We start from the raw sequence: 288,358 nt of genomic DNA, 5'->3' as shown, positions 1-288,358 counted from the left end.
GTCAGTGTGATTGGGTGTCTAACCCTTAGTCTCTGTGTATCTTGTTACAATCCATCCCCACCTTGAAGGTTTTTGCCCTCAAAAACAAGGAGAAGTAGAGGGGAGTGATAGGTGGTGGGCTAAGGGAGGGTTGCAAAATACTACTCTAAGCCCTTTTACAATGAGAAATGGGTGGGTAAAGACTAGGGACAACATATTGTCCAGGATTGGCTTGCTGAAGTAAACGAGTCATAACTTTTGATGGGCTACTCCAAATGGGGCGTACCACATGTCGAAACGGAGCTTATGACGAGTACTTTCAGCCCATGTAGGATGCACATGCCTGAGATTCGCATAAGCACAAAATTTTTCTAAAACAGAGTGCAGTCTGTAGGTAGAGGGTGGTCAAATGGGGCATGACCGGCTGCAGGCCGTGGGGCCTCTTGGAGGTAGGGGAATTCATTGACAATGGTTGTCAAGTGCCAAGAGGCTTCTTCTAGGGGTAGACCTTGCCATTTGGTGTGGTAATCTTTATTGGATCGAGAGCCCAATGATTGCCTCAGGGATATACTAAGTGATTCTTGCTTCATCTATGGGGGAAAGTTCTTCCACATAGTCCATTGAGGAGCCCATGAAGGGTTTCAACTAGCTGAAATGAAACACATTGTGGATTTTGGTGGTAGGGGGAAGTTCTAAGTGGTAGGCCAAGTAACCAACTCTCTTCAGAATCCAATATGGACCATAGAAGCAATGGGTTAGTGCTGCCCTCTTTGAGAGTCAAGTAGCAGGACTTAGGCACTTTCAAAAGGACCAAATTCCCTTCTTGGAATTCCAAGTGCCTTCTTCTCTCATCAATATAGAGTTTCATGTGTGTTTGGGCCTTTTGAAGGTTCACTTTACATTGTTGAAGTAAGGCTTGCATGCGATCCACCTTAACCTGACTCTAAGGGTTGATCTTATCATTAAATAAGACTGTGGGGAGGGGAACCTTATATCCATATAAGGCCTCAAAAAGGGAAACTCCAATGCTAGAGTGTGTGGAGTTATTATATGCAAACTCAGTCAAGTGGAGCCACGTATCCCAACTATGTTGTACATTATGGCAAAAGTGCCTCAAATATGTCTCAAGCCATTTGCTCGCTCCTTTAGTCTAGCCATCAGTCTGAGGATGGCATGCAATGGATGGAGTAAGCTTGGTCCCCATGGAGGTGAAAACTGTATGCTTGAAGTTACTCATAAACTTTGCATCTCGATCATGTACTATGACTTGTGGTAAGCCATGCAGCTTGAAGACATTTTCCATAAACTGAGTGGCCACCTAAGAGGCAATGTACTAGATCTTAGTGGGGATAACGTGGGCAGCTTTAATGAGGCGATCAACTACCACATAGATACGGCTCCACCCTTTCTTGGTTGCTGTGAGAAGGCCAGTGATAAAGTCCATTATGATGTGAGTCCATTTCCCTTCAGGGATAGGGAGAGGCTACAAGAGACCAACGTCGGTGTGCCTGAGTGTACTGTCCTTGTTCTGTTGGCATGGAACACATTTGGTCACAAAGTCCTTAACATCACTCCATAAGCCTTTCCAATGAAAACTCTTGGCAATCTTGTCATATGTTTTGAAAACACCCAAGTGACCAACTATGGGTCAAGAATGCATCTCCATGATCTTCCGTGGAGGGGGAAGTGTGTGGGATGACAATCTTCCACTTTGCACCCGGACAATAGGAAGGGATGCTCAATAGGATCAACAATAAAGGGATCGCTCTCTTTTGTAACACTAGAATCATTGATGAGCAAAGAGTGGCCTTCAATGCACAAGTCGTCAGTGTGAACTTGATCTCCTGTGCGAAGCTGCACAAGTTCTCCTATGACCAGGTCAAAAATTGTGGCAGAGGATGTTCTTCCACGTCGAATGGTCCGCACGTATATGTTCTCTTTCTCATAGAGCTTTTTGAATTGTTTGCCTTATCTATGGTTACTAACTGCAGTGACAACGATGACGAGAATAACCTCGAAGGCAATGCTAGCACCATTGTACCAGCCCTCACTAGGCCCATCACTCTTGATGCCAAAACCAAGGGAGAGGATAGCACACAACATAAGGATACCAAGGGTGACATCTTGGGACCAAATAAGGCCATGCTTGAGCTGATATTGGGAGTTTTCAACCATAAACCCATGCTATAATTTTTGGAGTATGTGGTTGAAGTGATCATCTAACAAGTAAGCCTCTTGAAACTCTTCAACCCTATCACTATGCGATTCTGAGATAGAGGATACTCTACCTGCCCACATTTGAGAGAGTGAATCAGCCACAATATTATCCTTGCCCCAGGTGTGCAAAATGTCAAAGTCATAGTACCCTGTGGGCCATGCAATGGCTCCTAATATGGAGGACGTCTAGATTCATGCCTAGAGTCATTAACCTTCTCTTGGGATGAAGCGGTAGCTAATTGAGCAACAAGAGAAGTGACTTTCTCCAAGGTTTGTTGAGTTTGGGAGTTTGAGAAAGCCATGTGTTTGATCGTTTCATCAAACTTTGACATCATTTGGCGATGGTTGGTGACCATATCATTATGTTGTTCCATATGACGAAGCTCATGCTGACAGAGGGTGTGATTGAGTAGGGTGTGCTCCAAACTTGGCCTAGAACCCTTAAAATTTTCATGAAAAGAAGTGATGACTTGCTATTTTAACCATTTTACCTCTAGATATGTCTAAGTCTCCAACCATAGCTCCTGCTTGCTCCAAAAAGCTAAGGTTAATTGTAGTCCTTCTTGCTCTACTTGTACCTATAAGCTGATGTTTAGGCTAGACCTTGGGTGGATTTAATTCTGAATATTTAAAGTGTCTTTTGTAAGTAGTCAGTTGGTTTTCGGATCTTGGAAGTTGGATGGTCATAGGTATGCCTATATATATGATGTCGTTTGAGTTTTGTGTACGCCTATCAATTTCTTGGCGGATTTTCTGATGTAGCTATGGCGGAATACAGTTATGACAGTCTTCTTGGTAGTTTCTAGTCTCTTTACTTGTCTATTTCCCATTCCGTTTTCAGTGCGAATTCTGTCATCACAGAGAGAGTAATAGTCATGCGGAATCGTGTGTATGTTTGAGGTGAAGTAAGAGTGTTGTCAGAGTGATGAGAGTTGTGCACTGAATGTATTAGGGTGGATTGAGTATAGGAATGCAGTTTTTTTAGGCTCTGCCAAAGCAACAATAAACACTGGCATTCACGATGCTTGTGGAAGGTATTCATGGTCAAGTCCACTTTTCTTCTGTAGAAAGTTGAGTGCTGAGAGGATGCAGAGCAGAATAGGAAGTCATATATGTGGTCAAACCTATGTTTCTTGGAGAGTCAAATGCTAGGAGGTAGTCGAGCTGGAAGAGTCAAATCAAGTTCTTCATTCATATTTTACCAGGTGGACAGAAAGGCAGCGGAGGTTGCAACAGCAGGAGGATGACCTTAATGTGGAAGAAACCCTTGGAATGAAAAGCGACAGCACAGGGTATGAGTCTGAGAGGAGTGTAGAAGATTTGGAGGATGTTGAGAATTATGGGGGAATTTTTCAAGAAGAGGAACAGCAACAGCAATGGACACCAGTTGAGATAGGAGGAGTAGTTTTGCAGCAAGTATTTTTTGCAAGAAGGAGGTTACAATTTGATCCGTTGGGATTAAGAGGGGGCTTACCAGCACCACCTCCATCACCAACGACATCAGCATCTTTTGTAGGTAATCTATCCCCAAATACGCGGCGAAGGATGGCAGCAGCTAGGGCGGATTTTCGTGTCAAGTTCGAGAGCTTTTCAGGGAAGTCAAAAGAAGACCCCGATTGCCACATAGCTCAGTTTGAGACAAGATGGCAGGCCAGAGGATTTGACAGAGTATATGACACTCAGCATAAAATGCGACAATTCAAAGCAACTTTGGAGGGAAGAGCCATGCAATGGCTAAGCAATTACAACCCATCTCATTTTGCAGATTACTTGGATTTAAAGGCAGCATTTTTTAATAGATTTCAGAAGGAGAAAACTCTTAATGATGTTCTTGCTAAGCTAAAAGCAATTAAGAAGAAGAAGATGTTTGTGGAGGACTATAGTCAAAAATTCAATCAGTATTTGAGACGACTTACAGCAGAGCAGAAAGGCCGACTGATGAGATGTTAGCCGGATATTACATGAATGGCTTGAGAAAGGAGCTGCGGAATGCAGTTGCAGGAGTGGACGTTGAAGCAAGATTGAATGATTTAATACAAACAGCAACTAGAGCAGAGAAGAGGTTTGGAGTGATTGATTCAAAATCCACAAAGTGGAGTTCAAGAAAGAAGAAAGGGAGAAAAAAGAGATCTTCGGATGAAAGCAGTGATAATGATTCTGAGTCAGATAAGATTCAAGTTCTAGGTCAAGAACAAGTAGTGGATCTAATTCTAATACAGATTCCGATTCGGATTCAGAAAAGGAGGATAAGAAGAGGAACATAAGAAGTGGGATAAGGACGAGCCAAAAGACGATTTGGTGGAAAAAATGGTGGAGAAGAAGCTGAAAGAAATGGGGGTCAAGCAGGAGGCTAAGTCAAGTAAGAAACCTCATTGTGATATATGTGACATGGATGGTCATAAAACACAAAATTGTTGGTATAATCCGAATTACAAAGGCCCAATACCAGAAATGCTTCAACAAAGAATGCAGCAAGGTATAACACAAGCAGCTGGGGTTTTTCCTAATGCTGTAGGACAACAGAGGACATTTAACAATCCCGGATGGAGAGGATCTCAAAATCAACATTCGAGGCCACCTTATAATCAAAATCGGCCATATAGAGGTAATTTCAATTCTGGCTTTAGACTAAGATATGGTGGTTATCAAAATTATAGGCCATGGGGAGGAAATTGGCAATAGCAGCAGCAGGGATGGCAACAACATCAAAATTGGAATCAGCAAAACTGGAATCACCAAGGATGGGATCAACAGGTACAGAATACAAAAATACCATAGTTACATGCACCACCTGCATAGCAAGGAGAGGCAGCTAAGGTATCTCAAAGTAATCTTATTGAAGTAGAAGTGATAGAAGTTGAGAAGGAAAGCCCTCTAGTGGAGGATCAGGTGACAAATCAAGTGACAACCGAGTGTTCTCTAGAATGTGATTGCTTTCAGTGTAAGACAACAGAGCCTGAAGCATTGGCAGTTACGCGTTCAAAAGCTAAGCTTAAACCACCACTTGATTGGGAGGAACAGAAGGAGGTACGTGATGAGGTTGTTGAGGAAGTGGAGAAATTTGGAAAAGAAATGGTGACATCTGGGCAAAAGCAAAAACAGCTTAAAATTGGAGGAAATTCCGAATTAGCATCAAAAGCCTTATTTGAGGAACTATTAAATACTCCTATGCAATTTACATTGGATCAACTGCTTTCTTTGGTTCCCATTTTCAGGGACAAGTTGTATTCAGTCACAAAGAAGTCACCTGTTGCGGATCTTAGGAAAGCAATACAAGAAAATGTTGGGGCTTATCAGATCAGTCCTAATGATGTGGATTTCACTATTCCTATGGTAAAGCTGGAGTTTGATTGTCGAGTGTTTTCGAATGTTCTCCTTGATGGTGGATCTGATGTAAATATTTTATCAGAGGCAGAATTTTTGAAGATGACAAATGCTAAACCAGAGCCTGCACCATTTCAAGTGCGAATGGCGGATCAACGAAGAGTCCAACCAATCAGAATGCTAAGAGGTCAAATACTTAAGGTGCATGGGTTATCTTTTCAAGTGAATTTTGTGGTTTTAAAAATGCAGGATGCAGTGAATGCTTATTCTATGCTTCTGGGAAGGCCATGGTTTAAAGCTGCAAAGCTTAAACAAGATTGGGATCTGAATGAAGTCATTGTGAAGAAGGGCAAACATTCTGTCAGAATTCCTATGACTGCAAAGAAAAAGTTGCCAACATCTGTCAAACCTATGATGGCTCATACCATAAATTTGGCTGAGGAAGTTGAGGATGATGAGGAGGCATGGTTTATGGAAGCAAATCCAATAGTTGTTCCTGTTTTTGAGGTGGATGTAGAGCAAATTCTGGAAAAGTATGTTTTTCAAGAGAATTTGGGTAATTCTGATGAGAAGTCATCTTCTAAGTCAGGGACTATACCAGAAAACTAGGAGACTGATAAGGAAGCGGAAAGCAGTTCTGACTCCAAAATGGTGAAAGACTCGGATTATTTTGATGATGCAGTTCCACCAAAAGAAGCTGTTATAAGGACAGAATTTCTATATGACAAGTTAATGGAGAAAGTTTCAAGGGTCAAGGAGGATGATTTGCAAGAGTTAAATTTGGGATCTACCACAAGTCCTAAGATGGTGAAAGTTAGTATTAATTTGGATGAGTCTTTTAAGAAAGATCTTAGACAGCTATTACAAGAATTCATTGATGTCATTGCTTGGGACTATTCGGATGTGAAAGGTATGGATCCAGAGGTTTACAAATATCATATCAACTTGAAGGAAGATGCAGTGCCAGTAATTCAGCAATGATATCGGATGAATCCCAATTATGCAAAGCAAGTGAAGCAGGAATTGGATAACTACTGCAAGTGGGTTTCATTATACCTATTGATCAGGCAGAATGGCTACCACCAATAGTTGTTGTCCCTAAGAAGTCGGAGAAGATCCATGTATGTGTTGATTACAGAAAATTGAATGATGCAGCTGTGATCCATTTCCCTTACCCTTTGTGGATTCAATCCTTGATGATGTGACCGGACACGAGATGTACAGCTTTCTTGACAGTTTTTCAGGTTATAATCAGATACGGATGGCTGAGGAGGATGTCGCCAAAACTGCATTTATAACTGAATGGGGTGCATTTGCCTCCACAGTAATGAGCTTTGGTCTAAAGAATGGACCACCATCATTTTCTAAAGCAGCTTTTAAAACATTTGAGCCATATTTGACAGAGTTTATGAGAATTTTTATGGATGATTTCTCAGTGTTTGGCGCTAAGACAAAGCATTTGGATTGAGGTGTCGGATGTTTAGGATGTCTTTAAATCCATACAAATGTGCAATTGTTGTGCAAAGAGGGAAGTTATTAGGCCAGATCATTTATGAGGAAGGTATGTCAATTGATTCTGATAAGATCAGTGCAATTCAAAATGCAGCAGCTCCTAATAATTTAAAGGTAGTGATGAGGTTCATGGGTTAGGTAAAATGGCATAGTCGGTATTTACGGTATCTTGCAAATGTCAGTACACCTTTGACTTATTTGACAAAGAAGGATGTTGAATTTGTTTGGGGAGATGTTCAGGAAAAGGCTTTTCAAATCCTAAAGAAGATGCTTGTGGTTTCCCCTATTATTCAACCACCAGATTGGCAACTACCATTTCATGTATTTGTGGATGCATCTGATCTAGCAATTGGAGCTGTTTTGATGCAGGAGAAGACCCGGGGGTGGTTTCGTCCTGTGTATTATGCAAGTCAGATGTTGAGACCAGCTGAGAAGAATTACACAATTACTAAAAGAGAAGCTTTGGGGATGATTTTTGCTTTGGAAAAGTTTTGCAATTATTTGCTTGGCAACAAGGTCATTTTTCATGTGGATCATCAGGCACTAATCTTTTTGGTAAAGAAGCCAAAGTTGGAAGGCAGGTTGGCAAGATGGATGCTTTTATTGCAAGAGTTTGATTACACAATGTCGCATACACCAGGAAATAAGCATGCAATTGCAGATTATCTAAGCAAGTTGGAGAATATGCAGGAAATACCTGGAGTTTCAGATCAACTTCCTGATGCGGAATTGTTTCATGTGAAAGGGCAAGAGTTTGAAAATTGGTATGATCAGATGGTGCAATTTCTGATAGATGGTGTTTTACCTTCAAATATGTCAATAGATCAGAATAAGAAGTTCGCCTTGAAAATTAGACCATTCTTGATTATTGCTGGATCCTTATACAGAAAAGGACCGGATCAGATTATCCGAAGATGTGTGCCAGATGAGGAACAAAAGGCAGTTTTACAGGAGGCTCATTTTGGAGCACCAAGAGGTCATTTTTCTGGTGAAATAATTGGAAGGAAGATAATGCAAGCTGGGTTATGGTGGCCATTAATGCTAAAAGATGCATATCAGTATGCTAGGGAATGTTTGCAGCGTCAGAAGATAGGGCAACCAACTTCTATGGACAGGATGCAGGATCACCCAGTTTTGCCACTGGAACCATTTCAGAAGTGGGGGTTGGATTTTTTTGGCCCCATTAAGCCAAAAGCTAGCAGAAAAGGAGCTAGGTACATCTTGGTTGCAACGGGTTATGCTACGAAGTGGGTGGAGGCATTGCCCCTCAGGGATAACAAAGCAGCAAGTGTAGCTAGATTTTTGTATAAGAATATTATGACAAGGTTTGGTTGTCCCATAGAATTGGTGTCAGACCAAGGGGTGCCTTTTATGAATTCAGTCATAGAGGAGTTGACAACCAAGCATATGATCTTGCACAAGAAGTCTACTCCGTATCACCCTCAAGCAAACAGATTGGAAGAAAGTACAAACAAAGTGTTGGTGAGAATTTTGAAGAAAATTATGGAGGAAAACATAACTGACTGGGATGACAAATTAGATTCTGCACTATGGTCCTTTAGGACAGCATTCAAAGTGGTTATTGGAATGACACCATTCAAACTTGTGCATGGTATGGAAGCAGTAGTCCCTATGGAGTATGTGGTTCCCAGTTTGAGACTGGCAGTACAACACAGATTGAGTCCTGAGGATTCAGTATTACACTGACAAAGGCAATTGTTGAGATTGGAGGAGGATCGGTTTAGAAGTGCATATGCTGTGGAAATTGCTCAAAATAGAAGACAAGCATGGGTGGCAAGGTAGGTCAAATTCAAGATTTTACAGAAAGGTGATTGGGTGATGTTGTATAATTCAAAATTAGGCCCGCATCCAGGTAAGTTGAAGTTAAGGTACTATGGGCCCTACCAGATTGTGGAAGAGTTAGGGCAACGGACTTTCCAATTGAAGGATGTGTTTGGGACTCCAGTTCTGAAACCAGTGAATGGGTTCCAACTAAAGAAATTCTATGGCAAGGTTCCAGATATTCCTAAATGGATGGTCAACAAAGCTAAAGAAATAGCTATCAGACGGGTTGACATTGTGCCAATATGTTCGAAATCAGATATGGGGGATTTTGGTAAGTCCGAGAGCAGTTTTGAGATGGAACAGATGGAGGATTGTAGAGGATTTTCAAGTATGGGCGAAAATCGGAATTCAGAAGTCAATAATGGTTTGTGGCCGGATGGCATGCAGTTGTTTTGTCGAAAGGGGAGTCACATTAATACAGCCAAGGTGGTGTCGGATCAGCTGGAGGCCCCTAGTGGCTAAAATCGGATCAAGGGACTGTGGGTCCGAGGTTAGCCGATAGGCTCAAGCCACCGAGCTATGCCAAGTATTTAGGCTAGACCTTGGGCGGATTTAATTTTGAATATCTAAAGTGTCTTTTGTAAGTTTGAAAGTTAGTTGGTTTTCGGATCTTGGAAGTTGGATGGTCATAGGTATGCCTATATATATGATGCCGTTTGAGTTTTGTGTACACCTATCAATTTCTTGGTGGATTTTCTGATGTAGCTATGGCGGAATATAGTTATGATAGCCTTCTTGGCAGTTTCTAGTCTCTTTACTTGTCTATTTCCCATTCCGTTTTTCAGTGCGGATTCTGTCATCACACAGAGAGAGTAATAGTCATGCGGAATCGTATGTATGTTTGAGGTGAAGTAAGAGTGTTGTCAGAGTGATGAGAGTTGTGCACTGAATGTATTAGGGTGGATTGAGTATAGGAATGCAGTTTTTTTAGGTTATGCCAAAGCAACAATAAACAGCTGAGTAACTAGGGTTTCTGGGATTTGAAAAGGAAGAAAGGGGAAAGAAGAAAATGACCAAAACTTGAAGCTCTGATACCACTTGTAATGAATGAAGCTGAGAGGAGAGAGGAGAAGAGCTGAAGAGAGAGAAAGAGAGCAAGAAGAAGAGGAAATAAGACTAGAAGGGGAGGTAGAAAGATAAAAAACAGGAGAGAAGGAGGGAGGAAGGCATGGAACTGGAGATGAAGGTGAAGAGTATGTTCTTGATAATAACCGGGTTGCCCTAATTTGGGACTCTTACACCTTATATACCCCGGTCAGTGTGACTGGGTGTCTAACCCCTAGTCGGTGTGTATCTCGCTTGTTACACCTCTACTAATCAAATTTTGTGCAATTATAAAATGGCATATCTCCTTCATCTTGGAGGTTTAACTAAGTGTCTTGACCTTTGGGATAGTGATCATCACTACTAAAATGGCCTTCAAGCAATAGTTGAGGTATTCAATCTCATTAAACTTCAAGATAGTTGGATAGTAATTGTCTTAATTGACTTAAGGAAGAGTTGGCCCACCTTAGTGGTTGCTAACTGTAAATCTCCCCTTCACTCACTTGAAGGCCCTATTGGGAAATTACTTCTAAAATGTAGGAGAATAAGTGACCTCATTGATACATCTCTACCTTTTATACCTAAATCTTTGTTCACATGACTTAAGACTAAGACTAAGGTAAATGCAACATGACAAGCCATCTTGGCTTGAAATAGTTTTGTCCTCGAAACTAAGACATAGAGAGAATATAGTTGAAGCTCCAAGAACTAACTTCATAAGATGTAGATTCGATTGAAGAAAGATCCAAGTGAACATGGTGAAGATACTAGTTAAAAGAGCACAAATATAAGATCAGCTATTGAATTTCTTACAAATTGTGAGAATAGGGTTGGTGGTAGAAAAATAGCTATAATTTCACATAGATAGCTCTAAATCATATAAATGAATATCATGATGGCAAACTAGACAATAATAGGTATCTTGTCAAAACATAAAAATCTAGATTTGGGCAAGTTATGGTATTTTATTTTTCTATGGAAATTTTAAACATCAACCTGTTCTACTCACTATATTCAATCTTCATCTTGCGAAAGCCATGGGAAAGAATCAAAGTAGGATGATGGTTGTCAAGTGGACTCCTCCATAGTGAAATCACACTATTTAATAAAATACTCAAGAAACTCCTTAAAACCTTCTCTTGCTTTCCAATACCTTTTCTAATTCATATATGATAAGATCGTCTTCATCCATTGGAGGTAGCTCCTTAAGAACCTGATTTGTGGACCTACATACTTTTTAAATTGATATACATGGGAAACATCATGAATGTGGGTAGTAGAAGATCATTCAAGTTATAGGCAAGGTCCAACTTTCTTAATGATTTGAAAAGAATTGTAAAATATGTGAGCCAACTTATTGTGCCCACCCTTAAATGAAGCATACTGAGATTTAGGACCTTTAAAAAAACCTATCTCCTTCTTCAAAATCTCAATGCTTAGGATAAAGAAATTGAGCTTCTGGACATAAAACCCCAAATTAGGGTACCATTGAAGCCTCAAGCATTCAAGAATGATTCCAAGCTTGAATCATTATGTAATGCTTGAATACAATTGTTATAGTAGATTCCTTTTATGAAGATTGAAAGATTTACTTCAAAAATATTCAAATTTTAAGAAAATCTTTAAATGATCATGCTTTCCATTGATCCTTAAAGATAATATGGCTCCAAATGAGAGGGGAAATGCTAAATCCTTGAATAATAGCATACTTTGAGTGTTGTAGAGTTGAGATTGAACCAACATTTGGAGAAATCACTAAAGACCGTAGAGCTTAGGGTCCATGTTCATGGTTGCCCTATTTATTCTCTGAGCCTAGCGTTTATAATGGATTTGTTATAGATTAGGATATCATCAAAGAAAACAAGGACTCTTTTGAACAAGAAGGGCTACAATATTTTATTCATGAAGGCTTGAAAAGTAGCAGGTTCATTGGAAAGTCCAAATGGCATAACCAAGAAGTGGTATAACCCTCTTTCAGTCCTAAAGGCTATTTTGAACTCATGTCCTTCCTTCCTTCGAACGGGCCAAATATCTATTTTGGTGAAGACCTTTGCATCTTTAAGTTCATCCAAAAGATCATCAATTCAAGGAATAGGATACCTATTCTTGACCGTTGACTTGTTCAAATCCCAATAATCAATACACATGCGAAATGATCCATCCTTCTTCTTGACTAAGAGCACGGGAGAGGCAAACTATGATTGACTTTGCTGAATTAAACCCATTTGCAGCAATTATTTGACTTGTCGCTCCACTTCTTCCCTTTCAAACTTGGACAAGCGATAGGGAGGTTTGTTGATGGGCTTTGTATTAGGCAACAAATCAATAGGATGTTCAACTTCTCGCTTTGGAGGTAAAGATGATGGTGGTTGAAATAAATCCTTGTATTCCTCCAATAGCTCTTCCAATCTTGGATCCCTTTTCTTTGAAGAAGAAGATGGCCAATTTGTTGATTGCCCTTCATCTACTTTTGCAAGCAAATGATTGAAGATACATGACTTGGCATTGATTTCTTTTCACAATTTCTTTATGGAGATGAGTTCTATTTGTTTGTGGTCTATGCCTTTCAACTCTATGTGATGTCCTTGCCAATTATATCCCATTTGCATTTGCCCCAAGTCTAAGGTGAATTTGCCAAGTGTTTTTATCCAATTACATCCAATAACAATGTCAATAGGCGCCATATCCAAAGTGATCAAGTCTACTTTTCTTGTGCAAGAGGATGATAGCCCAATTGAAGTACGAGGATACACTTCTTTACTAGACTCAAATACACCATTGGCAACTTGTATCCATAAGCAAGAATCTATATCAATGGGTAGCAACTTCAGCCCATTCAAAGATTTGATGTTGACGAAGCTATGAGTGCTATTCGTATCCACTAAAATATGTGCAACCTTGCCATTAATGAAACCTTTTTAGTCTAAGTGCAGTTTTCCCTTTGCAACCGGTCCATGCAGCATCATGTGAGATGGTACACAAAGAAGCATGAGAATCGTGAGTGCCACCTGGATCAAATGGAAATCCATCCATGGGATCATAGAATCCTTCCTCAGTGGCATGCTCTTCTTCATGAATCTCTTCAACCATTGGGTATGCATCAACATGAAGTAAATTTCCCTCTTGATCTTCTTCTTCTTCAACTTCCACATCTTGAGTGATCACCATGTTGATTTTTGAGTTCTTAGCTTTACACTTCAGCTTATGATCTTGTGACCACTCTCCCCACATTTGAAGCATAATCCTTTTGCATGCATTTCTCTAAGCTTATCGTGAGGAAGGAAGTTGATGTTAGAACTATTCCATCTTCTCTTGCCAAACCCCTGTGATTACCTTCAACCCTACACACTGCGACATTGGTGAACCCGACGTGAAGGTCGGTGTAAGAGAACTCCAAGATGGGGGATTCTTCAGGAAATACTCTACAACAATTGGTAGGGATACTGCAGCAAACTCAACAACAACAAATCCAAATATTAAAACAATAACAACAAAGGCAAGACAAAGAGAAGATTGATTCCACAGCTATCAAGGCCCTAGAGGAAATTGGGCATGAATTAAAACAATTTGATGGTCAAAATGTCTCTGTTTTTATTCGCTTATATGTTGAAAAAATGCTCTTCTTTCGTGTACTACAACATGCATGGAGCTGTTATTTTGCCAGACTAGCCAAGCATGGTCTTCAAGAAAGAATCCATGGTCTTTTTAAGCAAGATGCGGATTGGGCTACATTCAAAAAAGCCCTATGCAAAGAATTCTTCTTAGAAGACTCTGGCCTAATGACGAAAGAAAGTTTCACTAATTGGGTTGAGAAACCCAACAAAGGTTTAGCTGCAACCACTTTATACCATGAGTTTGAAAGTAAATTTGGACAACTTGATGCTGAAGACCAACAAAGTATGGAAGGTCAGAAGATTGAATTATTCCTGCAGACCCCATTCTGCAAGAAAAGCTTACTGATCAACTAGAAGATGCTACCTCCCAATCAAGAGTCAAGACTATATAGACAGATGTTACTGATGCAATTAACATGATTGCTCGAAGAGAGCGGATGCGACTAAGATTGGGCTCTACTTTAGCTTCAACAACTCCATTGATGGAGCTTGTTCCACCTTCAAAATCCCCTATTCCTTTGACTACTCAACCAACTCTTTCTTTTTCTATTCCTTCTAAAAATGATGTAATGGATGAACTCATTAAAAGCATGCGTGACCTTCATCTGAATCTTACAAAAATTAGTTCCAAGGTGGAGAAGCTGGATGTCAAAGTTGAAGAACGAGGACGATCATCAACTCAAAGACCCATGAGAGAAGGCTTTAAGAGGCGATGTATTTGGTGCAACAGCCAACAACAAGAGGGAGTGTTCTGCCTTCCGTGAGGCTGAAGCACAAAAGCTCGTCTTTTGGAAAGACAAAAAAATTCATGCATCTGAAACTGGTCTTCCACTAAAGCCAAATTTTGGCAATGGTGGAATGAAGAAAATATTAGAAGATTTAGTTGTAATGAATGCCTACGCAGCAATTGATGCAACTACCTATGTGTTGCAAATTGAGCCAACTAAATCAAGTTTGAAAGCATGTAAAGCTAATGTGCAATCTAAAGTATGGATGCAAGCACTAGATAAAATGGAACGTGGTAAAGAAGCCAAAGAAGATTTGACTAACGCCAGTCAGTGCATTCGAGGAATAACTGGTTGGAAAGAACCGGTAGATTCTTTTTTCGCCTTTGCACATTTGGCTGACATCAATCATAAAGAAGTCTTGATTGAAGAAAAGAGAAGAAGAGAAGATGAACCAGGGCCTTCCTCTTCTAGCCCTCTAAAATGAGTAACTAGAAGAACGCCTGAACAACCAAAGCTTGCTGAAAATATAACCCCAGATCAAGAGATGGAAGATGCGCCACAAACAAAGAAGACCGAAGGAAAGAAAAAAGGCAAGCAGCCAGGCTACAAATTGCAGTCTTACATAGAATCTGCAACCAATCTCAAACGAGTCCTAGAAGAACGAATTCTAGGAAGCAAATTTGAATTTACCTTAGGTGAAATTCTTGGAATTGCCAAACGTGAATTCTATGATGTAATTATTAATGTAATCAAAAGGAAAATACAATATGTTGGTGATGAAGCTGAAGAAACAGTGCATGCTCTTTTGCAAGTTCTTCGAGTTTTTGTGTAGGATGAAGAGAAGCTAACTTCACAAGGAATTCATCTTGAAGCAATTAAAGAATTAATTGCTGCAATCGAAGCTGAGATAAAGAAAGCATGAATGCAAAAATTAAATAAGTGAAAGCTGAAAATATAATGGTCGGCTGGTCCAAACCAGTTGGGCAGCCCACCACTCAAAAAGAAGGCCATCTACAACACATGCATGAGGAGGAAGAGGCTCGGTTCATTCCAAGTAGTCACTACTCCCGTATGCATTAGGCAAGAGCAACAACAGAGACAATCATCAAAATTGGAGAAAAAGAAATACCATGTATTGCTCTCTTAGACCATGGCTCGGAGATAAACGTCATGGCAAGGAGTCTCTATGAAAGTGGTGGATGGCCCATAGATGTTGATCTAGGATGACAAATGAGAGCTGCAAACAACTCTTCTAGAGAGTTATATACTGCATGTTCTAATGTGTAGGTAACTATTGGAGACAAAAGACAATTTTCACTTTTTTGTTCAAGACTCTTGTAGTTACCCTATCATTCTTGGGCAACCTTACGTTTCTGAAGCCCGCTTGGAAACAAAAGCTCTCGATGATGGTTCTTCCTATGCTCGAATCCGAAGCAAGGATAATGAACGAGCTATCCAATTTCTTACTGTGTGTGTTCACCATCATCGAAATAGAGATCAACTGCGTAATTATCCTGTGCCTTCTAATGCCTGAGAATTCAAGGGTTTTCGGGTTGCATTACTATAAAAGGAGGCTATGGTAGTGCGTCATGTAAAAAGATTGAACCTCCTTATGCTATAGAAAATGTGTCTCTAGCAAATATGTATGTATTTACAGCCAATAGTATGGGTTGTTATAAGTCTCTTCCAACCATGAATAAAGCCGAAAGAAAATACTTATGTCACGTAAAAAGGGAGCTAAAAACTTATGACATGATGGCTGAAAATGAAGATATTTCGGGCATTTTTTTTGGACTGATTACTACTGACGCATTGGTTGAAATATATGAAGCTATTCATACAAAAAATCACGTTGAAAATCAGTCCATAGAAGTATGTACATTGGATTTTTATCAAACAATTCAAGAATTTGTTGAGCAGGAAGACATTGCTTTACTCAACAAGGTTGAAGTGCAAGTGGAGACAAAATACAAGACGATGAATAAGAAAGGCAAGTCTGTGGCAGTCCCACTGCCTCTTGAAAGTGAAGGGTTGGCTGATAGGGCAACAAATCACCAAGTCTTCCCAACATTGGTCACAAGTTCACATTTGAAAGTATAAAAGAGCTCAAAATAGGTGAAATTTCTTTTCTTTTGCTGGTTGAAAAACACTCTTTTATGTAAATGCTAATGAAACATGGAAAAGCTTTTGCACTTCAACCAAGTGAAATAGGCTATGTGGATCCAAATATTGTGGCTCCTATGGTCATTTTTACAGTTCCACATGTACCTTGGAACCTCAGACCTATTCCTGTTGCAAGGGCACTTTAACCCAAATTACTAGAACTTCTAAATAAAAAGATCAAAATGAAGATTTTGGAAGCTTCTTCAACACCTTACTCAAACCGATGGTTTACTGTGCCTAAGAAAAATGGATATTTACGATTCATTTAAGATCTACAGCCTGTCAATCATGTCACAATCTAAAATGTTGGTTCGGGTCCAATTGTTGATGAGTTTGCTGAAACTTTGCGGGTAGAGCAATTTATTCTATGAGCGATCTATATTCAGGATATGACCAATTTCAACTTTCATTAGAAAGCCGAGACATTACCACTGTGAAGACACCTCTTGGATTGGTCCGCATGTCCCCTCTACCACAAGGTGCAACAAACTCTATAGCCCATATGATGAATGCCATGCACAAAGTCTTAAGGGACTTTATTCCACAACTTACTCTTCCATTTCTTGATGATGTACCTATCAAGGGATGTGAAATCAATGAAAAGAATGAGGAGCTTGACGAAGATGGTTGCAGGACATTTGTATTTAACCATATTCATGATTGTGATAGGATTTTGACAAGGCTAGGAGAGGTACATCTTACCCTTTCTGGAGCTAAGTCAATTTTTGGAGTAGAAGAAGTCCTAGTGGTCTGTCATCTATGTGGCTTCTATGGACACAAACCTTTGCCAATCAAGATAGATACCATCAGCAAAATGCAAGAAAAATGCACAAACTCTTCACAAGTAAAAAAATTACTTGCGTCTGCATATTCTATCTCATATGGATACCACATTTTGCTCATGTAGCCAAAAATCTTTATCAATTATTAAGAAAAGGCCAAAGATTCTCTTGGGGTGATGAGCATGCTCTCACTATGCGTAAATTAAAGAAGCTGTTAATTTTAGCCTCCACTCTCAAAAGGGCTGATTATTTAATGGTCAATCCATCATCCTTACTGTGGATACAAGTCCCATTGGGATAGGATGGGCTGTTGGCCAAGAGGATCTTGAAGGTAACAAGTATGCAATTCATTTTGGAGCAAATGTTCTCAATGAATGTCAAAGAAGGTATGCACTAGTAAAAAGAGAATTGTGGGGAGTTGTAACAGCATTAAAGTGCGATCGTGAATACTTTGTAGGTGCTTCTGTAGTGGTAGAAATTGGTTGTCTTCCACTCTTGGGCATGATTGCCAACTACTCTACACCTGACATTGCTATGCTAAGATGGATTGCATATATTAAATCTCTCAACCTCGAATTAAAGCATATTGCAGGAAAGGCGAATCCAGTTGCTGACATGCTATCACGTGCAAGATATGATAATGAAGAAGAGCTGATGGAAGAAAATGAAGCTGAAGAATCTATACTTGGTTAATTTCATTCCATGGCTACTGAACATACCTTTTCAATTACAGCATATACTGGTCCAAAGCTGAAAACAATAGGGTGGTCAACTAGAAGCCAGTATGCTCATTGCATTGCTCAAGTTCTAGTTCATTTCCTAGAAGAAGATTGTGAAGAAGATTTGCTGAAGATGGCTGAAGATCGGCCAATATTTGAGCACAATGAAGAAGAATGAGACTTGGACTCAAGCATATCAAGACGAAATCTTATGATTTTTTTCTTAAAGAAGGACATCTATGGAAGCATGCAAAGAAGAAGAAAGGAGCACATATCCAAGTTGTAGGTAACAAAAGGTTGCAACAACTGATAATGAAGGAATTTCATGAAAGCTTGTGGGTAGGACATAGAGGCATATGGGGAACCTTTATTAAAGTCAAAGAAAAATATTGGTGGCAAAACATGTATCGAGACATAGCACATTTTGTTGAAACATGTTATGTGTGCTAGATGTATTCTATGGTCAAGCATCGAGACAGGTTACAACTGACTTATTCCTTGTCTATACATTATAGATGGGTTATTGATCTTGTAACCATGCCTACAAAAATATGGAATATGCGATATTTAGTGCTTGCAAGAGAGGATCTAACCAATCAAGTTGAGAGCAAAGCCTTAACAACCAAATCTACTCAAGCTGTTTGTCATTTTTTGCTTAAAGAAGTGTTTTGTAGATGTGGTTGTGTGGGTAAAGTAACTGCAAATAGAGGAGAGTTGGATGCTGATGAGCCATGCAACTTCTTTGTTCAATTGGGTATTAAGTTGGCTTTAACATCAGCCTACAACCCTGAAGGCAATGGGAAAAGTGAGAGAGGGCACTAGCCTTCTCAAAGCTCTAGCAAAGTCTTGTATAGGAAAGATCAAAGAATGGCCTAAAATGCTACCTTTTGCATTATGGGCTGACTGGACTACTCACAGTACAGTGACTGGCTATATGCCAGCTGAACTTATGCATGGACAACAACAATTATGCCAATTGAAGAATCTATTCTCACATGGAGTCTTCTACCTTGGGAGGAAGGCATCAATAGAGAAGAGTTGCTGACTTTGCACGTATGGCAGCTAGAAAGAAGGCCTGAAGATGTTCAAGCAGCTATTGAGAAGCTAAAGACATCAAGACTAAAAAAACAAAAGAAGATTTGAGAAGCGACATCGACTTTGGCCAAGAGCAATTCAAGAAAATGACTCGGTGCTTGTCTATGACAGCAGCCTAGACAATCAATACACTGCTTCTAGGAAGATGGTAATGCGTTGGTTTGGCCCATATGTGGTAAAGGTCTTTCATTACAATGCCACATATTCATTGGCTGAATTGGATGGAACAAGCATGAAGACACCCATAGCTGGAAAAAGAATCAAGCTCTTCAAACGAAGAGAAAGTTGAACATATGAGCTAGAAGACTTGAATATAATTCAAGAGCATGAAGACATAGAGGAAGAAGAAGAGGCAGAGTATGAAGACATTGACATGGCAGAAGATACTTCTTCTACAAATCCATAAGACTTTGGCACATGCTAAAGGATGTGCAGGTTAGGAGGGGGTGGATGTCATGTCGCTACGTACACACCATGTAAAAAAATCTAGAGTGTGGCTTCCTTTTAGATTTAGAACCAATGCCACTTTAGGCATTAGTGTTAGTGTCCACGATTCAAAATATTAGCTTTTTTTGGACAAGTTTTTAGTCAATTTTGATATTCTAGATATTATCTCTTGTAAAAATCCATAAAACTATAGACAACTTCTAGATTATGATGACATGTAAAAGAAAGCATGTAGCTTTTTGACATGTAAAAGAAAGCATGTAGCTTTTAGCCATGTAAAAAGAAAGATTGACAAAATCGCGCAACGCGCAATCACTGTTTTCAGGCAGTAAACATCACTCCAAAGTGGGAGATGGAGTGATTTGGCTGAATTTTGGTCAGGTGTCCTGGTATTTAACCCTCCTTTTGGAGCTAATGGAGGCATCAGATTGGCGATCTGAGCAACATAGAGTAAGGTATTATTTTGTACACATTTTTGTCTATTAGAGTTATATTTTCTCATAATGCTGAAAGAAACTGACAGGCTTCATCTCTGTCTGTATTCTTTTATGTTTTCTAATTCTTTTTGGGAGTATTCTTCTACATCTTCAATCTCTTTAAACCCCTTCTCTTCCATCTACTCCTCTCCCTAAATCTATCTTCACCTTACTATCTCTTATCTTCAAGAACTTGGCTTGAAACCTTCAACCCTTCTCTTATTTCTACCATCTCTTGAGGAAAAGCTCTTGAACCCCCATACATTCTTCTCTTGCCAAACCCCTGTGGTGACCTTCAACCCTACGCGTTGTGACACCGCGGAGAGACCTCTCGTGGTAGGTTCATTTCCACGTTCCCATCACGGCTATTTAGAACCCCCTTGGCTAGGGTTGGCGGCCAACTGGGGGTGGTTTGGTGCGCCTCCAAAAGTTCAACCTAATTCATTATTCCCATTTCTTTTATGAGTTTGGGGTCACACAATCTTTTTACAAGCGGTGTTTCTAAATTTACAAGCATAAACAATGGTACAGGTGAGTGCTCGGGGCATCTGCTAAGGTGGGGTCCCTATCTTTGACGCTTAGCGTTTGTCCTTCTTGCCTTGACGGTAATTTCCAATATCCTCCGAGGGTTAGGGAATACCTTCTTTTTGACCCTGCTCTTGTGTGATAGGAGTGAGAAATTATGCAATTGGATCTATATTTGCAATAATTCTCAGATGGTAGCTATCTTAGCTTGCTAGCCTTTAATCCAAGGTTCTTGTCTTGGAAAAAACGACACTCGAACTCTCTTGTATTAATGTCAGGTTGTGTCTCAGTTGATATCTTCAAGGTTGATTCAACTTTATCAAGGCTAGATGTAGATTAGAGACCAATGAGTATTTTACTTGCCTCAAGGTCCCCCTATGAAGTAACAATAGATTGGTTCAGTTACCTTTAATCGGAGCCCAATACTCAGCTTATTATTGCAATGACCTAAACATACTTACCTCGTTATTGTAGCACTCGTGATTCTCATGGACTTGATTCAAGATTTTACTCCTACCTTTCCAGTTTAACCAATTTCGTGATGCAAAAAGTAAGATTTCCACTTATTGATGGATATGCTTTATCATCTCGATAACCCATTTTTCAGTTTCTTTTACCTCTTAAACATGCCAATTCTAGTGCATAAATCTAATGCACTACAAGTTCAACAATAGAGTCCTTGATTTCAATGTGCATAAATGCGAAATCTTTTGTGCAAGTTGTTCGCTATAAGTCATGCCAGAGTGCAATAAAACACCATTTTTCATGCCTAATTTGGTGGTTAGTTAACATAGATTTTTACCAAAACACTTCCCCCTTCCCAATGAAGTCGATCCATGTTTTTTTAAGAGTTCCCACCAAAGTAGGATTTATGGGGCCCACCTCGTTACCAAGTTATGCGGTTCCTTGACCCGCAACTTCATCGGCGCTCGATTGGACCTTGCTTGGGAGGCATCGTATAATTCGACTTTAGCTTCGTAGCTATGCACCCAGGCTACAAGAGAGATGATTCCTCGTGGGAGGAGATTGTTCATGAGAACCCTCTCTAAGAGGGGGGGAAAGACGACAAGCTTGGAAGCCTTCAAAGAGGGAAAATCCTCTCTCTCTCTCTCTCTCTCTCTCTCTCTCTCTCTCTCTCTCTCTCTCTCTCTCTCTCTCTCTCTCTCTCTCTCTCTCTCTCTCTCTCTCTCTCTCTCTCTCTCTCTCTCTCTCTCTCTCTCTCTCTCTCTCTCTCTCTCTCTCTCTTCTCCTACTCTCTCTCTAGTCAGATAGCATGTGGGAATCATGATCCCCAATCCTCCTCCTTGTTAATCCTAAGGTCCTTTATATAGTGTATTGGAGGGAGGGAGGGGGACGGGGGGGGGGGGGGGAAAGGAATTGGTAAGGTATGGAGCCCCCCCACCCACATCATCATCCACGGCTGTGCCTTCTAGTTGGTTCAAAATCCCCAAGCAAACCTTTAAATAGTATATAAAATAGATGAGTTGATTTGTCATTTTAAGGTGTGGTTAAACTATAGTAATAAAAGCATCACACTTCTTCAAGTAGCATCCTTACAAAGTGATGTACTCCCAATAACCATTCATTGTATCGCATCAACTTTTTTGTCTCATGTACATCCAAGCTTAAACAATAATTGCCATGATGATGAAATATTTTAAAGTATCCTACTACTTTCTTCTATGGTTTGAGTTTTTCTTATGGTAGAAATAAATGATTTGACTATCCATCGGCCATAGTTTTTTTTATAGAAGAAACAAATGATGTAACTATTCAAGTTGATTCTATTAATTAACAAATGCAAAGTTTAAAGTCCATTTACCTTGCATTATAATTTTGGACTATGTACTCACAAGGTTTAATAACTCATGACCTTTAGTGTAGCTTTTTCAAATAAGCACGGGTGCAATAGCATAAAAAAGAGGCATGGATGATAAAAACATTTAGATTTACTAGGAAAAGTTATTATAGGAAAATATCTTATAATGTGATTTTATTGGATGAGAGAATTCAATTACATCTTTTTTTGTGCTCAACAATGTTATTCAAATACTATAATTTATGATGATTGAAAAAACTTGGTCATCAAATATAGCATGCTTGTTGCCTAAAAATAATGGGATCACTTTTTACATTAAAATTATTTCTCATGTTCCTTAACTAGAAACACATGAAGACATTTAAGAACTAAGTTGATATTCATACGACAACTCTTTAAGTCTCTTCAAAATGGGAAGTAGTTCTTTAGCACTCAAATAAGAGTTTATGTATACTAGGGACTTAGGGAGTTTTTGAAATAAGACTCCATTCCTATATTTCCATAAAATGAGGAGAATTATTACTCTGGTAACACTCCACAATGCCAATGAGTTGGGATCTGAACTAGAGGGGTCACTACTTGCTTTGATTCTCTTTGAGAGAGTAGAGGCAACAATGGGGTTAGATGCTTTTGAACTTGGATAGGAAATCCTTTGTTGGGAATTTTCTTCTTGTGACTCCCCATAATGGGGAGTAGGGTGCATTCTTCTTAGTAGGGCTAAAGCCTAAGTGGATCTTTTTCCCTGTTGCAACTATATGATGTAGTAAACATCATACATATTAATATATGATATAGTTCACATTGACAAAAAACTAGCATTAAAACAAAAAGTTCTACATTTCCTTACATGGAAATATGTATAAACTGACTACAATAAGCATTCCACCAAAGCTAATAATGAATCCAATGCTTAATTGGATTCAAGTTTGAACAATTGAGAGATAAACTTTGTCTAAGATGCAAAATGGATGTTAAATGATAAAGAGCAAAAAATCCAATCCAAGGATAACGTGTTCTAATTTTTATACGAGCTTCATAAAGTAATATGTATATAAAAGTCATAAAGATTGTTCTTTGAAAAGAATTGAGCAACACATCTGTAAAATTGATGAAGATTATGTATTAATGTGTTGGACTTAATTGTATCTAAGTTTCTTACTAATATCATGGATTTAATGAAACCTAATTAAAATGATATTATATAAAAAGAAACTTCAAATTTGATGTGGCACAAAGAAACTTTTCAATTGCATCAAATGACTCATATTCAAAGACAAGGCACATGATATTGATTTCTAAGATGTATACTAGATAGTCCTTCTCGAGTTATGTAAAAGACACATATTAGTTTCCTCAATTTGTTATGAACTTATACAATCCTAAAAGGTTCTCATTAGCAATAAGGTAGTCCAAAGTGCCAAAACAACCCAATTGATATGACCTCCAATTTCAATATACAATCCTAAAATATTTTAAATTGACAATAATATATTCAAAAGAGTTAAAACAACCTAATTTATTGAACATTTGAGATCTATCAAAAAGAGGGCTGAGAGGTGAGAGAAAGGAGAGCAGTAGAGAGAGAAAAGAGGGGAGAGAATGAGTGACTAGGAGAGAGAAAGACTAAGAGATAGAAAAGAAGAGAGAGAAGCCATGGAAGCTATGAACAAGAAGGTGAGATGAGAGATAGTAATTGTATTATTGTAAAAGGATATCGAGAATTACATGTCTCACATCTTTTATACCTATGTCAATGTGACAAGATATTATCAAGAATCTCTCACTAAAACATATGTCTTCCTAGCTTCTTATAATCCATCCCTTCCCAAATATTTTTCCCCACAAAAACAAACTTACAATGGCAGAGAAGGATGGAAAAAACAAAGTACTACTCTAATCTTAGCTATACAAATGATGGAAAATGAATGAAAAAAGTGAGATTCATTGATTGAAACAAATACATTGAGAAAAGTCTCTACCATAGACATAATTTGAATATCTTCAAAAGAAATTTGAGCCATTAGATCTTAAAGAAATAAACTCTATAAAATTAATAGATAGCTTAATAAGCCCTACTAAAGTAAATCTACCATAACTTCTAATAGAAGTATTCAAATAAAGCATGCCACATGTCAAAATGTAGCTATTGAAGAGTACTTTGACTCTATGTATGTGGTATTCAAATAAAGCATGCCACATGTCAAAATGTAGCTATTGAAGAGTACTTTGACTCTATGTATGTGGTTTTTTTTTTTAATATAGAATAAAAAATGTTCTAAAATAGAATGCTATCTAGGCCCTATCTACATCATAGCTAGCTCCACTACTAACTATACCTCAGCCCATTAATGTATCTCATAGGTAGGGAATTTTGTGTGTGTGTGTGTGTGTGTGTGTGTGTGTGTGTGAAGAGAAGAAGAAGAACAAAGAAAAGGGAGGATAAAATAAAGGAGAGACAAGAGAGAGGGGAAAAAGAGAGGAGTGTTAACCCCAACACGAAGAAAGCAAAAGAAAGCAGAAAAGACGCAAGGCAAAGGCAGAAAAAAAAGGTAGCCCGACTGAAGAAAGAAGAGGAAAAAAGACCAAAAGCGCAAGGGCAACCTTAAAAGTCCAAGGCAAATGCAGAAGGAAAAAGGCACATTTTAAAATAAAAAGGCGCACCCTGAAATCTTGTAAAAGAGCACCAGGCTCTCACCCATGCAATTTGTAAATGTAGACAGGCGGTGGAAAGGAAGCTAGGAGGATAGATAGACAATGAGAAAAGGGGCCTAGGCTAATGGCCGGCCATGTAAAAAAAGGGGGATGACCGCCCATGGAAATTAGGGCATGTATATAAAGTTAAAAAGTGAATGAGAAGCTCATTCTCGTGTGTGGCAGAAAGCTTCTTCTTCTTCTCCTCTTGTTTCTTGCCTTCTTGCTTGTGCTTGAGAGAGAGATTGAGAGAGTGTGAGGGAGTGAGGGAGTGATTGTGTGAGAGTGAGGGATCTTGGAGAAGAAGCTCTCCATCTTCTCTCTTCATCTTCTCCTCCTCTCTTCTCTTCTCTTGTCTCGTGCGTGGCTATGGAGGATGAAGCTCATGGGAGAGGGATTGAGGTTGCTTGAGCTTGCCTCAAGGATCGTGGAGCTGCTGGTGTGCAAGAGAGAGGAGGGTACTCAATCAAGTATCAAGGTAAGCTCACTACACCTGTAAGGTAGGCATTGCGCGTCGGCTATGTGAGAGGTAGGCATGGCTGCTTGGTTCGAAACACTTGAGCAATAAGTGGTCCGTAGGTCTCGGGGTAGAGCTTGAAGAGCTCCCACAAGGAGAGTATGCATACTTATTAGGCCACACAAACGGACACATGTATAAAACACATACTCACTCACACATGTCTAAACATGTACATGAGAGAGAAAAAAAATAAAGAGAGAATAGATATACATTTATAAAATACACACCTACAAACGTGCATGCATCCACACACAAATATATACATGTACATATACATGCAATGCATACACACATGCGCATACATATATACGCATATGCATACACAACATGCACACATATGAGATGAAAGATGAGAGACATGTAGAATAAAACTAAAGGGGAGAAAATAAAAACAATGAGAGTGAGAGAGGAGGGACACACATTTATGAAACCATAGAAATAGACACACACATATATCTATGTACACATACACAAAACAAGAAGAGAAAAAAAGAAAACTTTGTGATATATATATTATATTATTATAAAATTTATATATAATACTATGATAGTATACATAATTATATATGTGTCATGTAGCATTTACCTTAGTCATAGTCTTAAGTCTTGTGAACTAAGGCTTAGATATAAAAGGTGGAGATGTAACATTTTGTGGATCTTTTGCCATTATCAAATTCAAGAACTCTTCTCGAGGCTCTTTTTGGACCTCCCACCATAGCATGTGGTGAGTTAGAGGTGTGTTTTTTGCTACTCCATCACATTCACCATTGTATTATTTGGATATGGCTTCATTGAATCATATGCATAATGTGACTTGGCTATGGCTATTTCATTTTCTTGATTTTGTACAAGTGTTACATAATTTTTTGGTTAGAAGTTAGCATAATTACAGCTACAATGGTATCAATGCATGTCTTTTATCCAACCGATATGTCATTTTCAAGTTTTTGTTTGGTTCCAAACATAGAAGATTGGTTGTATTAGTTAAAGATCTAGTCCCACTATCTTGTTATTTTCCATAACCATGACAGGATAGGCTTTACTATAGTAAACCATGGCTATTTTGAAGCTTATGGAGAAGATCTAGAGAAAATAGGAGAAGATCTTATAACTTTATTAGGTCATGGCTACCTTACAAGAAAATTTTGAAAAAAGAAGGACAAATTAGGGTTCATTGGACTTGGCAAAGGCTATTTTCTCTTCTAATTTTTTAAGCAAGGCTTCTCTTTCCCTTTTCAAGCTTTCTTGCAAGGATTCATGTTGAATTTTCACTCCAATTTATTCACTAATTCTTCCATGGCTATGATGCCTTTATTACCTTGATTTTCTTACCAAATGGAGCCTATGTATAACCATTGTCAAGGGTGGAGGAATCCACGATGATAGCAACATGATGGTGCATCTTGCACTGTCATTAAGGGCATTATTTCTGCAACTCGACTCCATCAAATGTCCTTGGCTCAACTTTTGAGAGCTTCCTTGGCATGGAATGAAGGCTTCTTTGAATTAGTGTGCCATTCCTCGACTTTTGCAAACCCTAGGCTTAGAGAACAAATAGGGCAACCATGAACCTAGATTCTAAGCTCTTTGATCTTCAATGATTTCTCTAAATGTTGGTTCAAACTCAACTTTGCAACACTCAAAGCATGCTATTGTTCAAGGATTTAGCATTTTCCCTCTCATTTGGAGCCCTGTCCTTCTTTAAGGATCGATGGGCATCATGATCGATTGAAGATTTTCTTGAATTTCAAATATTTTTGAGCTAAATCTTCCAATCTTCTCAAAGATTTTCTTAAAATTTCCAAGGTTTTTGAACTAAAGCTTCCAATCTTTTGAGTCTACTACAATATTCTTATTCAAGCATTACACAAGGATTCAAGATTGGAAGCATTCTTGGATGCTTGAGGCTTCAATGGTACCCTTTGCACACTCCCTGGTTGTCTTGAGCCCATTTGGGGAGCCTTGACCTACTGCTATATCCTTCACCACATATACATGAGTGGAGATTGAAGACCTTTTGAAGATATAGACTAGTTTCAAGCACTCATCAAAGTGCTACAGGATTCTAAATAGGGTATTATAAGTCCACATGTGTTGACGGGTGCTTACAAGTGCCGCATAATTTTTTATAGGGAATTTTTAGATTCTTTTGATCCCCATAGCTTCCTATTAGTTTAAGTAGGTGCCCCTATAGTCCCTACTAATACCTACATTAATTCTTAGGCCTTTTTAGGTGTTAAACAAGGATTACAAGTTATTACAGGTACCAAACAGGATCAAAGTAGGGTAATGTCTTGTTCTAGATAGTTGGAAAAGTGGTTGCAAAAAATTGTAGAGTGATTCTAACAAGAAAGTAAAGTAACCTACTTGAAGGGGACACTATACCTACCTTTAGAATCAAATGTTCATCATTTCTACACCTAGAGAAAAAGATATTTTTGAAATATTGACAATGGGTCATGTAGAGAACACTTTAATACCTATAACAAAGAAAATGAGATAAGCTCAAGTGATGGATGCTATCAATGATGATGTATAACTATCAAAATGAGAGAAATCCTTCCAATGATGCCATCAACCATGAACAAGAAGATGTGGGAGTCAGTAGGTCTAATGTGCAAAATGCTCATCATTTGGATGAGGCCAACAATGTATCTAATGATTCCAATGACTATCCACAACTATCAAATGAAATAAAGCACATGAACGAAGGGATTAACCAACTCAATAACAATATGGACTCGAGGCTTGACAAGCTAATTTCTATGTTCACTTTGCTAACTAATAAATTTATTATTATAGCAATCCTCCTACTCATTCTAATTCAGCCCCAATTGAGACACTTTCCCTAGACAACCAAATCAATAATATGGACCAAATTTTGAGATAGGTAAGCCATCAAGGTTGAGAGATTCTTATGAGCAACCTCAAATGCAATCCAAGTACAAGGCAAGAGCTCAATTAACTCCAAGGAAAAATAGCCAACATGAAAAAGTTCATTTCAACTCTAGATAAGGTGATAATTACCATGGATGTGATCCATTTTACAAATCTTTCTATAACCCTCAAGTATACCTAGAAGAGTTGAAGGCAATAATTAGCCCATTCATGAAGACAAGCATGATGAGATAAAATCATCTCATGACCAAGCTAATGTGGAGCACCACTCTTATGGTTAGCCATCAGTCCATGGGAATGCTCATAATCATTTTGGATAGAAACTGTTGCAAACAAAGCTCAAGAAATCAAGAACCACCTAGACAACCCTCTTATGGACAACAAACTAGCGATGGGTAGCCATACCATTATGATTGGGAATACATTGAAAACATTAATATCTCAAACTTTAAGGAAGAAAACCCATCACCAAGTGAATTGCAGGAATGGTTGAACAAATTAAAGATGCATTTCAATCTATATCCCCACAATGATGATGCAAGAATGAATTATGTTGCACTTCACCTTGAAGTATGCACACACACACACACACACACACACACACACACTCTCTCTCTCTCTCTCTCTCTCTCTCTCTCTCTCTCTCTCTCTCTCTCTCTCTCTCTCTCTCTCTCTCTCTCTCTCTCTCTCTCTCTCTCTCTCTCTCTCTCTCTCTCTCTCTCTCTCTCTCTCTCTCTCTCTCTCTCTCTCTCTCTCTCTCTCTCTCTCTCTCTCTCTCTCTCTCTCTCTCTCAAGTTTGGAAATATTTTCAATATGGGAAGCGTTCAAAAGTGTGATTATTGAAACTTTTTTGTCTCTCTTGGCAAAGGCAAAGCTAGAGCAGAAGTGCTATGCATTGCAACAAAGGGGGATTGTCAGTGAGGAGCTATTCAAATATGTTCTTGAATCTCTCAATATACGTGAAAGGTCTTTTAGATTCAACCAAGTAGAATAAATGTATTTTTGGTTTAGATCCAGCCATATCTTTGGAGGTTGGATCTATGCAACACCCGCAACGTCCATGAGGCCATTTAGCTCATTGAAAGATGTAGTCAAAAGTACAAGAGGGATTTGTATGGTGGTGGAACTTCACAATCCAAATCAATCCATTAGAGTAGGTTAAGAGATGGAATTAGGCAAGAAAATAGGGGTTCAAATACCTATAACAAAGTGCCTATTTTTCCTATTGCATACTCTTCAAAACAAGGGAATGATTACAAATCTAATACTGAGCTAAAATCAAAGTTTAAAAGGTCTGAAATGGGTGCCAAACCTTCATCAAACAATGCCAATATCAAGCTACTTTTAAGTGATAAGCTTTATGACATGCATGTAAAAGATTCATGCTATAAATGTGGGGAAAAATGGACTCTCGAGCAAAAGTGCAAAGCTAAAAATGCCAATGTTAGCATGATCCTTATTAAAGATTCTGATGATGAAGAGATCCATGAGGACAATTTGTTACAAATTGATACGAATAATACCTACGAAGAGCTACATGAAACTGATAAAGATGCCCATGATGCATTATTTAATCCCATGGATGGATTTCCATTTGAGCTAGCTGAGTGTTGGAAGAAAGGGAGAGAGACAGAGTGGAGCAGAAGATGAGCCTCAGCTCATTGTTGTTCTCCTTCCATTATTCTTCCATCATACTCATTGAAAGAGACTTACACACATAGGTATGACTAACCAAGACTAACCGTGGTTAAGTCACTGACTACACCGACTTATTGAATGTCACACACATGTACAACTATATCCAACTAATGTTTGTCACATACATAAAGATAGACTAACTAAAGAGTAATGGGAGCTTGATATTCTAACACTCCCCCTCAAGCTCAAACCATCTGATAAACTTCAAGTAGCTGTCTGAAGTATATGAACTTTTCTTTACCAAGAGACTTAGTAAATATGTATGTTATCCAGTCTTCAGTCTCTTCACATGAATCAAGTCAATCTGCCCTGTAAGAACCATTTCTCTTATGAAATGGTAGTGAACCTCAATATGTTTAGAACTAGCATGTTAGACATGATTGCTAGCCAACATAACATTGCTGATGTTATCACAATGCAATCTCACATTGCTTTCCAGCTGTATTCTCAAGTCTTTTAGTTGTTTCATCAACCAAACTGCTTTGCAAGCTACTAAGGCAGCTCCTCTGTACTCAAATTTTGTACTAGACAATGCAGCAGTAGGCTGTTTCTTACTCTGCCAACTAATCATACTATTGCCCAATCCAAATGCATAACCACTGGTTGACCTATTGTCATAGGCACAACCATCCCAATCAACATTAGTAACCCTGTCAAGTCAAGAGATTTTCCATATGCATAAAACATCCCATAATCTGTAATACCCTTTACATATCTTATGATCCTCCTAACTGCATCTAAATGTGGTTTGCGAGGCTTCTACATGAACTGACTAATCAACCCCATTGCATAACATAAGTTAGGACGAATAATAGTCAAATATATCAAGCTACCCACCATCTATTGATACATGGTCATTTTATCTATGCCATTCCCAACATCAATCTGTAGCTTGACATTTTAATCAAGAGGTGTCTCCATAGGCTTGCATTCAGCCATACCATACTTCTATATAACATGTCATGAGCATACTTCTTCTGTAGTAGCCATATACCTTGAGGCAGAGAGACTACCTCAATCCCAAGAAAATACTTTAGTTCACCAAGGTCATTGACTCTGAATTCAACCTATAAACATGATTTAATTTCAACAATGCCCTCTTCATCATCTCCAATGATGATAAGATCATCTACATAAACCACTAGAAACACATATCCACGATCTGTCTTCTTCGTGAACAAATTGTGATTTGCATCACCCAATCTAAATTTATGTTGCTATAAATAACTGCTGGTCTGAGCATTCCATTCTCTAGGTGCTTGTTTCAATCCATATAAAGTCTTTTTCAGCTTACATACATGTGTAGGAAAGTTCGGGTGAACATACCCTTCAAGCTTCAGGCATTCAAGCTCTGATACCATATTGGAAGAGAGGGAGAGAGATAGAGTGGAGCAGAAGATGAGCCTCATCTCATTGTTGTTCTTCTTTCATTATTCTTCCATCATACTCACTAAAAGAGACTTACACACATAGGTATGACTAACCAAGACTAACTGTGGTTAAGTCACTGACTACACTAACTTATTGAATGTCACACACATGTACAACTGTATCCAGCTAATGTCGATCACATACATAAAGATAGACTGACTGAAGAGTAATGGGAGCTTGATATTCTAACATTGAGACTATCACTATTTTTTCAAGATTCTTGGATGGGTTCTAGAGGAGAAAACACTTTGGTTCAAAGGAAATATTAATGGAAAGGTAGCTCATATCCTTATTGATATGGACAATACACATAGCTTTATCAATGCCAAATCTTTATATGGGTTGAAATTGTTATCAAAACACATGGATGTGCCATTGAGGATACAAGTGGCAAATGGAACCTATGAAATAAACAATGAGACCTATCCACAAAATTCTATCTAATTGTCATCGTCTTGTACTATCAAAGTTGATCTTACGACTTTGAATATGGGGCCAATTGATGTGATCATTGGTTTCTATTGATTAAGGACACTCGAAAAAAATTTCATGGATTTGGAGCACATGCAAATGGAGTTTTCTTGGAATATGAAGCAAGCAGTACTTTCAGGCATCAAGTAAAATAAAGTGGATTGATTACTATGAAGAAGTTAAAAAGAGAAATCAATATCATGTCTTATATTTTTACTCTCCTACTTTTTAAAGCGGATAAAGATCAACTAACTTCTTCTTCAATGGAGAAGGATCCATGTTTGAGTAAATTGTTGCAAGAATGCAATGATATTTTTTAGCCGTCTTCGTCTTTACCTTCTAAAAGATAAGCAAATCACCTGATTAACTTGGCACCAAACACTAAATCTATAAATAAACCACCCCATTGGTTCTCAAAGTACGAGCACGAAAAGGTGAAAAGACAAGTCAAAGAGTTGTTGCAAATTAGGTTAATTCACCCTAGTCAATCACGGTTTCCCTATCCAATATTGCTTATTAAAGAAGAAGAATGATAGGACATTTCAAATGTGCATTGATTACCAGGACATTAACAAGTATACAATCAAGAATAGATATTTGATTACTCAAATTGATGATTTTTTAAATTTTTGTATGAGTTATTGTGTCTTAGTCATGTTCATACATTCTATGTTTTCTCCATGAAAACCTTAGCATATCTTCATACCAATTAGCAAAAAATGCTCACCAATTAGCATATAGGCTCACCAATGAATTGCCTAGCACAATATTATAGTGCACATTATTCCCAACCTATGAAACTCATTATATATCTCAATGGACTTCTTATGCAAGCACAAGCTTTTAGAATGCCTATAAAGGTGATAGCATCAATAAAAGGCCTTTGTCTTGCATGCAACCTAAGCATTTCAAAGCTTCATCACCATGTCTCTACTCAACATACCTATAGTTAGGCCTTCCAAGAGATTGCCTTCTAGACAACTAGTGTGTTTGCTACATGAGGTTCTAGTTACGTTCTTTTAATGATTGTTTTGCTCAGGCAATTATGACACGTCTTAAATAGCTTATAAAATATATCTTATTTCTTTTATCAATGAGTCACACTTGCCAAACATGGCTATCAATGTGTTGCTAAAGGGAATGTCATTTTCCATACCTAATTTAGTAAAGATTGTGTGCATTTCCAATCCTTTTTCTATCTCTCCTATGTAAGCACGAGCTTTCAGGTGCACACAAGTATGATAACCTCCCAAGACACTCTCTCTAGTTACATCTTCTCAAAACCCATCAATCCCTATCAAGCAAGCATTTAGCATATCCTAGAATCAGCATGTTCCACAACAAACTATTGCCTACTAAGAATTTATCAAGCACAACAAAGGCACCCCAATTTTCTAACATATCAATTAGTGCAATGACATCGTCAATCCTTTTTTCACTAGTTTAGGGTGTAGGAGTTACATCCAACTTGCAAGTTTCCAAACATATTTTCTTGCATTCCTTGCATCTAGGCTGAAACCAATAGGGTGATTACAAATCATACCTTGACTATTAAGAACTTGACCAACCACCCAGAGCACCTCAGATATACAAATGGTTGCAAAATAGTTTGTTGTCCCTTATTTACATGCTAAAAATTATTCCCATGTGAAGGGAGCTACAAGCTGAACCCCCAAGACCTACGAACCGCTTATTAGTCAAGGGTTTCAAGCCGAGCGGCCATGGCTACCTCTCACATAGCTGATGTACCCTCCCTACCTATGGGGTGTAGTGAGCTTATCTTGATGCCCGATCGAGTACCCTCCTCTACCGTGCACGCTGGTAGCTCCACGATCCTTGAGGCAAGCTCAAGCAACCTCAATCCCTCTCCAACAAGCTCCATCCTCCATACCTGTGCAAGACAAGAGAAGAGTAAAGAAGAGAAGAAGATGAAGAGAGGAGATGGGGAGCTTCTTCTCCTTGATCCCTCACTCTCACACACTCACTCCCTCACACTCACTCACTCCCTCTCTCAAGCACAAGCAAGAAGGCAAGAAGAAGAGAAGAAGAAAAAGAAGCTTTTTGCCACACACAAGAATGAGCTTCTCATTCACTTTTCAACTTTATATACAAAACTCTAAATCCCTTTTGGGTGGTCATCCCCTTATCCCCTTTTTTACATGGTCGTAGGCCCTTTGTCCCATTGTTCTTCTATCTTCCTAGCTTCCTTCCTACCGCCCATTTACCTTCACAAATTGCACAGGTGAGAGCCCGACACTCTTAAAATAAATCATGTTGTGCCCTGCACTTTGTTGGCCTGCTTGGTTGATGATAGGGGTGTTGAAGTTGGGGATAGGACCAGTTTTTGTTGGGCGAGTTGATGTTCAAGGAATGCTGGGGCGGTTGACGATTCGTTGGTGGGCTTGCAGGATGATGAAGGATACGAATTCAGAGTGGAATCTTGATGAAGAGCTGACGGTACTTCCATTGGAGTCTGCAATACCTGCAATGGAAGAGCTTTATATGTGGTCTCTCCCTGGGGTTAGTGCTAGTCTTCTTATCGTGCACAAGACATAGTGCTGATTAGTTTGAGAGATAGGTTAAACTCTCAGCAAATTGAGGGTATTGTCCTGCACTTGAGGACCCAAACTGTATATATTGTGGTGGTGTAGATATTATGTAAGTACACATGCATACTTAGATATTACATAGTGAGGAGACAATGGGTCTGGTTCCTCATAGCAACGTGTGGAGGAAGAAAGGGTTTAGTGAGGTAGAAAAAGTTGTCAATGGTGAGGGGAAGTACACAGGAAGGTGCATGAGACATCATTTGCAATGTGACAACACAATGTAGCATGGTTGAGCTTAGCAACACCTTACTTTCGATAGCGGGTAGCTACTTATATTGCTTGATGAGTACGGTGTACTTTCCATGGATGTTCATGTGTTGCTTACCACGATCGATTGCAATGGTATTAAGGCGGAGTGCAAAAAGGAATCGTGCAAATGGGTCCGGGTGATAGGTCTAACCATAGGCGAGACAAGCTCCCTAGGTATGTCCTGCCCTTGATGTGCCCCGAACAATTGTGAGAGATGTGTAGAGGGCTAGGGGACTGGGGACAGAGCCAGCCAACCAAGGTCACTGGGCGTACCTAATTTGAGGACCCTTAGGTGTCGTGCTATGATTGTGAGTGCTTCTTATTCTTTCTCTTTTTTTTTTCTTTTTCTTTTTTTTTTTCCTTTTCTTTCCCCCTTAAAAAAAAAAAAAGAATAACATGAGTACAACTATTGCAATACGTTGAGTCTATTATCCTTTCAATTGGATTGGGAAATGTCGAGATTCAAAGGCTGTGAAACTGGATATTACAATGATGATTATGTCCTAGCCTCGTTGCTAGAAGAACAGTTGTTGAGATGGAGAGATACTCTGGAGATTTTGCAAAATCTCTTTGTCACGTGCGATGTTGGTACAATTGAGGTAACAATTGCCGTGAGTGCCACGTGAAGAGTTTGACCTAGAAAGAGAGAGTGGCCCACTGATCATGCTTTGAGCCATGCGATGTGGGCGATCGGCAAGGGTGATTTTTGCTTTTGGCAGTGAGGCTTCGTCATGGCTCCTTGTGAGATTGCTAGTCTTGCGGTGACTTGGGCATTGAACACTTTCGTACAAAGACCTATTTGTTGTAGAGGGACAGTCCCGTGATGATATTTGTCATGTTTCGACTATGGAGCATATTCTAGCCATTAGAAAATCTTGGCTTATGCTAAGTTGCATGGACTGGTTGTGATGGAGTGGGGCAGGGCTCGTCCCAGGAAGGATAGACCGAAAAGGGAAAAGGTGTATAGAAGGGGACAATGCCCCGTCTACGCCATCAAAGATGTTGGTCAGGGCTTCCTATGGCGGTAATGAGGGTTGTAGGCCCTCCACCTGGAGGTGGAAATGGTCACACGACTTCTAGACGTGTAGTTAGAGGAGGACCCGAGGAGATCAGCCTGTCAAACCCAACTCTTCTCCCTGCACTTGACTATCATTGCTTGTGTATGTTGATATTATCTATACAGGGTCACAAAATTCATTGTTCATTTATGTACATATTTACGAATCCATGTCACTTCATGAGGATGAAAACCAATTGTAGAACTCCGGATTGTACTGGAGTGTGGCATATGCATCCAGTGCTCATGGCAGCTTACTCAATAACAATAGATATTTTGCAACATCGAGTAGCATGGTACCTTATTCGAGCCTACACATAACATATAGCTCATCCTCAATGAGAACCTTGTCAATTAGAGAGTTTTCTTGGCTAGTTTCAGCTAAGTCCATACCCCAAATGGCAATCAGCACTCGAAAGGAAGTCGATGCCACATAGATTGGATCTCTTTGGGACCGCCATTTGCCAATCGCTCCTCTAACACTGTCATAATCTGGGCTCCCAATTCGACCATTGTAACACGGTTTTCAAACCAACGTTTTTCAAATTGTTAGTTTGTCAGCTTCCTCATCAGAAATGAGTCGCATGCGTTCATGCAAGAGCCTGCCATCATGCTCATCAAGGTGTTCTTGCTCTTCCCGGGATAGGAGAAATGGCAAGTATTCTTCAATCTGCTCCCTAGGAAATGTGCCCATGTTTGCAAGGACGTAGACACGTGCGAACATTTTAAGCTTAGCATCCAACTCAGTTAAGCATTCTGCAACACTTCTATGTTCGATGAGGTCTTGCTCAATTGCTATCTTATGCAAGGTTCTAGGAGTTTCCCTACGCTTTAGCATAGCTGGGGGCTCAGGCCTAGATGAGCAAGATTGGTCAATGCTAGAATTGCTTGTGCTCTCTGGGTTTCCATGTTTCTCTTAAGGCCTTGCTGCTATTGTGTCATGGTTCTCCTTGGATGTGACCAGTATAGTCATGTCACCCTGTTGTGACAGTGTTGTATCCACTCTTGATTGGTCAATGCAAGTTCTATTGTCAATGGATTGAGTGTTGAAAGCAACTGTTGATGGTAATGGTTGCTTTGATTTTTTAGAGCACGCGGATGTGTCTGAGGCTTCACCATTGTGAGGAGAGATGGCAATGAGCTCATTGGTAGATGGACTCGATGCTTTATTCCTCAGCTCATCAACGCTCTTGGTCTCAAATTTCTTGGTGTCTACATCCACCAACAATTGCCGTTGTTCCTTGGGTAATTGCAGTGCATCCTTTAAGGACTAAGGACCCTGAATCAGGTCAACCGTTGATGTGTTTGGTTGGGCCGCAACATTCTCTTTCTCTAGTGTGTCCTTATGGGACATGGCTACAGCCTACTGAATAGCCTTGCTAGGTTGATTGGTCAGATGCACCCTCTTCTTGGCCCCATCCTCGAGAGGTTTCTCCTCAAGTCTAGGCTTTAGGTGCTTCAACAGTACTGGAGATATCAAGGATATTGGTTGCAACACCTCTTTCACCAGTGAATGGCTAAGAACACATTGCGCAAGGGGCATCATCACAGCCAACGGCTGTGACTGATGTGATTCTTGATTGGAAGTAGTAACGGTTAGTCCAGTGGACTGGCTACTGTTAGTAGATTGCGGTGTCAGGTCCTCAGGCAAATCAAAAGTGGTTGTGTCTTTTGTTGCCCTTTGAGCATTCACTTGTGCAGATTGAGTCTCGGTTGTTCTAGTCACATTAGATTGCGCAGGCATATCCTTGGGCCGAGAGCTATAGGTGGTGTCATGTCCCACCTCTTGGACATTTGGAAGCTTAGATAGAGATTGGGATTGAGCAACTGCACTTGACGACTATTGTTGTGCTTCCTGTGTCCATTTAGGGAAAGAGGGTGTAGGAGACTTGGGACTCCTAAGTGGCTTTGACACTGGTTGGACGATTTGATCGTGGCTGTTAGATAGTTCTGCCATTTGCTTCCTTGAGCAATTGGCCTTATCATGAGCAGCGTTGTGCCTGTGATGCTCATTATCCTCTTGGAAAGTCAAAGGCTCCTTGGGCACTTGTAGGAGCTCTTGCTCAACCACCAAGACCCATGGACCGCTTATTGCTTCAAGCATTCCAAGCTGAGCACTAATGGCTACCTCTCACATAGCTGACACGCCATCCATCTCTACGGGTGTAGTGAGCTTACCTCCATGCTTGATCGAGCTACCTCCTCTCCCGAGCACTCCAGTAGCTCCACGATCCAAGTGCAAGCTTCAAGCAAGCTCCATCCTCAAACTCCCCACTCCAATCTCCATTGTCGCAAGCAAGACAAGAGAAGAGAAGAGAAGAGAAGAAGAGAGGAGAAGATGGAGAGCTTCTCCTCCCCGGTCCCTCACCCTCACACACTCACTCCCTCCCACTCTCACACTCCCTCTCTCAAGCATAAGCTCAAGTAAGCAAGAACAAGAAGAAGAAGAAGAAAAAGAGGAGAGCCACTTTTGACCACACACAAGAATGAGCTTCTCATTCACTTTTCAACTTTATATACAAAACCCTAAATCCTAGGGTGGTCATCCTCTTATCCCCTTTTTTACATGGCTGGTCGTGGCCGAGGCCCTTTTTCCCATTGTCCTCCTATCTTCCTAGCTTCATTCCTACTGCCCATCTACCTTCACAAATTGCACGGGTGAGAGCCCGGCACTCTTTAAGATAAATCCTCGTGTGCCTTGCGCTCTTTTACACGAGTATTAACTTGCGTTCCTCTTGTGCGCCTTTCTCTTTGATTTAGGACTTTTCTGCACTTCTTGTGTTTCCAGATTCTTCTTGGTATGCCTTTGTCTTCTGTTTCACTTTTACATTGGCCTTGTCTTCTGCTTTAGATTTTTTGGCTTTTTCACCTTGTTTGTTTGAGGATTAATAGCACTAATGGTCTTTGTGCACACTCAACAGTTACATCCGATGTCTGCTTGTTAAGCATGCTAGACTGAGGATCTCCCTTTCAAATAGTCCTGTTTGGTTTCTTGATTTCAATCATGAGGGGCTCGGCCACTCCAATGTTTTTGACTAGAGACTTGTTTTTTCATCTAGACTTCCTCCTGCGCTTCTTCGCTCTTGATATGTCCTGGCCTTCAGCTATCAGAGGTGGTTTAGTAGGGAGTTTTGGCACCCAAATCCATCGGTTACCTATGTAATACCTTTGAGCACGTAGCAACGCTTTGGATATCCATCTTGGCATTGTGCTGGCTCTCCATCGATGCTTTCGTCTATAGCATGGGCTTTTCTTGTCGTCTTCTATGATATTTGTAAGTCCAAAGCATGTCCTTGGCATTGCCTCCTCACCTTCTTGTTTTAAGCCTAGCCTTGCTTACTGGTTCTCTCTATTCAACCTGTGCTTCTATCAACTCTTTCAACAAGTCTTTGCTCTCATCATAGACTTGCCTGGTATGTCAGAATGTTACTTGTCCTTCCCTCGAGGTTTGATGAGGTCACCTTTGCTAAAGGTTGTGATTACCCTCACCCCTAGTAGCGTTACGTGTATCTTCTGTGCTACATAATCAGCCTCACACTTCGTCGCCTTTTTGAAGGGTCATCCTAGGAGGGTTTCTTTTCCACAATTAGCACTATTTGGAGGATCATGGAATAGGATAGGCAAGCTTTTTGTTTCAATGGTTACAAGGATTTTGCACTTCCCCATAAGTGCTTGGGAGTATCCCCCGTAAGGACTAAGAGTTGCATTAGTCAATGTGAGCTTTGGTTGGCCTAGTAGGGTCCATGCTTCATAGGTCAAGATATTAAAATCAGCTTCTTCATCAACGAGAGTGTCCACACATTGCTCCCTTTTTGCGGTGAGTTTGACCCTAAGATAAGCAGGTGTACTATCTCTTCGTCTTCTAGGTCTTGGCTTGTAAATTCAAGTCTTCTGATACATGCCTTTGAGTCCCCAACTGCACAACTGGATGTGGATTCTCCACTGATGTCTTGGGTCGTCTGTGCAGTGCCACTCAAGGTGCATCTATCATTAGGACTGTCATTTCTAGTCATCCTCCCGGTTGTAGCTTGATGATGTTCCATTCCGCTTTGACTAGATGTAATTCGAATGCAACCTCTACATCGTTTTGTGGTGTGGCCTTTTTGCCCTTGTTGGCTAGATTGGCCCATTGAGGTTCTAGGGTCTGTGTTTGTCCTTGTTCAGGTATGGGCTTTTAGTTGTTGTTTTGCAAGTGAGAGTTTATGCTTGTGTAGGGCCATTACTACACCAAGGTCTAATTTGGAGGACCTATTGTGGCGTGTGTTCTCTCTCCAACCTACTTGGGGGAAGTGAGGAGGGGGCAGTTCCCCCTGGCTCGCAGGGCTGTTACACTAAATACCATGCGCGATTTGAAGGACCGTTCGTAGCCAAGTTTTAAACTACTTGCTCTAGATTGCAGCCAAGTGATGGATCTATGATGTGCTTCTAGTCTCTGGGTGGGTTTCAGGGGTTAGATGTGTTAAATTTGTATTCTGTTCACCTGTCCGATTCTCAAAGGTTCGTTTCTCAGGATCGGACTGTCCGATTCTGGGTGGTCCGATTGTCCAAGTTGGACTATCCGATCGAATCGGGTGGTCTGATCCTAGTCGGTCCGGTCCGACGGTCCGATTGGACGTGTGGGTCCGAGTCTAAAAATGGGTCCTACTACGCGTAGTTGGTCCGATCGGACCGGGTGGTCCGAGTCTAAGGTGGTGCATCCAAGTTGGACTGTCCGACTAGTAGAGTGGTTTGACTGGTAGACAGTCCGACTCCGAGAGTCGAACAGTCTGAGTGTTCGATTTTCTGGGACTCGGACACCTGTAGCCTAGTCCAACTGCATTTGCCATAGCGCAGTCATGAGGACGTGAGTGACGAATGCTACGTGTGGGGATCATGGTACAAGCTCCAACTTTCCAGATCAAACAAGCACAACTCAGAGAAGGTCAAGGAATACTTGGAATGACTGGGTGACAGCAAAACGACCAGATCGAACCCCTTCTGTACATGCATTGAGACTCTCTCTCTCTCTCTTAAGCTCTCCTTAATCTCTCAAATGCAAAGTGAGGTCTTCCTTGCCATTCCTGGCCTCTTATTGCCCTGGCCAGGTCTATATTCACCTTAACCTTGCTCCTCTTACCAGCATTTAGTCCCAGATTTCAGGTTTTACCCTTCTTTTTCCTATTTCAGCTTGTTATACAACAGTCAAAACCCTAATGTGTGCTCACATTGTTTTGCTCCTATCCTACCTAAATGCAAACAAAAATCACAAAGAAAACACCTACATTGCTCCAACCTACTTTTCCAAATCCAAAAAACCAAAAACCTACTTGCTAAGGAGATCAAATACCTCTTCAAACTCCCTCGCTTCCTACCTATCTACCTCAAGCACCAGTTCGGGGAAAACCCTACTTCAATGCTCAATTCGAAGCGCGCGGCGCTTAAGGCTTGAATCCGTTGGTCCCAAAAATGGAACCAAAATGAAGGGAGCTACAAGCTCAACCCCCGAGACCTACAGACTGCTTATTGGTCAAGTGTTTCAAGTCGAGCGGCCACAACTACCTCTCACATAGCTGATACACCCTCCCTACTTATGGGGTGTAGTGAGCTTACCTTGATGCCCGATCGAGTACCCTCCTCTCCCATGCACACCCGTAGCTCCACGATCCTTGAGGCAAGCTCAAGCAACCTCAATCCCTCTCCAACAAGCTCCATCCACCTAGCCATGGACAACGTCTACATAGTTACAGCTTTCAACAAGGGCTGCATGACTCCTTTCAAGCTGACAAAGCCACCGATAGAGAAACTTGCCATCGAGTCTAAGGAGAGGGTAGTGCTTCATCACAACCCACCAAGCCTCAAGACCAGCAAATCACTGAAGTCAAAACTAAGGTCCATGAGCCAAAGCTTCAATGGATGCCTAAACTGCAAGGACCGCCACCTAGGAGCAGACACGCACAACCCCGCAAGGCTAAGAACCCCATCTCGCGCCCTAGGAGACCAAAACACAACTATAGACATCGATGTACGGTTGGGTACCCAAGACCCTATTGCAAGTGCAAGGCTATTACGAGGGTAATGCCTGGATATGGATTCCTAAGGCTAAAATGGCCAAAGGCACTAATCGAATGCCACCCTCAAGCTTCACCACACAAGGTCACATGACACATCCAAGGCCAAGGCTATAAAAGCCTTTGGATTCAAAGCCTTCAAAGTCACAAACACACAAACCAGTGAAGACTAAGCGAGCCTATCAACCCAAACCACAGTTTGCTACTCACACGCATGCCATGACTAATTCTACAGCTCATGGAACGTCACCCAAATGTCACAGTGCACCATCACCAGCCCAGCCTATTGTACAAAAGGCCCAACCTCAAGCTCATGAACAACCAAATCGGCCCCCATTCGTAGAGTCGTTGCTGACCTCTCTAGTTTTATTAAACCCCAACCCCCCACCGGCCTTAGACCCTCTTATGAGCAATGATCGATTTTGACTACGCCCAAGACTTAGCGAAGAATACTGGGGATGACTTGGTTGCATGTCTTAGATGCCTAGATGCCACCTTCATGTCGCTCACTAAAATCTATGACTGCTTAGACCTCGGACTCTTGGACGAGCCTATAGCAAATGGAACTATGGACACTCCCTTGTTCTTGGGAAGTATCAAAATTTGTGTTTGTCAAGGCTTCCGAGGCAGCCAAGGAGCTGATTGCCATCGATGTCTCCTACGAACAAGCGCAGAAACAACTCCTCATCATCTCATATGGCAAGTGCACAGCTTATGCCAACAATCAAGAGATAGAAGACTTGAAATAGCTTGCTAATAGTGACTCCCCTTTCTTGAGGAAATGGTATGCCCTTTGCCTTCAATGGGAGCTCAAAGGATGTTAGATCATGACAAATATAGAGCAACGACGCGCAATAAAAACATTGGAGTATGACCCAACTTATGTCGCTCCAACCTCTTATAGGGTATTGACAACCATTTGTGATCGACCCATGGAAGAACACATTCAAGGACACACCTACTTAGATTGCATCCTCACCGAGGAGGAACTACACATTGCTAGTCACGTAGACTTCGATGACTTCTTGCTCAATGTCCTTACTTAAATCACCCAGGTAGGCATCCAACCTTTTGACATGGACTAATACACTCATATGGAATATAATCCAAATTTCTATGCTTGGCTCGTGCCAAAATACAACACTATGCCCATGTGCTAAACACACTTTACTCTCTAACCTTCAATCCTAGGAAGGATTCTTCTCAATTCCAAGGAGGAGGGGGTAAGGGAGTAAGGTGAATCAAAATCAAATCAAACACACAAGGGAACAAAAAAGGAAAAACATACCTTAAAAGCCTCAATCCACACCTAAGAACAGAAAAGGAAGGAAAACATTAACTCATGATTGAGGAAAATGTCACAAAATTTTGAAATAAAGCTTGAAGAAAAAGTCTATTTCTGTACTAAAAATGTGTCAATTCAGCAAGCATGGAGTCTTTTCTTTCAGCAAGTAACTGTTTTGGAAAGCACCAATGGTGAACCATGGTTCATGAAAGGAGCTGAAGATGTCACAACAAGACCGAGCCCATCGCATTCCTTTCATGGAAGAGGAAAGAGCGAAGTATGGCCTTTCCCTTGAAAACCGTTTAAATTCAGGAGCATTCACAACATCAAAGAGGTGATGGCCAATGAGGAGGCTACCAAGAGGGTTGTAGAATAGTGCAACCTCACCAAGTACATCGAAAAGTTCGGGGACAAGAGCCCCCAACCACACTAAGTGTGTGGAATTCTTAAGGAGATACGACCCTGACAGGGAGTGTGGGACAGTAACTATGGGGAGTAGAGAAGGAGCCAAGCAAGTGCAGATTCCACTCAGTAAGGCCTTGGTAGAGAAGACACTGGGATTGGAACCAAAGGTGGAAAAGATGTAGAAGAGAGCTGTTTATGCCATGCTGAAGATGAAAAAGAAGAACGTCTTGACAAACGATGGCATAAGTATTCAAGACATCCCCGACTCAAAAGTTAGATTGTAGGCTAAGGTGACCCACTCCCTCTTCTCTAGCCAAAGGTACAACTCGCTTATGCACAAGATCAGCATGCCCATGCTGGAGAGCATGGCGAATCACTTGCTAGATGAGGTGGATTGGAATGGCTACGTGTGGAAAACCATTGATCAATCCGCTAAAGCACTAGCCCTTGGAAGTAGACCCTGGCAGGGGTGGAGAGTCCCTAACATCAAAAGGAGCCAAGAGAAAGAAGCCTTCAACCAAAGCCTCGTTCATTGGGTATGGAGGAATCTTGACTGCTCTTATCTAGGAAGCAATAAAGGAGGCACAATATGGAGAGGAAGGAATGGATGAAACACTTGACAGGTCACCTCCCCATCAAGACAAAGAACGATTGAGTGAGATGACAGTTTAGTGAAGAGGAGGGAGAGCAAAAATCTCAATCCAACAAAAGGAAATCAAAGAAGTCTAAGAAGAAGACGACACCAGAAAATCAAGAGGAAGAAAGGAAGAAAAAGAAGAAAGCGGATTTGCAAAAAGCCAAGAAAGGTCAAAGAAAGAGGTGAAGGAAAGGAAGAAGAAAGAGAGAAGAGTTTGAGAGGCTAGAGGCTAGAGACAGAGTCAAAAAGAGCCAAAGAAGAGAGGAAGAGAAAGGCCGTTGAAAAGGAGGAGGAGTTGAGGAAGAAGGAAGAGGAAGACATCGAGCTGGCCAAACGTAGGTCAATGGAGCAATAAGGTGAACAAGACGAGATGGACACTTTGAGTCCGAGGGGAGATGAGGGCCCGAGTTCTCAATCACACAGGAGCCTAAAGGCACGCCAATCGCAGTGCAGGAGGGCAAGGGCAAAGCCCCCATCCACCCCATTCCACCCCTCATGGTACCTATGCCCACAACAACAATGCCTACCCAGGGCACCCCGGCCATGGTAGATGCCAATAATCTTATGGCCTAGGTGTAGTACTTTGTTAACAAGGAACTGGCTCAAGCAAAGAGCGTGGAAACCCCAACCATAGGGCAAAAGAGACCGCTAGCCTAGATGCTGACTAGTCAAGGCAAGACCCTAAGCTACAAAAGGTAGGAACTTCCATAACTCCCATCCCCACAATTGTGACGCCACCCACTAACTACAATGAGTCTCAGAGCTACTCTCTTAGATGGAGAAAGCCAAGGAGAAAAAGAGAATAGTTGTAGCTAAGTTGGAAGTTAAGAAAGAGTCAGTGACGGCCTTCCAACTGGAAAAAACCTGGTAGGTGGCCATGTACCAAAGGGAGATTAGCTAGCTAAAAGCAAAGCTCAATACCAAGTAAGAAAAGGAGGAAACCTAGAGAAAACAACTCAAAGATGAGAACTAGGAGCTGGTTGGACTACAACGTGAATATAAACTCTTAATAATGCAGCATGAGGACCTAGAAGCTCAATTGAAGAGAGTCCAATTGGGCATGGATGAGCTCGCTACAAGAGAAGCAGAAAGAGAGCAAGAAGAGGAAGAGAATCACTGAGAGATCAAATACCTGGTAGTAAGGGTGATGCTAGAGATAGATGAGCAGGAGAGGTTGGAGAGAGAGATCAAGCACTTGGAAAAGAAGAAGGAGGTGATAACTTAGAAGTCAAAAGAACAAGAATCGACAATAACTGCCTTAACATGGAGGTAGGGAGAGAGCTTTGGGGAGATGACGAAGAGAGTAGAAGAGTGGGCAACCCGCAATGAAAGAAGGGTGAAAACCTTGGCACGTCGTTTGGCTCAAGTGGAGAAAGACAAAGTACTCACTGAAAGCAAAGTAGAGGCCGCCCAAGTAGGCTTTCAAACCCACCAACGCGCCTTCCCAAATACCTTACTAGATGTCACACAAGCAGAGGAAGAAGAATCCATAGAAACTATAAAGAAGAAGCTAGGGATAGCACGCAGGGCCCTGAGAGTAGGCCTACAAATGCCACCACAACCCATGGGAGTTGGCCTTAGCCTTGAAGAGCAGTGCCACTATCTCCTTCGGCAGGCCTAACCCCACAAGAAGTTGATGCACTTGGATTCATAGAAGGGGCACAGCAAGAGCCAAGGCAAGAGGAGGCAACTGAAATGAACTTCGAAATGGGACTGCAAGAGGAAGAGCTTGTCCCACCGCCTCCTTCCCCACAACCAGATAAGCAACAACAAGCATATACCTCCGCAGAAATAAAGGTGTCACTAAGAGAAAGGAAAAAACAAGAAGAAGATGGAATGCCAGAGGAGTAATAGCACCACCTGTACCTATCCCATCATACAAGGATGAATCCCCAGTAAGCTTCCACTTCGACCTTGTGATCTAGGAACGACAAGAAACAGGAACCCCTTCAATTTTAATTTCCAATTCCCCACCACCTTGCGTAGCCCATAAGGTGGTGGAGGAGGTGATTAATATCGAAGGCAGGCTCGGGGAGAAATGGCTAAAGGAGAAAGAACAGAACCCCACTCTATGGGGCACTGAAGATGCTGAATTTTTTGAAGTGCTGAGGTCTGTGCCTAGTTATGAATGCCAACCTACATGGAGAAGGCAGATCTGCGATGTCAACATGGACACTTGGATGGCCTTTTGCAACACTCAACCCTTCGAGTGGAACAACCCAACATTCATACCATACCCTCGAAGGGTAGGAGTGGATTTTGACCCCAATGTCCACGGCCACTATGACTTCTCGATATGAAGATGCCCTTATTTTCACATCAGAAAATTTGTATGATACCGTGGTTCACTTCATCAAAATTCTCTTCGTGCCTTGGCCCCGCCTTTATTACCACCTATAATTACCTTAGATTGCTTAGGATACTCCTTAGGAGAGACCCCACTCCGCAAGAGTGCGGCCTCCCAGCCCTCCATTTTGATCCTAACGCTATAGATAATTGCACAATGGCTCAATTAATGATGCGAGCTACAATACTATCTTCATTTTGCTTAGCTCTTCTAGAGGATATGAATGATAGTCGCTTCACCCACTTCAATAATCCATTCCTCTCCACCACCACCCTTCAAGTTTGCCTAGACCTCAAGGGGTATCTCCAAAGCTGCCAATTCCTTAACAAATCTATTAAGCCTCCTTCTTCGCCTCACTCCAATGAGGAAGACTAGCTTATGTCATGACTATGTAACTTAAAAAAAAAGGGTAAAAGTACAGAACAAAAAGAAAAAACAAAGAGAAGGGAAATGGAAAGAGAGAATCACACAAAGACACTATGAGCTACACATAGACCACAGTCACTACACCTAGGGATTCTCAAGTTAGGCGTGTGTTTGGTGGCCTCGGTCTACCAGCTCCGTGTCTCTAACCCCCTAGCCCTTTTTGATCCCCCACTACACATGCTTAGGGCACCTCAAGGGCAGGACATATCTAGGGATGTAACACTTGCCTATAGTTAGACCTATCTCCTTGAGCCGCAACCACTGCACCTCACTTCCGCATACACAAGGTCCTCAAGTATGGACATCACCCAGGACCCAGCTCCCCATTCCACCAGCACAAGCATGATGCACTACATGGTGAGGAAGACACTCCCCCTAGGTAGAGCATGTCTTCTCTTTTCGGATACTCCCGGATGCTACAACCACCGACATCAAAGGTCCTCCCATCCACTCAACATATCCTCAATCTCCAAAAATGCAATCATTGCCAAGCTCCTCAACTACTACTGATCAACACAAGGCCCCATCATCCACTTAGGCAACCACCCTTCAAAGCACCAAACCCTCAACAACAAAGCCCCACAAGTGCCATGGGACTAGCACTCGTCTAGGAGGGGGGTAATGTTAACCCCAGCTCGAGATGGAAGCAAAATAAGTGAAATGTGGATGAAATGGAAGAAGCAGGATGGAGAACAAACAAAGGCGCAAGGGCGGCCTCTAAAATAAAGTTAAAGGCAAAAGCACATTTTTAAGTAAGAGGCGCCCCAAAACTTTTGTAAGAGAGTGCCAAGCTCCCTCATGTGCAAATTGTAAAAGGGTAGATGGGCATAGGCTAAAGAAATAGGCCAAGTAGAAGGGAATGAAAAACAGGACCTTGCCACCATAATGGCCGGTCATGTAAAAAAGGGGGACGGGTGCCCATGGGATTTTAGGGCATGTATATAAAGTTCAAAAAGTGAATAAGAGTTCATTCTTTGGTGTGTGGCAACAAGAGACTCTTCTTCTTCTCTTATTCTCTTCTCTTTGCTTACTTGTGTGTGCTTGAGAGAGGGAGTGTGAGAGTGTGAGGGAGTGTGTGTGAGGATGAGGGATCAAGGAGGTGAAGCTCTCCACCATCTCCTCTCTTCTTCTTCTCTTCTCTTCTCTTCTATTGTCTTACACGCGGCTATGGAGGATGGAGCTTAGAGGTGGAGGCTTGAGGATGCTTGAGCTTGCATCAAGAATCGTGGAGCTACTGGTGTGCTTGAGGGAGGAGGCAACTAATTTGGGCATCGAGGTAAGCTCACTACACTTTTGTAGGATCGAAGGTGCATCGGCTAGGTGAGAGATAGCCATAGGTGCCCGTTTGAAACACTTGAACGAATAAGCGGTCCGTGGGTCTTGGCGGTTGAGCATGAGAAAACCATAAAGGTCTTGCATAGATCATTGCAAGTAAACCAGATGTGTATACCTATACTTGATTTTGGTGACTGAACCATGCATGTGATATAAGAGGTGGATTATACCCATTTAGGGAGTTTTGGATTGCAAACACCCTAAGTCATTTAGAATTGATGTGAGATAATGCCTTCCTGATTTATCAAGATAAAAGAATGTTATTTTTATGCATCAAAATTGCGCTATATCATGATGTATTTAGGGCTCAAGGTTACACTCGATAGCACAACCACATGGGGGAAACGAATGATTTTCCCATTCACCTTTGCAGAACAAGGAGGCATGATATGCGGGTTGTGATACAAAATGCCAACAACAATGAGCCCAAGAGAGGAAGGTGAGTGCCATAGCAGGGCATGATTAGCTCATCCATCTTTTTGGTGATATGTAGGTTGAGGTTTGAAACACTAGCTGACTGAGTCCAGGAGAGGAAGGTGTTGGCAAATACAAGCCACACCATGAGTGGTGAGGGAAAGAGGAGTGAAGGGAAAACCCTAACAACTTTTAAGGATAGGAAACCCTAGATTTGGAGGTATCATTTACACAAACTCTTTGTAAGGCACCCTTAGCTTCTACCCTATTAAAAAAAAAATGTTAGTTTATTCCCTTGGACCACACAATAGAATGACTTGATAGTGTGTGGAGTGTAGGTTTGAGAGAAAGAGAGGTCCTCCATGCCCTTCTGTAAAACTAGGCCAATTTATAACCTTATGCAAAAATAAGGGCCTATGTCTATTTGCTAAGGTCCACTGAATCCTTCTATTTAAAAGAAATAAGTTGATTTGATAAATAAACAATACCCTTATGTAAAAAATGTACATATGAAATATAAAAGCCCTTTTGTGATGAATAAATTTATATGTTTTAATATATTTCCTTCTGTGAATGTACATTTGTAAGCTTATCTTTTTTTATATTCCGAGAGAGTAAAGGGGGGAAGGAATATATATATATATATATATATATATATTCCTTCCCCCCTTTACTCTCTCTTTCTGCTCAAGGTTAGAGGCGACATTAAGCTTAAGGGTTAGCACCAAACGACATTAAGTTTAAGGGGAGGGAGATCAAGGTTTCTAGAAGGCAATAGGTAAGGTTTGGGGATTTGGGCTTGAGTTTTGTTGGGGGCTGTAAGTTTTGGGGGGCATCAACTTAGGGGGATTGGGGGGTTCTTGTCAACATGGGGGCTAAGGTTTGTGGGGGGGTGGGGGTAGGGACTATTTGGGGCTATCAAGCCTAGGATTCCAAAGCTTGCTCTCTTTCTTTCTCTCTCCCTCTCTCCCTCTCTCTCTCTCCCTCCCTCTCTCTCTCTCTCTCTCTCTCTCTCTCTCTCTCTCTCTCTCTCTCTCTCTCTCTCTCTCTCTCTCTCTCTCTCTCTCTCTCTCTCTCTCTCTCTCTCTCCTACACCCAACCCCCAAGAGCGGAAGCTTTGAGTTTCTAGAATGATTGTTAAGGTTTGTTGGATGTTCAAGGTTTGGCAAGTATGGACTTAGGTATTGTAGAAGGTTCACATTGAGGGCATGGACTTGGAGAATTAGGGCATAGTTGTTGATATCTTGAGCAAAGGGGCAAGGTTGACATTATGGCTTAATTGGATAGAGATTTGGAGCTTTAGAATAGGTCAAGGGGTTTGTGATATTGAACCTAGGATTATGGAGCATTAGAACTTACAAGGACATGAAGCCAAAGTTATTGGGCTTAGGTTCTTTCCCTGTTTATCTCTCATGAGAGTGGTAGGTCAGGTTTGGGAGACACAAGATTAGGATTTCCTAGGGGCTAAAGGTAAAGCAAATATCGGTCCTTCTAAATGGGCACATTATGGCCTTGAACTCCATCCTTGACCTCGTAGCCAACTTTTGTCACATGTGCAAGCGCGATGGGCCCAAGATGCATGACATGATGAGAATCTATCTAGTTGAGCACACTGACATGATGAGAATTTGTCTAAAGTGCAATAGCGAATCCATACCATGCATTTGTTGCAAGGACTAAGGGCTTCCCATTTGGATCTTTTTTATTTAAGTGAGTTACATGATTCTTCTTTCATAGCTGAAACTTACATATCATAGTACACCCAAATAAAAACAGATGGAGCATTTTGATCATTTTATCAAGTAGTTGTAGTTATAAACGAAGGGTCTATAAACGATTGACAATAGGAGTCCAATACAATTGTTTGAAGACTTTACAAAAACCAAAACATTAAAACAAGTTATGGCACAATTGCTTGACTTATATAAAACCTATATTCAATACCTATAAATTTGTGACTAGCCTAAAGTAGCTAAGAATGATGCATCTTTGGTGTGAAATTGTCGCCAAATTAGGGCTAGGGGTATGACTTTGCTAGCCCCTTCACACTATTGAAGCACAATAGCTTGTGGTGCTTTGAGAGAAAAGGGAAGCCCTCTTGTTTAACAATTCTTTCTCTCCTTTATGTAAACAACAAACATTTGAGATTGTCTTGCTGCAACTTATGTAATCATTTGAGTGCTCTCTTGCCTATGGGCACCATATTGGAACTCTCCTTTGCACAAGCAACATGGAAGCTGTATGTAACCAAAAGGCATGTATCTTTGCAATTTTCACTACCTCTTGTGTGGCAAATATGCATGGCATATGTAACATAAGCGATCCCTAGAGGGTGACAACATGTCCAAGTGTTTTGATTGATTGGGGCCAAGGTTGAGGGGCATTGATATTGTCTTAAGGTAAGAGATTGCAATGATTTATGGCACTGTTGCAATAATATATGGCACTCGGCAGTTGACCACTTAGGTCCAAAAGAGTCTTGGGACTTGAGAGAGAGAGAGAGAGAGAGAGAGAGAGAGAGAGAGAGTGTGTGTGTGTGTGTGGGGGTGCAACATTTCGATGATTCTTATGAGAGAGAGAGACAGAGTGAGAGCGAGCGGGGGAAGAGGGGGGGGGGGGGGGGGCCGCGGGTCACCCTCTCAGGAAAAGGGGTGCTAGCTAGGCTAGTTAGTCGAGTGCTGTGGTGCGATAAAGTGTCACGTTTGATTCCTCCGTCCACGTCTCTTTCCACGGCTCCACGGCTCCACGTCTCTCAGAGGACGAGGTCATCTTGAAAGCAGCAAACGAGCAAAAGGACGCCCCTCCCTCTTTACTACTGAGCTACAACACAACTTCACTGGCGGCCCTGTGTATCAGGCTTGAGCTCTGGCTCCCTTCTATCTGGTTTTTCAGGGGGTGCCTGCTCGACTTGCCCATTCCTTCACTGGTTGTCTGCTCAGTGGCTCGCCAAGATTCATTGCTAGTTCAGCATGCTTAGGCACTCATCACTGGAAGGTCATGCGGTTGCACTCTCGTGGTGGAATTACGGTTGACATTGCCTTTGAGCTCAGGAGGCTGTGGATTATAAACAATTGTTAGTGGACTTACAGTTTACATCGCCTTGAGCTCAGGCGGCTATGGATTATAAGCTTGTACCGGTGCAAGCACATGATTGATACACATCCACATCTCCATTTTGCTGACTACAAGATCCGACATTTGTGTTGCTCCCTACCTGCACCGTGCAGACTTTTCATTGACTCAACCTGATGCTTGTTAGCTGCAACAGTGGAGAGGTCCTTGTCCAATCTGTAATAATCAGCACTTCTGGACCGAAGCAATCGCCTTTTTTATCATCAAATATATGCTTGCTTACTGGTTGCAGCAAAACCTGCTTTCCATCCACACGCACTGAGAATGTGTAAAATTTTTATTCTTTGTCAAACATTGTCCAAGTTGGCTCTTGCCCAAAGAACACCTGTATGGCCTAAGCTGCTCATTTGGGTAAAGGAAGCATATGTCTCCCTGATTTGGAATCACAATCATATAGATAGCCCTAGACACTATATAAGGGGTACTCAAACTACCTTAGCAGTCAGTTAATGACTGCAGGCACATAATCCATCATGGAGAGGATCAGGCCAGTGCGCAGGTTGAGCTATCTTTTTCTGTTTTATGGGATTATTTCTGCTTTACAGCTTATTAAGGCTCAGAACCATACTGTCAATGTAGGAGCACTCCTGGCCTCTAACAGCATAATTGGCCAGGTTGCCAAACAGGCTATAGAGCTTGCAGTGGCTCATATAAACAGAGATAGCAGTGTGCTGAATGGCACCACAGTAGTACTTCACACTCTGGACTCGAATTGTAGTGCAATTCAAGGTGCTGCTGCAGGTTCGGGTCTTCAACTCATGAAAGCCTAACTTGTTATCTTGGTATTAACCTTGTATGTTCGGAAGAAAGATACCTTTATTAAGTATTCAGGATGAAAGAAAATCTGAATCTCTTGGCTTGAAATGGTTCTGTTAATAGCACCTCAGGACAGTTCTTGTAAAGGAAACTCAAGTTCGTGCTTTGAATACTTGAGCATTGTACTCACCGCTGCCTCTTCAGCAATCAATTAAATTTTCTGTGTAGCCAGTGATTTCGATGTTGAATAGTAACACTCCATATTGTAAGTGGAAGGCATCCTTACAGTAAAGGGAAACTTGAGACTTTGTATTAAGTTTCACATTCCTTTCTTCATAAAGGAAAAATTAAGCACCTGTCTGAGAAGTTCCCTTTTATCCGTATGGGTGAAGATTGAGACCTCATTGTTGTGGTTGTTGGTTGCAGCCATGGGATTGCTTAAGAGCGACGTTGTGGCAGTTGCTGGTCCCCAGTCCACAGCAGTTTCTCACTTTGTAGCACAAATGGGTGGTTCTACACAAGTCCCTTTTGTGTCATTTGCTGCAACTGATCCAGCTCTTTCCGAGTTTCAGTATCCATACTTCTTTCGAATAGCACACACAGATGCAGTGCAGATGACAGCAATAGCAGCACTAATTGCAGCTCACAGCTGGAGAGAGGTGGTGGTGCTATGCTCAGATGATGATTTTGGATCAAATGGAGCTACGGCCTTAGGTGATGCGCTGGAGTTAGTAGGAGTTCGCTTAGTCCGAAAGGCAGCTTTGCCACCTAATATAAATAGGGGTGACATTGGAAGAATTTTGACACAACTGGCAGCAACACAAAGTCGAGTATTTGTGGTTCATACACCCTTAGCACTTGGGTTAATGCTATTCTCTGAAGCAAAGTATCTCGGCATGATGACTGCAGGCTATGCCTGGATGGTAACTGATTCAATCACTGCCACGCTGGGATCCACTGATTATGATGCTGATACACTCAGGACACTGGAGGGAGTTGTTGGGACCCGAGGCTATCACCTTGATTCTCCTCAAGCCCGTACGTTTGTGTCTGAGTGGAAGAATGGACAAAGAGGGAAGGACTCTTCTGCTCAGCCCCCGATATATGGATTTTATGCATATGATTCCATGTGGATGATTGCTTATGCACTTGACAGTTACCTTAGGGATGGCTTGGAATTTACATTCAAGGGCCCCCTTATTTTACCATCTGCTGGAGGTGGCAGTTCAGGGCTGGCAAAGTTAAGGGTTTTTGATGGTGGGCCAGTGCTTCGAAGGCATATGCTGCAGACAAAGTTCAACGGCACATCAGGATTTATTAGTGTGAATTCAAAGGGAGACCTTGTGAGTTCTGCATTCGAGATAGTCAACATGGTAGGGCAGGATTGGCGCGTGGTTGGGTATTGGGCAAATGAAACCCAGCTCTCCCTCTCCCCTCCTAGTGGTATTGTCGCTGGTAGCTCAGAGTCTTTGGCATCTAACGACCATACCGATCCATCATTTCACATTGTCTGGCCTGGAGTTACTGCTGTAACTCCTCGTGGCTGGGTACTGCCTCAAAATGGAAGGCCTTTAAGGATAGCTGTCCCTCACAAGACAGGATTTACAAAATTTGTAGGGTGGTTTGCTGGGTCTGACAACAAGACTGTTTTCTATGGGTTCTGCATTGATGTATTTGAAAGTGCTCTCAAATACCTTCCTTATGGGGTTTCCTACACTTTTGTTCCTTATGGAAACGGTTCAACACCTGTCTATAATGATATGGTTTATCAATTACAAGAGAAGGTATGAGTGATAAGTGGATATGTTTTCATTGATTTGAAAAAAGATCAGCTCTATTAGGAGTGCAGGAAAATACATGTCTAATGCAGCATCCGATCTTAAAAGTTCAGAGTTTCTGTAATCCACCATTGAGTGTTGAGATTGGTCATGTTGTCAAAATTGTGGTCAGATTTATACCATGATTTAATGCTCTACCTGTGAGCTTATGGTGCATACTGATGACATTGACATGTTGACACCAAGCAGACCACTTAAAGGCTTTCCTGTCTGCTTCACTTCATCTTGTACCTGGAATTATAATTGAATGCGACATGAAGGTCATACCATTTGCAAAGAGATGTACCAAAGTCTAGAGCTACTAATAAGGAGGTTGAGAGCCAATAAACTCAACATTCTGAGAGAGTGCACATGCCATTTATCCATTCACAGGGATTCATAAAACAAACTCACACACTGTTTTTTCAAAGGTAAAGTGTCTGTCTCTTGCTTGAAATGTGAGTGGTGAAAGTCTCCCTCAATGAGAGGGATTTCAAAGAGAATTTCAATCAGCTTCTAGCCAAGATAGCCATGAAGAGACTGCAAAGCATTGACAAAAACGTGAATACATGTCAACTGAGGTGGTATGTTGATTGCAACAAATCCTCAGAGTCACAAGAAATGCCCAATGAGAACGAGAACATGCTGTCCTTAAGGGTTGCCATTCCTGTTTCCATTCCCACCATTGCCTTCTATGTGAAGTGTTCCTTTTACAATGCACCCTTGTGCAGGATAATGTATTCAGATTCCCATTCCTATTTCAAGCCACCCCATTCCCATCACTCATGGGGTATCCATTCCTTGCTTTTGTTCTGGTTGTATTGTGACTTTGCCAATTTACACTATTGAGTGAGTCTAATAATGTGTCCATGCCAGAAAAGGTGGGTAACCAGTTATTGTCTTGCATAAGTTGCAAAAAACCAAAAATTCTTGTAAAGGGAATGCCAAGGAATTCGCCACCTAGTTTCATTGACAGTTGTAAACTTCTTTTGTTTTTGAACATGCCAAAAGTAGATGTGGTATTGTTCCATGAGATGGGCAACTACGGAGCCACCTCAAATTGAACTCACTCCAAAAAAAAAGGGTCCCACTTAGTTGGGTGACTCAAAGAAGATATCCAGTACATTTGTGATCTTGGTAGGTCCTTGGGCAGTCTAGAGTGACACCCTTGCTTGATGCCTTGGCCTCTTTGGGGTGGGACTTTTTGGGTCAGGGTTGAGCCATCTCTTTTCTCCTGGAACTCCCTTTTTGGACCTCAAGGGGATGTTGAGCTACCAAAACTTGCCTATCAAAATTTCATATTTTTTTGGCTCATTAAACAGCCCTAAAATGGCATGCTTGCTTTTTTGTGCCACACTAGACTTTTCTGACTCCAGCATGTTCTATAAAGGGGAATGAGTTTACACACCACTTTTCATCCCTTGTATCCCTAATGCACCACATTCAGTGCCACCGTCCGAGTCTATTAGCGGATATTGTCAGTTCAAGTCTGAGTCTATGCATGTTCCAGTAGGCTGGGTACATTTCCTCCAGAGTGTGATGTGGTTGCCAGTTATTGGGGCACTTGTTTGTGGCTGCTTGGTGATTTTATTATTGGACGACTTGTTTTCGTGGCCGAGATTTATGGCTGACTTTGTCCATATTCTTGGCCTATTTATAGGCCATTGCTCCCTCCTCAATCATTCAGCATATACCTTCACATGCAGGTTGTCTTGGAGAGAGGGAGCTGGTGCCCTCGCCCACACAGCCGGTGACTCACTGTTAGCTCTGTACTATCTCTTGTCTTCGTATATGGATTCCATTTCCTGAGCATCTCTTCTTTGAGTTCTTTTGCGGTGTTCTTCTTTCTTTGCAATGTTTCTCTTCTCTCGTGTTTGTGCAGTCTATTACAACAGATTCTCATGCTTCCATCATGTTAGCAGTCATGTTTGTCATGCCTTGTCATCTCCTGCCTGTGAGCCTCAGTCTGAGTCAGACGAGGACATTAGGAGCTCTGACATGTCTGTCATGTGTTATGATGGGGGAGGCTAGTCACTCTCGACTGGCTATCTTAGGATGTGTATTTCTTTTTGGCCTCTTTTAGTGGGCAGCCACTGGCTGCCCGGCCACTTTTTGGTCACTGTTGTGGGGCGCCCATTTTAGGGCATTTTTAGGGTTTGCGCCCATTTTAGGGTTTGCGCCCATTTTAGGGTTAGGGTTAGGGTTTGTCCTTTGCCTATTTATAGGCAGTCCCCCTCCCCACTTGGTTACTTGTCTTCTTGCAGATTCCGACACTCCTCCTCCCCCGTGGTGGTGCTGCCATCATCATCAGCCTGATTTGGTGCCCTCACTGACGCTGTCGGCTGCGTGCAGGGACTGATCAGTCTCCTTCCGCCTTCCCGTTTGTATTCAGCATTCATTTCAGTCAGTGCAGATTTCTCTTCCTTATTTTCTGCTTTCTCTCTCTCTCTCTCCCTCTGTGTTCGTATTTCCTCTTCCGCAGCGCACTCTCACATGGTATCAGAGCCGAAGGAGAGTACACGGAGCTGAGATTTACGCGGGAGATCACCCAAATCTTTGCGTTTGCTGCTGGCCTCATCCCCAACAGTCAAGGCGGCCATTCCAGGAGGTCAACATCCTTGCGTTTGCTGCAGGCGCCCCCTCCAGAAGCTGCCACGTGTCACCAGCCTTGCGTTTGTTGCAGGCGCCCCCCTCCAGAGGCTGCCACGTCATCACAAACCAGTTTCTGCTTGCGTTTTCAGTCAGGGCGGCCACTTCTCCAGCTGGGCGACACTCCTCCAGTCTGCGTTTTGCTGATCTGGCTGTCGTTCCATCTCCAGACGGCTCTTCTCCTGCAGGCAACCTATTCCCAGGCTACGTTTTGGTGCTGGCAGCTTCTATCTTGATGATATTCATCAGACAACCTTGCGTTTTGCAGCTCCAGGTGTCTGTAGGCCTCCCCCGCCTGCGTTTTGGTGATTGGTGACCATACTGCTGGTCATTATTCGGCATCGGCAAAGTTTTCTTTGGTGTCTTGCAAATTGGAAGATGTATTCTCATCAGTTTACAGGCTTTGATGACTCAGATGACGAGCTTTTGTCTCGACATTCATCTGAACGGAGGCGTGATTTCTATCACGAGGACCGTCGTCCGGAATCTATTCCTCTTTCCCGTCCCCCTTCTATTCATATATCTCGGCAAGCCCCTTCCAGTGGGCCGAAGATGCAGCCTTTGGTACCCCCTGTACAGGTACCCGTACTTCCTCAGCTGCCCAAAGAGGACCGGTTGGATGGCTCCAACTTTTCTCTGTGGTCCTGCAAGGTGGAGTGTATCTTGGACTCCTTTGATCTTTGGGAGCTTGCTTCTGTTCCTATTCCCTGGCCTAAGGTGGATTCCGCAGATGGGATATCTATGGATTGTGCAGCCTTATGGGATCGGCTCAATTCTAGAGCCCGATCTTTCCTCTTTCTGAGTTTGCAGGATTCTATCCTTGTTCATGTTCATAGGTTGAAGACTGCAGCAAACGTGTGGAGAAAGCTCGCGTCTCTCTATCAACAGAAGACGTTTGCCCACCGGATATCTCTCGAAAAGAAGTTGCGGATGCTCGCTATTGATGATAGTCCTTCCATGAAGGACCACATCAACAAATTACAGGATATGAGGGATGAGCTTGTATCCCTCGGTCGGACGATATCTTCTGAAGACATGGCTATGATTCTTTTGACTCAGTTGCCATCGCCTCACTTTGATATCTTCTACACCAGCCTACTTACATTGAGGACCCGTGAGAAGCTTCTATGGGAGGAGCTATCCCCGCTTGTCTTGGAGCATGACGAGCGACTCAGAGAGGTCAGTGCTAGTGGATCCGACTCCACTAGAGCCTTTGTTGCAGGTTCGGGAGGATAGCAGAAGAAGAAGATGAAGTCAAAGGCTAAGAAGAAGGACAGTTCTTCAGGCTCTGACTCAGATTCAGAGAGACCGAAGTGCCCACACTGTGGGAAAGGGACGCATCCAGAGGAGAAATGTTGGAAGAAGTACCCTCATCTTCGTCCAGGAGCGAAGGGTGGATCTACATCGGAGCCTTCTTCTACCTCTACACCAGCTGTTACCCATGAGTCAGTGTTCCTTCATATCCATGCTTTGGAGGAGGATTCTTCTTCCGTGGCTGCAGTGTCTTCTGCGCAGCCTTGGTTAGTGGACAGTGGTGCTTCGAGTCCTATGACTCCCCGAGGTGATTTGTTACAGGATCTCCATCCATCAGAGGGTTCAGTCACTGTTGGTGACATTTTGTCGGTACCTATTAGTGGTGTTGGCACATTGCCTTTGTTTACCGACCGACCTTCGAGCTCCTTTTCACAGGCCCTATATGTTCCGGATTTGGGCCTTCCCCTCCTCTCAGTTTATGGCCTTACGAGGCTTGGTACACGAGTGATCTTCACCGAGCATGCCGTTGTTATTGAGGATTCTTCTACAGGAGCTGTCTTATCTACAGGTTGGCAGGAGAGCGGGCTTTATAGGCTCCATTCTCCTTCTTTGATGCAGGGTCCTCCGAGGCAGTCTATTGCTACACCCGTTCCCGCTTATGCACCCTCTTTTCCACAGGTTCCTTCCCATCCCCCACCTTCTCCTCCGGTGGTTCCCTCGTACCCCCCATCCCTTTCCGAGGGGGACGATCTCGGTGATGCGGCTGTGGATTCCTTGGCCCCTAGTGTTTTAGAGGGGGATTCCCAGGATCGAGAGGAGCTCCTTCAGCGGCAGTCTACATCGACGGACTTCATCGACATTGGCGTTCCTCTTGCCACCCCAGGATCTATTTCTTCTTCGGCCTTCAGCCACATCCAGGATCTGCGAGGGGATGTTAGCAGTCATGTTTGTCATGCCTTGTCATCTCCTGCCTGTGAGCCTCAGTCTGAGTCAGACGAGGACATTAGGAGCTCTGACATGTCTGTCATGTGTTATGATGGGGGAGGCTAGTCACTCTCGACTGGCTATCTTAGGATGTGTATTTCTTTTTGGCCTCTTTTAGTGGGCAGCCACTGGCTGCCTGGCCACTTTTTGGTCACTGTTGTGGGGCGCCCATTTTAGGGCATTTTTAGGGTTTGCGCCCATTTTAGGGTTTGCGCCCATTTTAGGGTTAGGGTTAGGGTTTGTCCTTTGCCTATTTATAGGCAGCCCCCCTCCCCACTTGGTTACTTGTCTTCTTGCAGATTCCGACACTCCTCCTCCCCCGTGGTGGTGCTGCCATCATCATCAGCCTGATTTGGTGCCCTCACTGACGCTGTCGGCTGCGTGCAGGGACTGATCAGTCTCCTTCCGCCTTCCCGTTTGTATTCAGCATTCATTTCAGTCAGTGCAGATTTCTCTTCCTTATTTTCTGCTTTCTCTCTCTCTCTCTCCCTCCGTGTTCGTATTTCCTCTTCCGCAGCGCACTCTCACACATCACTGCACCCACTTTTGTCATGGTATCATAGATATGTGTTAGGTTTTGTGGTGCTGTTTTCTGCTATTGTAGGTCTGCCATCTTCTTCCACTGCTGCTGATTGGATCTATCCCGCACTGCTGCGACTATTTCTATGCTTGGGCGACCCTCTGCTACGCCAAAGCAGCCTATTTCTGCCCTGAACCGACTGCATCTTGACTGCAGCAATTTGCGTTTACTGTTCCTGCTTTGTCCCAGGGCTGAGGCGATGTGTTTAAACTGCTCTACAGCTGCATTTAATGTTCACTCTATCTGCATTTTTGCCTCAGTGATTCTTTGAAGGCTGCGGCTATGTTTGCTCCTCCTTTTGCAATCCTACTAATGTCCTACAATCCTTTCGGAGATATCCCTTCTTACCACAATGATAGCATTGAACCTTCTTCTTCTCCATATGTCACCCCTCTCTAAAGCTTGAATATCTAGAGCACCTAGAGATAGCATTCTCACCAAAACCTGAATCTGAATACACAAGTCTCCAATAGAATACTCGAAGATGAGTAGGTAGTGTTTGCATGCTTGTCATCAGTAGGAGAATTCGAAGGAGCCATTATGAGAGAGATACAAAGAAGATGAGATAAGGCAAGGGATAATGAGGAAGAGGTACATGCCAAGACCTTAGACTCACGACAGTTTAAAAGTTCAAGCAGTAAAGAAAGCTCATTGAGAATGGATCAATAGTACACAGAGTGTGGTGTATAGAACACGACAACTGGATACATATTACACAAGAACCCTCTCTAAAGTTGAGCAGTGAATCACAAAAGCTGATCATAAAACAAAACAACTGTTGCACAAAGAGATGAATGAAGATCAGTCAGGAGAGAATGGACCAAAACACAATTTGGAAAGAGGCCTGCCCTCCCACTCTCATTTTCCATCATTGATCCTTTGAGATCTGCCAACCCTCCTCATTCTCTCATACCCTACTACCGTAGGGCGCCCTATTGATACGTGAGCTACATGTTGGCGCTAACTATTGCAGCCTTGTACCTTTAGCCATTGCAATCACATTGTGCCTTCTCTCACATGCAATCTTTCTTTGTCTCCTCATCTTCGTGTTCACTCTTCTCTTTCTGTTGTACACTCTCACATGGAATCAAAGCCACGCATGGTCTTAGAGATTAGTCATCCCCTCGATTAGCATTTCTCAGGTTACTATTGGCGCAATTAGTTCTCTCTTCTCTCCTGAAAATATTGTCACTACTGAGGCCTGCATGCACGCTTCCTAATGTAGTTATGCAAATCCAAACCTTCTCGGATACAAACTTGGGATCAACGATTCCCAATCAGCGAATGTGCATCAGCTATTGTGTACAATCCCAAAATTGATCTCCACAACCTTGTCTAGCCTTACATGGTTGAGAAACCACACTAGAATGGGAGAGAAAGAGCTCAACATGGAGATGCACTTGCATGCAACCGAGAATTGACCCAAGCTTGACTTTTGGCAAATTTCTATTTTCGTTGGCGCCTTCACATGCAAATTTGAGTTAAATAGTGCTTTGGCCTTGCCCTCAATTAGAATAATATTAAATGATGCCCAATCTCAATTTTAAATTCCTAGTCTCTTTGAACCTAAAAGTGTTGAAACTCTCTATAACCTTACACCAAAAGTTATTTCCAAGGGGCTATTCAATGTCCTTGACCAAGATCTATCACTAGGCACCCCGTTGGCACCTATCCACACAACTTGTACCAATGTCCCCCACTACCCAATCTAGGATTATCTATCACCGTGTGGCGTGACACACATTCAACTGAATCTTACATGTGCACCTCACATGTGCACAATATAGTGTTCCAACTTAAGTATATCAAGAGCATTAAGTTAAAAATTCATGTCCTTGTGACACTCTTTGCCTAACAACTCAACTCATGCTCAAGAATGGAGGCATATAGCTTGGCCAATATGTGATGAGTGAATCTCTTCATTTCCAAGATCACTTTTGGAAGCAACATATAGCACAATTTCTATTAATCTTTGGAATATACAACACATTTGAAAGCTTTTTGACTTTATCACTTGCAGCAATAAAGGAAATAATACATGTGCCCTCATTATGGTACTGTCATGTTGGAAATAAAGGTTTTCTGTGCCTTTTACGGTGTTCGGGTGTGCACGTACTTTACACTTATACTTTATATATATTATCAAAACCTAAAGTGGTATATCTTGTCATTGTATCAAAAAAACACTTTGTGTGTCATGCTCTCACTCCTTTTGCTCACTCTTTCTATTCTGAACTCTACACTCAATTTGACTTGCACTCTGTCTCGATCCTTGCACATCTCATGTGTGCACACCTCTCAAGACAATCGACATGCGTGCACAAGCTAAACAGGCACAGGTCAGAGTCAACAATTGATTGCTTGCTGGAGGTAGTCGGGACCAGGGGGGCATGTTTTCTGCAGGCGACGCTGATAGGGCATGCAATAACGAATAGTCGCAGTGAGCAATCAACACGTGACGTGTAGACCCAGCGGGCGACCAGATGGGGCAACAAGCGACAGTAGGTCGGCAATAGGAGTGCAGGGGCAACAAGCAGATAGGCCGCTACGCGTGCAGGTCCAGCAGGCAATAGGTGTGTGGGTTAGGCGGGCGATCGGTGCAGGTCTTGGTGGGAGACGGGGCTTGGTCAACGTCATGACATGCTTGATTTTCCTCCATTTTTTAAAAATATTGTGCAATTTTTCTTCTCCTTTCCTTACCAGGTGCTTGCGTGCATAAGTACAATGTGCCATTTTGGCCAAAAAATTTGGGGCTTTTCCCGGATTTGGGAACTGTGATGTAGAATAGGACAGTCTGACCCAAAAATTGCAAAATCGGTGCATATTTTCTTGAGACATTTATTGAGCTTTTCACATTTTAGTGAAATTTCTTTAATTTCATTGAAATTTGTGCACTCCGCACCCAATAAAATTGGGGCTTTTGCAAAAGCTCTTTAATTTGTGCAACAATTGCCTGGTATATGCACTTGGTACATGTATTGATGCTATCTGGATGGATTTCCTTTTTTTGAAAATTTCGGGCTTTTGACCAAAATTGTCGAATTTTGCCCATGAATGCTTTTGGAGCAGAAATTGCAGTCACATTTTGGGGATTTCACATGTAATTGGTGCCTTGTCCTATGAATGTAGTTGTAATTGCTTGTGGAGTGCAGTAGCAACCACTCTCTAATTCTGAAAATCTATTTGCAGATATGAAATTTCTGCAATTTTTTGAGTTTCATTGCTGGTTGGTACTTACAGTGTACCGTGGTCACTTGTGTGACATTTGAGCTTGCATTTGGTGACTTTTGAGTCAATTTAGTGCTGCAAGTTATGGCTGGAAACAATGACAACAGCAATCTTTTGCACATCAAGAAGCTTGAGGGTGCACATAATTTTGCAATATGGCAAAAACAGTGCTACAATGTCTTGGTGCAAAAATAACAGGTGAAGCCCATCAAATCAAAGGGAATAAAACTAGCAGGTATAGAACAAGAAGAGTGGGATCATCTGGATGAGCTTGCGTGCTCTACCATTGAGTTCCCAGTGTTAGACAACTTGCTCTTTAACATTGAGAAGCTGAATTTAGCATATGCAATGTGGCAAAGACTTGAAGAATTGTATGCTCAGAAAAGTGCAGCTAGCAAGGTTTATTGGCTGAAAAAGTTAATGGACTTTCGCATGAAGGAAGGTACAACAATGTCTGTACATTTGAACAAGTTCGATTCCATTTTCAGTCAGTTGATTGCTTTGGATTTCCATATTGATGTGAGTTCAAAGCTGCTTTCTTGCTATGCACTTTGCCCGAAAGTTGGGATACCTTTAGGACAGCCTTGAGTAACTCAAATGCTCAATTGTCATATTCTAATGTGGAGAGTTCTTTGCTTATGGAAGAACTCAACTGACAAAATAATTCAACAAACAAGTCTTCTAATACATTGCATACTAGGGGCAGGTTTCAGCAAAAGGGAAGTTTTGAAAATAGAGCACACAGTAAGTCTCATGGTAAAAATGTGGAGTGTTATCATTGTGGCAAGAAAGGGAACTACAAACAGGATTGTTTTCAATTGAAGAAAGAAAGGCAAAAACTAAACCATCGAAGACAACAAGGCTGAGAAAAAGGACAACTAGCCATCAAGGAAGAGCAGTGTGAAGATAGAAGAGACAAACGTAGTCACTTATGAGAATGATAGTGACAGTGATATACTTTTTGCTTCTTTCTTGAGGGCACATGCATTGATTGCAGACTTTGAGGATGACATGCACACTTGGATACTTGATTCATGTGCGTCTTTTCATGTTACACCACATCATGAGTGGTTTTTTGACTACAATGGTGGTGTACGTGGTGTTGTCCACTTGGGAGATAACTATGCATGTAAAATTGCAGGCATTGGCAGTGTGAAATTGGAATTTCAACACGGTTCCGTGTTTGTTTTGCATAATGTGAGGCATGTATCTTAGCTCAAGAAGAGCTTGATAAGCACAGGGTAGCTAGATGATGAAGGCTATCACACTACCTTTGGAGATAGCAAATGGAAAATTCGTAAGGGCTCTCGCATTGTTGCCAAGGGCTCCAAAAGCGATGCTTTGTATCCTTTGCATATATCTAGCGTGTGTGACCATGTAGTCGCCATAACCGAGCAGGCAAGTGTTTCTTTGTAGCACAGCCGGTTGGGACACATGAGTCAAACTTGAATGAAAGTGCTTTCTCACTTGGGTTATTTGCCGTCTTTGAGATATGCTGATTTTGAACAGTGTGATCATTGTTTTTATGGTAAACATGCTCAAACGTCACATAAAAAATCTCTCTCTAAAGTCTTCACCTTTAGAGTTCGTACATCCAGATATATGTCAAATGCCAGGGTTATCTCTAGGGGGAAAGAAGTATTTCATTACCTTTGTTGATGATCCCACATGCAAAGTATGGGTTTATCCAATCTGTTGTAAAGACGAGGCCTTGGATAAATGTAAAAAAATCTGGCAATTTCTGAAAATCAGACCAACAAGACATTAAAGTGTCTTCGCTTTGACAATGATGGGGAATATGCGTCCAAAGCCTTTCAGGACTCTTGTGACAGCAAAGGGATTAAAAGGGAACTCACCGCCCCTCAGAATCCACCCCAAAATGGTGTTGCAAAATGTATGAACAGGACCATTCAAGACAAGGTCTGTACAATGCTATCAGATGCTGCTTTACCTCATGGATTTTGGGCAAAGGCTGCTATGATAGCCATACACTTAATTAATTGATCGCCAAAGAGGTCTTTGAGGGGGGAGGCGGAGTCCCTCAAGAAGCGTGGTCGGGCAAGCCACCTTCGTATGCTCACTTGAGAGTGTTTGGCTGTGAGGCATTTGTGTATATTCGCAAGGAAGAATGCAGCAAACTTGAACCAAAGTGTAGGACATACTTGCTGTTCACTGCATTGAGGATAGATCTGCTGTTTATTGTGCTCAGGAAAAACTTGCTGTTAACTACTGTTCAGGATGTACCTGCTGTATACTGTCACAGCAAGCTAATTGACTGTGAAAGTCTATGCCTGTTGCCATCTAATGATATTCGTTTACTCCAGTGGATGTATTGATGTATGACATTGATGCTATGCATCCGGATATACTTAGGGAATATCTTGAGCTTTGCATTTGAGCTTGGTTACATGTATTGGAGCTTTGGCCAGTTGCTACAGTGATCATTGACATTACGAGCTTGAAGGTTCTCTTAGGTTTTATGCTCTTGGCTCTACGCTTGATGTATTTGGGATTTCGAATGGCTATGTACTTGATGTTTTGAGCTATAAATGTATTTTCCTAGGATATGGTGATGAAGGTGAAATGGGATATCGATTATGGGACCTCGAGAAAAGAAAAGTAGTACGTAGCAATGATGTTATCTTCTGGAAGGATCGCATGCACAAACAACCTGAAAAGACAGAGGAGGTCAGAAGAGTTGTATTCGGGGAGGATGTATCAATTGGATAGCAAAGGATGCCTGCTAGACAACACCAAATACCTATTGTAAACGCCCCTGAAAATGCAGGGAATAATGCTGAAATGATTAGCAAGATATTGCCCATGATGTACCACAAATTCAGTAAGAACAGATGCCTTTGTAACAATCAGAACCAGTTGTATATCATGCTGAACTTGCAGAACAGCAAGCTGTTAATGCAGATTTGCAGGTTGAACAACCAATAAATCTTAACCATTAGGTCCATAGGTCGACCAGAGTGCAAAGACAGCTAGATAGGTTTGTTCTTGGAGCAGAGCGGTTTGCTCATTGCCGCCAGATCATGGGGGTTGGATAGTATATGTGTATTTTAGCTTTGTACATACATAGACTTAGCTGATTTTTTCCTCTCCCTTTAAGCACGTTGCCTTTAGGTGAAAGGTTGTTGGAAATAAAGGCTTTCCGTGCCTTTTACGGTGTTCAGGTGTGTACGCACCCTTATACTTGTACTTTATATATATTATCAAAACATAAGGTGGTACATCTTGTCATTGTACCAAAAAAACACTTTGTGTGTTGTGCTCTCACTCCTGCTTACTCTTCATACTTTGAACTCTGCACTCAATCTGACCTACACTTTGTCTCGATCCTTGCACATCGAGACCATGTCATAGCGATGGATTCTTGTACAGACTACCTTTCTTGTTGGTCATGTGATGAGAGACACTACTATTCGAGACCCATGAGTTAGTAGTTCATGCTTGACAGTTGGGCACCTGCTCCAGTGCCTTTAGAGTCTTTGCCTATTGAGGCTCCACCCTTAGTGGAGAAGGAGATTGCTTCACCACTAGATTCATCCATTGAGTCGGCCTTGGTGGATATTCTAGAGACTTTGGTAGATGGAGAGCAGCAGGGAGAGTATCGACCTCCTCCTCTTTGGGCTTGAGACACACTCCGTGATTTAGGGATTGATGGAGTCCTTGAGGAGTGGAAGGGCGGTCTCGAAGGAACCGGGCACATACCATCGAGCTTGTTTGATGACCCGTGCCATATAGGATAGGGATTCCACCTTTGTGAAGAAGACTTCGTAGTCACAGCATTGGAAGAAGGCTATGGAGTAGGAGTTGGATGCTATTAAGCGGAATGACACTTGGGAAATGTGCCTAGGCTTGTTCATAGAAAGGTGATTGATGTCAAATGGGTCTTTAAGACCAAATATCACAGTAATGGTACTTTGGATAAGCACAAGGCGCGGTGTCAAAAGATAACGTACCAACGAGGCAGTAGGGTTTGCGGGGAGGAACACGGAGTGAACTCGGTAAACATGGAGAAGAGAAGAGAAGAGAGAAGAAACTCTAATGAATGGAATGATGAAGTTCTGAATCATGAAGTGAATGTGATACAAGGGAACAAGGGTGCCGTAGCACAAGGAAGATGATGAAGACAGCCACGAACCACGAACCGCAATGTCCTCCTGAAGGGGTGTGAGGGTAGTGGAGAGGCTGGAGAGAAGAGGTGACAGAGTGAATGAATCAGTCGTAAGGAATGAATGAGAGAGTGGTCTATAAATAGGCACAATCAGTCTAGGATGGTGCCCCTTTTTGGGGCTGTAAACTCTAAACGCAAACCCTAAACACAAAACGCAGAAACGTAAAAAAACGCAAACTGCTGATGAAGGGTTTCTCAACACTCCCTCTCAGGCCCAAAAAGGGGAACAAGAGGAGTGAGGTGGAGATGCAATGCGTATGCAGTAGGTGCCACTTGGACAGTGTCCCTCGTGGGGAAATTGTTCACTTGCCCGAGTGCCCTAGTACAAAGATGAGGAAAACATGCAATGCATAGGAGGAATGTCGGACTTTGTGTGGTGCTGAGAACCATAAGGAGATGCCCGTACTCGATCTCGGGAGGTGGCTCCATGCTGACCAAGTGACCAAGGCAAGAAAGAGAAGAGGAGGAAGAAGATGTAGAGGATCCCTAAGATCCAAGATTTCTATTGGAAAGGGAACCTGCAGTAAAGACCAGTAGACAGAGTAAGCTGGAGAATCCGAAATACAACCTTAGGAGAGCAGCCACTAGCCTCGTGCATTCATGCTGGAAGGAATACGAAGGCCTCGTCACCAAGTCGTGGTTGAACCTCCGAGGTCCCGATCTAGGTGGTACCTGAAGCTCTTGGGTATCAATAGAAGAGATGACTGGTCGAAGACAACTACCCCAAGAAAGTAGAGGGTGGGTAAAGAACTTCATGTGGAGTAGGTTTCCCCTTTGAGGTGGGAGATGGAGGGACCCCCGTTGAAGTCAAAGAAGAAGTAGATGCCCCCTCTGAGGGCAAAGGAATAATATCCCCCTCTGAAGTAGATAGGGAATCCAAAAACTCATGGATCACGGACTCCGAAATGTCTGATGACGAAGGAAGTGCCGCGGTCGCGCTGAAGAAGGTATTGGGGAGCCGAAGAGCTTCCAGAGGTAGCCTCTCGAACCTGAGTAGTCGAGGGTGGGAAAAGGTGGGTCTCAGAATGAGCAAGAGGTGGGCAACAGTCGCTGTCTCTCAATGGGGCGGATTGGGTAGCCGAAGAAGAGGAAGGAGTCGAGTAGCCACTGTCTCTCGATGGAGCGGACTGCAGATCTGTACGTCGTGAAAGCCACTGTACCTGAAAATAAGTGGGAGAAGATTGCCGCAGGCATTGCGACAATCTCCAAGAGGTCGTAGCGCCAATCGATCCTACATGTGCTCGAAAGGACTTAGTGCGCATCGGATGCGTCTTATTGCCTTGAGCATAGTACTCTGATAGTCGATGCAGAATGATCTCTGTGGCCTAGAAAGGAGATGTGGCACAAGGAGTGCCTGGTGGAAGACGCATATACTTCGGGGGGGTGGGGAGCAAAGGTTGAAGTCGGCAAGCATTGGAGGTGTGTCCGGTGATGCCATAATAAGAGCACCTAGTAGTCTGGACATCTGTTGGTAAAGAAGCCATGGATACCAGTGTGCCTTGCTGAAGAAGGAAGAGGTCAGCTACCATGAACCATGAACCGCAATGTCCGTCTCAAGGGGTGTGAGGGTAGTGTGAAGCACGAACCACAATGTTCGCCTCAAGGGGTGGGAGGGTAGTGGAAGGGCTGGAAGTGAGCTGACAGTGGGAGGAGGATGCTACCGGCAGTAAGAGGTTGCAATCGGTAGAAAAACGTAGATGAGGAGAGAGAAAGAATAAAAACACAAGTGAGGAGAGAGAAAGACTAAAAACGCAGGTTGCAGGATTGTGATGACGTGGCAGGTTGTACGGTAGCAGGTTGCACAAGAACAACAGTCGCCTAGCTGGAATCAGCTCCAAATTGTGTGAAGAGAGCTGGAAATCAAGTTCAACTGATGGAGATAGCAATGGACAGCTTCGGTTGAGATGTCCTCCGCGAACGGGGTGTGGGCAGTAGCTGAAACACTTGAAATCTGCAAAAACGAGATTTTGATGCAGCGGAAAAAGAAGAGAAGTGGATGCCGAGCTCGCCACCGGTCTTTGCCTTCACTGGAGTGGAGAATCTTTGCTGCTAGGTGAGCAGATCCAGCTCTGATACCATGTCAAAAGATGATGTACCAGCGAGATAGTAGGGTTTGTGGGGAGGAACACGGAGTGAACTCGGCAAACATGGAGAAGAGAAGAGAAGAGAGAAGAAACTCTGATGAATGGAATGATGAAGTTCTGAATCATGGAGTGAATGTGATACAAGGGAACAAAGGTGCCGTAGCACAAGGAAGATGATGAAGATAGCCACGAACCACGAACCGCAATGTCCTCTTGAAGGGGTGTGAGGGTAGTGGAGAGGCCGGAGAGAAGAGGTGACGGAGTGAATGAATCAGCCATAAGGAATGAATGGGAGAGTGGTCTATAAATATGCGCAGTCAGTCTAGGATGGCGCCCCTTTTTGGGGCTGCAAACCCTAAATGCAAAACATAGAAACACAAAAGATGCAGAATGCAGATGAAGGGTGAAGGGTTTCTCAACATGCGGCTCGTTGTGCAAAGGGCTTCGTACAGCGGCGAGGGGTGGATTTCCATGATACCTTTGCACCTATGGCTCGGATGGGTATCATTATTTAGCCAGCCATAGGAGATGGCCGGTTTATCAACTTGATGTGAAATTTGCCTTCCTAAATGGTGATTTGAAGGAGGAGGTCTATGTTGAGCAGCCTTCTGGCTTTTTCTCATCAGATGGAAAGGTATATAGGTTGAAGAAGGCTCTTTATGGTCTCAAACACTCTCCATGTGCTTGGAATGAGAAGATAGACTTGTTTCTTCAAGGGAAGTTGGGGTATCAATGTTTCTCTTTTGATCTTGAGTTGTATGTCCACACCTCAGCTAGAAGGCATGCGTTGTTCGTGCTTTATGTGGATGATCTTATTTTGATAGGTGACCATGCCCAAAAGGTCAAGGAGAGGTAGGAGGCACTACATGAGGCGTTCGAGATGACAAATATGGGCCTTCTCCATTTTTTTTTAGGTCATGAGATTTACTAGAATCTGAGGGGGATTTTCATCTCCTAGTAGTGGTATGTGTGAGAGTGCGCTGCGGAAGAGGGAATACGAACATGGAGGGAGAGAGAGAGAGAAAGCAGAAAATAAGGAAGAGAAATCTGCACTGACTGAAATGAATGCTGAATACAAACGAGAAGGCGGAAGGAGACTGATCAGTCCCTGCACGCAGCCCACAGCGTCAGTGAGGGCACCAGATCAGGCTGATGATGATGGCAGCACCACCACGGGGGAGGAGTGTCGGAATCTGCAAGAAGACAAGTGATCAAGTGGGGAGAGGGGCTGCCTATAAATAGGCAAAGGACAAACCCTAACCCTAACCCTAAAATGGGCGCAAACCCTAAAAATGCCCTAAAATGGGCGCCCCACAACAGTGACCAAAAAGTGGCCGGACAGCCAGTGGCTGCCCACTAAAAGAGGCCAAAAAGAAATACACATCCTAAGACTTCTAGTCAAGAGTGACTAGCCTCCCCCATCATAACACATGACAGACATGTCAGAGCTCCTAATGTCCTCGTCTGACTCAGACTGAGGCTCATAGGCAGGAGATGACAAGGCATAACAAACATGACTGCTAACACCCCCTCTCAGATCCTGGATGTGGCTGAAGGCCAAGGGAGAAACGGATCCTGGGGTGGCAAGAGGAATGCCAAGGTCGATGAAGTCCGTTGATGTAGACTACCGCTGAAGGAGCTCCTCATGATCCTCGGAATCCCCCTCTAAAACACTAGGGGCCAGGGAATCCACAGCCGCATCATCGAGATCGTTCCCCTCTGAAAGGGATGGGGGGTACGAGGGAACCACCGGAGGAGAAGGTGGGGGATGAGAAGGAACCCGTGGAATAGAAGGTGCACAAGCGGGAACGGGTGTAGCAATAGACTGCCTCGGAGGACCCTGCATCAAAGAAGGGGAATGTAGCGTGTAAAGTCCGCTCTCCTGGCAACCTGGATAAGACAGCTCCTGTAGAAGAATCCTCAATAACAACGGCATGCTCGGTGAAGATCACTCGTGTGCCAAGCCTCGTAAGGCCATAAACTGAGAGGAGGGGAAGGCCCAAATCCGGAACATGTAGGACCTGTGAAAAGGAGCTCGAAGGTCGGTCGGTAAACAAAGGCAATGTGCCAACACCACTAATAGGCACTGATAAAATGTCACCAACAGTGACTGAACCCTCTGATGGATGGAGATCCTGTAACAAATCACCTCTGGCAGTCATATGACTCGAAGCACCACTGTCCACTAACCAAGGCTGCGCAGAAGACACTGCAGCCACGAAAGAAGGATCCTCCTTCAAAGCATGGATATGAAGGAACACTGACTCATGGGTAACAGCTGGTGTAGAGGTAGAAGAAGGCTCCGATGTAGATCCACCTGTCGCTCCCGGACGAAGGTGAGGGTACTTCTTCCAACATTTCTCCTCGGGATGTGTCCCTTTCCCACAGTGTGGGCACTTCGGTCTCTCTGAATCTGAGTTAGAGCCTGAAGAACTGTCCTTCTTCTTAGCCTTTGACTTCTTCTTCTTCTTCTGTCCTCCCAAACCTGCAACAAAGGCTCTAGTGGAGTTGGATCCACTAGCACTGACCTCTTTGAGTCGCTCGTCATGCTCCAGGACAAGCGGGGATAGCTCCTCCCATAGAAGCTTCTCACGGGTCCTCGATGTAAGAAGGCTGGTGTAGAAGACATCAAACCGAGGCGATGGCAGCTAAGTCAAAAGAATCATAGCCATGTCTTCAGAAGATATCGTCCGACCGAGGGATGCAAGCTCATCCCTCATATCCTGTAATCTGTTGATGTGGTCCTTCATGGAAGGACTATCATCAATAGCGAGCATGCGCAACTTCTTTTCGAGAGATATCCGGTGGGCAAACGTCTTCTGTTGATAGAGAGACGCGAGCTTTCTCCACACGTCTGCTACAGTCTTCAACCTGTGAACATGAACAAGGGCAGAATCCTGCAAACTCAGAAAGAGGAAAGATCAAGCTCTAGAATTGAGCCGATCCCATAAGGCTGCACGATCCATAGATGTCCCATCTGCGGGATCCACCTGAGGCCGGGGAATAGGAATAGAAACAAGCTCCCAAAGATCGAAGGAGTCCAAGATACACTCCACCTTGCAGGACCATAGAGAAAAGTTGGAGCCATCCAACCGGTCCTCTTTGGGCAGCTAAGGAAGTACAGGTACCTGTATAGGGGGTACCAAAGGCTGCATCTTCGGCCCATTAGAAGGGGCTCGCCGAGATACATGAATAGAAGGGGGACGGGAAAGAGGAATAGACCTCGGATGATGGTCCTCGTGATAGAAATCACGCCTCCGTTCAGATGAGTGTCGAGACAAAAGCTCGTCATCTGAGTCATCAAAGCCCGTAAACTGATGAGAAGACATCTTCCAATCTGCAAATCACCAAAACACAACAAGGGAAGGTTGCTGGTGCCGAAACACAAACACCAGAAGCTCCTGAGCTGGCCGCCTTGCACAGAACGCAAGGATGATGTCAAACGCAAGTGCTAACGATGTAATCACCACAGAAAAACAGACTCCTGCCTCAAAATGCAGCCTGGGAATAGGTCGCTAGCAGAAAAAGAGCCGCCTGAAGATGGAACAACAGCTAGAACAGCAAGGCGCAGGCTGGAGGAGTGTCGCCCAGCTGGAGGAGGGCCGCCCAAGCTGAAAACGCAAATTTGGGGATGACGGTGGCCACTTTTTCAGTGGGTACTAACATAGTGGTGCACTACCCTAGACAGCTTATGCCTATAAATAGGCAATCACTTCATTCATTTTTTACCACTACTCTTTTCAGTCATTCTTCACCACCTTCTTCGGTCACCACTACCACTTCCCTTTTCTCACTAGCCCCTTCCATTGCCCTCATATCCCTTTAGGAGGACATTGCAGTTCGTGGCTTGTGGCTGCCTTCAGCCTTCCTCTTTTGCTTCAGGCACCCTGTTCCATCATCAAGCCTTGTGTTTGCAGCATCTTCCACCTAGTGTCACTGTCATTTGCTTGGCGTCAGCACCCTTCTTCTTCAGGCTCCACCTTCACCTACGTTTTTCAGTCTGGGGGTCTTCTCCTTGCTTGGCATCATCATCTCCAGCTTGACGTCAGCATCCTAGCCTTTGGCGGCAGTCTACACCACCTAGTGTCAGTGATTTTATCATTCGTCTATTATAGGGGCTGCTGGGACTTGCGTTTTTGCAGCCTGGTTCATTCTCCATCACTTGGCATCACTTGTCTATCACAGAGGTTGCTGGGATGTGCGTTTTTGTTGCTTGGCTCATCCTCCATCATCTGGCGTCATCATCATCCACCTGGTGTTAGCATCTGGGCCGCTCTCCTTACGTTTGACAGCGGATGACACTTTGGGATTTGTGTTTTGCTACCCAGGTCACTCCTTGGCATCAAAGGACTACGGTTTGCTCCCTTGACAGCTGGTGATCACCTTCCACATCTCCAGTAGCATCAGAGGACTGTGGTCCGCTCCCTCGACAACTGTCTTTCACCTTCCAGTGATTACTTCAATAGTCCACTGCCCAGAGGATTGCGTTTTGCTTCCTTCACTGTGCAGATTTCCAGAAGTGCTGTCGCTTGATTTAGATAGGGCAATGCAGTTATCTGCTGAGCTTCAGCTCCGCTGTATCAATTTTTCTTCTCATAGTATGATTCAGTGCATCATCACCATGTTCTTCTTGTGTTTTTGAGTTTCTCTTCTCTCTTAGTGTTTGCCGTACACACTTTGTGTTACTCCCTGCAAACCCTATTGTCTCTTTGCACTGTCGCTTATTTTGACATGGTATTAGAGCATACTTGTTATTTTGACAGTTGATTGGGTCCTTGATTTGGCTTCTTAACACTCGGGTTGATTTGTGCTTTCTTGTAGGTTTGTTCGCCGGGTTCATGAGTGAACCCAAGATGGTACATTGGGAGGCTACTATGAGGATTTTACGGTTCTTGAAGGGGTCCCCTGATCTTGGTATTCAATATCCAATAGGTACTGGAGATTCGCCTTTGGTCCTTATAAGTTGGACAGCTTCAAATTGGGCTGGAGCTGTTGACCACCAGAGGTCAACGACAGGATATTGCTTTACTTTGGGTGCAGATGTTATCTCATGGAGTAGCAAGAAGCAGCCCATTGTTGCCCTTCCACAGAGGCGGAGTATAGAGCCGTGTCTTCTATCACATGTTAGTGTGTGTGTCTTCGGAGGTTGCTAGGAGAGCTTGGTTGCCCTCAGATGGGTCTTATGACCCTTCATTGTGACAATGAGAGTCGCATTGCTTTGGCACATACCCCAACGCTAGGTTGACGTACATTGAGATACAATACCATTTCATTCAAGAGAAGATCTTGGATGAGACTATTGATGTGGTTTATTGCAAGACAGAGGATAATCTTGCAGATTTGTTTAATAAAGTGCTTGCTCAGGTTGTTCTCTGTCTAGATCCTTGAGCCTTATGCTGTGTCTAGGATTTGAGATGGAGTATTAGAGATTAGTCATCCATTTGGACTAGCATTTATCAGGACACAGTTGGTGCAGTCAGTACTTTTGGAGGGACTTAATGCATTTTGTGTTAGTTATTTGGACATTCTTTTCAGCACTCGCTAGTGTCTAGGCAGGTTCGGCGGGCAGTTCAGTGGCACATGGGCAGGTGGGGCAGATCGCATTTATTGCAGCGTTTCCAGCAGCCATTTTAGTGGTGTTTCAGCCAGATTTGGCTGGCCGAACTGCATTATTTTATGCATTCTTTTTGTGCTATTTATAGCACCACTTCAGCCTGCCTTCCTCACTTTTGCTTTTAGGTCTTTGTGAGAGAGATCGGGCTCAAGGAGATACACCAACAGCCCTTGTATATCTCCCCTCTTCATTTCAGCATTCATTGACTGCAGTTTTTTGCATTCTTTTGTCTCGTTTCTCTCTCCCTTTCTCTCATGTTCATTGTCTTTTAGTCTTGTCCATACGCTTCCACATTTGCCACACTTTGACAAGAATCTCATGTGGTACAGAGGGCTTACTCCAAATCATCTGTGAAATCATCAGTACTAGGGGTCTCTCCATTTGCTCCCACCCCTCATATATCTCCTCCCCCTTGGGTAGTGGCTGACCTTGTGTGGCTCTCCTTGTGTGGTAGAGACTGGATCCCCATATGGGGGCCCCATATAGAATTGTTGGTGTGATTGAAGTGTCGAAGAGCCAGAGTTTCATTCGAGGCTCCTGAAACTATATGCATGCGCATTGGCTCTTCATCGACCCTAGAGTTGCATAGCCTTGTATCAATTCATCCTTTGTTGCTCTCCTCAAAGTGAATCTCGGCCTTGAATATGTAATTCCCAAGTAAACATATCTTTGGACCACCTCCACTATCTCCTCTCCATATGTGAAATGGGATATTGATCGCCGAATCCATCAGGAGCAAGTGTTAAACACCATAACCTTGGTGTTCCCAAGGTTCACTATGAGATCTTTGTCCTAATAGAACGCTTGTAGTGCATCTTGGTGGCGCTGCAATCCATCTGGTGTGCTAGAGATGAGGACTATGTCATCTGTATAGAGTAATATGGGTATCAATGTCTCCCTAGACTAGCTCCCTCCCCTCCAAGTCCATCAATGTAGTTTGATATCTCATCAATATAAAGGCCAAATAGAGTAGATGAGAGTGGTGGGCATCCTTGTTACACTCCAATGGTGCTGGTGATCTCCTCTGAGACAGCCCTCCTGGTGCTTGTACGTGTCTTGTAACAAATGTGCACAGTGCTAGTAAAACACCCCTCCCCCCCCCGCCCCCCCCTCCTCCATCTCATCTCCATTGGGATCTCCAGCTCTTGTAGTCTTTGCACGAGCCTAGCATGTGGTATTGTGTCAAATGCGTTACGGAAATCCACAAAGCAACAGTATGCCCGCTTCCCTTGTGCCTTGCTCTCCTCGATAATGGCTCAGAATGTGAGGATATGATCGAGTGGAGTAGCCCCTCCTAAACCCTACCTGTCCACATGCCCAATATTGGTGTTTCTCTGCTCATTAGCTCAGCTTATGCTCTAGTATTGATCCATAAAGCTTGGCTAGTATGTGGCCAATCATGATGGTTCCTATAGTTTGTAGGAACCATGGGGTCTCCAGCTTTTAGGATTGGTACTATAGTATTAGCTGATATACTAGCAGGGAAGCCTTCACACAAGGCCTTGTTGAATAGGTAGGCTATGTTGGGTGTAAAGTTCCTTTGTCTCTGTGTAAATAGTCTTACGGGTGTGAATACACCCTTAATGCACCCTAACATATAAATACATTCTTTTATTCTTTGTGTACCATCACGAACTGGTACACCTATCTTTGCGTTCACTCTCTCTAACTCTCAGCTCTTTGCAACTCGCGCCTCGATCTTGCACTCCATTGCGCACTCTCTTCCCTTCAAACTGGTATCAGAGCATTGGTAATGGTGTTCGCACTTTCCAAGAAGTGCGAATTTGGTGTGCACAAGAGAAGAAGCTTGCGTTTGCACAGTAGTCGATGACTGAGGTGACACGTAATAGGCGTCAGATCCAAGACAGCAGTAAGCGTGACAGCAGTGGACTTCGTGTTCAGCGTGATGGCGGCAAACGACTGGACAGCAGCAAGTGTCAGGCGATGTTCGATGGGGGAACCAGCGTGACAACGTGCAATAACAACTGCAGTGAGTCATCGTGGCCTGCATGACGTGTTGACAAACAGGCGATAGGCCGATGGGGGACTCTAGGTCACATCGCCGTCAAACAGGCAGGTGGCGGGGTTCCATGTCACGCAACGTGACTGGTAGATCAATGGACCTTGTCACATCATTTTTCAGAAAGTCACAAATCCGTTTTTTTTCAAAATTCTCTTTGAATTTCCCCTTGGCTTTCACGCGCGCAAGCATAGAGTTCAGATTTGTGCATATTTCTGCCCAGAAATTTGGGGCTTTTCAGATTGAGTGCTGTTCATGCAAAATTGAGCATCTGCGTTAGAAATTGCAAACATTGTGTGTGTTTGGATTGGGGATTTCGCCAAATTTACTGAAATTTCTCAACATTGGACCCATAAAATTTGGGGCTTTTGCTGTATTGGTGAAATTTTGTTCAGCGAAGTTAGATTGGCTGACATTCGTGCACACTTGGATCCGGAAATTTTGGAGCTTTTGCAAAATTATGTGAAATTTTGCTCAATTTGCCAGTTTTATGCTTTCGGGAACATGTATTAATGCAATTGGGGCAGATTTGATAGTGAAATTTTGGGTCTTTTGCTGAAATCTGTGGATTTTGGCAAAGTTAATGCATGAAATGCACTTTGGGAATATTGCTGAAGCAATCTTGTGGTTATAAGCAGAGTGATTTGAGCATTTTTATCTCCCGCTTGTGTGATTTTGGAGAAATTGCAGAGATTTCTTGGTGTTTTGGGTATTAGAAGTTGATACGAGCACATACGTATGCAGTGCACATGTTGGACAGCTCCCATTGAGTTGATTTATTGCTGATTATTCATGTTGCAGCAGTCTTAGTGATCATTTTCAGATCTGGGATTGTTGCAGATGTATTTTTGGTGATATTGCTGAAGTGGGAGTTACCTAGCAGTGATGTACACATTCAAGGTATGCTGAAATTGCAGTCATACTGCTGAAAGTCATTCGTTCTACTGCTGTACACATACCCGGACTGATTTTTGCTATTATTTGCTGAAAATTTGGGCTGAAATCAGCTGAATATTCTGCTCATTTTTGCTATCATAAATTGTAGCATTGAATTTCTGGTGTATTGCTGAAAAAAGGCTGCAAATGCTTCTAGCAACAGTGACACTAAATCCCTCTTTAAAATCAAGAGTTTTGATGGCATTGGCTTTGACTTATGGAAGGATAGGATGCAAGGCATTTTGTTTCTCAAGGACTATGAAGATGCTCTCTTGGAGACTAAGCCTACAGCTATGACAAATGTGGATTGGGCTAGACTTAATAAGAAGGCCATTGCATACATTAAGATGGCAGTGTCTGATGATATACTTACAGACATCAAGCGTCTTGATACAGGTTATGCTATATGGAAAAAGCTTAAGGATACTTATGAAAATACAACTCCTGTGAATCAAGTGCATCTTATACGTAAACTTGTGAACATGGAGTTGGATGAGTCTAAGCCAACATTTGAGCATTTGAGTGCTTTCACAGGGGTTTTGAGTCAATTGCAGGAATCTGGTTTGGCGGCTTTCGATGATAAATTGAAAGCTATTTTCTTATTGCTGACTTTGCTTGATAGCTGGGAATCTTTGGTTGTGTCACTTAGTAACAAAACCGCTTTGACTTTTGATGGTGTTAGAGAGGTTCAATCCTTAATGAAGAAATCAGAAGAAACTCTAGTGGTGAATGCCAAAACATGGATCTAGGACATGGCAATGTGGAAGCTATGGAGGTTGAAAGATGAAGACCAAAGTCATGAAGACATAGACACTGACAAGACCAACTGTCACACAAGTGAATTAGGTTTCAAGATTGAGACTTGGACTCATAAACACAATCTTGTGTGTGGACAATGACACCGACACTTAAATGGAAAGAAAAGAGTACTATCATTGCATTAGAAAAGAGTGCAAGTACTGTAAAATATTACACGGCGCAGCGAACAGAATCTGAGAAAGAGATAGAGAGTACACAACAGATAAGAGGAGAATCAGCAAAATTCTTTAACTCCAAACAACTGATACAAAGATGGCTCTGTCCACCCGTGCGCTTCCACTAAATGAAGCTTAGATGGCGATCTAGACAGAAGATAGGTGAAGAGCTTAAGGCTAGCTGGAACAACAACTCTGACTGGGTGAAAGATGAGTGTAAGATGGCTGCGAAGGGGTTTAGCTTTTATAGCCCGCGAAGGTCGTTAGGTCGGCCTGCTGACCGACCTCCCATATGAGCCTCCACTAGTCGGCCAAGGAATATTCCCTTTACCATCGGGCCGGGGGCGCTGCCCCCGGACCCCCGCCGGGGGGGCCGCTGGCCCCCCTGGGACCCCCTAGCCAGGGGCCGCTTCCGCGGCCCCCGGACCCCACAATAGGGGCTCCTTTTAACTCCCTTACTACGCAACTCAATGCAATGTGCCTCGAGTTGCTACCAGCTTAACCACTCTGTCTAACCCAAAGATTAGACCCACATTAGTCACATTTTTTGCCATCCGGTCACATAGACCTCATCTGATATACAAGTCAAGACTCCACCAATGTCCGGGCTCACACTTGGCTTCTCCTCATAATGGGGGCCTTACAACTTTGAGCACCATGGATCATTGGTAGTACCTAATGAGGGTGGGGCATTGATCATATCTAACACCCCCCCTCAATGTCCACCCATAGGTGAACTATCTCCTCGGCCCAATGCCGAGTCTCTGAAGATGAACTTGAAGCAGATCCTTCGTAAGTGCTTTGGTGAAGATATCTGCTTCATTCTCCTCTGTTGGACAGTAGACCAATTCCACTATCCCATCCTCCATCAAATCACGCACATAGTGATACTGGATCTCTATATGTTTGGTGCGTGCATGAAACACTGGATTTTTGGCAATGGCGATGCAACTCTGATTGTCACATCTCAGCACAGTTGGTTCTTCATCCTGCACTCCCATATGCCATAGAATCCTTCTCAACCATACGGCCTCACATGCAGCAAAACAAGCTGCCTTGTACTCTGCTTCGGTAGAAGACAATGCCACTGTTGGTTGCTTCTTACTAATCCAAGAGAAAATTCCTGAACCCAAAGAGAAACAATAACCAGAAACTGACTTCCTGGAATCAATGTCTCCTGCCCAATCTGAGTCACAGTTCCCCACAAGAGAAGTTCCGAAACTGTATGTGATACCATAGTCAAGAGTTTTCTTCAAGTATCTGAGCACCCGCATCCCAGCCTTCCAATGACTCTCATGAGGTTTGTTTGAGAACCTGCTCAAAACACCAACAGCAAAACTGATATCTGGTCTGGTGTTACACAAGTAGATCAGACTGCCGACCAACCTCCTATACCTCCCAATGTTTGCTAGTGCTGATGTATCCTCAACGGATAACTTTACATTCACCTCCATAGGTGTAGCTATCTCCTTGCACTTGGTCATGCCAAATGCCTTCAAGATCTCCCATGCATACTTCTTCTGAGAGATGAAGATCTTTCCTGGCTCTTGCTAGACTTCAATCCCCAAACAATAGTGCAGCAAGCCCAAGTCTGTCATTTCAAACTCAGAACTCAAAGCCTTTCGAGTTTGGTTGATCATATCTTCATAGTCACCTGTAATAAGAAGGTCGTCCACATATAGGACAATCACTACAAACTTTTTACCATCCCTGTAAACATACAAGTTAGCATCTGAGGCACATCTTTTGAAGTTTAGGTTTAAAAAGAACCTATCTATCCGCTGGTACCATGCTCTGGGGGCTTGTTTCAGCCCATACAATGCCTTCTTCAGTTTACACACTTTGTTCTCAGAATGGGGGGCCTCAAACCTTGGTGGCTGAGCCACGTACACCTCCTCCTTGAGGTCACCATTTAAGAACGCTGACTTAACATCCATTTGGTACACTGGCCACTTCTTGTGGGCAGCCACTGCAAGCACCGTGCGAATAGTGGTCATTCTGGCAGTTGGGGCAAATGACTCTTGAAAATCAAACCCTTCAACTTGTGAAAATCCTTAGGCAACTAGTCTAGCTTTGTACTTTTCTAAGGTACCATCAGCCTTGTACTTTACCTTCCAGATCCACTTGGTGCCAATAACCTTCCGCTTTGCTGGTCGATCCACTAGCTCCCAAGTGTCATTCTTCATTATGCTGTCATACTCTGCCTGCATAGCAGCCTTCCATGATGGATCTGCAAGTGCTTCTTCTAAGGCAGTTGGCTTCTTTACTTCTCTCATAATCTCAACCATCAAGGCCATATTGACTATGTGAGCAGAAGCCCTCCTTTGCTCCTCTATTCTCTGAGACCTCCTTGGTCCGTCTGCCTTCTCCTCAACAGATGCAGGCATAGGATTATTGTGGTCATAGAGCTGCTTCACCCAGCGTGGCAATGGCTTTTCCGGTGGGGTGATGTCAGGTTGGTGAACTTTTTCCTCATCATCTGAAGATGATGCTTCCTCCTCCTTAAGGATAGGGATAGCTCTCGGGACAGGTTCATAGTGGACTACTTCTTCGCTTGATGATAAAGTGGAAGACCTTGCCTTCTCCTCCTCCACTGTATGCGGCTCCTCCTTGAACACCACATCACGGCTCGCGATGATCTTCTTTGCCTCTTGGTCATATAACTTGTAAGCCTTCTGCTCATCACTATAACCCAAGAAGATACATTTTCTGCTTTTTGGTTGTAACTTGTTTCTCTTCTCATCTGGAACATGTGCATAACATTCACATCCAAAAATTCTGAAATGTGAAACAGATGGTTTCTTACCAGTGTAAGCCTCATGAGGTGTTTTTCCCTTGAGAGCCTTTGTGTAGCTCCGATTTAGAATGTAGACTGCAGTATTAACAGCTTCAGCCCAAAAATGGTTAGGCAATCCCTTGCCCTTTAGCATGCATCTTGCCATCTCCACAATGGTACGATTCCTGCGTTTCACAACACCATTCTGCTGAGGTGTGTGAGGCGTCGTCAATTGATGCTTGATCCCTTTGCTCTTGCAAAAGCCTTCAAACTCCTTTGAGTTGAACTCACCACCACCATCTGTTCTAAATTTCTTCACACTTTTCCCTGTTTCATTCTCAACAAGTATTAGCCATTCTTTAAACTTACCAAAAGCTTGAGCCTTATCACGAAGGAAGTACACCCACATCTTCCTACTGTAGTCGTCGACAATCAACATAAAATAAGAAGATCCCCCCAAGGCTTGTATAGGCATCTTACCACACAAGTCAGCATGCACCAACTCTAGAGGAGCATGTGCTCTATTCTTGCTTTCTTGTGGAAATGCCTTTCTCTGTTGCTTGCCCATCATACAAGCTTCACATGGTTCCTTCAATTCAGTTATTGTAGGTAGGTGAGCAACCATACCTTGCTTTTGCATCTCCTTCAATACTGCAAATCCGATGTGTCCAAACCTTTCATGCCAAAGCTTACTTGTGCCCACTCCAGCGGTGGCTGTAAGAGCACTTAGCTCATACAGGTTGTTCCTTCTTTCTCCTTTGCCAACAATTGTGCCAGCACTATCAATAATTTCTGCACCTGTCTTCTTGAACCTCACTTCATGACCAAGATCAGTTATGGCAGCAACTGATAAGAGATTTCTCCTGATTTCGGGAACATACAACACATTTGAAAGCTTTTTGACTTCACCATTTGCAACAACAAAAGAAATAGTACCTGTGCCCGCAGCAGGGCATTTAGCATCATTTCCAACCGTCACAGTGATGGATTCTTGTAGAGGCTGCATAGAACTGTATAGACCTTTCTTGTTGGTCATGTGACGGGAGGCCCCACTATCCAACACCCAAGAGTCAGTGGTAGATTCTTCTTGCGCCGAGGAGCACACTTCCTCAATGGTCGCCATGAATAATTCCAACTCTGCTTCAGCCGTATTGGCTGTCTCTTTCCCTTTAGTTTTAAGGGTACCATTCTTTACATCTGCCTTCTTGACATGACAATCTGCAATTGCATGTCCTTTCTTCTTACAGTAGAAGCACTCTCCTTGAAACTTCTTCTTGCCGCCCTTTTTCTTTTTGTCACCATCATTTTTGGTGGAGGAAACACCTTTGCATTTTGCATTGGCAGAGAATGCAGCATCTTCATTGTTGCTTCCTTCTCGGGCTTTCAGCCTCAACTCCTCCTCCATTAATAATGCACAAAACTCCTCAAAAGTCAAAGCTTGAGGTCTCACCTGAGTATTAAGGGCAGTTACTAGTCCATCAAACTTTTGTGGACAAATCCGAAGACACCTCCGAGCTAGCTCTTCGCTAGTCTTTTGTATCCCAGCGCCAGCCATCTGGTCGCGCAGATTCTTAATCCGAGTGATGAATGCTTCAACCGTCTCTCCTTCAGCAAACTTCTCCGCTGCTAGTTGATTCTCCAAGTTTTGAATCCTTGTTTGGTTTCGTGTTTCATACTGACTCCTTAGTACATTCCAAGCCTCTGACGCTTTGGTTGTATGCTGAATCAGAGTCAAAACACTGTCAGAACAGCTTGTAACTAAGGCACACAATGCATCTGCATTCCTTCGTTTCCAAGCTCGTAGAAGATCTGCATTCGGAGGAATCATCACACTAGGATTTGATGGGTCGGGGGTAGGCTGTGGTTCTGCGTCAGTCCCTAGCACAGTCTCTAGAAGCTCATAAGAATCAAGGATAGTTGTAATTTTGAACTTCCACAAGGTGTAGTTTGTACCATCTAACTTGCCTTCGCTGAAGGTTGGTGGACGAATCCTCAGTGTTTGAATAGCCGGTACAGCAGCACCACCTCCTGCACCGCTTCCTGATGCGCCAGAACTGCTTCCCGAAGTCGACATCGTTTCTCTTTGCTGTTGAAGCCTTTGCCTTTTGCACGCTCTCCGATCTCTAGAGCCCCCTGGGCTCTGATACCATGTAAAATATTACACGGCGCAGCGAACAGAATCTGAGAAAGAGATAGAGAGTACACAACAGATAAGAGGAGAATCAGTAAAATTCTTTAACTCCAAACAATTGATACAAAGATGGCTCTGTCCACCCGTGCGCTTCCACTAAATGAAGCTTAGATAGCGATCTAGACAGAAGATAGGTGAAGAGCTTAAGGCTAGCTGGAACAACAACTCTGACTGGGTGAAAGATGAGTGTAAGATGGCTGCGAAGGGGTTTAGCTTTTATAGCCCGCGAAGGTCGTTAGGTCGGCCTGCTGACCGACCTACCATATGAGCCTCCACTAGTTGGCCAGGGAATATTCCCTTTACCATCGGGCCGGGGGCGCTGCCCCCGGACCCCCGCCAGGGGGGCCACTGGCCCCCCTGGGACCCCCCAGCTAGGGGCCGCTTCCGCGGCCCCCGGACCCCACAATAGGGGCCCCTTTTAAATCCCTTACTACGCAACTCAATGCAATGTGCCTCGAGTTGCTACCAGCTTAACCACTCTGTCTAACCCAAAGATTAGACCTACAATGGTCACCTTTTTTGCCATCCGGTTACATAGACCTCATCTGATATACAAGTCAGGACTCCACCAATGTCCGGGCTCACACTTGGCTTCTCCTCATAATGGGGGCCTTACAACTTTGAGCACCATGGATCATTGGTAGTACCTAATGAGGGTGGGGCATTGATCATATCTAACAAGTACAATGCTTTATAGGAAACTAAATGGTAGCACTTTTCCTACTGTGGATATGGGATTCTAGTCCTGAGCCCTCACTGCTCTTTACAAAGAGACTGAAGTAGGTGTGGTTGCAAACATCTCAACATCCCTCATCAATCACAACTAGAAGTACAAAGTGTGTAGAGACTTTAGTGAAAGCAACAGCTACAAAGTGTGGGCACACCATAGACATGGCAAAACACTAGAGATTGTCGCAAAAAATGCTAAGTGTGGGTACCACAAACATGATGGACATCCAGAGCCTGTAGTAGGGGCCTCACAAAGTGTACAGAGGCTATAGTACAATGCTACATGAGAAGTTTAGAAGTTTATGTTTGAAGTATTAGGGCTAGGCTATACAAGGCTAAAAGAGTCTATTTGAATAGAAGGACTGATGAGGTTTGTCCTTCTCTTGGTGGTCTTCTTCTTTTTCTTTTTCTTTTGCTCCATTTTCTTCTTCTTCTTTAACATCAACTATATAGGCCTTTTGGGACCTCTTTTTGGCGTGGCAAAACTTCTCGGTGTGTTCGATTCTTTTGCAGAAGTCATAGACGAGCTGATCCTTCTTGCCTTTATACTTGTTGCCAACATATAATGCTTGTTCATCTCTAGAGGTGCTTGGTTCTTCCTTGGTTTTTAGCTCCTTTTCCTCTTCTAACAGTGATGCCTGAATATCAACAAGCTCAGGGTTTGGCATATTGATTAGAGTTATTGATACATTATTATATTCAGGAGAAAAACTTTTAAGTAGAGCACCAATGTAAACATCTTGTTCCATTTTAATGTTGATTCCTGTAAGTTGGGTTAGAAGTCATTCCATGTAATTTAGATGTGCGGCAAGTGATGTGCTGGACTTCATTTCAAGCCTGAAAAATCAAGAGACCATACTTTGATGACTTGGACTGTGCACCAAACAAGGTGTCAAGTCTCTTCCATGTATCGTGTGAAGTATCACAGTTATCCACATGGTGGATATAGCTGTCTTCTAGCTTCAGTTTGATAATGGCTTGTGCTTTGTCATCAGCTTTCAGCTAGGTAACTGCTACGGCAGCATTCCGGGGCTTCTTCTCTTGTCCATTGGTGATAGCCCAGAGACCCTTCTTCATTAGGATGAGCTTGATGCGGGTCTGTCAGGTGTGAAACCTGATTCCTTTGAAGCGAGCAGTCGGAGAGTTTTTTTCCATGTTGGATGGCTAGAGCAACAGCAAATCAGCACCAAAATTCTCAGATTTCAGCAACAAAAGAGTTGAGCACAAGTGCCAATAAGCACTAGGTGAGTATCAATAGACACTATGCCTGTAGCTTCTTCCTTGAGTCTTCACACCTTCAAAATCCTTTAAGATCTTTCAAATCTATATCTTCCTCTCCTTGATTTGATGCTGGGAACTTCAGGTTTAGTAGGCAAGAGTGAGAAAATATGAGAAGAATGAGCTTGAAGCTTAAGTGGCTATGGAGTCCAAAATAGGGTTTCAGACAGGGGTCTGATTTTTCTGATGTAGCAACTCACAAAAGCCATCATTTTAAGAGATCTCTGAGTTGAAGAAGGCTTACATATAGAGCTTTCAAAGCCCCATAACCAGCACGCGAATCGTGGACTGCAGACGCAGCGGTAGTAGTACGACAGTTTGAGGCGCAGATCTGGATAGCGACAATGAAAATTTGTAATGCTGAGCCCTGTGATGACCAATGTCAAGCTCTGAGGTGATACATAGAAGCGACTTCAACAAATGAATAAACTCCTAGAAGAGAGCTCCTAATGATATGGCCTGTAAAGAGAGATATGAATGCTCCAAGGAGGCAAGGTCGTGCAAGCTATGGCTGCCATGAAGGTCAAAGTGAGATGGAAGTGGAATTGGAGCTGGAGATGAGGTCATGAACTCAAGCTGAGTTGGGAAAAGATAAACATAAGTTGGAAGAGCAGAGAGGAAACTAGGCCATGCCCGATCTGGCTCTGATACCATGTCAAAACATGGATCTAGGACATGGCAATGTGGAAGCTATGGAGGTTGAAAGATGAAGACCAAAGCCATGAAGACATAGACACTGACAAGATCAACTGCCACACAAGTGAATTAGGTTCCAAGATTGAGATTTGGACTCATAAACACAATCTTCTGTGGACAATGACACAGAAACTTTACTGGAAAGAAAATAGTACTATCATTGCATTAGAAAAGAGTGCAAGTGCAATGCTTTATAGGAAACTGAATGGTAGCACTTCTCCTACTGTGCATATGGGATTCTAGTCCTGAGTCCTCACTGCTTTTTACAAAGAGACTGAAATAGGTGTGATTGCAAACATCTCAACAGTGAAAGTAGTGGCTCAGTTTACCATGTAAGATGTAGGTCTGAAAAGAGGGGTAATGTAGCGAGTAAAGGGATAAGGAGAAGTAAAAGCAAGGGCAAACAACAGGATGTCACATGCTATCAGTGTGGGCTTAAAGGGCATAAAAAGCCCGATTGCCAGTACTTCAAGAAAGAGCAAGAAAGAAAGAAATAGCAGGGTAAGAAAAAGAAGGATGATAAGAAAGATGATGACAACCCTTCCTCAAAAGAAGTTGCAAAGGCAAATGTTGCGTCTAGTGTGGTGATTGAAGAGCTTCCTAACACTGAAGAGATACTTGTTGTAGCCTCATGTAATGATGCAGATATTATGGCAGTAGCAGGTGATATGCACATAACCAAAAATGAGGTAATTGATGCCTTACTTTCAGCTCATGATGGGTTGTCACAATCATGGATAGTGGACAGCGATGCCTCTTTTTATGTTACCCCCTCTTTGGAGTCATTTTCTGAATACACTGCAAGTTGTCTAGGCAAGGTTTACTTGGGTAATAACTATACATGTGAGATAGACGGTGTTGGCACCATTCACTTGGCTCTTGAAAATGGCCAAGAGCTGATTTTGCAGGATGTCAGATTTGTACCTGGCATAAAGAAAAGTCTACTATTAGTTGGGCAGCTTGATGCTAAACGGTATTTTACTACCTTTGGTGGTGGATCTTGGAAGGTCCATAAGGGCTCTATGGTGATTGTTAAAGGCAGCAAAAGGGAGACTTTATATTACTTGCATTGTAAGGCATTACCTGATAAGTTCTTGGTTGTGGCTGAAGTCCATTCACAAATGGAGCTTTGGTACAAAATACTTGGTTATATGAGCCAGAAAGGCCTTCAGGTTCTCTCCTCTTTAAGAAGATTTGACGTAAAAGGCTCTGGTCTCGAATTTTGTAATGATTGCTTATATGGAAAACATGTGAAGTCTCCTTATTACTCTGGTGTCGATAAGAAGTCTAATGATCTTGACTTAGTACACTGATGTGTGCATTGTGCTTGTTAATTCGTATGGGGGTGCACGCTACTTTGTTACTTTCATTGATGATTTCAATAGAAAGTCATGAGTGTATGTACTCAAAAGCAAAAAGGAAGTATTGGATGCTTTTAAAAATTTTCATGCTTTTGTTACCACACAGAAAGGACTTAAGTTGAAAGCCATAAGAATAGATAATGGGGGCGAGTATGTCTCAAATGAATTTAACAAGTTTTGTGAGATGAATGGCATTAAGAGAGAGTTGACAACCCCTTATAATCTTGCATCAAGTGGTGGGTTGAAAGATTTAATCGCACACTTTGTGAGAGAGTCAGATATATGCTGTCCACAGCTAATCTTCCGCAGCAGTTTTGGGGAGAGACTCATAAAACTGCAGTTCATGTATGCAATCACTCTCCCAATTGTGCATTGGAAAATGGCATTCTTGTAGAGGTTTAGTCTGGTAAACCTGCTTTATATGACCATTTGCGTGTCTTTGGTTGTGATGCCTTTGTGCATGTACCTGTAGAATATAGGACCAAACTAGACATGAAATTCATCAAGGGCATCTTCATGGGATATGGAGATGAGGGAGAGAAGGGTTATAGAGTTTGGCTTCCTCAGGGAAGGAATATAGTATGCAGCCGAGATGTAGTATTTAATGAGGCAAAGTTGCTGAAAAATGCTACACATGGTGATCTTGACAAAAAGAAGGTCAAATTTTAGCATGAACAGCCAACCACTTAGCAACCATTAGCTGAAAGTTCTCTTTTGATGCTGAAAATGAGCAGCATCCTATTGTGCTACAGCCAGAAGATCATAGACAGCAAATAGATGCATAGGATGAAATAGGACACCAAGAAGAACATGCTGAAAACAGATTACAGCAGCAAGAAAATGCTGAAAATCTACCACTTGGTGATGGTGTGCACATTCCTTAGGATGTAGGCCCACTGTTGCCTGATAATACAGATCATTGGGTAAGAGGGTCTACACGTGTCAGAATGCAACCACAGAGGTTTCAGCCATCTTTGGATTGCATTTCGTTGACTGATGAGGGTGAGCCTCTAACATTTAAAGAGGCACAGTCATGTGAAAACAAGAGGAAGTGGGAGCTTGCTATGCAAGAGAAGATGAAGTCTCTATATGCTAATAACACATGGGAGCTTGTACCTTTACCCAAGGATAGGAAAGCTATTCCTAATAAATGGGTTTACAAAGTGAAATGTATTGATGGGAAGCCCAAGTACAAGGCACGGTTGGTTGCTAAGGGCTATACACAGAAGGAAGGCATAGACTTCCAAGAGGTCTTTTCACTAGTGGTGAAGATGACTATGCTCGGTGTTTTGTTTGCTCCCACTGCATCTTTGGATTTAGAGTTGGATCAGATGGATGTAAAGACTGCTTTTCTTCATGGCGACTTGGAGGTAGAGCTGTACATGAAGCAGCCTGAAGGATTTGCTATTCCAAGAAAAGAGCATTTGGTTTGTAAACTGAAACGCAGCATATATGGGTTGAAACAAGCCCCTAGACAATGGTACAAAAAATTTGATACCTTTATGCTTAGCCATGGATTTAAACGCAGTCATGCAGATCCGTGCTTATACACTAAAAAGGCTGATGATGGACGTCTTATTGTGCTGGTTTTATATGTGGATGACATGCTGATTGCAGGACAGCATAAGAGTACTTTGAATGCTCTTAAAAGGCAGTTGAGTTCAGCCTTCTCCATGAAAGATTTGGGGGTAGTTGAACACATTTTGGGCATGCGCATTAAAAGAGGCAGAGGGCAGCATTTGCTGTTTCTCTCACAGGATAAGTACATCAGCAAAGTACTTGACAGGTTTAATATGGCTGATTCTAAGCCTCTTGGTGTGCCTTTACGGCCACATACAAAGCTTAGCAAATCTGATTGCCCTAAGGATAATGCAGCTGCTAGTGCCATGGAGGGATACCTTATGCATTAGCTTGTGGATCTTTGATGTATGCCATGGTTGCAACTCGCCCTGATATTGCTCATGCAGTGGGAGTTGTTAGCAGATTTATGTCTAACCTTGGCAAGCCACATTGGGAAGTAGTGAAATGTATCTTCAGATACTTGAAAGGTACACAAGAAAAGTGTATATGCTATGGAAAGGGTACACCAGAGTTGCAGGGATTTTGTGATTCAGACATGGCAAGAGATTTTGATACTAGGAAATCTACTAGTGGGTATGTTTTTACTTTGGCTGGTGGGGCTATCTCTTGGTGTTCAAGATTGCAGAAAATTGTGGCAGTGAGTACTACAGAGGCTGAATATATTTCAGCCACAGAAGCTTTTAAGGAATCTATTTGGCTTGGCCATCTAGTCAAGGATTTTGGTTTTTCTTCACGTTTTCTAGTACTTGGTTGTGATAGCCAGAGTGCAGTATTTCTGGCTAAGAATGCCATGTTCCATGCACGTATCAAACACATAGATGTTCGGTATCACTTTATTCGACAGGTCTTGGATAATGGTCTTGTCACACTGACTAAGGTCAAAATCCAAGATAACCTTGCAGATGTTCTCACTAAGTGTTTTGCAAAGGCTCAGCATGAGCATTGCATTCGTTTAGTGGGAGTTGATTAGCTTAAAGGTACCACTTTGGGCCTTTAAGTGGGAGGTTGTTGGGTGTAAAGTCCCTTTGTCTCCGTGTAAATAGTCTTACGGGTGTGAACACACCCTTAATGTACCCTAATAGATAAATACTTTCTTTTATTCTTTATGTATCATCACAAATTGGTACACCTATCTCTGCGTTCACTCTCTCTAACTCTCAACTTTGCAACTCGCACCTTGATCTCACACTCCATTGCGCACTCTCTCCCCTTCAGGCTAGAAGGGGTGCTAGGATACCTTTGGCATGTGGTAGGTGCTCTGCTACTAGTCCATCATGGTCTTGGGCCTAGTATCTTGGAGTCTATCCATGGGGCTGTGAACACTCCTTGTGCTGAAGAAGGTAGATGCCATGGGTCTATCCTTTGGTGGTTGGAGCAATGGGGGCTGCCCATGTACTTGATATAGTGAGGTAGCATATGTATGCCACATTGGGAGGTGATGGTGTATGGGCTTGAGGCTCTTGGAATGCCTTCAACACCTCCTTGCTATTGTGTCCCAAGAATAGCTAGTAAAACTCGTGCTCCAATCTGGATAGAAATGCTCTCTTCTTTTGTTGCACTCATAGTTGTCAGGTACAATACGGTACGGTGCGATAAAATACGGTACTAAATGGTACCTTATGATTTTATAAGGTACGGTACATATTAGTATGGAAAAAAATTTAAGATGATTTTTTAAATAACAAAAGCCATAAATCATTAAATGATAGATCATAGAATACATGTTTAAAGTGGAAATAGCCATTTCATTACAAAATAAGATGAATACATGAGGGTGACTATCATGGTCGCATGGGCTATGCAAAATATACGATACAACTACAGTCTAGTATATCTGATACAAAAAAGAGAGAGATCTATGAATCTTTGATGAGGCATCACTATCATCATCATCATCATCATCATCATCATCATCATCAAAACCATGTGAGTGCTCATCAAGAGAGTCCGAAGATGATTCCTCGGCATTGGATGATGAGACACACTCATACTCATCCTCACTGATAAGGTTACCATCATCATCAAATGATGGCTTCCTAGGTGGCGCCTATGTAGGCAAGGGGGGGATGTCATCACGAGGCACAGGATGTGAGCTACTAGAGCCGCGCCTTATATATGTCTGCAAGCCGCTCGAACCACCCCTCCTCGATGATGGACGGGTTACCACCTACTCGAACTCCTCGTCCACGAGCACGCTGACTGCGAGTGTCATGAGTATCTGCTGCTATAAGTTCTCTATAGAGCTCTGCAAAAATCATCTCCTCCTCCTCGTCCACCTCCTGATGTTTACTCGGAAGAGTGCCGCCCGTTAACTTGAATGTATCAACATTCACCTACACGATGCAATGATGCACGTAATATTGTAAATGCTAAAGTCTAAATTGTAAAGTATAAACTTCAAAGTTCAAAGTTTAAAACAACAAATTTTAAATGTTATGGTTAAGTGTTTAAACTTTACCTGCTTCGGACTACCCATGCTCATCAGCCCTCATCATGCGTAAGTTAGTGCGGCAATAGACTAGCCGCTCTAATTGTCATGTGCTAAGTTAATTGCGAATCTTTGTGTGAATGAGAGAATAGGCACTCCAGTTTCTCTCATATGCACTCGAAGAGCAATCTTGGGCAAGGACCCTCATGGCTAAGGGGGGTTGAAGGGTCTCCAATGCGTATCCAAAGTTTTGCCACCAAAATAAAGGCTTCACAAGTGGCTCTCTTCTCCAACAAGTGGGAGAAGCAAAAGCCACATGCCCTCTCTGATCTGCATAGCATCCTAGCTCCTCCAACATTGCATTGTGGTCATCCACAAGGACCACACGAGTCAAATAGGCAAGCTGGTCCGAATGGAACTCTCTATTATCCATGACCACCCCAGAGACTTGTAGGCCGGATGTACTAATGCGGAAAAACCATGGATGGGCTTATGCATCCATGCCCATCTCCTCTTTGCTATCTCTAAAACATGTGCACGTTGCGTCTTTGTGATCACTGTACAAGCACGTGCCTCCACCAATGCCGCTCTAAAGAAGTGAACGAGAAGGCCCATGGTGAACCCCTCGCAATCACTTATACGTATCACCCTATAAAACAGAGTTACAACAATGACAACGGCACAGACTTTTTGCCAAAACTGTTCATTAAGGCACAATCGTTGCATGGCTTTGGCCTCCTCTGTCTGATGCTCATCCCACTCACTCCATAGAGCAGACACCATTGTTTGGCGCAAGGCGGAGGACTGCACCTCATAAAGGCGCTCCAACAATAACCACATATAAGCAAAGCGAGTTGAAGAAGGCTTCTTCAACTCTAATGTGCTATGCTCACAATACATCACAAGCACCTTTACTTTTACCGTGAAGAAGGTGAAAATTGATGTAGCTTTGCGACTTGCACATGGAGTCCACACACATGGAGTCCACACAATCGTGGGAAACTTGGCCTTAAGCAAACGGCCCATGCACTGACAATTCAATGCATTGTTGGTAACAACTTGCACCACATTCGAAGGGCCCACCTACAATCACAATTTACAAATTACAAGTATACTAACAATACTTGACAAATCCATCACGGAAGAGGCAATGGTACCGTCCTTGTATGTCATAGTATACTGTACATTTGCATATGTAGCGCTCCTCCGTCTCAGGCTCTCGACCACAAAGCTGGCAAGTCCTATCCTCTGCTAGGGTATTTGTCCATCTGCTTGTCTCCACCTGGAGCCTATGTGAGGAGGTGCGAATCTGTCCGATAGCAATCCGTACGCTATGGGAGAGATGGGTGTCCATATATGCTGGCCGAATAGTGAAACCATCATCAAAGAGGCGCAAGAAATGACTCCTATAGAACTCCATCCTCGATCCTAGAGGGAGTGGTGGGTGGATCCATGTCCTTGCCGTCTCAATCCTCAAGATATTAGCTCTGATCACCTGGTTCAACTCTTATTGGCTGAGAGAAAGTGTAGGGCAGCCAAGGCTATAATCCAAAGGTGGAAGACGGTCAATATCCAAACCATGTTGGCTCATCCAAATAGCCATTTGTGAAAACCAACAGTTCTTCTCGTCTCCTGTTGCTAGTTGTCTAGATGAGGTTAGTGCCAATCTAGAGTATCTATGGCGTGGAAGTTCCCATAGTCTGTGCCAAAAGGTCACTGCCTTGAAGAGTGCCTCCATGACTATGGGTGTTGCTCCTAGCTCTGCTCTGACAATGGGGTGTGGGGTGGAGGGCTTACTCCTAATCATGCGTGCTATCATCATGATCAATGGCCTTTCCATGCTATTCCAACCATCATAATAATCCCTCTCTACTCCAATGCGCTCTTGCTGTCCCGCCCCAAAAATAGTTGATATATCTCTGCTTCTGCTTTCATTAGGTAGTCTCGTTTCTTCTTCTGCATAAGGCGTTTGAAGAACGCCTTTGCTTGGTGATGTGTTTGAGTGCCTAGCTCCACTTCCCTCTGTAAGCGAGCTCGGGTGACTCTACACTCATCATCATACCAGCTATTTTGGGGAGCAGTAGATCGTGTGGGTTTGCATTGGGGCAAGGTGTGTGGGAATGTATACATGGCTAATCCATGTATGGCCTCTGTTAAATCCCTTGTACATTCTTCCAACGATCTACTCAAGTCCTATCTGGGAAAGCACCTTCCAAAAAAACCATTGTCAAATGTTGAGGTGTTTGTCTTCTCTAAAAATAATCTTGAGGAATGTTTTCCACAGAAGCATACATCTTCATCATATACAAAAAAGCCCTGGTGTCAGAGATATCACATAATCCTTTATCAAATCACCTCTCCATATATCTTGAAATTTTGGATGTCTGGTAGTGTCAGAATAGCATGATGTGCTGCTATGCCAATTGGCTTCTTAGATATCTTGAAATTTTGGATGTCTGGTATCAATGCTGGTGAGCCCATCAGGTAGTCCATAGTACTTGCCCCTCCTGTGTGATTCCAACATGTCAAATTGTCAGATCCTGGCCATTGTGGCAGACCATTAAAGATGGCTAGTCTATGTGCACTTCCCAAAGTCAATAGGTGTGCCCCATAGGTACTCACTTCTTTATCCTGGGCTCTCCTGCGTAGGCCTATTTCATCTATGTTAATCTCTTTGAACATGCAATTGTCATGCATATAAAAGTCACTCTGTCTATCTCTAGTGCGTGCATTGAAATCTCCTAGTAATAATAGGTCCCCAATGCTAGCATATCTCATGATATCCTCATAGAGTACATCAAAGGGTGATCCATCTCATGTGGCATAGGTAGAATTTGCAAGAGGAAAGTAGCATATTCGATGAATATATCCCGTGGTCTTCCTGCATGTATCCTAATCCATAAATATCATGCATCATCATCTCTTTTCATTACTTGCACTATCCCTTTGAGGTCTTCCCGGTATAGTATGGCCACACCCCTAGTGCTTCTTGGTTTTCTAGTTGCTGGACGAAATGCACTTTCCCACTTGTATCCCCGTATGTCTGGTAGTCGGCTACCTTTACATTGGTGTGTTTCTGTATACATTGCTATATCTATGTTTCGGAAGCTATCTTCAAAGTAACCAGCATCCAAGCGCAAGGCTCCATTACAATTTCATATTGACATCCGAAGTGTCTCATAGGCCTCGTATCATCATTTTGTCAGTGATGATGACTCGTCCATCTCTATAAACAGCCCACTTTCCCTCTTTGGGAGTCTCCAATACCTTGGGCATGTGTTCTCTGCGATGTGCTATCTGTGCTGGGGTAAGGTCCTCATCCAAATAAATCTTCTCACCCTTGAGGGCTCTCCTCTTGGAGAGGAAGGCCTTTTTTTTCTCTATGTCTCCAAAGCGAAGAATTAGAGCCTTGGACTTAGAGTCCTCTTTCCCCACTCCAAGCACTAACGATAGGTACGTCTAAAGCCCCAATTTTGTCAGCAAGTGTCTTAGCATCTTCCTGTGGGCTACTCTTCTTCTCCCATCCAACTACCCGTACATGTAAAACCCTAGTCCGTCTCCTAGCCTTTTCTTCCAAGGTAGCATTCATTACTTCAGTCTTGTTCACTGATGTTCCCTTATTCTTTTTTATTGCCTCAATCCATGGGCTGGCTTCTTCTATCTGCTTTTGTGTTGCCTTTGCCACTTCTACCCATGAGTGAACCTCCCTTTCACATGCCTTCAAACTTCAAAGCCTCTTTCTCTTTTTGTAGTTCTTCTTGCGCGTTCATTTCTTTTTTCTTAAATGCATTCAATTCTTCCCTAGTTCTAAGATTTCAGCTTTGTAGGCATCTACAACTTTCAGCATTTCAGTTTCGGCGTGTGCATTTCGGACAGCATTTGTGCTTGTAGGTCATTCTTAATCTTTATCTGCATGTCTTGCAAATTTGCCCTCTGATTTATTATCAGTTCAGCTTTGACCTGCTCTCGTATTTCTTTCTCTAATTCTTGTCTCATAATTGGTAGTTCAGAGCAAATCATGAGATGAATTATCATAATAGATATTAGAGAGAAATTAGAATAGGGAGATAAATAGTTATGCATAAATCGATTATCATAATGAAAGAAAGTGAAATGAATTGAAAAGGCAATGTATACCTCAATGATAGCTTGTCGAATGTGGTGGTAGATGAATGCGCCTGTCGTTTTCCTCCCCTTCTTGGCGGTATCTACGGCCGGCAAAAAGTAAGTGCCGAGTGGACATAAGACAAATATGTTGATGATGCCCCGTTTTTTACGATCACTCCATCCGTCGGTGAGAATGGATCAACCATATTTTATCCATGCGGCCCAAATAGGATTAAGGGCTCTATCAATCCTCCTCTTCATCAATCTTTTTCATCCTCATGTCGTTGTATGTGACACCGGTCCATCCTTCACATGGACCCATAGTGGCAATGGCTTTTACCATCTTCTTCCATTGCTCTTGCTTTAGGACATTGAATGCAAGATTGCACTCAATCATCGTGCGTGCAATTTCAATGTCCGCAAGTCGTTACCTTTCTCTAAGAAAGGCAACTAATCCATACACATGATTGGGAGATTGAGAGAGAGAGGATTGTCTCTCTGGCACCGCATGAGCCTCCACTCTTTGTCTTTTACCGGAGCCGAATGTGGATGTGGAGCCCCCACCACCAATGGTAGAGGCGTCTCCCGCATCGGTTGAAGATACACCCACATTTGATACTTCCTCGTTAGTAGGCATAGGAGTTGGTGCCGATAAGCCACTTCCTCCTTCTTTTGTGGATCCCCCTCTCATCTTGGCGAGAATCTCCTCCGCGATGTTTTGAGGGATCTCTTTGCATGGAGCAACTTGCCTCTCCGTCCTGGAAAGATGTTGGAGAAGCCGAGTTGCACCACTTGTATAGCACTTCCCGCAATACTTGCATGTCCAATGGTGGGAGTTGGACTTCTTTGTGTCCCTCTCTACACGGATCACGTGCAAATTGAAGGCCTCATGCTTCTTATGAGTCATGGTGCCGATGACGGATAAAGAGGCCCGAGGAAGAGTGAGAGAGAGAGAGAGAGAGGGAGAGTGAGATGCATGAGTCTCGACTCTTGAAACTTGAGTCTTGAAAGTTGAAAGGAAGGGAGACTCGAGAGGCCCGAGGGTTGGGGTAAAGTTGAAAGAGCAAGAGTGAGAGAGAGGGGATGGGAGATGAGAATGGCAAATGCTTTGATAGGGTGCGGGATAGAGGGGATGGGAGATGAGATTTGAGAATGACAAATGTTTTGATAGGGTGTAGAAAAGAGGGGATGGGAGATGAGAATGACAAATCACAAGTCCATTCAAGATCCAAGAGAGGAAGATGAGAATGGTAAATGCTTGTTGAATTGGTGTGGAAGCATGGAGGAGAGGAGTATCTTTTGTAGATGAGAGAAGGGTCAAAGTTCAAACAATCAAAGAGGGGTCAACGATCAAAGAGAGGGTTGCTAGCTGGATGGAATCCAAAGAGGGGTGGGGGGGGGGGGGGGGTGGGGGGGAGGGGAGTGCATGAGTGGAAAAGGGGGTGGGATGAGGTATCCAAGGCTCCCCCCCCCCCCCCCCCCCCGCCCCCCAAAAAAAGTGCCACGTAGACAGGCGGAATGCATGGAAGTAAAGGCAGGGCCACAGGGAACGCGGGACGCATAGGCGAGGTGGCCAAAAAGGGCCATTTTTAACGTATGAATGCATACGAATCGTATGGTATGAACAATACCATACGTCGTACGGAAAAGACTATGGTTGCACTAGGCTGCGAAAGATTGGACGTGTCTAGCTATGTGTGTAGGTCTCTCATGCTTTGTCTTGCTGGAGATGAAGATGGGTTTCCTTGCACTCCTCGTCATACCAGCTATTCTATGGGACATCCTTGCTTGGAGAGGTGAAATGGGTGTGTGTGTGGGGAAAATACATGGCAGCTGAGGTGTAAAGTGCTCTGGCAAGCTGTGTTGTAAAATCCTCGTGGGGTATGTGGGGATCCATCTCCTGCAAGCTCCAATAGAGATGATCCAAGTAAGTACTCGCTCTCAATGTGGTGAAGTGGTATCTGGGGAATCTCAGGTGGCTGCTCACTGGAGGGATCACATCATGTCTATAGGTGATGGTAATGTAGTTGGCGTGGTCGACTGCCACTGCTAGTGGATGAGGGGATACTTTGAAAGATTGTATGTCAGGGATGAGGGATAAGGGCCCTAGAAGGTAGTCCACCATGCACGCTCCTAGTCTCTATATGGATCTCCAAAGCGAGCTTCTCCTGTACGTTTGGATGCATGCTTATGTGGAAAGCATATGAGAGCGTCTGATCTAGTCCGTCTATCCAAGCTGTTAAGAATGGCTAATCTATGTGCACCTCCCAAGGCTAGGAGGTGGTCACTTTATCTGTGTAATTAGTTGTGTCTTGTGATGTCCCCATCTCCTTTGGTACTCTCTCTCTACATGTGGTTCTTGCTCTCAAAGAAGGGAATCTGTGTGGACATTGAAGTCCCTAGCCAACAAGACATCTCCAATACTGGAATAGTGCATAAGATCCTCATGTAATGGTAGATATAGTGACTCTTTCCGGTGTGGTGCATATGGAGAATTTGTTGGAGCAAAGTATCACACTGCTAGGTATATATCACGGGAGCGATTTGTATGTATCCGGATCCACATGAAGCAGGCCTCCTCGTCTCTCTGCACGACTTGTATCATATGTTGTAGCTCCTCCCTATATAGCATAGCTACTCCTCCAAACCTTCTAGTTCCTCCTCATGATCAGTCTCTAGGGGGGCATACCGTCTCCTATCTATAGCCTCTCACCTCTGGGAAGTGCATGCCCAAACTCTGGTGTGTCTTTGTATATAGGATGTCCCTGTTAGTGAAGGTCTCCTAGAATAGTCTTACATCCGTCCTCATGGCTCCATTACAGTTCCACGTTGCGAACTTTAAGCTTGTTTCATTGGTTGCGCCCGGTTGCTGGCATCTATTTATGATAATGATGCGCCCATCTTTGTATACTACCCGTTTGCTCGCTTTGTGGACCTTCGTAATTTGCGGCATGCTCTCCTTGTGTTGGGCTACTTGGGTGGGTGTGAGGTCATCCTCAAGGTATACTTTTTCTCCTTTGAGAGCCTTCCTTTTGGAGAGGAAGGTTTGTTGTGACTCCAAATTAGCAAATTTGATGATAAGGGGCTGACCCTTTTCTAGACCCTTCCCTACACGCCGTGAGTTTTCCACAATGGAGGGGTCCTCCATTTCCAATTTTCCCCATATGCTCTTGGCATCTTCTCGAGGGTTGTCTCCCTCTTTCCATCTGATCACCTGGATGTGCAAGGCTCTAATTTTCCTTATCTTCTCCTCTTCAAGTGCTGCATTCATGAGCTCTTACTTGAGATGAAGTGTGGTGTAATCTCATTGAATATTTTGTTCTTCCATTCTTGCACCTTCTTAGCCATCTCCTCCTTGATTTGTTGTTTGGCCTCATCATACATTGCTACCACTATCTCTTTGATATTTTCCATATCCTGATCTTGCATTTTGCACATCTCGGAGCACCTCTAGGCCCTTCTTCATATGGCAGTCCATCACCTTGTCGATGCTACCCTAAACCAACAATTTTTCGCTCCTCCCCTCTTGTGCGGCCCTTGGATGTTGGGGATATTTGGCTTTTCTTAGGGGACCCCATCGTATCCTTGAGATTTGGTTGCTACCTGTTTAAGGGTAGTCACCAAAATGCCATGGTCGGGCGGGGTGTGCTTGGATGGGCTTGGGTATACTTGTTTTTAGGTGCCTAGGACCCCAGGTGGTCCTATATTATTCTAGGGGCTATGCAGTGGGCAGAAGTCGAGGCAGGCTGAAACTAGCCTTCCTTCTCGGAGAGGGTGGTAAAACCTAATCAAGCACTTAATTACATCAATTAATAATTTAACATAAACTGAAATGCATACATTACATCATAATCTTGGACATTGGACACCCTATTGGCCCCAAAATTGGCGCCCCTTGCGGTATTTCTTTAACTTGAATTGCGAATGGATGAAGTACAATCTGAGATTTCACAATCTTCTCTGCTGATCCAAAAGTCCTTTTTGTACAACCGATCACTCAGCAACAATTTGGGCCAATTGCCCCTTGATTTTCACCCAAGACTTGTACAAATGGGACCAGAAACTGGCCAAATGCTGCCCTAATTCACAAGGGATGAGTTGGCATACGTAATCCCTGACAATTCCTTGAGTTTCAGGTGCTGATTTCAGTGTACAATGCCTTTGATTGATGGCATAGGTCCCAAGGTGGTTGGTAAACCCTAATTTCCGCAAAAATTTCTGGTTTACAGCAGAATTCTCATTGCTGTCCACCAAATTTGGTTGAGATCTTTGAATAGCTGAGAAATGCTAAGATTTGCTGAGAGAGGGTGTGAGAAAGTTGTAGAGAAAGAAATTCCAGAATTTCTTTGCGGAGAGGCCCCAGAAATGGTTGCTGCCCTGCCCGGATCGGCTTAGAAGTTGTTGCTTGGGGAAGCTAGAAATGCTGTTGCCTCTCTCAAGATGTTGTTGTCAGCTGCCAATGACCTCATAAATGTTTGTCGCCTACTTCCTGTGACCTCCAGGCTGCTGTCCTCTGCTTCCAATGGCTGAATTCAGGTCTGAAAACTGATCGGCAGCTCTCTCTCTCTCTCTCTCTCTCTCTCAAGCTGAATCAATTGAATGAGCCTTTACCAACCCCAAATAGCCTTCTTTCGCATTGCATAGGCATTTTTGCCAAGTCATAGCCTTCTAATCTCATTTTCCAGCCATTTAATTAATTTTCAGAATTAACTAATTCTCAAAATTAATTTCATCTCTTTTGACCCTGCCCAAAATTAATTGTGCCTATCCACAATTTGATTGGCTAGGCCATTTGCAACCCTTAGTGGTCCCTAGCCTCAATTAACCCTTTGATTGGCTTTAATTAATTAATTAATGCTAGTCCCTAGTGTCACCTCTACATTTAATGGCCAATTAATTGTCCTAGGGTCAAAAATAACTCCAAATAACAACCAAAACCCAACTGGCATAACTTGTAACAACTTTTGCCTTTGGGATTCACTGCTTCCTTGGTGTCCTTGGCCATCAACCATGAAATAATTGCCATCTGCATCACATGTTCTTTACAACCTTGCACATTTGATTATTAAATGGTGTATCAACTTGTCACCAATCCTTTTGTGATGAAGGGATTGGATACCTACTAGTTTTCTAGATGGTAAATTCTTTCCCAATTGAGAATTAGCCACCTCGCAATTGGTTGCTTTGATTGAGATGCACCTTTTGGAGGCTTGTGGTGATGTGAAATCCTTAGAGTAAGGATCTATGGCCATCAAAGGTCAAGGATAAGGGTATTGATTCATTAGAGTCTTAATAAGACGGGAAAACTAGACGAAATGGCTATTTGTGCAAAAATTCTGTCCATCTTGCCCATGTTTGCCATTTTCAGCTGCATAGAAAAGCTTACGAATCCTTAAAGTGCAGAATCCTAATTTTTGAATTTGGGGGTTTTCTAAAATTTGTGCAATTTCTAGTCCATCTTGCCCATCTCATCTTGAATTTCAAAGAAAATTTCAATTTCATGCATCCAATGCTCGAAAATTTGGGGGTTTGACATTGACCTGCCCAAATTTTGAATTTTCTTGAAATTTTCATTAGAAAATTTGGGGGTTTTTCTGAAATCGGCTCCCATTGGGGCCGAAATCTTGGGATTTGTCACTAATATTGGTCATTGGCTGTAAATAATTCTGAATTTCTGCAATTTCTCAAAGTTTACAAAAAAAAAAGGGGGCTTTTCGCTCTTGTGCCTTTAGAAATATACCATGTGTGGTGGTCCAACATTAAATTGCTGTTTTAATTGGCTTGGGCTTAGAAATTGAGGTATTCACAACCATTCTTTGCCTACATAGTAGTGATTTAGTACTTGATAGTTTTGGTAAAGCAAGTACTCTTGTTTGCATTGGGATCATGAAGAGGATTTTGGTCATTTACGCCTCTTCCAAGTCGAAAGTTTTTTATTACAGCTTCCATTCAGTTTTTATTTAGCAATGGTAAGGAATAACAATGATGTTCTTTTAAGTTGAAATTTTCTTATAGCTTCCATTTAGTTTTATTTAGCAATGGTAAGGAATGACAATGATGTTCTTGGCATCCCCATGAGTGAGGACAAATTGGATGGTACGAATTACTCCCTTTGGAGTTTCATGATTTGGAACCTCCTTGTGGCAGATCATGGCATTGCACATAAGTCTATAGTGACGATGACTCCTCAACGGAATGGAGTGGTGGAACGCAAGAATTGTACACTTATGGAAATGGCTAGATGCATGTCAAAGAGCTAAAGGTTGCCTCATAGATTTTGGCTTGGTCTTTGTTTGTGATATGATATATCATGCTAGTAGCCTGATTGTAACATTGTATTTTTATGGATGAGAGTAATTCGGAAAGTATGGTGTTTGATGTCTTGGCTCTTGTGCAAAATGATTGCCTATTCTCCCTTATTTGAAGTAGGGACTATTAGATTTAATGTTGTCATACATTCGGCTGCTATGATATTCAAAGGAGGTTCTTTTGAATTGTAGTATGAAGGGTGAGATTAGATGCTTGAATCTTGATTTTTGAATAAAGTCCTATTCTAATAGTAAAGTTTGTTTTTGCAAGATATAAAATTTCTTGAAATGCATGTAAGTTTGTCATGAAACTAAATTTTTAAGTTTATAGGAAACCTTTGGTTTTGCAGGTTTTTGATGTAGTGGTTGGAGATATTACTGTAACAGCCGAGCGCATGCAAAGGGTGGATTTCACACAACCTTACCTAGAGTCTGGCATTGCTATTCTTGTGCCCCTCAAAGATGCACAAACAAGCAATGAATGGGCTTTTTTGCGACCTTTCACACCAGCTATGTGGTTGACAACTTTGGTATTCTTTATTTTTACTGGGATTGTCATTTGGATGCTTGAACACAAGTTAAATCGTGACTTTCGAGGGCGACCAAAAAAGCAAGTTGTAACTGTGCTTTGGTATAGCCCATGCTTTTATACATAATTATTGGACATTGAGTATTTCTTTACATTGTTGCTTTTTTTGCTTCAAAAAATCCATAAGGTTATCTATTTCTTGAGCTTTCATTGTGTTTATGTAATGTGTTTATGGCATTTGTTCACCTAGATGGAGGTGTGGAGTGGGGAAGGTATTTGGATGGTAATGGTGAGGATGATGAGATGAAAGAAGAATGAAATGGGAGAGGAGTGAGAATTGAATGGGGAGAAGATTTGGGCAACACTAGAGGGGGAGAGAAACAAAGAGTGGGATAGTGAAGGGTGGAGAAGGGATAAAATTGTGATTTAAGTATATAATTATCCAACATTAACTATTTTTTTACATTGTTGCTTCTTTTGTGGTAGTAAATCCACAAGGTTATCTATCCTTAAGCTTTACTTGTGTTTGTGTTTTTTTTTTCCAAGAAAAATGTGACTAGTTATATTACTTAGAAGATTTTACAATGAAGTACATGTGCTCAACAGACTGGCTAGAGCTGATAGAAAGTCATACTAGAATCATGTATACAAGCCACTTAAGGTGGTTGGGGGGTGGGGATGGGGGACAGAAATCTTGAAGGAGGAGAGGAATGACACTCGGGTTGCCTGCTTGCATCGTTAGTAACAAATCATGGCCACCCTAGATGCATAAGAAATGGTGTTGGAGCTCCTCACAAGCTCGAGAGTCACCTTGCACTTGATCCCAGTAGCTGCGGAGGTAGTGGATGATCGAGGTCCAGAACTTTGTCAAAGTTGCATATGTGGATAGGCACTTGCTGCTTGATAGCGTACCTTCCAAATGTGCCATATTGTGAGGCTCCCAATAATCTCCCACACCTCCGATCGCTCTGTTGTAGGCTCTAGTACCTAATGGATGAGGAGTGCCTCCAAACCAACCATAGCACAAGACCCTGCCTCAACAAGAAAAACAGTGTCATGTATCTCAGCCTCTATAGTAAGTGGTGACCTTGGCTAATTGCCTACCAATTGACGGCCCCCCAAAGATATATACCCTTGGTTGGGTGCCACTTTGCGGAGAATATGGCAAGTTCCTCTCCACACTAGTTGCGCAGCCTCACAAGGTGAGAGGCAATGCTTTGGAGTTTTCAAGCATTGCAGTGGGTAGTGCTTTTGCAAACTCCATCGTGCTACATCTCAACTAGCTAGCTCCCAACAGCCAAGCCTCCATGTGCTTGTAGCCACAAGTAAGACACCCTTTGTGGCCTCTAGCTATCTCACAAGCGTCTCCAAAGGGTGTGTCGGAAGGACTTGGTGATGTTGTGTTTTGCCTAGTGCCTGTTGTATGAGGGTGCCCAATCCATGTCCTACATCATCAAAACATGCCTACGAATTTGGGCTGTGTAGGCCAAGAAGCCTTGGGGCTTCTTGCCAACTGTTGTGGCTGACCAAAGTGACTTCCCAGGGTCCCACTCCACCTCATCTAGAGGCCAGCTCTCCAAAACCCAGAGACTCTAGGGATCAAGCCCAAATCTTCCCTTGGAGTCTGATGATGCGAATCCTCCTCCAGGGTATAGTTAGGAGCTCCTCCTCATGTCAATCTCTACCGAATTGTGGTGATAACTAAGAAATAAGAGTTATCGCTCAGTCCTCCAAGGTAATTGCCTTCCTTGCATTCTGGACTTGCATCTGCAATTGCCGAAGCTTATTGACATGCTCCCGCATAGAAGAAGACTTGTTAGGACTCAACGTCCTCATTTGAACCTCTAGAGACACCCCGCTTCATCATGGTCATCCGATTGTACATTTGATCAAGCTCTAGCCATATCTTTCGAGCCACGGTCAAGTGCTCAATGTGAGCAATGACGGTTGGAGTGCAAGAGAGAAAGAGGAAAGAACGGATGCGAGTATTCAATTTGTCCCAATGTGCGTGTACCTTCATCAACTCGGCTATCTCATCTACAGAAAGCTTGGAGGTATGCTTCAGTCACGAGCTTCGCCAAATCATAACACTCTGAGATGGCAAGCATCATTACGTGCCAAATGTGGAAATTCTCACCATCAAGCTTTTAATCTAAAGGAAGAGCTGGCAACATAGGGACCTTATGGTGCATAATAGGCTGAAACTCTGCATCAATTTCGCTCGACATTGTAAATGGAATGACTTGCACAAAAACAAGGGCAGCCCCCTTTGACTCCGCACATGGTGTCAGCTCCTACTAGGGCTTCCTCAGCCCGTCCTCAAAGAGGTTTACTCGTTGGAGGCGAAGAAAACTAAAAATCTGCGGCGAAAGGCTGAAAATGCAACCTTTCCTCCTTCATGAACAGCAGGACCTGCAAAAGACAGCAACTTTGCTCCTTTGCACACAACCTGTTCACCACATCCTCCAAAGGCTGAAAACTCAAACTGTTGTTGCGAAGAATCCTCTTGATCAGGTCTGCCCACAACCAATCATCCCTTCTACGCTGCTCTGATACCATGTCAGAGTGCAGCGAATGCTGAAGCGTATGGACAAGACTAAAAGAAAATGAACACGGGAGAAAGAGAGAAAGAAAAGAGACAGAAGTACGCGAAATCTGCAGTCAATGAATGCTGTAATGAAGAGGTCAGATGCACTGCGTCGTGAGAAATGCTAGTCCAAGAGATGACTAATCTCTAATAGTAACCATCACTAAGCACTTGGTAGAGCTACTTTAACGGATGTGAAGTGTCACACGATGGCTTTATTTTTGGCCATGTTGCAAGCTATGCATGTGGAGCAACACCTTTGGGGTAGACATCACCAAGGCTTCTATTGATGAGATTGAGATTTTCATGGCAACTTTCAAATTTAGGCACCATGGTTGCATGTCCCGGATGCTTCCCAAGGAATTAAACCTCTCCATTTCTTTTGACACCCTTGATTGATTGGGAGGAAGCCTTACAATGCATTGGTTGGTATCCTCCTTTTTCTTTCAAGAAAAGGGAGACTCGTACATAAACACCACATAAATAATCTTCTTGATGCAGAAATACGAGGTAAGCCTTGTATAGGGCCCCGATAATGTATAAAAATATACAATATTAAGTCTAATACAAGGGCCAAGTGAAAAGCCAATCCATGTGGTGTGCAATGTTAACCATATGTGAATCTAAATGGAAGGAGGTGTTGGAATACAAAGTGTGAAGAAAAGCATCTCTCCTCTTTGTGTAGTCAGAGTCATCCAGTAATCTGTCCCATCTCTTGCAGAGTATATGGATGATCATTTATCCAAATTCTAGAAAGAAAGAAAGAAAGAAAGAAAGAAAGAAAGAAAGAAAGATATATTAACGTCTACATAAGCCCAATATGGCCTATGAGACAAAATCCAGAGTACATCCATGTCTAATGTTATCTCATCAGTAAGGTAAAGATAACATTACAAATAAGTGGGTGGCCTATGAAACAATACTGAAAATAACTATATGATGGGGCTATACTAGGGTTGAACCATGTGTAGTGTTATTCCATCGATAGAAAATAAAAGGAAAGGAAAGGAAAACCAGATATGATAGAACCATGTACAAAAGTGTGGTGAGGACTATGGGCTGTAGCTGATCTCAAGATCTGCCCATGATCTCAGCTATGATGCGGTCCCTAGCTGCTTCACTGATATGCCTGGTGGTGAGTCTGCGGTGTCTCGTGATAATGGCTCTAATCCGACTGTGGTGTGGCCTCCTTGGACGTGGTCCTAGTAGACGGGGCCGTCGTGCTCGACGAAGGGAAGGGGCTCTATCCAATGTGACACCACGGTGTGGCTTGTAAGGTGTCTGGCGGGGTGGCTCTGTCTCTGCTAGGTTTGTAGTGTCAGTAGGGTCGGCTCTGTAGAAGAAGTCTGTCACTGCTCTCTGTGTGTGTCCCTCTAGGTGAGCTGGCCTCGTGTCTCGCAGTAGTGCAGTTCGGTGCCTCTCGAGCTCCAGGAGGAAAAGACCTAGGCATCTTTGGTCCTTGTACTCCATGATGCGACGAAGGGGTCCAAATCCATCACGGAAGAGGCAGTGGTACCGTCCTCGTATGTCATAGTATACAATGCATCTGCATATGTAGTGCTCCTCCGTCTCAGGCTCTTGACCACAAAGCTGGCAAGTCCTATCCTTTGGTAGGGTATTTGTCCATCAGCTTGTCTCCATCTGAAGCCTATAGAGAGACCTGTAGCAGGCATAAAGCATAATGCAGCAAACCCACATTAAATCATGAAAGATGTACAAATATGGATCATATGAAAAAGGGCCAGAATGACTTATCCTAAAAGAAATGGTCGATCCAGTGGTACCCACAAATTGGGGAGGACGATCAAGATGAGGAGCATTAGAGCAATGCCAATTGCAACCTAGCATTGGCATAGTGAGGGCATCTCGTTGCCCTTCTTGGCTGACTTTTGGAGGCAATTAGATGATGGCTTCACACCTAGGAAGATCTCACTCTTCCTTTACTTAGTAGCATACAAGACCTTGGTAATTGCTACATAGCTTGGTTGTGGCTAAAGTTCCCAAGAGCTTATATCAAATGCAGAAAGCTTAAAGAGACGTAGAGGCACTATTTCTGGGGTTGCCCCAAGCCAAGAGGTATATAGAGAGCCCTCAGGATGATTCATGGTACAGCTGAGACTATGATATGACTTGGGGGGCAGCAATTTGGATCATGGACATAGGGCTAGCATGTGGATATGAGGGTTTTCAAGAGCCAGCCATGTCTTATTTTTTAACAATACTTGAGCAGGATTCCCACGCGAAACTTCTCACCGACAAGGTGCACCAAGGGACATTGTCACAGATGGGAGTTGATTGCTAGTATTATTACTTGATTCAGTTAGGTGGCAAGATGCAGTCATGCCATAGACCCACACGACTGACTTAATCATTAATGGCTCGGCTACTTCCAAGATAGAGTGTATCTATGCCGAGATCTATGCTTAGGTAATTCCACATTCGAGATGACTAACCGTTGTTGTATCTCCTACTTTTTGGGCGTGGAGGTTGTTTAGCATGTAGGAGGCATCGTTGTGTCACAGCAAAGTATGCCCTTTAGGTGGTGGATAAAACACCACTTCAGTGGTCACCTTGTCGGATCTGGCCCTTAAACTAATGAAGGACCTAACCAGGCTTCATGATGAGCATGAATGCCGATAGGTAGTACTGAAATTGATTTGCCTTGCCAATACTAGACTTGACATTTCCTACCCCACATCTATCCTTTCATAATATCTTAATGCACCTAGGGCGTCTTGTTGGAGTAGTGGCATGAGAATCACAATGTATCATTTTGGAACTTATAAGTTTGGGTTGCATTTTAGTCACAGACTCACATCGTAGGGTTTCTGATTTTGACTAGTGGGTTGGTGACTTGGATACACGAAGATTGCACGGTAGACATTTGCTTTCTTTTACTTCAACTCCTTTTTCTTAGTCCAGCATGTAGCAAGAGATTGTGGCCACCTCTACAACAAAGGCTGAGTACAATACTTTTATTTGATGCCACCACTGAGGCAATTTACCTTTGTAGATTCTTAATAGAGATGTGGTTTCATATGGATTCCTCAACATCATTCACATCAACAATGAGACTGACATAGCACTAGCTGGTCATCCCATTCTCCCTAGGACATGGCATGTGGGAGTTCTTTATCACTCCTCCAGAGAGCAGATTGAGGTGGGTATCGTTTGGTTGGTACCCCTGCCTTCTTCAAACAACCATGCTGACCTCTTGATGAAGTGGGTACTAATGGGTTGCTGCAGGTCATACCGACTAACATCATAACCAGCTCCATGGGCTTCTATCCAGCACAGAAATCTCTCCTTTGTTATGTCTTGTTATACAAGTGGCTTTCTCCTCATATGGGAAAGGCTAGGCCCCTAGATCTCCACTCCATATAGAAGTGTCCGTGGGACTGACATCTTAAAGGAGTATGGTACGCATAATCAAGTTTTCATGGCCATATGGGTGTTCCTAATGGAACTGAGGAAAAATATCAATTTTCAATTAGGAGGGCTTGTTAGATATCATGGCACTATAGTTGGGGAGTCTTTGGGATGCTGGTGGTACAAGGAACAACTCAGAGACAATTATTGAAAGTTTGGGAAAATGCATTAAGGGAAGACAAGTAGTTATTAGTAACATGAGGTACCAGTAAGAATTGCATTTTAGGGTGATGAGCTGCGAAACTTGGTGAAGCATGAAATTGTGCAGATACACTGCAATTTAACAATATAGATTTTCTGAAGAAGGTTACCATAAAATGCAATTGTGTATGCAAGAGTATTGTAATTGTCACCTTAGCTTGCTAAGAGGAAATTGGAACAATAAGAACCAAGAGACAATGTCTTAGGATTGGTCAATATTGTTGCTCTCAATTGAACCTAGGCTTTGAAATCTAAAAAAGTTGGTAAGGTTGAACCCATGCAAAATATGCCCATTGCTGCTTGCTACTTTAGAGACAATTGTTGTGAAGTTTTAGGAATTGCCTCAAGCAAAGGAAGCTCTCATTAACATAGCTACTACTGAGAGCTTCATCTCAGGGTATTTAGGCACGAAGCTTGCTGAAGTATGAGATATGGAAATAAAGTGTTTTGAAGTTGTGCAATATAATAGTAGGGACCTTGTGTAAATTGTTGTTCCCTAAATTGGCAAACTACAATCTCGTAAGCAAGAGATTCCTTATCAAGATATTTTGTAATCACAAGACTTCATGTTTCTAATATTAAGGAATTAGAATTATAGAGCTAACCAAAACAAATGTCCCAAAGTTAATAAGCACAAAATTTTGTTGGTTGACCTATGGACTTGATGAAGCCCTTACAAACATGTCCATTGCATTGGTACTTCATTGCATTAACTTGTCATAACAGTGTCCCAAAGTATTCTTGGTTGACTTATGAGCTTACAACTAAAACTTTGAAATGTAAAAAGTTGGTTAGATGAAATCCATGCAAACATGTCCATTGCATTATTGTATCAACTTATCATGGTATGTCTTTAATAGAGTTACTAGTGTCGTAGAGATCCAAGTTTGATTTGTCTACTTTCAGGCTGGTATTTAGTGTGAATACACAAATGATCTTCATTTTAATGATCCCTTTTTCTTTGGTCTTTAATTTTCTACTAGAACCCAGCCTAATGTAACTTTTGTTGTGTGCAGGTTCACCTTCTCAACTTTGTTTTCCTCTCAAAGTAAGGGACTTCTCTCATCATTGAAGTTTTAACAAACATTCACTTGCATCTTCCTGTTTTCTGACACCAGAGCTTTGGTGTTTGCAGGCGAGGAAACAAAAAGCACATTGGGAAGATTTGTCCTTATCATTTGGTTGTTTGTAGTTCTCATTATTATTTCAAGCTACACAGCCAATTTGACTTCTATACTTACAGTACAGGAGCTTGTTCCAACAATTCAAGGAATCAGTAGTTTGCAAGCAAGTGATGTTCCCATTGGTTATCAAACTGGGTCGTATGTGAGAGACTATCTGATAAGTTTGAAAATTGCAAAGGAAAGACTCAGGCCTCTCCCTTCAATGGTCTCTTATGCCAGAGCTCTACATCTTGGTCCAGACAATGGGGGAGTTGCTGCAATTGTAGATGAACTTGCCTATATTCAAGTCTTCTTGGGCACACATTGTGGTTTCACCACTGCTGGTCCAGAGTTCACAAAAGCAGGATGGGGATTTGTATGTGATCTATGTCTCCCTCTATATTTTTTGAATAGTTTTTAGTAATGATTGCACATTGTGTAGTTTAACTCTCCCTCTATGTGCACTGAATTTACTTGGTAGAAATAATGGATTTTATTGTTGTGCAAAGTTGATGTGCTTTTTATAATGCTGCCAAATTTGGGGCTTAATCTGCTCATGTAATGCACGGAGGAGAATACATGTGCTAAATCTGCACCCTCTTCCTTAACACCAGTAGTCAAACTCTTTGGCACTAACAAACTGGCTTCTTTGTTTTTTATTTCCTTTTCAATAGCTTTTCTTTCTGAAAATGCTTATTTTCTGGGCTTTTCCTGTGCCTTGGTTGATTAACAAAATATCATTTTTGGTTAACTGACTAGATGAAAAACCTGATTTGCCTTTCCATTTTTGGGATGTAACAAAGAACTGATTGCCTGCCATAGACATGGATCTAGCAGATAGGCCAAGGAGAACAGCTCAACTACATGTGTCTTGACTTAGTGATGCAGACAAGGCATCATGGCTGATGAAACATGTGACCTTCGTCCAAAGGAAGGCAAATTAAGAATGCCAATGCAAAAGGATGAAAGGTGTGAGGAGCAACCCAATGGATTACCTCCCATAAGGCTTGGCATAACATTGCTGAGTCTCTACAGAGCCTTAAGTGCAATAGCACAACTTGGGATCATGTTGGGAGACTTTGAAGCATTGTCTTTCATCATTTGAGGCTTTGAGGATACACCAGGGTTTGCAGAGAAAACCGGGTGTTCAAACAACCACATGCCTAACAATTGAACTCATAGAAGAGAGGAAAGATTGACGAGAACTTAATGGACATAGTGAGTATATTGCGGCACGTGATACAACGATGTGCTCAAGGTGCAGAGGGCTGTCAACAGCCAGTCTCTTGGGGAACGAGTTGAGGGATGTTTGAGGAGTGTGCTTTATTCTGACAGCTATTGAATGTAGCAAACCATCAAAACTCGATCATCCCAAATCTGATATGGGCTGTCCCATTTCAATTTCAATGATGACAATAGATGAGGCCGAACTGTTAGAATTGTACATCTCATGTGTAGATGAGGCCTATACATGGCATGCATGTGTAGTGTCCTGGATGAATGTCGGTGACCCTTTCCTTGACCGATCTGTGCCTTTACTTGGCAGTGTCATTATAGGATAAACCTGAATTTTGCCTAGCAGGTCAAGGAGGAATGGTAAATGAAGTCACTCGATTGTCTCCTTTATTGGTGATCCCTAACAAAAATGGCAAAATAAGACTCAGTATTGACTATAGAAAGCTGAATGCAGCAACCATTTTTTATCACTTTCCTTTGCCATGTATTATTTCATTGTTGGATGATGTTGCGGGACAACATATGTACAGTTTTATTGATGGCTTTTCTGGATACAATTAGATCAGAATGACACCAAGGATATGCATAAAACAGTCTTTATCACTGAATGGGGAGCATTTGTAAGTACTGTTATGAATGTTGGCCTAGAGAATGGACTTGCTAAATTTCAAGGGGCAGCTCAACAAATCTTTGATCCTTGACTTTGTTTATGCAGGTTTTCTTAGATGACTTTTGTGTGTTTGGCTCCAAGGTAGACCATTTACATCATTTGAGGCTATGTTTTGAGAAGTGTTGGATGTCCGATTGTCTCTAAATCCTTTCAACTCAGGTTTTTGCAGTTAACCAGAGTGTTCTTCTTGGGCATATCATTTTTGAAGAACACATGGCCATTGACCCTAGGAAGATTGAGGCACTAAATAAAGTGCAGCCTCATACGACCATGGAAGAGGTCATGCAGTTTATTGGCCATATTAAATGGCATAGGAGGTACTTGAGGTGTCTGGCTGACATGTGTGTTTTGTTAACCACTTTGACTAAGAAAGGTGTGCATTTTGTATGGAGAGACACAAGCAAAGGCTTCTAAAGTCTTGAAAAGGATGCTCATAGTGGTGTCCTATTTTACTACATCCTAAGTGGCATCTATAATTCCATGTGTTTGTTGATGTATTGAATATTACAGTAGGTGCTATTTTAATGCAAGATGAAGTTCCAGGATCGTATCAACTTATTTATTATGCTAGTAGGTGATTGATCTCTGTAAAGAAAAATTACTCATAATTGAAAGCGAGACCTTAGGAATGACATTCACCTTGGTATTGGCATTATCTTTATATCCAAAGAAGGGCACATTTCGAGGTGTCTTTGCAAATGGATCTCTTCATATCCACTCCCCAAGGTCCCACTGAAGTCTTGGCAATGGCCTCCTTCTGTATGCCCAATGTCTCCCTCCATCTATCATACAAGTCTTAGGGCTTGGGTCTAAGTAACAAGTCCTGTCATAATGAGCCAATCTTCTATCAAGAGCATCCTATGAACTCAGACTGATCCAAATCCTCTTGTCTAAGTCTTCCATCCATCCCTACTAAGAAAGTAAACACACTCTCTCCGCTAGTGGCTACCATTGCAAGAAGGATCTCTCCTCTAGTGAAGAGCCCAATCCAAGTCAGCGTAGTCTCTGTGTCAGACCTCAGTGAATAAAGTTGTATTTCATGTTCACCATCAAGCTTTTTTGTGCTTTTTAATAAGCAACAATTGATAGGTTGGCTTGCTAGGTGGATGCTGTATTAGAGTAGTCTGATTAACGTTATTGTGCATGTGAAGAAATGTTCTACCATAGAAAACACAAAAAACAATCATACGATAAATGCACAGACTGATCAAGAAGTCAGAGTCACGGCGGAATGACTAATAAAGAATGAATATTGAGTAGAATACAATGCTCAATGCAACAAACACACACTGTGTTGAAAAATATTGACCCCCGAATTGCCGTGTCTCAAGGACCAGGGCAAAGAGTATGAATTGGACAGTATGTTGTACTCTAACGGATCCCAAAACATAGCAAGGCAGCCTTTGAAACTGTTTGGCAACAACAAACACAGCAATAGGCTGCTGGATCAGTGACAAACATACAAAAACTGTAGACGCAGCACAAAATGATGATGTGGCAGCTGGCAAGGCCCTGACCTGCAAAAAATGCAGTCTGGGACAGGTTGGCCACTGTAGGCAACAAGAGTGCAGTCCAAAATTCAAGGTTCTGATGAAGAGAAGTTGTGAATGCAACCTCTAGATGGTAGACTGCAGCCACCTTGATGACAATAGGGAGATGAGGGCTGGAAATAGTGTGAATCTGCGGGAAATGGCTGAGAAACAGGCGCTTGATGGTAGAAGACAATGGTGGACAGCAAAGATATGGCACCTACAAGCTGCAAAAACGAGATTGTGGTTGAGTGGAAGGCAGCATGCCTATTTATAGAAGGTTTGGATCCTCCTAATTTGGGTTTGTGCTTATGGGACACAGATATTCTCTAGGAGCACATTTCTTTTTAATGAAAGGTTTAATTCATTAATTAATTGAGTTTTGGGGCTGTTTTAATAAAGCTGATGCATTTTAGCTCAATACCCCCTCTCAGGCCCAAAACTGGAACCAAAAAGGGACTATACTAGCCCAAGCTGCCTGCATCACAAAAAACAGATCCTAACCGCCCCAAGTGCGCATGAAGTGACATCAGAGCTCTTGGCGAGCCCGGGACTCGCCTTGCACCTGATCCCATCAGCTGCGGAGGGAGTGGATGATGGAGGTCTAGAGCTTTGCTAAGGTCGCCTTGTGCTGAAAGTCTCTCTCTGCTGAAAGCCTCTTGACACCGCGCCTTCCAAATATGCCATCCAGTAAGACTCCCTATGATCTCCCATACCTCCGAGCGGTCTGCAATGGGCTCCAGTACCTGGCGGATGGGTAGATCCTCCAAACCGACCATTGTGCACGACCCTGCCTCGATAATAAATATTGTGTCCTGCATCTCTGCCTCATACAGAAGGTGACAGCCTTGGTTGACTGCCTGCCAACAGAAAGCTCCCCATGAGATACATCCAAGGCTGGGTGCTATACGGCGAAGGATGCGGCTTCTCACATGACCACAAGCAGTGTTTTGGGATTTCCTGAAGCTGCTGTGTGGAGCGCTTACAACCTCCCTCCTTCTGCCCTTACAACCTCCCTCCTTCTGCATCTGGGCAAGCCAACTTCCCACCGCCAAGCCTTCGTGTGCCACTAGCCATAAGAAATACGACACCCTCCTCGGCCTCTAGCTATCCCATAGGCGGCGCCAGAAGGCCTGTCGGAAAGGCTCTATGATGCTGTGCTCCGCCCAGTGCCTGCTATGTGACGGCGCTCAATCCATATCCTCCTGCATCAGTATGTATCTGCCAATCCTGGCAGTGTACTCTAGGAACCTATGTGGCTTCATGGCGACCGCAGAAGCCGGCCATAGCTACTCCTCTGGATCCCACTCCAGCTCATCAAGTGGTCTGTCCTCCTAGATCCAAAGGCACCACTCCCTGAGCTCCTTCCAGAAAACATAGGGGTCCAGTCGCCATGTCTTCCCCTGAAGGCCCACCACCCGAATCCTCCTCTGCGAAAGGGTGGCAATGTCCTCCTGCTGCTGCTCTCTGTACATACAGCATCAAAGGAGATAACCTTAGTTCTTTTGCCTAAGTCACCACGTAAGAAACAAAACACACTGAATTCTTTTGGATTAGTTGCTTCAAGAAGGGTGGCTAGCTCATTTTCAAAGGACTCTAGTTGCTTTGTTTCCCTTTCTTCAACCCTTTGCCTCCTATACTCTCTCCATTTATCTGCCTGTTCCTCTTTAGCTTTCTCCTCTTTTTCATGTTGCCTTGTATGTACCCTATCTTGTTAACATCAGTTTAAGATGGCAGAAAAATGAAGCAAAAAGTGGAAAAAGAACAGAAAAAGAGTAAAGGCGCAGAGGCGGCTCCTAAAAGCTAAGCTGAGGCAAAAGTGTAATTTTAAATAGAAGGCGCCTAAAAAAACTCTAAAAACTCTTGTAAAAGAGCGCCAAGCTCCCTCCTGTGCCATTTGTAAAGGAATAGACGGTGTAGGCTTAATTCATGAGGCAAGAAAAGGGAAATAGGAAAAAGAACCTTGCCACAAAGGCGAGTCATGTAAAAAGGGATGGGCGCCCATGGAAATCTAGGGCTTGTATATAAAGTTCAAAAAGTGAATGGAAGCTCATTCTTTGGTGTGTGGCTAACAAGAGATCTCTCTTCTTTTCTTTTTCTCTTCTCCTTGGTCGTGTGGGTGTGGTAATGAGAGAGGGAGATGGAGAGGGTGAGGGAGTGAGCATGTGGAAGTGAGGGATCAAGAGGGTGAAGCTTTTTGCCATTCCTCCTTCTCTTCTTCTCTTCTTTTCCCTTTTCTCGCTTGCGTACGGCTATGGTGGATGGAGCTTGAAGGAGGAGGCTTGAGGATGCTTGAGCTAGCATATAGGATTGTGGAGCTATCGGTGTGTGAGAGGAGGAGGCAACTCATTTTGGCATCGAGGTAAGCTCACTACATTCGTAGGTTTGGAGGTGTGTCGGCTATGTGAGAGATAGCCATTAGAGCTCGCTTGGAACGCTTGAAACAATAAGCGGTCCGTGGGTCTTGGCGGTTGAGCGCGAGCTCCCACATTTTGGTTCCGTTTCCGAGATACGGATTCAAGCTTGAGCATTTGCGTGCCTCATATCGAGCATCGAAGTAAGGGATTCATCCCCGAACCGGAGCTTGAGATAGGTAGAAAGTTGGGGCTTTTGATCCTCGATACAAGTAAGTATTTTGGTTATTTTGGTTGTTTAATAATTGGGAAGGAAGGGGAGATCATTTCAGTTATTTGCTTTTGATTCTTGTTGCATTTAGTGTAGGTTAGGATTAAGAAATCAGATTAGAGAGGTGTAGGGTTTACTGCTGTAAAACAGGGTAAAATAGGCAAAAATCGGGGTAAATTGGAAAAAAAGAGTGGTTGGAATGAGTGATGCCAACAAGGAAGTGATTGAGGAATAGCAAGATCTTGCTCGGGAAGGGGTTTAAGGGCCAGGAGACCATAGAAGATCTCATTTAAAAGAGTGGTTGGAATGAGTGATGCCAACAAGGAAGTGATTGAGGATAGCAAGACCTTGCTCGGGAAGGGGTTTAAGGGCCAGGAGACCATAGAAGATCTCATTTTTCACCCTAGCATAGAGAGAGAGAGAGAGAGAGAGAGAGAGAGAGAGAGAGAGAGAGAGAGAGAGTATTAACGGCCCTTTCCAAGCGTAGAATCTCGAATGGCAATTGTTTCTTCTGTACCACTATTGCGGAATCGGCCCGACATCGATTTCTTTCTTGCCCGCTTGCCAAGAATATCTGGTCACTCTTGTCGCAAATCTGGCGCGCAGTGGTGGGGTCCTCACTAACTCCTTTCGATTGGGTTTTTGTGCGCCCAAAGTACCCCACACCGCCACAGTTACATATGAAGATCTTATTTCACTTTTTCAGATATTGGGGATGTTGGCACATTTGGACCACGCGCAATGCTTTTCTCTTTGATTCGGCCTCTAATGTACCGAGACATATTGCCAGGCTTAAAGGGCTCTTGCATTGGCAGATAGATCTCATCCGGCACTCCGACTTGCTCCCTCGGGAGGATTTGCTTCCCTGGCATATGGCAATTGCCTCTGGGTCGTTGCCATGATTGGTGTAACCTTTTTGTGCATTAGTACGGGGATTTTCCACACGTTGGCCTAGGGCCCTCGTGTCTCTTGTAATCATGTAATCATGTAATCTTGTACCTTTGTTTCGTAATTAATACAATTACCTTTTACGAGAGTATATTAACGTCTCTAAAAGGCCAATGTGGCCTATGAGACCAAAGCAATACATACAATGATGGTGTGTTTCTCATCTGGAACGAGAAAAGATAAAAAACATGCCTCTAAGACTGAAAAGTGAAATAGTGTCCTATAAAAGGGAAACATGTCAATGATCTAAAAGTGAAAGTAGAAAAAGGAAAACTCTCCATCAATGAGATGTTTGTCCTCTAAGGAGGTGTATCTCTGCATGGTTGAGGCGTCTCGGCATCTGTCTCTTGTGGCGCTCAATGATGGCTTTAATTTGTCTGTGGTGTGGATGTCTAGGCCTTCGTCCGGGTGGACGTGGGTGCCTAGACCGGCTAAGTGCCACTGCTCTATCCAAAGGGACACCTATAGAAGATGAGGTCCAATGATGATATACTCTTGTAGGCTGTGTGGCAGTAGCAGTGGTATCTACCATACTCTGTCGTGTATCAGTGAAAAAGTCAGTGACTGCTCTCTGTCTATGTGAGCCGAGCTGTGGGGACCTCCTACTCCGTAGAATTGTTGCTCTGCGCCTCTAGAGCTCCAAGAGGAAGAATCCCAAGCATCTCTGATCGTCAAACTGCATGATCCATCTCAAGGGTCCAAAACCCTCTCGAAATAGACAGTGGTATCTACCTCGTTGCACTGTATATCATAATATACAGTGCATCGGCAGATGTAGTGTTCCTCTGTCTTTGGCTCTTTGTCGCATAGTGGGCATATGTGTTCCTCTATCTGTATACCCTCCCATCTGCCTGTCTCAATCCTCAGGTGGTGGGATGAGGTGCGGATTTGACCAATAACTGTGCGTAGTCCATGAGGCAGCTGTGTGCCCATGTAATTGGTCGGGTGATGAAACCATCCTTAGATATGTGAAGGAAGTGGGTCTGGTAGTGTGCCATCCTCATGCCATGGGGGGAGGGGGGTCAGATCCAGGTCTTCTCCGTATCTAACTTCAGTATATATGCTCTGATCACATGGTTTAGCTCTGATCGACTTAGGTCAAGTGTAGGGCAATCCAGGCTATAGTCAAAGGGGGGTAGTTTGTCAATCTGCAGCCCATGTAGACTCATCCATGTACTCATCTGAGCATACCAACAATGTCTGTCACCATCTGTTGCTAGTTGTTTAGAAGAGGCCAGGGCTAGCCGTGGGTATCTATCTTGGGGGAGCTCCCATAATCTATGTATGAAAGTCACTGCTTGGACCAAGGCCTCAGCCACCATGGGTGATGCTCCCAACTCAGCTCTGATAATCTCATGTGGGGTCGAGCTCTTCGCTCGTATCATACGTGAGGTCATCATGACCAGTGGTCTTTCCATATGCTCCCACCCGTCATAGTATTTCTTCTCTGGTCCATCCTGGTCTCCCAAAGGCTATCTCCTCGTGTGAAAGAGACTCGGACCCCAAATAGCTGCCCCATATAGGAGTGTGGGTGTAACCAGGGTGTCAAAAAGCCACAATTTGGTGCACGGCTCATGAAATTGTATGTGACATTGTCTCTCCAATGCACCTAAGGCTGCATATGCTTTTGCCAAACGAGCCTCTGATGTCTCTCTCCAAGAGAATTGTGGTCCCTTCAATGTGACCCCCAAATAGACATACTGCCTAACCATCTCCACTGGCTCTCCATCAAAAGTAAACTAGTGCTCAGCTCTTGTCACCCAAGCAGCTGAAGTGTTAAATACCATAACTTTAGTTTTCCCAAGGTTCACCTTAAGATCTCTATCTCTGCAAAAAGCTGATAATGCATCCAAGTGTCTATTTAGTCCCTCAGGTGAGTCAGATGTAAGTACAATATCGTCGGCATAAAGCAGTAATGGTATCAGCACTCCAGCTAGGCTGGCTCAAGCTCCACCAGTTCTGTCCACATATTCTGAAATTTCATCTATGTACAACCCAAATAGTGTCGGTGAAAGTGGACAGCCTTGTTTCACCCCAATGGTGCTATTGACTGTATCTGAGATGCCCTCAGGTGTTCGTACTCTGCCCATCACTGTCTCATACAAGGCATAGATACTCCACTGTATCTCTACAGGCACATCAATGTTTTGCATTCTTCTCATGAGTCTAGCACGTGGCACTGTGTCAAAGGCCTTGCGAAAGTCCACAAAACAGCAGTAGATCTTTTTCTTGAATGCCTTGCCTTCTTCGATGATTGCCCTCAATGTAAAGATATGGTCTAGAGTTGTATATCCCCTCCTGAAGCCAGCCTGGCCTTTTGATCTCAGGCCATGCATCTCGGCCCATTCACTTAATGCTTGTTTCATGAAAGAGCCATATATTTTGGCCAGTATGTGTCCAATCATGATAGTTTGATAGTTACTAGGTAGCGTGGGGTCTCCACTCTTAAAGAGCAGCACAATAATATGGTCTGACCAACAGGTTGGAAATACCTCACAAACTGCCCTATTAAAGATGTGAGCCAGCGTTGGTGCCAAGATATCACAAGCATGTGCGAAGTGTTCAGCTATTAAACCATCATGATCTTGGGCTTTTCCATTTTTCAGTTTCCATATAGCATTCCTCACTTTTTTTTCTGTGAAAAATCTGCAATTTGCTGGTCTTGAGGTTGAGGGGAGTGGCATAGGCTCTTGGCCAAGAACATCATAGAGTGTGCAAGCATATCCATGCCAATCATCCGGTCTAGTAATCTGTAAGGGTGGCTGGTTCTCATGCATCTTTTTCCATGCTCTCTTGCTGTCCTGTCCCAAGAACATGGAATACATTTCTGTTTCTAGTCTGTTCAGGTATTCCTGCTTCTTTTTGCGTGCCAATTGTTTGAAGAGTGTTTGAGCATGCTTATGTGTACATATGCCAAGTGCCACCTCTCGCTGAAAAAGTGCTCGTGTCTCTCTGCACTCATCATCATACCAGCCATTCTGTGGGGCATTACCTCGTGGAGGTTTATCTGACGGTGTAGTGTGTGGGAAAGCGTAGGCTGCTGAAGTGTGTATTATCTCGGCCAACTGTCCTGTAAACTCATCGAGAGAGGCCTGTGTGTCTAGCTCCCTCAATGCATCTTGCATAGTAGTGCTGTATATGTGTGAGGTCGCTTCCACAAAATCATAGCGTGGTAATTTTGGTATATATGGCTATGCTTCGTGTATATGCCCATATTGCATTGTGAAAGCTAGAATAGCATGGTCTACTGCTAATCCAATTGGTCTGTCTGAGATTTCAAAGCTTTTTATGTCAGGTAGCAAGTTGGGTGATCCAATCAAATAGTCCACTGTGCTTGAGCCTTTCTTGTTATTCCAACATGTGAAACCATTAGATCTTGGCCACTGTGGCAGCCCGTTAAGGATGGCCAAACCATGTGCACTTCCCAATGCCAGTAGGTGTGTTCCATATTCTGTTATCTCTCTATCTTGGGCTGATCTAACTAATCCCACTTCATCTAATGCAATATCTTTAAACATCTCATCACTAGTGTCAAAGAAAGCAGATTGGTTGCTTCCTGTGCGTGCATTAAAGTCTCCTGCTAGTAGAACATCCCCAATTCTCATAAATCTCATTATGTCCTCATATAGTGGCGTATACGGGGATGTCTCTTTAGGGGCAAACTTAGAGTATGTAGGGGGAAAGTAGCATATGGCAATATACATGTCTCGAGTTCTACTTGTACGTAACTTGATCCACATGTATCTTGCCTCTACATCTCTATGTACCACTTGGATTGTATCTTGGAGCTCTTCTCTAAATAGAATTGCCACACCTCTTGATCCCCTCGTCCCTCTAGGCCGCCTAGGCTGAGGGCGATATACACTTTCCCATCTATATCCATATACATCAGGTAGACGGCTGTCTTTACATCGATGTGTCTCAGTATACATAGCAATGTCTATCCCTTTGAAAGTGTCCTCAAAATAACCTGCATCTGTGTTAAGGGAGCCATTGCAATTCCACAGTGTGAACTTCAGGGTCTCATAGGCCTCGCACCGTCATGCTGTCCTTTTCTCTGTGATGATGACTCTTCCATCTTTGTAGACAGCCCATTTACCTGCTTTCCGTGCCTCTAGAACACGTGGCATATTTTCCTTCCTGTGGGCTATCTGGGCTGGGGTGAGGTCTTCATCTAGGTAGATCTTTTCTCCTTTGAGAGCGATCCTCTTGGAGAGGAAGACTCTCTTCTTTTCCAAGTCTCCAAAATTCAAGATGAGGACTTTTGTTTTTGTGTCAGCTTTCCCGACTCGCCAAGCCCCAATGATGGGTATATCTGTAGCCCCAATTTTGGTGGCAAGAGTTGTAGCATCTTCAATTGGGGAGCTTTTCTCATCTAGTCCAACCACTCTTACGTGGAGTGCGTATGCCCGTCTTTTTGCCTCCTCTTCCAAGGTGGCATTCATAACTTCCACTTTGCTGCCATGCATTCCTTTGTTCTTTTTTGCCATATCTATCCATTCTGCATTTTCTTTGACAGTATTCTCAACATTCTCCATATTCTTTTGGGTGCCTTCCACCACACTGCATAGGTGTGTATATCCTTTTTTAAAACATCCATTTCTTTTTGTAGTTCCGGTGTGATTTGTGGTTTCTTTTGTGTGTCCAGTTTCTTTTTGCATTCCTCTAGTTCTTCTTATAGATTAGAGATCATTGAGTCTTTCTCTGCCATGTGTGCATCCAATGTTTGTTGCATCTCCTTTTTTAGTTCTTTCATCATTTCAGCTTGAACCCGCTCTTGTATATCATTTTCCATTTCCTTCCTCATGATACGCATTTCAGCACGGAGTATGGTCAACATCTCCTCATATAGTGTTTCATTAATTTTGCGGGATGTCTTTCCATATCTACTTGACCCTGGAGAGACATTCCAATCTCGGGTTTTATGCCCATAGGTTTTGTATCTCATGTTCTTTGGCGGTGTATGAAACATTGTTTCCATGGTTGGTTTTGTGATTCCTTCATTGTCAGTTTCTTCCATCATGATTATAGTATGTGCTATAGCATAAAACTGTTTACAGTCTGACTAGAGTAGTAAACCAGTAACATAAACTATCACTATAGCATAAACTGTCAGTATATCATAAACTGTCAATGTGACTGCATCATAAAATATGACTGTAGCATAAACTGTCAAAACAAAACTGTCCCATCAGTCTCACTGCGCATCCCTGCAGATACTGTTCACAAGGCCCACCACTGTTTACTGCAGGTACATCCCGTCACTGTTCACTTAGTACTCCTGCGTGAGTATATTCACAACATTCTCAGTGCTCCTGCGTCAGTACCTTTGTCACAGCATTCTCACTACAGCATTCTCATTTGTCACAATACATTCGTTACAGCATGTATTTTTGTCACAGGACACTCGTCAGTACAGCATTACTGCATCAGAGAGGTCATGCGTGTATCAAAGAGAGAGCTCACACCTGCATTACTGACGACCTCAGACTTGTATCAAACTTGACAACCTGTCTTGCATCACGCTTGCATTACTGATGACCTGTCCTGCATCAGACTTGACAACCTATCCCGCCACGTCAGAGCATGCCCGTCACGCTTGCATACACATCAGAGCATATCCGTCAGAGCATACCCGTCACGTCAGAGCATACTCGTCACGGAGAGAGAGAGAGAGAGAGAGAGAGAGAGAGAGAGAGAGAGAGAGAGAGAGAGAGAGAGAGAGAGAGAGAGAGAGAGAGAGAGAGAGAGAGAGAGAGAGAGAGAGAGAGAGTATATTAACGTCTCTAAAAGGCCAATGTGGCCTATGAGACCAAAGCAGTACATACAATGATGGTGTGTTTCTCATCTGGAATGAGAAAAAAGATGAAAAACATACCTATAAGACTGAAAAAGAAATGAAATAGTGTTCTATAAAAGGGAAACATGTCAGTGATCTGAAAGTGAGAGTAGAGAAAGGAAAACTCTCCATCAATGATATGTCTGTTCTCTAGGGAGGTGTATCTCTGCATGGCTGAGGCGTCCCGGCATCTGTCTCTTGTGGCGCTCAATGATGGCTTTAATTTGTCTGTGGTGTGGATGTCTAGGCCTTCGTCCCGGTGGACGTGGGCGCTTAGACCGGCTAAGTGCCACTGCTCTATCCAAAGGGACACCTACAGAGGATGAGGTCCAATGATGATGTACTCTTGTAGGCTGTGTGGCAGTAGTAGTGGTATCTGCCATACTCTGTCGTGTATCAGTGAAAAAGTCAGTGACTGCTCTCTGTTTATGTGAGCTGAGCTGTGGGGGCCTCCTACTCCGTAGAATTGTTGCTCTGCGCCTCTGGAGCTCCAAGAGGAAAAATCCCAAGCATCTCTGATCCTCAAACTGCATGATCTGTCTCAGGGGTCCAAAACCCTCTTGAAACAGACAGTGGTATCTACCTCGTATGTCATAATATACAGTGCATCGGCAGATGTAGTGTTCCTCTGTCTCTGGCTCTCTGTCGCATAGTGGGCATATGCGTTCTTCTGTCTGTATACCCTCCCATCTGCCTGTCTCAATCCTCAGGTGGTGGGATGAGGTGCGGATCTGACCAATAACTGTGCGTAGTCCATGAGGCAGCTGTGTGTCCATGTAATTGGGTCGGGTGATGAAACCATCCTCAGATACTTGAAGGAAGTGGGTCTGGTAGTGTGCCATCCTCGTGCCATGGGGGGAGGGGAGTCGGATCCAGGTCTTCTCCGTATCTAACTTCAGTATGTCTGCTTTGATCACATGGTTTAGCTCTGATCGGCTTAGGTCAAGTGTAGGGCAATCCAGGCTATAGTCGAAGGGGGGTAGTTTGTCAATCTGCAGCCCATGTAGACTCATCCATGTACTCATGTGAGCATACCAACAGTGTCTGTCACCGTCTGCTGCTAGTTGTCTAGAGAGAGAGAGAGAGTATATTAATGTCTCTAAAAGGCCAATGTTGTTGGGTATTTGACTCACGCCTCACTTACGCCTTACGCCTACGCTCATATGGGAGTGTTGGTGATCAGTAGGACACTGGGGCACTTTTTACTCTCGGTAGGAGAGGTTTTTCCCCCTAGACTTATAGTCTTATTTTCTTATGTGCTTATGTTACACACTTACCGTGTGTCAGGTGTGAACATCCCCTACAACCCTAAGGTTTAAGGGTTGTACTTTGTACTTTTATGTTACACTCTTTCAGTCTATTGGATTGAGTGTCGTGCTTCACTCTGTCTCTCTCACTCTCACACTGTCTACTGCACTCTCAGCTGCATCTCGATCCTATCACCAACCTCACATTTGGTATCAGAGCAGTGTATAGTCTGCAGACTGTAGCCCCCACTGTCTGCAACCCCCGTCAGTTCTGTAGCTCTCGCCAGTTCTCCCCGAGAGTCGCCAGTCTACAGTCGACTGTCAGCTGAAGGCACCATCTGTACCTGCGTACGCCACCTGTCCCAGTAGCGCCTCATCCTCAGCAGCTTGTCAGCTCCACCCGCCCTGCTCGTCAACTCCACCCGCCTTTCTGTGGCCAATGCCACCCGTCTGGTCGCATCGTTGACGTTGCAGTGCCACGTCGTCTGTTTGCGACTTGACTGTCAGTCCTGTCTACGTCAGGCGTCCGCCCGACTACCCTGCTTGTTAGCGACCTAACTGTCCACCTTGTCCACCTAAAACGTCCGCCCGACAGCCCTGCCTGCCTGCGACCTGACTGTCCGCCTTGTCCACGTCAGGTAATTTAGAAAAAAAAAATTATCATTTTATTCCAGAACAAAGTTCTGGAAGAGGGGGTTCCTACGCAGCAGGCACAGCATACAGGATACATGTGTGGGACAAGTTGGATGCAAATTTTTGGGCACATTCATCATAAATTTTGGGGCTTTTATGTATTTTGAGGACAGTTGCATATGAACTGTAGTTACAGTCACAGAAAGACTGTTTTGAACACATTTGAGGCAGAAATTTTGGGGATTTTGATATTACAGTGTTGCTGAGCACTGTTTGCACCTTGGGAAGCGTGCATTAAAGACAGTTTTTGACAGAGTACACCATTGCACATTAATTGCAGAAGTGTGCTTGCTGCAATTTCTGGAAATTTGCAGATTTCCAGTCCTTACTGCTTTGACATTGCTCATTTGTCTTTGGAAATTTGTCATCATGGCAAATCAGGGAGGTGATGTATTTACGTATGTATCCAAGGAAAACAGATTGGACGGAAACAATTATTCGCTATGGTCATTCATGATGAAGAATGTATTAGTGGCCAAGAATTTTTTGGGATTATGTCAGTGGAGAGGAAACTCGACCGGGAGTTGTAGCTCCCGTTACTCCTCCTCCTCAAGGGGCACGTGGACAACGGGGACCTCAGCCCGCTCCACCTCAGCCACTCCCTCCAAGAATTGCAGCTCAAAAAGCTTGGGATACACGTGATGCACAGGCCTTGTCACTGATTGCTTTGGCAGTTCAGTGGTCCATCATCCCTCACATTCGTTCAGCATCTTCTTCACGAGATGCATGGCTGACTTTGGAGCATATGTTTGCAGGAAAAAATGAGACTCGGATCTCTTTCTTGAAGAAAGAGTTAGAAACTTTGAAGATGAATGAGGGTGATTCTATGCAGGATCACTTGAATAAGATTCAGGACTTGCGGGAGCAGCTCATGAATGTAGATGAGTACTTTTTGGATGCACAGTTGAAATCCATCACCTTGAATTCCTTACCTCCTTCGTACTTGTCTTTTTATACTGCATTGAACCTCATCATGAGGATTGCCGAGCACCCACTCACTTTTATTCAGCTGGTTAGTTTGCTTCTAGAGGAGGAGTAAACAAGGAAAAATAGTGGTGTGGATGCTATAGTCTCTGAGCAGGCTTTTGTGGCAAGATAGAAAGGCAAAAACAACAAGGTGAAAAATGCTCCACAGAGTTCTAGCACTTCGGGCACATCACAGAATCAGACACAAGGGGGAACGCAAGCTAAAAAGGGAAAATGTCATTATTGTAAGAAGCCAGGCCACTATATCACTGAGTGCAGGAAGCGCATTGCCATAGAGAAGAAGGAGTCAGGAATGTCTGTTTCTACTACTCCTTCCACTGCTAGTGAGTTCGCGTCCTTTGTTGTGGACAGGGACTATTGTTTTTACACTTGCAGTTATGACATCTCTTGGGGCCGATAGAGCACTTAGCTCTACAGAGGATGCTGACACTTGGTTCTTTGACAGTGGTGCTTCTAGACATATTACATCTCGCAGAGATCTGTTTGCTTCAGTTAGTGCACCTCCCGTTGGGAAATCTGTACAGTGTGCCAATAATGCATCATACCCTGTTCGTGGTATTGGGGAGATTCAGCTCACAGCCATTGATGGCTCTATTCTCCGCTTGCAGGATGCTTTGTTTGTGCCTGGAATCAAGAAGAATTTGCTATCTATTTCTTCTTTGGCACGTTGTGGTTTGCAGGTCACATTTGATGCTGACTGTTGCATGGTTAGAGATAAAGAACGCATGACTTTGGTCTTGACAGGATCTTTGTGTCATGGTTTATATGAGTTGGATGCTCTTTCAGTAGATCAGTCGGTATACTTGACATCCACTCTTACTCCTGCTATGATACAGATAGAGTTATGGCATGCTCGTTTGGGGCATGTAATCTTTGGCAGCTTGATGCTTTTGCAGCGTACTCAGATGCTGGATGGCTTACCTCTCTTGGAGAGACCTACTGAGCACTTATGCGAGGGATGCATTTTGGGGAAAATGCATCGTTTTTTATTTCCCCGTGATGTTGCTTTCAGAGCAACAACCAGATTGCAGTTGGTGCATTCAGATGTTTGTGGGCCTATGCAAACAATGTCATTGGGCGGTTGTTACTACTTTGTGACATTCATTGATGACTTTACACGTTTTTGCTGGGTCTACTGTTTGAAAAAGAAGTCAGAAGTGTATGATGCATTTTTGGCTTTTAGTGCACTTGTTGAAAATCAATCTGGATGCAAAATTAAGACTCTCCGTTCGGACCGAGGGGGGGAATACATGTCCTCTATGTTAAATTCTTTTTTGAAGCAGAAAGGCATAGTCCATCAGTACACTACTGCCTATACTCCACAGCAGAATGGGGTAGCAGAGAGGAAGAATCGGTCACTCATGGAGATGGCCAGATGTATGCTAAAGGCAAAGAGCTTGCCTCATAGTTTTTGGATGGAAGCAGTCATGTGTGCTTGCCATATTTTGAATAGATGTCCTACCAAAGCCTTGAAGACCATCACACCTTTTGAGGCTTGGAACAGTCGTAAACCTTCTGTTGGCCACTTCCATACCTTTGGGTGTCTTGCCTATGCCCATATTCCACAGGTACTTAGAAAAAAGTTGGACAACAAGGCTGTTAAGTACATTTTTATGGGATATAGCAATGAGAGCAAAGGCTACAGACTCTATGATCCCGTTACAAAGAAGGTTTTCGTCAGCAGGGATGTTGTTTTTGATGAAAAATCAGAATTATCATTGGCTGGTTTGGACACATATCAGGCTGCCGGTGATGTTTTTGAAGGGCTATTGCCCATTACTTTTGGTGATTCAGCTAGAGCTTCAGAAAATGAACCTAATGTTCAGCCAGCTGCTCCTATGAAAAGTGCAGAAATTCAGCCATTGGCTGATCGGAATATTCAGCATAATGCTGAAACTGAAATTCAGCAAGAGCTTGCACACAGTCAGGAAGCTAGACAGTTACCTAGATGGTATTTGCAGACTATGCAAGATAGTCCTTTGGATGCATCCATGGCTGGTCGTACTAGAAGGAAAACTCGTTTGCATGATTCAGCACATACCATGGAGTTTGTTATGGCAACAAGTACTTTTGATAATGAAGAGCCTGAATGTTTTGAGGATGCACAACACAGTGTGCATTGGATGGCAGCAATGCAAGCTTTATTAGATTCTATTACTAAGAATCAAACTTGGGATTTGGTGTCCTTGCCATTTGGGAAGAAAGCCATTGGAACGAAATGGGTCTACAAACTGAAAAGGAAAGCAGATGGATCCATTGATAAATACAAGGCACGGCTTGTAGCTAAAGGCTACGCACAGAAAAAGGGCATTGACTATGAGGATACATTTGCTCCTACTTCCCGTATGACGACCATCAGGTCTATGATTGCTTTGGCTGCACATTATGGTTGGACAGTGCATCAGCTGGATATCAAGACTGCATTTTTACATGGGGAACTTCAGGAGGAAGTTTATGTACAGCAGCCCATTGGTTTTGCAGTTGAAGGCTCAGAACATATGGTATGTAATCTCAAAAAGGCACTTATGGTTTGAAACAAGCTCCTAGAGCTTGGTATGCAAAAATAGATGCTTTCTTGCTTGGTTAGGGGTTTCTAAACAGCTCATCTGAGTCTACCCTTTACGTATGTAAAGAAGGGGGATCTATGCTGATTATATGTCTTTATGTTGATGACCTTTTGCTCACTGGAACACATGCTGATCAGATTTCAGCATTCAAACAAAATTTGCAGCAAACTTTTGACATGTTTGACTTGGGAGTTTTGCATTACTATTTGGGCATCCAGTTCATACATGATGCTCGAGGTATTGGGCTATCACAGTCAACGTATATTGGGTAGCTTCTTGAGAAGTTTGGCTTACAGGATTGCAAGCTAGTTTGTACCCCCATGGAACCTGGACTAAAACTGTCATTACATGATGACAGTAATTTGTTTGATATACATACATATGCTCCTGCAGTTGGATGTCTTATCTACCTATGCAACACTAGGCCGGACATACAGTTTGCAATTTCAGCTTTGAGCAGGTATATGCATCAGCCACGTATGTCACATTAGCAAGCTGTCAAGCGTGTTTTTCGTTACTTGTAGGGTACTCGATCTCTTGGGTTGCTTTATGCCAAGGGGGGACCACTACAGTTACATGCTTACAGTGATTCTGATTGGGCTGGTGATTATGATACACGTCACTCCACTAGTGGCAATTGTTTCTTTCTTGGCTCTTCTTGCATTTCTTGGCTTATCAAAAAACAATCCACTGTTGCCACATCATCATGTGAAGCTGAATACAAGGCAGCTTTCACTACTACAGTTGAATGCGTATGGCTTAGATGCTTGCTAGCTGATCTGGATGTATTTGTTACGGAGCCTACTTTTATGTTCACTGACAGTCAGAGTGCCATTGCAGTGGCACGGAACCCAGTGTTTCATACCCGCACGGAACACATTGAGATCCATTATCACTTTGTTAGAGAGAGGCTACATGCAGGTGATATTAGCCTTGTCTATTGTCCTACCACCAGTAATGTGGCAGACATCTTCACCAAAGCTCTTCCTCGTGAAAAATTTGAAGCATTTCGCGATGCTTTAAATTTGATATCCTTTGGTGGCGGATGATCCTTGTACTCTTGATCACTCTTCACTCTAGGGGGGTTTGTTGGGTATTTGACTCACGCCTCACTTACGCCTTACGCCTATGCTCATATGGGAGTGTCGGTGATCAGTAGGACACTGGGGCACTTTTTACTCTCGGTAGGAGAGGTTTTTTCCCCCAGACTTATAGTCTTATTTTCTTATGTGCTTATGTTACACACTTACCGTGTGTCGGGTGTGAACACCCCCTACAACCCTAAGGTTTAAGGGTTGTACTTTGTACTTCTATGTTACACTCTTTCAATCTATTGGATTGGGTGTCGTGCTTCACTCTGTCTCTCTCACTCTCACACTGTCTACTACACTCTCAGCTGCATCTCGATCCTATCACCAACCTCACAAATGTGGCCTATGAGACCAAAGCAGTACATACAATGATGGTGTGTTTCTCATCTGGAACAAGAAAAAAGATGAAAAACATGCCTATAAGACTGAAAAGGAAATGAAATAGTGTCCTATAAAAGGGAAACATGTCAGTGATCTGAAAGTGAGAGTAGAGAAAGGAAAACTCTCCATCAATGATATGTCTGTTCTCTAGGGAGGTGTATCTTTGCATGGCTGAGGCGTCTCGGCATCTGTCTCCTGTGGCGCTCAATGATGTCTTTAATTTGTCTGTGGTGTGGATGTCTAGGCCTTTGTCCGGGTGGACGTGGGCGGCTAGACCGGCTAAGTGCCACTGCTCTATCCAAAGGGACACCTACAGAAGATGAGGTCCAATGATGATATATTCCTGTAGGCTGTGTGGCAGTAGCGGTGGTATCTACCATACTCTGTCGTGTAACAGTGAAAAAGTCAGTGACTGCTCTCTGTCTATGTGAGCCGAGCTGTGGGGGCCTCCTTCTCCGTAGAATTGTTGCTCTACGCCTCTGGAGCTCCAAGAGGAAGAATCCTAAGCATCTCTGATTGTCAAACTGCATGATTCGTCTCAAGGGTCCAAAACCCTCTTGAAACAGACAGTGGTATCTACCTCGTATGTCATAATATTCAGTGCATCGGCAGATGTAGTGTTCCTCTGTCTCTGGCTCTTTGTCGCATAGTGGCCATATGCGTTCTTCTGTCTGTATACCCTCCCATCTGCCTGTCTCAATCCTCGGGTGGTGGGATGAGGTGCGGATCTGACCAATAACTGTGCGTAGTCCATGAGGCAGCTTTGTGTTCATGTAATTGGGTCGGGTGATGAAAGCATCCTCAGATACCTGAAGGAAGTGGGCCTGGTAGTGTGCCATCCTCATGCCATGGGGGGAGGGGGGTCGGATCCAGGTCTTCTCCGTATCTAACTTCAGTATGTCTGCTCTAATCACATGGTTTAGCTTTGATCGGCTTAGGTCAAGTGTAGGGCAATCCAGGCTATAGTCGAAGGGGGGTAGTCTGTCAATCTGCAGCCCATGTAGACTCATCCATGTACTCATGTGAGCATACCAACAGTGTCTGTCACCGTCTGCTGCTAGTTGTCTAGAAGAGGCCAGGGCTAGCCGTGGGTATCTACCTTGGGGGAGCTCCTATAGTCTATGTATGAAAGTCATTGCTTGAACCAAGGCCTCAGGCACCATGGGTGATTCTCCCAACTCAGCTTTGATAATCTCATGTGGGGTCAAGCTCTTCGCTCGTATCATGCGTGAGATCATCATGACCAGTGGTCTTTCCATATGCTCCCATCCGTCATAGTATTCCTTCTTTGGTCCATCCGTCATATGAGTGAGAGAGAGAGAGAGAGAGAGAGAGAGAGAGAGAGAGAGAGAGAGAGAGAGAGAGAGAGAGAGAGAGAGAGAGAGAGAGAGAGAGAGAGAGAGAGAGAGTTTCCATCATTGATTCAGTTCGATCTTGCCATCAGGGAGTTCGTATATCTGAACTTTCCTGCTATGTATTTGTTGTGATCTGGAATACGGTGTGCCTGGTGATTGCGTGGATCGTTGGATTCAACGAGATCATCCTCGGCGCAGCCGTTGTCGCGCATGACTCGGCCCGTCCGAGTGACTTGGTTTTGGGCCGAGTCCCAGAATCGGACCGTTTGGACCACTCGGACCAATCAATCCATTCGGCCCTCGGTTAATTCGGACCACTTGACTCGAACACATATCGCTTGACCCATCCGAGTCAACCATTGGGACCACTCAACCCTCGGCCAACTTGACTCCGCTCTTTTCAACTGGCCCACTAATGTGAGTCGGTCCTCGGACCATTTGGACCACTCGGCCCACTCGGCCCTCGGCCACATCTGTTCGGCAGTCCGAGCTGTAAATTCGGCTGGTGTTCCTATTTGGTGCTCGGACCATCCGAGTCTACCCCTCGGCCCTTGCAATCCAGACGAGTTGGGCCGAGTCAGACTTTTGCAAATTTTGTGGAAGTTTGTACCAGACCCAGCTAGATCTCAACGGCACCAACCTTTTGAGCCATCTCGACGCCCATAACTCGATTCTGGCGCAAGGAATAGGCAAATTCACAAGACGCGGTTGCTTAGCAACTTGAGTAGGTTGTCGAGAGAGTCAGCGCCTTAATGACAGCTAGTGGAGACCTAGATTCCAAACGAACCTAAATTGAGTAAGACGGCGCAGTAAGAAACCCTAAAACCTACCAAGACGGCCGGAAATTGATCGAACAAGCCTATCATGCCTAAGACAAGATAAGAGTGCGCAGGTTGCTTAGACACTTGCTCTTCGCACTCACCTTGACTTCTAGCACTTAAAGTTTACCTAAAAACAACCGAAAGTCTAATTGAGCACAAGTGCACGAAAAAGAACACACTCGTTGAGTGGTGGTAACTTAAGGATTGTATGCAATAATTAAGGAACTCGCTTAGATAAAAGAACGTGAAGGAACCTACCAATAGGAGGAGATCCGAAGACATAGACGGGCAAGTGGAGCCTAGCATAGGACTAAGCGAATAGCAACAGAGATGTGGATCTACCCGACCCTCTTAACCTTATCACCAGCTTGGTGGAGCAAGAAAACACAACCATGTCGGAGGAAAGCTCAGACCGCAGGGAGAACGAGGAATTTGACTTAGAAGTTTTTCCAGAAGTGATCTAGCAGTTGGTGAGTAGCTACAACTCTCACACTCGATATGAGCACCGCGGTAGAGCGGCAGAAGTCATCATAGCTGACCTAGAGGAGGAAAGGAAACTAGCCCACAAAGCACTGCAAGGCATAGTGGAATACAACCGAGACTAGCAGACTAGGAGCGTGAGCTGGAACGCAAAGATGCGAGAGATACAACGAATGCTGAACCTAGCAGGCAGGAATCAAAATGACCATGAGAGAGCGCTAGAAGGAGACTTGACGCTAAGTGAGCTTCTCATGAAGCAATTGCTAGACAACACAGCAGTAGAGCAGAGCGCCGTAGCATTAGCTACGTCACTACTAGCGGGGTTAGGGGTGAACCAACACTCCAAGAGCTAGCCTAAGATACCAGTTGTTGCTAAGCAGCTCGATAAGTACCAGCCCCAAGACGATCCGTATGGCTTTATAGAGCAGTTCGAGTAGGACTGCGAGGCCAATGGTCTCACCGACTTGATTCAACACTCTCAAGCGTTCGGGCTTTGCTTAGGCGACAAGGGTCGCACTTGGTACACAAGTCTAGACGCCGCAGAGCGAGTGAACTTCAATGGATTGAAAAACCTCTTCGTTAAGAGATTTTCCGAGCCCGGATACTCTGACAACTTGCTAGTACGACTTATGAACATCAAGCAGAAGGAAAAAGAGGACATCCGCGACTATGTGACCCACGTAAGGAGTCTCTTCAAGAGAATCCTGACGGGCGAACGACGACTGAAAGAGTAGTGTTAACGGTATTCATTAGTGGAATACGAAATGAGGAGCTTTATAAAGCATTGGCGGGCTAGCTAGGGTGTTTGAAGAGGCCATTCGAGTCGACGACCAATTGAAGGAGAGGAGCTCTAGGAACTCGAACCAAGAAGAGACCAAATCAAGAAGTTCAGAGAGAGCTTCAGCATCCAGTGAGTGATCACCTGCAAGTACCCGAGATAAGGGAAAGGTTGCAGACACCAACCAAGAATTGGTTGATATGAAAATGGAAATAGCCAAGATGCAGGAAATGCTAAGGTGACCAATGCGACCATATGTCCAATGCGTGTACTATTGTGGAAACCACTTGCCGGCTGAGTGTCAAGATCTCAGGTCACGACCTTGTGCTAACTGCGGTAGGTTTGGTCATGATGGTGCACATTGTAGACTGCCTAGAAGACTTCCGTACTCACAACCATACGGTCAATCTTACCTAGCAAATAGGCCACAACAATTCTTCGGAAGGGGAGCGCCATTGGCCCTTCCCGTGCCAAACGATGCTAAGCCGGTTGTTCCTAGAATGGATATAAATCCTACTAGAATACCTAGACCACCTGGTCCCTATGTGACACATCCACCGAGCGACGCTCCAATCCACTACGTGGAAGAGCCAAACGAGGAAGAGTCTTACGTATGCCCTTACGTCCCGCATGACGATGAGGGCAACGTAGTTCTTATGGACTATCGACCAGTACTGGTGATGGCATTAGGTAGGAGGCGAGGTAGAGGCCTAGGAGGGCAGCCCCAAGGTCCAATCCTATGTTGGACTTGCGGTCACTGGGGACACATCTCATAACGCTGTCCTAAAAGGGAGCAACAAAATAGGGACAATGCTGACCTAAGGTGTCTTGAGTGTGGAATTACTCATCTCTTCGTTGACTGTCCAAAGCGAAAACCCTCCTCCAGTTCAGCTAACGTGCCATCCGTCCCACTGGGGTTGTTCGGTGTTGAGAATCTTGATGGGGAGGCTACACCTATCCCATTGCATGTCATGACCCATGCACAAACGAAGCACGCCGGCATATCACTGCCAGGTCTTAGCAATCTGGACGCAGCCTCGATAGGGAAGAAGAGTTATAGGCAAAGGAAGAAGAGACCCGAAGCCAAAGTCGTGCTTAAAATTGAGAGTGCCACAACGCTACCTGTTGGAAAGGAAGTCACCAATGCTGAGGCAGAGACATCAGCTCCAAAGACGGCTGAAAAGGGAAGTGCTAGGGTAGGGGAGTACCCCAACCCAAAGCGCCAACTAGAGGCCATCGAGAAGGTGAAGGAGTGGGTAAAGGAGGCTCAGGAATACCTGAAAGATACGGAGCCCATCTTAGAGGACGAGATTGAGGATCTCCTAGTATCGGCACGCCACTCTCACCCCCTCCATCAAAACCGAGAGATGCGATTGTGCCACAAGCAGTACTGCTTAGGCAAAGCCTTAACTCTGCAGGCCAGCAACCCAGTCAGGACCATTGGCCAGGACAATCCGGAACAGGAGAAAGATGAGCAGCCAACAACCTTCTTACCACTCTAGTGTCCACCCCGGTGATGTTAAGCCTGGGAGATTTGCTTAGGCAGCATCCAATCCTATGGCGGGATTTGAAGCAATGGGTTGAAGGGTCACAAGAGCAAGCTACTGCAGGCCTACAAGAACATGATGCAGAGACGCAGATACCGAGTTTGAGTTGTACTCCACGTCTAAATCCTTGCACGTTAATGCTTTTTGGGAAGGCACCGAGATGCACGTGGTCTTACCGGTCTTAGCCCTAGGCAACACAACAAGGAAAGGGATTGTAGGCACAGGGGCGGGAGTTAGTGTACTGAGCCATGCAGTGCTCCAGACTTGGGGCAACCCACCTGTTGAGACTACTAGGTTCAATGTCACATTAGCTAACGGAATGAAAGTGAAGCCATTTGGGGTGCTAAAGAATTGGCCGGTGAAAATTGCTAGAGTCCAATTCTCAGTTGACTTTATAGTCATGAAGGGAGTGGACTACGATGTTCTATTGGGCGGACCTTGGATGCTCAATGCCAGAGTGATCGAAGATTGGGGGAATGGTCTTATCTTCCTAGGCAATAGAACAGAAGCCAAAAGGGTAGAAATGGACTCCTGGAAAACTGCACCAGTTGAGCTCGATGCTATCTCCACAATGCTCAAGGGTAATACCCAGATCAAGAAATCCTATGGGCCCCTAACTAAGTATATCCCATGTCCTAAAGACGAGCGAGATTGGATGCATGTCCTTGCTACCATCGACTTGCCGTTCTCGAACGACGAGCAGTACGAACAGGCCATTAAGATGATCGGCGAGCCCAAGGGTGCACCCTCAATACCAATCTGTGTGATGGCAGGAAACCTCCGCAGAAGACCCAACCCTGTCACCTTCCAAGTGCCAACCAACTGGAGGGAGCTCTAGGGGGTTTTAGAGTATTTGACCGGCAAGCTAGCAGGCAATCCAACATCACACTTCAAGCCACTCCAAGATCTCTTAAATGAACCAAGGTGGCAATGGGCCAGGGTGCATGACCTAAACCTCAGATACAATTGGGCCCTAGTCCCCGATCAAATACACGAGACTTACCAAGACCTAGGAGACGATGAGCGGTCAGACGAAGATGCTTTCAATGACGAATACAAGGACTACTGCTGCTGTAGTGACGAGAGTGAGGATGAGATAGATACCATAGAATACGACACCAAAGGACGAGTGATATAACATATACGGGTAGATTCCAAGCCGAAGAGAAAGAATACCTTCAGGATAGAGCAAAGGGTCATGTGCGTGGATTGTGACCGCGCTTGGTTGGAACGTGTAAGAGCCATAGATCTGGAGCAAGCAGGCCTAACCCAACCAGGTAACACGCCAATGCTTAGAACAGAGTCACCCTCCCAACTGCAACCATTGGGGGAGACTACCTCATCTAGCGAATACGGGGAGTTTGATTTCGAGTTAGAGGTGAGTTCAAAAGGCGACCCAGAAATACCGAGGCATCCCAAGACTAGACATACCAAGGGGGACTTGCCCGTCCACTTGAGGCACAGACGCTTGAAAGAAGAGAGGGCATAACAATCTAAGGACGCAAGAGCGGACGAGCAACGAAAGCCACATGACCTCCCCAAGAGATTTACGAAGTTTAAAAAGGGCGATAGGGTAGTGATCCTGCTGGGGGCCAAACGTCAAGGGCAAATAAGTGAATCCATAGAGGGACCCGCCAGGGTCAAGCAGGTGAACCTGGCCCAGGAAAGGGAGGCACGCCGACCTGTCTTTATTGCCGATGACCTGACGGAGGAAGAGGAGACACGTCTCGTTGTCCTCTTACGAGAGTATATAGATGTGTTCGCCTGGTCCTTAGAAGAACTCAAGGGGGTAGATCCAAGTGTAGTGACTCATAGATAACATACCCATGACGCCAGACACCACGTCGGCCAAGCTGCGACCGTACCCCATGAATCCAAAACACGCTCATGCGGTCAAGGAAGAGATCGACAAGCTGATGAGAGCGGGATTCATCTACGAAATTGAGCATACAGATTGGGTATCACCCTTAGTCATTGTAATGAAGAAGAATGGAAAGATTAGGGTATGCGTCAATTACAAGAAGGTGAATGCTGCAACTAAGAGGGACAACTACCCATTGGCGTACACCAAGCACATGCTCGAGAGAGTGGCGGACAAAGAGGCCTATAGTTTTTTGGACGGCTTCTCTGGATACAATCAGGTGCAGGTGCATCTTGATGATAGGCATAAGACTGTATTCGCCACTGAGTGGGGTGTATTCACCTACATAGTCATGCCCTTCGGGTTGAGGAACGCTCCAGCCACCTTTCAACGCTTTATGTGTACTATATTTAAAGACATGCTTAGGAAAGAGTTAGAGGTCTTCGTGGACGACTTGCGTGTTCACTCGACCTAGAGAGAATATTTAGACAGACTCTGAGCGGTCTTTGAATGGTGTCGCCTATATCGCCTCTCTCTGAATCCCTTAAAGTGCCAGTTTTGGGTAAAGCACGGATGTATCCTAGGGCACCTGGTGTCGAAAAACGGCATTGCCACGAATTTTTCAAAAGTCAGGGTCATCATTGATCTTCCATCCCCAACCAACTATAAGGGAGTGCAATGCTTCTTAGGCCATACGGGGTATTATCGGCGGTTTGTGCTGAATTATGCATTGATTGCTAGACCTTTGTACAAGCTATTGATTATATTCGAATGGATTGAGGAATGCCAACACGCATATGAGGAACTAAAAAAAGCTCTGACCAAAGAACCGATTCTACGAGTCCCAGATTGGACCATTACCTTCCACGTGTATATTGATGCTTCGAAATTCGCTATAGGGGCAATGTTGTGCCAACCTGGCAAACACAATCTCGACTATCCAGTGAGCTTTGCTAGTAGATAACTCACTGAGATCGAGATGAACTACTCGACAACAGAAAGAGAAGGTTTGGCCATGGTATTTGCCCTAATGAAATTTCGGCATTATTTGTTAGCCAGTCCTTCTACCTTCTTTGTGGATAATCAAGCCTTGCTATATTTTAGTAAACAAATCTTGTGCTACAAGCCACATAGCTCGATGGCTTATTCTGCTTTTAGAATTCGATTTCTCCATGGTTGTACGAAAAGGAAAATAGCACTACATGGCCGATCACATGTCATGCATCCCCATGGGAGAGGCCGCTGGACGAGGCATTGTGGATGATTTGCCAGACGCGCACTTGTTTAGCCTGTCTAGCGAGAGAGATTTATTTCGAGCCGACTTGACGACATATTGGGCAAACGACATAGTCCAAGTGCTTGAGCATGGATTACCTGAACGACCAATAGAGAAAGCCCAACTTAGATGGCTCATCCTCAAGGTCCAACCCTATCAGTTGATAACAGGTCAGCTGTATAGGCTAGGGCAAGACGGATTGTTGTGCAGATGCGTATGCGAGTACGAGATGCACGGGGTGCTCTCTGAAGCACACAGTGGACTCGCTGGAGGACACTTTAGCGGAGAAACAACAGCCCGGAAGGTGCTACAGTCTCAACTGTGGTGGTCCACATTGTTTCGCGATGCGGCACAATTCGTTAAGCATTGTGACGAGTGCTAACGGACAAAGGTTCTGATTCGCAAGGATCAAATGGAGCTTACCCCGATAATTGCACGACAACCCTTCGAGAAGTGGAGAATTGACTTTGTAGGACCTATTAGTCCTGCGGTACAATACTCTCTAGCCAAGTATATCATTGTAGCCATGGACTATCTGATGAAATGGGTAGAGGCAAGGGCTACGAGAAAGAATGATGCGAGAACGACTGCCAAGTTGTTATGGGAGTAGGTGATCTCATGATTTGGCTGCCCCATCGAACTGGTTAGCAACCAAGGCACACACTTCATTAATGAAGTGATCGCGCATCTTCTATCCACCTTTCTAATTATTCATCGGAAATCCTCGCCATACTACCCTCAGGCAAACGGCCAGGCGGAATCCACCAATAAAATTCTAGTAAACGTCCTGACCAAGGTAGTCTCTGCTTTGCGCCCTGATTGGGATAACAAATTGATGGCAGCCTTGTGGGCTTACCGCATAGGCTACAAGATGGCTGTAGGCTAGACACCTTTTAGGTTGACCTATGGAACTTAAGCAATTCTACCTGTAGAGTTCTTTGTTCCTAGCATGAGGATTGCGCTTCACGAACGATGGGAAGAGAAGGAAGCGTGGACAAAACGTCTAATTGAACTCAAACGCCTCTTGGAAACTCGCCTCCTAGCTATCCATGTGCTCCTATACGAGAAAGTATGACGCAAAAGTTGGTTTGACAAGCATGTCAAGCAGCGCAACTTTAAACAAGGCGACTTAGTGCTTATGTACTCCGTTAAGGGGCGTAAACAGAAAATGAAGTTTAAAGGTCTTGGGCCCTTCAGGGTTTGTGCCATCATGCGAACCGGTAATGTCAAACTCGAGACTCTCGAAGAAGGCGAGGGCGTAGGCTTCTTCAATGGCAGTTGCATCAAGAAGTATTACCTCCCCCCCCCCCCCCCCCACTCATCCCTTGCACGAACCACCAATGTTAGAATTGCCGGTCAAAGTACGGGTAGCCACAATCATGGAGATTGGTGACGAAAATGAGGAAACCATAGCACCTGCCTACCTCCGCATCGCAATCATTGCCAAGCAAACATGCACTGTCAACGCCTTGATCGATGAGGGAGCAGGCTTCAATGTCTTAACCCACGATCATTGGACCCATATTGGCAAACCACAACTACAGCCCACTAGCCAAACTGAGCCCATATGGGGGTTGATCATATGCACTCCTAGGGAAATGTAGGGCCATAGTTTCTATCGCGTCTGAGAGCATACCAATGACATTTTATGTGTTGCCAAATGCTGAAAATCCAGGCACCGAATCACTACTGGGTTGAACCTTTAAAAAACAAGCTCACTGCAATGTCGATTATGAGTTGCAGCGTATCCACTTAGCCATTGGCAATGTCCGCATAGTGGCGGCTTTTAGCCAAGGTTGCGCGTTCAGCCAAGCCCAAGGAGGAGGGTTGTGATTTGCTATACCCTCCTAAGCCTCTATGCCAGCAACTTGCTGAAACCAAGGTCAATGCCCATGAACCCCAGTTAAGGTGGGTGCCTAAACGTCAGAGCCTATCGGCAAAAAGCAATCGGCCACGCCTTCGCAAGGCTAACAACATAACCTTAAAACCTGGGAGGCCAAAACAAAGCTACAAACAACGACGTGTGGTCAAGCCACGATGGGTTCCTAAGAGCCTATTGCAAGCGTAAGGTTATTATGAGGGTAATGTCTGGATATGGATCCCTAAGTCTAAAACAGCCAAGAGTACTGATCAAGTGCCACCCTCACACGTAACCATATCCCACCATACAACGTGTCAAGGCCTAACGCCGCAGAAGACTCGAGACACCAAGCACATTGACTCACAACTGATTATGCACATGAAGACCGACCAAGTCTACCAGCCCAAATCTAAGCCTGTTGTTCCCAAACCAGTCCCACGCAACTCAATCAAGACTCAGGAGGCCGCATCTACAAGTAGTGATGCCCCATTCACAGTCCAGTTGTCCCAGCCCGTTGGGCAAGGCAAGCGACCCAACCACAATCTCAGGAACAACCAAGCCCGTAACGATTTGCTGCCAAACTCTCTAGTTCTGTCAAACCTCAACCACCCGTAGGCCTTAGACTCCTATGAGCGGAAATCATTCTTGTCATTGGCCGCAGATCTAGCCAGAGACATAAGGGATGACGTCATTGCTTGCCTCAAACGCTTAGATGCCACGTTTATGTCGTTGGCTTTGAGCTATGACTGCTTGGACTTGAACCTGTTGCAAGAACCCTTTGTGACGGAAGTTCGTACAATGCCTTGTTCATGGGACACACTAGAATTTGCATTCGTCAAAGCACACCACTTAGCTGCAAAGTTGCTTCGCACTGAGATATCTACAGAGTAAGCCATCAAACAGCGGCTCATCACGTCATACGATATGCGAGCCTCTTCTGCTATCACTGATCGAGAATTAGAGGAGTTGAAAAATCTTGCTGAAACCAAATCCCCATTCTTATGGAGTTGATATGCTCTTCGATTGCAATGGGAACTCAAAGGATGCCAAATAATGACCAACACTGAGCAACGATGCGCCATCAAGACATCGGAATACAACTCAACTTATGTCACTCCAACTTCATATAGGGTGTTAACAACTATTCGTGACTGACCCCTAGAAGAGCACATCAAAGGACACCCTTACCTTGACCACTTCCTGACAGAGGAAGAGTTACATATTGCTAGTCGCATCGATTCCGGTGACGTCATGACAGATGTCCTTACTTACATCATACACATGGGTAGCCGACCCTTCGATCTAGACCGCGATGCAGTTGGAGTACAATCTAGACTTCTATGCTTGGCTCATGCGAAAGTAAACACTTGACCGTAAGCTAACAGCCCTGGGCCTGCTAGCTTTCAATCCTAGGAAGGATTCTCCCCAAATCCGGAAGGGGAGGGGATAAGGTAAGGTGGGTGAGTCAAATTGGAACCAATCAAAATCAAGCAAACGCTAAACACATAAGGAAAAAACACACCGCTGTGAAAACCTCAGTCGAAATTTAAACGCATGAAGAAAAGAAACACATTAATTTGCGATTGAGGAAAAATGTCACGAAAATGTTGAATTAAAGGGTCAAAAGTCTAAAAGGAAAGTTTATGTTGGAGCTTAAATGTTTTCATTCAACAAACACGAAGCCTTTCTTTTCAGCAAATAACTCTTTCGGAAGCACTAATGGAAATGATGGTTCATGACAGGAATGAAAGATGTCGCAGCAAGATCGCGCTCATCGACTCCCTTTCACGGAGGAGGAGAAAACGCAGTACAGTATCAGCTTAGAAAACCGTGCTTATAGTCAGCTGAAATTCCGCAGCATTACAATCTTGAGAAGGTGGTAGCCAAGGAGCAGGCCGCAAGGAGAGTAGTGGAACAGTGTAATCTCTCCAAGTACCTAGAGAAGTTTGTGCAGGAATCTGACCACACGAAGTGTGTGGAATTTCTGAGAATGTACAACCCCGACCAAGAATGCGGAACGATGACTGTGGGAAAAGGGGACGATGCTTGACAGGTGCAGGTGCCATTAAACTAGGCCTTGGTGGAGAAGGTACTGGGGCTAGAGCCTAAGGTGGAGAAGAAACGTAAGAGAGATGTGTATGCTATGCTAAAGATGAAGAGGGAGGATGTTTTGACAAACGACGGCATCGGCATATAGGATATCCCCGATGCTGAGATCCGCATGCAAGAAAAATTGGTGCACTCACTTTTCTCTAGCCAACGCTATAACTCCCTTATGCACCAAATCAGTGTGCCTATGCTAGAGAATGTGGCAGCCCACACCTTGGATGAGGTGGATTGGAATGGCTACGTACGCAAGACTATAGACCAAGCAGCCAAAGCACTAGCCCTAGGCAGCAGACAGGCAGGCGTGGAATCCCTGGCCTCTAAAAATATGGAGAGGAAAAAACCTTTCTTGAAAGCCTCCTTCATCGGGTATGGAAGTGTGTTGACGGCCATCATCCAGGAGGCTGTAAAAGAAGCCCAACAATGAAACGAAGGAGCAGATGAGACTCGAGATAGGTCACCGATCTACCAAGGGAAAGAGCCATCGAGCGACAGGACAGAAACTGAGATAGAGAAGGAGCAGCAAGAGGCTCAATCCGGATGGAAAAAAACAAAGAAGCCCACTAAAAAGACAGCTTAGAAGAAGAAACAGAATGGGGGCAGGAAGAAGGAAGAAAAAAGATCTAAAGAGAGCCAAAAGGGAATCCCTAAGAGAGGTGGTGGAGAGGAAAAAGAAAGAGAAGGAAGAAGCTGAAAAGTTGGCAGAAGAATCAAGGAAAACAGAGGAAGAGAGAAAAATAAGAGTTGTGGAAAAGGAGGCGGAGTTGAGGAGACAGGAGGAGGAAGATATGGCCAAAGCAACTCACCGGTCCATAAAACAACAAAGCCGACTCGATGGCCTAGACGCTTTAAGTCCGCCCAGGGAGGACAGACCCGGCTTAAGCGCTCACGTACCTGAAGTCATGCCGCCCATGGTCATCGAAGGCAAGGGCAAGGCTTCCATTCATCCCATCCCGTCCCTCTTGGTGCCCGCTAGTGAAGCAACCAGTGTCACTCCAAGCATCCTAGCCAGTACCAATGTGAACAGTTTTGTGGCCTGGATGCAGTATTTCATCAATAAGGAACTAGCACAAGGAAAGAGCGGGGAGACTATGGCCACCGGGCAGAAAAGGCCGGCCACAGATGCCGAGTCTAGGCAAGATCCGAGATGCCAAAAGATGGAAGCTTCGACCACCCCAATCTCTACCACTATGACGCCACGAGCAAACCATGATGAATATGTGGATGGATTGCTCTCTCAGTTAGAGAAGGCAAGAGAGGAAAGAAAGATAGTGGCGGCCGAGCTGGAAGTGGAAAAGGAGTTGGTGGCAGTCTTCCAGCTTGAAAAGACGAGGCAAATGGCTATGCAACAAAAGGAAATCCTTGATCTGAAACGGAAACTAAAAGCCAAGGAAGAAAGGGAGCAAAGTTGGCGGCAACAGCTCATAGATGAAAATCAAGAGCTAGTGAAAATGCAAAGAGAGTATAAGCTTTTAATTATGCAACATGAGGATCTGGCCGCAAAAATAAATCGGATCGAATGGGGCATGAAAGAATTTTGCCGTAGGAGAAGAAGGAAGGAAGCGAGAAGAGGAACAACACCACAGAGAAATGGAAACCATGACCGAAAAGCTGAGTCTTGAAAGAGAGTAGGAGAGAATGAGCAGGGAATTGGAAGACCAGGAGCAGAGACTCATGGCCGTGGTACAAAGACAAGGAGAGGGTATGGAGGAAATGAAAAAGAGAGCCGAAGAGTGGGCAGGCCAAAATGAACGAAGAGTGAAGACCTTGGCGCGTCGCCTGGCTCTTGTGGAAAAAGAGAAAGTCCTAGTAGAAAGTAGAGTAGAGGCAGCCCAAGTGGCTTTCAATACTCAACAACAAATCTTCCTGAATACCCTGATGGATGCCACTCACGCAGAGGAAGGGGAGTCCTTGGAGGTGGTAAAGAAGAAGTTGAGCATAGCACGCAGAGCTCTGCAGCAGGGCTACATATGCCCTCCCAACCTGTTGCAATTGGGCTGAGCCTTGATAAACAACGTAAATACCTGTTGGCCGGCCTAACCCCCCATGAGATTGATGCTTTGGGATTCGTAGAGGAGGTACAACAGGAAGAGGGCCTAGGAAGTGAAGTTGAACTGCAACTTGACCTAGGCGGATTCGAATAAGAAGTGATCCCACAACCCCCTTCACCCCATTTTGAAGGGTAGAGGCAGCTAGCAGACGTGTCCGCGGAAAGAAAAACCACCCTGAGGGAGAAGAGAAGGAAGATGGTGGAAGAAGCTAGAAAAAGATTGAGGGCTAACCCTATGGCACAGCCATCTGTACCCCTCCCCCCATTCCCAAATGACCTGCTAGCCAATTTCCATGCGGAGCTCATAGTCTGGGAAAGACAAGAAAAAGAGAAACAGCTCTTCAACTTCAGCTTCCTCATCCCCAATGCCTTGTGCAGAGTCCTTACCTCTAAAATAGTGGACGAGGTGATCAACATTGGAAGCTGGCTAAGCCAACAATGGATGGAAGAAAGAGTGAAGAATCCCATCCTCTGGGGCACTGAGGATGCAGAGTACTGGCAAAATAAGGTTTTTGAAGTGTCTCGATCCGTGCCCAGATACGAGTGCCAGCCATTGTGGCGGAGATGCATCTGCAACGACAATGTGTTCGCGTGGATGGCTTTTTGTAATACCCTCCTTGCTGAGAGAAACAACCCCACTTACATGGCGTATCTTCGTAGGGTAGGGGTAGACTTTGATGCAAACACCCATGGCCGTTACGACTTCCTCGTCATATATAATCCCTATACTACCACCTTAGCCCAAGCTCTCACCTTCACCTCCGATAGCCTAGATGCCACCATGACTCACTTTATTGTTGACTTCTCCTCCTGTCTAGATCCCGCCTTCATTACCACATGCAACTATCTTAGGCTATTAAAAATCCTACTTAGGCAAGAGCCCACCCCGGCAGAATGTGGCCTCCGCCCACTCTTTTTTGACCCTAACGCCATTGATAGCTATGTGATGACCCGCCTAATGATGTGAGTCAGCCTTCTACCTTCCTTTTGCCTTGCTATTCTTGAAGACGTGAGTGATAGCCGGTTCACCCGTTGCAACCGTCCATTCCTCTCCACCAATCCTCTCCAGGTCCGATTAAACCTTAAGGGTTTCGTGCAAAGCCGGCAAGTTTTGAGCCACTTCATTAAATCCCCTTCACCACCACCTTCCAATGACGAGAACTAGCAATTAGCTATTGCCCGAATCCTGTACCTCAGCAAGGCTTAAAAAGGGAAAAAAAAAAAAAAGAGAAGCCCACATGTCCACACGCAAGTCGCGGCACATAGCTCATAGTCACTGCACCTAGGGGTCCTTAAGTTAGGCATGTCTAGTGACCTTGGTCGGTTGGCCCCGTTCCTAACCCCCTAGCCCTTTTTGCCTCCCCACTTCACGCTTAGGGCATCCCAAGGGCAGGACACATCTAATGACATAACACTTACCTATGGTTAGACCTGTCAACCTAAACTACACACACCGCACCCCCCCCCCCCCCCCCCCCCTTTGCACGAACAAAATCCTCAAGTGTGGGACATCATCTAGGCTTACCTAGGGTTAGACCCAATTCCCTGTTCCACCAGCACGAGCACTTTCTCCTTAGGTCAAGCACTTTCTCCTTCCAGGTACCACAAGATGCTACAAACCACCAACCTCGAAGGCCTCCATCATCCACTCGACACACCTTGGGTTCTCCATCCAAATCATTACCGAAGCTTCCCAATCAAATGAGTCCCCCAGCCTTGGCCCAGACTCCACCCTTCCACAACAGAGGCCTCCAAGTGCCATGGGACTGGCACCCGTCTCAGAGGAGGGTAATGCTAACCTTAGTTCAAGATGGTAGAAAAATGAAGCAAAAAGCGGGAAAGAATAGGAAAAGAGCAAAGGCGCAGAGGTGGCTCCTAAAAGCTAAGCTGAGGTAAAACCGCAATTTTAAATAGAAGGCGCCTCAAAAAACTCTAAAAACTCTTTTAAAAGAGCGCCAGGCTTCCTCCTGTGCTATTTGTAAAGGAATAGACGGGTGTAGGCTTAAGGCATGAGGCAAGAAAAGGGAAATAGGAAAAAAGACCTTGCCACAAAGGCCGGTCATGTAAAAAGGGATGGGCTCCCATGGAAATCTAGGGCTTGCATATAAAGTTCAAAAAGTGAATGGAAGCTCATTCTTTGGTGTGTGGCTAACAAGAGATCTCTCTCCTTTTCTTCTTCTCTTCTCCTTGGTCGTGTGGGTGTGGTATTGAGAGAGGGAGATGGAGAGGGTGAGGGAGTGAGCATGTGGGAGTGAGGGATCAAGAGGGTAAGGCTCTTTGCCATTCCTCCTCTTCTTCTCTTCTTTTCCCTTTTCTTGCTTGCGCACGGCTATAATGGATGGAGCTTGAAGGAGCAGGCTTGAGGATGCTTGAGATAGCATCTAGGATCGTGGAACTACCGGCGTGTGCGAAGGAGGGGGCAACTCATTTTGGCATCGAGGTAAGCTCACTACATTCGTAGGTTTGGAGGTGCGTGGGCTATGTGAGAGGCAGCCATTACAGCTCGCTTGGAACGCTTGAAACAATAAGCAGTCCATGGGTCTTGGCGGTTGAGCGAGAGCTCCCATAGGTGATGAAAGTCCCCTGCGAGGTGCTGCCCACTCTACCTGCCACCTGTAGGGGGATGCTTGCTGGTGAAAACCTAGGTGCCCATACCTCCCCGGGCTCTATCGGCTCTTGTATCGGGGGACAAGCCACTCCGGAGGTATTGTCGCGTCTATCTTCCTTCTCCTCACCTCCACTCCTCTTTGGCAGCTTGATACTTGCCGCAGCACCTTATCCGCCATCTTATACAAGTTCCACCATGTCTTGATGGTACGAGCCCGGCCAGCCTCCCAGCCAGCCCACTGGATGTGGGGGCGCTCACCTATCTGCCATCTTATACAACTCCTGCCATGTCTTGATGGTACAAGCCCGGCCAGCCTCCCAGCCAGCCCACTGGATGTGGGGGCGCTCACCTATCTGTGCCCCTCTCGGATCTTTGACCTGGGGGTTCCAGATTACCAGTTGACGGTCTATCTCCTCTTGGCAGCCTGGGGGGCGTTGGATTAGGGTCTTATGGAGGCCTTGCCACATGCGGAGAAAGTTGCGTAGGAAAGGTGATCTGGGCTGACGTGAAGATCCATCTCAAGGACGGCCTCCACTCACCGCCAAGCCTCGGTCTATAATCCTGAAGGCCCTCCTGCAATAAGACCTTCCAAGTTTGCCTGCCTGGTGTGAGACTGTGGACAACTAGCTTGCCCAAGAGGGCCATACTTTGATACTCTAGGTCTATGATCCCAAGCCCTTCCTCTGACTGATGCCGTATGATGGTCGCCCATGCCACCTTGGCCCTGGAATCCTTGGAAGCATCCAACCCTGACCAAAGGAAATTCCACACTAGGCGGCGAAACTGCACTACGCAAGATGAGGAGAAGCACCAACACAAGGCGATGTATGAGGCCGTCGCTAGGAGGATTTGGTTAACCACCAGGGCTCAGCCGTGAGGTGAGCCGTGAGAGTCTTGGTTTGTGAGGAAACCAACCGACTTTCGCCAGTTGATTTTCGCTCCTGCCTCACTCTCTCTAGCATCAACTTATCGTCCTCTATGTAGAGGGCTGTATCATTTGCATACTCTGAGTCTAACAACCCGGTCTCCTCTCTTACTGGAAGTTGGAGTCCGCGTAACCTGCTCACATGTGACCTGAGGAAGTGAGACATCGCCTTTGCAAAGAGTAGAAGCAGGTATGGGGCCAGGGGGCAGTCCTGTCGAACCGATCTCTCCAGCCAAAACTCCTCCCCTTGTCTTTCGCCTATAAGAACCCTGTTGGTGGCCGATTTGTCAAGGGCGGAGACTCCGCGAATCCAAACCTGGGGGAATCTCAACCTCACCATGGTACCATGCCTTCTAGGAAATCCTTGTCTACCTTGTCATAAGCTTTCTCGAAATCCAAGAGTAGTACAACCAGTCTCTGCCCACTATGCTGAGCCCACTCTATCACCTCAAAGAAGGTAAATACATGGTCAAGGATGCTCCTATCCTGGACAAAGCCTGTTTGTGTGTCATGGATGTCTGGAAGCACAGGGCGTAGTCGCCTACCAATCATCTTTGCCAGTGCCTTATAGGCCACTAACAATAAGGCGATCGGTCTCCACTGGGAAAGCTCCAACCAGTCTCCCCCTTTGGAGAGAAGACTAATAAGGCTTGCCGAGAGGCTCCTTGGCATTTGTCCTGAAGTGAAAATCTCCTGGAAGGCCATCAATAGGGAGTCGGTGGCAATCTCCATCACCTTGTTTGGGCTAGACTGAGTCCTCCCATACTGATCCCAGAGGCTAGGTATTTGTTCTCCTACGGTGCGAGACTGGTGCACTTGGAAGAACTCCCTACACATCGTGTCCCCCTTCCACGCCCAGAAGGCTGCTGAGGTTCAGAAAGAGAACTTCGAGTGCCTGTCCTCTAGGCCACCAATGGCTGCTTGCGCGCGCACCTGCTGTGCGTGGAGGGTAGGATCCTCTGGTGCCTCCTGTAATAACCTCTGCCTAGCTGCCAGGTCCCACCAGAGTGCTCTCGTCTCCTCCTAGCACTGCTGCCTGGCCTGTATGGCTGTCTCTTGGCAGATTTTGCTTGACTCAGCTAGGACCTCTGCAACCTCCTTTGCTATCCGATCCTTTCTGTCCCACTCTCTGGTCCAAATCTGCTCTATCTGTCTCGTCACCTCCTCCCTCCTATAGATCGAGTCAGGGATCTGACAGGATCGTGTGTCTAGGGCAGATGTTGGGGGGTCAAGTGTCAGGAGAACCGGGCAATGATCGGGGCAACGTGGTGCCTGCCAACTGCTCAATCTGGCCTCCACGAGAGCCTCCCCACTCTTCCACATAAAACCTGTTCAACTGTTCCAAAAGGACTCCACCTAGCCGCTTGTATCCCTAAGAGAAGTCTAGCGACCTCTCCCTCTTATGGAAGGCAAGGTCTCTCCAAGCATCACGTGCTCCGACTGCAAGCAAAAAGACCTCCCATGCCTCCTGCTCCTCCCCAGCCATACCTTGGTAGTTTCTGCCTTTGCCAGCCCTGTTGGTCCTCCAAAGCCTCCAAGTTGTTGAAATCTCCTCCAACGATCTAGGAGTCCACCTCTGGGATTTCATCTACGATCTCCACCTAGAACCTGTTGCGCGCCCTAACCTTTGTAGGGGCATAGACATTGAGGACTCCAATGCACGAGTCCCCAATGTCCAATTTGATCCATAGAACCCTTCCTGTCACTATCGTCCCATGGTCTCGTACACAGGCGGTGAGACTTGGGTTAATAGAGGTGCATATGCCTCCACTCGTGCCGTGGGCACCTATGGCGTGCTCCCAGTAAGTGTGCGAGCTGCTCGGAAGTACCTTTCCTACCCGTTGAGTGTAGGTGGGGGTGAGCTTGTGCTCCTGCAGAAGCAAGATGTCAATTCGTCCGACAAGGGCAGGCTACAACTCCTGCCGAACAATCAACTTCTTGGAACCACGTGCCCCACTGTAGTGGAGACTATTCACATTCCAGGATGCAAGATGTAAGCTCATGGGAAAGGTTGTGAGTGACTGAACATTGGTGTGGATGCTGCTAATGAAGAGGAGAAACTGTGAGGCATGCAAGTATGCTTTTTTGCCAGTCTGGATGGTGAACTCCAGTCCCCCATGGTGGCCCTTGGCCGGGACCATAGGGGTGATAGATGCTCCAGGTGGTACTATCAATGCATCTATCAGCCATGTTGAGAGTCGCGACTCTGTACATTGGTAGAAACGGGCCTCTTGTGCCTGGGGCCACTCAATCACGTCCCTCGGGGCTCTCCACTGTGGAGGGGCTCGAAAGATAATGCTCAAGTGTGGGACCTCGGCACCAGCCCACCAGTTAATGTCCATCATGCAACCAGGCCACTGCTGTGCAAACAGTGCTAATCCTTCATCTCCCATCCACTGGGAGATGTGATCCGCCACCTGACTCTTCAACTCCTCTATCTATGTAGTCGTCCACTCCCTTGAGTAAGAGGATTGAAGAAAAAAGGTGTAGTTTGTTCCATCCGGTGGTGCTAGTAGATGGACCTTGCGCTTTCTTGACTTATGAACCATGAAGATCCCCACCTCTAGAGGTAGTGGAAACTCTCAGCGCTCCTCAAATCTCAGGTAGGACCATGGGCCACTGCAGAAGAACTCCTGTGGCAATAGTTGTGCCTGTCTCGAGATGAGTTGGTGGCTATTTGGGAGGGGGAAGACTGTTGGTGCAAGGAGGTAGGTGTGTGTGGCTCATCACCTCTTGTTGGAGGAGGGGGGGTGGGTCTAGGGGGGATCACCTGAACTGGGTGCAGATCAGGGGAGATGCTCGGTAGGGGAGGTGGTGGGGGGGAAGAGGATCGAGGGATGGTGGGATGGACGGAGATGCATGGCGGGTGTTGGGGGGGGGGGGGGTTTGGTGGCCCTGGAAAGGGGGGGCTGTGGGCCAAGGTTAGTGGGGAGGGGGGCATGGGATGTGGGGGGGCGTGGGTGAGGGGACAATGGGAACTCAGGTGATGCAGTCTGTGGCGTGGGTGTGGAGGATGTGGGGGGCTGCGGGCCTGTTGGGTGGGACAAACAAGGGGGGGGGGGGGGGACTGTGAAGTGCTCTGTCGAGGGGGCGTCGCTCGCCCGCCTTCACCCTGTTGTCGAGGCTGGGTCTCAGGAGCTGGCTGCGCCCCTCCCTGCCGTCTCCTTCTCTGTTGTCTTTGGACCCGTGTGAAGCCCTCAACGTCCACCTACGGGCCTGTCGGCGGAGCCGCCTTGGCTCCAAAACATGTACAAACTGTTGCATGATGTCCAAAGTGGTGGCAGCACAAGCACTGCCTTGGTTGCCCAGTCACAATGACCTGCTGCCTAAAGGAGTGCCGGCTTGCCTCAATCTCTAGGAATTGTGGGGTATTCTTGACCTCTTTCACTACCACTTGTACCTTTGGGACTCTTGCTGCTGTCACTACATCCGCGAAAGACGCGGGAAGGATAGTGCCGAAGAGCCGTCCAAAGTCTTCCACCAACTGGTGATACTCTATTGCTAGGTCGGGGAAAAGAAGGGTGACCGGGTGCCGAAGAAACCTGTTGTGGAGTACAAATGGCTCCACTGTAAAGCCACTATACCAAGGGACCATGTATATGACCCCCTTCATGGACGCGTATGGTGAACTGGCGAGTAACTTGCGAGCTGCGTCCGCCGAATTGAGTAGGACCATGAAGATCCCTTGGCCCATTAGGACCGCCTCCACGATCTGTGCTACACCTATGTACAGCGTGGAGTGAAGCCAATCCCGAAGCTGGGCCTTGGCTGGGGAATGTCCTACTACCTGACCATAAATTGTTGTTTCCATTAGCTCCAGCTCCTTAGCTTGGACGGCTAAGAGCTGCTCCTTAGAGAGGACGACGTGCAAGGTGTTTGACTGGGGGGGCACTCGCTGAGTGTGCCGGCGTCTGACCAAAGGTTTCCATTGCGCGTCCCTTCTGAGAGAACTACCCAACACGTTGCGGTGCTACTTGAGGGGGGGAAGTTGCTGCAGATAGAGGGAGCAATTGGAGCGTAGAAGGGGGGGGGGGGGGGGAACGCTGTTGTTTTTGATACATTGTGGACGGATTCGAGATTGCGGATGGGGGAAGCGCACCGGGGGGGGGGGGGGGGAGGGGGGCATTGAACTGTTGGGGCGGGAGGGAGAAGTCTCGCCTGGGCGGACAAGCTGGGGGGGGGGGGGGGCGCAATCATGCCTAGGTGGATAGGCGGGGGGAAACGGGCAGGCGGAGGGAAACGGGTAGGCGGAGGGGAGAGGCTAGGCGGGGCAGGGGGGGTAGTCGTGTGGGCAGACATGCGGGGGGAAAACGTCTAGGCGAGGGGGAAACGGTCAGGCGGGGTGGATAGACGGGGGGGGGGGGGGGGCGATCAATCTGGGGAGCGGGCGTGATTATACGGAACGGGGGGGAAGCTTACGACGTGACGGTGCTGAGCTTGGACCACTGATTAGCTCTTCAAAACAGCTCCAAAATAGTAAATTACCGAAAGTTTCATTAAACAGGGAGTGGTTCTAGAGAGTTTTCGTGTCCCACTTGCAAAACCCTAATTTGGGAGGATCCTTCCGCACCTACATATAGATAGGGTGCCCACCATTCAAACCCATCCTTGTGTGCAAGTTTCTCACTCCATGTGTAGATTTTCGCTATCAGCCTTCCACTCAGTGGTTGTCTAGCCCATGCGACTGCTGCCACTTTTGGAGGTGCTTGGCAATAGGTGACTGCATTAAATGCAGACTGAGTAGGCAGATTTTTAGGGTTTTCTCGTGAAGAAAATTAAATTTCTCTCTCATCTTGGCTTTCTCTCTTCTCCAATCCATTCTTAAGATATCTCAACATTTCTCAACCATTTTGAGTAGATCTCAATTAGATTTGGTGGACATCAAAGGAATCTCTTCTATAAACCCTAAATTTATGTAGAAATTAGGATTTAGCAGCCACCTCGAGACCCGTGCTAATAGGATAGGGCGTCGTACATTGAAATCAACACTTGCAATTTGTTGTATTGCTAGGGATTTCAGATGCCAAGCCATCCAATTGGGGTAGCATTTGGCCAATTGGTGGTTACATTTGTGTAAGTCGTGAGTGAAAATCAAGGGGCAATCGGCCCAAATTGCTTGCTAATTATTTATACAGCAAGGGGCTTTTGGATTAGCCAAGGAGATTAGAGAATCTTGTCTTTAATTGATCCATTGGCAATTGGAGTTAAAGAAATACCGAAAGGGGCTCCAGTTTTGAGGCCAATAGGGTGTCTTTTGCCCAAGATTGTTAAGGTAATGTGTACATTTCAGTTTATGCTCAATGATTAATTGCTGTAATTAAGTACTTGATTAGGCTTTACCACCCTATCCAAGAAGAAAGGCTGGTTTCATGGTTCCATTGCCAAGATACCACTCAATCCTTTGATTTGGTGGGCTCGAGACACCTGATTGCAAGCCAAAACTTTGTAATGGTGCTGATTTTTGCTCTTAGCTGAGAAATTACCGCAATATATCTTCATATACGGCAATATGCCTCTCAGTATGGACACTCACATGGGGAAAAAGGAAATGCAATGCCTAATCTTGGACAATGCTCAGCAGACCATGGACAACAAGCTGAAAATGTTGTTGTTGGGCAAGATGCAAGGCCTTCAAGGCATAATGAAGTTGATGACCAGCAAAGTGAAGAGGAATTTGATGACTAGTTCGAGAATCGGATGAGGATAGTAGCAAATCTCTTTGTTGAATTGGCTAAGGATCCTTAGTTCACCGGATTTTTTAATACTCTGAAGAATGATAGCAAGGGTAAGAAGAAGAATTCATCTTCTACACCTTCGGGACAGTAAGGTGTATCGAAGGTAATGCCAAAGCCTTCACTTGAAGCTCCCAAAGATGCTAATGAGGCAAAATAGTGAGCACCTATGGGGCAAAGAATGCAAATGCAATGCCATCATGAAAGTGCTGATCTTATGGAATTTGGACAGCCGGGCATGCATGCTATGATGGGGCAGCTAGGATACTTTGGTGGTAGCACGATTTTTCATGCTATGGTTGAATAGAGACCGCATATGGGAATGTATGGCATAAATCCCTATGGTATGCAATAGCCAATGCATGGTGTGCAAGGCCCAATGTATGTAGGGATATATGGACAACGAAGAGTTATTCGTTGCTCCACTTCAGGGTTGTGATGTATTGCTTGGAATGCCATGGTGTCACCATATGCATGCAATGTGTGCAAAAGAGATCACTATTCAACATAAGGGAAAAACACTCACACTTGATGTAAAGTTAAAAGGGGAGTCTGTCCTTGTATCTGTAGCTTCCATTTCTAAAGTGATGAAAGATTATCTTTAAGCGTACTTGTTTTTTTTACTAAGGACAAAGATGATAGCGAGAATGTTGGGAACATATCTAAGTTAGAGAAGGATCTCATGTCATTTATGAAAATGTATGTTGATTGCTTCTTTCAATCACTTTTGAGGTGGCTACTATATGAACAACCGGAATATCATTGCATAGATCCTATCCTTGGAAGTAGCCCACCTAAAAGGCCACCCTACAGAGTCATTGCAGCCCAACAGGAGAAGATTATGAGTTAGATGAATGAGCTGTTAGAAAAAGGGGTGATTCAGCCCAGCTCATCTCCTTTTTGTTCTCTAGTGCTTTTGGTGCAGACAAAGGATGGTTCATGGCATATGTGCATTGATTATCATGCTCTGAATAGAATCACGATAAAGAATCAATTTCCAATCCCTTGGATCGATGATGTTATGGATAGATTGTAGGGGGCAGCCATATGTTTTGATCAATTTGAGAACTGTTTATGGTTACTTTTTGGATCAGTTACTAATTAGTTTTTGCAATCAGTTTGTGATTAGTTTGGAATCATATTTGTAGAAATTTGTGATCAATTCTCAAATCAATAAGTGTTTGGTTTATGATCAGCTTATGCTCAAGTTTCAAGGGTTTACAGCTCATTCCATAGACAACAACATGTTAGTAAACGTCGTCGATAGTTTCAGCCATGGTTTATGTTGAGAATATGCTTTACTATGGTTATGCAGTCAGAACAATTGAGAAATATGAGTTATGGATGCATCCAATGAGTTTCTAGCAATAGTTCTGATTGTCTTTCGGATTTATATCATGTTTATACTGCTTGGAAATTTGTAGCAAGTTTGGGGCATGTGGCATGGTTAGACAATAGTGGCCAATGTTGTAACTGTGATACCTTATGTATATTCCAGTGTAGTATGCTTTTCCTTTGGCACAATGAACTGCAATTGAGGACGATTGTAGGGATTTCAAGGGGGAGGTCTATCACAGGGACATGAAATTTGGAGATGCTTTAATCTTGCTGATAACATTTGATTAAGTTACTAATTAAATTTGCGAGGTTTTTAGCACATGTGATACACATGTCAATTATTTCATGGTAGCAGGCTAAGGACCCCGAGGATGTAGTGGGTTTCAAATGCAAAAGTTATGATAAGTTATGCCAATTGGATTTTGGTGGTTAGTTGGTGTCAGTTTGGACCCTAGGACAATTGTTTGGCCGATAAGTGTCTGTGGTGATACTAGGGATTAGCATTGATAAATTAATTAATGCAATAGAGATCGGCGATCACTCTAGGTTGCAAATGGCCTAGCCAATTTAATTATGAATGGGCACATTTAATTTTGGGTAGGGTCAGAAGAGCTGAAATCAATTTTCAGGATTATTTAATTCTGAAAATTAATTAAATGGTTGGATAATGCTGAAAGATGGGTTTAGAAGGTTACTACTTGGTAAAAATGTCCATGCAAATTGAGAAAACTTAGGTCCGAGCCATTTAGTCAATTTACAGCTTGGGAGAGAGAGAGAGAGAGAGAGAGAGAGAGAGAGAGAGAGAGAGGGAGTTGTTGGTCCATTTTATGATCCGAGAACAATAATTTGTTGTAGAAGACAACCATCTGGGAGCCTTAGGCAGGGAATAGCAAGGAGACACCTTCTAGGGGCTGGCAATAGCATTGCTGATGAGGTGATAGCATTTTGGAGGTGGCAACAAGTGACTGCATTAAATGCAGGCTGGAGCAGGCAACAAGCAAATTTTAGGATTTTCTCGCGAAGAAAATCAAATTTCCCTCTCATCTTGGTTCTCTCTCTCCTCCTCCAACCCATTCTTAGGAGATCTCAACATTTCTCAGCCATTTTGAGTAGATCTCAGCCAAATTTAGTGGGCAACAAAGGAATCTCTGCTATAAACCCTAAATTTTTGCAGAAATTAGGGTTTACCAACCACCTTGCGACTTATACCAATAGGATAAGGCATCGTACACTGAAATCAGCACTTGTAATTTGTTGTATTGACTGGGATTTCAAATGCCAGGCCATCTATTGTGAATTGGGGCGACATTTGGCTAGTTGGTGGTTCCATTTGTGTAAGTCATGCATGAAAATAAAGGGGCAATGGGTCCAAATTGCTTGCTGATTATTTGTACAACAAGGAGCTTTTGAATTAGCCAAGGAGATTAGAGAATCTTGGCTTGTAATTGATCCATTGGCAATTGAAGTTAAAGAAATATTGAAATGGGTGCCAATTTTGGGGCCAACAAGGTGTCTTTTGTCCAAGATTCTTAAGGTACTGTGTGTATTTCAGTGCATACTCAATTATTAATTGCTGTAATTAAGTACTTGATTAGGTTTTACCACCCTATCTGAGAAGGAAGGTTGGTTTCAGTCAGAGAGTAACATCCACCGAAGACGGATCCTAAGTGTTATGGCTACTAGTTGGAGTGTAGAAGATGAGGAAAGCACCAAACGCTAGTTACCAAGGAGTCAAAAGACAGAGATGACAACAGGGATGATGCCTGGGATAGTGGGCGGCAGCAGAAAGCTGCAAACACAGCTGTCGGAGGGTCGCTAGCAGGTAGAGATGGTCGCCAGTTGTTGCTTGGAGCAGAAAAGGGCCAAACGCAGGTTGCATAGTGACGCTTGATGGAGAGGGAGGGCTGCTACTTGTCACTGGTTGATGGAGTGTCAAACACGGGCAGGAGAAGGCAATCTGTGGGTTGGGGATGGCGGATAGATTGAACACAACAGAGGAGGAGAACATGCACAAAAGGAATAAATCTAAATGGTGGGCAGCTTGTCTATTTATATATGATGAAGGGTGCCCCAAAAATTAGGGTTTTGGAAAATCACAGAAACTCTCTTGAACCGCGTGCCCAATTTGCATTTTTCATTAATTAAGTGTGTTTAGGGCTGTTTAAATATACTAATCAACTGTAAAGTGTGTGTTAGCTCAACACCCCCCTCTCAAGCCCAAAATTGAGCCTAAAAGGGAAGGTCAGTAATGCTTATCCCAAGGTATCCCACCCCAAAGCAGCTAGCACATTGGACAAAGGGTGCACACCAGCTGCGGAGTGGTCTACCAAGACTATAGATGCGATGGTTATCTTACCAAGAGTCCAAGTAGTCACTCCACAGAGGATAGGGCATCGAACAAAGGGTGCTCGTCTGTTGCCTAGTGGCCTACCAAGCCCTACAAAGGCAAATGAAACATTGAACTTGTGTTTTTGGCTGCACCATTGGACTCCTTGTCTTTGGGGAGGTTCATTGGACGTGTAGCTTCTAGAGTAGGGGAGTGGTTTGCCTTTCTTGAGCTATCAGCTCATATACAGAGATAGAGACTTCGAGGATTAGGAGGGCTAGAGCTATACAGGAGAGCATTTGGGAGATGGTACCCTCAGAATGGACTAATATAGAGACTTTGTAGACATGGATTGGATTCACTAGAGGAGAGATCCTTCTTGCAATGGTAGCTACCAGTGGAGAGTGTGTTTACTTTCTGAGTAGGGATGGATCGCAGACTTAGGTGAGAGGATTTGGACCATTCAGAGTTCATAGGATGGATGGCAGACTTAGGTGAGAGGATTTGGACCAATCAGAGTTCATAGGATGTTGTCGACAGAGGATTAGAGTTGTAGCTCATTGTGATAGGACTTGGTACTTAGAAGTTAGAACTAGACCCTCAAATTTGATTGATAGATGCTTGGAGACATTGGGCATATAGGATAAGGCCACTGCAGAGACTTTAGTGGGACCCTAGGGAGGGGGTATGAAGAGATCCATTTGCAAAGATGCTTGAGGATGTGCCCTTCTTTGGGTATACCACTAGGTTGGGGAGGAGGATATATGTGAGCAAGATGAGAGTGGTGCCAGCTCCATTGGACTGCCCACCAATGTATATCACAGCCTTTCCTTGCAAACTTTTGGAGGACGAATTTATACCAAGAAAGATTTCATGCTTTCTTTGGTTACTAGCACATAGGAGAATTGTTACATGGCTTGGCTATGGTGGAGACCTTGTCCCTTGCTCTAGATGTGGGGAGCATGAGGAGACACAAAGGTCCTACATATGGGACTGCCCAAGGGCTTAGGACTAGCCTAAGAATAGATCCTAGCTCTTTTCCTTCTTATTCTTGTGAACATCAAAACTACGACTCCTAAAGCTTCTTCACAATCTCCCACTTAAAGATGTCTGGAAATTCATTAATGAAGGCCAAACATCCCATGGATGGTCATTCTCTCTGCTTTTGCCTCGCTCTTTAGTTTTGTGGGAACCAATTGACTATAGTGATATAACTTTTTGTAGCTTTAGAAGATAGTGGAATCAGTATGTCGCTACACCAAAGCCCACATCAGGATGGTGACATGTTTCTACCATTGAGGGATGCACAACTTGTAGAAAGTGGCTTTAGCAATGAATATCTCCAATACTTCAACAATAGCAAGGATTCTACAATCTTCCATTGCTTTTTTCCTCTTCAATAGTGCCACTTCCTCCATTTTTGGCCTTCTCTATTGGTGCTTGTTGATGGCAGTTTCCCCGGTTGCATACCAAAAACATGGAGCCCCAAGAGGAACACTAAGAAAATGAGGAATCTATTGCAAGAAAATCTATTGAAATACCAAAAACATGGAGCCCCAAGAGAAACACTAAGAAAATGAGGAATCTATTGCAAGAAAATCTATCTTCTCACATCAAAAAGCACGTTCTTCATACTTAAATCAATGTAGCCATGCTATTGATTTTTTGGAAATATCTACTGCAGAGACTCTCTCTAGGGTCTATGCAGAGATTGTGCATACTCTTTGTGGGAGATGGGAGAGAATATAGGGCACTTTGGAGTCTAAGGGAGAGATGCTTTTCTCAAGACATGGGATTCTGGCACTTTATTCCTTTTCTAGACCCACATGGTTTGACATTATAGACCTCCTGACTGGTTACTCATTCAAGCTTTGTAATAGACTTCCCCTTGTTACATTTGATACAGAAGTTCCTTGCAGGACTGCTTTGTATGTTGCATTTTGCCTTGGAATATTTTGTTCCAAGGACTCTTATTTTCTCTTCTCCGAAAAGAAAGGGATGGAAGGCTGCAGTGGGTGGACAGCCATCAATGAGGGTGATGATGAAGATGGAGAGATGGCAGTGAATGGACTGGGATACAAGCAATGAAGAGTGGTGTGCTCAAGTAGTCCCTTTTATATTGAATCTGCTGGAGTCAGAAAAAGTCTTGAGTCTTGTACAAAAAGTGAAAATGCCTTTTTGGGGATGTTTAATGAGCCAGAAAAAGAACAAATGATAATTTAAAAGGAAAATTTTGGTAGCTTAATAAATGAAGCTAGGCACTGATGAAGGTTGAAGTCAGGTCACAATTGGCAGAAATGGCACAGCCAATGGATTTTGATCACAAACCCGAGGAGTGTAGGCAATGATTCAAGATGCAAAAGTGGTCAAACGTGGGATCCCTTTTACAGGACTTTTTGAGCCGTTTGTCCCGGCAAAAATTCAAGAGTTTTGTATTTGAAGAAGTTTTATCTAGAAAATGATTTGGGGACGTACAAGAAATGAAATAAATTAGCCTTAATTTGAGATTTACTTTTAGGCTAATTCTGAGGCAGCCCAATTGGTGTGAAGAGGGACTTGTAGCATTCTACACCATGTGGAGTTGAGTGGCGAGTGTATTATTTTGTTTTCTGGGGGGGGTGTGTGTGTGTGTGTGCGTGTGTGTGTGTGTGGATGGCACTTGCTTTATGACATTGAGATGCAAGACACAATATCGTCAAGGATAGCTCTTGCATGGTGGTAGGCTTGGAGGCCTTGCCCAACCAACAAGTGCTAGGGTCCTCAATGTTGAAATCAAAGATCTCAAAGCTCATTGGGAGCATTGCAAGGTGGCATATCTAGAAGGTCAGATGCCAATTGGTCTTCATTCGTGAGAGTCATCTAGTGTGCACCTCGATAGAGCTTTGGTCCTCCATTATACACACAATCAGTGGGTGCTGAGAGCAGCTCCAGGGAGACTCTTTGCATTGGCAAGAGCTTTGGGAGATGTTTCTTGACAGTTTGGATCACCATGGCCTGTACTTCAAGGTATGAGATGGTAACACTAGGTGGTGCTATATCCCCATGTGGCTTCTTTCCCCACTTCCCACAGACCTTTTTCTCCAGCCATGCTGTTGAGCCCATGTACTTCCAAAAAAAAAGAAAGAAAAGAAAGTACAAGGTTTCGTCCTACGAGAGGTAAGAGTGTGTTCACACATCTATACTCACAATAACATGCACTAAGGTGTATTCACACATAGGAGGATATAAACCTTAAAAAGAATGAAGCATATGAACAGAATACAATCGAAAGTTCCTACTTATATACAGCCTAAGATGCACACCTAGTAGCTCGATCCTTATTTAATAGCACCATGCAAAACCCTACAAGGAAGTCTAACAACTGTTCAATCAGTACCATACAAAATTTGGAGAACATATTACATTTAAGAAAATTTGAAATGGCAACATGAAAAGCCTCTGCAATGGGCTTTATCTTCCTGCACAGAAAGGAGCATCGGGAGTATGACGATGAGTTTGCAAGCCAATCCATAGTATTGTTTAGTTCAAACAAGAAGTCTGCCTTGATGCTATGTGCTTCCACTACTTGGGGACTTTGTTTTGACGCCATAGGCTTCTTTCACAATGCCAGGGGCAAAGCTCTTTTCCCAAATAGCAAACATTCTGCAAGTACAACCACAGCATCTTAGATCATCAGGTGCACTTGAAGCCTAGGAACTTAAGCACTCATGTACTCAATGTTAGCTGTTTGATTCTTCCCAATTGTACTGATTGTGGCCACTTACAAGAGTATGCATGCATGCAGTTGTGTTTCAAAAGCTGATGCTTTTCTTCCACTGAAGATGGTGACTTATATTTTATGTCCTGACACAGGCCTTCCCAAAGGATTCTGAGATGGCGGTTGACATCTCAACAGCAATTCTTGCAATGGCCGAAAATAGAGAGCTCCAAAAAATTCATGACGTGTGGCTTTCAACAGATCAGTGCGGATCAACTGTGACCGAAGTTGAATTTAATCAGTTGGATATAAACAGCTTTTGGGGACTCTTCCTAGTGACTGGGTTAGCTTCAACTGTCAGCCTTCTGGTATACCTGGTCAGGTTAGCATGCCATTTTTCTAGGAAGGGTAACAGAGAGGATAGTAATATGCACAACCAGGCAAGTGGAGGTTCCTTGTCTCGCAGAACTGCAGAGGTGGTTAGATCTTTTGCTGAATTCTTTGATGAAGCAACACCTGATGCGAAGATTAACACTGAGAAGAAAAAGTTAAAACAGTACTCTCAGCAGCTGGACAAGTCTGCAGCTAATGGAGGAATTCAAGCACCTGATACCATTCTTCCTTAAGGTGTGAGATTCCATCCCATTATTTCTTGCTTTTTCTGGTGAGCAGATCCAGGAAGGTACTGTGGAACAGATATTACAATCTATGCTAGGGAGGGTGGGTGCTTGTGCTGAAAATAGTTAGCAACTTAAGCTCTAACGGATCCCCTGCAGATCACAATTTCACTGCAATTCTCCTGCAATGGCATGGTTCGAAAAGGGCGTACACTTGAGGACACCTCAGTAATGAAGTTGTCTGCAAAGATGTGAAATGCTGGCAATGGTTTTTATTTATCATACAAAGAAGCTTTTCTCTTGGCATGTGCTGGGCACTCCTAAGTAGGGAAGGCTCATCCACAATCTTGTATTTGGTGACAATATAAATTATAATGTTGTAAATCCAATCCGAGTTTATTCTTTCAAGACAGGTGGTTATTGGGACACCTTGTAATATTCTCTTTCAGAAAAGTGTTAGGTTAAAAACAGACAGAATGTAGCAGGCCTTCTTTTCTTCCTGAATGCAAGAATTCTTGTGAAGGAGCATGATGAGGATTTCCTTAGTAAAACGTAGTCATATCACAACAAGGACTGGTTGCAATTGTATGGAGAAACAAGTGTGCGTGTAGTAGTGCACATGAGAGATGTCCTGGTGTTGTCTTGGGCACCTGCACAGACCACTCATTCTTACTGTGGAACAGGGAGGTTTAATGAAGGCTTTTGTCCTGATTAGCAAGTCGCGATAGAATTAGTTTTGGAGTACTAGAGGGGTGTTGAGTTACCCCTCCCCAAAATCAAGGAGCATTGATCTTGGGTAGCAAGACATGTCGACCAAAACACACATCCTCAGAATGCTTTGTATACATGGTGGCCCTGTGCGCTAACCTGAAAGCATATGCTAGGACTGTAGAAACCCTTGTTTGATTTCTTCGAACAGTTGAATCACCACCGTTCTGTAGTAAAACTAAGACGATTAAGGTGGCTCTAAATAAGAGGATGATCATAGTCGCACGTGTATGGCGGTCGACACGCAAGGGTGGTGCTTGCCACTCAGTGTGCTTGCTGATTCTAGGCCTGAAGAACGTTTCTAAGAATGATGAGATATCGTACAGCTCGGATTTCTGGGCCTGTATAGCACTGACTCACTGACTTGTATTGGGGTTAAGAAACAAGGGTGGTGCGTGCCACTCACTATGGTGATGCTGGGCCTGAAGAAGATTTCCAAGAGTGATCAGATATTCTACAGCTAAGATGGCGATTTTTGAAGCCATAGCATGGATTGAATGGAAATTTGGTCACATATAAAGCATCCAAGTGTTCCTTTTGTAAGGTTCAATGGGAGAGGCTGTCATGTATGATGCAAAATGGTTGTTCACTTAGAAAATTTCAACATGACAGACTCCTGTAGCTGAAATTTTGGCTGTAACTCTATAGGGTCATAAGGATCTTGATCTCATTCTTGCATGTTCCAAAATATGTGGGCTGGCATTAATGCATCAAACATGGTGTGACAACATTTAGTCTGGCTGTTGGCATTTGTGCATCAAACAGATGGGTGTCAACAATCGGTATGAACTTGTCATTCACGTATCAAACACAAGGTGTCAACATTCAATATGGACTCACCTTGTAGTAGAATATCTAGGCCCAAGGTGAGTGTATTGGGAGGATGGGTCTTGGATTGCACTTAAATCTAGATTCTGTTGTGGGTGTGTGGGTGGGTTTGTCTTTCTTTTTTCTTTTTTCTTTTTCTTTTTTTTTGGCGTGGGGGGGTTTTGTGGGGCGGGGATGTCAAGTTGCAAAACACCCCTAATAGATTTGGGAGGATAAACTTATCTTATTTGGCTAACAATAAAGAGGAAAACACTAGCTAATAAACGCACGCTTGGGAACTTGGGTGTGCCAAAGAGGAAAGAAAATGATGAGACTTCAAGGGGATGATGTTGCTATTGGATTCTTGCAACCCCAATTCTTTGTATGACATTAGAGTATCCTCTCTCTCTCTCTCTCTCTCTCGATTAGCCTTAACTAGTACACAATCAGTCAACATTCTAGCCATGATCTACACCATGGGATATGTTTTGGACAAGGCACCCTAGTAGTCTCTCGACTTTCATGAGACTTGAGCCCTAAAAAGCACACTTGATTTGGGAAATTCACGATTTTCTCTTAGGAGAGGAGACATTCAATTACCATGCCTCCTAGAAAAGTGTAATCAACCCCTTTAGGTAGTAGCAAATCTATTGGCCACACGTATGTACCCATCACATCCCACAAGTAGGTTGTGAATGGCACCCCAAGATTTTGCACTCCAACCTTGGAGGATTAGTACAACACCTAATCTTGCACATTGTGGCTCAAATTACGTGTATTGAAAGGGACTACCAAATATCTATTCATGTGCTTGGCATTGATCATCTTCATGAGTAGAAGCTTGCCAGAGCTTGTTGGTTGCTAAAATCCAGCATTGTGTCTTTGCGGTGCTTATCAAGACTAGCATGGCACACTTAACCTACAAAAAGAGGAATGTCAATAAAGGAGTTCAAGCCAATCTATTGACCTTGTCTAGGGCACGATCAACCTCCAAAAGTTTGAGTATGAGCTTTGCCTAGAGTGAGTGCACGTGCGCGCATGTATGCATGTGCGCGTGCGCGCACGTGTGCATGTGTGTGTGTTATTAGCATCTTGTAAGCTATATAGGACAAAGAGTTACAATCTACTTTGGGGGTTTTCTCTCGTGTTGTATGCTTTGAAAAAAAGAAGTTTAGTTGCACCTAGCATATTTAGTAGTGGAATATTAGAGAACTAGGTATAATGTTTAAAGGTTAATCATCAATAAGATAATTTGATGGTAAGGGAGAAGATCCTCCATTCGTCATCTTGACCTTTTACAAAAAATTGTTTTACAAAACTGCCTCAACTCAGAGATCCCTCAACTAGTTACCATGACAATCAAACAATTGCAGAAGCTTGAATAACCTTTCAAGGCCCCAATTACTTATCGAATTAAAAAGAAGATATAGGACGACAACAAATCATGATTGCTAGCTTTGTTTGATGCTATGGTAATCCTCACATGATGTAAACATTATTCATTCCGATTGTTCTTGGATTGCAACAATCTCTTTCAATAAACGAGTTCAAGCCAATCTATTGACCTTGTCTAGGGCACGATCAACCTCCAAAAGTTTGAGTATGAGCTTTGCCTAGAGTGAGTGCACGTGCGCGCGTGTGTATGCATGTGTGTGCGCGCACGTGTGCATGTGTGTGTGTTATTAGCATCTTGTAAGATATATAGGACAAATAGTTACAATCTACTTTGGGGTTTTTCTCTCATGTTGTATGCTTTGAAAAAAAGAAGTTTAGTTGCACCTAGCATATTTAGTAGTGGAATATTAGAGAACTAGGTATAATGTTTAAGGTTAATCATCAATAAGATAATTTGATGGTAAAGGAGAAGATCCTCCATTCATCATCTTGACCTTTTACAATAAATTATTTTACAAAAATGCCTCAACTCAGAGATCCCTGAACCAGTACCATGACAATCAGACAATTGTAGAAGCTTGAATAACCTTTCAAGGCCCCAATAACTTGTCGAATTAAAAAGAAGATATAGGACGACAACAAATCATGATTTCTAGCTTTGTGTGATGCTATGGTAATCCTCACATGATGTAAACATTATTCATTCCGATTGTTCTTGGATTGCAACAATCTCTTTCAATCTTCAAACACAATTTTTAGGGTCGCATTCTTCTATAAGTAATGTTTTCTTATGGTTGCTTTTCCATTTCATATTTATTTAGGAAAAACTTGGCCTCATGTTTGGGCCTTATAGAGAGAGAGAGAGAGAGAGAGAGAGAGAGAGAGAGAGAGAGCCTCTTAACCAGAAGAGGGACAACTACCATGGTAAAAATGGAAAATTCCAATTTTTATATGTTTGGCTTGTTTTTAAATGCAAAATAATGCATTTTAAGGTATTTTTTGAGTACATATTTGCAAAGGTATAACAAGAATAAGATATTAATACAATTTAAGACACTAGATAGAGGTATTTTTTATCATCCTTCTACACTCTCGTAGTCTCCTTGTCATTTTCTTGAAATTCTCAAATACTATACTCAGGCTTTTCCTCCATTGTAGTAGCCCTATCTTTTTCTTATCATTTTGCACAAAAGTTTGCTATTCTCACTTTTCATTTAACATCTTGTTTTTCTTCAGCTTCTAGATTTGTTGGTACTTAGATTATGTCGTAGGCGAAGAAGAGAATATGTGAAAATAAATTTATTGATATGTACAAGGGTTGAGTTAAAGATTTCAAGCTCAAAGGATCCAAAAAAAAAGGAGAATGCGGGTATGCAACATGCATAATGCTCTCAGAATTGTACTTATAAGATTGACCCATTGACAAATGCCATGCCATAGACTAAATTGTAAGTTAAGCTATATCGATAGGCTTCACATTGGCTTGTATGTTTTAGAAATTTGTTGAAGTTTATGTTTGCAAATAAATATCTAGCAAACCTCAGATTTGCATGTTAAAGTAAAGGCCAATAATCTATAGTCGAGTGGATACCCCTTGTATAAGTACACACTGTAGAATCATATATAAGTGAAGATAACAAATAATAAGGGTACCAATCATTTTGTATCCACATAACTCTCTCATGTTCTCTCTCTCTCTCTCTCTCTCTCTCTCTCTCTCTCTCTCTCTCTCTCTCTCTCTCTCTCAACCCTCTTATACTCCATAGCTTCTACCTCACATCCACCATTGCTTCTCTCTCGACTGGTTTTGAGCGGCATTCGATGTTTGTGAGAGCTTGTGCTTGGAGTAGGGAGTGTGAGAACTAAAGCTTTGTCGCGAAGATCGAGGATTTGAGCTTCTTTTGTGTCATTGATGCTTATTGTTTGGACATTGATAGAGGTATTATTCCCATCACCATCACCATGATCTAAGATCCAAGTCCAGCATTGCGTAAGACATCGAGACTCGATTTGGGGTTGCCATAATCCATTTTGGCGTTGATATGAGTAGCCCTTAGAGGTTGGGATTGAAGTAAAACAACTTGGCTTTGGATGCTTTGGAAGAGATCTTGCTATATGGTTTTGATGCATGCAAGCACAAGGCTTGCTTAAGCAAGGGGGAGGCTTGTCTCTTGAAGGCAGGGGGCTTGCTTGTTGCAAGCAAAGGGTTTAAGTAGAGGGCTCAAGCTAGGGCCTTAAGTAAAGGCTTTTCTTTGTAATAATAGAGAAAAGGAACCAGAGAGAGACTTGACGATTTATGGAGATCGCGATGTCTATGGTGGTCTACGTTTGCTGATCTGGATGCACAAAGAAATAATTTATGCTAAAAACAACTTGCATTTATGCATTTTGCTCAATCAGACTGCTCACATCATTTTTAAATCCTTTTTTATGTTCTGCAAGCTACAAGACATACTATTTTATCACAATAACTTTTCTATAAGCTTCAAACATTATGTAGCATTTTGAGTTCCCTTACCCTACCCATGTGAAATGGGGGATTGTAAGGAATAAATAAAAATTAAAAAAAGTAAAATTTTTTAAAAAAGCTTACCTTTTTAAGTGGTCTCCATCGAATTACAGCACCGCCATCCATTTTTTGCCCCATCGTCCCACCACCATGCACCCCCACCACCACAACGAGAAGGTGTCACTTTCCCCAACTCACTACACACATTAGTAGCCCTCGCCATGCGATCACATGCCCAAATAGAGCTTTGAAGATAACAAGACAAAAGAAAGGGGGGGATCCTCCCTCCCCTCTAAGGCTTATATAAAGCCTTCCTATTACTTTTGGTCGAGACGTTGCTGAGAGAGAGAGAGAGAGGAGGGGGGGGGGGGAGGGTAAAATAAGATAAGGAGAGGGAAAGGATAAGGAGATAAAAGGGAGAAAAGGAGAACGTGAAGGTTGCCATGCTCCCCTTCCCCTTTCCACCAAGAATCAAAGTCCAAGTGCCTTTCTCCTGTTCCCATACTCAACGAAGGAAGCTCCTAAAGCCACATCACATCCATTATCTCGGCTTCCATCAGTAAATTTCTTCAAGATTACCTAAGGTATCCACAAAGCAATGGCACTGAAGGGAAGTAGCATGAGGGCCACAAGCGTGGGAGCAAAAAAAGGAGTTGCAAGTAATGCACCAACACCTTTGTCCTAATCCCAGGTTTCTTCGTTTTTAGGTTAAGTTGATAATATAATAATTTAAGTAGGTTTTCTACATTTGTAAAAGCTGCTTATTATATAAAGATAAAAGAGTTAGAAAAAGGAAAACTTAGGTTCTTTTAATACTATGTTAATCAATAAGAAAAGATAGGTTATATTTTAAACGTCATAGAGGAAATATTCTTGCTCTTCCATTACACCTAAGTTTTGAAAGTGATAAAACCAAGAAGTTGACATTAAATCTGATCTCTCTATCTTGGTTCTTGCCATGGTTTCAAATATGCAATGTTTTTATCAGGAAGTAATGGCCATTGTATAGGGCACTTTCTCCTCGTCGATTCTATTGTGTGTCAAAGGGTTTGACGTGGTTAGGGAACCATCTTGGCCCACCTGTCACACTTGCAAGAAAAAAGGGCAAGAAATTATCTTGGAAACCCTATGGAAAATCTTGAGAAAAAAAGTGAACCCAAGAATTGTTGTAGGGATTGCCTACATGGTAAATCCCATTTTAAATTATGTATTTAAAGATTGATTGTTGCACCATGAAATGAAATGTTTGTGTTTGTGAGATTTAGGATTCTGATTGAATCTTAACAATAACAAGTTGATATGGATTGCACTAGACCTTCCTTGAGGCTAGTATCAAAAACCCTACACCAAGGGGGTTTGTTTAGCCACATCAAAAGCTAGGACTAAGCCTGTTTACAAGAGGTCGGATAAGAATTGAAGGAAGTTGTACCGGGAGACACCTTTCACCAACTTACCGAAACATGAAAGATGAACGAAATTTTCACCTTACACCAATTGATCCTAAGCTTGGAAGCCTACTACTCAAAGTTGTGTCGCTTCTAAAGTATGCACCACTCATGGACATCTCCCAATAGGGGTTAAAATTTTGCCATGGATTGAACGCTCCATTGGTGGATACACGCCTTGAGGCAATGAATCAATCTAACCTTCAAGATGCATTTATTTGGGCAAGGCCAATTATTCAAGAACTTTAGTTAAAGCCTAGAAATGGCAGATTTTGGAGACACAATTCTCCATATAAAGGGCCACGTGGCTTCGTCATCAAAAGAGCCAAAGGCTAATGCCAATCAGACCATAAGAAGAAGGCCAAGACAAATATAATTGGGAATTTGGTGCCAATAGGTGGCAATAGGTGGCAACAACAACATTGTGCAAATATGTTATCATTGCAATGAACTAGGCCACTTTAATAGACAATGCCCAAAGCTTAATAACACTTTTTGCCAAGGGCAATTTCGTGGTAAAAACTAATCCGTTTTGGCCAAAGGCAAAGGGAGAGTTGCCAGTGTGACACATAAGGAATTGAAGGAAGAGGAAGACCCTACACTAGAGGCAAAGATGGAAATAGCAATTGTCCTTGATGCCCTTAATAAAAAGGGATGAAATCTCCAATTCTCGATGATTCAAGCACCCACAGTTGACCAATATATAGCTTTCAAAATTTTTATTGATTGCAAAAGCATTCATCCATTCATTTCACCATAGTGTGCAAGAAAGTTAGCAAAAGACACTACACTTGCGCCCAAACTTCTAGTATAATTAGCCAATGGAAAAGAAGGCATTTTTGCATAGCAATCTAGTACTCTTATCCCAAAGGGAGGTTGACCACAAGATTAAGCTAGTACCGAGAGCCACTCGAATAGCTCATAGACCATATCGGATGTCTATCTTTAAAGCTATTGAGTTGAAGGAGCAACTCAAACACCTTCTAGATCAAGGATACATCAAATCAAGCAATTCACCTTAAGGAGCTCCAATCCTATTTCAGAATAAGAAAGGCATGGCCCTTTGCCTTTGCATTAATAACTATCATGGATTGAACCAAGTGACAATCAAGAACAAGCATCCAATTCCAAGGATTGATGAGCTCCTTGATGAACTTCAAGGATTGAACCAAGTGACAATCAAGAACAAGCATCCAATTCCAAGGATTGATGAGCTCCTTGACAAACTTCAAGGCATAAAAGTCTTATTGACTGGATCTTACCTAGTACTCCAAGAAGCACAAAACCAAGGTATCGAGCAACAAAATATATGCTTGGAGCTTTGCTCCTCACCATGAAGCGTGCAAATTGACTTGTCTTGCACAACAATACATGCATAGAAAAGACTCAAGACATCCACACCAACTAAGAAACAAGATGAGGTGACTCCTCCCCTTCCACACAAGATCCATAGTTTTCTACACAAAGATATAGCAAGAAGAAGGATGGACAAAGAGACTTTGGGAAAGAAGGTAGAGGGAAGATAAAGAGACACAACAAAATCAGTTGTGCTCCAACCTCATTGACCACCTTTTCCCAAGAGCCCAAATTACACCCTTTTGTACCTTTATTAAATGAAATATTTTGACCATACATAAACTAAGGTATGAGCCTTATTTGTTGTCCATGTATTTTAGGCAAGCTCCCTAAGGTTCTAAAAATAGAAAACACATGCAATGGCTTTTATAATTCCAAGACAAGCATTTACAATGCACTTTAAAAAATATATAACAATGAAGTACAATGAATGTGCACATAGCATATAATTTTGGATAAAACCAAAGATTTGTTGATGTAGTTCCACGTGCTCTTAGCCTTTTTGGTGACAAAATTGGAGGCTATTATTTCTCCCACACATTAATGTTGAGCTCCTACGAACCAAAGAACCACGATACTCCTCCATTTTTAGATTCATGAAACACTTTCATATTTTTTTCCATTCTTTCACACTTTGGTGGATCATTAGCCCACTTCCTCAACCACTCATTTTCTATATTTTTTTCCATTCATTCACACTTTGGTGGATCATTTTCCCACTTCCTCAACCACACTCATTTTTCATTCACTTCTTTCTTTCTCTCAACACTTAATAAAATTTACTTCTAATGATCAAATTGGGATAGCAAAGGACACTTCATTCTTAAAACACACTACCTCCATGAAGGAGAAACATAGAAATTCCATGGCTTCGAACACTAAGAAGGTGTATACCCACAAACGATATTCACATCAACACTCCCATTTGTCAAATATATCTTGAAGCTATGACTGCCTATCAGATTTAAGGCTTGGACTTTTAGAGAAAAGACAAAATCTTAGGTTTTTTCTTTCTTCTTTATTAAAGCTTATCTTCCTATCTCCTCTCTATTCATCATGTCCACCATGAATGAAAGCATGTGGAGGAAGGACAAGTCATTGCAAATCTATGTGCAAGTTATGAACACATCACTAGCACTACATTTCTGGAACGAGAAGAGGGAGTGAATGTGGAAAATCAGAGTTGGAAACATGAGAGAGTGTGCACAAGAGGGAGAGAGAGAGCTCAAGTACAAGAATAAGATCTTGCTTAGTAAGTTGTTCAAAGGTACAACTAGTACACTCTCCACTACTGTGAATGTGTACTTTAGGCAGTTTATATAGCCTCTGGAGAAGTTAGGGTTAGGGTTTCCCCTTGCTCCCCTGTCCTCCAATCCATTTACCCCTAGCTACCCTTATCCTCTTGAGTATAAGGAGAGTTCACATGCTTACTTCTCAACACCCCCCCTCAATGCCAGGTGGCATTCGATAAAGCATGATAGGATGTCCCCCCCCCCCCCCCCCCCCCCCCCCCCCCTTAATCCACAGTGAGATGCCTTTATAAATCAGGCTACAAAAGAAGGTTATCGGTAGAGAGTGTTACAAGACTCAAAAGAGTCGATCATCTGTGGATTGGGAGGCAAAGTTGGCCTCCAATTTCTTAGGTACTTCAGGAACATTGGGACACTTACTGGTGATATGCCCAATGTTTTTGCATTTATTACACTTCATTTTGTCAGGATAATTCTTTCAGAAATTGCTTACAATATGTCCTTTTTTATGACAAAAGGAGCACTTTGTAGAAGCTGTATAGACTAACACTTGCTCACGAGAAGTAAATGCTGAAGTTTCTTCATTATGGTTCCTCTTCTCTTCATCCATGCATTGACTGGATGGTACTTGCCAAGGTTGGGCTTGGGATATTAGTTAGGGTAGTCACAAGGGTTAGAAATACCTTCTTCACGGACTTCAAAAGGATGGGAATGGCATCTTCATCATGAATTGGTGCTTGAACGGAGGCCAACTGTGCCATGAGCCCCTTCATATGTGAAATAAACTTGCTTATATCTTCTCCCTGTTTATACTTCAAGCTTAAAACTCAATCTTTAGAAAGATCTTGGAGTTCTTCCTGTAGCGACATAGAGCCTTTCAAGTTCATCCCACTTCTCCTTGGCAGTGGAGAGTTGGTCAATATGAAGAATTAAAGATTCATCTAAATGAAGCACGATGATGGCTTGAGCTATTTCATCATCTTCTACATCAAGGGGATTGGATGGGTGAATAACTTTGGTCCCTTTTATGAAGGGCCAGTAGCCTCGTTCCATCATTTTATATTTTACCAGGACTTGCCAGGGATGGAAATGTTTTCCATTGAATTTGAGAATTTGAAGCCTTACATCTCCATAAGCCATGGCCATTATAGGAAGGTCTTACCTATTGCCTTAAGCAATGGCAGTGTCTAGTCCTTTTACAGGTGGCCAAGTACAAACCAAATAGCTGTGATAGCTCTACGAATGATAGCCAACTTTAAAGCTGTAGAGATGAAAAAGGTTGGAAATCATACATATGTAATATCTCAAGATAAGATTTTGGAGGTTTTGTTCTTCGAACAACCCTTGATTTAAGTTTTACTGTTTTCCTAGGTTTCAATGAGGTGAGCCTTGATTAGACTTCAAGCTCCTCCTGATAATGTGGCTTATTAGAGGAGTTCTTGGTGGAACATGGCTTGTCAATCAACTCTATGCTATGGGATGAATCAAAGAGAGTACAATAACACTCATTTCTCTGATTTACCTGTAGCAAAGTAGTAAGAGGAATCAATTCAATGCATCAATAGTGCCAAGAAGCACTCTTACCATATCCCATTCTTATACTCATAATGTACGGTTGATTTTTACGATCTTAATATTTCCCATGGAATGAGAAGAACCTTTGCATTTAAGCTCCACAGTAAAGTAACAAATATTTACAAGGATTTTTCAATGATTAAAATCACTCTTAATAATGCTCAGATAGACAAAAAATGAGAATGAGTGAGCTTGAAGCTTATTGCATATGGCTACCGAGAAACCCACAATTAGGGTTTGACAAAAATCTCTTCATGTGGACAAAGATTTGAGGAGCCCTTTTGTGGGAGTATAGCCCACTAGGGGGGACTATCAAAGCCCTAAGATGGTCACCATTGATTCGCCCTCAGCTGAGCATGCAGCTGTACGAATCTGCACGCTGCCCAGATTTGCACCTGCTTGCATTTTTTCACAATGTCATCCTGCTGCATGGCCAACATGGGGGTTCGTGGTGCTAGGGAGGGGTACTAATGCTAAGGAAGATTTCTTCTGAAGAAATGGGAGGCCGATATGCCCTCTTTTGCTCACATGAGCTCCTCCAATGGAGATAGGTACTAGCTGGCTATGGAGGTTGAAGGTCGAAGATGAGAAAATGAAGCTTTTCTTGTGCACTTAATCCGAGCTGAGGTTTAGGGAACCTAAAGGGATCAGAGATGGCTCTGATACCATGTGGAAAATCAGAGTTGGAAGCATGAGAGAGTGTGCACAAGAGGGAGAGAGAGAGCTCAAGTACAAGAATAAGATCTTGCTTAGTAAGTTGTTCAAAGGTACAACTAGTACACTCTTCTCTACTGTGAGTGTATACTTTAGGCAGTTTATATAGCATCTGGAGAAGTTAGGGTTAGGGTTTCCTCTTGCTCCCCTGTCCTCCAGTCCATTTACACCTAGAAACCTTTATCCTCTCGAGTATAAGGAGAGTTCACATGCTTACTTCTCAACAACGAAATGGAGAGAGATGCATGTTTTGAGTAACGGTGATGGTTGGTGCCATGGGAGGTAGCATGTTGGGGTTGTTGTGGATGAAAGTGCATGATGATATAGCTACTCTATTCAAGTTGCACCAGAGATGTGAAGGGTGGCTACATTTATCATAGCAGTAGTTGCAACTGCTACTCTAAATTATCATCATCTTTTTTCTTTGTCTTGCTGTGTAGAGCAAGCTGGTTCTTTTCTTTGAATGTCTGATCTTCCAGCCTTCAAGTGACCTCAAATGATAAAATCTTCTCTAGAAGGCATTGAAGTTTTGTTTGATGGTGCACCGGCAAGCTTCTATTATCTTCAACAGCTCCCTCCCATTGTGGATGAGAAGGATAAGAGAGAGGTCCTTTCTACACTTGCCATAGCGTTGGTGAACCACACACTCATCTCTTTCCTCCTCCACAACTACTATTACATTGAAGAAATGGCAATGAAAACAAATTATTATCTCCTAATCTAGTTATCACATTTAACCACACCAAGCCTCAAATGTCTTTCTTCTTCCTCCTCTTCATGTCTCTTCTTGCAATTTCCATAGTGATCCCAATCTCGGCAATGTAACAAAAAATGACTAGCTCTCCAAGAAGCAGAAGACCAGGATACCAAGTAGCAAACTATATGCTCGGAGCTTTTCTCCTCATCATGAAACATGCAAGTTGACCTCTCTTGAACAGTACTACATGCACACAAATGACTCAAGACATCCACACAAACAAAGAGACAAAATTGGGTGGCTCCTTCCCTTCCTCTACACCACAAGATCCATAGTTTTCTGCACAAAGATACAACAAGAAGAAGGATGGACAAAGAGACTTTGGGAAAGAAGGAAGAGGGAAGATAAAGAGACACAACAATCAGCTATGCTCGAACCTCCTCAACCACTTTTTCCCAAGAACCCCATTGCACCCTTTTGCACCTTTATTAAATCAAATATTTTGACTATACGTAAACTAAGGTATGAGTGTTGAATGTCATGCATGTATTTTAGGCAAGCTCTCCAAGGTTCTAAAAATAGAAAACAAATGCAATGGCTTTCATAATTCCAAGCCAAGAATTTACAATTCACTTTTAAAAAATATAACAATGAAGTACAATGAATGTGCACATAGCATATAATTTTGGATAAAACCAAAGATTTGTCAATGTAGTTCCACATGCTCTTAGCCTTTTTCGTGACAAATTTGGAGGCTATCATTTCTCTCACACTTTAATGGTGAGCTCCCACAAACCAAAGGACCATGATACTCTTCCATTTTTAGATTCACAAAACACTTCCATATTTTTTCCCATTCTTTCACACTTTGGTGGATCATTTGTCCACTTCCTCAACCACACTCATTTTTCATTCACATCTTTCTTTCTCTCAACATTTAATGAAAGTTTTGATTTTCAAACTTTGATAACAAAGGACACCATTCTTAAAACACACTACCTCCATGAAGGAGAAACATAGAAATTCCATGGCTTTGAACACCAAGAAGGTGTATACCCACAAAAGATCTTCACATCAATACTCCCATTTGTGAGATATATCTTGAAGCTATACCTACTTGTCAGATTCAAGGCTTGGACTGTTAGAGAAAAGAGAAACCCTTAGGTTTTTTCTTTCTTCTTTATTAAATCTTATCTTCCTACCCTCTCTTTGTTCATCATGTCCACCATGAATGAAAGCATGAGGAGGAAGGATAGGTCATTGCAAATTTGTGTGAGAGAGAATGCAAGAGATGAACATGTTGCATGTGCTACATTTTTGGAATGAAAAGAGGGGGTGAAATGGAGAGCGATGCATGTTTTGAGTAAGTAATGGTGATGGTTGGCACCATGGGAGGCAACATGTTGGGGTTGTCGTGGGTAAAATCTTCTCTAGAATGCATTGAAGTTTTCTTTGATGGTGCATCCATAGGCCTCTTAAAAGCTAGAGCTCAAATGGAAGCACACAAGAAAAAGCAAGAGCAAAGCAAGAGCTATTGCAGATGGAGCTAGAGAGCAGGAGAGAAAGATATTGTATGTGGGAACTCCAATAGTCACAATGTGTGACCAGCCTTCCCTTGTTCAATAATCATTGAAAGAATAAAGAATAAAGTGACAATGATGGTGCTTGCCACATGTAGTGTACATGTGTTTGCTCATAGTGTGTGAAGTAAATACAATCGGCATAGGCACTGGCACCTTTACCCCCAATAGCCTTCCACTTAAATGTGCCTCTAGTAAGGAGAGAACAAGAAAAATGTAACAAAGTAAAAATGCACATAAAGTACAACAGGATGAGGAATATACATCATCTCATCCTATGCCCATCACCTTTCTAAGGAAGGAAAAACATTTCATTGAGAGACTTTTAGTGAGTAGATCTATAGGATTCTCGTCAATCGAGATCATGACAAGCTCAACAGACTTGTCCTCTACCACCTCCCTGATGAAGTGATAGCCCACCTCAATGTGCTTTGTCTTTGCATGAAAGATCATATTCTTGCCAATCTAAATAGCACTCATAGAACCTAAATGTAGTGTAGGAGTAGCAATAATACCAAGGTACGGCCTGACCATAGGGCCTTCTTGCAAGCATCAGTAGCTACAACATACTACTCTGTCTCAATAGTAGATAAGGCCGTGCATTTGTGCACTGTGGACATCCAAGAAACAACACCCCTAACAAAAGTGAAGACATTCCAAGAGGATGGACTTCCTACTCTCTCCATGTCTTGCATAGTCAGAGTCGCTATAACCCATGATTGTAGTGTCCTAACTACCATAGCAAATGCTCATCTTTAGAGTGCCTTTCAAATATCTCATGATACCCATTATGGTGCCTCAATTTTGTCGGTCAATTGTAGTCATATAGCATGCCACAAGTCCCACTGCAAATGCTATGCCTAGACGAGTGGCTATCATGGCATATATCAAAGTGCCCAATACAAATGCATGTGGAATCTTGGCCATCTTAGCCTTCTTCTCATATGTCTGGAGACAATTTGCATAAGTGAGCTTCACATGGGAAGGTAAAGAATACAAATATGCTTCACATCGTGCATATGAAAGTGCTCAAGGACCTTTTATATGTAGTCCTTCTGTGAGTAAAGGAGCCCCTTAGAGCGATTGTGCATGATGCGCGTGCCAAGAATATGTGAGGCCTATCCCATGTCCTTCATCTCAAAGCTTTTCTTGAGTTGACTTTTCATGGCATCCAACTCATCATGAGCTCTCCTAGTAATCAACATATCATCCACATAAAGTACCAAGATAATAAGGCCCTCATCACATGAGCCTTCTTCATGTAGAGACATCAATCTATATCACTACATGTATATCCCTGTGAATGCATGAAAGCATCAAACTTGTAGTACCATTCCCTAATTGCATGCTTAAGGCCATAAAGGCTCTTTCTTAACTTACATACTAGGTGTTCCCTACCTTTTTCTTCAGAGCCCTTAGGCTACTGTATATAAATCTCATCATGAAGGTCCCCATATAAGAAATTCTTCTTTACATTCGTCTAATAAAGATCCAAATCTAATTGAGCAACCAAAGTCAGTACTAAGCATAGGGTAGCCATCTTGGCCACAAGAGTAAAGACCTCATTAAAGTCAACACCATGCTCCTACTCAAAACCCTTTGCAGCCAATCTCACCTTATATGCTAGCTTGGGGTATCTGGGGGTACTCTTCAACTTATACACCTACTTGAATGGTAAAGCACATTTTCCACTAGTAGGCAAAGGAACCAAATCCCACATAAGATTTTTCTACAATAAGTCTGATTGTATGGCCCTCTTCCAAAAGTGTCTATCACCTCTATGTATGGCCTCATCATAGGTAAGAGGCTCACTAGCATCTCTCACTACTTGCTCAGCTTGCTTATGTGTCTTCTTTGCATGAAAAATGACATCATGGCTTCTATGGATGACCTTCCTTGCCTATGGATCCGATAGGTGATAGTCCATCTCACCTGCTGCATCCCCATAACCAAGAAAGATGTGTTTCATTGATTTAGGAGCAACCTTATTTCATTTGTCCTTGGAAACATGGAAAAAAACCTCACATCCAAAGGCACGCAAACGAGCATATCATGGAGTTTTTCTAGACCATATCTCTTGTGCAACTTGACAACCAATAGCAATGCATGGCGATATGTTTATTTGTGTATGGTAGTAATACACCAGCTCTTTTGGTAGACCAAACAACAAATTATTTGCTCGAAAAGTAAGCCAACAATATCTTTTGCATCATCCTTCCTCATTGTTTTTGCTTTTTTTGACTATTTCGTGAAATAGTTGGTTGCTACTATAATATATCTCTTCTGTGTAGAGGATGATGAGGTAATCAGGCATACAAAGTCAATGCCGCACTTCTCAAATGGTAATAAATCCATAATAGGGATCAATGACCACTTCCAATTCTCTCAACTATCATGTCTATGGGATATATCACACCTCTTTACATATGCAAATGCATCTTAGAAGATGGATGGCCACCAATATCTAGCTCTTAAGGCTTTCTGTACAGTCAACATCCAACAAAGTGTCCTCCAAAAAAGAAAAATCGTGACACTTTTCTAAGATAAAGAGAACCTCATCAGGCATAGCACATCGGTGATAAATGTCATCTACCCCTCATCGATATAAGGTTCCTATAATTAAAGAAAATTTTAACACTTGCTGTTTAGTCTTTCTTTTCTTATCCCTAGACAAAGAGGCTCCAGTCTCTCCTCTTCTAGATAGATAATGTGTTATTTCAGTATATTAGGATGGAATACCATCTCTATTTTCAGTAAACCCTAAAGATCACTAACTTCAACCAATACTTCCTTCGGCTCCCCGAAGTCTACAAGACACTCCACGATGCCTTGAAATCTCGGTGGCTTGCTCTTGATCTTATAATTGAATTCTTATTGTAATTTCCCTCCCTGCCTCGTAGGAATCACCCCCTGTTCAAAAAAAAAATAAAAAATCCCCTCCCCCTTGTCGTCACACCGATAGGTGGGGGGGAGGAAGGACTTAACTAAAAGGATAAATTTCATCTCAAATGTTCAAGGATAAAGTTTGCGAAGTGCTTGTATCAAGGGAAGTTAATCGCCCCTAGTTCATATACGACAAATCCATGCATAGCATAAGTAGCATATAAGACTCTAAAGTATTAAGCATCGATAAGTCTTCGATTAGTCTTCGCCTATGACAATATTGTTTAGGGTTCGCAAGGTTACCCTAAGGGTTATGCACATAGACGATACATGCATGGGATAGATTATATGAAACTTGCATCGATGGTACACAAATTGATCTTGCATTAGAGTCTTGCACCCATCCTATGAAGGGTTCACATAAAATAACGGTCAAGGAGTTATCTTGTGCTGCCAAACCATGAGTTTATTACAAATAATTCATGGAGTTATTTTACATTGGAAGATAGATTTGCATTGTTACAAATTTGTCTCACATTCCTTGCCTTGGGAGAAAGGAAGATAAGGTCAAGTTAAAAGTTATGCATAGTATTGCGCTAGGGAAAGACTAAAAGATAAAATTCACTTAGAGAAGAGGCATAAAAGCTCTTGCCAGATTGATTATCTCACATTGAAATGATAGGACTTACGTCTTGTATAGTGTTTGAAACCTTAGCATATGCCTTAGCCAAAAGAAGGGAGTGTTGAGTAAATTTTACATAGAATCACTCTTTGATCCCAAGGGAGAGAGCAGGTATACAAAGGAAAGTTTATCGTGATTATTCTTGCAACTTTTGGAAAAGAATACCATTTCTTTTGTCGGTTGATCAAACAGCATCCTAAATGCTTTTGCATTAACTATTTGTTGGATTATGGTTTGGATGATTATTCCAAGTGCTTGTGATTGATGATAAATGCATGGCAAGGGTCTGTGATGACAAGTTGCCATGGGAATAAAAGAATGTTTTCTTGGAAAATGATATTGGCCTAAATGGCTTGTTTGTGCTTGATTCTTAAATGAATTAATTAAGGAAATGATATTTTGCACGTGTGGATCATCTTCAAGATCACACCGCAGATTAACCCGAGACACTGCTCGATTCACGGACCGAAGGTCGAGTGGTGGAAAGGCCCAACCACAAAAATTGTGTTTCACTCCTAGGCCACTTGGGGTAGACACCCCTTGCCTGTCCGGAATTGAGTTGAAGACTGCCGTGAGCCCAATGTCTATGGCATTGGAAGATCCTATTCTAGATAAATTGATGGAAATTATGATGCCATGTGATTTGGACCAGGTACTTCTGCAGGGCAAAAGGGAACATATAATTTCTCTTGTGCATGGGCGGGAGACAAGGATTAACATGAAGATAAGTTAAGGAACTTGTTTGTCAAAAGGATTGCTTGCTATGTATTCATGTTAGTGCCATAAATTATACGAACGAGTCCTATTCCCTAAAAGGCCTAATTAAGGAAGTTGGTTTTAAATGTTGCATATAAATGCGATAGGACCTAATTAGGTAACTAAAGAACGCTTATTGAGGAAAGCGGGTGGGCGGAACCCTCGACAGGTCCATCCTATGGTAGGGTGGTCCCAAAGAACTAGGAGGCTTTTCACAAGGTTTACTGACGACCCTTAGAAATTATTAGGGTAGAACCCCGGTTCATGCCATTTTGGGGGACCAAAATGGTACTATGTCCTACGAGCAGAGAGGTTAAGTGGCACATCCCTCTTGTTTCCCATTCTCTTTGAACCAAGTGCGGCATGGGTCTGCTTTGGCTTGGGTATCTCTATGTAAAGTAGGATGTCTAGGACCCAATGCTAGGATGTTGTGTCAAGAGACCTTGACCACTAGGAACCTAGATTTCAGGTCGATCCTAGTGGGTTCATCGGCTGCGAACGTTCTGTGAGGTGACTCAAGAAACCCTAGGTGGCAAACCCCAAAACATTCCATGGGAGTGCCAGGCAACGATGCTTAGATCTGTTTCTCGATGGACCGCTAAAACGTGCTTGGACAATCGATAGGCGGGCACGTTACACTTACAAAGTGATTACCAACTTTGCTAGGCAATCAGACGGCTGCAACTTGTTCAGCAATAACCTCAACCCCCCGAGCTTTGCTTGAAATACTACTCTCTCATATAGGATATAGTTCCTAAATTTCTTCATAGCAAAGACCATTCCTAGGCATAATTTTTCCATATATGTATAATTAAGTTTAGACACACCCACTTTGCAACTAGAGAATGCAATCGGATGGTACCATTTTTTCTCCCATAATTGAGCTAAGCAGCAATAGCTAATACTATACATCATGGTTGCTAAAAACACATAGAACATCTCATCTCTTTTGAGTGCTTTTTGGACTAGCACTTTAGTCAAATCTTGCTTCACATCCTCGAATGATATTTTACACATCTCACTCCAAACAAATGAACATTTGAAGGATAATAAATTGGTCAATGGTAATGTCCTTTGAGCAAAGTGCATTAATAAATAGTCGGTAATATCCAATTGATGATAAGAAATTATGCACTTGGAATTTCACAATGGACTCATAGCGACAATGACTTTGATATTTTTTGGATTAGTCTCTCAATTCCAACCGAACTAAGCACATGGCCCAATAATAATCCATAGGGTGCTCCAAAGACACACTTCCTCAAATTTAGGGCAATGCAAAATTGCTTGCAGCGCTCAAAGCATTTTTGCAAAATTATCAACCATCTTTCCTTAGTTGTGGCTGCTCCAAGATCATCATTGAAAACTTTTTTCTCTTCAGAGAAAATGTCACTAAGGGTTTTGTCAGTTGTACATTGCCAAAAACCAGGTGTATCGTATAATCCGAAGGCCATGACAAGATACACAAAGGTTCCAAACATTGTTAAGAATGTCATCTTTAGCTTGACCTCCTCTACGATGGCCATTTGATTATAGCCAGTGAAACAATCCATAAAGGAGTATATATCTCTACCTGCTAATAAACTGATCTAAGATTTAATCAATGAATGGCAATGGATAATAGTCCTTAATTGTTTGTTTATTGAGCCCTCTAAAATCAACGTAAAGCCGAATTTGATTATTATTCTTCTTCTTGATGACCACCGGCCAGCACCACTCCATGTGTTGTATGGAAAATATCACACTAGTCTTACCTAATTTTTGTAGAATAGCACATCCCTTAGCTCAAAAGGCATGTGCCTCACTTTTTGTTAGACAAATCAACTTTCCTCTTTTAGGGGAATAGTATGCACAGCTAAATACCCCTCAATTCATCATAACTCTAGGCGAATATATCATGGAACTCTTGGATTAAAGATACATAATCCTTCCTTTATTTTGTGCTAAGTATAGACCCTAATCTGATCCATAGCAAATCATTCATTGTAACAAGGTCTATCTCTATCACATCTACATCTTGGATCCTATCATGAGCTTCTATAGGCTAGTTTAGAGTTACTTGGTAAATGTCCTTCGTCATGGACTCCTCTCTTGATTCATCACTCGACAAAGTCTCACTACCAGAAGTCTCCTTTAGCGCACCCAACTTTGTTGAGGATATGGGTGATCTCTTGCTTTGAGGTGATTTTGGGTAAGCATCAATTATAACTCATCTATCACCTCTACCAAAGATCAAACGACTAGTCAGTATGTCAACTTGGTAGTTGGATTGTAAGATCCATGGCCTTCCTAATAGTACTTGGTAGATTGGCCACCCTGCAAACCTAATGACCCTAAAATCTAGGATGCAACTTTAGCAACGATTACATGAACTTTAGTAATACAACCTTCCAATTGTCTCAAATCATCATCATCCATCCTTAAAATCATGGAGGCATATTTTTGGATCTCTAATCCAAGCTTCTCCATTAATTCCAAACTCATAATGTTGGTGGAGGATCGTGCATCCACAATGTCATGGTCCACCAATATACCATCAACATAAGTTGGCACCCTTGGGCAATGTTTTTTGACATGCTCAAACTAGTCATAACACTGACACGGGCTATACCCAAGGGTTCAACAATATATCCAATGTGAAGGATCTTTTAAAACTCCTTACGCACTCTTGGGGATAATTTAATTAACTACAAGAGGTTGACATTGGGCTTGACCTCATAAAGAGAACTTGCTAAATCAAATTCCTGAAAGTTATCAACAGTCCTCGTCTCTCGCCACCAAACCATCTTCTCTCTTGATCACTTCACAGGCTTAGGTGCCTCTTTCTTGGCCTTCACATTCTTGTTCATCGGCTCCTTATTCACATATGCTTTACCATCAATAGACTTCAAAGGACCACCTTGCACATCAAGGTTAAGAATTTTCTTGCCCTTATCCTTCTGTTTAGGGGTTTCCTCAACAAGTTTTACATTATCTCTATCTCCGTCTTTAGCCTTCTGACCTCTCATAATTACTCATAAATTAGAAGTGTCAATGCCATTAACTTGCAATGGTTCTATTAGACTTATACCACTGCCACTAGGCACTTTTTCCATTAGGCTTCTTTGCAAAGTTTGCTTCAGTCCCTCATATTGTTAACCTTGTTTCATTGTCCTCGATGATTAATAGCACTTGGCTATCTACTTTCTTACTAAAGGGAACTAATCTTGCTCTAGCAGGTGTTGGCTAAGTGGATGGACTTCCCGCATATGTTGCATTTATAATTGGAATAATTTCAAGGAAAGTGTTGACCACCATACCATTTACAGCTAAAACTTGATGGACTACCCTCTTCAAGGCATCAACTTTCTATTAAGTTTTGTTACTTCTTCAGGAAGTTTACATCGATGGCTATTTGTATATATTGTTTAGATATCATATCAATATAATGCTTCATCATGTCCTTAACTTCCCTAAGAACATTTGGTGCACTAGACTAATAACCATATTCAGTCACTTGGAGTCCCAATGGTTTAACCACCTAGTTAGATATTGATGGTCGATTAGTTAACATTACATTGGGATTTTTCATTTGGCTCCTCCTATTTAATGGCCCATTTGGCTAGCCATTGGCATGGAAACATTGGGAGGAGTTGGCAACGTAAGTATATTTTACATGATGCCTCCCCTTGCATTAGGGTTTGTTATGGGCGGATTTATGACATCTTGACATCCACTAGCTATAGTTAATGCCAAACTATTGTTAGGACCTAGACTTGAATAGAGATTTGCCCCAGATGCATAGACCGCTTGTAGTCGCAGTTGTATCTCCCCAGCTTATGTGATGGCAGTATCTATATTAGCGAGAGGAACACTACCCAATTGCACTTGGATGTTGAAATCCAATCCATGTAGGAAGTACTATAGTTGGGCAGCAGTAGGTGGAATGGAAATACCACCTCTCTCAAGATCAAACTCTCTTCAGAAGGCCACATAAAATAAATCTATCATAGTTATTGTTCTGATTTTCAGGCCATGATACCACACCACAACTCTTAATTTTAAAGTCATATTGAAGAACATCACAATATATCCTTTGTCTTGAATTCGATAATTAAACATTAGCTTTTGGAACTTAGTAATATGGAGTTCCACATCCTCTTCTACTAACCCATTGAAAATGGGTAGGGAGGAAAAACTAAGCACTAGCAAATCCACCGTTCTTTTAGGTATCGCAATTGGTTGTGCCAAATTAACAACCAAGTTTGCTCTAGGGGTTTGTATTGGGGGGGTTACACTCCCGCTCAAAGTGGACTAACTTTCGAGGGAAAGAGGGCACTAGAGCTTCCTTCTCCCCCTAATGAGATAACTGGGATGTTAATTGGGTCAATGAGACCTCTCACTTAGTGATATTGGACTATTGCGCTTAGGAGAATACCTCCTAAGGATCTTTGCTCTTCTTCTAGCCCTTTCAGCTCTTTCTTGATGTTGAATCTTAGCTTTACGGTTTCTATCAGGATATATTGGATCTATCTCGACACTCTTTGGCATACAATATCTGACTAGGTCTCTATTAGACAAGGTTTAAAAACTCCCACTTATTAGCAACTCCCCGTAAACACACCACTTGTCAAGACCAAAAATGGGCCCACCGACACTGGCTCTATCATCAACTCCTACATGCACCAAACAACCCTCACACCCTTGCAGCCACCAGAAGCATTTGGATAATACGAAATGGTTTATCTAACTAATGTGTTTTTAGACATAAGTTTCAAACTGTAGTCCAACAATTTGCACATCCGGACTCTAAGCACAAGGAGCTTCCCATACATAGGTGACTATCTCACCTCGATTTACACACACACAAAGCACCCCCTAACTGGATGGTGTGGCCCTTATGGCTCTCCTACACTCTCTTATGATGAGGCCATGTACAAAGATGATAGTCACTCATGGGATGGGCTATGCAATCGAAGTTTGACTCCTTACGAACTAACCATACATGGAATTTGATTCCTTCACCTAGTAGCAAGAAGGAATTTCCATGGCGTAGATATAGAAGTTGAAAAGTATCCCTAGACACCCCAAGCCAACTTATAAGGCCAGATTGGTAGCTAAGGGTTTCAAGTAGAAACATGGTGTTGACTTCGATGAAGTCTTTTCTCCTATTATCAAAATGATTGACCCTAGGCTTGGTAACAACATCAGTTGCTCACACCGCTTTTGTACATGGGGACTTGCATGATGAGATATATATGTAGTATCCTAAGGGTTTTGAGGAAAAAGGTAGGGAATACCTAGTGTGCAAGTTGGGAAAGAGTCTTTATGACCTTAAGTAGGCACCTAGAGAATGGTATCACAAGTTTGATGACTTTATGCATTCATAGATATATAGCCGTAGTGCTATGGATCCGTGTTTATACAGAAAGAAGGCTCGTGATGGTAATCTTATGATTTTGGTACTCTATGTGGATGATATGCTTATTGCTAGGAGAGCTCATGATGAGCTGGATGCCTTGAAAACTCAACCCAAGAAGAGCTTTGAGATGAAGGACATGGGACATGCCTCACATATTCTTGGGATGCATATCACGCGTGATCATCTAAGGAGCTCCTTTATTTATCACAAACAAAGTATATCCAAAAAAGTCATTGAGTGGTTTTATATGCATGATGGGAAGCTTATTGGTTATTATCTTCTTTCTCATGTGAAGGTTAGTTAGCTGATTATTGTCACCGATGATCAAAAGGTCGAGATGTCCAATATTCCTTATGCATCCCGCAGTGGACTGTTTGATGTATGCCATGATAGCCACTTGTCTTGACATAGCATTCATAGTGGGAGTTGTGGCACGCTAATGGCTACACCTGGCATGCAGCATTGGGATACTGTGAAGGATATTCCTGAGGTACGTGAAGGGAATAATAGCTATGTGCATATGTTATGGTAGCTAAGATAAAGATTCATGTAATACACTAACTCTGACTATGCAAGACATGCAAATAGAAGGAAGTCCCAGCTCTAGCTATGTCTTCACCTTTGCTAGAGGTGCTGTTTTGGATATCCAAGGTATAGAAATGCATGGCCTTCTCTACTATCAAGGCTGAGTATGTTACAATATTGAGGCTTGCAATGAGGCTCTCTGGTTAGGCTGTCTGGTGGCAGACCTTGGTAGTACTGATGTGGTCCCTACACTGCATTCGCATTTTATGAGTGCTATTCAGTTGGCCAAGAATCTGATCTTCCATGTGGAGACAAAGCACATTGAGATGCGTTACCACTTTATCTGAGAGGTCATCGAGTACAAGCCTATTGAGCTTGTCAAGATCTCAACTAACCAAAATTGTGCAGATCTATTCATCACCAAAAGTCTTTTAGTGGAGCATTTTTCCTTCATCAGAAAGTTGATGGGCATTAGATGAGATGACGTCTTTCCTCATCCTATTGTACTGAATCTACATTTATACTTTGTCATTTTTTTTCTCATTCTCTCTTCACTAGGGGCACATTTGCCTTTAAGTGGGAGGTTGTTAGGGGTAAATGTGTCTATACCTAGCTATTCGTGTATTAGTTACACTAACAATACATGCACAATAGACCTACCACCCTTGTGTAGCACTACACCCAACCTTGCACCAACTTGGTCCTCAAGTGTGCGATAATATTTTGAGTGTACTTGGAACTTGACGTAGCTCCCGGTTGTATAGCATACACATGCCACATTGCACAATATAAGTAGACACACCCCTTGCGGAGAGACGACCACATGATAGCTACACTAGGTGTATCTAAAACAATCAAGATCAATGTCATGCATCTGACAAACTCTCCCTACCTCTAGCAATAATTATTTTCTTCTTCATCACCACTGACAAAACACCTCTAACCCCACCTCTCTCCAGCATCATCAAAGAAACCCTTTTCTCCAAGATCTCTTCATCAACTAACCCATCCATCCCCACCATGTACACTATCTTCATATGACGACATGAGTGCCATGGGATTGGCACTCCACTAGGAGGGGGATAAAATGTTAACAATGTGAAGACACAAAGAAAGAAAGAGCTTGGAATAACTATAACTTTTTTTTTAAATTTCTAAGTTTTATCATTATTTTAAAATATGTAAAGACAATAAGGCTCCCTCCCATGCAATTCGTATTGATAGATGAGTAGCAGTTGAATTAAATGTATGTAAATCAAAAGCTTTAGGTGGATGCAAGGAGGAGTGACCAATCACTTGGCCAAAAAGAGTACTGGAATTCCCAAGGAGGATGGAAAAACCCTAACCCTAAAAGCTTGTATAAAAAGGATAAGACGGAATGGAACAAGCTATTCTTGTGTGTGCTAACTTTTGGATCTTGACTTCTTGCATTTTTCTTGAGGGAGAGAGAGTGAGGGAGAGAGATTAGGATTGAGGGAAACTGAGTGAGAGTGTGTGGGGAGGGACCAATGGTAAAGCCTCCTCCTCTTCTCTATACTCTCTCATGCTTTACCATGCTCTCCTCTTGCATGATAAAGGCCATAGAGGATGTGGGTGCCTAAGGAGTGCACCTTAAATCATGGGATGTGTGAGAGTGTTCTTCACACATGGAGATTTGCCTCACACATTCACTACAATTGGATGTGGGTTCAAGTGCAAGGGACTATGTGAGAGATAGTTGTAGACCTATTGCTTGAAGCTCCTAAAAGAATAGGAGTGAGCCCAAAGTCTCAACATTGTGAGCAATGGTGCCAAATAGCAAATTATTTATATATTCAATTATATATGTATATACTATTATATGTATACATATCTATACTTCAATTATAGATATTGATATTGATATTTATATTTTCTATTAATGTGTATATATATGTAAATATATTTATATATGCGTATGTATTATTTATGAATAATTAATTTTTAGAACATTACAATGAGAGAATTAAGAGAGAAAATGGGAAGAGAGAACATAAATGATGAGAAAGGAGAGAGAAAAAAGAAAGAGGAGAGAGAGAGAGAGGAGAGCAAAAAGAAGAACGAGAGAGAACCCAAACGCAATATATTTGTATGAACTGTGTTGCAGCATGAAGCACATCTTAGGATGTGAAGTGCACTAATTGTTACTAACACCAATGTAGAGCATTGGCCTACAACCAATGCAAAGCACCAACCATTCTCCCAATGCAAAGGTGATTCTCCCAATGTGAAGCACTAGGAGAATCTAGGCGCGGAGAGTACCTAATAGATTGTGCTAGAGAGCAAGACCAAGTCTGAATTTCAAGTAGGTATAGGTGTGAAAATGGTAGATTGATTGAGAAGGATTATAAGAAAGAGAGGATTACGTGTGTATGTAGATATGTTGGGCATGGAGGAAACCTAATGTGTGTGTGTGTGTGTGTGTGTGTGTGTGTGTGAAAAAAGAAAATCAACGCCTGAGAGGGACAGAGAGAATCATTGGCCTCTCTTTGAAAGAAGCAAAAGAGAGAATCAAACTTCTCTTTCACACACACACACACACACACACACACATACACATAGGGGGTGAGAGAGAGAGAGAAGTCTAGGAGAGAGATCGAGAGAGAGATCTCCTAGACCTCTCTCTCTCTCTCTCTCCTAGACTTCTCTCTTTCTCCTAGACTTCTTTCTGATCTCTCTTTCTGATCCCTCTCTCTCTCTCTCTCTCTCTCTCTCTCTCTCTCTTTGTGTGTAATAAACCCCCTATCCGCATTCCATAGGAACCCCACTAGAAATAAATAAAATTATTTGAAATTTTTTTATCTCCTTCCCCCTTGTCGATGCTGAACAGGTGGGGGGGGGGGGGGGGAGAAGTAGAAGATGATGAAGAAGAAGGAGAAGATGTCGATGACGATGATGAGGGGGAGGCCATGTGGCCTACCACCCCTTGGCTCCCTCGACCACAACCGCAACCACCTGGGGGTTTGAGAAGCCCCGCCACCATGCAAACGATGATAGGTGGTGGGTGGGGTGAGACATAAGAACCACCCCATACCACCTCCTCCCACCTATAAAACCACTATCCCCCCCCCCCCATCAAAGAGGAGAAGACAGACATCATGATGCATAGAGAGAGAGAGAGAGAGAGAGAGAGAGAGAGAGAGAGAGAGAGAGAGAGAGAGAGAGAGAGAGAGAGAGAGAGAGAGAGAGAGAGAGAGAGAGAGAGAGAGAGAGAGAGAGAGAGAGAGAAGATTCTAGAAGGTTCCTTCTTCTCCCCTCCTTAGAGGGAGATCACACGCACCTCCCCTTCCCTTCTATTCCACGAACCTTTTCCCCCATTTGCCCTTCTATTGAGCAAGAGGCTGCTGAAGTCCCTGCAAGGGGGTTGCACTTAAAGAGACAAAGATTGAGAATGGCCCCCAAGCAAAGAATTGTTCAAAGTTGAGAGAGAGAGAGACAGGGAAACTCCATTGTCTTGAGCCTTCAGGCTCTCAAGGTCATTCCTTCATGTTCCACACTCCAAACTAAAAAGGCACACCCCATACAAAGATAAAGTGACCTAGTGTAAGTGTAGACTAGACAGACTAACTCTAGGTAGGTCACTAACTGACTACTAACCCAACTTATTTAATGTAGTCACATGTAGACAACTGCACACTCTAGCTGCCATAGATGTCGGTCATAGATAAAGACACACTGACGGTGAGCTTGATTTCTAACACTCCCCCTCAAGCTCAAAACAAAACTCAAATCATCTGCATCACTCCAAGTAGCTATCTAAAGTGAATGAACTTATCTTTACCAAGTGATTTGGTAAAGATGTCTGCTACCTGGTCTTCAGTCTTCACATGCTCCAAGTCAATCTGATCTGCTAAAACCATTTCCCTGATGAAATGGTAGTGAACCTCAATGTGTTTTGATCTTGCATGATAAACAGGATTGCTTGCTAACATAACACTGCTCAAATTGTCACAGTACAGCTTGACTTTGCTGTCCAAGTGTACTCCCAAGTCATTCAGCAACTTCTGTAACCACTTAGCTTCACAGGCCACTAAGGCCGCACCACGATACTCTGCTTCCGTATTAGACAATGCAGCTGTAGACTGCTTCTTACTCTCCCAACTGATCATGCTACTACCCAATCCAAATGCATAGCCGCTGGTTGACCTCCTATCATACGTGCAACCAGCCTAGTCAGCATCAGTGTACCCCATCAAGTCAAGGGGTTTCCCATATGCATAAAACAGCCCATGATCTGTGGTACTCTTTACATATCTCAAAATTCTCCTGACTGCATCCAAGTGTGGTTTGCGAGGCTTCTGCATGAACTGACTGATCAGCCCCATAGCATAACTCAAGTCAGGTCTAGTGATCGTGAGATAGATCAAGCTGCCTACCATCTGTCTGTACATAGTAACATTCTCAATCTCTGTCCCAACATCAATTTGCAGCTTGACATTCTGCTCCAAAGGCGTATCCATAGGCTTGCAATCAGCCATACCATATTTCTGTAACATGTCATGAGCATACTGCTTCTGTAGCAGCCATATGCCTTGAGATGTAGAGACAACCTCAATCCCCAAAAAATATTTTAGCTCTCCAAGGTCCTTGACCTTAAACTCAGCCTGTAAACATGTCTTTATTTCAGCAATCCCATTTTCATCATCTCCTGTAATGATTAAGTCATCAACATAGACAACTAGGAAAACATAGCCACTATCTGTCTTTTTCACAAACAGACTATGATCAGCATTACCCAATCGGAAACTGTGTTGCTGCAAATAACTGCTTATGCGAGCATTCCATGCTCTGGGTACCTGTTTCAGCCCATATAGTGCCTTTTTCAGTCGACATACATGTGCTAGAAATTCTGGATGTACATAGCCTTGAGGTTGTTCCATGTAAACCTCTTCCTGTAATTCTCCATTGAGAAATGCATTCTTTATGTCCATTTGCCATAGTTTCCAACCTCTAGCTGCTGCCAAAGCAATCACAGTTCTAACTGTAGCCATCTTTGCTATAGGGCTGAAAGTCTCCTCATAATCAAGACCATATTACTGCGCATACCCTTTTGCAACCAGCCTGGCCTTATATCTTTCCAATGATCCATCTGATTTACATTTTACCTTATACACCCACTTGCATCCAATAGGTGTTTTGACCTCAGGCAACTGTACCAAATCCCATGTACCATTTTCAGCCAAAGCTGAATATTCCTCATCCATAATAGTACACCAATTCTCATCTGCAACTGCCTCATCAAACTTACTTGGTTCTCTAAAACCTGTTACTTTCGTCATATAAGCATAATGACGGGTTGAATATCCAGTGTAAGTATACCTGTCAACAGGTCGTCTGACCCTCTCTGATCTCCTGAGCTGTGGCTCACTGTGAGCTTGCCTCTCATGAGGCGGCACATAACGGCTCTGCCTAGCACCTGGCGTCATAACAGACGGAATCCCCATTTCACTGTCTAAGCTGTCACTGCTAGATGAATCATAACCTGCAGTGAGTGGACCTGTTACATCTTCAAAAACCTTTTCCTTTCCCTTATCTGTTCTCCCCCTCACTGACATATCTGTGTCAGTGGATGCAGTAGTGCGACTTCGTAATCGTCCTGTCCAAGGACTCACTGTAGATGATACATCACCTGTCTGACCACTCATGGAAGTACTCTCTGCAAGAGTATTTTCAGCATGACTCATACTGGGTGAGCCATCAGTAGGCACTGCAACAGGATTCCCATACCAAGATGCTAACTCATCAAATACCACATCTCTGCTTATGAGTGTCTCATGCATAGAAGGTACATAACACTTATAAGCTTTCCGTTCCTGTGCATATCCGATAAACACACTTTTCACTGCCTTAGGATCCAATTTCTTCCTCTTCTCATCCGGTATATGCACATATGCAATGCTGCCAAATATCTTCAAGTGTGAAATATCAGGTTTATGACCATACAGCCATTCATACGGAGTGACATCATGAATCCCTGCTGTAGGGGTTCGATTCAGCACATAGACAGCAATCACCACTGCTTCAGCCCAATAACCATTTGGCAGACATTTTTCATTCAGCATAGCTCTAGCTGACTCCATCAAAACCCTGTTTTTCCTCTCTGCAACACCGTTTTGCTGCGGTGTATAACTACATGTGAGCTGTCTTCTGATCCCATATTTAGCAAGATACCTGTCAAAGTAATTTAAGACATATTCACCTCCTCCATGTGATCTCAAGCATGATATGTAACACCCCAATTCATTTTCAGCATGTTTCTTGAAGTCTTTGAATGCATCAAACACATCATCCTTATGCTTCAAAATATAAAGCCAAGTGTACCTGCTGAAATCATCAATAAATGAGACATAATACCGTGCACCGCCAAAAGAAGCATTATGTGAAGGACCCCAGACATCAGAGTGCACCAACTGTAAAGGCCTAGTGCTGTTTTTTACATGTCTCATGAAAGGAAACTGTGCCTGCTTCCCAAACTGACATGCAAGGCATACATGACCAAAATCATTATACTTGAATTTAGGTAATCCAAGTACTACTTCCTTCTGCTGTATAGATTTTAGCTTTTGTACATTGACTTGTCCAATCCGCTTGTGCCAAATCTCTACATCCCGAATGGCACTCTCATCATGAGCAAACATGGCTGCCTTGAGTCCCGGAATTGTCGCATCCAATGTAAACATCCTGCCATCCCTTCTGCCCTTGGCAATTAACTTGCAGCCATTTCCATACTCCTCAATGAAACACCCATCTTTGTTGAACCTCACTTGCAAATTCTGTTCTACCATTTGACCCACAGACAACAGATTCTTTGTTATGGTTGGTACATAATACATCATGCAGGCCTTTCTTCGTGTCATCAGGCATCATAAGAGGAACAATCCCTTTATGCTTTATGTCATGTTGGGTGTCATCCCCAGTATATACATGACCATGTGTACCTGCAACCATCTCATCAAACCACTCTCCATGCAGTGTCATGTGGTTTGACGCTCCAGAGTCAATGTACCATCTGTCATCTCTATCATGTCTCGATGCATTTTTAGATACATGCTGCATGGAAAAGAGTCTATCAACTGGCTCATCATGAGCACCACTGGAAGATGCATAGTGCCCATGCTGTCTGCCCTTTGCCTTCATATCTCCCTACTTCTTGTAACAATCCTTTGCAATATGCCCATACCGGCCACAATAATGGTAGTCCTTGTCCCTGTTGGACTGATCAGATGACTGCCATGAACCAGATCCACCACCTCTACCTCGGGGTGATCTCCCCCTGCCTCTAAACCCACAGATCCACTCTGGCCTTGTGTATTTGCACCATGCCAATTACTCTGCTGCTGCTGCTGTCCATAAGCATTACGAGTGTCACCACGACCTCGAAATGAACCACGACCTCTAGATCCTCTGCCACGTTGGCTAGAGTATAACACAGTGTCTCTATTCTGAGATGCACTGGAACCTGTATTCAAACCAAGTTTGACTTCCTCATGCAGCAATAAAGCAACTAGCTCTTCCCAGCTAGGGGGCTCTTCTCTGACAGAAATGGAAGTGTCAAAAGCTTTGTACTCTTTGCCTAACCCATTCAAGGTAATAGCAATCATATAATCTTCTGATACCCTCAAACCAATGGTAGCTAACTGATCAGCTATGGTCTTGATCTCCGTGGTATACACCTGGATGCTCCTGCCATTTCTAGACATATTATTGAACTGCTGTTTCAACTGGATCTTCCGTGCATGTGTCATGGTTCCATAATTTCTCATCAGTATATCCCAAGCATCCTTCGGAGACTCACAACCAGTGATTTGAATAGCCATAGCATCGGATATACATAGTGAAAACCAATGCAGTACATTACATGCTCTTTCAGTCCATAACATGTGAGCTCTCTTCTGTTCATTTGTTGCATTTGCTTCAGGCAATTCAGGAGCTGCTTCATCTCCTGCGCATAAGTCCCAATATCCTCTGCCAATCGAAAAAATTTTCATTCTGAATTTCCATAATGCAAAGTTTTTGTTGTCTAGCTTTTCCCCAACTATTTGCGTGATATTATCAGTCACATGTGCATTAGCCATGATGCAACAGACTGTATGTCAAATGCCTGACTCCCTGCAACTCAATAAGCCCGACTGACTAAGTTCAGTCCACTACAGTTTGATGACAGTTTTTTGCAATTAATTGTAGTAAAAAACCAGTAAATTTCAGCCCAGTATCAGCCCAAAATAGTCCACAATCAAGTTGTCCAGCTCGTAGAAATAACTGTCAATACATATGCCATGTACTTGCTTCAGATTAAACTCCTGCAAATCCACTGCCAGGGTCCAAAAACATGCAGTCTAAACCTGTAAACTGTGATTAACAGCAACACTTTCAATGCCAAAAACAACATGCACACGTCATATATGTCCCAAGTCTTCTCAGATGACTGCAAGTACATATGTCACTCCAGACATGAGTATAGAAGCACAAAACAGTGCATAATCAGCAAGTACAAGTGTCAAAAGTTTTGTTTGCAGGTTGCAGTCAACCAAAAACTAGTATAACCAGCTTCAAACCGCTTCAAAGTGTCTTCAAACCAAACCATACATTTGCTCCATTATGACAAGGTCAATGCATGACTATGTAGTGACCATAGACTGTTTGTCTCCCCATCATGCACCCATAACTTATCACGTCATCATCTTTATTGGAATGCATATCATTTAGTGGGCAAGGAAGAAATACAAATGAAATGATCTCCTTGATGGCAACCCTTTGCCTTGCAACAATAAACAAGAGTATATGTGTATAAATTGGATACAACATGTGTTACGATCTCTAATGATATAATCTATTCCACCTCCTTGGACGCTACTCCTTTGCTCCACTTCATGTTGTTTGGGACTATTGTCTTCTCTCTCTTGCATTGCTGCAACACAAAGCATTTGCAATGATTCGCATTTTAACAAGGAAAAAAAACTTCACAACCATTGCACCCAAAATATAATCTTACCATCACTTTCTTTCTTTGTCTCCTTTTTAGACCGTGTATTGCATCGATCCCCAAGAGGTGTATCAACAGATTTTTTGGAATGCACTTTGTGCAATTCCTTCTCTCTTGCCAAAACATATCCATTTCCAAGATCCACCCACCAAGGGCAATGGTCGATCTCCCAATCAGAGAGATTATGCATGCTCTTGGGATACATGCATACTTCCTCATTATCTCTGTCAATCCATCCTTTGCAATGATCTGGAACCCTGGCTATCTTCTTCTCTCCAATCAAATGAAGTAGATACCTTTTGCATGACATATTAGCACAAGCTATTAAAATAAACAAAGAGCAACTAAAGTTAAGCTCATTATGGCAACAAATCTACCTGTAGACAACTCGATATGCAGACATTATGATTTCATTTCTCTTTCGGCGCTGAGGACCTTCCACCTTCTTTGATCCTCGTGCATCTATAGCTTGCTCTCTTGCTCTTACGTGAGCAAACATATATTTTCTAGCCTCTAATTTCACACCCTCCATGTAATCCTGTAATAAGTAATCCTGTGGAAGATCCAATGGTGTACCTAAAACACACATTTTTTTCAAGTCTTCCAATGCTTGAATAGCCTCGACCTCAACCTTTTCCAAAAAGCACTCCCGTGTCAACCACCTTAACAAAAAAAATCAAATCTATTAGTATCACAAGATACACATGATACTAGCAATATCAAGACTACAAAAGCTTTCAAATTGACACTTACAATCTGTACTCATTATCCGACGATGGCATACCATACATATCTTTTAATCTCTTGTTTGCATCCAAGAGAGAGAGCATCACCAATCTTTTTTCTTCCCTCATATCAGCATTTGCTAGGAATTTCAACTTGGCAATAGTAATCATTGAGTCTGGGCTATCAAACTTCAGTGCAAATATTCTCTCCAACCATTGATCCCCTAGCTTGGGATCAAGCACATTAAGAACCTGCAAAGTGGATAAGAAACCTATATTTAGAGATTTTACTGTAATGGGGAGTAAACTAAGAAGAAAAGGGGCCATACCATGCCCATCTTGTCTGCCAATCTTTTATGTATCTTGGCACGTTCCTTTTTCAATGTCTCCTCTCTGTTCTCAATAGAGACTGTGTTTAATACCAAATCCTCAACCTTTTTGAGTTCTGAAGTATACTCAACCTTCACAACAAAAGAGAAGCCTTTAAATTTTACCCTAAAAAGGAAACTTATCTATTATAATCCCTCTTAATAACAACCATGACATGTATTACCTGAAATACCAATCTTGCCAAGTACCCCCTTGTCAGTGGATACCATTGTTGTTTTCCCTTGACACTGCTATCTTTTGCTCTCAAGGACTCCAATAGTTTTAGTTGATCCTGGGGTAAGGCACTCAAGAATGCATTGATGTCACACTTGAAGATATTGTTGCAGTTCCAAAGTACATCCCGCAAGCTAGGTTTCACGATGGCATACTCGTTCACGCTAATAAAGGAAATTTTGTAAGATTGAGTTCTATAGATAAAAATATAGATGTCAATTCATTGTAACAAATATTGATACACTCACCTATTGACTCTTTGGAGTCCAGCGAGAAGAGCAATCTCTGAAATCCGTGTGGGATCAATAACAGAACAAACAGCCCTAACATGGCGAGCTCTATTCTCTTTGTACATTTGTGAGATCAACTCCATCCAAGCAGTCAACCGATGATTTCCTTCCCATACGTAAAACATTTTACCAAACAAGAACCTGAACTCTGGTTTTGCCAAGACCTCCTTCTCAAATTCTGCATCCACTTCATGCCATAGAGGAGACCAAGTTGACACTATGGCAGGGGTTGCTAGTGTTTCTTCTCCTTTATACTTACATACATACACAACAAATGAGCCCTTCTCTGGTAAATAACCCTCATATTGAAATGCACTTTTTAAAGAGGACATGCCTGTACGAATCCCTCTAACAATAGCATGTGCAATCATACGACACAAGGGGATACGAGGGCAAACTTCTTGAGATAGAAGTCTACATTGACTTATTACATCTCCACATCCTACCATTTGCATATCAATATTGGAAACCTGGCTTGTTGCTTCCTCGTCTTCCTCCTGTACCAGTTGAGACCCTTGCCCCACCACTGTGTCATCTCCTTCTTCACTTTCTTCTTGCAGTTGAGGATCTGAAGTCCCCACTACAACACTCGAAGTCTTTTCACTTTCTATAGTTGGTGTACCCTCCTCTAGAACCGTAGAGAGGGATGATCCACGAGTTCTTTTTTGTGGAGTGGCTAAATTATCTTTGGATGATCTTGCACGACCTTTGCCTCTGGCCTTTCGTGGAGACATGATTGAAATACCACATAAAAGAATCAGTACATGTGTAGCACTTGAATATATATCTATTTGTATTACTTGAATATGCACAAAGAGTACCTGAGATTGGCTTTTCAAAATACCAGCAATATCTCTGCTGAGATGCTCAACACAAGTAGATACGTGTGAGAGACTAGATCGTTTGACCTGCAACATTCGAGAAACAAAAGTCTCATCTCACTCTGGCTAAAAAATGCAAGCGTTTTAAAACACTGTTACAAAATGCAAACAAAGTATAAAACACTGTTACAAAATACAAAGCACTGAGCTTGTAGAGAGTAATCCATTAACGGCCAAACATTGCAAGTATAATGGCAGATAATGTCTTAAACCAAGCAAATAATGTCTCAAACTCTATTCTTGGAGTACTTGGCAACTGTCCTGTAGCTGAAATGTAACATTTTAGTTTGAAGAGCAAGTCTAATTACTATACTGGCCTTCAAACGTTGTCTGCCCAATCATAGACAAAAGCCTCATCCATTTTTTACTACGTTTTAAAATGCACCCTTATCTAGGTGCAGTCCATGTAACATCCATGCAACTTCACTTGCTTGTATCATGACTTTTGCTTGCATCATCTGGGCTATATCATTACTTACAATGGCATACTATGGGATCATCCAATTTCACTGTGTTTGCTCTGCATACAATGGCATCATCCAACACTTTGTGCTCCACATAAAATGGCATCAATAGCTCTGCATACATTAGCATCATCCAATTTCACTGCGTTTTAAAATGCAGCCCTTTTCTCTGCTTGTAACAGATCATGAGCTATCCAGTCATACTACAGAAGTTGGAATCCTTAATAGATGTGACATTACATTACAGGTTTCGCATGTTACTGCAATCCAAGCTCAAGAACTGCGTTTTAAAACGCACCACTTAATCACCCAATTCTCTGGCCTCTGCAGTTCCATTTCCTACTGCCTTGTAGGACTCGAAGAGGAAGCCCCATTGTGACTACGACTGCGTTTTGAAACGCACTTGAAACAGGCCATACATACTTCTCTCACGCCTATACGGACTGCCTCTTGCAAGTCTTCATACTTCTCTCCCGCCTACACGGACTGCCTCTCGCAAAGTTTAGAGGGCCGCCTTACTGGCCTTGCATCACTCGTAGATCCCCTGCTTTGCAAGCTACAGAAGGCACATCAGCACTCTCTGATTGCCCACTGTGTGGTTAAGAATTGTGTTTTAAAACGCACTAGTAAACCTTGTTGGAGCCAGAGCGGGCCTTGTGGAAGCCCCAACGTGACTGAGAGTGCGTTTTGAAACGCAGCTGAAACACACACTCTAACCTCAAACACACCCAAGAGAGGAGAAGCACCTACCTTGTGGCTTTGATCGATGCAAGCTACAAGCCTTTGGCTCTTCACAGTCGACTCACAGAAGCAACACCCCTGTTGTACCTGCGTTTTGAAACGCACCCATATTGACACACAAAAAACTTGCTCTCGCTTGCTTGATCGGTCCGCCTTCTCCTCTGTGCAAGGTTTTTTTGGTCCTCCTGCTTGCTTGTTTGGGGGGGGGAGAGAGAGAGAGAGAGAGAGAGAGAGAGAGAGAGAGAGAGAGAGAGAGAGAGAGAGAGAGAGAGAGAGAGCGCAGATTCTATTTAGAGGTGTCTTCTTCTCTGTCATGTGAGAGAGAGTGTGTGTGCCCGTGCGTGTGTGAAAGGACTATTAGTGTGAGAGAGTATTTGTGTGTTAGTAAATAAATAACACTAGAAGAGAGAGTGTGTGTAATGATTGTCGTTGAGAGAGAGAGAGAGGTGGAGTTAATGACCATCAGATGTGTTTGTGGCCATTACTGTGAATATTTAGTGCAAAGGGGGACTACAGTTCCTAATTAGAGGTGTCCTTTTTTTGTTGCAAGAGAGGGAGAGAGAAAGAGAGAGAGAGTGTGTGTAATGATCATCAATGTGAGAGAGTGTTTGTGTGTGCTAGTAAATAAAAACACCAAAAGAGAGTGCATGTAATGATTGAGTGTGTGTGTGTGAGAGAGAGAGACAGAGGTGGAGTTAATGATCACTAGACATGCTAGTGACCATTAGGTGTGTATATTTAGTACACACCTATCATTATGGAAAAAGTAAAGGTTATTATTAACATGACTATTTAACCTTGACAATTACTATTTTCATATTGAGATCTATTTTCATATCGCCATCTTATTACAGTTACTTGAAGAACAACTCTTCTCTTGTTCCCTTTGCATAGATTGTTCTTCAACTCTATTGAGGTTCTAACTGTGTCTATTGGCTTCTTAAGAAGACATTCACACAGACATGACTATTTACCTATTTAGCAATAATGCCAAACACTATGCAAATCAAATATGGTAGTTTCAGTACCTTGTCAATAAGGTATGACTCATGTTTGTGTGAGGTGGCATTGGAAGAGCTTAAGAGTCACTTTGAGATTGGTGATGATATTGATGTGGAAGTGCAGCATGCAACAAGCCAGCCGGGTGTGTACACGACCATGCCATTGATGAGACTAGAAGATGGTAGCAAGGGATTCATACTAGATGGTGGACAAAGCAGTGCCTATAGTCTCCAAGTTAAGCATATCCCTCTTATAAAGCAAATGACTAACTCAATGAGTGTGCAAGTTCTACTGGATAGGCTTCCCTTATTTAGTTCTCTTCATGTTGCATACTCATCTGTCAAAGAGATACAAAAGGTGGATGAGCTACCAATTACATACAATGGCTACATTATGTTTGAGTTGCCACCTAAGTCGATCGAGGGCAGCTCAACGCATGGAATGGACCAAAAGAATGATGGGCACACATGGGCAGAGTACACTACTGTTTCTCAAGATTTCTTCAATGGCACGATGAGGATGAGAAGATGTTGTGGTTATCTTAGATGCTTCTCCTTGGAATGTCCATATCTAGAGAGGACTGGTATTGCTAATGAGACCCAGTGGAAAGGTAAGTTGAAGAGGCCTCCTTCATCAACTGGCCCTCTGCAGCCTGAGGTTGGGACCCTGAGGTGTACACATTGTGGAATTTCTCCTGAGTGTGTAAAGGCTTGTGTTGCATATATATACTACTGTATTCCCTTTGACAAAGTGAATACCACAAGATGTGCTATTCATGTTGGTTTTCATGATCACCCTGTGCAAGATGGCTCGTGCCGACAAAAGCAAAAGCAGATTGAAGACATGGTGCAAACTTGTGCACAAATAAATCCTTCCGTGTCATGTAAAAGCATTGAAGTGTCTGTTGGTCAAGATCTTGTGATGGAAATGTTGATTTCAAAAGAAGATTGCTCCGAGGATTTCAATGAAGCCAAGTTGCATGAGGTGCTGGAGAACCTTACCCCATTGTCTTAGAGAAGAAGGATGCAAAGGTCAGTAAACATTGCTAGAAGAGACAAGTGACATGCTAAAGGCAGGCTTGATGCAATTTTGGCATTGAAAAGAAAGTGCATGTACCCCTTCTTTCACAGTATTTTGTTTCCGCAACAGCTTGGAGATAATGTCATGCCACACATATTCAAGATGTCTACAATTGGACCAGGCTCAGGAGTTGACCTTGTTAATAGAATGCAACCTGGTGGATCTTTGGGAGATCAATGGATCCACTTTGACCATGTGCATAGGGTGAAAGGTTGGAACACAATGGGAGCTCATGTTTATGATACCCATATTCAAGAAATAATGACCATTGCAACCTGCGAGTTCAAAGTGGAGGATAAGCATGCACAAGTATCATTTTGGCAAATGTTAAATAATGTTATGATAGCAAATGGATTCTCTATCCCAAAATTTCAAGGTTTTATGGTAGATGCAGCACAAGCAAATTGGCTAGCAATTAGAATAGTCTACAATGGAGGACCAAGCAACATCATGCATGGCAGGGAAAGGACTTGCTCGTTTCATTGGGAGATGAGCATGGTCATGCATGCAAAGAGATGTGTCAAGGCTCCATATCTAGAGGAGCACAAACTTCTTTGTAGAAAATGGAAGGTTGCAAGGACAGAGCAAGAAGCCGAACAGTGCAAAGAGGCACTCTTAAAGTTTTGGTCTCCTGTCCATGTAAAGGATGGAGAGCTCCCTGGATTGATGGCTTGGTTCCACTGGTGGGATGTTAGGGTTTCCCAATGGGGAGGGATGTTCATGGAGCAGCATGAAAATGCAGGGTTTTTGCCAATAACAAATTTATCGGAATGTAAGCACTTGAGCATGCGAGCAACTCATGGGCAATCTAAGTATGTCTCACTCTATGAGGCATGTAGTGCTGATTTGGCATTGGCTGTGTTGCAAAGTGCACACTACAAAGCATTTATGGAAGGAAAGCACCTTGGTAGTGGACCAACCTTGCAAAGATTGAAAGAAAAAAATTTGTGTGGAGAATCAAGTGGTTCTAGTCAAAAGCTGATTGATCTGACACATGCAGTGCTCTCAGAGGCAGGTGTGCAATCACCAGAGATGTTTAAACCACAACAAGAGACAAGAAGTGTTAGAAGGAAAAGGGGTAACGTAGACCCAAGAGTGATCTTGCCAACAGATAGCCATAGACCTGAATATTCAACAGTGACTGTTGGCAAAACAATGGGGTTTAGAGGTGATGGAATGGAGCAGAATTTGCAAAAGGAGACAGAAATTGCCTTGAAGATATGCAAAGAGAGCACAGTCCACCCTACGCATTGGGCCATCAGAAGGACAGAAGCACATAGTCTTGTGACTTGTTTTGGCTTCTTGGAGTCCAAGAAGGCTAGATGTGGGAAACTAATTAACCCTCTTTGTAAGAATGCAACTGTAGGTTTGCCTGCACCATGTTTCAAAGGAAGGAGACGTTATAGTTCTGATGGTACAGTGGGACAATTCATATGGTTTTGTGGAAATGATGTTCTCCATACGTGGAAGGTGGATATCTCAGTGATGGGAATACCAGGAGATGCACCAGCGACATGGAAGATTGCTCAAAGCACCATGGTGACAGAGACTGAGAAAGAAAACTTGCAAAGAGTTGGATTTGTTCTTGCAGAGAATGATGAGGTTGTGGATAGCTTCACAGTTCCACGTGATAGGCCACCTCCAAGCCATGAGCGGCCACTGTGGAGAAATGGAAAGCCTGTGAAGTGGAGAAGCAAGTTATCTAAACAGTTTCAAGAACGTATAAATAGGGCAAAGTCAATGGTTGCAGAGGTTGTGAAAGAGAGTATTGTTACTCTTGGTGAAGCTCATGTTTACTTTCTAAAGACAGAAGGCTCAATAGCAGATGGGTTGACCTATTCTATCACTGTGTCACAATATCCAAGATGCTCATGTGAGGACTTTACTCAGCGAGACACGAAGAATTCGGTATACATGCCATGCAAACACTTATACTATGTCTTCATAAAGGTCTTGGGACTCAATGAAGTCGTGCATCAATTCATACACCAAGCAGCTCTTGCTAAGGTGGAGCTGGCTCAAGCACTACTTCCAAGAGTTGGATAGTGCGCTTTTTGGTCTTGTGGATGGCCAAAGCTTTGAGGAAACATTTCCCTAAATGTTTTGTCATTTAAAAAAAGTATCCTTTCGTCTTAAGGGTTTTATATAGGTAGACAAATCACTATGTTTAAGGTATTCGAGGCTAGGGTATTTTTGAATTCAACATACGGCCTTTTCTTTTTGGACATGTACAGCTCCTTTAATGAGCTTTCATCTATTGTGTCCGTTTTGTTAGCTTCATCCCACGATATGGAATGATATAAGAAATACTTTTGTAATGTCAACTTGTTTTCTTCATTGGGAGACTGAAATTAGTTCCTCATCTATGTTTCAAGATCAGACTATTTTCTTACCACCTTCTTTGTGAGATGAACATGGATTACACTTTTTTGTGTCATTATTGGGATGAGTTATGTGAGCTCTATGTGTGTGTCTTCATTATATTTAATTTTAATCTACAATTTTTATCTGTATACGTCAGTGATGCTCTAGGGGTAGGTATGTTAGAAGGTAGCTTGTTGCTTGAATTTTCATGCTTGATTTTCTAGCCTTGCTCGATTTCCATTGCTCGCTTTTCTAGCCTTGCTCGGTTTTCATCGCTTGCTCTTTGGTTTTCCTCTCTCTAATGAGCAAAGCCATACATTACTTCTACAATTTGTATTCAGCCAAAAAGACGAGATTGCATTTGCTTCAGCTCCAAAAATTTCAGCATTCAGTGGCACTTAATGCTTTTCTCAACCCATGAACATTCTGGCATACATATGTCAGTACATACATCTCATAGATGTCACTAAATGCCACACTATGCTTCAGTAAAGAACAAATGTTTGTTGTCCATGTTAAATGATAGTTTTCAGCCTGTCTAAAATGCTCCACATCTGAGTATTTCAGTTACCAAAATCAGCTTGCAGTGGATCACAACAGGTACATATGACCTCCAGCATATACCTATGCTCCAAGAGTGCTTCTGGGCTTGTCAGAGAGCTTCCAAGGCTCTTCAATGTGTTGCATATACCATGTATGCTGTGTATACAGCAGTGCTGGCCTTTTTTTCAGATCTGCACACTCTGATCTTAGCTCATGTCAGAGCTCAAAGTCAAGCATTTGCTTCTTGCCATCTCAAAGCACTTCATACATGACATAACCAAGCATTTGATGACCAAAGACACTAGAATTTGATGAAGTGCAGCCCAACAACTGATAGCAGCAAACATGCACAGTTCACGCTGCCTGCAAACCTGAATTTCAGCACAGTTCTGAAGATGATGATGACTGTAGTGAGTGATACACACTCTGATGTGGTCTTCTTGGCCTCCTCAAGGCTCCCAACAAGGCACAAGCACTGATATTCACCTTGGAGTATGCAATGAACAAATGCTCACTTGCAGTCCACAATGGCAGCTTGTTTTATGCAGGGAAAAAACTAAGTCAGGTCCTCTTCACTTCCTCCAGCTTCACAGAGTCCACCAAGTCCCGCTCTGATACCATGTTCAAAGTTGAGAGAGAGAGAGACAGGGAAACTCCATTGTCTTGAGCCTTCAGGCTCTCAAGGTCATTCCTTCATGTTCCACACTCCAAACTAAAAAGGCACACCCCATACAAAGATAAAGTGACCTAGTGTAAGTGTAGACTAGACAGACTAACTCTAGTCAGGTCACTAACTGACTACTAACCCGACTTATTTAATGTAGTCACATGTAGACAGCTGCACACTCTAGCTGTCATAGATGTCCGTCATAGATAAAGACACACTGATGGTGAGCTTGATTTTTAACAAGAATGTCACGTGCGGGTGGAAATCCCACAACCAACAATGAAGCTTCGGGCGACGGCATTACTGTCAATCCAACTATGCTACCGGACATAATTAATATATTTCCAAATTGATAGATGCTTGCTTTGACTCCCGCATGAGATACGTTAGGTCCCGAACTATACTACATGAGAATAATTTATTGAAAATGATAAACTTCGTCTGAAATATTCAAAAGATTGAGTTTTCAAAATGCATGTATTAAGAGAAGTTAATTGCATCTAGATGCTATGCAATAAATTCATGCATAGCATAAACGACGTATAAGGTTTCATAGTATTGTCGACTCCCTCTTCTTGCAAATTAGTAGTTATGTTTTCGCCACATTGAAGGTATATGTTGTAGCTTGCATGCCTGATGGATTGCATGGCAAGTAACCTACTCTAAAACAAATTCATATTAGAAACTCTAGGCCTTTGTCTAAGCTCTTGCCAACAACACGATTTGATAGCTTATGTTTGATAGATTGGGATCTTGATGATGTGCGTAGTTAGTACAAGTAATGATCATAAGGATTTAAAAGTAAGATGTCTTGAGATCCGTCTGATAACTACCATTTTCATCAAGCAGGCTAGATACAAACAACAACTCCAGGCCTCAAAGGCAAGTAGAGAGCTCAAGGAATAGGAAACCCTAAGCCAAAGGGAAGACCGATACTTTTATACTTGTTTGGGAATAAGGTTGGGTTGTCAATCGATGTAAGTGACCAATAGAACTTACATCTTGTACAGTGTATGAGACCTTATCATACGTCTTAGCCAAAGGAAGGGAGTGCTAAGTAAAATTTTTTATAGTATCGCTCTTGCATCCCAAGGGGGAGAGCGAACATGAGGAAAAAGTGATATTGTACTTATTTGCACACCTTTTGAAGAAATGTAATGGTCTTGATGGTTGATCAAACATATGCCATAATAGTTGTGCTTCCAAACTGATTATTGGTTGTGGTTTTGAACAATCATCCAAAGTGCTGGATTATTTATATAATTTTGTGGCGGGGTCTGTGATGACAAATTGCCATGGGGATAAAGGAATGTTTTCTTGAAAGATGGTGTTAGGGCTAAATGCCTTGATTGTTCTTGATTCTTAACTAGATTAATTAAGGAATGATATTTTGCACATGTGGATCACCTCCATGATTGCACTGCGGATCAACCCAAAAAGGGGATTTCTTGATTAACAGGCCCAAGGTCAAGTAGTGAAGAGGCCAACCACGGGAATAATGTTTCACTCCTAGGTAGCTTGCGGGTCAGGTGGAGCTCTAAACACCCCTTGCCAAGTCCAAAATGGAGTTGAAGACCTCTGTGCCCCAATGTCTATGGCATTGGAAGATTCTATTCTAGATAAAGGATGGAAATTGTGGTGCCATGTGATTCAAACCAGCTACTTCTGCAAGGCAGAAGGGACATGTAATTTCTCTTGTATGGGCAGGAGACAAAGATTATCTTGAAGATAAGTTAAGGAACTTGCTTGAACTTATTGTCAAAAGGACTGTTTGCTCTGTATTTGTGTCTGTACTATAAATTACACGAACGGACCCTATTCCCTAAAAGGCTTAATTAAGAAAGCTAATTTTAAATGTCACACATAAATGTGGTACGACCTAATTAAATAACTAAAGAATGCCTATTAAGGGAAGCGGGTGGGCAGAACCCTTGACGGGTCCACTCTATGGTAGGGTGGTCCAAGAGAACTGGGAGGCTTCTCACGAGGTTTTACTGACGATCGACCCTTAGAAATTGTTAAGATAGAACCCCGATTCATGCTATTTTAGGGGACCGGAATGTGACTATGCCCTACCGGTAGAGAGGTTGAGTGGCATATCCCTCTCATTTCCCATTCTCTTTGAACCAAGTGCGGCATGGATCTGCTTCAGCTTGGGTATCTTTGCGTAAAGCAGAATGTCCAAGACCTGATGCTAGAATGCTATCAAGAGACCTTGACCACCACTAGGAACCCAAATTTCAGGTCAATCCGAGTGGGTTCGACTACAAACATTCCGTTGCAAGGTAGGGACTCAAGAGACCCTAGGTGACAAACCCCGTAACATGCCATGGGGGTACCAGGTAGCGTCGCTAGACTCATCTCTTGATGGACCACTAAAAACATGCCTAGACATGTGGGCATGCTACACTCCCAGGCCATTAATTCTAATTAATTAAAAGTAAAAAACTATAAGTAGAGCACATGTGCCAAAAAAAGTAACTAGATTTTAAAAAGTAGGGTCGCAATCATGTCTGTACAAACCAAAATATATATGTTCTATTTCCTTCCAATTGGTAGATTGATGGGGCCAATAAAGTCAATTCACCACTTCTCAAACAGCTTTAAGGGAAGGATGGGCTCTAGCGGCATAGCACTAGATTTGGTAGGCTTTCCCATTCGTTGACAAGCATCACAACGTTTACAATAGTCATAGGCATCCTTGTTTGCTTAATTTCTTAGTCCAACTTTTTTTGAAGGCACAAGTAATTTGATATTAAATAAGATAAGTGGAAATATGTATACTTCAAGGGACTCTGGCCATTTCACAAGATGTACAATTAGCTAAGCAGATATCATGTAGCATTTATCCTAGCTTATCTATCACAAAGTAAAGTAGCTTGGTCCGATGATGTCAATCTCCACTTTATGGTAAAAAAGTGTAAAACTTCCAATATATCTATCATGCATTCTCCCCCTTTTCAATGCTAAGGGTGGAGGTCTACCAAGGATGTATCAATGCATTATGTGCAAGATCTTGACCAACTCCTCTTTCTTCCTCCGCAAGAGCTCCTCCCATTCTTTCTTCTAGATGTAGTTTTTGATTGCTCTAGCTTCTTCCTTGGTGATCATCTCTCCCACTTTCAAGACCTACATGGAAAAATCATATATGAAACTCCCTAAATTTTTTATTTTGCTAGAAAAAATAATCTCATTTCTATCTAACCATATGTTCCAAATAAATAAGCCCCTTATACATGTCCATAGAGCCCCTAGAGATGGAAACAGAGTTTGAAGAGGACAAAGATGATAATGAAGAAGAAGATTATGAAAGTGAGATAGAAGAATCTATCCTACCCGAAGAAGGCAGGAGTGAGAAAGAGATCCTAGAAGCCACATAAGCAAAAGATCCCATGCTATTGGATAGAATGACGATGGTACTGTTACAAGCCAGATTTCCATTTGCCAAGAATACATGAAATAGTAGCAGACCTTTACAACTTGTGCACTCAGATGTCTGGGGACCCACTCATAATACTGGCTAATGAGTCACATCATATGCAAAAGATCCATAAGAAATGGATTAAGCAGAATAAGACCTCTTTCAATAATGGCTTTGCTTCTCCAAGCAATAGCTCTTTCGAACAACTAGAACTATAGGGGTGAAAAGGAAAAATTAGGGCATGTAGCCATTGTTGTTTCTTACCATTTCTAAGACAATTGATAAACAAGTGGGTATGATGTCTACTTCCCAGTTGTGACTAATAGAATGTTTAAGTAGAAAAGGTTTTGAGAGATTCCCATTGATTGCAACTCTAGCTGCAGCAATATTCCCAAATAATATAGATATGAACTTAATGCATCTTCTCCCAACTCCCATATCTAACAGTGATGAGATTGAAGGACAAAATCCCATTCTAACATATCATAGGCTTCGACATATTTGTCAAACCAATTTTTACATCGTTCCTTTTCATAGATTGGGGCATGGGTTGCAATGAGACGAGTCTCAGATAGGCATTTCAACTCTATTAAAATCAATTTGTCCATGCTTCTTAGCCCTCCCATCTCTCTTGGGCTGCTATTCTTAAGCTAGGAACAAAGAATTCTAGTGGTAGAATACCTTTGATTCCATAGGTCAATCTAAATAGAGTATGTCTTATCGTTGTTTTATAGGCCGTTCTATATGCCCCTAAAGCTAGCATGAGCTTACTCTCCCAATCGTTGCATGAAGCAAAGACTACTTTTGTTAGAACACTCACCAAGATCTTGTTCATGGATTTGGCTTGACCATTGTCTTGAGGCTAATATAGTGAGGATTTTTATGGATTATTAAGGAGGTGGGTAACTAGTGAGTGATCACTTCATTGATGAAGTGTGTGCCTTGGTCACTAACCAACTCTATTGGGAAATTGAACTATGAGATTACTTGCTCCCAAAGGAACTTGGCCATGGTCCTAGTATCATTTTTGTAAGTTGCTTGAGCTTCTGCCCACTTGGTGAGGTAGTCTATGGCAACAATGATGTACTTGGCTTGAGAGTATTGTGTTGTAGGGCTAATTGGACCAATAAATTTGATTCCCCACTTCTCAAATGGTTGGCACACAATCACCGAGGTCAACTTCATTTTGTCCTTACCAGTAGGGACTTTGGTCCTTTAGTACTCATCACAATGCTTCATGAACCTAGTTGCATCATGGAATAGCATTGGCCACCACAATTGAGACTGGAGAACCTTGCATGACGTAGTGTCTCCACTGAAGTGCCCTTCAGCAATCCTGCCATACGCTTCCTTGAGCACATCATGCATTTCATGTTTGCAAATACATCTCCTTATGAGTCCATCCTGTCCTAATCGATACAATTGACCTACAATCATATGCTAGGGTTGGACCCTCAAGATTAGTCTTTTTAACATAGCTTTTTCTATGGGTCATTCCGACAATCTGTTCTTGAGGATGTGGACTATGTCATCCACCCAATATGGAGTGAGGTCTGGTCTAAATAAATCTCATTTGCTAGACATTCTAAAAAGATGTGCATCTGGTAGGCCATCACACTAATTCCATGTCTTGAAACTTCTCCTGTGGGTATGCAAGACATATGATCTATCATATAATGTTGTTTGCCCTTATGTACAACCATAGAGAAATCAAATTCCAAAAGCAGAAGTAACCATCAAGCAATGTGTCATGTTGTGTAAGGTTTGTTTACAAGATAAATCAACGCTTGATGATCCACAAAAAAGGTAAAGTGTGTCGCTAGAAAATAGTGTCTAAACTTCTTTACAATGAACACTATGGCTAACCCTTCTCTCTCTATTGTGGTGTAGTTTATTTCTGTCTCAGTGAGTTGTCTATAAGCAAAGCTCACTAGGGATAGTCTAGATTATGTTTGCCAGCTTGGCACAACACTGTCCCCACATAAAATTTTGATGTATCAATGTGCACTTAAAAGGTAATGGACCAATCTAGGGCTCTTAAGATAGGAGCTAAAGTTAGAGCATGTTTAAGCCTTTCATAGGCATGTTGACATTCTTCGGTCCACTTGAACACTATCAATAGCTTGTACAAAGGTCTAGCAATCAATGCATAGTTTAGTACAAACCATTTCTAGTATCACGTGGTGTGGCCTAAGAAACATTGAACTCCCTTGAAATTGGTCAGGGTGGGAAGGTCTATAATCCCCTTGACTTTGGAGAAGTATGTGGCTATCCCATTCCTCAACACAATGTGTCCCAAAATACAACGTGCTTCACCCACCAAAACTAGAACATTAAGGGGTTTAGTGAAAGCTCGTATTGCTGACACACCATTCAAAGACTATTCACAACTTTTCCAAGTGCCCTTCCTAGTTGGTGTGGGTGTAGAGATGATCGACAAAGACTTCCAACCATTTCTTGAGCATGTCCTTAAAGATGGCACATATGAGACATTGGAAGGTAGCATAGGCATTGGTCAGTCCAAATGGCATGACTATGTAGGCAAGCACCCACCCCCCCCCCCCCCCCCCCCTTTAGTGGTAAATTTCATATTGTGCCTATTGTCCAAATGGACTTGCGCTTGATTATAGCCTAAGAATCCATCAAGAAAACTATAGGCTTCCTTTCTTGCCACTCTCTCTAGCATATGCTATGTGTATGGTAATGGGTGATTGCCTCTCTTGGTAGCTGCATTGACCTTCTTATAGTTTATACACATTCAAATCTTCCCATTCTTTTTCATGACTATGACTATGGGTGAGACCCAATCTATGTGCTCTATCTCATAAATGAATCATGCCTTCAATAGCTTATCAATCTTCTCCTTTACTACATGTGCATGCTTAGGGTTCATCACATATGGTCATTGCTTAACTGATACTGCTTTGGGGCTCATAGGAATATTGTGAGTCACTATGCTTTGATCTATTCCATCAGCTCATCCAAGGACCATGCAAACACATTGGCAAACTTCCTTAAGATAGAGGTCCTCTCAAGGATGAGGGGGCCGTGTCAATGATGAAGGATGCTCTCTCAAGGATGACAAAAATCACCAAAGATTCTAGCAAGGTGCTAAGAAAGGATGGAGGTAAGCACCAAATATTATAGCAAGGCGCTCTCAAGGATGAGGGAGAACCTACGAAGGCTCTCGCAAGGAAAGCACGAGGTGTAATTTAATTCATTTTATTAGAAGTGCAGGTTTCCTCCTATGCAAGTGGTAAACTCTGAACGAAAATAGGTGAAGGGATAAGGTACCTTGAAGGGAATGGGGAAAAGCCATGTTGGGCTTGTGTCGTCGCAATCTCGAAGGGCGAAAGGGGGATTCGTCCAATATGGTCTTAAATTTCAAAGATAGATTTGCCCCCTCCCCCCCGTCAAGAATCGCATGGTGGAGGGACTTGCTCAAGATGCTGCGCTGAACACACACAGAATGCACAAGGAGAAGCTCACTCAAGAGACAAGAAGAGAGATGGAGGCCAAAACGTTTTCTTGTTGGTTTTTTCTTCTTCTTCCACACACTTTACAATGTACACAAAGTATAGATAAGATACAACATAAAGGAAAGTGGCCTACTAAGTCAAACAATGCATAACCGACTACACTAGTCAACTGGCGCTATAACTATGCCAGCTGTAAATAGGTGTGACAACCTGAATATAATAAGTAATGAGTCAATGGCCATGTGAGAGTCATAATGACCACAATAATCTTCTAATCCTGTCATACCAAGCTCTTGGTGCTTGCTTCAGTCCTCCATACAATGCCTTCTTCAACTTGCATACATAATGCATGTATATAGGATTCACATACCCTTCAGGCTGATCCATGCACACTTACTTTTCTAAAATCTCATTCAAAAATGCATTTTTCACATCCATTTGATACAATTTCTAGCCATATATAGAAGCCAATCTCATTGTAGTCATCTTTGCCACTGGATTGAATGTCTCCTCATAATCCAATTCATATGTTTGTGCATAACCCTTTGCAACCAGCCTTGCTTTATACCTTTCTAGCGAACCATTCGATTTGCACTTAACTTTGTACACCCATTTGCAACTAATTGATTTCTTTCCATGAGGAGGTAACTGCACTAAATCCCAAGTCTTGTTTTTCTTCAATGCATCCATCTCCTCATCCATAGCTTGTCTCCGTTCTTTGCTTTCCACTACTTCCTCAAAACAAGTAGGTTCCACATATTGTACATAAGAAACCATATAAACATGATGCATCTTCATGAACCCACTATATGCCAATATATCAAGAAGATATCTCACCCTTTCTAATCTCCTCAACTGAGGTGCACTACTTGGTGTCTCAACTGCTCTCGCATGTGGTGGTACATATTTTCCTGCACTTCTAGTACCCAGTGTTTTTACATGAGGAATGCCATACTCATCATCAATAGATTCATCCTCTAAATTTTCAACCATAGATCTCTTTCCTTTTGCAATTTTCACACTCTTTTGTGAACTCCTCAACCTGCCACTCCATGGACTATAGCAGTCACTCCTTTCTGCATTCTCCTAAGGTTTAGACATATCTTCTAAGTGTTGATTTCCAAGCTTACCATTTACTAAAATTTCATTTCCATGAGCATCATCATCACTACTCTCATAGGAATCCAAGTCCACTACAGTCTTGGGCTTATACCATGATTCATATTCATTGAGTCTGACATCCCTGCTAATGTAAACTTCCTTAGTAATTGGATCATAGCATTTCTAACCCTTCTTCTTATCAGGGTATCCAAGAAAGATGCATTTTATAGCCTTTGGCTCCATCTTCTTCCTCAAATCATTAGGAATATGAACATAACAAACATATCCAAAAACCCTGAAGTAAGCAACATTGGGTGTCCTACCATACATCTTTTCATATGGTGATACATGATGAGTCAATGCTGTAGGTGTCATATTCATGATATGTATTGTAGCATGCATTGCCTTTGCCCAATATGTCAATGGCATATTCATTTGGTTCATCATTGCCCTAGCAATATCTACAATTATACGGTTCTTCCTTTCTACCCCACATCATTCTACTAAGATTTGTACTTGCATGTTGAGAGCGGAATTTTGGTGCCGAGAAGTGCTTAAAAATAGCTAAAAATTATGAATATCAAGGAAAAAATATTCAACGTCGAATGCGGCGGCTCGATTTAGGACCATTTTAAGCGCCAAAGTGCTTTAAAGGCGCCCAAGCGACACTTGTTGATTTTTCATAATTTTTCAGATTGTCGTGCGGGTTGACAAGAGTTACTGGCCAATGCGGGATGCCGAGCCGGATGCCCAGGATTTTTCAGAGCTCAATTCGGAGTCCGGACGGGAAAATGGCCAAGAAACCGGTCAAGATGCAAAGAGGTGGACAAAATTTGGCCAAAATGGGCAAGTGACCCTTGGGAGCCCAAAATTTAAATGTAGCATGAAACTTTTCATGCATATGAGTGAAAAAACGTGGAGAAAACGTGGAGGAAGATGATGCCCGAATTTTGCGCTTCTTGGATGGAGGAGGCATCATGGTTGGTGCAAACAACCCCCTCAATTGATCATGGGGCTTGAATCCCCCCTGCCTGCTGGTCTTTTCGCCGTGCTTCGCTCCTCCATTGCGGTCTATCTCTCTCCTCCCTCTCTCTCACATCTAAAGGCAGATTCATGTGGTGAAGAAGAAGAAGAAGAATGGATGATGGATGCTTGTCTAATGAAGACCGGATTGCTCCGTGGTGTAAGAGGAAGGAAGATTGCTGATTGTGGACTATCATGAGCATTAATGGTGGCTAGAAATCAATCCTGAGATATGGCAAATAAAAACCCGCAACCTGCAAAGAATGGTAATCTCATTTTTACAAAGGAAATTGATGTTTTATGCAATTTGCTTCATGAGTATTTGTTCCCATGGGATGATTATGCATTATAATGTTGTTTGCAATGTCTTCCAACTGTTTATGATTAGAAAATCAGGAAATCATAAGTGTTGTGGATGAAATTAATAGTGTAAAACTCGTAAAACACGTGAAATATGGGAAAATTGGGTGTTTTTGAGATATAAATGAAAAATGTAATAAGACACACCAACTAAATTTGTGATTTTGCTGCAAATGAACCTAAGGGCCACAGCCTACAACTCATTTTGAATTTTCAGTCATTTAATATTGCAAAAAATACAAGAAAATTAGAAAAAATAAAAAAAAATAGGGAAAAAATAGATTTTGAGTGCCGAAATTTAAGGAAAAATAATATTCATGTTTGTGGATGTATGGGGGGTTTGAAGTATGAGGTTTAGCCTCAGTTCAGCCCTACCTTTATGTTTTAGTGAGTTTCTATTGCTTTTCATACAATGAAAATATGGAAAATGAACCTGAACCGTTCAATAATGCACAACCTAAACGGGTGAGGGGGTAGGGTGTATGAAAAGTGTTTAAATGCTGAATGAAATGATGGAAAGCTTGTTGGTTTTTTATGCATACCATTTAGGTTAGTCGATAATTAAAGATTAAGGACCTAGTAGCACGGGGTCTTCTCGGTGCTAGGTTCATGCAATGCCGCATACGAGCAATAGTCAAACTCATTGAAAGAAATATTTTCCACGTGTGCACCAATGCTGATTTTTCTTTGTTTGAGCACATGGACATTCACAATTTGCATGAAGCATAAAATGATAAAAGGTATCAGACAATACCTCCTGGATGCATGGCAATTGCTTTCTAGAGGAACATGACCAACGTTGAGTGAGTAAGGTTGTCCTAAGCTGTAGGCTAGGCGTTGGGTCTAGGGGAAAGAAAGTGAGGAAACATGGTATATCTCTTGGAAATACGTGAATCACGAAAGAGAGAAGTTTGTGTTCGTATGTTATATATATGTTTAGCGACGCATCGAGGGGCCAATCCCCAAGGTGTAGGAGAGTCGCAGTGAGGTAGCGGCAGTCAGCCGTTGGAGTACCTCCTATGTTTGTACTTCTTGCTATTTGGCAATGTGCTGGGACTCCCTCCGAGGAGTGTTAATTGGGTTAGAGTTGGACTAGGAGACGTGATACAAACGCAAGATGTTTAGGAAGATGATGTATGTGTCATCCACGCTCCTGGCCGCGAGGCCGTGGGTGTATTGAGCGCATGATAGAGGTCCGGCTAGTGCATGAGCCAGTGCCGGCCCATTTTAGATCCCATCAATGGTGCTTCTGCCGGGAGTCGCTTAGAAGTGGCGGTCGTCGAATCCTGGTTGTTTAGGGACCAGTTAGCAGTTTATGCCAAAGGATACTGAGATTGACCTGTTATTCATCGATAAGCATCGTCTAGCCGAAATCCAAAAGCAAGAGAGAGATGAAAGAGCTAGGCGACGTGCTAAAATTCTTAGGAGGTATTCTCCTAAGCGTAGCGGTGCTGAACCCTTACGAGGGAGTGGATCTAGTGGTCTTAGTGCCACAAGCAGTAATTTAGGAGAAGGTGGAAGCTCTAGTGCTCCCCTTCCTTCCATAAGCCAGTCTACATCAAGTACAGGAGGTGTAACCCCACCGTCCCCTATAGCTAGTGCAAATCCAATTCTCATCATGGCGCAGTCTATTGCAATTCCTGCAGGAACGACGGATTTTCCGGCTCTAGGTTACCCGCTACCCATTTTTAATGGGCTAGTTGAGGAAGATGCGGAACTCCACATTAGGGAGTTTCAAAAGCTGATGTTTAACTGTCGCATCCAAGAAGAAGGACATTTAATGATATTCTTCAACATGACTCTCAAAGGAAGAGCTGCCATATGGTATCATGGTTTAGAAGCTGGAACCATATTGAATATTGATGCATTTTATGGAGCTTTTCGAAGGGAGTTTGCCCTTGAACGGGGTGGGCAATATTGGTTGTATGTACTCAACGTAACCCGCCAAGAACCATACGAGGATATTCATGCTTATGCGAAGAAAATAAAAGAGGTTTTTCGTAATTTAGACACCTCTATTCCTATCCCCGCAGCTGCCCAATTGCAATATTTTCTACATGGTTTGGACTTTAATATCCAGTTGCAGTTGAGTAGTGTCCCTTTGGGGGATATAGATACTACCATTACACGAGCACAAGAAGTGGAATCCCGACTTCAAGTAGCCTATGCCTCTCGGGGCAATCCGAATATAGGTCTAGCATTGGAAAATAATATGGCTACGGTCAATGGCAGTAGTAGCCAAGGGATAGCGATGGCTAATCCTAATGGGAGAGGGAACATGATGCAGAATGTGCCTTTATTACCAGCTCCCCCTAGCATGATGATGCCTACGGGCAGTCAAATGGCTCCAAATGGTGGAAGCCATGAAGTGAATCCTAATACCATTCATGTGGTTCAACAACTAGTGCCTAATCGAATTGTTAGGCCGATGAGGGTAATGATCAAGGCTACGAGTCGAGTGCTTCCAATGTTCTTAGCGAGGTTAAGGACATGATGAAGCATTATACGGACATGATTACGGAGCAGTATCGACAAATAGCCATTGATGACAATTTTCTTTAAAAACAACAAAATTTGATAGGAAGTAGATACCCAGATGAGGGTGCACCTTCGAGGTTTAGCTGCAAATGGTGTGGTGGGCAACATTATCCACAAAATTGCCCAAATGTCAAGTGCGACATCTGTGGGAAATCCGGCCATTTAGCAGCCACTTGCTGGAGTAAGATTAGTTCCCTCTAGCGAGGTAGTCGGCAACCAGGGCCTGTTAATCATCGTGCGCAAGGAAATGATTCCTAGCGAGAAGACGGGCCTAAGCAAATACTTCAACGACCAAAGACTACAGTAGAGGAGCTGCCTAGAGGTAATGGGGTTAGTTTGATTGAGGAACCTCTAATCTGCAAGCTGTCCTTACAAGAGGTCAAAAGGGTAGAGAGGCCGACAAGGATAAGCCTGTCGACGGAAACCCTAAACAGGGTGACAAAGGAACACAAGTTCTGGATCCTGCCATGTAAGGGGGACCTCTGAAGCCCGTGGAGAGCAAAGCCGATGTTAAGAAGGATAAGGAACCACCGAGGAAGAAGGTGAAAGTTTAAAAAGAGGCAGTAAAGCGAGTTCAGCGACCTAAAGAGCGAATGGTTTGGTATGAAAAGCAAGCTCTATCGAACTATCATGAATTCAATTTGGCGAGCTCTCTTTGTGAAGTCAAGCCGAATGTGAACCTTTTACATCTTATTAAGCTTTCCCTAGGAGTACGCAAGGAATTTAGAAAGATCCTGCGTACCGGGTATATCGTAGAACCTTTGGGTATTGCGCAAGTTGGTGATGACTGGTTTGAGCATGCTGAGAAGCATTGCCCAAGGGTTGTAGCCTATGTCGATGGGATATTAGTAGATTATGCCATTGTCGACACGGGATCATCTATTAACATTATGAGTTCTGAACTAATGGAAAGGCTGGGTCTTGCGATCCAGAAAGATACCTCCACAATTCTCAGAATGGCAGATGATAGTTTGAGACAGCCAGAAGGTTGCATTACTAAGGTCCATGTCACGGTTGCAAATGTAGAATGCCTATTGGACTTTAGGGTGATTCATTTTGCAGGGCGTCCAAGTTACCAAGTATTACTTGGATGACCTTGGATCTTGCAAGCGGATTGTCAAGTGGATATACCCGCTGGTTGGTTGATATTCCATAGAGGTGCTCAACATGTGGTGATTGATGCCTATCCCGAGTCCCTGCAGAGTGAGAGAGATCCTCTATCTTCCAGAATTGGAGACATTAGAGGATTTATCCGCCAGTGAGACATCATCGAGTGATGACTCCAAAGAGGAATCTACCACAGAAGACATCTATCAGATCACTCTGAACAAGCCGATAGAGGCCCAAGATCGTATAAGAGATGCAAATGTTATCGAGCTAGACCTTGGCACACCAGATGATTCGCGGCCAATTAAATTAGGTTCTATGCTCAATTCAACAGAAAGGAAGGACTATGTGTCCCTAATTCAAGAATTCCGCGATATCTTTGCCTGGAGTTATGATGAGCTGAGAGGCATTCCTCCCAGCCTGGCTGTCCATACAATTCCGTTGAAAGAAGGCAGTCGTCCTGTACGACAGAAAGTAAGGCGTATGCCTTTCAAACTCAGGGACGGGCTGTATGAGGAGTTACAGAAGCTTCGGAAAGCGGGTTTGATTTTTCCTGTGCAGCACACGGAATGGTGTTCACCAGTTGTGATCAGAAAGAAGAAAAATAATCAAATCTGATTATGTGTAGATTTTAGAGAGCTGAATAAGCAGACGGTTAAGGATTACTACCCGTTTGTGGGAGCTTTCGCTCAACCGCCAAGACCCTCGAACCGCTTATTGTTTCAAGCGTTCCAAGCCGAGCACTAATGGCTACCTCTCACATAGCCGATGCACCATCCATATCTATGGGTGTAGTGAGGTTACCTCCATGCCGATCGAGTTACCTCCTCTCCCGCGCACTCCGGTAGCTCCACGATCCAAGTGCAAGCTTCAAGCAAGCTCTAGCCTCAAGCTCCACGCTCCAAGCTCCATTGCCGCGAGCAAGACAAGAGAAGAGAAGAGAAGAGAAGAAGAGAGGAGAAGATGGAGAGCTTCTCCTCCTCGGTCCCTCACCCTCACACACTCACTCCCTCACACTCACACTCCCTCTCTCAAGCACAAGCTCAAGCGAGCAAGAACAAGAAGAAGAAGAAGAAGAAGAAGAAGAGGAGAGCTACTTTTTGCCACACACAAGAATGAGCTTCTCATTCACTTTTCAACTTTATATACAAAACCCTAAATCCCTTTTGGGCGGTCATCCCCTTTTCCCCTTTTTACAAGGCCGGCCGTAGCCTAGGCCCTTTTTCCCATTGTCCTTCTATCTTCCTAGCTTCCTTTCCAGTGCCCATCTACATTTACAAATTGCACGGGTGAGAGCCCGGCGCTCCTTGAATTAAACCATGATGCGCTTGCGCTCTTTTACAAAAGTTTTGACTTGCGCATTTCCTTGTGCGCCTTTCTCCCTTATTTAGGACTCTTCTCCTTGTGCGTCTTTGTCTTCGGTTTCTCTTTGCCTTCATTCGTTTGAGGGTTAACATTACCCCCCTCCTAGACGAGTGCCAGTCCCATGGCACTCACCATTGTAGGTAGCAGGCTATAGCATGCACCGAAGACCTGGGTGAGAAGGACGCCTGTGGTTTCCATGGAGCGGTGTTGGTGGTGGTGTGGCAGAAGGTCTTGGGGGCGTGTTAGTGGCCAAGGTGGCTGGTGGAAGGTTGTTGGAGTTGGTGGTAGGGTTATTCTGTGTTGGGGATTGCATTGATGGCTAGCACAAGTGTTGGTTTGTTGGGGATTCTGCACATGACGATTCTTTGCGGGCTTGTCGGATGGTAAGGGATAAGCATTTAGAGTTGGGTGTTGATGAAGAGCGAACGATATTTTCGTTGGAGTCTTCAACACCTGCAATTGAAAACCTCTCATGTGGTCTCTCCCTAAGCATAGTGCTAGTCTTCTCTATTGTGCACAAGACATAGTGCAATTAGTTTGGGAGACAGGTTGAACTCTAAGCAAGCTGAGAGTATTGTCCTGCACTTGAGGACCCAAACTATGTATGTACTTCGGTGCAAATATTATGTGAGTGCTCGTGCATATTTAGGTATTACTTAGTTAGAAGACTGTCGGCCTGATTCCTTGTATAGAAATGGGTTAGTGAAGCAAGGGGCTAAGTTGATGGAAAAATTTGTCAATGAAGACGGGGAGTACACTTGAAGATTGCTTGAGACATCATTATGGTCTTGTCACGGCAATGTAACATAATTAAGCTTCTTGATGTCTTAGCTGTTAGTAGCTAGTGGCTACTTGTAGTGCTTGGAACGTATGGCATACTTTTCCATTGTTTTTCAAGCCTTGCTTACCACTGTTGATTGTAATGGCATTGAGATGGAGTATAGAAGAATTGTGCAAGTGGTTCAGGGTGACAGGTCTAACCATAGGCGAGGCGAGCTCCCTAGGTATGTCCTGCCCCTTAATGTGCCCTGAAAAATTGTGGGGGACATACAAAGGGCTAGAGAATTAGGGACGGAGCCAGCCGACCAAGGTCACTAGACGTACCTAATTTGAGGACCCCTAGGTGCGGTGCTGAGATCGTGTGTGCTTTTTTTCTTTTTTCTTTTTTCTTTTTCTTTCTTTCTTTTCTTTTTCTTTTTTCCTTTTTTTTGTGTGGAAAAAGTGAATACAATCAATGCCATACATTGAGACTTTTAGCCTTTCATTTGGATTGAGAAATGTTGGGATTCAAAGGCTATGAAGAATTGATATTACAGAGATGATTGTGTCACCAGCCTTGATGCTAGAGGAACTATTGTTGAGATGAAGAGATACACTTGAGATTTCGCAAACCTCTTTGTAACATGTGAGACATCGAAAAATTGACGTAGCACTTGGAGTGAGCTGTGCATGGACAAGGGCAGAGCATCTTGTGAATTGAATCCTGGATGATGAAGAGACGATTGCCCTTGTTGAGAGAGTGGCTCCTGCCCAAACATAGAGTTTGGCCAAGAAGGAAGAGGTAATCTTTGGCCATGCTCAGTTGCAATATGTGCTTTTTCTGCAGAGGTGTCCTTGGGTTGTCATCCAGTGGCGTTTCCGTCATGGCTTTTGTTTCTTGGTATTCCTGTCACTTCCTCCATAATGGTTCTTTGTGGGGTTGGTGGTCTTGTGGTGACTTGGATATTAAACGCTTCTAGACATTGACCTGTGTCATTCTGCATCAACTTGTCACTTCGTGAGAGTACATGCTCACTTCTGTTAAGTACATCGGACCAATGCAATCATGTTAAGACATAATTTTTCAGAATGCTATGATGCCTATTTCGTTGCTTGTTAAGGTCACATACATTAACAAGGGGTAACGGGAATGTGTACAAGTGGGGATCTTGCCCCTTTACTCATCAAAAAACAAAATGTTCTGGCATGCTGACTTGTCGAGCTACTTGTACATCATAGGGGTTTAGTCGATAGGTATAAGGCGGGGTGAGTCCGGTTGGCTAGACGATCGGGGCGGTGCTAGTGCGGGGCTCTCGTGAGGTTGGGCAAGGAACATGTCGGCCGGGACATGAATGGTGTAGTCCCGGGCCGCTACCATTTCCAGAATGTCTTTGAACAATTCATTAAATTCTGCCCTATCCCTGGCTGCCCTTTCTGCCCTTGAGCATCTGGTGCCTAAGTGTATGTTGGGGGTTTGTGCCACTGGCGTTGCCACATGCTGCGCGTTGCTTAGAGTCTCGACTTTCTTGGCCTGGGGGTTCTTTGGCCTTCGTTCGGGATGGTGTCGCTTAGGGCCTCGCTTCTTCACATACCTCTTGAGGGTGGGCACGTAGCACACCGGCAGAGGGGCGTGTGTTGCATGTTCCCGTCGGCACAGCAGAGAGCATCTTTGCAAGCCAGCTGTCCTAGGCTCTCCATGTTTTCCTCGTAGGGGGACCTGCAAGGTGCGAACCAAGGGTTGTTATAGTACTTGTTCATGTAAGAGCTTGTTATAGTGCTCGTCAAGATGTTCTTGCTCTTCCCAAGATAGAGGAAAGGGCAAGTAATCTCCAAGATGCTCCTTGGGAATTGTGCCCATGTCCGCAAGGACGTAGACACGTGCGACCACTTTGAGCTTAGCATCCAACTCAGTTAAGCATTTTGTTGCATTTCTATGTTCAATGAGGGCTTGCTTGGTTGCTATCTCATGCAAAGTTCTAAGGGTTTCCTTAGGCTTTAGCATGGCTAGAGGCTCAGGCCTAGATGAGCAAGATTGGTCAACGCTAGGATTTCTTATGCTATTGGGGTTCTCACATTTCTCCTGAGGTTTTGCTGCTATTTTGTCATGGTTCTTCTCGGATGTGACTGGTATGACCTTGTCACCTGTTGTGACAGCGTTGTATCCACTCTTAATTGATCAATGTAAGTTCTATTGTCAGTGGATAGAGTGTTGCAAGCAACTGTTGATGGCAACGGTTGCTTTGGTTTTTCAGAGCACACGAATGTGTCCGAGGGTTCATCGCTATTAGGAGAGACATCAATGGATTCACTAGTGGATGGACTTGATGCTTTATTCCCCAGCTCTCCATCGCTCTTGGTCTCAATGCTCTTGGGGCCCACAACCACCTGTGAGTGTTGTTGTCTTTGTTGTTTTCTCCTCTTTTTCCAGGTCAGTGAAGGTGCATCTCTCGACGACTCAGGACCCTGGACTAGGTCAACCGTTGATGTGCTTGGTTGGGCCTTAGCATTCTCTTTCTCTAGTGTGTCCTTATGGGACAGGGCCGTGGCATACTGAATAGCCTTGCTAGGTTGTGAGAGCACAACTACCTCCCTTTTCGGAGAGTCTAGCTCTTCAGCTAACTCCCTTGAGTTTAACTCCTCCAGCCCAGACTTTAGGCACTTTGAAAGTGCTGGAGTTGTCGAGGAAGTTGGTTGCAACACCTCCTCCACAGGTAAACTACTAAGGACGCATTCCACAAGGGGCATTGTCACGGCCAAGGGTTGTGATTGCTGTGATCCCTGATTGGAAGCAATAGCAGCTAGTTTAGTGGACTGGCTACCATTGGTAGACTGCGGTGTCAAGTCCTTAGGCAGATCAGAAGTGGTTGTGCCTTTTGTTGCCCTTTGCACATTCACTTGTGTAGGTTGAGAAGCGGCACAAGGCTGCTACTGCCGTGCTTCCCATGTCCATTTAGGTGAAGAGGATGTAGGAGATTTGGGACTCCTACGTGGGCTTGGCCCTGACTGGAGAATTTGCTCGTGATTGTTAGATGATTCTGTCATTAGTTTTGTTGAGCAATCAGCCTTATCATGAGCAATGTTGTGCCTGTGGTGCTCATTATCCTCTTGGGAAGTCAAAGGCTCCTTGGGCACTAGTGGACCTTGTGCCCGCTCGACAGTTACCTCTAATATCTGCTTGCTAAGCCCGCTAGACTGAGGATCTACTTTTTGATAGGTCATGTTTGGCTTCTTGATTTCAATCGTGAGGGGCTCAATCACTCCAATATTTTTGATTAGAGACCTGGATTTTTGTTTAGGTTTCCTCCTATGCCTCTTTGCTTTTGACATAATTTGGGCTTCTGTCAGAGGTGTCTTAGCAGGGGGTTTTGGTACCCAAATACATCGGTTGCCTGCATAATACCCTTGAGCCCGAAGCAACGCCTTGGATATCCATCGTGGCATTGTGCTGGCTCTCCATCGACGCCTCCGTCTATAAGGCTTTGGCCTCTTTCATGGTCTTCTACAATATTTGTGAGTCCAAACCCTATCCTTGGCCTTGTCTCCTAACCTTTTTGTTTCAATCCTAGCCTCACTCACTGGTTCTCTTCGTTCAACCTGCGCTTGTATCAACTCTTTCAACAACTCCTTGCTCTTGTTAATGGGCTTGACTGTTACGTCAGCACCTTCCTTGCCTTTCCCTCGAGGTTTGCTGAGGTCGCCCTTGCTAAAGGTCGTGACTATCCTCACACCCGGTAGTGTCAGGTGTATCCTTTGTGCTACATAGTCAACCTCACACTTGGTCACCTTTTTGAAGGGTCTTCCTAGGAGGGTTTCTTTTCTACAGGTAGCACTATTTAGAGAAACATGAAATAGGATAGGCAAGCTTTCCGTTTCAATTGTTGCAAGGATTTTGCACTTCCCTATGAGTGCTTGTGGCTGTCTCCCATAAGGGTTAAGAGTTGCATCAGTCGGTTTGAGCTCTGGCTGACCTAGTAGAGTCCATGCTTCGTAAGTCAAGATATTGAAATCTGCTCCTTCATCAATGAGAGCATCAACACTATGCTCTCTTTTTGCAATGAGTTTGACCCTAAGATAAGCAGGTGGCACTATGTCTTCTTCTTCCGGATCCTGGCTTGTAAATTTAAGCCTTCTAACAGATGCCCTTGAGTCCCCACTTGCATGACCAGACATGGATTCTCCACCAATGTCTTGGGTTGTCTGTGTAGTGTTGCTCAAGGTACATCTCTCGTCAAGAGTGACATGTCTAGTCATCTTGGCATTTGTAGCTTGCTGATGTTGCATTTCACTCTGACTAGACTGTCAAGATTGTGGGAGAGAAGGAAGGAGTCTCGCTTGAAGCTTTCTTGCTTGCACAATGGGGGAAGACACACAAGGGTGGAGGCTGAAAACAGTTTTCCTCTTCTTAGTTATGTAAGCCAAAAGAACTCTAGTACAAAGAAATAGAAGAACCCTATATATGGGTCTCAAAACCAAACTCAACTAACTAAGGTGGCATACTAACTGAGCCACGAACTAGAGTAGATAAGGATAGCTATCATGTAGCTATTATTCATGGGCGGTGTACCAACTGCGTCTACAACTGAAAAGTCGGTGACATAAATACACAACGGTCACCCTGGCGTATCACGAGTGAAGCTCGATATCTCAACACTCCCCCTCGAGCTCAATCCCAATTCCTGCACACCAAGCAGGTCTCTGAACTTGCACATCTTCTCTGCGCCCAATGCCTTCGTGAATATGTCAGCTACCTGATCCTCTGTGCTGACATAAACTAGATCAATAAGACCTAGTAAAACCCTCTCTCGCACATAGTGATAATGCACCTCAATGTGCTTTGTTCTAGCATGATAGACTGGGTTATTTGCCAAGTGTATACTACTCATGTTGTCACAATAAATGACAACTGGCTCATCTGTAGACTGATGCATATCATAAAGTAGCTTATGCAACCAAGCTACCTCACATGCAGCCATTGCTGCACCCCTGTACTCAGCCTCTGTGCTCGACAAGGCAACTGTAGGCTGTTTCTTGCTGCTCCAAGTGACTGCAGCACTCCCAAAAGAGAACACATATCCACTGGTAGATCGTCTATCAGAAATACTACCAGCCCAATCAGCATCAGTGTATTCATGCAACTGTATCTGAACCCCAGTCTCATAAAATAGTCCATATTGCAATGTGGACTTCACATACCTGAGTATGCGTCTAGCTGCATCCAAATGTGGTTTCCTTGGAGCCTGCATAAACTGACTTACCAATCCAACAGCATAGCTCAAATCTGGCCTGGTAATAGTCATATAAATCAAACTTCCTACTATGCGTCTGTACATAGTAGGGTCTTCTAGAAGCTCACCTGCATCTGTGCTCAGCTTCACATTCTGCTCCAAAGGAACTGAAATAGGCTTACAGCCTGTCATCCCATATTTGGACAACATGTCCAATCCATACTGCCTCTGCAAGAGTTGTATCCCACTTGGTGATCTAATCACCTCAATGCCCAAGAAATAACGCAGCTCTCCCAAATCCTTCATCTCAAACTTCTGCTTCAATAGCATTTTCACATGAAGGATATCTTCATCACTGTCACCTGTCATAATCAAATCATCAACATAAATGACAAGTAGCATAATACCTTTCTCTGTTTTTCTCACATAAAGTGAGAAATCTGCCTTGGAAATCTGAAAGCCAATAGTGACAAGATACTGTCCTATCTTGTCAGACCATGCTCTAGGTGCTTGCTTCAAGCCATACAAGGCTTTCTTCAACCTGCAAACAAACTCAGGATGAATAGCATGCATATAACCTGGTGGCTGCTCCATATAGATCTCTTCTTGCAAATCACCATGCAAGAAGGCATTCTTTACATCCATCTGATGTAAAGACCATCCCTTTGATGCAGCCATAGCAATGACTGCTCTTATAGTTGCCATCCTTGCAACCGGACTGAATGTTTCTTCATAGTCAATGCCATATGTTTGTGCATACCCCTTGACTACTAATCTTGCCTTGTATCTGTTCACAGAACCATCTGCATTGTGCTTCACCTTATAAACCCACTTACAGCCAATTGCATTTTTATCTTTAGGCAAAGGTACCAATTCCCATGTAGCATTTGCTTCCAAGGCATCCATTTCTTCATCCATGGCTTTCTCCCATTTTTCTTTTCCCATGGCTTGCTCAAAAGAAGTGGGTTCTGGTTCCTGTATCACTTTGACCATATATGCATAGTGAATGGCTGTAAATCCATCATATTTCAGCCTATCCACAGGATACCTAGCTCTCGTAGACCTGCGCAAAGTAGGTTCACTCCCAGGTGCTCTCAAAATATCCCTGGTCTTCCTTACTCCAGGTGTAACAATAGAAGGAATACCCAACTCATCATCAATGCTTTGTTCTGAGCCACTGGATTCACCATCCACATAAGAGTGACCTGCATTCACATCAAACATGGGCTGATCAACCTTCTCTTTTCCTTTTCGTGATACCTGCATACCACTATCTGCATTACTTTGAGAAGATTCTCCTGATCTCAATCTGCCTGTCCATGGCGAAGAATGTGAACCACTGCTAGAGGACGCTCCAGGTCCACTAATATTTTGTGACTGCTGCTATGAATTTTGTGCAGCATTACCATTTTGTGCATCTACATCATCAATCACATTTACTGGTCTATACCAGCTACTCATCTCATCAAAAACAACATCTCTGCTCACTGTAAACTTATGAGTAGAAGGGTTATAGCATCTATACCCTTTTTGTTGCAGAGAGTAACCAATAAAGATGCACTTCTCAGCTTTTGGATCCAACTTGGATCTCAACTCATCTGGCACATGTACATAGGCAATGCAACCAAAAATTTTCAAATGAGAAATATCTGGTTTCCTACCAGTATACCTCTCCTCTAGAGTCATTCCATGTATTGCTGCAGTGGGAGTCTTGTTCATTATGTAGACTGCTGTAGCAACTGCTTCAGCCCAATAAAAATCTGGCAAGTCTTTTTCATTGAGCATGGCACGAGATACCTCTCCAATATGCCTGTTTTTCCTTTCTACAATTCCATTTTGTTGTGGGGTATGACTGCATGAATATTGCTGCTTTATGCCATGCTCCTGCAGGAACCTTGCAAACTCATTTGAGAGGTACTCTCCCCCTCCATCTGACCTTAGGCATTTTATCTGCAGGCCTGTTTCTTTTTCAACCATCGCTTTAAGAGTTTTGAAATGCCCAAAAACTTCACTTTTCTTTTTCATAAAATACACCCAAACTTTTCCGCTATAGTCATAAATAAAAGTGACAAAATAATGACAGCCTCCAAGAGATGCAGCTTTAGTTGTCCACACATCAGAGTGGATTAATTCCAATGGCTTCTTACTCTCTTGAACATGTCTAGGAAATGGTTTCCTTGCCTGTTTTCCAAACTGACAGGCTTCACATACCTTATGCATTTCTGCAACCTTGAATTTAGGCAAACCTGCAACAATATTTTGGGCCTGCATTGATTTAAGTCGCTGTACATTAACATGACCAATGCGTTTATGCCAGATATCAATATCTACAACTACACCAGTCCCATGTGCAAACATTGTTGCACTCAATTCAAACATGTCTGCATCCAATGTAAACATTCTGCCCTTCTTCTTTCCTTTTGCTATCAAGCGACCTTTATTTTTCATATCCTCAACAAAGCATCCATGAGGATTAAATCTGACCTGCAAGCCCTGCTCAACCATTTGACCAATAGAAACCAGATTCTTGGTGATATTGGGAACATGAAATACATCGGACAGGTATTTCTTTTTCCCATCCTGCATAGACAAAGGAATTTTTCCAATCTGCACAATAGGATGTGCAGTATCATCACCAGTCTCCACAAATCCTGGTTTTTCCATTTTCCTTGCATCCTCCATCCATTCTGCATGACCTGTCATGTGGTTTGATGCACCTGAGTCAACATACCATACATCGTTGCTTTCTTCTGCACTTGTCACAGAATTGTTCATGTGCTGCACCATAAACAGATGCTCATTTCTGTCATCACCTTGTCTACTAGAGGATGCATAATTTCCTTGTTGCAGTTTTCCATTCATGATGTCATTCTGCTTTTTATAGCAGTCTTTAGCCATATGACCCATTTTACCACAATAGTAGCATTCAACATTACTGTTTGCATTTTGGCCTCTTTGCCATCCACCACGACCTCTTTAGCTCCCCCTGCCTCTAGAGTTACCACGTCCTCCTCCATAGGACTGGTTTTCTTGAGTTTGCTGCATATTCTGATTTCTATCACGGCCTCCAAATCGGCCTCCTCTACCTCTGCCTCTACCTCTTCCAGCATTTGAGTAGAAGACAGCTTCTTTTGAAGTTCCTCCTGAAGAAGATGCACCACCATTTCTCTGCTCCTCAGAAATTAGAAGAGCAATCAACTCCTCAAAGTCAGGAAATCTTTCACGAACTGAAATGGATGTCCGAAACTGTGCATAATCCTTTCCTAGACCATTCAAGGTCACAGAAACTAAATCATCATCTTCCACTGGCGACCCAATGGAAGCAAGTGCATCTGCAATCTTCTTCACCTTCATGTGGTAGTCGTTGATGCTCATATTTTCTCTTTGCACATTGTGCAACTCTTGCTTGAGCTGCATTTTCTTGGCTTATGTATTTGTGCTATACATTTTTGACAAACTATCCCATGCCTCCTTTGGCGTACTTGCATCTTGAATATGCACAATCATAGAGTCTGAAATGCTGATAGACAGCCAGTACATAACTTTCGTGGCTCTCTCATGCCATGCTTTAAATGCCTGCATTTGCTATTGATTGGGAACATCAGGAAGAACTGGTTCTTCTTCATTTCCTGCAAAAAATTCCCAATATCCTTTTCCCATAAGGAAATTCGTCATTCTAGACTTCCATGCTTGGAAGTTGTTCTTGTCAAGCTTTTCAGTGATAATCTGTGAAAGAGAATCAGATGCCATTGCAGAATACTGCAAAAAATTCTGTCACTGCAAAAAAACACAACTTCACCCTCACAAGGGCAAATCTGCAAAACTGGCGAAAGTGGTATTTGACCACATAGTCACTTCCTAGTGACGATTTTGCATAAACAGGAACCAAGGATGATTCTGTAACTCCCAATGTCTCTGCGCACAAGCATACGATGCAATTTCTACAGTAACTTTTCACCGACCTGTAGAACAGTGGCTGCACAGCATAAAATTGGGCCTTTTCCTGAGTGCGTGCAGAAAACTTCCGCCTCAAAAATAGGCCCTGAAATGGCCTCAAATAAAAAAAACAAGATCGCCCTTGCCCGCAGCATATACTGCCCTCTTGCTTCACCACGAAGGGCGTCTCAACCTGAGACAATGCACTCCTGCACTTTCCGGCTCTGCTACCTGCAGAGATCTACTCCCAAAATAGAAAATGAAAGCAACACTGCTCCTCTTACTAGAACACCGCGAGCTTGGCTTGCTTTCTTGAGCTCCTTACCACGAACAAGGCTCTGATACCATGTCAAGATTGTGGGAGAGAAGGAAGGAGTCTCGCTTGAAGCTTTCTTGCTTTCACAATGGGGGAAGACACACAAGGGTGGAGGCTGAAAACAGTTTTCCTCTTCTTAGTTGTGTAAGCCAAAAGAACTCTAGTACAAAGAAATAGAAGAACCCTATATATGGGTCTCAAAACCAAACTCAACTAACTAAGGTCGCATACTAACTGAGCCACGAACTAGAGTAGATAAGGATAGCTATCATGTAGCTATTATTCATGGGCGGTGTACCAACGGCGTCTATAACTGACAAGTCGGTGACATAAATACACAACGGTCACCCTGGTGTATCACGAGTGGAGCTCGATATCTCAACATAGACATGGTATGAACACAATGTCTTTGTGTTCTCGTGGAGTGGCCTTTTTGCCCTTAATGGCTAGATTGGCCCATTGAGGTTCTAGGGTATCTGTTTATCTCTGTTCGGGTATGGGCTTTTGGCTGCCCTTTTGCAAGTGAGAATCCATGCTCATGTAGAGCCATTACTACACTAGGGCCTAATTCGGAGGACCTATCACGGCACACATTTTCTCTCCAACCTACTCGGGGGAGGTGCGTAGGGGGCAGACCCCTCTATAGGGGTCCGGGGGGCAGTCCCCCCCAGCCCGCAGGGCCGTTACGGTAAAAGCCATGCACAATTTGGAGGACCATTTATAGGAAAATTTGAACCACTTACTCTAAGTTTTAGCCCGCTAATGGATCCATGATATGGTTTCGGCTCTATATGGTTCCTCGGTTAATTTCACTATCTTTAGGTTAAAATTTGAGAAAATCTAAATTCGGCCTAATAGGTCCAAATTGCAGGGTCCGAGTGGGTCACTCGGACGGGCCGAGGCGCATGGGCCGAGGGCTAAGTTCGGACGATTCGGATGAGGTCACTCGGGTGGGCCGAGGCACTTGGGCCGAGGGCCGAACGTGGGACGTGGCCAAGGGTCGAATTTGAGTCTCGGACGGTCGTTCTGGCGAGCCGAGGCCAAATGTGCCATGTGGCAAAATTTTTTGACTTGGACGACCGAATGGGTTGACTCGGACGGTTTTTCCTCGGTCGGTCCGAGGCCGACTAGGGTTTGGCAGAGTGGACCGGGTGGTCTGAGGACCGAGTTTGGGCCTCGGACTAGAGTCGACGTGACTTGGACACACCGAACATTGCGCGTGTTTTTTCGCTGAAGCTCGCAAAATTCATCGTACAAGGCGCTGGGGGTCTTCCCCCTTGTCGAGCAACTCCAGATTGGTCCTACTACTGTAGGGGGAGGTGTAGAATTACCTGGGCTAGCCAAAGATCTCCCTGATGCCAAGATTGAAGCGGATTTCCTCGCCAAGCTTTCCTCTTCTCTCGTTGATCTCCTGAAACCCTGCAATGCACACTGTGGCCTTTCTTGCCACTTCTGGCCCTTATACCCTCTTCCGGGTATGGTATTGGCACCCCAATAACTCACTTACTGACCTTAGGCATCGCAAGTAATTTTTTTACTACTTTTGCACGATTCTTGCCCTGTTTCTGCCCTGTTTCGCAACAGTAACCCTAATGCTTATTTTCTTTGTTTTCTCCTACTCTAATGCATCCAAATCACAAAGTAAATACCTACACTACTCCATCTCACAACATAAATCTCAAGAAGAACAACAAACCTACTCGCCAAGGAGATCGAATACCATCTCCAACCCCCTCGCTTCCTACCTATCTCAAGCACCGGTTCGGGAAAAACCCTACTCCAATGCTTGATTCGAAGCGCGCAAGCGCTCAAGGCTTGAATCTGTTGGTCCCGGCAACGGAACCAAAATGTAGGAGCTTTCATTCAACCGCCAAGACCCTCGGACCGCTTATTGTTTCAAGTGTTCCAAGCCGAGCACTAATGGCTACCTCTCACATAGCCGACACGCCATCCATATCTATGCGTGTAGTGAGCTTACTCCATGCAGATCGAGTTACCTCCTCTCCCGCGCACTCCGGTAGCTCCACGATCCAAGTGCAAGCTTCAAGCAAGCTCCATCCTCAAGCTCCACGCTCCAAGCTCCATTGTCGCGAGCAAGACAAGAGAAGATAAGAGAAGAGAAGAAGAGAGGAGAAGATGGAGAGCTTCTCCTCCTTGGTCCCTCACCCTCACACACTCACTCCCTCACACTCTCACACTCCCTCTCTCAAGCACAAGCTCAAGCAAGCAAGAACAAGAAGAAGAAGAAGAAGAGGAGAGCTACTTTTTGCCACACACAAGAATGAGCTTCTCATTCACTTTTCAACTTTATATACAAAACCCTAAATCCCTTTTGGGCGGTCATCCCCTTTTCCCCTTTTTACAAGGCCGACCGTAGCCTAAGCCCTTTTTCGCATTGTCCTTCTATCTTCCTAGCTTCCTTTCCACCGCCCATCTACATTTACAAATTGCACGGGTGAGAGTCCGGTGCTCCTTGAATTAAACCATGATGTGCTTGCGCTCTTTTACAAAAGTTTTGACTTGCGCTTTTCCTTGTGCGCCTTTCTCCCTTATTTAGGACTCTTCTCCTTGTGCGTCTTTGTCTTCCGTTTCTCTTTGTCTTCGTTCGTTTGAGGGTTAACACCGTTGCCATTTATTGACCAGATTTTGGATCAATTAGCAGGTAGGGAGATATATTCGTTTATGGATTGCTTTGCAGGATACAACCAGATGGCAATTGCAGAAGAGGACAAGTTGAAAATGACTTTTATTACTGTCTTTGGTACTTTTGCATACCATGTGATGGCCTTTGGTTTATGCAATGCGCCTGGTTCGTGGCAACAAACAACAGATAAGACATTCAGTGACATATCCCCTGAAGAGTTGAAGGTGTTTATTGATGACTTAGGGGCCGCCACCGTGAGAGAAAGGCAGTTGACCATTTTAAGGAAATGCTTTGAGCACTGCATACAATTTTGTATCGCTTTTAACCCACCGAAGTGCGTTTTTGGTGTATCTTATGGGCTCTTGTTGGGCCATGTGGTCAGTTTGGTAGGTATTGCGATAGATCCTGAGAAGGTCAAAGTCATAGCTGCCATAGGTCCACCACACACTCCAAAAGAAGTTCATAGTTTTCTGTCTTCGGTTGGTTATTACCGTAGATTTATAAACGCCTTGGCAGAAAGAACGTTGCCGCTTACAAATCTATTGTCCTTTAACTGTTTGTTTGTATGGAGTGACCCTTGTAAGGTAGCTTTCGAGGATGTGAAGCAGGAGCTAGTAAAAGCTCCCGTTCTAAAAGCACCTAAAAGAGGTGAGATGTTCTATATATTTTCAGCAGCCACCATGTATAGTATTAGCTGCTGTTTAGCCCAAATTTGGGAGGAAAAGTGGTATCACCTGATTGCTTTTGCTAGCCGGAAGCTGGGGGTATCCGAGATCAATTATACCTACATGGAGAAGTTGTGTCTTGTGATGGTCTTTGGGACTAAGAAATTCAGGCACTATATCCTCTATGAGAAAGTTGTGCTTTATATGAAGGCAGAGGGGCTTCGATTATTGATGAATAAGTTGCAGCCGCCTGATCGTCTAGCGAAGTGGTTAATCACTTTGCAGGAGTTTGATTATGAAATCAAGAGTATGCCACCAAGGTTACAGGGTATTGTGGAATGTCTTGTGGACTTTGGGGAGCCGAAAGAATCTGTGGTGGTTGAAGGTAGTGACATGGAGTTGTTATTTAAGATAGATACGGCGTCTATTCCCTCCTGGTACACTGCAATAATGCATTATTTATCAATAGGAGAGGTTGGATCCAAACTTTCTAAAGCTAAGAGAAGGAAAATTAAGCAGCATGCATTAAAGTTTGCCTTGATCGCAGGTACATTATATCGGCAAGGGATTGATGACATCTATCGCCGATGTGTGATGCCTGACGAGGTGCCATTCATTTTGGAAGAGTGCCATGATTCCGTTTGCGGAGGACATTTTGTTGGACGGCTTACATCACAAAAGGCTTTAAGAGCAGGTTACTAGTGGCCTGCCATTTTCCAGGATGCGTTTGCGTATGTTAAGAGATGCAATATTTGTCAACGACATGATAGTCGCAAGAATAGGAAAAGACCACTCACCCCTATTATGGCAATACTTCCATTTGAGAAGTGGGGAATAGACTTTGTGGGTCCTATTACTCCATCATCGACTGCGCAAAAGAGGTATATCATTGTAGCAACTGACTACTTCACAAAGTGGTCAGAAGCACGTGCAACAAGGAAAGATGATGCTAAAGAAACTGCTAGTTTCCTTTTAGAGCAGATAATATGCCGTTTTGGTCCCTCGAAAGAATTAGTGTCGGACCATGGAACCCATTTCCTGAACAAAGTGATTAAAAGCTTGACAGAGGCTTGGCAAATCAAGCACAACAAAATGACTCCTTATAATCCTCAGGCAAATGGGCATGTTGAAAGTACCAACAAGCAACTTGTGGGTATCCTATCGAAAGTCGTATCTGAAAAGAAACGCGACTGGGATAAGAAGTTGTATGTGGCTGTATGGGCATATAATACCACGTTCAAGCGAGCCACTGGCCACATGCCGTTCAAACTAGTTTATGGTGAAGAGTGTGTTTTACCCTTATAAATTGAGTTATCGACTATTAGATTTGCAATAAACCATTCTTTGGGTAGTGAAGATGTCCTATTAGAGCGATTTACGACTTTAGCACACCTAGATGAACTCAAGCTGCAAAGCCTATTACACCAAGAGGTGGCTAAACGTCGCATGAAACAGTTGCATGACCTGAAAGCGAAGAAGTACACCTTTAAGAAAGGACAACTAGTTTTGTATTATGATGCACGTAGGGAGCTGTTCCCAGGAAAGTTGGAACCTAAATGGGATGGGCCCTACAAAATCGTTAGGTTAGGGAAGAATAGGTCTACAGCCCTATTAGCTGATCTACAGGGAGTAGAGTTTAAGAATAAGGTTAATCTTAATAAGATTAAACCTTACTATTTCTGAGTATGCTAATACAAAGAAAATGCATTGCAGGTCCATGCTGGGAATGATTTGAGACCTGTGGAAAAGAGCTTAAAAGACGGTTGATGGGTCGGTTAATCCCTTATTTGGAGCACCCATATTTGGAGCAAAGATACCATTAGGGGAAACTCATCTGGTGGAGCAAAGGATATAAGGTGATTGAGCAAGAAGACGGAACCTTTGTGTGGGAGATCAAATCCTTGTGCCATCACTGTTTATGACTGTTGACGAGTATCCCTGTTGAGTTCAATGAAGAAGGTGGGATGGAGCCGTCAGTTCATCCTCTCAACATGCTAAACTTTGATTACCACAATTACGAATAGAGGAGTTTGTGATGGCCGGCTGTGTAAACCCATTGTGGACGTATACACTATATTTTGATGGAGCGTCCAGGGGCCCTAATAAAAAAGGAAGTGTGGGAGTAGTAATCCGAGACCCCCATCGTAGAGTTACGATGAAGTTAGCTGCTTGTCTCGGGGTAGGATTTACTAACAATATGGCGGAGTATAAAGCCTTGATTGTGGGATTGCATATTGCCAAACAAGGTGGTATTCATCAATTGTTAGTAAAGGGGATTCCCAGTTGATCCTGAATCAGCTAGATGGGACATATACAGTGCGAAATCCCATTCTTTATATGTATCATCGGACTGTGATGACCCTACTTGAGGAGTTTGAGAGAGTGTCTTTTCAGCTGATTCCACGTTACTGGAATAAGTTTGCAGATTCACTGGCAAATCTTGCTTATGAGGAAGACCTCTTCTTTAATTGTGGTCCTAGTTTGGATATTGTCATCAATGATGAAACAAGACCCGGTCGCTTGTGGGGTATGTTATCAGAACATGCAATATATGGCAGACGATGGTTGATATGGGTGATGCAAAGAGTGGCCGAGACCAATCTACTGTTATTATCTGGGACCCATAGGTTGATTAGACAACATATTATGCGTACGCCTCTTGCTATCTATGCAGGAGGGATGGGTGATAACCTTATGCATTTAGTTTAGGGCTACGAGCCTGTTTTTCCTCCTTGGGAGGGAGCCTATTATTGTATAACTGGATTCTTCCAAGGAAGGATGTGTAGGTGATATTCTGTTTGATCTCATTAGGCCAAGAGGGCCAGTGTTGCGAGGTTTTGAATGCTTAATTTCATTAGGCCAAGAGGGCCGATTTAGTTTTGTAGTGAAGTGTTTTATTTCATTAGGCCAAGAGGGCCAGTTGTCTGTTTAGTGCAGGTACAGTTAATGGTTTCTTGTTTGAGTTCTGTGCTAGATAGGTTTGAAGACGAGCTTGGAAGGAACCTTTTGTTGTGTGGAAGATTCTTGTGGCCCTATCCAGGTGATATCTTTCCTTTATGAGTACTGTGATTGTTATGCTATATGTGTTTGTGTACTTGTAAAGGGGGGGTTTTTCGTTTCTTATTGGGGACCGGCGTCCAAGGCATGAAGTCCCAGGTTTAGGTTCAATATATTTGAGGGAGGTCTGAGTAGTCGTTGCCTCCTGTAAAGACATTGACAAGCATCAAAAGACCTGTTTTAGAAGGGAGTTCTAGTGACCCTGTTCTGCTAGCCTGCTAGGCAGCCATTCTAGGAGTTCTTGTTAGTTGTGAGGCAGTTAGAGAAGCCTGCCAGGAGAAAAATGATTATGATACAAAGGGAAAGGAACCCTGAATATCTTAAAGAAAATAAAAATATACAGAGGTGTGTAAAAATGGGTTCTAACCCCTATAAATAGCAAAGAAAAGAAAGTAAAATTAGCAGTTGATCATCGCCTTGCGAAGGCCTAGTAGGTTCCTAGGGACGAGTCAGGCCCAAGGCCAGGCCCAGGGCCGATGCCTTGTCTTCCTAGGGGTGGCATCTTGCTGGAAGAAAAAAATTAAGGAAGGTTGGAGTGAAAATAAAAGTGAGCGTCAGAAAAGGATTAAGTGTCGCCTTGCCAGGGCTTGGTAGGTTCTTGGGTACCGAGACAGGACCTGAGGCCGATGCCCTATTCTCCTTGGGTCACTACGCTCAGCTCCCTCCTTTTTACATACCCGAGTATGAAACATAAAAACTCTAAAAGAAGAAATGTACTGAAAGCAAATACTTCTTGATCAGGCTATAGGAGTCCTCACCTAGTAGGAGCTCCTGGTTGTGTTGTCCTTAGTTAGGTAGGCAGTGAGACCACCACTTAGGGCAACCTCCTTGACCGTTCTTTTTAGTTTGGCTGTGTTGGAGCAGTTGGTTAGTGACTAGCTTCAGACCTTCTATCATATTATGCTAGGCCTACTCCTTGTGGATGTCACGCCTTGGCTTTGTCAAGGGGTAGGGTGAGCATTGTGCTCAGTTTTATTATATATTTGTTTTATATCAGCTTGATGCTTCTATTGGTTATTTTGTGCAGATATGTACGTGGGATTCGACGGGCTGAGTCACCCTATCCCATGGTCGCCAATGAGAGCGGAATTTTGGTGCCGAGAAGTGCTTGAAAATAGCTAAAAATTATGAATATCAAGGAAAAAATATTCAACGTCGAAGGCGACGGCTCGATTTAAGACCATTTTAAGCGCCAAAGTGCTTTAAAGGCGCCCAAGCGACACTTGTTGATTTTTCATAATTTTTCAGACTGTCGTGCGGGTTAACAAGAGTTATGGCCAATGCGAGATGCCGAGCCAGATGCCCAGGATTTTTCAAAGCTCAATTCAGAGTCTGGACGGGGAAATGGCCAAGAAATCGGTCAAGATGCGAAGAGGTGGACAAAATTTGGTCAAAATGGGCAAGTGACCCTTGGGAGCCCAAAATTTAAATGTAGCATGAAACTTTTCATGCATATGAGTGAAAAAACGTGGAGGAAGATGATGCCCAAATTTTGCGCTTCTTGGATGGAGGAGGTATCATGGCTGCTGCAAACAACCCCCCCAATTGATCATGGGGCTTGAATCCCCCCTACCTACTGGTCTTTTCGCCGTGCTTCGCTCCTCCATTGGCGGTCTCTATGAAGAATTCTGATTTCAGTTTTTCTCTCTCCTCCCTCTCTCTCATCTAAAGGAAGATTCATGTGGTGAAGAAGAAGAAGAAGAATGGATGATGGATGCTTGTCTAATGAAGACCGGATTGCTCCGTGGTGTAAGAGGAAGGAAGATTGCTGATTGTGGACTGTCATGAGCATTAATGGTGGCTAGAAATCAGTCCTGAGATATGGCAAATAAAAACTCGCAACCCGCAAAGAATGGTAATCTCATTTTTATAAAGGAAATTGATGTTTTATGCAATTTGCTTCATGAGTATTTGTTCCCATGGGATGATTATGCATTATAATGTTTTTTGCAATGTCTTCCAACTGTTTATGATCAGAAAATCAGGAAATCTTAAGTGTTGTGGATGAAATTAATAGTGTAAAACCTATAAAACACGTGAAATATGGAAAAATTGGGTGTTTTTGAGATATAAATGAAAAATGTAATAAGACACACCAACTAAATTTGTGATTTTGCTGCAAATGAACCTAAGGACCACAGCCCACAACTCATTTTGAATTTTTAGTCATTTAATATTGCAAAAAATACAAGAAAAATAGAAAAATGGGGAAAAATAGGGGAAAAATAGATTTTGAGTGCCGAAAATTAAGGAAAAATAAGATTCATGTTTGTGGATGTATGGGGGGTCTGAAGTATGAGGTTTAGCCTCAGTTCAGCCCTACCTTGATGTTTTAGTGAGTTTTTATTGCTTTTCATATAATGAAAATGTGGAAAATGAACCCTAAACCGTTCAATAATGCACAACCTAAACGGGTGAGGGGGTAGGGTGTATAAAAAGTGTTTAAATGCTGAATGAAATGATGGAAATCTTGCTGGTTTTTTATGCATACCATTTAGGTTGGTCAATAATTAAAGATTAAGGACCTAGTAGCACGGGGTCTTCTCAGTGCTAGGTTCATGCAACGCCGCATACAAGCAATAGTCAAACTCATTGAAAGAAATGTTTTCCACGTGTGCACCAATGCTGATTTTTCTTTGTTTGAGCACATGGACATTCACAATTTGCATGAAGCATAAAATGATAAAAGGTATCAGACAATACCTCCTGGATGCATGGCAATTGCTTTCTAGAGGAACATGACCAACATTGAGTGAGTAAGGTTATCCTAAGCTGTAGGCTAGGCATTGGGTCTAGGGGAAAGAAAGTGAGGAAGCATGGTATATCTCCTGGAAATACATGAATCATGAAAGAGAGAAGTTTGTGTTCATATGTTATATATATGTTTAGCGACGCATCGAGGGGCCAATCCCCAAGGTGTAGGAGAGTCGCAGTGAAGTAGCGGCAGTCAGCCATTGGAGTACCTCCTATGTTTGTACTTCGTGCTATTTGGCAATGTGCTGGGACTCCCTCCGAGGAGTGTTAATTGGGTTAGAGTTGGACTACGAGACGTGATACAAACGCAAGATGTTTAGGAAGATGATGTATGTGCCATCCATGCTCCTGGCCGCGAGGCCTTGGGGTTGTTGAGCGCATGATAGAGGTCCGGCTAGTGCATGAGCCAGTGCCGGCCCATTTCAGGTCCCATTACATGTCACCTGTCTTTTGATTCCATGATCTCTCAAAAAATCTGAAAATTCATATAATATGTACTGTCCTCCATTATCGGACCTCAAGCATTTTATCTAACAACCAAACTATTTTTCAACCATTGCTTTAAATTCCAAAAATCTTTCAAAGGCTTCACTTTTATGCTGTAGGAAAATACACCCAAGTCATTCTGCTAAAGTCATCAATAAAGGTGATATAGAACCTACATCTCCCACTCAATGAGACATTTTGACATGGACCCCAAATATTAGAATGCACCATTTCCAAAGGATAACTTCTGATTCTCCCCCTCTTTAGAAATGGTAATCTAGTTTGCTTGCCAAGCAGACAAGCCTCACATACATGATCATAATTAACATAACCAAAATGGGGTGGGGCAAACCATGAACCACCTGTTTAGTTTGCATTTGTTTCAGTCTCTGCAATTTTACATGACCAATTCTCCTATGCCATAATTCAACATCCTTATCTTGACCATGCCCACTTTCAACATACATAGAATTTTGAATGACGAGAGTACCTGCATCCAAGGCAAATAACTTGCCTTTCTTTTTCGTTTGGGTAATCAATCTGCCTTCCATCTCAAAATTCCTCAATAAAACATCCATATCTATTGAATCTCACCTGCAATCCTTGGTCACCTGCCATTTGTCCAACTGATGCTAAGTTCTTAGTAATTGCAGGTACATAAAGTACATCCCCAAACTTATTTTCCACTCCATCTCTAGTGACAAGTGGCACACTACCAATATGAGTAATTTTATGCAAAATGTCATCCCCAATAGCCACATATTCTTCATTTTGCATTTGCTGCTTTGTGTCAAATCACTCAACATGATGAGTCATGTGATTTGTAGCCCCTAAGTCCAAAAACCAATCATCCTCACTACTGGGAGGGTGTGTCATGCTCCCTAGTACATGTTCTATGGCAAGTAAATGGCCTCTAGTAGAGCCACCTCTAGGTCCATAACCTGCACCTCCATAGCCACTTGCATAATGGTTATATTGAGTCCTTCCTCGATCACTAGGCATAGCATTTTTCTTATGATAGCATTCCCTTTCAAAATGTCCATATTTTCCACAATAATTACTTGCACCATCTCTATGTGGAGGAGTAGACCGTCCTCTACCTCTAGAGTAAGCTCTCCTCCTGCCTCTAGGCATGAAACCACCATGACCAAAGGTACCTCGACCACATGCAAAACTATCACCACCATAGCCATAAGATGAGCCTCTAGCTCTAGATGGGTTGCCACACCCTCTCTGATGATAAAAGACACTATCTCCACTTGCATTCTTGCTATTGCTAGATGCATTCAAACCCAACTTTGTTTCTTCTATTTTAGTAGCAAAGCAATCAATTCTTCAAAGTTTGGCATAGAGCCTCCTCTAACTGATATATAGAGGTATCCAAAGATTTATGTGTGGGGCTAAGTCCATTAAGTGTGATTGAAACCAAGTCATCATCATCCATTGGTGCATTTATAGATGCTAGATCTTCTACAACCTGTTTGATTTTTGCAACACAGTCACTGTTGATAGTGCGGTTTTGTAAGGTGCCCACCCATCAGCTGTCCAAGCACGCTTTAGCGGTCTATCGAGAAATGAATCTAAGTGTCGCTGCTTGGCACTCCCATGGAATGTTCCGAGTTTTGTCGCCTAGGGTTTCGCAAATCCGCCTCACAACGGAATGTTCACGGTCGAACCCACTAGGATCGACATGAAATTCGGGCTCCTAGTGGCCAAGGTCTCCTAACCGCATTCTAGCGTCGGATCCTGGACATCCTACTTTATGCAGAGATACCCAAGCCAAAGTAGACCTATGCTGCACTTGGTTCAAAGAGAATGGGAAACGAGAGGGATGTGCCGCTCAACCTCTCTGCCCGTAAGGCATAGCCCCATTCTGGTCCCCTAAAACGGCATGAGTCGGGCTGTAACCTAACAATACCTAAAGGTTGAATGATGGTAAAATCTTGTGAGAAGCCTCCCAGTTCTTTGGGACTACCCTGTCATAGGATAGACCATCGAGGGTTCCGCCCACCCCCTTCCCTTAATAGCTTTAGTTTTCTAATTAGGTCCGACCATATTTATGTGTGACACTTAAAGTCAGCTTCATTAATTAAGCCTTTTAGGGAACATGGTTCGTTCACATAACTTATAGCATTGACACGAAAACAAAGCAAGCAATCTATTGACAAACAAGTTCAAACAAGTTCATTAACTTATCTTCAAGTTAATCTTTTTCTCCCGCTCATACAAGAGAAATTGTGTATCCCTTCTATCCAACAGAAGTATCCTTTCTACCTTGCACAAGTAACTGGTCCAAATCACATGGCACCACAAATTCAATCCTTTATCTAGAATAGGATCTCCCAACATGCCCATACATTGAGGGCCATAGAGGTCTTCAACTGCATTCTAGACCTAGCAAGGGGTGTCTAGAGGTCCACCTGACTTGCAAGCTATCTAGGAGTGAAACATCATTCTCGTGTTTGGCATTTTCACCACTCGACCTTTGGCCCATGAATCGAGCAGTGTCCTCTTTGGGTTAATCCACGGTGTGATCATCAAGGTGATCCACCCGTGTAATATATCCTTCCTTAATTAAATCATTTAGGAATCCAACACAATAAGGCATTGATCACTAATATCATTTTCTAGGAAAACATTCCTTTATTCCCATGGCAACTTGTCATCACAAACCCTTACCATGCATTTAGCATAAATCACAAGAACTTGGAACAATCATCCAAACAACAAACTAACAACCAGTTATAAAAGCATTTAGGATGTTGTTCGATCGACCAACAAAAAGAACCAATTGTATTCTTCACAAACAATGCAAGAATAATTGCGATAATATTTCCATCGCATATCTGCTCTTCCCCTTGGAATCAAAGAGAGATTCTATGTAAAATTTACTTAATTCTTGTATGTGTAATTTTTAATGTCATGATTATGCCATTCATAACCCTTGACCGATTCCTCCTTGTAATTGCTCTATCAACGAACAAGCCATATGCAACTAGGTGCAATTAACTTTCCTTAATACCTGCACTTTGCAAGCTCAATCTTTTGAATACATGAGATAAAATTTATCCCTTTCGATGACCTATACTTGTGCATCATAGTATGGGGCCTAACGTATCTCATACAAGAATCAAAACAAGCATCTATCAATTTGGAAATATATTACTTATGACCGAAATCGCAATTGGGTTGGTAGTGATGCCTTCACTTGAAGCTTCATTGCTAGTTGTAGGATTGTCATCTGTATGTGACATTCTTCGCTTGGAGGCCATCATCTGCAATAGACTCAAGAGATTAAGAAGGGAGAATAGATTCAAGATGGGAGACTATAAGAGAAGATGGTTATGTCGAGGATTGAAATAGAGGGAATTGAGCTAACTCTCTTCCTTGCAACCTCTCGGGGTGACTCTTCTCTCTCTCTCTCTCTCTCTCTCTCTCTCTCTCTCTCTTATTAGCGACTTTGACGACTGCTACTACATCCCAGGATAGTATATCTCCCTACATCAGTTACATATACACATCGCACCACTTTATCACAACCGACAGTTGTTTCCCTATCACAGCCGACATTTGTTCCCCTTTTGTAGCCATTATCTGGAGTACCAGAGCTACATACGCACATACACATATATGACACTTATCACACTCACAGCACCGTATTTTCAGTTTCCAGTTTTTAGCTTTTCATTCAGCACTTTTATTTTGGATAGCTGGACCTCATCAGTTGTATCACAGTTTGTCTCATAGGCCAATTTTGGTCTTTAGAAGACGTTAATATAACTTTCTTTCTTTCTTTATTTCTCTCTCTCTCTCTCTTTCAAGATCTCCCTCACAATCTCTTGGAGAGGTATCCTTCTCTCTACCTCTCTCTTGGAACCTCTAGGGGTCTCCTTATGCTCTCTTGTGCCTCACCATGCCTCATATTTATAGTGAATGAGAGAAGAGGGCTTGTGGCTGAGAAGTGGAGCTCTTTATGGAGGGGGATCTTGGAAAGATCAGTGATCTGATACTCAGATCATAAATCCAATGGTTCCATTGGCTTCGAAAGGGGGTAAAACTCCAAGACACTTTCTTAGAAAGCTCTTAATTCACTCCTTCTTCTTGTTGGGGGTAAAGGCGCCTCCGCCTAGCCGCCCGTGTATTACTACACTGACAGTCACTGCCACTGCATACTGCAGGTGGCGGGCGCCCATCACCGTCACTTTATTCTTTATTTTTTTAGTGACAGTTTGAATAAAGAAAGGCCCAGTCACACATTGTGATTGTTGGAGTTTCCATTTCTTGTCTCTCTCTTTCTTGCTCTTGCTCTCCCACCATAGCTCTCGGGTGCAAGCTTCGATCCTTCTCACCTTTCAACTAGTATCAAAGCATAGCTTCCGACTCTTGAGCTTGGCTCATGGCATTCTCAGCTTCCCATTGACTCCCCACTCGCATTGGGTCTCCTTCTCGGCAGCCATAGCTCATTCTCTTGAGCTTCCATTACTCCCCGGCTTCCCGAGCTTCTTCCCGGCCTATTGAGGCACTATCAAGGCATTGACATTGAGGTACTGCTTCATTATTTCAAAGTTTCACTTCATTCCACAAGTCTAGGTAAACAGGTTTTTCACAGGTTATGGGCAGTCATAGCTCACACCTCTTGGAGCTTCCTTCACCTAGATCTTGCTTCCAGCCTATCAAGGCTTGCTTAGGCTTGGTGTAGGCCTTCTTTGTCCCCCATTTGTGCCCCCTTTGGGCCCCATTGTTGATACTTGGGATAGCAAACCCCCCAGCTAGCTCACGTTTTTTTTTTGCACATGTTTCAAAATCTGGCCCAAAAATCACTCTTTTTGTCATATCTCGGGCATTCGGAACCCGATTCAGGCAAGGCAAGAGTCTAAGATGGGGTTTTGCCATGCTCCGGACGTGATGGTGATGTCAGATTTGCCAAATTTTAATGACATAATATTCTGCAATAGATTTCAGGTCTGAGACAACATGTATTTGTATGCTTATGGCTTATGTGATGCTTCTACTGATGTCGATTGATTGGGGGATTGAAGCTACATGTAATGCTATGATTTTGGCCTGATTATAGGGCTGGAAATACTCAATTTATAACATTAAATGCATGATGAATACTCTTGGGCTAAAGCTATCTTTCATGCTTTGACATATGCCTATTGGTTCTGGATGTATGTCTTGGGTTATGCTATGATGTATTGATCATCGACGGACGACTTCGAGCTTGTCATTGGATCCAGATGCTTTTGGAAGCTTGATCTTATTTCAGCCCGCACTTATTGACATTGGTTTATGCTTGGCAGTGGTCAGTGCCTTGACAATTACATGCTCTTTGGGTACATGCTTACCCAACACCTACGGCTTGATGCATTTGTCTTGGCATAGTGTACCATGTACTTGTTGAGCTTTAGTACTCTCTGAAGACTTGGCTTGGATTCTCATTTGCTATTCCAGAATTTTGTATTGGATGTCACTTTGATTATCAGAGATCTTTATTGGGATAAATGTCTTGCTCATGTATAATACCTATAGTCACTCTATAGCCGTCATGCTCTTGGGATGCTATTGAGGCATTGTCTTGGTTACCTGTCTTTGGTACTTTGACTTGGTTTGATTGAGCTGTTGAGCTCATTTATCTACCTTTTGTGCCAGTGGGAGCATCTCGTATGATTGATCGACATTGAGCAACAGGTTTATGCTATTTGAGCATTTTGCAAATACTTGAGACTTTGGGATGTCTTACACTTAAATGTTGCATGGTTCATGCACTGATATCTTGGAGTTGCTTTTGAACTGAGCTTGGGCTTTGCACTCTTGTGAGCATACACCTACTGGTGTCAGGTCTCGCCAGTGTTATGTATACTTTGCCCTCTGTCCAAGGGGTATGCTCACTGACGGATGCTTTGGTGACATGTTTGGGTGTTTGCTCAAGGTCTTGATGACTTTTTGGTGCTGATTTATACCCATTTATGGCTGGTCATATCTTGGTTGTCATTTATTGACTTGGTGCAGTGATTTGGCCAGAAATTGACTCTCATAGTACCCTGCTGTCATTTATTACAACAAGCATATAACTCCAGATTGACATAGATTTCTCATGCTAAAATATTCTAAAATGATATACTTTCACTAGTACTTGGTGGGCAATAGCTTTGGTTACACTTATCTCGCCATTTTCTCTCGATTTTGGTGATTTTTTTGTCATTTTCTGTAGTAAATAACAGGCAGTTTTGAACTGTCTACAGTCTTCTAGCTTGCATTATGGCGAGTTCGTCCACTGATCATGCTATTTTCAACATCACTAAGCTTGATGGTACGAATTACTCTTATTGGAAGAGCTAGATTTGGCAGGTGTGGTGCAAAAATCGCATATCAAATCATTGAGGTTGAGCGGGCATCTGCCTGCAACTATGCCAGATGAGGAATGGCTTGAGCTTGATGAGTTATGCAAGTCCACTATTATATTATCTCTCACAGAACAGGTTCATTACAATGTATTTGAGGAAGAACAGAGTGCATGGCAGTTGTGGGAAAAAATCAAGAATCTCTATGACAAGAAAAGTCCAACGAGTCAGATGTATTGGCTAAAACAGCTTATGGATCTATGCATGAAGGAGAATGTGACTATGTCTGCTCACTTGAGCCAGTTCCATGCTATACTCAAGAACTTGACTTTGCAGGACATCACTTTTGCAGAGGATGTCGCTCCTCTTTTCTTGCTTGGTACTCTTAATGAGTCATGGGATGTATTCCACTATCTGATGTTGAGAGTGCTCTTCTGTAGGAAGAGGTTAACCGTAAGAATTTGGACGCCTCTTGTGTGTCGCATGCTATGATAGTTAGAGGCAGGAATGATGGATATGGAAAGCATGGTAGTGGCAGTGGTCGTGGACAGGATTCTCAAAAATCTCGATCCAAGTCTTGTGGGAAGTCAGTAGCAAATCCCGTAGCAGGAATGTAGATGTTACTTGTCACCATTGTGGGAAAAAGGGCCATATTAGGCCACAATGCCATGAACTATGCAATGAAAGGCGCAAAGATAAGGGGAAAGACAAAGTGTAGGATAAGTCTTCTGATCGTAGCATAGTGCATGCAAAGTCCAGTGTTAAAATTGAAGAGATCAATGTTATGGAGCCTGAGGATGTTGATGATGATTATATAGTTGCAGCTTCTTCTAGTGCTTCGCATATGAAAGAGATACACTCTATGTTTGCACAGTTTGGCTCTTGGACTCAGGTACGTCCTTTCATGTGACACCTTGCCGAGAGTGGTTTCATTCATACCGTATTGTTTCGGATTCTATGTGCTTGGGTGATGACAGCTCTCTTGATATTGTGGGCATTGGTGATGTTAGGCTACAGTTTCCTTCTGGTAGTAGTTTTGTTATGCAAGATGTACGTCATGTACCTGCTTTGACACGCAGTCTCATGTCAGTTGGATAGCTTGATGACGCAAGTTATCATGTATCATTTGGAGACTCTGCATGGAAGATCACTCATGGTGGCAAACTTGTGATTGCGAGAGGTGCCAAGGCTGGCAGCCGCTATCCCTTGATTGTATCTGCTTCTTCCCTTGATCATGTTTTGTCTGTGGGTTCTATCCCACATGTATCTCTTTGGCATGCCCATTTGGGCCATATGTCTTTGAAGGGAATGAAAATGCTTTCTGGTTTGCAGTACTTACTGCCCCTTGGTTATGCATGTTTTGATTCATATGAGCATTGTCTTTATGGCAGGCAGACTAGGTCTACGCCTAAGAAGTCTGGTAGGCCACGCATGAGTGAGCCCTTAGCATTGGTACATTCGGATATCTGTGGGCCCATGCCTTGTTAGTCTATGGGTGGTGCCAAGTACTTTATTACGTTCATATATGATTTTTCACGAAAAGTTTGGGCTTATCCCATTAAGCTGAAATTGATGTCTTGGCTGTGTTTTAGAGATGGCTTGCATTAGTTGAGAACCAGTCTGGGTATAGGCTAAAATATCTAAGAACAGATAATGGGGTGAGTATGTCTCATGTGCTTTTGAGCAGTTATGTGATGAGAGGGGTATTAAGCGTCAGCTAACCGCCCCCTACATCCCCCCAGAATGGTTTGGCTGAGCGGATGAATAGAACCATCCAGTAGCGTGTATGCAGTATGCTTAGCCATGCAGGCCTACAACAGAGCTTTTGGGCTGAGGCAGTTAGTACAGTTGTGCATGTCATAAACAAATTACCTTCTAGTGGTTTGTATTTCCAGGTTGCAGAGGAGGTATGGACTAGAAAACCTCCCTCTTATGCGCATCTCCATGTCTTTGGATGTGAGGCATTTGCTATGTGCCCAAGGACAAGAGAAGTAAGCTGGATCCTAAGAGTGTCAAATGCATTTTCCTTGGTTATGGGGATGCAGGTGAGATGGGTTACCATCTCTGGGATCCGCTGGCGCGGAAAGTCATCCGTAGTCATGATGTAGTCTTCCATGAAGATAAGATGCATCGGCAGCCTGAGAGAGTTGTTGAGATCCGCAGGGTCATATTTCAGGAGGAGTCGAGCGCTCTTGCACAGCCAGTTGGACAACCTACAGTTGCAGCAGATGCTCATGGTCAGGGTGTTGGACAGGCAGCTAGGCAGGCAGCAGAGCTTGCCGTGAGATGGTCTACTAGAGATAGACATCCACCTGATAGATTTCAGCCCTCGATGCATTATGTCTTGGTTACAGATGTAGGAGAGCCTTTCACCTATGATGAGGCTATGCATAGGGGTGATAGTCATTCCTGGGAGAGGGCTATGCAGTTTGAGATAGACTCCTTGCATAAGAATGAGACTTGGGATTTGGTTTCCTTGCCTGAGGGCAAGAAGGCTTTGCCATGCAAGTGGGTGTACAAGTTGAAAAGTACCCCTCGACACCCCAAGCCGGCATACAAGGCTAGATTGGTAAAGGGTTTTAAGTAAGAGCATGGTGTGGACTTTGATGAGGTCTTTTCTCCTGTGGTTAAGATGACCACCCTACTCTTAGTCTTGGCTTTGGTTGCTCAGCTTGACTTGGATTTATACTAGATGGATATCATGATGACTTTCTTACATGGGGACTTGCATGACGAGATTTATATGGAGCAGCCTAAGGGCTTTGCAGAACCTGGCAGGGAGCACCTAGTGTGCAAATTGAAGAAAAGTCTTTATGGCTTGAAACACACACCTAGGGAGTGGTATCATAAGTTTGATGCCTTTATGCAGTCTCAAGGCTACAACAGGAGTGCTATGGATCCGTGTCTTTACAGAAGAAAGCCCGTGATGGTTCTTTATTGATTTTGGTACTCTATGTGAATGATATGTTGATAGCAGGGAAAGCTCATGATGAGCTAGATGCTCTTAAGGCTCAGCTCAAGAAGAGCTTTGAGATGAAAGATCTGGGATAGGCACATTTGATATGCGCATTAGACGCGACAAGCATCAGGGACTCCTCTACTTGTCACAGAGGGAGTACATTCATAAAGTCCTTGAGCGCTTCTGCATGCAGGACGTAAAGCCTATTGGCTGTCCATTGCCTTCTTATATGAAGGTATCATAGGCTGATTTTCTACAGATAGATGAGCAGAGAGCCGAGATGGCCAAGATTCCCTATGCATCCGTAGTGGAAAGTCTTATGTATGCCATGATCGCCACTCGTCTAGATATTGCCTTTGTAATTGGTGTTGTGGCACGCTATATGGCTACACCTGGCAAGAGAAATTGGGATGCCGTGAAGGGTATCATGGGGTACCTGAACGGCACTGCAGATATGTGCATATACTATGGTAGCCAGGATACAGGAGTCGTGGGGTACACTCACTCTGATTATGCAAAACATGCAGATAGTAGGAAGTCCACTTCCAGCTATGTATTCACCTATGCTGGAGGTGCTGTTTCTTGGATGTCTAGGGTGCAGAAATGCACGGCCCTTTCTACTATAGAGGCCGAGTATGTTGCAACCACCACTGAGGCTTGCAAGGAGGCCATTTGGTTGTTGACCTTGGTATTGATGCTATCCCTACACTGCATTCGGATTCTATGAGTGCTATTCAGTTAGCCAAGAATCTGGTCGTCCATGCGAAGACGAAACACATTGAGGTGAGGTATCACTTCATACGTGGGGTCATTGAGGACAAGTCTGTTGACCTTGTCAAGATCTCAACTGACCAGAATCCTACAGATCTACTCACGAAAAGCCTCTCTACAGAGCACTTTGCCTTCCTCAAGAGGTTGATGGGCGTTGGATGAGATGGCATCTTTCCTCATCCTATTGTACATGTATACATGTTGTATTGTCTTTTTTCTTTTTTCTTTTTTTCTTTTTACTCCTCACTAGGGAAGATTCGCCTTTAAGTGGGAGGTTGTTGGGGGTAAATGCGCCTCCGCCTAGCCGCCTGTGTATTACTACATTGACATTCACCGCCACTGCACATTGCAGGTGGCGGGCGCCCGTCACCGTCACTTTATTCTTTATTCTTTTAGTGAGAGTTTGAATAAAGGAAGGCCCGGTCACACATTGTGACTGTTGGAGTTCCCATTTCTTGTCTCTCTCTTTCTTGCTCTTGCTCTCCCGCCATAGCTCTCGGGTGCAAGCTTTGATCCTTCTCACCTTTCACTTCTTTTCTCTGTTCGAAGTGCAAGGTTATGGATAGCCCCACATCCCATTGAGTTAAGCCCCATATGGGGGTGTTTTTAGAGGCAACCCCATGCCTAGTAATAGCCCCAAAATACCTACTTATCTCCCTTCCATGATGCTAAAGAAAACAAGAAAGTTTTGGGATAGCACTTGGCTCTAATGGTAAAAGTAAACATGTTGAAAGTATACCCCGAACTACATTAGCCTCAAATGGTCAAAGTGGTCAAAAGTTCATTTCCCTAGGTGTTGTGAAGGAGTGGAAAGAAAAAGACCTATATTTTAAATGTGTTGATAAGTACACGGCTAACTATGCCTCAAAATGCCCTTACAAGACAACCAAGGTCAAAGTTTATAGCATGTATATAATGGAAGATTGGAACAATGATGATGAGGAATCACATGTTGAAAATGAGGAGTATGCTAGGGATTTAGACTAAGAGCAGTTTCTATGATCCGAAAGGATGTGTTTTCCTTTGACCAAGATAGTTTCCCATCTCATGCTCTTAATTTTATTGCCCGTACTATACCCCACCTAACTACCACTTTCCTTTGCTCCATCTCCATGGATGCATGCATTGGCTCAAGGAACCCCAACACTTTGCACATTCAAGCCAATATTAATAAAAATCATCTATTTATCCTTGTGAATAGTGGTAGTATATGCATAGTTTTGTTAATAACTCAGCCATTGATTGGTTTAAATACATGATATGGAATTACAACACCCCCTGAAAGTTCAAGGAGAAAATGATGAAGAAGAAATCGGCATACATATATGCTCCAAAGTTCCCCTATACTTGGCTGAAAATTATGTGACATTAGTTGATCTAATTGCAGTCCTCTAAAGTTGATCAAATTTGCAGTCCCCTATACTTTAGAGCAAAGTAACTTGTCTTACACTTGAATACAAAAAAAATCATACTAGTCCTCTAAAGTATCTAAAAATTTAGACTTGAAGGATTTATTGAGGATTATAATGATTTATTTCAAATGCCTACAGGCAAAACTTTCCCCTAAGAGGTAAGTGGACCACCCACTTGATCTAGAGCCTCATTCCAAGCTAGTGAGAACAAGGCACCTTATAGACTCTCAAAGTGTATGAATGTGAAGAAGTTGGAAAGAAATTCAAAGAGTTACTTGAGATGGGGTTTATTGAACCAAGTTCCTCACCTTATGCATCTCCAGTCCTACTAGTCAAGAAGAAAGATGGCTCTTCTTTCGCATGTGCATTGACTACTGGGACTTGAATAAGATCGTAATCAAGAACCAGTATCCCATCCCACATATTAATGACTTGTTGGATGAGTTGAAAGGGGCACGGTTCTTCATTAAGATTGATTTCTACTCTAGCTATCATCAAATACGCATGAGGATGGGTGATGAGATCCAAACAGCTTTCAAGAGTAATCATGGGCCTTATTATTTTCTAGTGATGCCTTTTGAATTGATTGATGCCCCCGCTACATTTTAAAGCCTCATGAATAAAATCTTATATCCCTTCCTATTCAAGTTTGTGCTTGTTTTCTTTGATGACATTTTCATTTACAACAAATCAAAGAGGAGCACTTGGCACGTATCAGAAGGATGTTTGATGTCTTGAGAGAGCATAGGATATTTTCTAAAGAAAGTAAGTATATCTTCATTGAAACATGGGGCACATTGTTAGAAAAAATGGCCTACAAGTTGGCCCTAAAAAGGCGCAATGTATAAAGGACTGACCCACATCATCCACCACTACTTCATCACATGGTTTCCTTGGTCTCTCTTCATTTTATAGACACTTCAAAGCATTATGCCACCATTGCAGCCCCTTTGATTGATTGGTTAAAGAAGGAATCATTATTTTGGGATGCTATTACTGATGGTAGCTTTACACAATGGAAGGAAATGCTTACTTTAGTCCCCATCCTCGTATGCCCTGACTTCTCAAAGGAGTTTACCATTCAGTAGTATGATGCTAGTGGTTGAGGTATTGGTGCTCTCCTGATGTGCAAGAGCATGGTGTGATTGCTTTTTTGAGAGCCGTAAGCTTGATAAAAATGAACTATAAAAGAATTTTTATGACCAAGAGATGATGTTCATCCTCCATGGCACCATTATCTATATGGTAGATAGTTTAGAGTGAAAAGCAACCATCAAGTCCCCTGGTACTTCTTGACTTAGTCTACTTTGACTCCTAAGTAGAGGAGATGGGTGATAACTTTACAAAAGTATTATTTTGACATCTCTTATACCAAGGTCAAAGATAACATAGTAACTAATTCACTCTCATGGATGTAGGCATGTAGAGTGTCTTCCATTTTAGAGTTGCATAGTGATTAGATTGAGGAAATTTAGGAAGCCTATTTGTTGGATGAGGATTTTGGCCACATATTTTAGAAATTATAGCATAGGGTAATGGATGAAAACTCCCAATATCAACTCAAACATGGCCTTATTTGATCCCAAGGCAAGATTTTCATCCCCCACAATTCTTCCTTTACATGAAAAATCATGGAAGAGATGCATTTTTACCCCATTGCTGGTCATTTGGGTGTTTTCAAAACATACAATAGGATTGCCAAGATATTTTATTACTAGAAGGACCTATGGAGGGATGTCAAGGATTTTGTGGCCAGTTGTGTTCCATGCCAACAAAACAAGGAAAGCACACTTAGACCAACTGGTCTCTTGCTGCCCCTACCTATTCCTAAGGGAAAATGGATACATATCACTATGGATTTTATTACGGGTCTCCCTGTCACACCAAGAAAGGATGGAACAATATGTATGTGGTAGTTGACCGTCTCATTAACGATGACCTTTTTATCTAACTAAGACCTAGTACACAACCTCTCAAGTAGCCACTTAGTTTATGGAAAATTTATTTAAGTTGCATGGATTATCATAAGTCATAGTGCATGATTGATATGCCAGGTTTATGAGCATCTTTTGGTAGGCATTTTTCATATCTATGGGTACCAAGCTTTCTCCATCCACTGCATACTACCATAGAAAATTGATGGTTAGACCGAAAAGGTAAATAAATGGCTTGAGACCTACCTACAACACTTTTGCCATGATATATAACACAATTGGGATATGTGGCTCCACTTGGCTAAATTTGCATATAATACCTCCACCCTCTCTAACATTGGGGTTTCTCTTTTTGAGGAATTATATGGGTATTAGGTTCCTCTCCCTATGGTCTTGTTCAATGATAATATCAACCCCTAGAGCAAAAAAGAGTTAGAGCGCATGCAAGCCCTACTTTAGCAATGCAAAGTGAATCTTCAGAAGGTACAAATCCAATGAAGCTTTATATTGATGTGAAAAGAAGGCATTTTGAATTACAAGAGGGAGAGTTGGTCCTCTTGAAAGTGCCTAAATCCCATTACTCCACTCTCAAGGAGGGCAGCAGTAATAAGCTAGCCTACCATATCTATGGCCCTTACTAGATCCTCAAGAGAGTTGGTGACTTAGCTTATTGATTAGAGCTCCCCATCACCACCAAGATTCACAATGTGTTTCATGTCAACCAGCTAAAGCCTTTCATTGGCACCTCAGTGCACTATATGAAAGAGTTGTCTCCCATAGACAAAGATGTCATCATTCAATATATCCCTCATACAATCATTGGGCAATGAGATAAACCTTTGAGATCTCAATTCATCAAGGAATACCTCATTGAATGGCAAGGCCTACCCTGGAAGAAGCCTCCTAGTGTTCAATCACCATTGTGGAAGAGTTTTCTCACCTTCAAGATGCCCAACAAGTTTAAAGACTAGTTGGATATGCCCCATTTTAACCCACACTACTTGTAAACTACACATTATTTTAGAACAATTTAATACCCACCTCAATTACAGCCACGTGCTTCCTACATGAGCTGAAAGTGCTCATCATAAGCTTCACTTTCACATATGCTACGCCCCATTTGGAGTAGCCTAGCAAAAGTTATGGCATATTTAACTCAACAAGATTGTAGTTGTCCATAGTCTTCACCTAACCTTTTCACTGTAATGTGGATCAAAGTAGTACTCTACACCCTCACTCCTTAGCCACTCTGCTAAGTCTCTCCAATTGTCTTTTATTTTTCAGGGCAAAATTTTTTAGGGTTGAGATGAAATGTAACAAGTGGGATACATGGGAACTAGGGGTTAGATATCCAACTACACTTATAAGGGTATATAAGGTGTAAAAGACCCAATTTAGGGTATCTAGATATAATCAAGAACTAGCTCTTCACCTTCTCCTTTAGCTTTCATGGCTTCCTTCCTTCTTCTCCCCTATCTCCTATCTTTCTCTCTCCTCTTCTAGTCTTTTTCTCTCTTCTTCTTCCTCTTTGTCGTTATCATCTACTCGTTCTCCTCTCCTCTTAGCCTCATTCATTATAATGATCAAGATTGGTGTAACGTGTCCGCTTGACCACTTATGGGACACGTCTTAGTAGCCCATCGGGAGGGGAGTCTAGAAAGCACCACCTGGCACTCGCAAGGAATGTCACAAGGTTTGCGATCTAGGTCTTCTGGAGTCTGCCCCGAAGCGGAAGTATTAGCCATTACCACTTATGACTGACATGAAGTCAGGGTTTCTTTCCTATCAACCAATTCTCTAGGAAGTAGCTAGCATCGAGCTCTAGATGACCTACTTTGAGCAGGAACAACAGAGTCGAAGCAGATTTATGCTGCACTTGGTTTATAGAGAATGGGAAACGAGAGGGATGCACCGCTCAACCTCTCTGGCCGTAGGGCATAGTCCCATTCCGGTCCCCTAAAATGGCATGAATCCGGTTCTAACTTAACAATACCTAAAGTCATCCGATGGTAAATCCTTGTGAGAAGTCTCCCAGTTCTCTAGGACCACCCAGCCGTCGGATTGACCCGTTGGGGGATTCCGTCCACCCGCTTTCCTTGATAGGTTTAGTTGTCTAATTAGGTCCTACCACATTTATGTGTGGCATTTAAAATCACCTTCATTAATTAAGCCTTTTAGGGCACAGAGTTCGTTCACGTAATTTACAACACATACACAAAAACAAAACAAGCAGTCCTTTTATCAAACAAGTTCCTTAACTTATCTTTAAGTTAATCTTTGTCTCCTGCCCATACAAGAGAATTATGTATCCCTTCTGTCCAACAGAAGTACCCGGTCCAAATCTCATGGCACCAAAATTTCCATCCTTTATCTAGAATAGGATCTTCCAACGTCCCAGACATTGGGCTCACGGAGGTCTTCAACTCCATTCTAGACCTAGCAAGGGGTGTCCAGAGCTCCAACTGACCCGCAAGCTGTCTAGGAGCGAAACATCATTCCCATGGTTGGCCTTTTCACCACTCGACCTTTGACCCATGAATCAAGCAGTGTCTTCTCGGGTTAATCCACGGTGCGATCATGGAGGTGATCCACCTATGCAATATATCCTTCCTTAATTAAATCCTTTAAGAATCAAGCACAAACAAGGCATTCAGCCCTAATATCATTTTCCAAGAAAACATTCCTTTATTCCCATAGCGACTTGTCATCACAAACTCTTGCCATGCATTTACCATAAATCACAAGCACTTGGAATAATCATCCAAACAACAACTAACCACCAATTGAATGTAAAAGCATTTAGGATGTTGTTTGATTAACCAACAAAACCAATTGCATTCTTTCCAACCAATGCAAGAATAGACGATATAATATTTCCATCATATATTTGCTCTCCCCCTTGGGATCAACAAACGATTCTATATAAAATTTACTTAACATTTGTATGCACAATTTTTAATGTCATGATTATGCCATTCATAACCCTTGCCCAATTCTTCCTTGTAATTGCTCTATCAACAAATAAGCCACATGCAACTAGGTGCAATTAACTTTCATTAATATATGCACTTCGCAAGGTCCATCTTACAAATATGTGAGATGAAATGATCTATACTCGTGCATCATAGTATGGGCCTAACGTATCTCATACAAGAATCAAAACAAGCGTCTATCAATTTGGAAATACATTACTTATGACCAATTCCACAATTGGATTGACAGTGATGCCTTCGCTCAAAGCTTCGTTGCTGGTTGTAGGATTGTCATCTGGTTGTAGGATTGTCATCTACACATGACATTCCTCGCTTGGAGGCCATCGTCCACAAGTAGACTCAAGAGATTAAGAAGGTGGAATAGATTTGAGATGGGAGAGCGAAATAAAGGATGGTTAAATCAAGGATCGAGATAGAGGGAAATTGTGTAGCCTCTCGGGGTAACTCTTCTCTCTCTCTCTCTCTCTCTCTCTCTCTCTCTCTCTCTCTCTCTCAATCTCTTGGACGGGTATACTCTCTCTCCCCCTCTCTCTTGCAGCCTTTCAGAGTCTCCTTATGCTCCCTTATGCCTCTCCCATGCCTCCTATTTATAATGAATTAGAGAGGAGGGGATAAGTCTGAGAACAAGAGTGGAGGGGCTCTTAGAAAACTCAGTGATCTAATGCTCAGATCATAAATCTGATGGTTGCATTGGCTCCAAAAGGGGGGTAAAACCTTAGTTCACTCCTTCTTTTCTCTATTCAAAGTGATATCTATTGCCTGTAGACTGCGATCGCGGCTCACACAATTTTGCAAATCACTTTTCTTTATTTTTCTTTTATAAATTCTCCAAAACTAACTAAAACATCACTTGTCTTTTCTTTTAAATGCCTTTTAGTTCTATCTTTTTAGGATAATATCTAAAATATAATAGTTTTTTTTCCCAAGAATCTAATATTTTTGGACCATTCAAACTATACACATTAATACTAGTGATTAATATGGCTCATAAGTCCCATTCACATTGTACTTTTTGTGAAGGGTGGCTACAGTCCTTATCAATCAGAGAAAAATGTCAGATTTATGACTCTCGATTTTTTAAATATTTTTTTAATTGAATGAAAATTATTAGCTATTAATGCTAGTCAGTTTTTACCTTAGTTAGTCTTTAGTTAGTAATCTTACTAACTTATTAATTGACTAACTAACTTTCAAACTAACCAACTAACTTTTATTACGTGGAAATATTACATCCTCCCCCCCTTAGAGAAATCGAGATATCCTCATCTCGAGAGAAATTGGGGAAGACAAGCACTAATGGGGCTTATGACCTGTGGGTTAAGACCCACCATGCATCTGCTGTGCTACTCTTAAATTTTAAATAGTACACTCATATTATTCGAATTAACCATAGGTACAAGAGTAGGATTTATTCTCGATTGTGTTACATGTCGATTAAGCTTCTAGGAATTTCAGTCCTCCTAGTAAGGTTTAGTGGGCTCTAGATCTTTGTCTTCATCTGATTCGTCTATATATCGATAGACTACACCTATGTAGCTTCGTTTTCTTGGAGACTCAATGTCTTCTGGACTTAGATCAGGGCAGTCTACTTGGATGTGTCCTAGCTCATTACAATGGAATCATTGACAGTAGGGACATCTCCTATGGATGTGCCCTATCTCTCTGCACGTATGGCATCTCTTACCTTGATCTCCATAGTCATCTTTGCTACAATTGCCCGATTTAAGTTCTTGGACGATTGGATTCACTCGGAGTAATGTGTCTTGCAAGTCTGTTGGACGCATTGCTTCAAGACGGTGGTTCAGAGGAGTGTTCAGGCCATGGCAAAACTTGGATACTTGTGCAATATCCATAGGTAGCGCATATTTTAGTAGGATTACAAAATTTGAGTAGTAAGATTCCAGGGTTAATTCCAGCTGCTTGAGCTTGAAGAATTCATTCATCTTCAAGGTCTGGTAGGTTGGCGGAAGGTATCGTCCACGTACAACATCTTTCAACTAAGTCCATGTAACAGCGGCTTCAGAAATACCTTGATCTTTGCACCATTGCTTCCATCATAACCAAGCCTGGCCAACTAACTTCAGTTTTCTAATCATTGTTTGATTCATGGAGGTAGTTCCCGAAGTAGAGAAATAGTCATCCATCGTCTCAATCCATATCTTTGCTTTTGCTGCGACGTCTAACCTTTCTCCATCAAACTCCGATGCCTTAATTTTCTTGAGAAGAAATTTCTTCTCTTGCATGTTAGTTCGTGGGTGCAAAAGGTGCCTGACAATCAAGCCATACCACTAAGGTTATTTTTGTTTAGGATATGTCTATAAACCGAACATTAATCAATCATGTATCATCATGAAGTTTTTGCTTTGATACCAACTGTAACGTGTCCGCTTGACCACTTATGAGACACGTCTTAGCAGCCCATCGGGAGGGGAGTCTAGAAAGTGCCACTTGGCACTCGCAAGGAATGTCACAGGGTTTGCGATCTAGGTCTTTCTAAGTCTACCGCGAAGCGGAAGTATCTGGCCGTTCCCACTTAGGACCAACCTGAAGTCAGGGTTTCTTTCCTATCAGCCAATTCTCTAGGAAGTAGCTAGCATCAAGCTCTAGATGACCAACTTTGAGTAGTAACAATAGAGTCGAAGTAGATTTATGCTGCACTTGGTTCATAGAGAATGGGAAACGAGAGGGATGCACCGCTCCACCTCTCTGCCCGTAGGGCATAGTCCCATTCCGGTCCCCTAGAATGGCATGAATCGGGTTCTAACTTAACAATACCTAAAGTCATCCGACGGTAAATCCTTGTGAGAAGCCTCCTAGTTCTCTAGGACCACCCAGCCGTCGGAGAGACCCGTCGGGGGATTCCGTCTACCCACTTCCCTTGATAGCTTTAGTTTTCTAATTAGGTCCTACCACATTTATGTGCGACATTTAAAATCAACTTCATTAATTAAGCCTTTTAGGGCACAGAGTTTGTTCACGTAATTTACAACACATACACAAAAACAAAACAAGCAATCCTTTTATCAAACAAGTTCCTTAACTTATCTTTAAGTGAATCTTTGTCTCCTGCCCATACAAGAGAATTATGTATTCCTCCTGTCCAACAGAAGTACCCAATCCAAATCTCATGGCACCGAAATTTCCATCCTTTATCTAGAATAAGATCTTCCAACGTCCCAGATGTTGGGCTCACGGAGGTCTTCAACTCCATTCTAGACCTAGCAACGGGTGTCCAAAGCTCCAACTGACCCGCAAGCTGTCTAGGAGTGAAACATCATTCCCGTGGTTGGCCTTTTCACCACTCGACCTTCGGCCCATGAATCGAGCAGTGCCCTCTCGGGTTAATCTGCGGTGCGATCATGGAGGTGATCCACCCATGCAATATATCCTTCCTTAATTAAATCCTTTAAGAATCAAGCACAATCAAGGCATTCAGCCCTAATATCATTTTCCAAGAAAACATTCCTTTATTCCCATAGCGACTTGTCATCACAGACCCTTGCCATGCATTTACCATAAATCACAAGCACTTGGAATAACCATCCAAACAACAACTAACAACCAGTTGAATGTAAAAGCATTTAGGATGTTGTTCGATCAACCAACAAAACCAATTGCATTCTTTCCAACCAATGCAAGAATAGACGATATAACATTTCCATCGTATATTTGCTCTCCCCCTTGGGATCAATGAGCGATTCTATATAAAATTTACTTAACACTTGTATGCACAATTTTTAATGTCATGATTATGATTATGCCATTCATAACCCTTGCCCAATTCTTCCTTGTAATTGCTCTATCAACGAATAAGCCACATGCAACTAGGTGCAATTAACTTTCATTAATATATGCACTTCACAAGGTCCGTCTTACAAATATGTGAGATGAAATGATCTATATTGGTGCATCATAGTATGGGCCTAACGTATCTCATACGAGAATCAAAACAAGCATCTATCAATTTGAAAATACATTACTTATGACCAATACTACAACTGGATTGACGGTGATGCCTTCGCTCAAAGCTTCGTTGCTGATTGTAGGATTGTCATCTGCACGTGACATTCCTCGCTTGGAGGCCATTGTCCACAAGTAGACTCAAGAGATTAAGAAGGTGGAATAGATTCAAGATGGGAGAGCGAAAGAGAAGATGGTTAAATCGAGGATCGAGATAGAGGGAAATTGTGCAGCCTCTCGGGGTAACACTTCTCTCTCTCTCTCTCAAGCTCTCTCTCACAATCTCTTGGAGGGATATACTCTCTCTCTCCCTCTCTCTTGTAGTCTTTCGGGGTCTCCTTATGCTCCCTTATGCCTCTCCCATGCCTCCTATTTATAATGAATTAGAGAGGAGGGGATAAGTGTGAGAACAAGAGTGGAGGGGCTCTTAGAAGACTCAGTGATCTAATGCTCAGATCATAAATCTGATGGTTGCATTGGCTCCAAAAGGGGGGTAAAACCTTAGTTCACTCCTTCTTTTCTCTGTTCGAAGTGTTGTCTACTGCCTGTAGACTGCAATCGCGGCACGCACGATTTTGCAAATCACTTTTTTTTATTTTTCTTTTTATAAATTCTCCAAAACTAACTAAAACATCACTTGTCTTTTCTTTTAAATGACTATTAGTTCTATCTTTTTAGGATAATATCTAAAATATAATAGTTTTTTTCCCCCCCAAGAATCTAATATTTTTGGACCATTCAGACTATACACATTAATACTAGTGATTAATATGGCTCATAAGTCCCATTCACATTGTACTTATTGTGAAGGGTGGCTACAGTCCTTATCAATCTGAGAAAAATGTCAGATTTATGACTCTTGATTTTTTAAATATATTTTTTTAATTGAATGAAAATTATTAGCTATTAATGCTAGTCAGTTTTTACCTTAGTTAGTCTTTAGTTAGTAATCTTACTAACTTATTAATTGACTAACTAACTTTCGAACTAACCAACTAACTTTTATTGCGTGGAAATGTTACAAATGGGTACATATAGGGCTTCACAAGGCTTACATGAAACACATTATGAACTTTGAGATGAAGTAGAAGCTCTAGTCTATAGGCATTTCTACCAAGACATTTGATAATCTTGTAGGGTCCACAATATCTTAGGCTAAGCTTTTTGAATTTCCCAAGAGATAAATACCTCTTTTTTGGCGGAGCTCTTAGGAACACTATGTCTCCATCCTTGAAGGTTTGAGGAGTCCTCTTGAGGTCAGCATAGGCCTTTTGTTGGACTTGTGCTACTTTATATCCTACTAGATAGCCTTGATTTTCTCCTCCATCTCCTATAATATTTTTTTGGATGCTTCCATCCATAAGGTTGGATCAAAAAAATTGAGAGGGGACAAGTATTATTGCCCATACAATGCTTGGAAAGGAGTCATTCTAACACGTTGTTGGTACAAGGCATTGTGTAGGCAAACTCCACTAAAGATAAGTATTCTATCCACTTCTTGGGATCCTTGCTATAATATACTCTTAAAATGTCTTCCAATACTTAATTATCTCATTCAATCTACCCACCATTTTGAGGATGATAGACGGTATTGAAATAGAGTTGCATGCCGATTGGTCCAAAATTTAGAAGTGAATAATGAGTCTCTATTTTCAAATCACTGACAATCCTTTTTGGAAATCCATGTAATCTAAAAATCTCCTTGACAGACAACCTAGCAATGTCAGATGCTTCAAGGTAGTCTTTACAAGAATGATGTGAGCGAACCTTTGCTAGCATATCAACGACTATTGGAATTGAGTTGTATCCACCTTGCACTATTGGAAGATCTACTACAAAATCCAAATTGATGCAAGCTAGAGATGTCTGATGCTTTGGAGGTAGTCTTCATAGGAATGATGTGAGAAATCTTTGTCAATATATCAACGATTACTAGAATTGAGCCATATCCACCTTGCATTGTTGGATCACCTACTACAAAATCCATATTGATGCACACCCACTTAATCAATGGTATGTCCATTTGGTGTAGCTCTCATGGCAACTTGATCCTTTTAGCCTTAATTCATTGACGACTCAAGCATTGAGTGATATATCGTAGCATATCTTCTTTCTTTCCTAGCCAATGATAACTTTTTCTTACTGCATTTATAGTCTTTGCGTAGCTAGGATGTCCAACTCTATCAAACTATTATGGGCCTCCCATAGATTCTTCTTCTTGAGTTCTCAACTATTAGGTGCACACAACCTATTCTAGTAGCAAAAAATCTCTCCCTTAATGTGGTAATGCTTGAATTTGGCCTTTGCATTTTGGCTATTTCTCCAAGATTGCATGGACTTCTTTAACTCTAGGTAGTCGAGGTCCTTAAGAACTTTGATAACTACAGCCTCTAAAATATGATTGTTGTGCATGGAATCATACTTGCAAGAAATTCTTCATTGGTTAACTCTTCCATTAGTAAGAAAATGACAAAAGCTTTCGTACTTAGGATGTTAGCCACTAATTTTTTCCACATCTCTTATGCTTTTGTAGTTCAAGGCAAGAATGATGGTAGAGGTAGTTATGACCATCGTGGTAGAGACCCACATCAAAACCTTATTTCAAAGTCAATATCCTAGAGGACTTGAATCCATCTCCCTTGTCTCATGTTGAGATCAAATTGGGTGAAAATTGACTTGAAACTTCTATGGCCTATTACAAGAGTGAATCCTCTTCCGAGCAAGTAGAGAGGCCACAATTGCAGGGCATGAATGACTACTAAAAGCTCAACATCGTGTGTAGCATAATTTTTGGCATAGGGTTTAAGCTTGTGAGAGAAGAATACACCATTGGATACCCTTCTTGAGTAAGAATGCATCCAAGTGCCATGATACTTACATCAATAATAACCTCAAACTCTTTTATAAAATCTGGCAGCTTCAGGATGAAGGTGGTAGTGAGACATTGCTTCAGTTTGGCAAAACTCTCCTACTGTCACAACATCCATGTGATTTTTTCTTGTTTTTTAAGAAATTCAATAAGAAGTAGTACTATCAATGAGTAAGCTTTGATAAGAATCATGTACCACCCGATGAGACCTAGAAATCCTTAGATTTCTCTAACACTTTGGGGTGCTAACCAATCCTAAAAATCCTTGACTTTGGTGGGATCCACTAATATACCTTCCTTTGAGATGATGAATCCTAGGTGCTCAATTATCTTTTTGAATAATGTACAAGTTTTCTTTTTGGCAAAAAGCTTATTTTCTTGAACAATTTCCAAGACAATCCACAGATGGCCTAGATGATCTTCCTTGGTCTTGGAATAGGTGAGTTGTCATTCAAAAATGTGAGGATAAATTCATCATGTTAGATATGCTCAATTTTCCACCCTCGTAAGGTACCATCAATGATCAATGGTGCTCTAAATTGTAAGGCCCACATTATAAGGAGAATTCATATGTTGGCTCCTAACTTGTATGCTAGATGTGGTTGTCTGAGGCTGTTTCAGGCCCCGTTTTAGAGTTGCAAGGTTGCGGGCAACAATTTCAGGGTATACTGTGATTTTGGTTGTATTGATCGAAAGTGGGTGCACAGGTTATAGATTGCGAATCTGTAATTTTTGAGGTGTTTGTAGGAAGCAAACATAAGGTTTATCTGCAAAGAGGTTGCAAATTATATGTACTATTAAGCAATCAGTGAAAAAGGTTGCTTGGTATATTGCTGTGTACATGTTGTGAAAGATTGCAGAAGACTAGCTTGCTATGTTGTATCCTTGTTTGTGATAAAGGTAGAGAATAGTGGAAATCCCATTATTGAGAATCTCGACAAGAACAACTACCCTTCATGGAAGTTTCATGTGACGAACTTCCTTATTGAAAAGGGCCTTTATGAGTTTGTTTCAGGTGAAGAAAAGGAGTCAGAGCTGGGTATCCCTCCGATAGCAGATGAGTTAAAAGAATGGAAAGAGTGGAATGCGAAAGATAAAAAGGTGATGTATTGGCTATTTGCAGTCATTGATACTACTATGCTGGGACATATAAGGAATGCAAAAACTTCACATGCAGCTTGGACAATTTTTGAGAGCATGTTTTCAGTAAATACAAAGGCACGAAAGATTCAACTCAAGCAAGAGTTGAATGCCTTGAAGAAAGGAAAAATGTCTATCAATGAGTATGTGTTGAAGGTGAGGAGCATTGCAGATGCTTTAGCAATGATTGATGCAATGTCAGATGATGATGATTTGGTTTCATCCACTCTGAGTGGCCTTAATTATGAGAATGCATGGAAATCATTTGTTACTTCAGTATATGTATGAAAGCCATTTCCAGATTTTGATAAGCTGATCTCTCTCATGATTACTGAAGAGATAAATATGCAGGGTGATTCGTCTGAAAGAAATGGTGAACAGATCCAAGCATTTTACTCAAGTTCAGGAAGGGGACGTGGTAGATCATCTTTGAGAGGCCATGGTATGGGATGCGCTGGCGATAACCAACAAAACAGGTTCAATCAACAATTTGGTGAAATACAGGTTTCTGGAGGCAGAGGAAACTTTAGAGGCAAGGGGAGCTCTAGAGGAAGAGGTGGATGGAAGAACACAGGCTTTGGAAATTCTTCTATTGTTTGCCATTATTGTGGCAAAACATGACATATTGTAGCCAATGGTTATGTTAAGAAGGATGATATTTGCAGTGGTAAATTGCAGCAAGGAAACTATGCATCGTCTTTACGACAGAATGAAGACAAAAATGAGCATATGTTTGTTATGTAGCATATGATGAATGCAGTTACAGGAAAGGGGACACATGATGATATATGGTATGTCGATTCAGGTGCATCTAATCATATGACCAATCATGTTGAATGGTTTGGAGAGATGCACGACCTACAAAACCCAGGTTATGTGCAAATGGGTGATGATTCATGCCACCCAATTTTACACATTGGAAAGGTTCCCTTGTTCTTTTATGATGGCCAGACAAAAAGTCTGACAGATGTATTAATGATAAGTGCAGGTTGGTCACAAAAGGAAGTAGAGTTGGCTGAATGTTCACTTTAGATGCTGGAATTCTTGCAATGGATGCTGCTATGTATACTAAAGGAAAAGGAGTAGTTGCAGATATTGAAATATGGCATAAATGTATTGGACATGCAAATGTGCAAAGGCTGAAATTAATGTAGTCCAAAGGATTGGTTATAGGGTTGTCTTATTTTAGAGTTGCAGAACTGCATAAAGTCTGTGAAGCATGCCAGTTTGGTAAGTAGCGAGACAACCCTTCTCGCATGATAGAGAAGTGAGCAAAAATATACTTGATGTAGTACATACAAATGTTTGGGAGCCTACACAAAATATATCTCTTGGTGGAAGCAAATACTTTGTCACATTTATTGATGACTGTTCAAGGAAGTTATAGGTATACTTCATGAAGGAAAAGAGTGATGTGTTTGAGTACTTCAAATCTTTTAAGGTAGCTATTGAAATAGAAACATGCTTAAAAGTGAAGTGCTTGAGATCAGATGGAGGGGGAGAGTACCTCTCTAATGAGTTCAGTGGCTTCTTGAGGACTCATGGGATAAAGAGGCAATTTACTTGTAGGTATATCCCACAGCAAAATGGTGTTGTGGAAAGAAAAAAAAGGCATATTGCAGAAGTTGCACGAGCATTAATGGCTAAAAATAATATGCCCAAACATTTTTGGTCTGAGACTGTCCATACTATTGTCTACATTATGAACAAAATTCCCACAGCTGCAGTTCATGGGATGACTCCTGAAGAATGCTTTACTGGCAAAAAGCCTGATGTATCACACTTGAAGGTATTTGACTATGTTGCATACATTCATGTGCCAGATGAGCTACGGAAGAAGCTTGATCCAAAGGCAGAAAAATGTGTTTTTATTGGATACTCTTTAGAGCAGAAAGGGTATCGCTATTATAACCGTGTCACAGGTGAGCTTAGAGCGAGCAAGGATGTTATCTTTGATGCGATGGGAAGTTGGTATACACCTGCTGATGATGTTTTGGATGATGATAATGATCATGACAGCTATGTGCAGAAAGATAAACAAGAATCATGGAGTCTTAGTGGACCAGAAACATCATTTGGTACTACACCTACATTGAGACCTTGGTCTGGGAGACTATAAGGAGTAGCCCCACATCTTCAGGTGGATCTATAAGTGTTGCAGGGAAGGACAAAGGAAAGAAGAAAGTTTTGGATGGTAATGATGCATCTACCAGTCATTTGGGATTTGATGGAGATTCTAGTGGTTCTGAGAGTTTGGATGATGAGCTTGGCATTCCTTCAGTCAGGACACCAAGTGTACAGAGAGCTCATAGTAATGTAAAGGCTCCGTTGAGTGATCCGATGGTACACAGATCTAGAAAGGTCAGATACCCTATTAAAAGATTTGGTTTTGAAAGTTATGCAGCTCACCATTATGCTTATATGGTGAAAATAGTTGAGGATGTTGAGCCCACTTGTTTTGAGGATGCTGTTGGTCATGCTCATTGGGATGCAGCAATGGATGAGGAGATGGCTGCATTAGAAGCCAATAAGACTTGGGATTTGGTATCCTTACCTAAGGGTAAGAAAGCTATTGGTCGTAAGTGGGTTTACAAAGTCAAGCATAATGCAGACAGTTCAGTTAGCAGGTATAAGGCTAGGCTGGTTGCAAAAGGCTATGCTCAAACATATGGCATAGATTATGAAGAGACATTCAGTTCAGTTGCTAGGATGGCAACTGTTAGGTGTGTGATTGCCTTGGCAGTAGCCAAAGGTTGGATTTTGCTGCAAATGGATGTTAAGAATGCCTTCTTGCATGGTGAATTGCAAGAAGAACTGTATATGGAGCAGCCAACAGGTTATGAGGATTTGAGCATCCCACATATATGTGCAGGTTAAAGAAGGCGCTTTATGGGCTAAAGCAAGCACCTAGAGCATGGTTTGACAAGATTAGAGAGTATATTGTCAATTTTGGATTTTGTATTTCTGATGATGATCACTCACTTTATGTGAGAAAGGGAGATGCAGGTTTGGTCATCATATCCATCTATGTGGATGACTTGATTATTACAGGTGTGCGACAATGACAATGGGATTGTTGAAGTTAAGGACTTCTTGAAGAAGAAGTTTGAGATGAAAGATTTGGGTGAGCTGAGATACTTTCTTGGTATTGAGGTGATTAGATGTGATGATGGTATATGGCTATCCCAAAGGCAATATGGCTTGGATATGTTATCCAAGTATGGCATGAGAGCATGTAAGCCTCTTTTAGTACCATTGGAGCAAAATGTGAAGTTGAGTGCCGACATTGTGGATGAGATAGAAAACCCTACTTCGTTCATGAGGAAGTAGGGAGTTTGATTTACATGACTATCACAAGGCCAGATTTGAGCTATGCTGTTGGCCTTGTTAGTCAGTTTATGCAAATGCCTAGAAAGCCTCATTTGGATTTAGTTAGACATATATTGAGGTATATGAAGTCCACTTTATATTATGGACTTTTTTATGAGGCAGGTAAGGACATACAAGTCTTTGGATACACAGATGCAGATAGGGCTAGTAATATGTCAGACAGAAGACCTACAAGTGGATTCATGTTTTCCCTTGGTAGTGCAGCAGTTACATGGAGCAGCAAAAAGCATCCTACAGTTGCTTTATAGAGTATAGAGGTTGAGTATAGAGGTGCTAATATGGTAGCATGTGAGGTGGTATGGCTGCAAAAGTTATTACGTGATTTGGATGTGCAGGCAGATGGTCCAATTGTCATTCATTGTGACAACATAAGTAGCATACAGTTAGCTAGGAATCCAGTGTTCCATGCTAGGACAAAACACATTGAGATGCACTACCACTTTGTGAGAGAGAAGGTACTTGCAAGAGAGATTGACTTGGTATATGTCAGAACATAGGATCAGATAGGTGACATTTTCACGAAGGCATTGGGTGCAGAGAAGCTTTGAAAGTTCCGAAGCTTACTTGGAGTTGTAGAGATAGAGTTGAGCTTGAGGGGGAGTGTTGAGATGGCAAGCTCAACACGTGCAGACATTGATGATGGACCACCTGGCTAGATGAGTTTGCGCATCTACACTTAGCACGTTGGTGGTCATTATGATACTCACATGGCCATTGACTCATCACTTATTATATTTAGTTTGTTACACCTACCTATAGCTGGTAAGGATATAGCACCAGTCAATTAGTGTAGTCGGTTATGCATTGTTTGACTTAGAAGGCCACTTTCCTTTATGTTGTATCTTATCTATACTTTGTGTACATTGTATAGTGTGTGGAAGAAGAAGAAAAATCAGCAAGAAAAATTTTTGGCCTCCATTTCTCTTCTTGTGTTCTTGAGTGAGCTTCCTCTTGCATGTACAGTGTGTGTTTGGTGCAGCAGCTCAAGCAAAGTTCCCCACCACACGATTCTTGACAGATCTAGGGGTAGCGCCCCCGACTTGACGATAAAGGAAATATTCCCTAGCCGACTAGGGAAGGTTCATAATATGTTTGGATAGGCCAACTAGACTACTTTCCATGCTATAAAAGAAAGACTCTTCCAAAGCTATCATCAATCTATCTTTCACCTAGTTAGAGTTCTTCTAGTTACCCTTAAGCTCTTCGCCTATCATCTATTAGGATCACCATCTAAGCTTTATACTGGAAGTGCACGGGTAGAGAGAGCCATCTTTGTATCAGTTTGTTTGAAATTAAAGTAGTTGTTGTTCTTCTCATACTTGCTATGAGTTCTCTACTTCTTGTTCAAATTCTGTCTGCTATGCCATGTAGTTTTTCTACATCTAGGTATGTCTAGAAAATATCTTAGACAAACCTATTAAATGTAGCAAGAGCATTGGTGAGCCCAAAAGACATTATGGTGAATTCATAATGGCCATAGCTAGTATTGAAAGTCGCCTTTGGTATATCTTCATTCTTTATCTAGTTTTGATAATATTCACACCTTAGATCAATCTTACAAAAGATCACTACCCCTTGCAATCAATCCGTCAGCTCATCAATCCAATGAATGGGGTACTTATTCTTGATGGTGACTCGATTTAAGCCCTTGTAATTGATATGTAGTCTGAGGGTCCTGTCCTTCTTTTTCTAGAATAAAATAAGAGTGCCCTATGGAGAGTTATTGGGATGAATAAACCTTGGTCAAGTGATTGTTTTAGCTACTCTTTCAATTTGATTACCTTGGGAATGGACATTTTTTAGGGTCTTCTTGTGGTTGATTCAACTCCAGGGACTAGCTTAATCTCATAATCCACATCCCTTTCAAGAGCATTTTTCTTCGATTCTCACAAAAATCATCAATGAACTCACTTAGCCATGACGGCTTGTCCTCATCCTTGGTATCCTCAACACTATTGAGTTTGACTAAGTAAAGAAGAATGCCTCTTCTTAATCTCATAGGATCTGAGTAGCCTTGGCTAACTAAATCTTTGGTTTTTCCTATTGTTGTTTGTGATTGGATTTTTTCTTTTGAATAGATTTTTGAATGTGGCTCAACCTTCCCCACAATGTATGTTTGCATAATTGGGTGCTAAACAATCCATTCCCAATAGGTAGTCATAGATTCCTAAAAGTATGACTTGGAAATTTACTATTGTAGTTTCTCCGCCTAACTGAAACTAGGCATTGCTAATGTATTGAGTTGACATTGTTTTCCTCCTATTTGTTGGTTCTACAATGAGTCTCCTAGAGTGTGTGGGACTTGCCTTTAGCCTTTTTTCACATTTAAGGAAAACAAATGAATGAGTAACTCCATAGTCAATTAGAATTTGGAAGGAAGTACCTTGATGTTTATTGGAATTTGGATGACAAAAAATTGTTGTCAAACACCCTGATTGTTGATTGAAGCATGAATAGACCCTCTTTTGATTTCTTTCAGAGAGATAGATCTTCTTCATTTCTTGAAATAGTAAAAACATCGTGCACCTTACTCACTATCTTGCGACTCCACACCTTGCCCTACTCACTATCCACAGCCCTTGGTCTGGCTCCATGCATTGCCTCATATTTGTATCCTTGATTATTGAAGTTTCCTTCCCTTGGAGGATTACAAGGAGCATTACCATAGATGTTCATTCCCTTCTTGGGACATTGAGTGCAAAAGTGGTTTGGTTGGTTGCATTTAAAGCAATGTAACTCATTATTCCAATTGTTGTTATTATTAGTTTTATTGTTGTCACATTTATGGGGAGTATTGGCAAGATTTATGCGGCCCTTATTGAAGTTTCCCTACTAATAATTCAGTCCAGCTCTTTTGTTATAAGAAAACCTATTGTAATGCCTTGGAAGAGTAGCCACCAGTGGTTTTGCCCTCATTAAAGTGTCTTCCATGTCAGTGGACCTCACTGCTTCTAACTGCCCATTGAGAGGCGTGTTCAAGACTTGATAGAAATGCACCGCCCATGAATAATAGCTAGATGACAGCTATCCTTATCTACTCTAGTTTGTGGCTCAGTTAGTATGCCACCTTAGTTAGTTGAGTTTGGTTTGAGACCCATATATAGGGTTCTTCTATTTCTATGTACTAGAGTTCTTTTTGGCTTACACAACTAAGAAGAGGAAAATTGTTTTCAGCCTCCACCTTTGTGTGTATTCCCCCATTGTGCAAGCAAGAAAGCTACAAGTAAGACTCCTTCCTTCTCTCCCACAATCTTGACATGGTATCAGAGCCTTGTTCGTGGTAAGGAGCTCAAGAAAGCAAGCCAAGTTCGCAGTGTTCTGGTAAGAGGACCAGTGTTGCTTTCATTTTTCTGTTTTGGGAGCAAGTCTCTGCAGCAGGTAGCACAGCCGGAAAGTGCAAGAGTGCATTGTCTCAGATTGAGACGCCCTTCGCGGTGTAGCAAGAGGGCAGTATATGCTGTGGGATAGGGCTTTAGCCTTGGTTGCTCTGTTTTTCTGATTTGAGGCCATTTCAGGGCCTGTTTTGGAGGTGGAAGTTTTCTGCACGCACTTAGGAAAAGGCCTTGTCTTATGCTGTGCGACCACTGTTCTACAGGTCGGTGAAAAGTTATTATAGAAATTGCATCGTATGCCTGTGCGCAGAGACATTGGGAGTTACAGAATCATCCTTGTTGCCTGTTGATGCAAAATCGTCACTAGGAAGTGACTGTGTGGTCGAATACCAATTTCGTCAGTTTTGCAGATTTGCCCTTGTGAGGCTGAAACTGTGTTTTTTGCAGTGATAGAATTCTTTATAGTGTTCTGTAATGGCGTATGATTCTCTTTCATAGATTGTCACTGAAAAGCTTGACAAGAACAACTTCCAAGCATGGAAGTTTAGAATGACGAATTTCCTTATGGGAAAAGGATATTGGGAATTCGTTGCAGGAAATGAAGAAGTTCTTCCTGATGTTCCCAATCAACAGCAAATGCAGGCATTTAAAGCATGGCATGAGAGATGTCTATCACCATTTCAGACTCTATGATTGTGCATATTCAAGATGCAAGTACGCCAAAGGAGGCATGGGATACTTTGTCAAAAATATATAGCACAAATACGTAAGCTAGGAAAATGCAGCTCAAGCAAGAGTTGCACAATTTGCAAAGAGAAAGTATGAGTATCAATGACTACCACATGAAGGTGAAGAAGATTGCAGATGCACTTTCTTCCATTGGGTCGCCAGTGGAAGATGATGATTTAGTTTCTGTGACCTTGAATGGTCTAGGAAAGGATTATGCACAGTTCCGAACATCCATTTCCATCCGTGAAAGATTTCTTGATTTTGAGGAGTTGATTGCTCTTCTAATTTCTGAGGAGCAGAGAAATGGTGGTGCATCTTCTTCAGGAGGAACTTCAAAAGAAGCTGTCTTCTACTCAAATGCTGGAAGAGGTAGAGGCAGAGATAGAGGAGGCCGATCTGGAGGCCGTGGTAGAAATCAAAATATGCAGCAAACTCAAGAAAACCAGTCCTATGGAGGAGGATGTGGTAACTCTAGAGGCAAGGGGAGCCAAAGAGGTCGTGGTGGATGGCAAAGAGGCCAAAATGCAAACAGCAATGTTGAATGCTACTACTGTGGTAAAATGGGTCATATGGCTAAAGACTGCTATAAAAAGTAGAATGACATCATGAATGGAAAATTGCAACAAGGAAATTATGCATCTTCTAGTAGACAGGGTGATGACAGAAATGAGCATTTGTTTATGGTGCAGCACATGACCAATTCTGTGACAAGTGCAGAAGAAAGCAACGATGTGTGGTATGTTGACTCAGGTGCATCAAACCACATGATAGGTCATGCAGAATGGATGCAGGATGCAAGGAAAATGGAAAAACCAGGATTTGTGGAGACTGGTGTTGATACTGCACATCCTATTGTGCAGATTGGAAAAATTCCTTTGTCTATACAAGATGGGAAAAAGAAATACCTGTCGGATGTATTTCATGTCCCGAATATCACCAAGAACCTAGTTTCTGTTGATCAAATGGTTGAGCAGGGCTTGCAGGTCAGATTTAATTCTCATGGATGCTTTGTTGAGGATATGAAAAATAAAGATCGCTTGATAGAAAAAGGAAAGAAGAAGGGCAGAATGTTTACGTTGGATGCAGACATGCCTGAATTGAGTGCAACAATGTTTGCACATGGGACCAGTGTAGTTGCAGATATTGATATCTGGCATAAACGCATTGGTCATGTTAATGTACAGCGACTTAAATCAATGCAAGCCCAAAATATTGTTGCAGGATTGCCTAAAGTCAAGGTTGCAAAAATGCATAAGGTATGTGAAGCCTGTCAATTTGGAAAACAGGCAAGGAAACCATTTCCTAGACATGTTCAAGAGAGTAAGAAGCCATTGGAATTAATCCACTCTGATGTATGGACTACTAAAGCTGCATCTCTTGGAGGCTGTCATTATTTTGTCACTTTTATTGATGACTATAGAAGAAAAATTTGGGTGTATTTTATGAAAAAGAAAAGTGAAGTTTTTGGACATTTCAAAACTCTTAAAGCTATGGTTGAAAAAGAAACAAGCCTGCAAATAAAATGCCTAAGGTCAGATGGAGGGGGAGAGTACCTCTCAAATGAGTTTGCAAGGTTCCTGCAGGAGCATGGCATAAAGCATCAATATTCATGCAGTCATACCCCACAACAAAATGGAATTGCAGAAAGGAAAAACATGCATATTGGAGAGGTATCTCGTGCCATGCTCAATGAAAAAGACTTGCCAAATTTTTACTGGGCTGAAGCAGTTGCTACAGCAGTCTACATAATGAACAGGACTCCCACTGCAGCAATACATGGGATGACTCCAGAGGAGAGGTATACTGGTAGGAAACCAGATATTTCTCATTTGAAGATTTTTGGCTGCATTGCCTATGTTCATGTCCCAGATGAGTTGAGATCCAAGTTGGATCCAAAAGCTGAGAAGTGCATCTTTATTGGTTACTCTCTGCAGCAGAAAGGGTATAGATGCTATAACCCTTCTACTCGTAAGTTTACAGTGAGCAGAGATATTGTTTTTGATGAGATGAGTAGCTGGTATAAACCAGTAAATGTGATTGATAATGTAGATGTACAAAATGGTCATGCTGCACAGAATTCACAGCAGCAGTCACAAGATATTAGTGGACCTAGAGCGTCCTCTAGCAGTGGTTCACATTCTTTGCCATGGACAGGCAGATTGAGATCAGGAGAATCTTCTCAAAGCAATGCAGATAGTGGTATGCAGGTATCATGAAAAGGAAAAGAGAAGGTAGATCAGCCCATGTTTGATGTGAATGCATGTCACTCTTATGTGGATGGTGAATCCAGTGGATCAGAACAGAGCATTGATGATGAGTTGGGTATTCCTTCTATTGTTACACCTGGAGTAAGGAAGACCAAGGATGTTTTGAGAGCATCTAAGAGTGAACCTACTTTGCGCAGGTCAACTAGAGCTAGGTATCCTATGGATAGGCTAAAATATGATGGATTTACAGTCATTCACTATGCCTATATGGTCAAAGTGATACAGGAACCAGAACCCACTTCTTTTGAGCAAGCCATGGGAAAAGAAAAATGGGAGAAAGCCATGGATGAAGAAATGGATGCTTTGGAAGCAAATGCTACATGGGAATTGGTACCATTGCCTAAAGGTAAGAATGCAATTGGTTGTAAGTGGGTTTATAAGGTGAAGCACAATGCAGATGGTTCTGTGAACATATACAAGGCAAGATTAGTAGTCAAGGGGTATGCACAAAAATATGGCATTGATTATGAAAAAACATTCAGTCTGGTTGCAAGGATGGCAACCGTAAGAGAAATCATTGCTATGGCTGCATCAAAGGAATGGTCTTTACATCAGATGGATGTAAAGAATGCCTTCTTGCATGGTGATTTGCAAGAAGAGGTATATATGAAGCAGCCACCAGGTTATGTGCATGATGTTCATCCTGAGTTTGTTTGCAGGTTGAAGAAAGCCTTGTATGGCTTGAAGCAAGCACCTAGAGCATGGTCTGACAAGATAGGACAGTATCTTGTCACTATTGGCTTTCAGATTTCCAAGGCAGATTCCTCACTTTATGTGAGAAAAACATAGAAAGATATTATGCTACTTATCATTTATGTTGATAATTTGATTATGACAGGTGACAGTGATGAAGATATCCTTCATGTGAAAATGCTATTGAAGCAGAAGTTTGAGATGAAGGATTTGGGAGAGCTGCGTTATTTCTTGGGCATTGAGGTGATTAGATCACCAAGTGGGATATGGCTCTTGCAGAGGCAGTATGGATTGGACATGCTATCGAAATATGGGATGATAGGCTGTAAGCCTATTTCAGTTCCTTTGGAGCAGAATGTGAAGCTAAGCACAGATGCAGGTGAGCTTCTGGAAGACCCTACTATGTACAGACGCATAGTAGGAAGTTTGATTTATATGACTATTACCAGGCCAGATTTGAGCTATGATGTTGGATTGGTAAGTCAGTTTATGCAGGCTCTAAGGAAACCGCATTTGGATGCGGCTAGATGCATACTCAGGTATGTGAAGTCCACATTGCAGTATTGACTACTTTACGAGACTGGGGTTCAGATACAGTTGTATGGATACACTGATCGATCTACCAGTGGATATGTGTTCTCTTTTGGGAGTGTTGAAGTCACTTGGAGTAGCAAGAAACAACCTACAGTTGCCTTGTCGAGCACAGAGGCTGAGTACAGGGGTGCAGCAATGGCTGCATGTGAGGTAGCTTGGTTGCATAAGCTACTTTATGATATGCATCAGCCTATAGATGGGCCAGTTGTCATTTATTGTGACAACATGAGTAGTATACACTTGGCAAATAACCCACTCTATCATGCTAGAACAAAGCACATTAAGGTGCATTATCACTATGTGCGGGAGAGGATTTTACTAGGTCTTATTGATCTAGTTTATGTCAGCACAGAGGATCAGGTAGCTGACATATTTACAAAGGCATTGGGCGCAGAGAAGTTGCGCAAGTTTAGAGACTTGCTTGGTGTGCAGGAATTGGGATTGAGCTCGAGGGGAAGTGTTGAGATATCGAGCTCCACTCGTGATATGCCAGGGTGACCGTTGTGCATTTATGTCACCGACTTGTTAGTTGTAGATGCGGTTGGTACACCGCCCATGAATAATAGCTAGATGACAGCTATCCTTATCTACTCTAGTTCGTGGCTTAGTTAGTATGCCACCTTAGTTAGTTGAGTTTGGTTTGAGACCCATATATAGGGTTCTTCTATTTCTATATACTAGAGTTCTCTTTGGCTTATATAACTAAGAAGAGGAAAATTGTTTTAAGCCTCCACCTGTGTGTGTATTCCCCCATTGTGCAAGCAAGAAAGCTACAAGTGAGACTCCTTCCTTCTCTCCCACAATCTTGACACTCATCTACTCTAGTTCGTGGCTCAATTCGTATGCCACCTTAGTTAGTTGAGTTTGGTTTGAGACCCATATATAGGGTTCTTCTATTTCTATGTACTTGAGTTCTTTTTGGCTTACACAACTAAGAAGAGGAAAACTGTTTTCAACCTCCACCTTTGTTTGTATTCCCCCATTGCGCAAGCAAGAAAGCTACAAGTGAGACTCCTTTCTTCTCTCCCACAATCTTGACATGGTATCAGAGCCTTGTTCGTGGTAAGGAGCTCAAGAAAGCAAACCAAGTTCGCGGTGTTCTAGTAAGAGGACCAGTGTTGCTTTCATTTTTCTGTTTTGGGAGCAAGTCTCTGCAGGTAGCACAGCCGGAAAGTGCAAGAGTGCATTGTCTCAAATTGAGACGCCCTTCGCGATGTAGCAAGAGGGCAGTATATGCTGTGGGAAAGGGCTTTAGCCTTGGTTGCTCTGTTTTTCTGATTTGAGGCCATTTCGGGGCCTGTTTTGGAGGTGGAAGTTTTCTGCATGCACTCAAGAAAAGGCCCTGTTTTATGCTGTGCGACCACTGTTCTACAGGTCGGTGAAAAGTTATTATAGAAATTGCATCGTATGCCTGTGCGCAGAGACATTGGGAGTTACAAAATCATCCTTGTTGCCTGTTGATGCAAAATCATCACTAGGAAGTGACTGTGTGGTCAAATACCACTTTCGTCAGTTTTGCATATTTACCCTTGTGAGGCTGAATCTGTGTTCTTTGCAGTGACAGAATTTTTTGCAGTGTTCTGTAATGGCGTCTGATTCTCTTTCACAGATTGTCACTGAAAATCTTGACAAGAATAACTTCCAAGCATGGAAGTTTAGAATGACGAATTTCCTTATGGGAAAAGGATATTGGGAATTCGTTGCAGGAAATGAAGAAGAACCAGTTCTTCCTGATGTTCCCAATCAACAGCAAATGCAGGCATTTAAAGCATGGCATGAGAGAGCCAGGAAAGTTATGTACTGGCTGTCTATCAGCATTTCAGACTCTATGATTGTGCATATTCAAGATGCAAGTACGCCAAAGGAGGCATGGGATACTTTGTCAAAAATGTATAGCACAAATACGCAAGCCACGAAAATGCAGCTCAAGCAAGAGTTGCACAATGTGCAAAGAGAAAGTATGAGCATCAATGACTACCACATGAAGGTGAAGAAGATTGCAGATGCACTTGCTTCCATTGGGTCGCCAGTGGAAGATGATGATTTAGTTTCTATGACCTTGAATGGTCTAGGAAAGGATTATGCTTTTGAGGAGCAGATTGCTAAAACAGCAAGAGTCCAACAAGATGATTTACATGATCTTAATTTAGGTTTTGCAGAGCATCCTCAGATGGTCAAAGTTAGTGTTCATGTGGAAGACCAGTTTAAAACAGATCTTAGCCAGTTATTGAGGAGTTTAAAGATATTTTTGCATGGACTTACATTGATATGAAGGGAGTGGATCCAAGATTTTGTATGCACAGGATCAACCTAAAAAAAGATGCAGTTCCTGTTATCTCACAGAGATACATGATGAACTCAAACTATGCAAAGGCTGTCAAGGAGGAGTTGGATAAACTTCTGAAAGTGGGATTTATTTATCCTTTGGAGAAGGTGACATGGTTATCACCTATAGTGGTGGTGCCAAAGAAGAATAGCAAACTCAAAATTTGTGTTGACTACGAGAAACTAAATGCGACCACTATAACTGATCCTTTTCCTTAACCATTTCAGGATACTCTGTTGGATGCAGTTGCAGGTCATCAGATGTATAGTTTCTTGGATGGATTCAGTGGTTACAATCAAATATTGATGGCAAAATAAGATAGAGAGAAGACTAATTTTGTTACAGAGTGGGGAGTATATGCCAATAATGTAATGGTATTTGGCTTGAAAAATGCTCTACCTACATTTTAGAAATGGGTATAGGAAGTCTTTGCTCCATACTTGACAACATTCATGAGAGTCTTTCTAGATGATTTTAGTGTGTTTGGGAAGGTTGTGGATCACCTTAATCAACTCAAATTATGATTTGAAAGATGCATAAAGGCTAGGTTGAGTCTTAATCTAGCCAAATGTGCCTTTGCTATTAAAAGAGGGATTTTACTGGGGCATATTATTTTAGAAGAAGGAATGCAGGTTGACCTTAAGAAAATGGCAACTATTCAAAAGGCCAAGGCACCAACAAACTTGAAGGAATTGAGCAGATTTGTTGGACAAATCAAGTGGCATAACATATTTCTGAAATATGTCTCATGTCTGTGTTCCGTTGACTAAGTTGACCAAGAAGGATGTGAAGTATGTCTGGATAGAAGAACAGGAAAAAGCATTTAGATTATTGAAGAAGATGTTACAAGTAGCACCAATAATGATGCCTCCTAATTGGAGTTTACCATTCCATGTGTTTGGAGATGCCTTTGATACTACATTGGGAGCTGTGTTAATGCAGGAAAAATAGAAAGGCTAGTTTAGACCAGTTTATTATGCAAGAAAAGTCATGACAGGAGCAGAAAGAAATTATTCTCTTACTGAAAGGGAGTGCTTGGGAGTTTTCTTTGCACTGAAAAAGTTTAGGAATTATTTGTTGGGAAATTCAATCATAATTCATGTGGATCATCAGGCATTGATCTATTTGGTCAACAAACCACAACCAACAAGAAGATTGGCTAGATGGATTTTGCTATCATAGGAATTTGATTATTCCATTGTGCATAGACCTGGAAGGAAACACTTGATTTTGCTGATTATTTAAGCAGATTGGAGTCAAGAGAACCTTCTAAAAGGATACCAGATGATTTACTTGATGCATATTTATTTTAGATTCAAGCAACCAAGTCAGATGATTAGTATGAATAGATGCTTAATTACCTTACTGAAGGTATATTCCCTGAGGGAATGACCAAATACCACAAGAGAAAGCTTGTATTAAGAAGTGCAACCTATTTAGTAATCGGAGGATATCTATACAAGAGAAGAGAGGATCAAATTATCAAGAGATGTGTTCCTGACAGTCAATAGGTAGTAGTGTTAACTGAATCTCATACAAGAAGTCCTGGAGGTCACTTTTTAGGTGACATAACCAATAGGAAAATATTTTAGAGTGGTTTATGGTGGCCAACAGTAATCATAGATTCACATTAGTATGTAAAGACCTGTGATAAATGTCAAAGGGATGGATATCCAAGGAATCAGGACAGAATGAGGCAGCATCCTATTTTGCCATTGGGTCTTTTTGAGAAGTGGGGAATGGATTTTATGGGTCCATTCAAGCTAGCAGCCAAACTTTCAGGAAACATATATATTTTGGTTGCTACAGATTATTGTACAAAATGGGTAGAAGTTGTTGCATTAAAGGATAATAAGGCAAGGAGTGTGGCCTATTTTCTGTACAATAACAAAATGACCACATTTGACTGCCCAGTGGAACTTGTATAAGATTAGGGAGTCCATTTTCTTAACAAGGCGATTAAATTATGACTGAAACTCATATGATTAGTCATAAAATGTCCTCAGTATATCATCCAGAGGCTAATGGATTACTTAGAGTAGTAACAATATTTTGGTCAAAATTATTAAAAGGATTGTTTCAAAAAATGGGAAGGATTGGGATTTGAAATTGAATTCAGCACTGTGGTGGGCATTTAGAACAACCTTTAAGGTCAGTATAGGACTCACACCATTCAGGTTGGTCTATGGCATGGAAGTTGTGGTGCCAATGGAGTTCATAGTACCATCTTTGAGGGTGGTAGTTTCCAATAGACTAACACATGAGGATTCACTTAAATAGAGATTGGAGCAGTTGATGTCTTTGGATGAAGATAGATTTCATAGTGCTTATGTGGCTACTGTGATTCAGAATAAAAGATCTACATGGTTGAATCAGTACTTGAAGAAGAAGAAATTCAAACAAGAAAATTTGTTCTTGATGTATAACTCTAAATTGGGCAAGCATCCTGGCAAATTAAAACTCAGGTATGTGGGACCATACAGAATTTTTAAGAACTTAGGGCAAGGAACATTTCAGTTGGCTAATTTGGAGGATAAAATGTTGGCTAAACATGTGAATGGTTTTAGACTAAAGTTATTTTTGCTCAAATTCATTTTTAGCAACCCAAATTGATGAAGTTGTTCCAGGAGGAGAGGAAAAAAGCAAAAAAAAAAGTGATGCAGAGATTGAGAAATCAATTCAATCAGTTTTAACTTATATTTAGGTAAAGTAGAATTGACAGTCAGGAATGCATGAATGAAATTCTCGGGACAAAAATGAAATCAAGGGATTTTGTGGGTTCAGGTCTACTATTTTGGGAAAATAGTAACCACTGGGTGTGCCAGTGTTAAAGGCATGATTAAGGCATAATTTAGGAGTTCTTTATTTGGTTTTGTAAGGGTATTTTAAACCTTTATAACTGATCAGATGTGAAAATTTGTGAGTAGACTATGAGTCTTTTGGGAAGCGGCATCAATCAGAGCATGGCAGTCGTTTTCCTGATTTCTTCACTTCTCGTCCTCCCTGCCTTCCAATCAAGAAATTATTGTTTGATGAGGAAGATGAAAATCTAGTGTTTCTCTCTCTTCCCTCCTCTCTCCTCTTGAGGGCTATTCACACGCATGAATCTATGGAAGAAAGGGAAGGAGTCGGATGCAAGATGTTGATGCAATAATGGTACCGGGGAGGAGGAGATCGTAGATCAAAGTTGGAGAGAGCATTAGTGACAGAAAATAAGTGTCTGCGGCCTCCCAACCATTAAATATGTGCCTCCAAATCTGGGTTTCTATGCATAAGCCCTCATTTTATTCATTTTATGAAGGATGTTTGATGAAATTGTAATTTGTAAATGGATTCCTTTGATTGGAAATGCTGAACTTTATTAGAAATCTTGAAGAAAATAAAAAAATAGTCATTTAATAATTTAAATCCAAACATGCAAAACCTACAATTATGTGGTTTTCATGAAAATGATAAATTTGGGGGGTTTTGTTGTGATTTTGGGGTTCATATGGAGTAGAAATGAATATAAAATAAATGTTCAGTAATTGTGATTAGCCTCAACCCATAAATCAGAAAATGAGAATTTTTATTTAAATAAATAAAGAAAAATAGTGAAAATACTAGTTTTTATGCTAAAAATTTAAGGAAAAATATGCTTTATGTCCATCGTGAATGTATAGCATGGTTGCAGCATGAGGGATAAGCCTCAATTCAGTTGTGTCTTCATGTTAAGGTCCATTTTTACTACTTTTTATAAGAAAAACACATGGAAAAACTAGTCTTTACACCTATCAATGATGCATAACCTAAATGGTAGGGGGGAAGAGGAGTTTTGATGCTCATTAGTTGCTGATAACATTTGAAATTTTGATCTATTTGTTTGTGCATACCATATAGGATGTTTATAAATTAAGTTTAAAGGGTTTAAGTAGCAAGAGGATGTCAAGATTGTGGGAGAGAAGGAAGGAGTCTCACTTGTAGCTTTCTTGCTTGCACAATGGGGGAATACACACAAAGGGAGGCTGAAAACAGTTTTTCTCTTCTTAGTTGTGTAAGTCAAAAAGAACTCAAGTACATAGAAATAGAAGAACCCTATATATGGGTCTCAAACCAAACTCAACTAACTAAGGTGGCATACTAAGTGAGCCACAAACTAGAGTAGATAAGGATAGCTGTCATCTAGCTATTATTCATGGGCAGTGTACCAACCGCATCTGCAAACTGACAAGTCGGTGACATAAATGCACAATGGTCACCCTGGCATATCACGAGTGGAGCTCGATATCTGAACACTCCCCCTCGAGCTCAATCCCAATTCCTGCACACCAAGCAGGTCTCTGAACTTGCGCAACTTCTCTGCGCCCAATGCCTTCGTGAATATGTCAGCTACCTGATCCTCTGTGCTGACATAAACTAGATCAATAAGACCTAGTAAACCACTCTCCCGCACATAGTGATAATGCACCTCAATGTGCTTTGTTCTAGCATGATAGACTGGGTTATTTGCCAAGTGTATACTAGTCATGTTGTCACAATAAATGAAAACTGGTCCATCTGTAGGCTGATGCATATCATAAAGTAGCTTATGCAACCAAGCTACCTCACATGCAGCCCTTGCTGCGCCCCTGTACTCAGCCTCTATGCTTGACAAGGCAACTGTAGGCTGTTTCTTGCTGCTCCAAGTGACTGCAGCACTCCCAAAAGAGAACACATATCCACTGGTAGATCGTCTATCAAAAATACTACCAGCCCAATCAGCATCAGTGTATCCATACAACTGTATCTGAACCCCAGTCTCATAAAGTAGTCCATACTGCAATGTGGACTTCACATACTTGAGTATGGGTCTAGCCGCATCCAAATGTGGTTTCCTTGGAGCCTGCATAAATTGACTTACCAATCCAACAGCATAGCTCAAATCTGGCCTGGTAATAGTCATATAAATCAAACTTCCTACTATGCGTCTGTACATAGTAGGGTCTTCCAAAAGCTCACATATATCTACGCTCAGCTTCACATTCTGCTCCAAAGGAACTAAAATAGGCTTACAACCTGTCATCCTATATTTGGACAGCATGTCCAATCCATACTGCCTCTGTAAGAGCCGTATCCCACTTGGTGATCTAATCACCTCAATGCCCAAGAAATAACGCAGCTCTCCCAAATCCTTCATCTCAAACTTCTTCTTCAATAGCATTTTCACATGAAGGATATCTTCATCACTGTCACCTGTCATAATCAAATCATCAACATAAATGACAAGTAGCATAATACCTTTCTCTGTTTTTCTCACATAAAGTGAGAAATCTGCCTTAGAAATTTGAAAGCCAATAGTGACAAGATACTGTCCTATCTTGTCAGACCATGCTCTAGGTGCTTGCTTCAAGCCATACAAGGCTTTCTTCAACATGCAAACAAACTCAGGATGAATAGCATGCACATAACCTGGTGGCTGCTCCATATAGACCTCTTCTTGCAAATCACCATGCAAGAAGGCATTCTTTACATCCATCTGATGTAAAGACCATCCCTTTGATGTAGCCATAGCAATGACTGCTCTTACGATTGCCATCCTTGCAACCGGACAGAATGTTTCTTCATAATCAATGCCATATGTTTGTGTATACCCCTTGACTACTAATCTTGCCTTGTATCTATTCACAGAACCATCTGCATTGTGTTTCACCTTATAAACCCACTTACAACCAATTGCATGCTTATCTTTAGGCAAAGGTACCGATTCCCATGTAGCATTTGCTTCCAAGGCATCTATTTCTTCATCCATGGCTTTCTCCCATTTTTCTTTTCCCATGGCTTGCTCAAAAGAAGTGGATTCTGGTTCCTGTATCACTTTGACCATATATGCATAGTGAATGGCTGTAAATCCATCATATTTCAGGCTATCCACAGGATACCTAGCTCTGGTAGACCTGCGCAAAGTAGGTTCACTCCTAGGTGCTCTCAAAATATCCCTGGTCTTCCTTACTCCAAGTGTAACAATAGAAGGACTACCCAACTCATCATCAATGCTCTGTTCTGAGCCACTGGATTCACCATCCACATAAGAGCGACCTGCATTCACATCAAACATGGGCTGATCTACCTTCTCTTTTCCTTTTCATGATACCTGCATACCACTATCTGCATTGCTTTGAGAAGATTCTCCTGATCTCAATCTTCCTGTCCACGGCAAAGAATGTGAACCACTGCTAGAGGACGCTCCAGGTCCACTAATATCTTGTGACTGCTGCTGTGAATTCTGTGCAACATTACCATTTCATGCATCTACATTATCAATCACATTTACTGGTTTATACCAGCTACTCATCTCATCAAAAACAACATCTCTGCTCACTGTAAACTTACAAGTAGAAGGGTTATTTATAGCATCTATACCCTTTCTGCTTGCAAAGAGTAACCAATAAAGATGCACTTCTCAGCTTTTGGATCCAACTTGGATCTCAACTCATCTGGCACATGAACATAGGCAATGCAACAAAAAATTTTCAAATGAGAAATGACTGGTTTCCTACCAGTATACTTCTCCTCTGGAGTCATCCCATGTATTGCTGTAGTTGGAGTCCTATTCATTATGTAGACTGCTATAGCAAAACTGTCTCAGCCCAATAAAAATCTGGCAGGTCTTTTTCATTGAGCATGGCATGAGATACCTCTCCAATATGCCTATTTTTCCTTTCTGCAATTCCATTTTGTTGTAGGGTATGACTGCATGAATATTGCTGCTTTATGCCATGCTCCTGCAAGAACCTTGCAAACTCGTTTGAGAGGTACTCTCCCCCTACATCTGACCTTAGGCATTTTATATGCAGGCCTGCTTCTTTTTCAACCATAGCTTTAAGAGTTTTGAAATGCCCAAAAACTTCACTTTTCTTTTTCATAAAATACACCCAAACTTTTCTTCTATAGTCATCAATAAAAGTGACAAAATAATGACAGCCTCCAAGAGATGCAGCTTTAGTAGTCCACACATCAGAGTGGATTAATTCCAATGGCTTCTTACTCTCTTGAACATGTCTAGGAAATGGTTTCCTTGCCTGTTTTCCAAATTGACAGGCTTCACATACCTTATGCATTTCTGCAACCTTGAATTTAGGCAATCCTGCAACAATATTTTGGGCTTGCATTGATTTAAGTCACTGTACATTAACATGACCAATGCGTTTATGCCAGATATCAATATTTGCAACTACACCGGTCCCATGTGCAAACATTGTTGCACTCAATTCAGGCATGTCTGCATCCAACGTAAACATTATGCCCTTCTTCTTTCCTTTTGCTATCAAGCGACCTTTATTTTTCATATCCTCAACAAAGCATCCATGAGAATTAAATCTGGCCTGCAAGCCCTGCTCAACCATTTGACCAACAAAAACTAGGTTCTTGGTGATATTCGAGACATGAAATACATCCGACAGGTATTTCTTTTTCCCATCCTGCATAGACAAAGGAATTTTTCCAATCTGTACAATAGGATGTGCAGTATCATCACCAGTCTCCACAAATCCTGGTTTTTCCATTTTCCTTGCATCGTGCATCCATTCTGCATGACTTGTCATGTGGTTTGATGCACCTGAGTCAACATACCACACATCGGTGCTTTCTTCTGCACTTGTCACAGAATTGTTCATGTGCTGCACCATAAACAAATGCTCATTTCTGTCATCACCCTGTCTACTAGAAGATGCATAATTTCCTTGTTGCAATTTTCCATTCATGATGTCATTCTGCTTTTATAGCAGTCTTTAGCCATATGACCCATTTTACCACAGTAGTAGCATTCAACATTGCTGTTTGCATTTTGGCCTTCTTCTTTCAACGCTCTTGACTCTCATCCTATTCACACTAATTAGGGAGCTCATAGAGTATCAAGGACAAAGGAGGTAGCTTGCCAAATGCACTGGATAACCATGCTAGCACATATATAGTGACACCACCCTTGCAGGACATCCTAAGAGCATTAAAAACACTTTTGCTAACATACTATGCATACCTTGCATCCACATAAACAAGACCAAAGTGCATAGCATGTCACACACATGCACTAGTGCACACCTAGTACTTACATCACTTAGTACTCGTATGCATTCACACAATGTACCATGTATGACCCCCATTTATTCATCCTAGCAAAGCCTACGTGCCAAGCACCACACTTAGACACTCAAACAATGGAAGATGTTTAAAGATACATTGCTAGCTTAAATCTCCAAAATTGTATTTGTTAGACTAACACTGGAGCTCAATCCTATCACCATAGCAAAGTTAGGTGCAACATCTATGGTTGTGGAGGAATTCTTTAGAGCAATGACTTCCTTACATAGGATATGGGAGCTCCAATGCCATAAATACCCTAGATTAGCATTTATTTCCTCCAAATAGCTAGCAGAGGTGGGTGAGAAGGAATGTCAGAACTCACACATGGCAACTTGGATGGGCTTATATGGGATGGACATCGGCTGGCTCCCACCCTTTAACTATACCTTGGACTATCCTATGCTCCTCCTTAGTAGATCTAAGTTGAATTCTATCATTAGGGGCAATATCCTAAGGGTTGAGATAGAAAGGACTTGGATCTAATCACATCTCCCTCTAGGATCGAAGATCGAGTTTTACCAAAAGCGTTTCTTACACCTTTCTGAGAATGGATTTATTATTTGACCAAAATATGTGGATACACACCTCTCCCATAATATGTAATCTATTATTGAACCCCTCTATCATGTCATGGAATATGAGTGCTAGAGATGTCTAGGGCTTTTCCTCCTAGAGATTCAAAGGCTCTACACATCACTACTATGAGATAGGAGGCCAGTCTGCCCAACCCATGCAAAGAGCAATGACATATTTCTTCAATTGATCAAACTATATAGGCACTACTAGTTCAACAAACACTGATTCATCGCACCATGACCTATGCCACGTTGCGGAGTCACATTAGATAGGGCCATTGTACTTTCTCGAGAACGATGAATTGGACCACCCAATCAAGGTCAACAACTAAGGGATCCATGTAGGATAGTTAGATCAGAGCCATCATTGCAAGACATAGGAGACTCACTCCTCAATACATTAGTAGAGCAGCCCTAGACTACATCATAGCTAGCATCATGTGTTGACCTCAAGATATAGAGGGGAGCTATTACAGCTAGACATTCTGCACATACAATTTACACAATAAAATCTTTAGATTTGAGATGTTAGACTATAAAAGGATGCATTTTTTTTCACTTTCATGATGAGATGACATTGGACATTTGATTAGATTGACAAAGTGCAAATTTTTTTTCCTTTAACGCTTGTTCTTATATACTTTCATTAGAATGATTATCTAAAAATAAAGTCAATTATGTCCATTCATTTTGTCTCATAGGCCACACTCGCCTTTTGCAAAAAACACACACTCACATACATATACATCCTCTCTCTCTCTCTCTCTATATATATATATATATATATATATATATATATATATATATATATATATATATATATATATGGATTAGCCTATTGTCATTATAAATTAACATAGCTTGCCTATGCATGAGTTATCTTGTATTAGAAATATTATTGTCCTAATTAAGGCTTGGATAATCCCATGAAGAGATTGAAGGCCTTAATTAACCCCATAATTATGTAGGCTTGTGCTATATTATTGGTTCAAAGCATAGATTTCATCAGTTCATCAAAAGTGTTCTTTTAGATAATGCATGTGAGCTCTTTTTATATGTTGTGACTAGCTATATCTGTATGATGAATTACCTAGATTGACCAATACAGAAGCATGACAAATTAGCATGATTTAGCTTACTTTGAAACTAGTATAACACTACTTGGATATTACCTCTCTGACGATAAATCATACATTGCTCATGGAAATCAAGGTTGATAATGATTCTATACTACTATATTGGTAGTAAAATTATTAAGCTTTCTTTGCACATGTGTATGCTTATACATAAGTAGCATTATTATATATAACAAACATATTAAGGAATAACCCATCAATTGTAATAGATCTATAGATTGGAAATTATATCACATTTGATGTTGAAAGGTTTCTGTGCCTTAGTGGGGCAGAACCACTCTTACCCCTAAAAGCTTTGACCAAGACTTGAAGGAAAAGCATAAGTTAAATATGAAGGTAGTTGAGGAATGTCATTTTACATTTGTTTATATAGGGAATTTTGGAGAGCACAAAGGAATTCTCTAGTGGCCTTATAATTCCCTACTATTGGAAGTAGGGAATCACATCCTTATATTCTCTTATATAGGGAATTCTAAAGAATGTTGGAACCTTTCACTATTCCCTACTATCAATTGTAGGGAATGCAATTCCCTACAATCAATTGTAGGGAATGTAATTCCCTAGTTATACATCGGCAACACCTTTTGCTAGAATGCTGGAACGTTTCACTATTCCCCACTATTGATTGTAGGGAAGTTAGTTATACATGGGAAATACAGAGGTAGATATATGGGAAATTTTGGAGATTTTCCTACATATTATGAAATTTCCTATGTAGGAAATGAATAAAAGTTCCTTTGTGTGTGTGTGTGTGTGTGTGTGTGTGTGGAGCTATGATTGATTTTGCCCCTTCTTCCTAATTGAAATGGTTACATGATGGTCACATGCTTTTGTGTTGTTGGATTCTTTAGCACAACAATATAGAACTTGAGACAATGCACCTGGTTGCAACTCCTCTTCAGGGCTGTTCACACGCATAAATCTATGGAAGCAAGGTAAGGAGTTGGATGTGAGATGCTGATGGAATAATGGTATTGGAGTGGAGGAGATCCTAGATTAGAGTTGGAGAGAGCATCAGCGGCCTCCCAACCATTAAATATGCACCTCCAAGACCAGGTTTCTATGTGTAAGCACTCATTTTATTGATGTTTGATGAAATTGTCTGTAAATGGATTCCTTTAATTGAAAATACTAAAATTTATCAAAAATATTGAAGAAAAGTAGAAATTTTAGTCGTTTAATAATTTAAATCCAAACATGCAAAACCCGCAACTATGCGGTTTTCATGAAAATGATAAAATTTGGGGATTTGGTTGTGATTTTGGAATTCATATGGAGTAGAAATGAATATAAAATAAATGTTCAATAATTGTGATCAGTCTCAACCCATAAATCAAAAATATCAAAAATTTATTTAAATAAATGAAGAAAAATAGTGGAAAAATGAAAAAAAATAGATTTTTGCACTAGAAAATTAAAGAAAAATATGATTTATGCCCATGAATGTATGGCATGGCTGTAGCATGAGGGATAAGCCTTAGTTCAATTGTGTCTTCATGTTAAAGTCCATTTTTACAGCTTTTTATAAGAAAAACACATAGAAAAACCGCTCTTTAAATCTATCAACGATGAATAACCTAAATGGTAGAGGGGTTTTGATGCTAATTAGTTGCTAATACATTTGAAATTTTGATCTATTTTTTTGTGCATACCATATAGGATGTTTATAAATTTAGTTTAAAGGGTTTAAGCAGCACGAGGATACTCGAGGTTGACCCTTAGCAACAAAGCACGACGTATAGGTTGAAATCATGGAAAGAAATGTTTGTTGCACTCCACAATGCTGATTTATGAATCATAAATTGTTTGACACTATGGCATTCAGAGTTTCATTGCGCATATCACATGGTTGTTGCACCCACGCTGAGTTGTGAGACACCTAAGTTGTAGGTTTAGGCATTTGGGTCCCTTAGGAAACTGTTAAGTGAGGAAATATCTTATCTCCTGGATCATTTCAAATAAGAGTGGAGGTTGTTACGTTGTGTTATTTGTGTTAGTGGCGCATTGAGGGGCCAATCCCCCTGGTGTAGGAGAGCTACAATGAGGCCACAACATTCAATTGAAGGGGTGCCTCCTTCTGTTTGTGTTATGAGGTATTTTATGCCAATCTATGTGTAGGGACTCCCTTTGAGGAGTGTGGGGCTTAATCCTTGGACTATAATTTAAAACAAACGTGAGATTCACGATAGTAGTTAGGGAAGTGCGTCCCTTAGACGCTCCTGGCCTAGGAGGCTAAGGGGGTGTGGTTTCTTAAGTATAGAGAGGCCTAGCTAGTGCTTAGAGTTAATGTCGGGCCCGTTCCTCGATAAGTGGTGCATT

At 42.7% G+C, this 288,358-nt stretch overlaps 1 protein-coding gene across 3 annotated transcripts; it reads left to right on the top strand.

Annotated features, from left to right (window-relative positions):
- The first annotated feature begins 51,451 nt into the window (after positions 1–51,451).
- Positions 51,452–161,986, top strand: LOC148016604 (glutamate receptor 3.3-like). 3 transcript variants are annotated; one of them, XR_015688155.1, is made up of 8 exons: positions 51,452–52,682; positions 53,124–54,481; positions 102,829–103,109; positions 110,241–110,272; positions 110,360–110,763; positions 112,339–112,374; positions 112,463–112,610; positions 161,117–161,249. XR_015688155.1 is itself a non-coding variant. In XM_087664620.1 (8 exons), the coding sequence occupies exons 1-8, from the start codon at positions 52,415–52,417 to the stop codon at positions 161,241–161,243; spliced, it is 2,664 nt and encodes an 887-aa protein (XP_087520746.1). In that variant the 5' UTR covers positions 51,452–52,414; the 3' UTR covers positions 161,244–161,395. The 3 variants fall into 3 exon arrangements, 2 of the variants coding, with proteins under 2 accessions (XP_087520746.1, XP_087520745.1); XM_087664620.1 differs by having other exon boundaries at positions 112,453–112,610; positions 161,117–161,395; XM_087664619.1 differs by lacking the exons at positions 112,339–112,374; positions 112,463–112,610 and adding an exon at positions 161,738–161,986 and having other exon boundaries at positions 51,455–52,682; positions 161,117–161,588.
- Positions 161,987–288,358: the final 126,372 nt, after the last annotated feature.

The sequence above is a fragment of the Lygodium microphyllum genome, chromosome 23, assembly GCF_053477565.2.
Source record: "Lygodium microphyllum isolate KBCC chromosome 23, Lygodium_microphyllum_v1.1.10, whole genome shotgun sequence".
Lineage (NCBI taxonomy): Eukaryota > Viridiplantae > Streptophyta > Polypodiopsida > Schizaeales > Lygodiaceae > Lygodium > Lygodium microphyllum.
The sequence above is the reverse complement of the archived record's forward strand: the minus strand, read 5'-3'. Positions and strand labels throughout refer to the sequence as shown.

Excerpts from the sequence above, each read along its gene's own strand:
- LOC148016604 (XM_087664619.1), top strand. The coding sequence starts at position 52,415 with ATGGAGAGGATCAGGCCAGTGCGCAGGTTGAGCTATCTTTTTCTGTTT. Across the intron at positions 52,683-53,123 it reads AATTCAAGGTGCTGCTGCAG|CCATGGGATTGCTTAAGAGC; the intron begins GTTCGGGTCTTC and ends TGTTGGTTGCAG. Across the intron at positions 54,482-102,828 it reads TTTATCAATTACAAGAGAAG|GTTTTTGATGTAGTGGTTGG; the intron begins GTATGAGTGATA and ends TTGGTTTTGCAG.